This window comes from Lissotriton helveticus, chromosome 4_1 (assembly GCF_964261635.1).
Source record: "Lissotriton helveticus chromosome 4_1, aLisHel1.1, whole genome shotgun sequence".
NCBI classification, from domain to species: Eukaryota; Metazoa; Chordata; class Amphibia; order Caudata; family Salamandridae; genus Lissotriton; species Lissotriton helveticus.
Genome location: NC_136063.1, coordinates 1,159,163,931 through 1,159,452,288, shown reverse-complemented (window position 1 = coordinate 1,159,452,288; position 288,358 = coordinate 1,159,163,931).

The window sequence follows — 288,358 nt, the reverse complement described above, 5'->3', positions numbered from 1 at the left end:
ATGGTATGAAGCTGTAAACTCTTTTGATCACAGTGTATGTTTGAAAACAGAGCTCACTGTTTTGTGTGGCATCCTTTTACAAAATAGTCTTTGCCTTACATAAATCAAGGATATTTTGAATGCTGACCGTAGTGTAGATGGAAAGCTGAATTCAAGTTGTGAACTCTGCTGTCCGCAGAGTACATTTATGGCTGTAGTACACAGAAACATCGGTGAATGCTTTTTTGTCACATACATTAACAAAATCTGATGACACAGTAGAATTGTCTCTGCCTTAAATACATCGAAAATTAATTCAATGTTGTCTGTAGTGCTTAACTGCTTCTGGTATCAAGTTGTGAACCCTGCTGTCCGCAGTGTACATTTGAAGGCAGTACTTTGTACAGACATTGAAGAATGTTTTGTGTGGCATTCACAAATTTGTCTCTGCCTTACATAAATCAAGGATATCTTGAATGCTGTCCGTAGTGTAGATGGAAAGCTGAATTCAAGTTGTGAACCCTGTTGTCCGCAGAGTAGATTGAAGGCTGTAGTGAGCACAGTTATAGCTTAATGCTTTTTATCACCTTCTTTTACAAAATAAGAAGACATAGAATCCATTTGTCTCTACCTTAAATGAAGCAAGGCTGGATTCAACGCTGTCCGTAGTACAGATACAAATCTGAATTTAAGTTGTGAATCCTCCTGTCCGTAATGGAGATCGAAGGTAGAAGTCGATATAGACATAAGTCTGCAGTGCTGTGGCACTGAGTTCGCAATGGGCCTGTATCGAGGAAGCACGCGGTCATGGCGGCAGCCACTTGGCAGGATGAGGAACTTCGCTGTGGCGGGGTCTCTTCTCTTTGCAGAAGTGAACCACGCCCAAGGCATAGCCTAATTATTTGTAGTCTGACGTTGTGTACATTGAGAGTTGCCCACTCCGCTTCTGTTTCAAAGGGGGGAGGGGTGAACACAGCTACATGAGCGAAATATTCCCCAGTGTCTGAGATAATATGGTTGCGTCCACTATTCAGTACACTACACATATCAGTGGTATATGTACACACTGAAATGTTTTTGATTTCTATAGTGAATTGTGTATAGTATTTCAACGGTAGTCTTAGCGCTGTGTACATTATTGTTGATGTTCGAGTTCTTTCCCTTATACATACTTGGTTGCCCCATCTCTGTAGATTAAGGTAGTGTACTGTTGAGGAGATATATTATTTTGCAAAGGTCCGTAGTACTGTTTTGCACTGCCTCCGAGGTATTAGGGGGGAGGGGTCCGTGGTGTTGTTGGGTGTGTAAAGTATAATTAGAAACCTTATCACATATTGCACTTTAAACATGGGTGTGAGTTGAAAGTAATTCAGCAGTACATATTCGACGTTCTTACAGTACTTAAATGTTGATGTTAATTTGTTAGTGTTAAGTGGAACTATTGCCTGATTTTTTAGGTAGCATTGCAGATTTGGTTAGTTGTTGAAAATATGGGGTAGTAGTCAACATTATAAGTAGGAATTGTCATTTAAAAATCCTTTGAAATTCACTGAAAAAAATATAGGTTTCAGGCAGTTTATAGTTAGGAATTATCATTTAAAAAACCTTTGAAATTCACTGAAAAAAACACAGATTTCAAGCACGTTATAGTTAGGAATTATCCTTTAAAAAACCTTAGAAATTCATAGAAAAAAACATAGGTTTCTGGGGTGTTATAGTTAGCTGGACATTTCACTCATACAATACCATTGAAATTCCTCCTTTATAGTTCGTTGTACTCTTGCGCCCGCAATCCACTGGTGATGATGTCACATAATACATCATTCATGACAAGGTCAGTGACATCACTGATGACATCACTGATGACATCTCAAATGACATCACTGATGACATCATCCATGTGACAATCAGATAACCTTATCATACACTAGTATAACCGTTCATCACTCACTGAAAAATACAGAGAATCATATTTGAATCCATTGACACACTAATGCAAGTATCTAAAAACCTACTCAGTGATTTCTAGATCTACACACACATCTAATCAATTACCTATAGATTCACTCATACATGCTGTCAACAATCAATAGAACACTATCATATATACTTATATACCTATATTGACATTACACACCAGCATACATCCTATTTACTTATGCAGTCATCCTACTCACTTTTGGAAATAATATATCATATTTACATTTACTCAGCTACACACTTATACTAATAGCACTTCATTTATTCACACTAACTGATACTTAGTGTGTTATGAAATCACCATTACAAGTATACAGTTATCTATACAGTCACTCATGAAAATAATGAGTTTTATGTATACCTATTTATATACGAGTGCCACATAAATAGCCTTTTATTTTTTCTACTTTGTTGGACATGTACCATTGAATAATATATTTCCTCATCACCACACCCATAAAGATATTCACTCACCCAAACAACTATTATAACATGTAGTCTTAACGTCATATACCTACTGAATTAACTATTCACATATCTTTGGGTAGTCACAGATCCCCCACCGAACCACACACAGATTTACTGTGCCATACAAATAATCAGTCATCTAACCAATAACTAATATAGACTTTCACGTATCTAGTAACTAACTGGTGCAGCAGTTTACACAACAACTGACAAAATAATACAGATATTCGCCCAGTGTAGTCACTATTCAAAATATTTAGTGAGACACTATAAATTAGTCAAGTAAACAGCCAATCACACTGCTACTAAATCCTCCCTCAAGATAAGTATATATTCACTGATTCCTAAATGCAGATTGCTATATATATAATTTATATTTAAGTAACAAACCAAACTACATTCACTGGATGATGGCATCAGTGAAGTCATTTGAGATGTCATCAGTGATGTCACTGACCATGTCATGAATGATGTAATATGTGTCATCATCACCAGTGGATTGCGTGCGCAAGAGAAACAGTTAGCACAACTAACTATAACGGAGGAATTTCAATGGTTTTGTATGAGTGAAATGTCCAGCTAACTATAACACCCCTGAAACGTATGGTGTTTTCTATGAATTTCTAAGGTTTTTAAAAGAATAATTCCTAACTATAACCTGCTTGAAATCTATGTTTTTTTCAGTGAAAATAAATAAATAATATGTATATATATATAAATATGTCAGGCTCATTGTGATGGAAGTGAGCGTCTGGGGTTTATATATATATATATATTTTTACTTCAAGGAACCAGCGCTTCGAAGCGCACACGGAGTTCAATCTTCATAACAGCTCAGCGGCTTCCCTTCCCACAGGTAAAATAACTCAGCCTTACGCGTTTCGGAGCTGTGATGCTCCTTGTTCACAGGCAAACACAGGAAGAGCAGGAAATCAAGGAAGGCACATTTCCAGCACGTCTTTTATTTCGTCATCACTTAGTGCCTGGTAACAACGTTGCATGCTGGAACTTTGAGTCTCTAGTAGTCTCCCTATAGTAGGCTGGTCCTGAGACTATAAAGGAGGCACCAGCCTACTATAGGGAGACTGCTAGAGACTCAAAGTTCCAGCATGCAACGTTGTTACCAGGCACTAAGTGATGACGAAATAAAAGACGTGCTGGAAATGTGCCTTCCTTGATTTCCTGCTCTTCCTGTGTTTGCCTGTGAACAAGGAGCATCACAGCTCCGAAACGCGTAAGGCTGAGTTATTTTACCTGTGGGAAGGGAAGCCGCTGAGCTGTTATGAAGATTGAACTCCGTGTGCGCTTCGAAGCGCTGGTTCTTTGAAATAAAAATGTTATGCGGCAGTCCATTGTCGCGAAGCTGCACCGCCCGGACTTGGGGCCAGGGAGACACTCGAACTGTTCAAAGTCTCCAGCTGGGGATCTCAATCAGCTGCGTCGTCGGAAGACCTTCATCCCGGGGGCCCACTGGAGGGCTATTTCAATATTAATTAATGACTGCATGGGAATACGCAGGACCCACTATGGTGTGAGACTATAAAGGAGGCACCAGCCTACTATAGGGAGACTACTAGAGACTCAAAGTTCCAGCATGCAACGTTGTTACCAGGCACTAAGTGATGACGAAATAAAAGACGTGCTGGAAATGTGCCTTCCTTGATTTCCTGCTCTTCCTGTGTTTGCCTGTGAACAAGGAGCATCACAGCTCCGAAACGCGTAAGGCTGAGTTATTTTACCTGTGGGAAGGGAAGCCGCTGAGCTGTTATGAAGATTGAACTCCGTGTGCGCTTCGAAGCGCTGGTTCTTTGAAGTAAAAATGTTATGCGGCAGTCCATTGTCGCGAAGCTGCACCGCCCGGACTTGGGGCCAGGGAGACACTCGAACTGTTCAAAGTCTCCAGCTGGGGATCTCAATCAGCTGCGTCGTCGGAAGACCTTCATCCCGGGGGCCCACTGGAGGGCTATTTCAATATTAATTAATGACTGCATGGGAATACGCAGGACCCACTATGGTGTGAGACTATAAAGGAGGCACCAGCCTACTATAGGGAGACTACTAGAGACTCAAAGTTCCAGCATGCAACGTTGTTACCAGGCACTAAGTGATGACGAAATAAAAGACGTGCTGGAAATGTGCCTTCCTTGATTTCCTGCTCTTCCTGTGTTTGCCTGTGAACAAGGAGCATCACAGCTCCGAAACGCGTAAGGCTGAGTTATTTTACCTGTGGGAAGGGAAGCCGCTGAGCTGTTATGAAGATTGAACTCCGTGTGCGCTTCGAAGCGCTGGTTCTTTGAAGTAAATATATATATATATATAGATATATATATATATATATCTATATATATATATATATTTATATACACATCCAACCGGCGTATTCCCTCCTTAGATCGCGGAAAGGAACAACACAGGAGCCGTGGCCTCTATTATTAGTGCAGGTTTATTTCAGACACAACGTCCTACGCGTTTCAGAGTGATTCTACTCCTTCATCACGGGCAAACTTTGTGCGTTTCAATATGGATAATAAAGTAAACTAATATGTCACGTGATAAAAAACATAAACAAAATACTTCGTCTTCAAACATCTTACGTTTTTGCTTTACAGATATCATTTTCATTTAGAGTATTAACATAGCGATAACCATAGCAGTGTGTCTCTTACATTTGCTATTAAGTTGTTCGTGGCTCGTGACCCAAATAACAATGAACTTGTGCTCACACATTTATACATTTGTCAGTTATGTCGTTATGACACTGTAATCCATTAATTAATTATGAGTTGCCAAAAGCTTTGCTGTATTAAAATAAAATACAATACAATACAACCAAATTATTTCAACAAACTCGGCAACTCTGAGACTCGAACCTCCGGTCTCAAAAGACAATGTTCGTGTAAAGTCTCTTAATCACTTGAAGTATTCAAATTTAACGTGCTCGATTCGTGAAATATTGAGTATCATCATATTCACTGTATTGAGTTTAGGGAACCTTGGTCATAATAAGACAGTGATACTGAACGAAAGTACTGCCCTAGTGGGCCATATCTGCTTATGTGAACACAAACTAGTTCATCCAAACTAAAATTAAAGTTCATCCAAACAAAAATTGAAGTTGGGTCAGCCAAAATTTAGCCCCAGTGAGCTACTGCATTCTTGATCATCTGCATGGTCCTTCATCAATCAGTCTTGTATATACATCTGTAACCCCTAAGATAATAAAGGCAAAGTCCTATTAAAATCTTCATAACCAAAGAAGTGCTTTATGAAGAAAACACACAAAATTATAAAAACAGCAATCAGAAGGTTGTTAGCAGCAAAAGTCTCTTACAATTATTAGATTTAGTTTGAATTTTAATGTAAATGCACTGACAGTTCCTCGTCCATGTTCAACCCATGGGGCACCGTGGTGTTGAATCTGATAATGAATTTGGACTCCAATTTCCTAAGTTCTAGCAGTCTGTTCCCTCCTCTTTTATTGGGGGGACACAATCACTGACTGCAAATTTAACAAGATTGGCATTGCTTTTATGATGCTCGTGAAAGTGGCGGGCTACAGGGTAAGTTTTGTCATTTTTGCTAATCGCTCTCAGGTGTTCTAACACCCGTTTTTTACCTTTGTGGATGGTACTCCCAATATAGTGCTTTGAACATGGGCATTTAAGAGTATAAATGGCGTATTCAGTGTTGCAATATAAATGTTTTTGTATGACCCATGGAGCTTCATTGCTGTTGAATTTTAACGATTTAATGCTGCTGCTAAATTTGCAGGCCTTGCATTGATTACACGTGAAAAAGCCTTTAACCTCATTACCTTTTCTGGGGTTTGGGATCATATTACTGCAGGCTAAGGATGGGTGGTCTCCTATACAATCTCTCAGATCGTTATCAGTCTTTAAGACCTCCCAAAATTTGTTGAGGCTTTTTTTCACTTCCCATGCATGTGTATTATAGGTAGTGATGAATCTTATTATTTCTTTAGGTTTACTCTGAGAGTCATCTGTCTTGGGGAATAAAAGTTCCTGACGTTTGAGAGCCTCTACTCTAGTGATGGCCTCTTTTACACATTTAGGGCTGTAGCCCCGTGTCAAGAATCTTTCCCTCATAGTTTCTTTCTCCTTCTCAAATTTGTCAGTTGTACTGCAGTTTCTGCGTGCTCGTAGCAGTTCCCCAAATGGTATGCTATGTATTAAGTTACGTGGATGGCAACTGCCTGCATGAAGTAGGCTATTGCCAGCCGTGGCTTTTCTAAACAGAGAGCTCACAATAGTATTGTTTTCTACCTCTAGTTTGAGGTCTAGAAATTCCATAGTGTCCTTGCTTATATGATGTGTGAATTGGAGATTCATTTGGTTGTTATTTAATGCTTCCACAAATTCAATTGCTTGTGTAACAGTGCCACTCCACACACAAAATATGTCATCTATATAGCGTAACCAGAGGACGGCGTGGTCTTTAAACAGCCCGATCTTATGGACTACCTGCTCCTCCCACCAGCCCAGGTAAATACCTGCGAAGCTGGGGGCGAAGCAGGTTCCCATCGCCGTCCCCTGGATTTGCCTATAGATGTTGTTGTCGAAAAGGAAGAAATTATTACTCAAGCATAGCTCAATCATCTTGAGTAACATCTCGGTGTGTTGAAGGAAACATAGCGGTCTGTTCTTGAAAAACTGTCTACAGGCTTCTAAACCTAGAGTTTGCGGAATACTGGTATACAAACTACAAACATCTAGGCCCAGCATAAGATAATTAGGAGACCACTCAATGTCACTGATTTGTCGTAGAAAATCACTAGTGTCTAGGACAAACGATGGAAGAGATTGTACTAGGGGCTGTAGAAAATAATCTACATATTTAGAAGTATTTTTTAGGGCACTCCCACAGGAGGAAACGATCGGCCTCCCTGGTGGTCTTTGGGCATTTTTGTGTAATTTGGGAGGCAAATATAAAACAAGCAGTTTCGGATATTTACACGCCAAATACGAAAATTCATCATTACTCAGTATACATTCATCTTTCCACTTGGTAATTTGATTAGATACTAACAGCATTGCTTGATCATACAATGTTCTAGTTGTTTGACAGTATCTACTAGTATCAGATAACTGTGAATGTCCTTCTTGTTTATACATGTCAAGTGGCCAGATAACAACATTGCCCCCTTTGTCACTTTGTTTGATGACAAATTCACGATTTGATTCTAAGTCATTCAAAGCTTTTTGGTGTTTTTTGTTCAAATTGCTTCTAGTAAACACTTTGCGTGATTTTAATCTTTTTAATTCATTGACCATTCCTTTTTCGAAACAATTAATTGATTCACAATTAATTTGGGGTAGAAACACTGATTTAGGTTTGAATGGAGTTATTGCCATCAATTCTAAAGTCAAATCACTGTTAGCTGCGTTCAAGATGGGGTCATCAACCCTCCCCTCAACATCTGCCAACTCATGTACAACATGTAAAGTCTTAATGTCCCCTATTTGAAGATCTAAATGATCACTAGATCGTTCAATCATTTGTTTACTAGGTTTATTTGTAAACAACTTTCTGAGTTTCAATTTCCGTATATAATGGAATAGGTCAATTCTTGTTTCAGTATAGTTAAAATTGGAAGTTGGGCAAAAAGATAAACCTAACATTAAAACCTCCAATTCGTCCTCACTCAATTTATAATTTGAAAGATTTACCACAGTCTTGATCTTCATGTTTTCTTCGCGAATTTGCCCCTCGTTCTTGTTCCCACTGGGCTGTCTGTCTGCATAGAGTAGTTTGGTTTTTGCCCTCCTCTTCCACGCCCTCTTACCGGGCTGTCGCTGCTGGCCATTGTATTTGACCTTTCTTTTGCCAGTAGCTCGTACTCCCTTAAAAAGCGTGCTTTTAGTACTTCTGCATCATTGCCTTGTACATCACGTGTTGATTCAGAATCACTCTGCATGATTTGTTCAGTTAGTTGAGATATCCCACTGGTAGAAGCTGAAGGTTCATCTCCTCCCATTGCTCCTTGTAGTGTTCCCTCGTTGGATTTTGTTTGAATAATATGTTCCTTTCTTAATTTTTCAAACTTTTTTCCAAAGGTTAAGATTTGGCCATTTTTGTAATCAGTTTCGTCTCTTTCAAATTTTGATAACTTTTTCATTTTGATTTCCTTTTCAAGTTTTTCCAGCCGTTTGTTCATTTTGTCCATCTCAGTGTTAAATTCATCATCACCAAGTAATCATTTTAATTTCACAATTAACTCTTCACTTTCTTGCGTTAATTTTACGCTTTCCTTCTCGGCAGATTTAATCAGTAGCTTTAACATGTTCAATGAACAAATATGGTTGTTCTCCATCCACTCTGATATTAATTCTGGATCTGGTTGATGAAGTGTTGGGGTTATGAAAATACGTAAGCCCCGAGGTATTCTATTGCACTCTACGTAATGCTGCAGGGCTGTGGCTTCCCACCATTTGGATTGTTCTTTCTTAAGCACTCTCCATAGAGTATCCCATAGCTTCCTCTTATCTTTCACGCTGTTGGGGGTCGGTTATGATTTTGTCACCGCCATTGTCAATGCGAGCAGTTTTGTCAAACAATTTAGTTGCTGCTGCCTTCCGCTTGGTGTTTCTTGTGTCTGCCATGTTAGTTTTACGATTTGATACCAACTCGTAAATCCCGATGTTTTCGGGCTGCACTTGAACTTAGCGCGGCCAGTAGTTATTCACTTACGCGCTAATCCGATTGACACAATTTCGCTCCCCACTTAAATGCAGCTCCCGTGGCGTGTTGTACCGGCTCACCGGCAGGGTCAGAGTTAGGATGCAATGGTTTCGCCTTTGGAAAAGTTAGAGCTATTGGCATTGTAAATGACAAAATTTGTATTTATGTGTTGGTTTTGAAAACAGATAAATAAATGGCATTGTCATTTACATTGCCATTAGCTTAATCTCGGCAGTCACTCTGCACTCCCTAGCATTCTGCAGTCACTCTGCACTCCCTAGCAGTCACTCTGCAGTCACTCTGCACTCCCTAGCACTCCCTACTACAACACACATTGAAGGTAGAAAGCTTGGCCGGATCAAAAGTATTTCTGCTTTACTGGAGGACAGACCATCAGCCGTTGTGCAGTGCAGAGGGGCATCATTTGCTCCCTCCGTGACTGCACTGTCCACATGAAGATGCTGGTGGTCTCACAGCCTAGTGCCACCTGGCTCAGAGTCCCTGTTCCTCACGGAGCAGGGACTAAAGTCCAGTTAACAAAAACAGCACCCTCCATATCCACAGTCCAAAAGGGTGAAACACCCGGCCACAGCACCGCGCACCACTTGCAGCAGGCTTGTTTACACCACTAGTCTTCCTGCTTCTGGTGCTGAGAAACGCTGTTTGCTCCAAGGTTGGGCCACGACCTGCGCAGGCCAAAGAAGAGTGCTCTCCATGATCAGGCCACAGTCGAACATACATGTTTAAGGATTAGGGCACTGGTACAGAGGTCTGGTTAGCAAGCCGCACTACACTTTTGAAGTCGAAAAACCAGCAGCATCTGTCCAAAATTTTGGGACTAACCTTACAAAATGAGGCATTTCCTTGCAATAGCCAACTCCAACAACATGTTGAGTTTCTCCAACATCACCCCTGGCAGTGGGGCCCTCATCAACTCAAAACTAGATACCAGCTGCTTCTTAAATTAAGTCTACGAAATTACTGAATGTATACAAGAGGTACAAAATGGATAACCAAGACTGATTTTTGGCTAAGGAATATAACCTATTGCACCCAATTTCAGAAGCCTACACTGCCTCCCAGTAAATGACTAAATCACATTCAAGATTCTAAGCCAAAGTTTCAAATGCAGTGAAGGCACAGTTCTCAACCCCAAATACGGGTTAGAAAAATAAAAAAAAAATCAATACACTCCTGTGCCCACTCGAGGCTCAGCAGAAGAGCATCTCCCTGTGACCCCTAGAACCAGAGGCGCACACTGGACGTCTGAAACAACCTACCCAAAGCAATCCAGACATCGGCTCTAACCCCGCTAAAGCATCCGGCATGTATACTGGCAATCGGTAATGTAAATAAGTATGCCACGCAACTGCCAGACCCCAGACAGCAAGGCCCCGGCCACCGCACACACAATCCCACCCAAACGCATGTATGCTGTACTGTACACACAGCACAGCCGTCTGGCACTATTCACAAGTAACCCCTCTTGCAGAAGTATAGATTTCCACATTCAAGCACCTGAAATCAAGGCAGCTCTGCAATGTACACAATAAAGAAAAAAAAAACGTTTACGGAAGTACGTCAAACTCCTGCACACCATCCCAAAAAAATGAAGCTGCTAAACATTGCTGCAAACTGCTCGCTGTCAAAGCACCTGTGGAAAACGGACACACGGCTGTGAACTGAGCCAGCAGGGGCAACTCTAAATTCCACCGTCACTCTCCTGGGGATAACTGCAACTGCTGACACCTCAAACTCACCCTCTTCATTGCAACATCGGGTCGTTGCATCAGCCTTCTTTGATGAAGATGTAAGAGAGTGTTGGCATAAGAGGCTGATGTCACAGCCGCGTGCATGACTATTACACAACTGTAGGACTCGGAGGGCAGCCACGGACTGCTGCAGCCAGATATTCCAACTCTAACAAGTTTAAAGTAGGTTTGGACACTTTAAAGGGACAGTGTGCCTGTGAACGGATTCTGTGGGTGGCAGCTGGTCAGAGGGACAGGGTGCCGGGGATCACCGGGTTAAAGGGACAGTAAGTAAAACAAGGAAAGGCATGGACAGCGGGAGGGGGGGTGGGAAAGGCTCCGACAGAGGGAGGGGGGGCGGGAAAGACTCGGGCAGCGGGAAAGACACGGACAGCGGGAGGGGGGCGGGAAAGGCTCGGACAGCGGGAGGGGGGCGGAAACGGCAAGAAAGGCACTCACCTGGACTTCCTCTGGTGGCGGTCGGCCGCAAAATGACCCAAACAAACGTTGACGAGCAAAAAAAATGAACACCGCCGCACTGACGTGACAAAAGGGGCAGGATGAGTAAAAATGGCCGGAACGCCCCCGAATCTGCTCCGCAATTGACGGACAGATCTCTGTTCCAATGGCTAGCCTCCATTTATGGAGCTAGCCAATGGAACAGAGGGGCGGTACTACACACACTACTCTAGAACTAAAGATTTCGGCTTGCGCAGAAAGTCTGCTCTGCAGCCTTTCGGCGAGGCGAAACCTAAAAAGGTGACCATCAATTTCAGACCTACTGTGTTTGCCAATGCATGTTGAATTTTGTTTCCCATAATCTTATTGAAAGTAGTTACAGAGATTTTCCATAATGAATATTTTTGGGAAACACTAGCATGGATTAACACGTTATTAAATGATGCTGCAAAAAAATGGTAACAGACATTTTATAGTAGTTCAGCAAAATGTTTTTTTCCTGCTTTCTCTTTTTTATGAACATTTTATTTTGAAAGCAAAGTATTATCAAATTTGCTTTTAAGGTTCTGCAATTATTTGCATCAAATCGCAGAGCATTCTGGGAGCAGTATACATAGCCTCATAGTGCTAAACTTTGGAAGTGTGTGTACACTTTTTTTACTACAGAAACTGTCAGTAGTGCAGTCTGAGTTTACAACATTTATTTGGAACAGTCACTCTAGCTAATAATAATGACTGCATCAATGTTGTACAAGTTTGAAGGTCTTTAACATATGGACACAAATATTAACTCGGCAGCAGACACTTCTGATAAGCATACGTGGGTCAGGCGTGTTTCAGAGCTGCATGCTTTTGTATACTGGAGCCGCTGACAGTTGTGCACTCAGAGGTTACAATATTTAGTTAGAGTGCGCGCCCGAGTAATAAATGCATTAAATTAATGAACCATAAATACAGGTTTGAACAGCATTAACATATGGACAAACATATTACGTTAACTTCAGACAGTGCCCTTCTCTGACCCATTATGTGGTATTGCTAACTGGCAGCCATAGGGTTTGTGCTGCTGGGAGTTGAGCCTACTCGTGCCAAGGACACAATACACATGGAAACTTGTTGCCCTTGACCTCAAACAATATGTGCTGTGCGTCGGGCTATAGAAATTACACATCCCTGACGGTGCATAGTCAGCTTTCCAATATAGTGTATGCAACTCAGAAAAGATTCTTACCTTAAAGTTTTCTGTATAAGTTGCTAAAGCTTTTTGGTTGCAGACACCACAATACTTTTCAATAGACCGTAAATGTAAAAAAGATGTATATTAGGGAATCATAATAGCAATGCTAACCATTAAAAAGGTAGTTTGCAAACTATTGTACATGTTGCAAGTGTTTTAAAATGAAAGTAATGGGGCTGTCACAACTATTCAAAAGAATAGTAATTGTTCGTATTAGGATTGGGGTAAAAAACAATCATAGGTTTCAGAGCAACCGTGTTAGAACCATAGTAGTGGTGAGACAAAATGATATGCAAATAGCAGTATCATTCCGACGGGCACTATAGATTCTTTTGGTAGATATTCATAAATGTTATCCTTGAAAACCCTCTTTGGTATTTACGAGTATTTTAAAGAAGTTGCATCAAGCAAAAAAACGGTCGCAAACGGGCAGATTCTCAGAATCTTTCCATTTGTGACCGGTATTTTTGCATTTGGGATGCATCATCCCAGATGCAAAAATCGCAAGTAAGGAATCTCTAAATTGAGATTCCTTAAATTTCGATTGCATTTAAGCAGCCATGGCTCGTGCAGGGCGTTACGCTGGGCGGTGACGTCAGGCAGAGGAGGGGCAGGGTGGGGGGTTGTAAAATGCGAGATATGGACGATGTCAGGTAAGTACCAAAAAAAAAAAACGGATTTCGGTACCCGTGCTGCATCGCCAAATGTGATCGAGCGCAGGCAACGAAATTTGTTTTATTTATTTTTCCGGTACTTACCTGACATCGTCCATATCCCGCATTTTACAACCCCCCCACCCTGCCCCTCCTCTGCCTGATGTCACCGCCTGGCGTAATGCCCTGCACGAGCCATGGCTGCTGACATCACCCCCCGGCATAACGTCCTGCTTGAGCCGTGGCTGCCAATTACATTCGTTTAGACTTACAAGTATTCGAAAACGAATACAGGCTTGGGAGTGTCACGTGACACAGTAATAAATATTAAAACTAATGGGAGGATTAGGAGGGAGCAAATACGATGAACCAGAAAGCATATATTCCAGAAAAATAAAGCAAAGCAGAGCTGGGAGGGCCACGTGATGGATTACAAAAAAATAATAGTATTATGAACGCACAATGTACAGGCTAAAGCACGTGACAGTTAAAAAATACAAAACTGAAATTTATGTATGCAGAATTTATAAAAATACAGGTCTGCAGGACTTCGTTACACAGAAAGAAACATTTATACTATGTACATACAAAATCATTGAGGTGTAGGAGGGGCACGTGATGCAGAAAAGAATACCATCGTGAACTTACAATAACAAGAACACATTGTAAAGCATGTGACACACTTCTAAATAGGATACAGAAATTTATGGAAGCTCAATTTATAAAAAAGGTGTGGGAGTTCTCCATAAGACAGAAGGAAATATTAGATCAACAAAGGAAGATCAATAAGAATAGAGGCCTGGGACCAGGGCCGGACTGGGAACAAAAACTGGCCCTTGCAAAGTGCTCGTCCGCCCCCACCCCCTCCCCCGGGAGGGGGGGGTTGGGGGTGCGACAGAGCTCTTTGCCGGGGACGGTTTTTGGCCAATTTTGTTACAGGGCCGATTTAGCAGCTATGCTGCAAAAACGGCCCTGTAACTAAATCGGCCCCCAGGGGCCCAAAACCGGTCCCCACCCTTGCGGCGCACTGGGGGATTGCCTGTGCCCGCAACGGCCAGTCCTGGCCTGCCTGGGATGGCCTTGTGATGCAGAAAAAAATATATCATCATGGACGCACAATTAATAACGATAGAGGCCTAAGCACGTGGCGTAGCTCAGAAATACAACACAGAAATGTATGGACGCATAATTTATAAAATTAGAGGTGTATAGGACCTCGTGACGCAGATAGAAACGTTTATACTAAGTGCATACAATTTAAAACCATTGAGGGGTAGGAGAGCCATATGATGGAGAAAAAAATAGCATCATGCATATACAATTTACAGCGGAGTCTGATATTGTGACGGCTTCCCTTACCTTTGCTTCTGTCATCTTTTGTCGTGTCTTCAAAGGCTGAGGTTTCGCTGGGTCTGGGGTGTTTCGGGTGCGGGCTCCGCCGCCTCCGCGCCTATGGTATTGTGGCTGGGCGGCAGCTGTAGTGATACCATGTCGAGTGTCAGGAGTCCTCCTTCGCTCGAGCTGTGAGTTTGTAGTAAAATCAGTGATGACACTCTGTCTGTCACCGCAGCACAAGCAGGCAAAAGAGAGCGTGCTCACGTCAGTGTTTGGATTATATGGGAACCGCAGGGGCTGAGCAAACCAAGCCCAGGGCCATAATTGGTAGCGTTTTCGCCATCTATAAGAATGATGGCCTTGGGGGACATCCCTTTGTCTAATGTATTGGTTTCCAGGCTTAGTGATAGCAAGCATGCTAGGTGGTGGCATGTGGGGAGTGTGGGCGGGCATGCACCCCGCATGTGCAAGTGTGAGTGTGTGCACCAACAATTAAAAACAGAGACAGATGGGGGCGGTGTTATCATGTGCGCAGAGGCAGGCCCAGAATCGGATCTCCAATGAGTGACCACTTCTAATCATTCTCCTTACCGGGCCCTGAGCTCTGATTAGTCAGTGAGACGGTGATTGCAATATACTTTGTACTGTTAATCATACTCAGCGTGTACCCATGCATACAGTACGAATATGGTTTGACGTTACGCGTCGCATCAAAGCTTCCGTGTGACATCATGTACGGCGCCCTGTACACGAAAGGCGCCAATGTTTCTACATGGTTAAAAACATATATTTATGTATTTAATGTACATACTAAGGGAAGATATTATTTGGGATCACTATGAACATTTTTTTTACAGTTTTAACAATCATATATTACTTTTAAAAACAATTACACAAATCGCGGTAGAACGTCATGCGTAGTGGTATCGAAACAGCTGCGTAAGCGCATCATAAGTGTACGCAAAGTCATGTGACTTTAAAAGGAGAGATTTGATTGGTTCATAACTTTTCCTATTGCAACTGTTGAAAGGTCCGTCCCATTATAATCATTCGACTTTGACTTTCTAAGAAGAAGCATTTCTTCAGAGAATTCTTTCAAATATAAGGAAGATCATCATAATAAGAGCAATGGACTCATCTTCCAGCAGTTCTTCAGAGGGAGGTTTCATTCCTGAAGAACCTCCAAAGAAGAGGAAAGAAGCTCTAATTTGGCAATTTTTTACTTTTCCAGAAGGGCAAAAAAGGTTAATGCTCCAAAAGTAACCTGTAAAATTTGCCAAACAACTCTTTCAAGGGGTGATCCATCTAAAAAATACTCCTTTGGCACAGCAAATATGGTGCGACATGTGACGAACTTGCACTCCAATAACTTTGCTCGAGCTGCAACACGGAGGTTGCAGGGCAACCTGCCTGCTTCTGCACCAAGCACATCAACTACTGCAGCAGAATTTTCAGCAAGCAGTCCACATCCACAAATTGATCCTGATTTTGCTGACGTTAAAATTGTATGCATACATTGCGATAGACTTTTGTGTTATAGGGAACAGTCTATTGATCTGATGAAACGCAGGATGCAGGAGCATCGCTGTCCTCGACATTATTTTTTTTTTTGTTCATTCTTTTGTTCCTGTTTGATACTTTTTGGGTTCCAGTTAAATTTTTTCGGGTTAAAAAAAACTTGTTGACAAAACACAAAAATAATTGAAAAGTAAAAAGAGAAAAAAAAACAGTGCTTTTTAGAACTGCCTTCACTGGTCAAAGAAAGAACTATATTTCTATGTTAGTGTGTATAAGTTTGTCAGAATCAATGTGTAGTTCATAACTGAATGAATGAATATATTACTAGTGTATGGAGAATGTGAAAGTGCAGAACTGTAAGGAAGTGCTACAGCATAAATCTATAAGGTGTTTACCTATAGTATACTGTAGTATGTCCGAAGCACTTGAATGTAACATATGTACATAATTATGTTACAAGTCTATGCTTCAATTTGTGCTGTTGGTGAAACTGCCTGGGTGAATTTGTATGTGTTAGGGGCGGATTTACAATCCCCTTGTGCCTCTTTTAAACAGCCGTTGCATCACTTTTGTGACACAGTGGTGGTGTAAAAGATGTGCCATGGTGTGTTGTTTTAAGAATGTGATGCATCTGGAGGGTGCATTACATTGTAAAGCCTTGCGATGGAAGGAGGCTTTCCTGTGCAGGAGGGGGTGCAGCAACGCCTCCTAAAAATGACTGACTGAAATGTATAATATTTCATTCAGTCACTTTTGAGCTTATGTTGTGTCAAAACCTTGCATATGCTTGAAGCAGGTGTAAGGATTGATACAGCATTGTGAGCATACGGCCCCAAGAGCTGCTGGAGTTGTGTTATGCTTGCAACCGAAGTCAAGCAATAATTAATCCCAAAAATATTTTGCAATTTAGTTTTGTTAGTATTTTATAATAAGAATATGAAATATAATCTAAAAAATAAAATAAATAGAAATATTTATATTAAAAATATAAGAAATTAGTATAAAAAGAAAGACATAATAATGAATACATATATAAATTATTATTTACAAAACCTTTGAAATTCACTGAAAAAACCATAGGTTTCAGGCACATTATAGTTAGGAATTAGCATTTAAAAACCTTAGAAATTCACTGCAAAAACCATAGGTTTCAGCCATGTTATAGTTAGTAATTAGCATTTAAAAAACCTTAGAAATGCACTGAAAAAGCCATAGGTTTCACCCATGCTATAGTTAGCTGGACATTTCTCGCATACAAAACCATTGAAATTCCTCCGTTATAGTTAGTTCAGCTAACTATAACTCGCTCACCCGCAATGCACTAATCAGTCAGTTATACAATCCGTTTTAGAAAAAAACATCCATTTAGGCACCTATTTACCCATTTATTCTTCCATCAACTTTTAGATATACATAGATAAAAAATATTTATTTTTTCAGAAAGACACACATTCACTGGATGATGTCATCAGTGATGTCATCAGTGATGTCATTTGAGATGTCATCAGTGATGTCATGAGTGATATCACTGACCATGTCATGAGTGATGTAATATATGACATCATCAGTAGTGCATTGCGGGCGCGTGAGTTATAGTTGGCTGAACTGACTATAACGGAGGAATTTCAATGGTTTTGTATGAGAGAAATGTCCAGCTAACTATAACATGGGTGAAACCTATCGTTTTTTCAATGCATTTCTAAGGTTTTTTAAATGCTAATTCCTAACTATAACATGGCTGATACCTATGGTTTTCTCAGTGACTTTCTTAGGTTTTTTAAATGATAATTCCTAACTATAACGTGCATGAAACCTATGGTTTTTTCAGTGAATATATATATATATATATATATATTACCTACTGGCGGTCGCCAGTAGGTAGTTATAGTTAGGATTGGCTACCATGTGAAATCCGCAACATTCTATTGGGAATAACTCTGGCGCCGGATGAGGAATTTGTGTGTAATTTTCCAAAATTTTGGTCAGCTCCGCTCCGCTCCTTCCCTGGAAGTTTCGAGGGGATTCGTGAAGTGGGGGCTGGGAAAAAAGGGGGGTCCCAAAACATGTTTTCTCCATGTTAATTTCCATAGGACGGTCTGACAAGTCTACAGCCCGAACCGCTGAATGGAATTATGCCAAACTTGGCAAAATTGTAGGGACTGGTACGCAGATGTGCCTTTGCTATATTTGGTGAAAATTGCTCCAGTGGTTTTTTTGAAAATTGACTTTAAAAACACATATATATCTATAGGCGCTCTCCGAGCGCTCACAGGTGGGCGTACCGGGGAGCGCACCAGGCACGCTACGGGAGTGCGCGAGCGGAAAGCTGATTGGCTGTCAGGTGTCTGTGAACATTCTAAACAGTCTGGAGAGTCTCGGTAGAATCGAGACACAAGAGGTGAAAAAGAAAGGGGGAAATAATTAAAAGGGGGCAGAGTAGACACCCCCTGAACCCCCTGGTTTTCTGAGGGGGGCCTAGAAGGACCCTGAAAGGCAAAAAAACTTTTTTTTTTGTTGACATTTTCGCAGGGTAAGCGCTGGGTGCGTTCCCAGGTGCGCGCTCCGGTACGCGCACCCAGAGCGTACCACAGGGAAAAACAGTGAAAGAAAATAGTTCACTGATTCCTTCTCTTACTCCCTCTGTCCTCTTACTTCTACACTCCCCTTCCCTATTTCTCTCTCTGTTAGCCTCATTCTCTCTACCCCCTTAGTCTGTCACTCTTCTTCTATCACGCTCACTCCCTATAACACAGCCACACTCCCTCACTTATGTTTCTTTCCTCTCTCACTTAGGGCCTCATTTATGAGAAATGACGCATCGCTGCATGAAAGCAGCGATGCATCACTTCTCAGTGCACTCTCCTTGCGACATTCTTGATGCGTCATATTTAATGTATGACGCATTATCTCGCAAGGAGTTACAGATACGTCAGTATTTCTGACGTATCTGTAAGAGCAAAAGTGATGCATTTCTGGAGTGTGTCACAAAAATGACGCAACTCCAGCAATGCATCCTTTCACATGAAGCCAGCCCCATGTGAAAGGGCCTGCGTCAGTCTTACGCCTGCTGTGAGGCAGGCGCAAGATTTTGACGCAACGGCGTCCTAACAGTGACGCAGTGAAATCTCATAGATTTCACTGCGTCACTTCTACGACCCTTCCTTCCGTCAATATGCCCCCTTTGCTTACATTACACCTGGCGCAGTAATAATGTGGCGCAGGGGTTTACAAAGTGACGCATCTACCTAGATGCGTCACTTTGTAAATATGACTCAACAAGGTGCATTTTTTACACCACTGGTGCTTCACAAAAACTGACGCACCGGCGGTGTAAAAGTGACCTATGGCCTCATAAATGAGGCCTTCAGTCTTCTACTCTCACTTTTTCTTTCACTTTCTCTGTCTCTTCACTCCCTCACTCACCTTGTCTCACACTTACTTGACTTTATCCAGTCTGTATCTCCACTCTTTCCTAAACATCACTGCTCTTTTCTTACCCTTCCACACCCTGCTCCTTTACTACATTTTCTTCACTTATCCTCATTCCCCATGTTCACTCTTCTCCTCCTCACTCTCCTTCCCCACACTCACCTTCTTTCTGTCCCCTTACTTCACTTCCCTTCCCCTCTCATCCCTTTCTTTGCTTTCTCACTCATTTTCCTCTCCTCTCTCACTGCACTCCACTTCAGTTACTCTTTTTCATTCTTTTTTGAGAATTGGAGGTAGTTCTAAAAAGAACTTTTTTTTTTCTTCTCTTTTCGTTTTTTTCAACACAAAACAAAAACAGGGAATGGCAAACTGCTCAACAGGAGCAAAAAAAAATAATCAAAATTAGGGCTGGGGACGGCAGCGGTGGTTCTCTATTGCTCGAACAATGTTCAAAATACTTTGTTCACCATAACAAAGTAGTTGATTACAATGTTTGAATTTGATTGTGGCTTCATTAAAAACAGGCTGAATATTTGGGATCAGCTGTTCTGGTCGCCCCCTCACCGATACAGTTGCTCCTCCAGTTGAAGTAGAAGCACCATCCCTTGGAGCCTCTCGTGCCAGAGCCCTGACACTCTCCCGGACATAGTTCTGGGGGTGCCTCCTCTGGACGTGTCGAATCATGGTTGAATTACCAAAACTGTACTTGTTTCTGGGGTCTCCTCGGGAAAGTACAGTTTGGCAGATTTTACATTCAACTTTTGGTGCATTTACTTTTTTAAATCCCTCAGGTATAGAAAAAAAATTCCAAATAAAATGTTCTTTCACCTTCGGCTGAGGAGGCTCTTCATCAATGAAACCATCTGAATCCTCACTGCTGCTGGATGGTCTGGCAGCCATTCTATCCACAAATTGTTAGCACAGAAAAAAAGAGGTCTTGCTCTCACCAAAGTGAAAGAAGAAGTGAAGGAAAAGGGTGGGGTTTTCATTAGTTGTATAAAAAAAATGTTATCAACAAATGAAAAGAGTTATTTTAGGGTCACATTACTTGACACGCTTACGCTGCGCGCACTGGAGCGCTTCCGGGGGCGCTTACACGGTGCGCCTGAGTGACGTTTTGGTAGCTTTACGGAAATGCAAAATCATTTTCATTCGGAAAATCAAAAAATATTACTTTTATAAGCATGGTACTGAATGTCTTGCATTAATATTTAGTTTTCATACATATTTTTTTTTACGAACGCAGAAATAGCGCTCTCGCGCTGCGCTCTCGGGAGAGCTTACCGGTGCGCGCACCCTGAGCGCTCCAAGTCAAAATGATACGGGTAAGCTTACCGGTGCGTGCACCCTGAGCGCACCAGGAAAAAATGATCAAAAAAAAGAAAAATACAGTGAACAAATAATAAAAAAAAAACATAATAATTATAATTAATAGTTATAAAAAACAGCTAAAAAAAAAAATCTTAGGTAACAAAGTCGATATACAAAGGAATTAACTTTTAAAAAAACTATGAAATTCACTAAAAAAACATAGGTTTCACAAACGTTATAGTTAGGAATTAGCATTTAAAAAATCTTTGAAATTCACTGAAAAAACATAGGTTTCACAAACGTTATAGTTAGGAATTAGCATTTAAAAAACCTTTGAAATTCACTGAAAAAACCATAGGTTTCACACTCGTTATAGTTAGGAATTAGCATTTAAAAAACCTTTGAAATTCACTGAAAAAACCATAGGTTTCACATCAGTTATAGTTAGCTGAACATTTTACTCATACAAAGCCATTGAAATTCCCACGTTATAGTTAGTTGGACTCACTATAACTCGCGCGCCCGCAATCCACTGCTGATGATGTCACATATTACATCATTCATGACATGGTCGGTGACATCACTGATGACATCACTGATGACATTTCAAATGACATCACTGATGACATCACTGATGACATCTCAAATGACATCACTGATGACATCACTGATGACATCATCCAGTAAATGTGTGTTTCTGAAAAGTAAAAATATGTTTTATATATTGAAGAATGAGTGGATGTATGAGTGTCTGGATGAAGGATTTAGTAGGTTCGTGACTGACTGTATGAGTGAGTGATTAAATGTGCCTTACTGAATGCATGGGTTAGTGACTAAACTGTCTGAATGTGTGCATCAGTATGTCTGTTGTTGTGTAAGCTGCTGCATGTGTTGATCAGTGGCTATATGAGTGGTTTTATGGGTTATTGATTGGTTGCCCAAATATTTCTATGTGAGGGTGAGTGTGTGTGTGGGTGGCTGGGAGGTGTGTGATTCTGTGCATATATGTGTGAGCAGTTGATTCACTTCGTATATGGGTTCAAGAGTGCATGTGGGGAAAGAACTGTATGGGTGGTTGACTGTGTGCATGGGTATGTTGGTGAGTGAATGGCTATCTCAGTGCTCCATGTCTAAGTAGGTACATATGTAAAACACAGTGCATGTGAGAGTTGGCATATATTAATGACTATACATGAGAGCCAGTGATGGCATAAGTGACTGTATGGATCAAAGTGTACTTGTATCAGTGATTGTAAAAGAGAGTAAGTATGTTTTAGTATATGTTTGATTAAGTAAGGTTTAGTGAGTAAAACTGTGTAGTTGAGGAAATGGGAGTGTGATTGATTCTTTGCAGAACTGACAAGGTGTGTGAGTAACTCTGTAGATGAGTGTCAGCGTGTAAGTGTCTGTATAAGTGTATGAGTGGATATGACAGTGTTCTATTGATGAGTGACTGTATGTATGAGTGATTGTATGGGTGAATGAGTGGATGTGTGTGTAGACCTAGAAATCAGTGAGTGTGCATGTAGTTACTGGTATTGGTGTGTCAATAGTTTCAGGAATGGTAGTTTGTATTTAACACTGGGTGTATCAAAGGTTAGATTAGAGTGTGAGGAGGTGTATCGTATTATCACATGGATGATGTCATCAGTGATGTCATTTGAGATGTCATCAGTGATGTCATCAGTGATGTCATTTGAGATGTCATCAGTGATGTCATCAGTGATGTCACTGACCATGTCATGAATGATGTAATAAATGACATCATCAGCAGTGGATTGCGGGCGCGCGAGTTATAGTGAGTCCAACTAACTATAACGTGGGAATTTCAATGGTTTTGTCTGAGTAAAATGTTCAGCTAACTGTAACTGGTGTGAAACCTATGGTTTTTTCAGTGAATTTCAAAGGTTTTTTAAATGCTAATTCCTAACTATAATGAGTGTGAAACCTATGGTTTTTTCAGTGAATTTCAAAGGTTTTTTAAATGCTAATTCCTAACTATAACGTTTGTGAAACCTATGGTTTTTTAAGTGGATTTCAAAGGTTTTTTAAAAGCTAATTCCTAACTATAACGTTTGTGAAACCTATGTTTTTTTCAGTGAATTTCATAGTTTTTTTAAAAGCTAATTCCTTTGTATATCGACTTTGTAACCTACGTTTCTTTTTTTTTATTAGCTGTTTTTTACAAATAATAATTATATATATATATTTTTTTAATTATTTGTTCAATGTATATATTTTTTTTATTATTTTTTCCTGGTGCGCTCAGGGTGCGCGCACCGGTAAGCTTACCCATATCATTTTGACTTGGAGCGCTCAGGGTGCGCGCACCGGTAAGCTCTCCTGAGAGCGCAGCGAGAGCGCTATTTCTGCGTCCATAAAAAAAAATATGTATGGAAACTAAATAATAATGCAAGACATTCTGTACCATACTTATAATGCAGTATTTTTGATTTTCCGAATGAAAATGAATTTGCATTTCCGTAAAGCTAACAAAACGTCACTCAGACGCACCGCATAAGCGCCCCGGGAAGCGCCAACGTTCGCGCCGCGTGAGCGCCCCCGGAAGCGCTCCGGTGCACGTAGCATAAGCGCGTCAAGTCATGTGACCTTAAAATAACAATTTTCATTGGTTGCTAACAGTTTTTGTTTCCAAATAATCAAAACTCCACCCTTTTCCTTCACTTCTTCTTTCACTTTGGTGAGAGCAAGACCTCTTTTTTTCTCTGCTTATAATCTGTGGATACAATAGCTGCCAGACCATCCAGCAGCAGTGAGGAGTCAGATGGATTCATAGATGAAGAGCCACCTCAGTCGAAGGTCAAAGAACATTTCATATCGAAAGTTTTTGATATTCCTGAGGGACGTAAGAAAGTAAATGCTCCAAAGGTGGAGTGTAAGATCTGCCATACTGTACTTTCCCGAGGAGACCCGACAAGGAAGTACAGTTTTGGTAATTCTACCATGATTCGCCACGTGCAGAGAAGGCATCCACAGAACTATGCCTGGGAGAGTGTCAGGGCTCTGGCACAAGAGGCCCCAAGAGATGGTGCCTCTACTTCAACTGGAGGAGCAACTGCATCGGTGAGGGGGCGACCAGAGCAGCTGATCCCAAACATTCAGCCTCATTTTTAATGAGGCCTCCATCAAATGCAAGCATTGTGATGCCTTACTTTGTTACGGGGAACAAAGTATTTTGATCATTGCTCGGGCATAAGAGAACCACCGCTGCCGTCCCCAGCCCTAATTTTGATTTTTTTTTTTGCTCCAGTTGAGCAGTTTGCCTTTCCCTGTTTTTGTTTTTGTTGAAAAAAAAGAAAAAAGAAGAAAAAAAAGTTATTTTCAGAACTGCCTCAAATTCTCAAAAAAGAGCTGTATTCTTTAAAAAACAAAATGAGTAACTGAAGTGGAGTGCAGTGAGAGAGGAGAGGAAAATGAGTGACAAAGCAAAGAAAGGGACAAGAGGGGAAGGGAAGTGAAGTAGGGGGACTGAAAGAAGGTGACTGTGGGGAAGGTAAGTGAGACTGACTGACTGACTGAAAATTTATAAAGCGCTCGAATGCCGCGGCGTCTTGGCGCTGTAGTACAGAGAGTGAGGAGAAGGAGAGTCAACATGGGGAATGAGGATAAGTGAAGAAAATGTAGTAAAGGAACGGGGGTGTGAAAGGGTAAGAAAAGAGCAGTGATGTTTAGGAAAGAGTGGAGATACAGACTGGATAAAGACAAGTGAGTGTGAGACAAGGTGAGTAAGGGAGTGAAGAGACAGAGAAAGTGAAAGAAAAAGTGAGAATAGAAGAATGAGGGCCTCATTTATGAGGCCATGCGTCACTTTTACGCGTAATACTGACGCAGGCCCTTTCACATGGGGCTGGCCCCATGTGAAAGGATGCATTGCTGGAGTTGCATCACTTTTGTGACACACTCCAGCAATGCGTCACTTTTGCGCTTACAGATACGTCAGAAATACTGACGTATCTGTAACTCCTTGCGACATAATGCGTAATATATTAAATATTACGCATCAGGAATGTCGCAAGGAGAGAAAGTGAAAGAAAAAGTGAGAGTAGAAGACTGAGGGCCTCATTTATGAGACCATGCATCACTTTCACGCCGCCGGTGCTTCACTTTTTGTGACGCACCAGTGGTGTAAAAAATGCACCTTGTTGAGTCATATTTACAAAGTGACGCATCTAGGTAGATGCGTCACTTTGTAAACCCCTGCGCCACATTATACATGCGCCAGGTGTAATGTATGCAAAGGGGGCGTATTCACGCAAGGAAGGGTCGTAGAAGTGACGCAGTGATATCTATGAGATTTCACTGCGTCACTTTTAGGACGCCGTTGCATCAAAATCTTGCGCCTGCCTCACAGCAGGCGTAAGACTTACGCAGGCTCTTTCACATGGGGCTGGCTCCATGTGAAAGGATGCATTGCTGGAGTTGCATCATTTTTTTGACACACTCCAGCAATGCACCACTTTCCTCTAAACACACTACTTTATTTTTTTACGCTGGTTTTCCCTGTGGTGCACTCAGGGTGCCGTACCGGAGAGCGTACCCGGGAACGCACCCAGCGCTTACCCCACGAATATTTAAAAAAAAAAAAAGTTTTTTTGCCCTTCAGGGTCCTTCTATGCCCTCCTCACAAAACCTAGGGGGTCAGGGAGTGTCTACCCTGCCCCCTTTTAATAATTTTCCCCTTTCTTTTTCACCTCTTGTGTCTCGATTCTACCGAGACACAAGATGGCGGACTCTCCGGACTGTTTAGAATGTTCACAGACACCCGAGAGCCAATCAGATTTCCGCTCGCTCACTCCCGTAGTGCGCCGGTTGCGCTCCCCTGTACGCGTACCTGTGAGCGCTCGGAGCGCGCCTATAGATATATATGTGTATTTTAAGTTAGTCTTAAAAAAAAACACTGGAGAAATTTTCACCAAACATAGCAAAGGCACATCTGAGTACCAGTCCCTACAATTTTGCCAAGTTTGGCGTAATTCCATTCAGCGGTTCGGGCTGTAGACTTGTCAGACCGTCCTATGGAAATTAACATGGGGAAAACACGTTTTGGGACCCCCCTTTTTTCTCAGCCCCCACTTCACGAATCTCCCCGAAACTTTCAGGGAAGGAGCGGAGCGGAGCTGGCCACAATTTTTGAATATTACACACAAATTCCTCAACCGGCGCCAGAGTTATTCCCAATAGAATGTTGCGGATTTCCTATGGTAGCCAATCCTAATATGGTTTCTTCCATTGCACCGGCCTCACGAGCGCTATCGAAGAGAGACTCCCCCTCCGCCCCCTGGTTCTCGCAGGATCTTAGACAAGAGAAAGCAGCCTGTAAAAAGCTGGAAAGACTATGGAGAGCAAACTACGGGCTGGCAGAGAAAGCCAAATATAAGGAAGCATCCAAAAAACTACAGAAAGCTATTAGGAAAACCAAAAAACAATACTATGCGGACTCTATTCAACAGGCAGCACAGTCAAGCAAACAGATCTTTAAGGTGGTACAGTCCTTTTTTAAACCCAAATGCATCGAGAGGGAGGTCCCCTCGTCACCTACTCTATGCGAAAACATCTCTGAGTTCTTCGACCAAAAAATCAAAAAAGTTTACGAATCCTTTAGGCCTGAAACAAAAACGGTGAAATCGGACCTAGCGAATAAAGTTGCGATGGGTGAAACCCTTACTCAATTCAAGACTATACCTCTGAGTGCGGTGAGACCAGAACTTGCCCGATGCAAATCCGGCTCTCCGGACGACCCATGTCCAGCCAAACTATGGGGCTCCATAGCTGATTTTGCAGCCCCTACAATACAACAAATCTGGAACTCATCCACCGCTTCGGGAGTATTCCCGAACGTCTGGAAACATGCTATTCTCCTCCCGCTGAAAAAAAAACCTAATGGGGATCCAGAAGACCTCACTAATCTGCACCCGATTTCGCTACTAGCTGCCCCCGGAAAAATGTTTGAGAAAGTAATACAGCGCCAGCTGAGTAAATTCATCGAAGTAAATAAGATACTTCATCAGACACAATCAGGCTTTCGTCCCGGCTTTAGTACGGAGACAGCGCTAATTGAGGTAGCAGAGTCAGTTAGGTGGTCGATGGATGCAGGAGACTCAGCGATGCTGGTACTCCTGGATCTGTCGGCCGCCTTCGACACGGTTGACCACACCAGACTACTGATGCGACTGGCCGAGACAGGTATCCGTGACAAAGCACTGGGGTGGATACAATCGTATCTGTCCCAGAGAACACAGAAGGTGGCACTAGGGACGGTCTCTTCAGTACCCAAAGTCCTCAGTTGTGGAGTCCCGCAAGGATCGGCACTCAGCCCCCTCTTGTTCAACATCTACCTCGCTCCTCTCTTTACGTTGATTGCCAACTGGGGTGTCAAGGCAATCTCTTATGCAGATGACACCCAGTTGGTATTTCCGTATTCAGAGGTGTCGCAGGAGTCCTTCTCGAACTTCAAGGGCTGTCTCCAAGATATAGCCTGCTGGATGAATACGAACAAATTAAAACTAAATACCAATAAGACTGAATTGATCTTCTTTGGAAAAGGCCCCCCGCCTCCCTCAGAACTACGGTGGCCTACGGAGATGGGCCAAGCCCCCTTACCCAGCCGTACGGCTAAAAATCTTGGAGTGAGGTGGGACGATAGCCTGTCCTTTACCTCGCATATTCAACAAGTCGCCGGCTGTTGCTTAAGTAAGCTGAGGAACCTCCGTAAGATCCTAAGACTCCTCCCGGAGAGTTGCCGGAAAACTGTAATCCATGCCACTGTTACATCTAGGCTGGATTACGCCAACGGACTCTATCTGGGCCTACCAAAATACCTGACCCATATACTTCAGGGGGTCCAAAATGCGGCTGCGAGACTGCTGCTGCTAATCCCGTTCAAGCAGTCAGTCTCTTCGCATCTGCGATCACTGCACTGGCTTCCAGTTGCCAGCAGAATCAAATTTAAGGCCCTCACGCTGGCTTTCAGATCTCTGTTTGGCACCTGCCCGGAGTACCTAAAATGCCGGCTCCCGAGATACTCCCAAGCTCGCGCGCTGTGCTCCAACTGCCACGTTCAATTGGCTGTCCCACGTACTAGAAGGGCTCGATTAGGAGGCCGAACTTTTTCGGCAAATGTAACAACATTATGGCACGCCCTACCCCCAGCAATCCAGCAAGCCCCCTCCGAACGATGCTTCAAGAAGCTACTAAACACGTGGCTCTTCACTCAACCTCGCTATACTCTCTCACTTCTTCCCCCCAGGTCAACTGTGTTCTCCTAGCGCCAGGACACCTCCTAGCGAGGTAGCTGTTCGCGCTTTACAAAATGCTGTATTATTATTATTATTATTAACTATAACTACCTACTGGCAACCGCCAGTAGGTAATATATATATATATTTATATATATATATATATATATATATACTTTCACTGAAAAATCCATAGGTTTCAGACATGTTATAGTTAGGAATTAACATTTAAAAAACCTTAGAAATTCACTGAAAAAAATGCAGGTTTTAGGGGTGTTATAGTTAGCTGGACATTTCACTCGTACAAAACCATTGATATTCCTCCGTTATAGTTGTACTAACTATAAGTCGCGCGCCCACAATCCACTGCTGATGATGTCACATATTACATCATTCATGACATGGTCAGTGACATCACTCATGACATCTCAAATGTAATCACTGATGACATCACTGATGAAATCACCAGTGAATGTGGTTTGGTTTGATGTTTAAATAAGTATTATAGATATAGCAATCTGCATTGAAGACTGAGTGGATGTATAAGTCTGGATGGAGGATTTAGTAGCACTGTGATTGACTGTCTAAGTGACTAATTTAAAGTGTCTCACTAAATATATGAGAGCGATTAAACTGTGTGAATATCTGTATCACTCTATCTCTTGTTGTGTAATCTACTACATAAGTTGGTTATTAGCTATGTGAAAGTCTTTCTTAGTTATTAATTAGTTAAGTGAGTATTTGTACGGGATAGTGAATGTGTGTGTGTGGTTGGGTGGGAGGTGTTTTACTGTCCAACGACGTATAAATAGTTGATTTAGTAGGTATATGAGGTTAAGACTGTATGTGGAAGCAGTTGTTTGGGTGAGTCAATCTCTTTATGTGGTGATGAGTAAATATATTTCTCAATGACACATGTCCAACAAAGTAGAAATATAAAAGGCAGTGTATGTGACAGCTGTTGTATATAAATAAGTATACATAAGACTCAGTGATTGTGTTAGTGACTGTATCAGAAACCTTATACTTGTAATAGTGATTTTATAACACACTAAGTATGAGTTACTATCTATATGAATAAATAAAGTGGTGTTTGTATAAGTGTGTAGCTTAGTAAATTTAGTATTATCAATTGTTTGCATAAGTGAGTAGGATGACTGTATAAGTGAATAAGATGTGTGTTGGTGTGTAATGTTGATGTAGGTGTATATTAAATAGTTTTCTATTGATCTTTGTTAGCATGTATGAGTGAATCTATAGGTAAGTGTTTGGATGTGTGTAGATGTAGGAATCGAGGAGTGGGTTTTTAGAAACTTGTATTGGTGTGTCAATGGTTTTAAATATGGTACTCCATATTTTATAATGGGTGTCAAAGGTTATACTAGCGTATGATGAGATGTATCAGATTTTCACGTGGATGATGTCATTTGAGATGTCATCAGTGATATCATCAGTGATGTCACTGACCATGTCATGAATGATTTAATATGTGACATCATCAGCAGTGGATTGCGGGTGCGCGAGTTATAGTTAGTACAACTAACTGTAGCAGAGGAATTTCAATAGTTTTGTACGTGTGAAATGTCCAGCTAACTATAACACCCCTAAAACCTATGTTTTTTCAGTGAATTTCTAAGTTTTTTAAATGCTAATTCCTAACTCTAACATGTCTGAAACCTATGGTTTTTTCAGTGAATTTCAAAGGTTTGTAAATGACAATTTTTAAATATATTATTTGTTATATTCATTTTTTGATACTGCTGTGCTACATTTTTTTAAACTATTTATTTTTAGATATTTTATTTTTTTAAATACATTATAATTACATTATACATTACATTACAAAATATACTTTCCCAGAATGAATTACTTTAGTTTAAATTCTTTGCAAATAGGCAATAGACTTTTAAGTACAGTAGTTAAAGTTGTTGCAATGGGCAACCCAATTTCTAACACAATGCAAATTGAGCTCAATGTGAATTTCTATTTAAATGCAATTAGTTACTTTATGGATTACTTTTCTAACCACAGGACTGGATCCTAGATTCAGTCCTGGGACATCTCCTGTAAACAGTTGAGTTAAAGCATTGTGGTTATAGTAGTGATTTTTAAGGAATATTATTGTATTTTAAAAGTTGACACTTAGAAACTTTTTCACATAGAATGACCAATGTTATACTATGGGAGGAAATTAACTTAGCAGGTAATTAGTGTTATCGTTACGTTTTCTTACTCAGTGATGGATCCTGGATCCAGCACTGGTGCATCTCCTGTAAACAGTTGAAAGAATGCATTTAAATCATACAGGCGATATTTAAGAAATATCTGTAGTTTGTGAAAATCGACACTTAGAAACTTTTCTGGTGAAAACCAGACAATGGATTCCTATAGAAGGAAATACAAGTTACTGGTAAGTACGGTTAGAATTACTTTTCAGGGTAAGTGCGGGGCTAAAAGATGTAGCATTGCGTTTCTCTCCTGATAACAGGTGAGTAAATCGGAATTCGTTGTTCGGATGATTTTAGGTGAATATTTAAAATTTTCAAAACTCCACACTTAAAATAATTTCCAAGTGAAACCAGTCAATGTTAGCCTAAGGAAGGAAATTCAAATTACAGGAAAGAATGGTTAGAATTACTTTTCAGGATCAGTACTGGGCTCAAAGATGCAGCACTGAGGTCTCTCCTGATAACGTGTGAGTACATTGGAATTCATAGTTTGACTAATTTTAGAGGAATATTTGTAAGTTTCAAAAATTGCCACTTAGAAAATTTTTCAGTAAAAATCAGGCAATGATATCCTACGAAAGAAAATTCTTTTATCGCTTCTCGGCCTTTTGGCTAAGATCAAGTGTAGTACGAAAGAAAATTCAAGTTACTGGTAAGTACGGTAAGAATTACTTTTCAAGATCAGTACTGGGCTAAAAAATGCAGCACTAAGGTCTCTCCTGATAACAGGTGAGTAAATCAGAATTCGTAGTTCAGTTTATTTTAGAGGGATATTATAAAAATCCAAAACTCCACACTTAGAAGAATTTCCAAGTTAAAACTGTCAATGTTAGCCTATGGAAGAAAATTCAAGTTACTGGTAAGTACGGTTAGAATTACTTTTCAGGATCAGTACTGTGCTCAAAGATGCAGCACTGAGGTCTTTCCTGATAACAGGTGAGTAAATCGGAATTCCTAGTTCGGCTGATTTTAGAGGAATACTTGTAAGTTCAAAACTCCACACTTAGAATAAATTTCAAGTGAAACCAGTCTATGTTAGCCTATGGAAGGAAATTCAAGTTACTGGTAAGTACGGTTAGAATTACTTTTCAGGATCAGTACTGTGCTCAAAGATGCAGCACTGAGTTCTTTCCTGATAACAGGTGAGGAAATCGGAATTCGTAGTTCGGCTGATTTTAGAGGAATATTTGTAAGTTTCAAAAATCGACACAGAAACTTTTTCAGGAAAAAGCAGGCAATGATATCTATGGAAGGAAATTCAAGTTACTGGTAAGTATGGTTAAAATTACTTTTCAGGATCAGTACTGGGCTCAAAGTTGCAGCACCGAGGTCTCTCCTGATAACAGGTGAGTAAATCGGAATTCGTAGTTCGGCTGATTTTACTTTGGTCCAGTATATATAGAGCCACTTTTCTACACCATCCCCTCCCTTCACCACTGTGTAAACGTGCCCTGTGTCCATTTTAATTTGGGAGATTAAGTCCCCTTGAATCGTGAGGGCCCCTATGATCAAACTACCCCATTACGTACATCGAGTAAGTGCCACAGAACTGAGTAGCAGAGAGATGTAAAAAGGGGCACCGCCTGCATCACCTCTCTGCAACTAAGTGCAGTGGCGCTTCCTGGAAGCACCTGGTGGGCTACTTGGTCACCATGGTCCCTCAGGATTGAAGGGGTATGTTTTCCCCAACCTAAAATGCTCCACAGGGCGTGTTTGCACACATCACCTCAGGCCCGTCCCCTCCCTTCACCACTGTGTAAACGCACCCTGTGGCTGTTCTAAGTTGAGAGATTACGTCCCTTTCAATCCTAAGGGTCCCTAGGACCAAACTAGCCCACTAGGTACCTCCAATAAGCGCCACAGAGCTGCATTGCAGGGAGATGTAAAAAGGGGCGTGGCCTCTGAAAACCTGTCTGCAACGCAGCTCCCTGGCGCATACTGGAGATAAATGTTGGGCTATTTGGCTCTCAGGGACACTCAGTATTGAAAGATAATTAATTCCCCAACTTAAAACGTGCCACGGGGCATGTTTGCACAGTGGTGAAGGAAGGGGGCGTGGCCTGAGGTGACATGTCTGTAAACACACCCTGTGGTGCGTTTTCAGTTAGATAAATAATTCCTCCTCAATCCTGTGGGTCCCTGGGGGCCAACTAGCCCTCCAGGTACCTCCAGTATGCGCCAGTTGGCTGTGTTGCAGAGTGGTGTTCAGAGGCCACGCCCCTTTTACAATACTCAGCAACACAGCTAAGTGGTGCTTACTGGAGGTACCTGGTGGGCTAGTTGGTCCGCAGGGGCCCTCAGGATTGACAAGGTATTAATTCCCCAACTTAAACCGCGCCACAGGGCGTGTTTGTACACATGTGAAATCAGGCCCCGTCCCTCCCTTTACCACAGTGCAAACACGCCCCGTGGCGCATTTCAAGTTGGGGGATTGACTCCCCTTGAATACTGAGGGTCCCTGGGGTGCAACTAGCCCACCAGCTACCTCCAGTAAGCTTCACAGATCTGCATTGCAGAGAGGTGTAAAAAGGGGCGTGGCCTCACAACACCTCTCTGCAACGGAGCCCCCTGGCGCATCCTGGAGGTTCCTGGTGGGCTAGTTGGCCCCAGGGACCCCCAGTATTCATGGGGAATTCTTTCCCCCTCTGGAAATGCACCAGGGGGCGCGTTTGCAGAGTGCTGCAAGAAGGGGGCGCGATGCCGGTCTTTTCTTTTTTTTGAAGAAGGGGAGCTTTGTAGCCCCCCTTCTTTTTCTCATCTCTTGGCCCTGGGGACCCAATCCCCCAGGGCCTGCCCCCTAATTTATTTTTTTAAATCTCAAAGTCGGGAAAGGGGCTGTGTGGCCCCTCTCCCGAGGCCATAATCGCCCGGGGACCCCATCCCCTGTGGCATGGCCACCATTTTTTTTACTTTTTGGAGGGGGGGCCATTGTTTTTTTAAAACATTTTTGGAGGGGGGCCGTGTGACTCTCCTCCTCAGGCCTATTATGGCCCCAGGGACCCCATCCCCCAGGGCTGGCCCTCTCCGTTGGGAACCATGGGGGGTCCCCAATCCCCCCACAGTCTCAGACGGTTCCCCGCCTCCTGCGGGATCTGGCATTGCTTTTCCACAAGGGGAGCAGCTAATATGCTGCTCCCCATGTGGAAAAGCAATCTGCTTTGCTTCATTGAAGCGAGAGCAGGTTTCCCTGCTCTCCCTTCAATGAAGTAAAGCAGTTTGCAATGACAGGGTTGGAGCCGCAATATCCTCAATAACATACCATATAATGCAAATCACAGATATATAAAATGCTTCCTTCTAGGAGAATTGTCTTACTTGAATATGAAAGAACTCAAATATAATTCAATGAACAATTATTTGTAATTCTTATATACTTTAAATGATGTTGTTTAAAAATATATGCTGTGAGAATGTGCAAGAAAAATTCCTTAATTGAAATGTATACTTTTCCTCTAGGCCAAATTGTATTCCTGAAACCCTTTATACTGAAATTGTCCAATAGTAATTGTGATAATACTTTTTAACATATTCCTGATATGCTGAAATATCTTCTTAAAACTTTGGCTTTAAAAAATATTAGATACGACTTTGGTAATTTGCTAGGCAAACGGTGTTTAAAAATCAATTGAGCATCATTTGAATATGTCCATCCTTTACTGCATTTTAAATAGAAAGTGTAATGTCCAGATGTTGTTGAAAGACCATCATGAAAAATAATTGCTACTGCTACAAAAGTTCTTCTTCATATTGATACTTGTCTTGCTACAAAATGTTTATTAAAGTTTCCAATTTTCTTCCATCAGCTGTACAACGTTGTATCATTAAAATTATATATTGTCCATATCTTCGTATAAATAATGTTGATAACATATCTGATTTGCATTGGCTACACTCCATGTTTTGATTTGCTGCTTTAACCAGTTTGTTGAAAGACACTGTTTTACAGTCTGGTAAAGTCAAATATATAAATCTTTCAGTATCTATGTTAGTGCTACATGTAAACATACCATTTTCATATTGATGTTCCCTTTTATAACAAAGGCCAAAAAGATTTTCAATTTCTATGCCTTCATTTTCCTTTTTTTTTTTAAGTATTATTGGCAGAAGTAAACAACTCAAACAATGCATACATGTCAATCATACATCATGCAAAAAATGAACAGAAGAGAAAAAAAAACAAAAAACATATTCAAATTCATTACGATATAGAGAGAAAAACAAATCGATGAAATACTAGTCATAAGACAGGGACATTACACATAGACATGAATAGGGAGCAAATAACTAATCCTATAATCACTGTTTCTCGAGTAATTAATTGATCCAATCTTCAACCAGTGCCCAAATCCTAGATGCTATCTCCCTCCTCCTTCTACCCTTTAAAGAAAAAACTGACATTTCAAGCCTATGGATAGCTAGTAATCTAGCTCGCCAGTTCATGAAAGTAGGAGCTTCGGGGGACAACCATTGAGAGGTTATGCAGAGCCGAATCTGAGACATGGCTATAAACAAAAAGGCTAGTATGTAACGTGAATTCACTTCTTCATTAGTCCCCTCATCCACTTCAAGTATCACCAGTTTTGGTGACAGACTGCAGTTAATCTTGAGCGTGGAATTAATAAAACGCTCAACATCTGTAAAAAAAACAGCAAGAGATGGACAAGTGTAGAACATGTGGATGGAGTCAGCCGCATACAAACCACACCTTGCACAAGAATCCCCCTTTCCCCTGCCCCATTTTGAAACCTTGGCAGGGGTATAATATAGGTCTAACATTGCCATATAGCTTTGAGTTCTGAGAGTCCCAGAGACCAAAACCTCACTAGCAAATTCCAAAGCTGGTGTTAAATCCGTGCCCAGCTTCCCAAACTTAGCATGCCCCTTAAAGATTTATGTATAAAGCTTTGTATCTGAAGATATTTGAAAAAAACACGTGGTGAAAACTTGAATTTATCCTTCAACGCGACATAAGAGAGAAGTTGACCATCCCTAACTAAGTCCCCTATAACCCGAGCCCCAAGCACTTGCCATCTGATCATCATTTGATCCTGGAATATACCAGGCAAGAGCCGAACAGCTTTAAAGGGAGTAAAAATATTCAAATTGGGAATACATAGCTTCCGCCTGATTTTCCGCCAAATAGCAGCCATAGCCATTAGAACCTCGAACCGCGTTCTCATATAATAGCTTGGTTCAATTACTTCCAGTAAAATGCCCTTAGCCTCAACACCTAGACCAATCTTAAAAATAGTTGGCCGATAACATAAAGGCACAACTGCCTTATCTCCAAGCAATGGTACGCCCAAAGTCTGAACCATAGCTGCCCAATAACTAAATAGCAGATTTGGTACTAACCAGCCACCCAGAGCCCGGGTAAGGCACATAAACTTAGCTGCGTGGCGTGACCGCCTATATCCCCACAGAAATCTATTACGAATCCTATCTGCCTTTCTAAGACTGCTTTGTGTTAATTCTAGGGGGATCGACCTAAACAAATATAAAAACTTCGGAAGAACAACCATTTTAAGAACACTGCATCGACCATATAAAGAAAGATGAAGGTGGTTTAATCGTTCTAATTTGATATTGACTGCCTCTACCACCGGAAGAATATTTAAATCTGGAATAGCTTCTACTTTGGCAGTTATGCATACCCCAAGATATGTAGCTTCTGTAACAACTGGGGCATCAGATATCAACCCACCACCACCCGCAACAGGTTCCTCACAGGAGCTGGAGCAAGATCACCACCGACCAGCTCACCACCTCCCTCAGCCAGAACCCACCCGCCAACACAACGGACCCCAACGAAGCAGCCCGCAACTTCATGAAGTAGCTGACCGCCTGCGCCGACGACCTCGCACCACTGAAAAACCCTCCCAGCAGACCCAGAAGCAAGAAGGCCTCCTGGTTCACCCACAAACTCAAGGACTCCAAGAAGACCTGCCGCACCCTCGAGAAAGCCTGGCTCCTCGACCAGACCACTGACAACATGACCGCCCTCAAACACGCCACCCGCAAGCACCACCAGCTCATCCGCACCACCAAGAAGAAATCACCGAAGGAACGACTAGACAACAACGCCCAAGACAGCAAGGAACTCTTCAGCATCGTCAAGGAGTTCTCCAACCCCAGCACCGGCAACAACGACATCACTCCCACACAAGATCTCTGCAACTCTCTCGCCTCGTTCTTCCACCGCAAGATCGCCGACATCCACAACAGCTTTGGCGCACCATCCACGCACCCAACCGTCGAACCAACGCCCCCCACCGCCACCCTCTGCACCTGGTCCACGGTGACAACCGAAGACACAGCCCGCACGATGAACACCATCCACTCCGGATCTCCAACCGACCCCTGCCCCCACCACGTCTTCAACAAGGCCGACTCCACCATCGCACCCCAACTCCGGAACATCATCAACACCTCCTTCAACACCGCCACCTTCCCGGAGAGCTGGAAGCATGCCGAGCTCAGTGCCCTACTAAAGAAACCAACAGCGGACCCCACCGTCCTCAAAAACTTCCGCCCCATCTCGCTCCTCCCTTTTCCTGCCAAAGTCATCGAGAAGATCGTCAACAGACAGCTTGCCGCCTTCCTCGAGACGAACGGATCCCTCGACCCCTTGCAGTCCGGTTTCAGAGCCAAGCACAGCACCGAGACCGCCCTCATCGCAGCCACCGACGTCATCCGAGCCCTGCTCGACCACGGGGAACCAGCGGCACTCATCCTCCTGGACCTCTCGGCAGCGTTCGACACTGTCTGCCACCGCACCCTAGTTCAACGCCTCAGAAACATCGGTATCCAAGCGAAGGCACTGGAGTGGATCATCTAGTTCCTCGCCGGAAGAACACAGAGAGTCCGCCTCCCCCCGTTTCGATCCGAGGCCACCGAAGTCAAGGATCATCACTCAGCCCCACCCTCTTCAACGTCTACATGAGACCGCTCGCAGCCATCGCACGCCAACACAACCTCAACATCATCTCCTATGCCGACGACACCCAGCTGATCCTCTCCCTCACCAGAGACCCCGACACCGCCAGAACAAGCCTACACGAAGGGATGAAAGACGTCACCGAGTGGATGAAGAACAGCCGCCTGAAACTGAACTCAGACAAGACGGAAGTCCTCATCCTTGGACCATTGCCCTCCGCCTGGAACGACTCCTGGTGGCCCCCAGCCCTGGGCACCACTCTCAAGCCAACAGACCACGCACGCAACCTGGGCTTCATCCTGGACTCCTCCCTCTCGATGACCAGACAAGTCAACGCCGTCTCCTCATCATGCTTTCACACCCTACGCATGCTTTGCAAGATCTTCCGATGGATCCCGACCGAAACCAGGAAGACGGTCACCCAGGCCCTCGTCACCAGCCGACTGGACTACGGAAACACCCTCTATGCCGGAACCACAGCCAAGCTACAGAAAAGACTCCAACGAATCCAGAACGCCTCCGCCCGACTCATCCTGGACATCCCCGACGCAGCCACATCTCCGGCCACCTGAGGGACCTGCACTGGCTCCCCGTCAACAAGAGGATCACGTTCAGGCTCCTAACCTACGCACACAAGTCTCTCCACGACCTGGGCCCCAAGTACCTCTACGACCGCCTGACCTTCTACACGCCCACCCGCCAGCTACGGTCTACTAGCCTCGCCCTCGCCGCCGTACCACGCATCCAAAGAGCCACCGCCGGAGGCAGATCCTTCTCCTACCTGGCGGCCAAGACATGGAACTCCCTCCCCATCCACCTTCGGCTGGCCCAGGACAATCTCGCCTTCAGGAGACAACTCAAGACCTTGCTGTTCGAGCAGTAGCGGACCCCTTCCCCCAAGCGCCTTGAGACCCTTCCGGGTGAGTAGTGCGCTATACAAGTGTTATGATTGATTGATTGATAGATATTGGCATATCGGGTGTCTGACTTACTTGGGTTTTAGCTACGTTTAATTTGTACCCTGGCACTACTCCGAAGCACTCGGCCATGTCTTAAGTGTTTTAAATGCAGAAGAAACATCTGCTGTTAAAACGATTATATCGTCTGCATACGCTAGAGTGGAATACATCGTTCTGCCAGCCCTTATTGGCGTTATGTCCTGGTTACCCTCTACCTTACTCAAGAACGGGTCGATGTAAAGGGCAAATAAAAGAGGTGAACATGGACACCCTTGCCGTGTGCCCCTACTTATAGCAAAGGAGCGAGTCTTTTGCCCAGAAATAGGGAGTACAGCTTTTGGGAAAGAATACAAGCTTGCTTAAATAAATTTAATACTGAATCCCTTCCACTGAAGCACAGCCCACAAGAGCCCCCAGGAGACCCTGTTGAACGCCTTCTCGGCGTCCAACAGGATCACCCCGAGGGGAGAGGCCATGACCTGAGCCCAATCCTAAAGAGCTATGACCTGTCTAACGTGGTCTGACGTGTTACGCCCAGGAATAAAACCATGCTGGCGTAGCGAGACCAAAGGAGTGATTACTCGAGCTAATCTGACTGCCAATATTTTAGAGTAAATTTTTGAGTCGCTGTTTATTAATGATATGGGTCGGAAAGATGAGGGTTAAAGCTCCGGCTTGCCTTTCTTCTTATAGAGGACTATAGTAGTGTATTTCCAAAATTCAGGAGCAATAACCTTCTGCGCAGCTCTGAGCACATTAATCAAATCTATCGGAGTCTCCTCCAAAAATGTCTTAAAGAACTCAAGAGGCAGAGCATCTGACCGCAAGCTTTGACATTCGCTAAGGACTTTACCGCGAGTTCTACCTCATCCCATTGAATAGGAATTGATAGCAATTCACTCTGCTCTTGAGATAGCTTAGCAGTGTCATTTCCCAGTAAAAAATCCTCGATTTCCTTCTTTATAGAAGGGCTCGGGATATCCTCACTATACAGATTAGTATAATAGTTTAGGAACACACCATTTACACCCTCCTGTGTATCATGAACTATCCCCATTTGATCTTGGATTTTTACAACCCGACTCTGTACACTTTGCTGCTGGAGTCTCTTGGAGAGGACCCTACTAGAATTCTCCCCAAACTCAAAGATCTTTGTGCGATTTTGAAGATATTTTGTGGCAAGATCCTGTCCAAAAAACTCCAGAAGTCTGGCTTTCATGATTGCAATTTCCTGTTGACAAGATTCAGTCTTATGGCCATGCTTGATTTTACCAGCGAGTTCTATTTCAGCATCTCTTAACTCCTTCACACGGCTCTTAATCATCTCTTGCTCTACCTTCCACTTATGAGAGGAAAAGCTTTTAGTTTCTCCCCGCACCCCTGCTTTCAGGGTGTCCCAAACACTCTGATCAGAGGCAGTACCCCTATTAATGTTTTAAAATTCAACTAACCACTCCCTAATATGGGTGCAATAGGCCTCATCTAACAACAATTTTCTTTCGAACGTCCACTCACGTGGAGGTTTTCTAATCCGTGGCCATGCACATTCTGCTATCAATGGATTATGGTCCAATAAGAATAGAAGAAGCAGCTGCCACCTGCTCTGAAATAAAAACATAATCTAATCTAACATATTTATTATGTGGAGCCGAATAATAAGTGTATCCCTCATCCAATTTATTATGTAGGAACCATAAGTCCATAATTCTGTGCTCCTGAAGTAAGATCTGAAGTGCTTTAAAAACTTTCGGCTTCCTACCACCATAGTTGACATTATTAACAAAATCGAAATCACTTGGAATATTGATATTTATATCCGCACAAAACAAGAGTGGGCTAGGCCACAAAGCTAACTCAACATTTAAAAACTGAAACACCTTGGGATCATCAACGTTAGAACCATAAGCAGTACATACCGTTAATAATCTATCATTAATTAGAAATTCAGCAATAACCCACCTCGCCATTCGATCTTCACGAATCCTTTTGCATACACCTACCCCCCACTTCATAAGAATAGACACCCCTCTTATCATAGATATAAAACCCCGGTATCTTCAGACAATCCCTCCTTCCCCAAGGTATGAAATGTCTCCTGGATACATAGAATATCAAGATACATAGTCTGTACAATTTTAGAGAATAACGCCAGTTTCTTTGCATCGTTGAGACCACACACATTCCAAGTGCCTACAACAAGTTTATCCTGCCCCATCTAGCCAACCGAACCATACCCTACTTTGTAATTCTCCCCTTTTTCCAGCCAATATCTTACAGCTAGATATATAATCATTTTGATCAGAGCACATTGCCATTTCTGCAAAAAGTTTTGAAAACCTGCTACTCCTTACCCCTGCCTTAAACCCCCCACCAATATCCAGCCCCCTTCCCACCCCTCCTCCACCACCCAAGCGGTCCCACCCCCTCTTCAACCCCCCCTTCCCATACAACACCTCTAAGTGGCAACAGGACTAAGTCCTTGTGGTGGATAAAACTGGTAACCCACTCCCACACGGGTTACCTCTCCCCATATCTTACAAAAGAGGAGGGAGGGCAAGGGACAAGAACACTAATTAAACACAAAAATAATAAGAGATACCTATTTGACACAGCGGGAGATAAGAAAAATTCCCCAAAAAAGGTGACCACAAGCAACCATATGAATTATTTCTCCCGATTTACATCTAGTGCTTGCCACTTCGCCCTCCTACTCCTCCTAAAAAGCAAGAAAAAACAGAAAACACCCCAGAATGGTCCCTCCTTTTTAAACCTTTACATCATAGAAAGAAATGCCTTGGCCTGTATTTCAGACAAAAAGAACTTAGTCTGCCCTTGCCAGATAATCTTCAACTTTGAGGGAAAAAGTAGGAAGGCCTGTGCTCCTATCGCCTGCAAGGGAGCAATCAGCTGGCGGAGCTGCCACCTCCGCTCCACTGTAGCAGGACAAAAATCGGGACGGACAAAAAAATCACAACCCTTGCCTTTTCCTATCTGGCCTTGCTAGCTCGTACACCTTTTCCCTGGCTAAGAAATTGTTGAGACATATGAGAATTGCACGGGGCTTATCCCCAGTCTTTTGACGCTGTTTAAAAGGAAAGCGATGAGCGCGAAGGACCTCAACCTGCCAATCCCACTGCGGGGTTTCTGGGAATGCCTCTTGGAAAAGTTCAACCAGAAATTTTCTCACATCGTCCCCTTCAAGGCCCTCCGGAACCCCTAAAATTCTAAGGGTATTCCTTCTCAGCCTGTTTTCTAAATTCCTTTCCTCTGCTTCCCCCACTCTGGTTACTATTTCCGTGCACGTTTTTGTTAGTCTCCGGATAGAGTTCTGGACTCTGCGACAGACTCCCTGAGTACGGGAATTCTCTTGACGGGCCTCCTCCCGATGCACGATAATTGTTTGATAAATGAGTGATAACGTAATCTCAGAGGGAGGAAACTCGGATTCCTGAAACTGCGTTGTATTTATCCCGGCTGTCCTGCCGTCCTCTAAGCCCGGATCATCAATTAAGAAGTTATCCATGGGGGGAGAGCCAAGCCTCCCCGAGCCCTCTATCCTAGGATTCCATATCTTCTGACCATCCCCCTTTCGAACTGTCCGGGGGAGCCGAGAACCCAGCCCACTAATCAGGACATTATTCTGCCGCCAGTCACCATTATCACTGCCGTCATCAGTCCACTCGGGATCTATCTCCTCTTCGTCAAAAGATGACCCAGTATTTTCTGAAACAGAAAATAACTTTTCACCTTTACATAGCTGATTAGTTATATCTGATGCCAGGCAAATTGCACCCCTTGGCTTATCACCATTTACGCCGGCCGGCGCTTCACTTCCTGGCTGAACTCAACTTTGCACCGAAGTCTAATCCTTCTGCATTTTGCGCTAAATAACCCTCTGTGATCCCCTGGCCAGGGGCCACAGGTATTTTCACAGTTTTGTCTTGTGCGGGGGGGCACTACTGTTATTGCTATTATTGTCAGTGTCTATAGATATAGCCATCGTTGTTCCCCCTCCTGTTGCCGCCTCTGAAACACTTACCGTAGCCACAGTAGCTTGAGGTACTGAGCCAGAGCCTTTACTCTTTAAATTTGATTGATTAAATAGAGCTGGTACCGCCTTTTCGCCTCCTTTTAGATTGCGAGCTGTTCCTGCTCCTGTGTTTGTCATCTTCTCTGCACTCGTATCGGATCGTATGGCGCTTGCTGCTTCAACATGAGTCTCCCGAGCATTCCCGGACCCTCCAACGGCAGCCGCTGCTGCGGAGCATGCTCGTGCTGTGAGTGCAGCCTTGGGAATGACTGTCGGCGCCATACCGTATCCGTCGATATAGGAGATTGGAACCAAGCGCCATACAGCACGGTGAAGCACCCGATAAACGCCAGCAGTATTGGTGCCTGCTAACGAAGCAACAAGTCTGAGAATACCAGTAGGACCAGAACGTAGAAATTCGTTTTACCGCATTTCCACACGGGAGACACGGCGCAAGAGAAACCACCGGGGGAGATTGAGGCAGCTGGGGAAAGGTTCCGTGGGAGAGGGCACCAGTTTACTCAGCCAAACGCGTGGCCGCCATCTTGCCTGACTTCATTTTCCAATACGGCAAGCATATACATTAGAAATTCCAGAGCATCTTGTTGGATATTCTGCGTAAATTGTGTAGTACCAGAACACATATCCAAAAGATTATGAATATCAGAAACGTTTTGCATTTTTTTTATCAGTTCTCAATTTTTCATACACAGAATGCAACAATGAACAAAATCTTTTTTCTCGATTCTCCATAATTTGCTGTTGCAAACTTTCAAGAAAAAAACAACATTGACCACTACATTAGCGTAGCAGTTGATAGCAGAACTATTTTCTTACTGATAACCAACAATCTCTTCAATAGTGTTCTTTTTTCTTTTTGCTTGCAATCTCAACATTATCTTGATTTTTTTCCTTCTCTGTAACTTCACTACAGATATACTCTTATCTTCTTTTTCGACCTATTACACACTTTCCAAACACAGGATATTCACCTAAATTAGGAGCATAAGCTCTTTTTAACCTACTATACTCTTTTGCACAGTTATCATCTGCAATAATTTGTCTCTCATCAAAATCAATCAAAAACAATCCAGATAAAATTCTGACTCGAGACAAAGCAAAATATGCCATACCCTCTTTAAACATGGTACTTCCAATGTTCACCAAAGCACTGTCATCACTTAATCGGTGAGATTTATGAATAGTGACTGCATATGCCAGAGAAAGTGGGAACTGTTTTCTACCGACATATAAAAAAATTCAATTCCATCTCTATTTTGATAATTAACAAAATCCACAACTTTACCCATTGCTCCATTTACTAAACCCATTTCTACATCCAAATTACGCCTTAAAATTACCCGACAGTTTATACATACATATAGATTCTTTTCTGAACCAGCAGTTTTAGATATCGATTTTTCTAAAGAATCCAATTTTGTTTTCAATTTTTCTGTCGATTCCTTCATGCTCTATTTTATCAAAGGCTTCCATTTTTATTATTTCTTCATTTTCTAGCTTCAAATGTTGTTCATTGAATATAGGACACTCGCGCATTGTTGGCATTAAGCAGATTATAGATTTATTTTCTGCAATTTTCACATGTATTTTCTCAGGAACTATATTTTTATTTGGAAACAAATTTGAAAGTAGTCGACTTTGCAAAGCTCGTTTGCCATGTACTGTAAGTACTCTAATTCTTATATCTTGAAGAATAGTTCCATAATCAACATCATTTGCCTGTCGCATATTTGTAATGAGTTCTTTGTATTCAAAATATGACCAAATACTAATGTTTTCAACACTACCGAAAGACTTTCTTGTGTCTTCATGCACAAGTGTTTTAAATACTGGTTGTCCTTTTACGGGAGTAAGTTGCAGTAGATCTCCAAAAACTATGACATGAGTTCCTCCAAATAAGACATAGTACTCTGTTTTAAGAATTTGCTGCATTCTTAAATGCACAAAAGCAACCATTAAGTTTGAGACCATGCTTACCTCATTAATAATTAGAAGTTTAATTTTCTTTAGCCCTCTTGAACCTTCATAACAAGCTTCTCCAGATAGCTTGTGATATTCCAATTTGTTTTCATGCTCTACAGGTAGCATAAGTAAACGATGCAATGTAATTCCTTTAATGTTGTGTGCTGCCAACCCAGTTGGAGCAGTTACAACACAAGACAAATGTGATAAACAATGAAACAGGTAACAAGGTCTAGAGGGCGCACTGCACAATATTAAGGCAATTTTACAAGAACATCAATCAATTCCGGTACTCTAGGCAAGAAAGGGAAGGTTACCTCACTCCCCCAAGATTACCAAAGGAGGCTCTGGATGAAAACAGTTCAGAATTTCGCGCCGAGCACTCAACAAGTAATGTCTTAATTTCACTAGATTAATAGTAATAAATTTAACAGTTCCAATTCAATCCAATTCACTAAACACCGGGATCTTCGTGACGCTTTCAATCCATCAAACAAGCACAAGGGTTCGAAATGTTGATCCTTTTTATTTTCAAATCAAAAAGACACACGCTGCAGCCAACACGTGTTTCGTTGTGGCAATATCAAACGCCAAATCAACTTCGTCAGGGCTGCAAGCCAAAACGATAAAGATATATATAATAAAATACTATCAACACCAAATTAGTCACAATGTAAAAATCTGTTCAAAGTAGATTTATCATTTGCATTTAAACTATAATCACCACCTAAGTGTCGTGAAAACAAAGAACCCTCAATGAGTGACATATAGAGACATAATAAGTATAACTGCCTCGTGAATCCCGGTGATCATCATTATATCCAACAAAACACTCAGATTTAAAGCCAATTTCAAAGTGATTCTATTAGTAAATACCTTTTTAAAGTATATCTTGATAATCAGAAGTTGAGATCATAGACAGTAACCAAATCTGAAATGATATAAGGGAGCCTTAAGCCATTGATCCCGCAACTCACGCCCAACAGAGAAAGGAACCTTACATTCACTACTGCAGTTTAAAGTAATCACTGGCTAAAATATAATAACGATAGTAACAAACATTATCGTCTGCCTATCCATGTAAATTTATCATTAAAATTAAAGGGAAGCGTATTACCTGGTTAATTTTCCAGTATACGATTCGCAGGTTCAAAATCAGTAGTTCGTTAATCCTAAGTAATTTCGGGTAGCATAATCTGAATAAAGAATAAACGTGTAGATATCTCCCTCCTTGTTAGGTGCCCAAACCGCCGTTCTTGTATATTATTACTTACCCAATATCTAAGTATAAGCCCAACGTATTTGGGTTCTAGCACAGTCCGTCCGTGTTCGGGTGACTGGCGTGCACAACGGCCGCCATGTTGGTTAAATACACGAGGTTTAGTCGCCTCCAGTTATAAAGTTTTGATCAAATTATCATCGTAAGGCGGTCTTTACGTGCTAAATTAAAAAGACTCGTGAAGCAATTTTAAATAGCAATTCTCTGACACAAAAACGGTTTTACGTGATTACATTTATATATGTCAATCAGAGAGACTAAAATTACGAGAGAATTTTAGCGTGGGTAAGTAATTGAAAATCAGTCGCAAAGAAGTAATATTACGCTTGTTAATGCCATTATAAGTTTCACTAAGTTACGTTAACGTCGCCATTTTGGAATGGGCTCGATCTTAGACTATATTATTATATAGATCAGTAAATGAATTGTAGGATATCGAAAATTATCAGTAATAAAAATTCATAAGCATATAAGTATATGTCTGCTTATTAAGAAGTGTACTAAACATATTAGTTAGTATACTAAGTATATCGAATATTTTATAATATCGTCGCCATCTTGGACTAGCCTACGAAATAAAGTAAGAACCTATTAGTATAGTTATGCGCTGAATTCCTATTTATAAAGAGTCTATCTTTCTAATACATTATGCATATCTTCATAATTAATTTATTTTATCTCTTCTCTCTTCTAGAATGTAATGTGTCCCCTCCTTCCCAGGGCACAAGTTGCAGGGTCACGACAAAAAGCATCCCTATCACTGTACAATATGAAATTACATTCAAATGGATAGGGGCATAACTAACGCATTTGAAGGGTCCAAATTTCTCCTGTCATTAAAGATTAATATTCATACATTTGACGGAGAAATAAAAAAGTTATAGTAAAACATACATTGATTTTTCAGAATAGAGAAACAGATTGAGAAATGTTATTGTTCTCCTAAGAAATACTGTAATTCTGTATCCACATTAAGTCCCTCCTCTACTGCCCGAAGGACCATAATCCATTTTGCCTCTCTTCGTCTTAATTTCAGTAGTCTGTTGCCTCCCCTTTTATCCAAGGATACGTGTTCAATACCATGATATAAGAATTTATGATTAGCTGAATCATTCCTATGTTGAATCATGTGTGAGGCAATCGGATACCTTGTATCTCCATTCTTCAAGGCTCGATAATGTTCAATCATACGATCTTTAAGTCTTCTCACTGTGCTTCCTACATATATCTTTCCACAAAGGCAGGCAATTACATAAATGACAAATGTCGTTTCGCAGTTAATAAAGTTATTAATACAAAAAATTCCTGTGTTATTATATTCAAACATCTGTACTTTTTTCATTGCCCACCAACATGAACTACAGTTCCCACAATGATAGAAACCTTTTGGTCGTATCCGTAGCCAATCACTTTGGCTTGTAGGTGTTATTTGTTTTGGGAAGCTAGGACTAACAAAGTTAGCGATTGTCATCCCTTTTCGATATGTCACACTCGGCCTTTCTGTTATAACGGGTTTCAAATCTTTATCAGAACACAACATGTACCAGTATTTTCGCATAATATTATAAAGCTTGTGACTTCCCTTACCAAAATTTGTGATCATTCTCACTTTCTGATCTTTTTTAAAACCATCATTCTTCATTTTGGATTTCAATGTAATATCTCTTTGTAAGTTCAGAACTTTATTAGTTGCTTTTCTGATAACATCCCTCGAATAACCTCTATTTCTGAATCTCTTCTCCATATCCTGAATATTAGTATAGAAATCCACATCTTTGGAGCAGTTCCTTCTTGCTCTTATCATTTCCCCATAGGGGATAGAGTTAATTTGACTTTTTGGGTGGCAACTGTCAGCTCGTAATAGGGCATTACAACTGGTCTCTTTACGAAACATACGACTACATAGTCTGTTATCTTCTACAAAAAGTTGAATATCTAGAAAATTCAATTTATTTTTGTCATATTGGGTAGTGAATGTCATGTTTAGATTGTTCATATTGAGGTAAGTCAAAAAAGAATCTAATTAATCAGAGGTACCTCTCCAGAATAGCAAGCAGTCATCAATGAATCTACCCCAATAATAAATGTGATCAATCCATTGTTGTCCTTTGGGGCCCCAAATCCACTCCGCCTCCAGTCTCCCCATGAAGAGATTAGCGAAGGACGGAGCAAATTTGGACCCCATCGCAGTACCAAGTCTTTGTTTGTACCAGGTAGACTCAAATAAGAAGTAATTGTTTTCCAGAATCATCCTTATCATTTCTAGTAACATTGATGTATGTTCCAAATACTCAACTGGTCTGTTATTAAGGAAACTCTCAATTGCTTGAATACCCAAATCATGGTCTATATTGGAGTACAGAGATACTACATCCAGTGATACCATTATCATATCACTGTCCCAGACTATGTCATTCATGATGTTAAGTACATGTTTGGTATCATCAATGTGGGAAGGTAAGTTCTGGACAAATGGTCTTCAATATGAATCCACAAATTGAGAGAGTCTCTCTGTAGGCCCACCAATGCCCGATATTATCGGTCTCCCTGGGGGCTTCTGTCGTTTTTTATGGATTTTGGGTAGACAGTACATACAAGGTGCCCTTGGTGATTGTATTTTCAGATATAGATACTCATCATAGTCTAGTAAACCACTGTCATACCATTCTTTAAGTCGCAAGTTAATTTTATTCTTGACCATTTCCAGAGGGTTATTACTTATCTTCTCATAGTATTTGCTGCAAATACTATGAGAAGATAAGTAATAACCCTCTAGAAATGGTGGTTTACTAGACTATGATGAGTATCTATATCTGAAAATACAATCACCAAGGGCACCTTGTATGTACTGTCTACCCAAAATCCATAAAAACAATTGAGAGTTTCCTTACTAACAGACCAGTTGAGTATTTGGAACATACATCAATGGATTGATCACATTTATTATTGGGGTAGATTCATTGATGACTGCTTGCTATTCTGGAGAGGTACCTCTGATGAATTAGATTCTTTTTTGACTTACCTCAATATGAACAATCTAAACATGACATTCACTACCCAATATGACAAAAATAAATTGAATTTTCTAGATATTCAACTTTTTGTAGAAGATAACAGACTATGTAGTCGTATGTTTCGTAAAGAGACCAGTTGTAATGCCCTATTACGAGCTGACAGTTGCCACCCAAAAAGTCAAATTAACTCTATCCCACATGGGGAAATGATAAGAGCAAGAAGGAACTGCTCCAAAGATGTGGATTTCTATACTAATATTCAGGATATGGAGAAGAGATTCAGAAATAGAGGTTATTCGAGGGATGTTATCAGAAAAGCAACTAATAAAGTTCTGAACTTACAAAGAGATGTTACATTGAAATCCAAAATGAAGAATGGAAAGGGGCGACCACTCGGTCCCCCCGAACGTATGGTGGAGTACCCCGATCCCCCCGGGAAACCGTTTTGGGCGGGGAGGCGTGACTTGGCTGGTATGCCCGTAGTGGTGTAGCCGGGGCGCGCCTTCTTCCCGCCCAAGAAGGGTTGTCCTAGACACCTGCACCGTTCGAACCGCCCCGTAGGCGTGTTGGGGAAGGTCCACGCCCTCCCGAAGAAGGATAAAAGGAGCATCTTGCCAAGGAAGCATCCTCTTGTTCCTGTGCTTGGAAGCTGCACCTCCTCGTTGCTCGTGAGCCCGAGACGGAACAAGGAGCCAATTTTGAGAACTTGTAATTTTTTGTGTCTCTCTTTCAGTGAGTCCGAAGCTTTGGATCCAGGACCTTGTTGAATTCCCACGATACGATGCCTGGCAAGAGGGTCGGAAAGAAAGTTGGGACTGAACAACTGCTTCGCACGCTGGTAAAAGATATGGTGGACATGAAGAAGCAGATGGCGGCAATGAATGGTAGACCGAAGAAGACCATCGGGCCAGCATTGCCGGGAATAGTCCCTGCCGGGAGAGGTAAAAGGGTCAGGAGTAGGGCGGCAGGTGGGGAGGCCCCGGTTCTTGAGTCACCACCGGCGAGCCCGGTCGGTCCAGTAGGGGCCCCAGTTCCGATCCCGAACGCGGGACAGCCGATCCCTGTGGTAGTTACGCCCGTGAGTGAGGGGGATATGCCTCCCGAACTGGCCGCTCAGTTGGCGGCATGGTTGGGCAAAAACAATGAGAGTGCTCCGGCACCAAGAGACACGGCGGCAGAGGCCAGGTTGATAATGAAGCAGCTGCGGCAATCGAGAGATGCTGCGAAGGCACCTTGTCCTCTTGTTTTCCCGCAGGTTCCCTCGGATAAACCGGCACCGGTCGTTGGAACAACAGCTGCAACAGATACGGCTCATGGTTCTGGTAAGCAGCCGTTGCCGATAGCAGGGGAGGGATCGTTACCCTCTAGGAGGGAAAAAATTGTTCAGCATATCCCGATGGATGTGAAAGAGAGGATTTGGGCCGATAAATATGTAAACATGTTTTCGTTGTTGACCGATCACTATGAGATAGAACACGTTAAAAATCAGAAGGAGTTTTTGCATCCGAGTGTATGGCGTGCAAAAATGGCGGGTTTCAGGGTGGAGGAAACAATCGCTAATTGGGCCAGGGCGTTCGGCATGTTTACTGCAATCATGGGGGAACGTAGGCCTGAAGTATTTTCAGAATTGGCCTGTTATCAGACACGTATTATGGAATTTTTTGAAGCATATGAAGGTAATCAATGGATGGGTTATGATAACAAATTTCGTAAGGCCAAGGAGCACGACTCATCCCTGACGTGGGATTGTTTCGACTCCATTTCCTGGCAGAAGCAAGTTATGCCGAACACGGCGAGGTCGTCTTCTTTTGGCGGGAATGGCGCAGAGCCTCCCCGCCAGTACTTGGCGGCGCCCTTTCGGGCAGGCGCCAATGGGGATCAGCACAACAAGAATAATGGGAACTCAGGTAAAAAAGGGGTGTGTTGGAGCTTTAACAGAGGCAAGTGCACCAGGCCACAAGGAACATGCAAGTTCAGGCATGAGTGTGCAGGGTGTGGACAGTCCTCACACCCCGAGAGTTCGTGCAGAGCAAAGAATAGTGAGACGGGAGGTAGAGGGGGGGCCAAACAGGTCTAACATCGCCCGAGGGGCACAGTTACCCACTCCTGTTGACGTCATGGCATTGATCCCTTGGCTGAACCGATACCCGGACCATGTCTCCGCTGGGGTGTTGCGAGACGGTTTTTCATATGGTTTCCGCATCCCGGCGGGGGGTTTACGGGGGAAAGCACAGTGTAAGAATCAACTATCTGTGCAACGAAACACGACGGTGGGGCAGGCAAAGATTGCAAAAGAGGTGACCCGAGGTCGGGTTGCGGGCCGTATGTGCACCCGCCTGTTGTTAATTTTGTATGTTCACCATTGGGAGTAGTCCCCAAGAAGGACCCAGGTGAGTTTCGGTTGATCCATAATTTGTCTGCTCCTAGGGGTCTTTCGGTGAACGATGCGATTGACCCGGGACTGTGTTCGGTGCGGTACGCATCCTTTGATGAGGCCGTCGCCATGCTGAATCGCCTAGGGCCCGGGGCGCTGATGGCTAAAACAGATATTGAGTCAGCGTTCCGGTTGCTCCCGGTACACCCACAGGATCAGCGCCTCTTAGGTTTTGTGTTCCAAGGACGTTATTACATGGATAAATGTATGCCGATGGGTTGCTTCATTTCTTGTGCATATTTTGAGAAGTTCAGTACCTTTTTGCAATGGGCGTTCACTAGAGCCACGGGCCTCACACAGGTAATGCACTACCTTGATGATTTTCTGTTTCTGGGGGCAGCCGGGGGCACGGAATGTGAACAGGCTTTGATGGAATTCTGTAATCTCATGAAAAGTTTTGGTGTACCATTGGCACCGGGCAAAACAGTGGGGCCATCTACGTCAATCGAGTTTCTGGGAATTGAGCTTGATTCAGTAGAGGGGTGCTTCCGTCTGCCCAGGGAGAAGGTAATGAAGTTTAAGGCCGCACTGGAAGTATGCATTGGCGAGAGTAAAGTAACTCTCCATCAGCTACAACAGGTCGTGGGTCAGCTTAACTTTGCCCTCAGAGTGATACCGATGGCCCGCCCCTTTTCCCGCTCTATCGCACAAGCCATGGTGGGTCTCAAAGAAGGACACCACCGCACAAGACTGTCAGCCGAGGTTCGCCAGGACATGCGCATTTGGTTGGCATTTCTGGTGGATTTCAACGGTCGTGTCGTGTGGAACAAGCCAGCAGGTGCCTCCGAGGAGCTGGGGTTGTGGACGGACTCGGCAGGGAGTGTGGGTTTTGTCGCCATATTTGGTGAGAAATGGTCGGCACAAACATGGCCGGCGTGGTGGCACGATAGTGGGCTCACAGGTAACATCGGGTTCCTCGAGCTGTTCCCCATTCTGGTGGCCTTGAAAACATGGCCAGAGGGGCTGCATGATCGTGCTGTGGTGTTCTGGTCTGATAATATGACTGTTGTTGAATGTATCAATAATCAGGCAGCACGCTGCAAATGGATTTTGAGATTGCTGAAAGAAATTGTCCTGCTATGTATGAGATTAAATGTCCACTTTAGGGCAAGACACGTGCCGGGGGTACTGAACCAGGCAGCTGATGCACTCTCTCGTTCCCATATGCAGGCCTTCAGGGGTTTTCTGCCCTCAGCGGACTTGGTGGCGGCACCATTTCCCGAAGCTCTGTGGTCTCTCGGTGCCCCGGATTACAAAACCTCGTGGGAGAGAGTTTAGCCCCCAGGACAAGGAAGGCATATGAAGGAGCGTTCCGTTCATATTGGTCATTTTTGGGTTCAACGGGGGGGGAGCATTGGGGACAGGAGGAGTCTGTTCTGCAATTTCTGGTAGCACTACATCAGGCAGGCCGATCACTGGCAACAGCCAACAGGCACAGGGCCGCCATTGCCTTCATGGCACAGGCGCATGGCATCCAGGACCCCACATCGTCCTTTCTCGTGAAAAGAGCGTTGCGTGGGTGGCAACGCCTTGAGGGTCGGAGAGTGGATGGAAGGCACCCGATAGATCTGGCTAGGTTGTCCCTGTTAATGTCCGTACTCCCTGCGACTTGTTCATCTCAATCAGAGACGGTGCTGTTCCGGGCCGCTTTTGCATTAGCATTCCATGGGGCTATGCGGGTGAGCGAGCTGGTAGCAAGGAATAAGTGGGATACGGGGGGAGGTCTGTGTCGAGACCACATTCAGATCAAGGGTGACACAATGGTGGTCACAATAGCCAGTTCCAAGACCGATCAGGAAGCCATCGGGGACAGTGTGGTAGTCCAGCGGCTCCCGGAGTCTCCCATGTGCCCGGTAAAATGCGTGGAGGAGTATTTAGCGCAGAGGGCGGCAGCATGGGGGGGGAGTTTGTTGAGACACACCGATGCCACCCCACTGACGAGGTTTCAGTTTCAGCGGGTGTTATCAATGGCAATCGCGTCAGCGGGCTTGGACCCGAGCGATTTTGGGACCCATTCCTTCCGGATAGGGGCTGCTACGGAGGCTACAGCCAGGGGTCTGAGTGTTGAAAAAGTGAAACAATTGGGGCGTTGGTCCTCGAATTGCTATAAGAGGTATGTGCGGTTGCACATGTTGTGAAGCCTATGTCATGCACTCACGCTTCTTGTTTTCTGTTTGATTTTCAGTTGCACGAGCAGGCCTTGCGGGGCGGTCAGTGCTGTTGACCCGACACCTGGGGACCAGCCGTCAAAATTCACCGGCTGAGGAAAGAGTGGTGTGGGTCGTTGGCCACTCATACGTGAGGCGCGCCGCGGATGTATTCAAAGCAGGTGACATGATTCACGTTGCGGGGGAATACGGGTACAGGGTGACCTTCCAAGGAAGGGGCGGGCTCTGTATTGACCAGTTTCAAGGTTTTATGGAGGGTTTGTTAGGGCGGACAAGGTCACCGCCGTCTGTAATCATAGTGCATCTTGGGGGCAATGATTTGGTGACCATTGGTCGACGAGTACTTCTTGAGTTAATCTTGGCCTCGGTAAGCTGGTTGGCAAGGAGGGTTCCGGGGTGCACGATCGCATGGTCACACATGATTCCTCGGAAGGTGTGGCGGGGGGCCCTCTCTGTGTCAGCTTTGAATCACTCGGTAAAGAAGGTTAATAGCAAATTAGGTAGACTGTTTCGCACAGGAAAATTGCATTGTGTACCACATGGATGTATTCGGGGGGATCATATGTATCTGGAGGATGGGGTCCATCTGACCCGGGAAGGAAATGTCTTACTCATAGGGGACTTCCTAGCTTGGTTAAAAAGTTTGAATAGCCATGACCTATAGCAGGAGTTTTTGGGGGGTCCGGATAGCCGGTCAACTATCCGGCCTGTGGCGGTAAGGTCATGATCGGTGAGCAGTAATTGGAAGATCCCTAGAGGTGGGGCGCCACCCATTATGGATGGGAGCGCCCGGGGTGAGGCGGCCATTGGCCCCTCACACGGGGAGGCGGTACCCTCTAAGGATGGGGACGCCGAAAGGGAAGGCGGTCATCGGCCCCTCCCTGGGGAGGAGGGGCTACGGGCCCCTCCTGGGAATTTCCCGGGGCCAGGACATCCGCGACGGCGGATGTGGTAAGCAGTGTGGGGTGGGAGGGGGTCTACGCTACCTTCTAGACACCTCACACGAGTCCTCGGACGACCACCAAGATGGCGCCGAGTAAATATGGGGCCCCCGTTAAGACAAGGGAAATTGGAAGTTGGCACAGAGGTACAGTCCTCTGTGCACCCGCCCCTCACAAGTGAGGGGGGAAGTATGGTATTAGGGATCTGACACCGGTTACGACCTTGCCGTTGGCCCGTAATGCTAGGATGTACAATTTGATTTTGAGAAAATGCATCGTAATGTGTAAATAAAATTGTACATGATATGAAACTGTTAATTTAATGTTTTAATTTTTGTTTCATATTTTAATAAATACGGCCGGTGAGGGTAACTCCCTCACCGCCTTCCAAAAGCTCAAGAACCGTTTCCGTCTTCCCATTCTTGGGGATTGTGTTGGGAGGGGGTGACGGGTATCCCGCCCATATGATGGTTTTAAAAAAGATCAGAAAGTGAGAATGATCACAAATTTTGGTAAGGGTAGTCACAAGCTTTATAATATTATGCGAAAATACTGGTACATGTTGTGTTCTGATAAAGATTTGAAACCCTTTATAACAGAAAGGCCGAGTGTGACATATCGAAAAGGGATGACAATCGCTAACTTTGTTAGTCCTAGCTTCCCAAAACAAATAACACCTACAAGCCAAAGTGATTGGCTACGGATACGACCAAAAGGTTTCTATCATTGTGGGAACTGTAGTTCATGTTGGTGGGCAATGAAAAAAGTACAGATGTTTGAATATATTAACACAGGAATTTTTTGTATTAATAACTTTATTAACTGCGAAACGACATTTGTCATTTATGTAATTGCCTGCCTTTGTGGAAAGATATATGTAGGAAGCACAGTGAGAAGACTTAAAGATCGTGTGATTGAACATTATCGAGCCTTGAAGAATGGAGATACAAGGTATCCGATTGCCTCACACATGATTCAACATAGGAATGATTCAGCTAATCATAAATTCTTATATCATGGTATTGAACACGTATCCTTGGATAAAAGGGGAGGCAACAGACTACTGAAATTAAGACGAAGAGAGGCAAAATGGATTATGGTCCTTCGGGCAGTAGAGGAGGGACTTAATGTGGATACAGAATTACAGTATTTCTTAGGAGAACAATAACATTTCTGAATCTGTTTCTCTATTCTGAAAAATCAATGTATGTTTTACTATAACTTTTTTATTTCTCCGTCAAATGTATGAATATTAATCTTTAATGACAGGAGAAATTTGGACTCTTCAAATGCGTTAGTTATGCCCCTATCCATTTGAATGTAATTTCATATTGTACAGTGATAGGGATGCTTTTTGTCGTGACCCTGCAACTTGTGCCCTGGGAAGGAGGGGACACATTACATTCTAGAAGAGAGAAGAGATAAAATAAATTAATTATGAAGATATGCATAATGTATTAGAAAGATAGACTCTTTATAAATAGGAATTCAGCGCATAACTATACTAATAGGTTCTTACTTTATTTCGTAGGCTAGTCCAAGATGGCGACGATATTATAAAATATTCGATATACTTAGTATACTAACTAATATGTTTAGTACACTTCTTAATAAGCAGATATATACTTATATGCTTATGAATTTTTATTACTGATAATTTTCGATATCCTACAATTCATTTACTGATCTATATAATAATATCGTCTAAGATCGAGCCCATTCCAAAATGGCGACGTTAACGTAACTTAGTGAAACTTATAATGGCATTAACAAGCGTAATATTACTTCTTTGCGACTGATTTTCAATTACTTACCCACGCTAAAATTCTCTCGTAATTTTAGTCTCTCTGATTGACATATATAAATGTAATCACGTAAAACCGTTTTTGTGTCAGAGAATTGCTATTTAAAATTGCTTCACAAGTCTTTTTAATTTAGCACGTAAAGACCGCCTTACGATGATAATTTGATCAAAACTTTATAACTGGAGGCGACTAAACCTCGTGTATTTAACCAACATGGCGGCCGTTGTGCACGCCAGTCACCCGAACACGGACGGACTGTGCTAGAACCCAAATACGTTGGGCTTATACTTAGATATTGGGTAAGTAATAATATACAAGAACGGCGGTTTGGGCACCTAACAAGGAGGGAGATATCTACACGTTTATTCTTTATTCAGATTATGCTACCCGAAATTACTTTGGATTAACGAACTACTGATTTTGAACCTGCGAATCGTATACTGGAAAATTAACCAGGTAATACGCTTCCCTTTAATTTTAATGATAACTTTACATGGATAGGCAGACGATAATGTTTGTTACTATCGTTATTATATTTTAGCCAGTGATTACTTTAAACTGCAGTAGTGAATGTAAGGTTCCTTTCTCTGTTGGGCGTGAGTTGCGGGATCAATGGCTTAAGGCTCCCTTATATCATTTCAGATTTGGTTACTGTCTATGATCTCAACTTCTGATTATCAAGATATACTTTAAAAAGGTATTTACTAATAGAATCACTTTGAAATTGGCTTTAAATCTGAGTGTTTTGTTGGATATAATGATGATCACCGGGATTCACGAGGCAGTTATACTTATTCTGTCTCTATATGTCACTCATTGAGGGTTCTTTGTTTTCACGACACTTAGGTGGTGATTATAGTTTAAATGCAAATGATAAATCTACTTTGAACAGATTTTTACATTGTGACTAATTTGGTGTTGATAGTATTTTATTATATATATCTTTATTGTTTTGGCTTGCAGCCCTGACGAAGTTGATTTGGCGTTTGATATTGCCACAACGAAACACGTGTTGGCTGCAACGTGTGTCTTTTTGATTTGAAAATAAAAAGGATCAACATTTCGAACCCTTGTGCTTGTTTGATGGATTGAAAGCGTCACGAAGATTCCGGTGTTTAGTGAATTGGATTGAATTGGAACTGTTAAATTTATTACTATTAATCTAGTGAAATTAAGTTATTACTTGTTGAGTGCTCGGCGAGAAATTCTGAACAAGACAAATGTGAGTCCATTTTTTTCTGTAGTTAACTGGCCAATACTCTAATTAAGAAACTTTTTCCTGTTCCAGCTTGACCACTGACATACTTTCGGATAGGTTGAAATGATGTGCATTTGCATTCTTTCTTTTCATGAAGAAATCCATGGTCAATCTGTTGTTTCACTCAGTGATATTTTTTTTTCTGTTCAACATTTAGTTGTTCTTCCAAATGTCCATAATATCTTCTTGAACTAGATGCATTGCTGTTTCCACTTCATTCATGGCAATTGCTGCTTCATTTTCAAGAATTGGTTGTCCTAGTGGATATTGACTCAGTGGAGCAGAACTTTGACTGTCTCTAGCAATCTCAGCTGCAATAGTAGCTTCTTGATCAATTCCATCGTTCGACATTTTCAGGTAATTTGCAAAAATAGTACATTCTATGGTATCTTTACAAGCATTGAAGGAATCTTCATAGCTCTGAAAATCTCCAAGTAATTCCAATTCTGTACTCCGTGGTTTGAACAGTTGCAAAAGTGCTAAATAGTAAAGTTCCCTTTTATCAGTAGTGTCACAACTCAGTTTTCTGTGATTAATCAGATTTCCTTTCCTTTGTTTCACCAAACATCCTTTGGAACCAATCACCGCATATTTTCCTTTATTGATGTTTTCTACAGTATTCTGTTTAAAAGTGTAGTTTTCATAGAGACATATGTTCTCAAGATGATGACTTCTAATTGGATAATGTGTGTCCAGCATGTTTGTTTTGACAATATCTTGTACTTTCCGTATCATTTTCTGTTAAATATTCAATTTCTTGTACAGATTTAAGTACTCTATTTCATGTTGCAGCATGACCTAGACTCACCCAAATGATTCTTCTAGATTTTGAGTATAAACTTGCAGATAATAACCGATCTGAGCATTCATACGCTCCAATTTCTCGATGGGATAACATCTTCAAACTGAAACTGTATAATTTCCTACTAAGTCTCTTCTCAAGAGAAATTTCTTCACACATTCCTTTCAACTCCGTCTTTTCTGATTTTGTGATGTAGGATGTCACAAACCGGGCAACAGCAATTGAATTATCCCCAACATACTGAATATCCATATTAGCATTCCACATTGAAAGAATAACTGGATTATAATCATTTATGTATTTTGATTCTTCAATTCCTCTCATGTTGTATGTATTTTTGGAGATTTTCTAGTGATGGTATGTCTCATAGCTGACATAAAACTGTTTACTCTTCCTTTGGATATTACAGGACGTGGAAATCCAAAACGACATTTGGTATAAAACTTTTCCTTAGACTTGTACTTTTGCCAACACTGTTTTCCACATCGATGACTTTGAAATCGTAAGACTTGTTGTCTTAAGTTGATTTCTTCTGTTCTTTTTGGTATACCACATGTGACATATCCTTCAATAAAAGACAAAACAGTATCATCCGAATCAGTTCCGAACTTGGGTGCACCCTTGATCCATATCAGCATATGTATATGAGGAGAACCTCTGGCTTGATACTTCTTTCTCCAAAAGAAATCCACAACTTCTCCAAGAAGAGCATTATTTTTATTGCAGATAAAAGACATCATAGCTTCAAATCTATGATTGAAATATCTGCAGGATCCAAAGAGCACACTTCTCCGGGTGTCTTGTATTCAATATTTTCTGTATTGGAATTTGCCTCTCGAAGAAAATCCAGTAAATCATCCCAAGCGCATTCAGCACAGCTTAGGCTACGGAACCACGTAGGAGGTCCTAAGTTCCTTAGCATACATTTAAGTTCTCCATGACGATGGTACCAATACTCATTAGTACCACGCTGACATGCCATCAAATGAATCAGCTGAGATTCTAAATGGTCATCTCTCTGATGTACTTTATCCATAAATTCCTTTGCTGAAACATTTTGAAGATGTACTCCTGTTTTCAATATGTGGCTGACTGCATATGAAAGTCCAGACAAGTCACTCTCAAACAAAAGATGAAATATATATATGGGATACATTGTCGAAATCTTGGATCGTCTGCATACAATCTTTCAGAAGCAGGAATCTGCACTGATCGTTCATCATATCGTCCACCTTTTCCCGTTGGGAACAACTGTGGAAAACAATGAGCTTCTAAAAAAACTTCCCATACACTCATCGGACTTCCCTTTGGTTTTTTCATTTGGAATAATTTGATAGTACTCTCTATTACTTCTTTTGAAAGAAGAGGATGTACACTATAATGTTCATAGATTTCTTTACTTTTAGACTTGTCCTTGCCTTTTGCACGTTCCCAACATCCACTAATTCTTGCCAGATTTTCTTACTCTTAGTAGGAACACCATTAACTAGAAAAACTAGTGGTTCATTTTCTACATTCTCTACACCAATAGTTTCAAACATTTTCTTTAAATCTAGAGGTAAATATACAAGTCTTCCATTTAATCCACTCTGTAAATCTGTAGGAGGCAATTTACCTGTTTTAGGCTCCATACGTACAATAGCCTGAAATGGGTGCACACATTGAATCAGAATAGACTCGTATGTATTTAAATCTATCAGTTCTGGAGGAATATTTACCAACTCTAGATTATTATGCACAGCTCTAGCGGGCATTTTATTCTCATCTAATTTGTTATAACAATATTTGCAAATACGCTGGTTCGAATCCAATTCAAAACAATTCTCTAGCAGCAAATAAGTTCCAAATTCCTTCCACTTATTATTATTTTCCCTTTCACCTTTTAAATACAGATCAACAGTCCTAGTCTGATTTTTATAGTGAGTTCACCGACAAAACATACAAGAAAAATGTAGCCTTTCACCTGAAATCCCCTTAAACTTTGTAATTTGTTCTTCAAGATTTTTTGTAGTAGTATGTTGCACATTCTCTTCAACATTTTCTTCTATTAATGTGTCAGTTTTTGCACTCTCTTGTTCAGGACCAAAGTAACAAAACTCAATTTCATCACAAACCTTCTTCACATCTGATACTGACCCACGCAAAAGAGCACTGTTCAACTCATTTAATATTAGTGCTGAACTTTTTGCGTAATACATTCTTCTAACTAACTTCCGCATTTGAGAATGATGTACTGGTAACATCCTGAAATGATGAAACACACTTTGACATACTTTTCTAGAAAGACAAGCCAGAGAATGACCTTGCAAACCAGTAGTTTTTTCGCACTCTGCAAGGATCTTGTCCTTGCAACATCTTAATCTTTTGTTTAACACTTTTTTTTTACTATATTCTCATGAGAAATTGGGTAAAATATCAATAGATTCCTGTTGTATACTACAAATACTAATGCAATTCCAAGTATACACTGGGGCTTTAGGACATCTAACTAGAACTTCATGAGCTACACTTCTTCTACATTTCTGGGAACAATCTTCTCTTTTTCAATTGGATAACAATTTCTAACCTCATAAGCTCGACCACTAGTATCAACTGCATGCAATAAATTTTTGGTCTGAAAATAACTCTCTTCATTAAAGAAAGGCTCTGAACTTGAACTGTGTTTCCATTCACCCAAAAAAATATCACAAAAATGAGTTCTGTTCATTACTCTTTTCTTCTTACTTTTGGCCTTCATATGATGGATTGGTTTATCTAGTGATCAAATTCTGTTTACAACTAAAATGAATAATTTCCTTTTGAATTCAAAAGCCTTTTGAACAATGGATTCAATATGCTTCTTCTTTTTATAAAATAGTGCTCTTTTTTATATTTTTCACATCTTTTAGCAAGTTAAAAACAACTCTATTACAAAAAATATTTTTTCTGATTTGTTTATACTGATTTTGCCTTCTTTTACCATACATTGTGATTTTTGAATATAATGTTCAATTTTTTCCTTTGCTTTTATTCATTTTCTTTTTTCTGGTCGAACCATTCTTAGTACTTTACACAATCTACACTCTGTTTCTAGGCTTTGAAAGTTTTTTAGTGAATTCTTTGGTTGTAAAACCGACTCTTTCTTTTTACCCACATGATGTTGGTCATCCAATACTTGTTGTGGAATTTTCTTCAAATAATTGTCATTTTTATGTCCTTTTCTCTTTCTTGATTTTTCAGGCATGATAAGTTTATTTTAATGATGATAAATAATATCTGTAAAAAATAAACATAAATACATTTATTTTAATACATTTATAAATTATACTTTTCTATTACTACACAAACACATTGTATATAAAAACCATTTAACTACTTTCTTTTGTAATCACTAATTGTAATTGTAATTGAAGGTGTAAAGATAACTGTGTAGGTGTTTAGAGGTCTGCATGTGTAATGGACAAGGGTTTGTACCAGTGTTTGTGTTAATCCCTGGGACATTATATGAGTACTTAGGCACTGACTGCATGATTAGAGTCCTGCAAGGAGAATGCCTGGGTGAATGTATAAGTGTTTGGGTTTTGGTACAGTGTTTGTATTACTACATGATGCTGGGTGGCAGACTGGAGCAGTGTTCTATAGGGAGTGACAGGGTGTCTGCTGGAGTGTATAGGTTCTGCCTGAGTAATTAAAGATGTGAAAGACAAGTGTGTAGGTGGTTACATGACTACAAGCATAGTGGACAGGAGTTTGTACAAGTGCATGTGTTAAGGCCTAGCAATCTGTATGAGTACTTGGGTACCAAAACAATGATTATAGTACTACAAGGAGAGTGCCTGGGTGAATTTATAAGTGGTTCAGTTTTGGCACAGTGAATGGATTAGTAGATGTACTGTTTTCGCTGGAGTGTATGGATACTGCCTGGGTAAATGAATGTGTGTAAGATAAGTGTATAGGTGATTAAACGACTGCATGCACATTGGACAGAGTTTTGTTGCATTTTATGTTGTAAGACCTGGATTACTACATGAGTACTTGGGTACTGACTGAATGATTAGAGTACTGAAAGGAGAGTGCCTGTGTTGAATGTATAAGTGGTTGGGTTTTGGCGCAGTGAATGGATTAGTATATGGTGCTGAAAGGGTCACTAGAGGATTGCAAGGGGAGTAACATGGTGTTTGCAGGAGTGTATGGATACTGACTGGGGAATCGAAGGCCTGAAACACAAGTGTGTAGGTGGTTAGAGGACTACATGCGTAGTGCATAGGAGTATGAAGCAGTCCATGTGCTAAGGCACTGCAGTCCATGTGCTAAGGTGCTGGATCACTGCATGAGTACTTGGGTACTGACTGAATGATTAAAGTACTGCAAGGAGAGTACCTGGGTGATTTTATAAGTGGTTGGGTTTTGGCGCAGTGAATGGATTAGTACATGGTGCTGAAAGGGTCAAGGATTGCAAGGGGTGCAACAGGGTGTTTGCAGGAGTATATGGATACTGACGGGGGAAGTGGAGGCCTGAAACACAAGTGTGTATGTACTTAGAGGACTACATGCATAGTGCATAGGAGTTTGAAGCAGTCTATGTGCTAAGGCCCTGGATCACTGCATGAGTACTTGGGTACTACTAACACTTGACAACAGGATATGTTTTTAAGCAGTTATGTGTCAGCAAATACACAAAGTAACCAAATGCTTCTCTCACAAAGGTTGCCCAAATGCACACAGACTCACAGTGTGATTCTAGACAAGCAACACTATTCCTTTAGCAAAACAGACTTACTAGTCTGGAAGGGATAAGGTAACTCCACACATTCTACATATTTCATTACAGCACTCTAGTGTGAATACCCGACTCAATCTGCTAATGCATAAGCAATGACTGGCTTCAAATACTACTAAAACTTGACAAAAGGATAGGTTTCTAAGCAGTTATGTGTCAGCAAATACATGAAGTGACCAAATGCTTCTCTCACAATGGTTCCCAAATGCACACAGACTCACAGTGTAATTCTAGACAAGCAACACTATTCCTTGGATTTTAGCAAAACAGACTCACTAGTCTGGAAGGAATAAGGTGACTGCACACATTCTACATATTTCACTACTGCATTCTAGTGTGAATACCTTACTCATTCTGCAAATGCATAAGCAATGACTGGCTTCTAATACTACTGTAACTTCACAACAGGATAGGTTGTTAAGCAGTTATGTGTCAGCAAATGCATGAAGTAACCAAATGCTTCTCTCACAAAGGTTGCCCAAATGCACACTGACTCACCATGTGATTCTAGACAAGCAAGACTATTCCTTGGACTTTAGCCAGAGAAACACATTTGTCTTATTAATAGCAAAGGCACCACATACAATCCGTCACTAATTAATACCTCACCTTTGAAATTGATTTCTAGATTAAGAAGTATTTCAGTCAGACACCAGATTTTCTTATACTGAAGGTCTGTACTGCATTGCTTTTAGCAAAAACAAAAAAGGGCAAACTTTCCCTCTCATTCTGCACACATATACATGTAAATATCAAAACACATTGCTTCCCACATTAATTCAAAAGCTAAGACACATTTCTATTGGTTACACATTTCAACTCTTTCCAATTGACATAACTTTGAACTCTACCCCATCTCTGCTTCATCCCTGTTACCCTAGTAACAGTTCACGGAACAGTCAAATAAACACACAGGTCACAAGTTCAGCACACAATGTTGCAAATCAAAACAGCAAGTGTGCTTTACATTTCAAAATATCAGGTAATCGTATGTAATGTTGCTTTCACACAGTTTTCATTAACCAATAAGAAACATGCTTTTGAAACACAGAAAAATACACCCTATTTTTCAGTCTATAATGTTCTCAAACAGCCAATCATTTCTATTTTTTTAAACGGTATCTTAGCCACCATTTCACATACAGACACATTCTGAGTGCATCCAGACCTCCCTTCAAGATGCTTACGTGTGGATTGTGGGTACACAGCTATGTTTTCTGGAGCCAAAGGTATGCAGAAAACAGAGGTATTGACAAAGACCTAGCTTTGCCAAATGTAGACATAGAATGGATTGGACAGAGAGGATTAAAGTTGCCCCAATTAATGCCATTGGTTAAATCCTTTTTGCATCTCCAACACCCTGACCTCATAATTGTGCACTGTGGTGACAATGACCTAGGCACTTTGACTGGGGTAGGTCTGGAGATGCTAATGCAGGACACCTTTGGAGAATTATTGTCACTTTTCCCCCAAACTGCCTTTGTCTATTCTAACATATGCCAAAGACAGAAATGGAACTGGTCCAATCAATGTTGTCCACAGATTGAGAAAGCTATGTCAATAAAGCTGTTTCTGCTTATCTCAGAGATTATAGAATTGGGTCCTTCTACAACAACAATCTGCATTTTAATATGGACGGCATCTATAGGAGAAATGGCGTACATTTAACAGAAGAGGGTAACAGAGTCTTTCTCAACAACTTTAGACTCTGCATCAGTACTTACTTGTAGGTGCTTGGAGTCGCGCACCCAAATTAAACTGTGTGAATTCCTGAATCTCGCTATATCTTACTACATAAGTTGGTTACTAGCTGTGTGGAAGTCTATATTAGTTATTAATTAGTTAAGTGAGTATTTAAGTGAGTATTTGTATGGGATAGTGAATGAATGTGTGTGTGGTTGGGTGGGAGGTTTGTGACTGCCCAAAGATGTGTAAATAGTTGATTTAGTAGGTATATGAGGTATATGAGGTTAAGACTGTATGTGGAAACAGTTGTTTGGGTGAGTTAATCTCTTTATGGGTGTGGTGATGAGTAAATATATTTCTCAATGATACATGTCCAACAAACTAGAAATATAAAACACAGTGTATGTGACAGTTGTATATAAATAGGTATACATAAGACTCAGTGATTGTATGAGTGGATAACTGTATACTTGTAATAGTGATTTTATAACACACTAAGTATGAGTTACTATCTATATGAATAAATAAAGTGGTGTTTGTGTAAGTGTGTAGCTTAGTAAATATAAGTATGATCAATTGTTTGCATAAGTGAGTAGGATGTCTGCATAAGTGAATAGGATGTGTGCTGGTGTGTAATGTTGATGTAGGTGTATAAGTATATTTAATAGTGTTCTATTGATCTTTGTTTGCATGCATGAGTGAATCTATAGGTAAGTGTTTAGATGTGTGTGTAGATGTAGGAATCACTAAGTGGGTTTTTAGAAACTTGTATTGGAGTGTCAATGGTTTCAAATATGGTACTCCATATTTTATAATGAGTGTTGAAAGGTTATACTAGTGTATGATAAGATGTATCAGATTGTCACGTGGCTGATGTCATCAGTGATGTCATCAGTGATGACTTTTGAGATGTCATCAGTGATGTCATCAGTGATGTCAATGACCATGTCATGAATTATGTAATATGTGACATCATCAGCAGTGGATAGCGGCGCGTGAGTTATAGTTAGTACAACTAATTATATTGCGTGAATTTCAACGGTTTTGTACGTGTGAAATATCCAACTAACTATAACACCCCTAAAACCTATGATTTTTTCAGTGAATATCTAAGATTTTTTAAATGCTAATTCCTAACTATAACATGTCTAAAACCTATAATTTTTTCAGTGGCTTTCAAAGGTTTTGTAAATGACAATTTTTAAATGTATTATTTCTTATATTTCTTTTTTGCTACAGATTTACTACTTTTTTATAACTATTTATTTAGATATTTTATTTTTTAAATTACATTATAATTACATTATACATCACATTACAAAATATACTTTAGTTTAAATACTTTGAAAATAGGCAATAGAGTTGTAAGTACAGTAGTTACAGTTGTTGCAATGGACAACACAATTTCAAACACAATGCAACATTGAGCTGAATGGGAATTTCTAGTTAAATGCAATTAGTTACTTTATGGAATACTTTTCTAGCCACAGGACTGAACCCTAGATTCAGTCCTGGGACATCTCCTGTAAACAATTGAATAAAAGCGTTTTGGTTACAGTAGTGAATTTTAAGGAATATTTTTGTATTTTAAAAGTTGACACTTAGAAACTTTTTCACATAGAATCATCAATGTTATCCTAAGGGAGGAAATTCACTTAGCAAGAAAGTAGTGTTATCGTTACCATTTCTTACTCAGTGGTAGATCCTGGATCCAGCACTGGTGCATCTCCTGTAAACAGTTTAAAGAATGTGTTTAAGTCATGAAGGCGATTTTTTAGGAATATTTGTAGTTTGTGAAAATACCCACTTAGAATTTTTTTTGGTAAAAACCAGACAATAGATTCCTATGGAAGGAAATACAAGTTACTTGTAAGTATGGTTAGAATTACTTGTCAGGGTCAGTGCTGGGCTCAAAGATGCAGCACTGAGTTCTGTCCTGATAACAGGTGAGTAAATCGGAATTCGTTGTTAGGCTGTTTTTAGGTGAATACTTAAAAGTTCCAAAACTCCACACTTTGAAGAATTTTAAAGTATAACCAGTCAAAGTGAGCCTGTGGAAGGAAATTAAAGTTAGGGTAAGTATGGTTAGAATTACTTTTCAGGATAAGTACTGGCCTCAAAGATGCAGCACTGAGGTTTCTCCTGATAACAGGTGAATACATCAGAATCCGTTGTTAGGCTGATTTTAGGTAAATATTTTAAAGTTCCAAAATTCCACACTTAGAAGAATTTTCAAGTGAAACCAGTCAATGTTACCCTATGGAATGAAATTTAATTAGCAGGTAAGTAGTGTTATCGTTACTTTTTCCTACTCAGTGGTGGATCCTGGATCCAGCACTGGTGCATCTCCTGTAAACAGTTGAAAGAATGCGTTTGAGTCATACAGGCGATTTTTTAGGAACATTTGTAGTTTGTGAAAATAGACACTTAGCAACTTTTCTGGTGAAAACCAGACAATGGATTCCTATGGAAGGAAATACAAGTTACTGGTAAGTGTGGTTAGAATTACTTTTCAGGGTCAGTGTTGGGCTAAAAGATGCAGCACTGGGATTTCTCCTGATAACAGGTGAGTAAATCGGAATTCGTTGTTCAGATGATTTTAGGTGAATATTTAAAAGTTGCAAAACTTCACACTTAGAAGAATTTTCAAGTGAAACCAGTCAATGTTAGCCTATGGAAGGAAATTCAAGTTACTGGTAAGTATGGTTAGAATTACTTTTCAGGATCAGTACTGGGCTCAAAGATGCTGCACTGAGGTCTCTCCTGATAACAGGTGAGTAAATCGGAATTTGTAGAACATCCAGTAAGCGCCACAGAGCTGCGTAGCAGAAAGATGTAAAAAAGGGGCAGGGCTGCACCACCTCTCTGCAACCTGGAAGCACCTGGTGGGCTACTTGGCCCCCATGGTTCCTCAGGTTTCCCTGCTCTCGCTTCAATGAAGCAAAGCAGTTTGCAATGGCAGGGTGGGAGCCGCAAGGCTCCCGCCCTGCCATTGCAAATAGCAGTGTCCCGGGGTTGGGCACCCCGTGACACTGCAGGAGCCGGCCCTGGTGGGTGGCAGTCCCCAGGGCCTAGACAAGGCTCCAGGAGGGGATTTTTCAAAAGCCCCGGGGGGTGGCGGTACCCGGGGTAGGGGGGGCCTCAGAGCCTCCCCTTTCCAAATGTTTTTAAGCCCCGGGGGAGGCGGTCCCTGGGGCTGGGGTGGCCTGAGAGCCGCCCACCCATTTCACATAAGCCCCGGGGTGGCGGTCCCCGGGGCTGGGGGGTCCCCGTGAGACCCCTGCATACATTAAATTAGAGCCCCATGGGGAGGCGGTCCCTGGGGCTGGGGGGCCTGAGAGCCCCCCACCCATTTCAAAGAAGCCCTCGGGTGGCGGTCCCCAGGGCTGCGGGGGGGCAATGTGAGCCCCCGCATACATTAAATTAGAGCCCCGGGTGGTGGCGGTTCCTAGGTCTGGGCGGCCTCAGAGCTCCCGCTAATGTTTTAAAGCACTGGGGAGTGGCAGTCCCTGGGGCTGGGGGGGCCTGTGAGCCCCCCACCCATTTATAACGAGCCCCGGGGGTGGCGGTCCCCGGGGCTATGGGGGGCCCCGTGAGCCCCCCGCATATATTCACTAAGAGCCACGTGGGGTGGCGGTCCCCGGGGTATTGGGACCCCACCACACTATTTTTGTAATTATGCCCCCAGGATTTGGCCCCCCCTTGGGGCAAATTACAATATTTAGCACGGGAGACCTTGTTTCTTTTTTTTATTGGTAGGATGCGTGGATCCTACGCGCATCCCGCTATTTTTTCAAAAAAGCAGGCCTGATGTCATGAGTGATGTAATTTGTGACATCATCAGCAGTGCATTGCGGGCGCGCAAGTTATAGTTAGCTCAACTGACTATAACTGGCGAATTTCTCTGGATTTATTTGAGTCAAATGTCCAACTAACTATAACGTCACCGGAAACCTATGTTTTTTTCAGTGAATTTCTAAGGTTTTTTTAAATGCTAATTCCTAACCATAACGTCTGTAAAACCTATGTTTCTTTCAGTGAATTTCAAAGGCTTTTTAAATGTTAATTTTAAATTTTAATATTTATAAACCTATATTTTTTCTAATTGTTTTTTTAATATTTTGCAACTCTATTATCCTTTTTTAATTTCAAAGTATTTTTATTGAGTTTCAAAACAGAAGAAACAAGCAGGGTATAGCAATAGACAATCAGCAGGCAAAATTGGCAAGCGAGACAGACAAGCATGTCTTCTCTAATAAGCGTTAGGTGAGCAAGTTGATCATGCCCAGATGGAGAGGCGGTGCCCGGAGATCGAGATAAGCCCCTAGTCGGAGCAGCAAGTGAAGAATACAACCCTGAAAACCCGCCCCACCCCCCAACTCCCAACTCTAACGCCCTCCCCCCACCCCTACCAGTACGCCATTTTTCCATAGTGGTCGTGCGAGCCATAGCTAGCCAAAGTGTGTCAAGGAGCCTCGGGTCGTGCTTGGTCCACCATACAGTCTGTGAGGCGTAGGATGCGAAGGTACTTTGGGCAGGTGATTTCATGGAATTCCCTGGATAGCAGCGTCAGGAGCGGCTGCCAAGTAGTTCGGAATGAGTCAGAGGTATGTGTGAGCGTGGCCTGGATTCGTTCCATGCCTAGCGTGAACCACAACTTGTGTAACCAGCCTGTGTGGGTGGGTGAGATAGCAGAGCCCCATAGCGATAGGATGTGTTGTGACGCTGCCTGCATAGCGATGCCCATCTGTTTGCCGCGAGCTGATCTCAAGGGGAATGTAAGCGCATTGGGGAGCCCTAGGAGTGTGTAAGCTGGGAAGCGTGGAACCTCAGTGTCAAACGTGGAATCGATGTTGTCCAAAACAGCCTTCCAGTACTCCTGCAAGGCGGGACATTCCCACAGAAGGTGAGTCAGTGTGCCCCGGTCGCCACAGCCCCTCCAACACAGCGCGCTTCGAGTTGGGTTGCCTTGATTGAGTCTCGCTGGGGTAAGGTGCCAGTAGATAGCCAGTTTTATCGCCGATTCCCTAGCCTTGGTGTTGCGGGTAGTGTGGGCGGCTCTGTAGTGTATGTGGTTCCATTCTATTGAGGAGAGAGTCCTTCCGAGTTCGGCTTCCCATCGTCGCTGACCAGCAGTTTTAGCAGGGTCGGCAGCAGGGGAGAGCATCCGATAAAGGTCTGAGATAAGGTGCTTATCAGATTCCTTGGACACAAGCCAGCGTTCCAACGGCATCATTTGCCGGCCGACCAGAGGGGCAACGTCCGGCTGCAAGAGCCAGTGGCGAATTTGGAAATATTGAAATATGTGAGGTTTATCCAATCCATAGTCTCGCGAGATGTCGGCAAGTGAGAGAAACCCCTCCAAATCAAAGAGGTGTCCAGCCGATCGGCAAGGTGTATCACGCCATTGCAGGAAAGCTCGAGCGTCCGTGCCGGGCGGGAACGCGGGGTTGTCAAAGAGAGGGGTAAGTGGGGATGGGAAGGACGTGAGGCCCCTTTTGACCGCTACCATGTCCCAGGCTGCCATAGTGGTTCGAGTGATAGGGGAGCGGAGGAGATAACGCGGTCTGTGCTGGCGGGCAAGAAACGGTATCTTCCACAAGGAGGTCTGAGCCATTGCTCTATCCTGGAAGAGCCATCTCTTCTCCGATTCGGGTCGGTACCACTCCACCAGATATCGGATTTGCGAGGCCTGGAAATATTGCAACAGATTCGGGATCCCGAGGCCGCCCTCGTCAACAGTTCTGTACGCCACTCGCTTATGTAGTCTGGCGCGTTTCTTCTCCCACACAAATTGGTGAATGTTGTGTTGGAGGTCAGCTAGCATTCCCGGTGGTGGTGATACCGGGAGGGTCTGGAAGTTGTATAATATCTTGGGTAAGACCGACATCTTTACCGCCGCGATCCTGCCAAGCAGGGAGAGGGGTTGCTTTGACCAACGCGCGAGGTCGGTCCGGATCTGGGACGATAAAGTAGAGTAATTGTGATTGACCGTCGAGGTCGTGGAGGAGGTCAGGGTGATCCCCAGGTATGGAAGCCGTACGGTGGACTGCAGGTTGCATCCGTAGTTAGGTGGCGGGTTTTTAGGAAGAGCATGACTGCCCAGGGGCAGTATCAGGGATTTTCCCTGGTTAACCTTGAAACCTGACACTGCGCCGAAATGCTCCAGCTCCGTCAGGAACGCCGGTATGGAGCTGAACGGGCGGTCCAGAGCAGCGATTATGTCGTCTGCGTACAGTCCTACTGCTTGGGGTTCGTGGCCGAAAGACATTCCCGTGATGTGAGGGTTGTCGCGGATTTTCTGCGTTAGAGGTTCCACGTAGAGAGCAAATAAAAGGGGTGAGAGAGGGCATCCTTGGCGGGTACCTCTCTGTATCTCGAAGGGGTCTGACTTGAGGCCACCCAGCCGGACACGAGCCAAGGGACGGTGATAGCAGCTCGCGATCCAGGCCTGAAACCGGTCGCCCAGGTGATAGCGCCGCAGCACAGCCCGTAAATAGGTCCAGTCGACACGGTCGAAAGCCTTCTCTGCATCGATGGCCAGTAGAGCAGAATCTGAGACCTGAAAATGAGCCTTGTCCACGAGGTGTAGGAGCCTCTTGGTATTGTCGCTGCATTGGCGGTTCGGGACAAAGCCCGATTGGTCCGGTTCGAGGATGCCCGGGAGGCAGGGACCTAGACAAGCCGCAAGCACCCCCGTAAACAGCTTCAGGTCCAGATTGAGTAAGGAGATGGGGCGGAACGCGGAGCAATGCGTCGGGGGTTTGCCCGGCTTAGGGAGGACCACTATGTCGGCTGCAAGCATATCAGGCGGTATGGAACTCGGGCCTTCAAAGGAGTTAAACAGTCTGGCGAGAATAGGCGCCAGTATGTGGCCAAAGGACTTATAAAAGCCCGACGAGAAGCCGTCAGGGCCCGGAGATTTAAGCGGGCGGAGGCGCGCGATGGCAGCGAGAATCTCGTCGGCGTGGATGGGGGCATCCAGGGCTTCCATGCTCGCCGGGCATAATGGCGTGATGTTAGCAGATTGTAAATAGGCGTCAATGGCCGTCGGTGATGCCTTATCCGCGCTGTATAGAGAGGCATAGAAGGAGCCGAAGGCTGAGGCTATCTGTGCGTCCTCAGCAATAGCATCGCCGGAGTCGTCCAGTAGCGTCGTAATTTTGGATCGTTGGAGTTTGGCTTTCAAGGCGCTGGCCAGAAGCCGTCCGGTGCGGTTGCCCCCCACGTAGTACGTGTGACGGAGGCGAAGAGCAGCAAATTCTGCCCTATCGGTGTCGAGGCTGGCCAATTGAGCCCGGGCAGCTTTAAGTTGGCGCCATATTCTCGGGGCACATGTGCGGCTGTGTACCCTCTCCAACTCCGCAACTTTGTTGGAGAGGTCTTCCCTCTTTTCTTTACGAAGTTTGGCGTCCGCGGCCGATATTGCTATCAGCTCTCCCCTAATAACAGCCTTTAAGGCCCCCCATAAGGACGACACCGACACAGCAGGGGTGTCGTTGGTGGCCAAGTAATCCGAGATGCATTTATGAAGCTGGTGGGTAACCGCCGGCTTCTGTAAGAGGGTTTCGTTAAGCCTCCACGATCCCGGAGTGCGTGGCGATTTGGGTACCTTGAGCGTCAGTTCCAACGCCTCATGGTCGGAGAGGGCCGCCGGGACAATCGACACTGTGGCGATCCGAGGAATGAGGCCCGATGAGCCCAGGAAGTGGTCTATGCGCGCATTAGTGTGGTGTACGTGTGAGTAAAATGTGTACTGTGTTGCGATGGGGTGTGTCTTCCTCCAAAGAGCTGAGATGTCTCTGTCGTGCAGCCAAGTTACACCTTTTTGCGAAAGTGCCCCGGTGTCTCCATAACGGTGCCCCGATCTATCTTTGTTGGTGTCCATGACGAGGTTGAGGTCACCCCCTAGGAGCATGTGGGTGTGAGGAGCTTGAAGCGCTTCTGAGATTGCGGACAGCAAGAAGGGTTCCTGACCTGTGTTGGGGGAGTAGATGGAGCCTATCGCGTACGTAGTAGTGCCTATTTGGAAAGTATGGGCTAGAAGGCGTCCTCTAATTTCCCCTATTTTGGCCCCTACCTTGCCCTTGAAGCGCCGCGAGACAAGTATAGCCACCCCAGCTTTCTTTGACGGGAAAGAGGAGAAGTGTTGCTGTGGGAAGGCGCGGGAGCGCAGCCGGTGCCAGTCCTTAGCTAAGAGGTGGGTTTCTTGCAGCAGGCAGATGTCGGCTTCAGAGTTCTCTAAGTAAGAGATGATAGCCCTGCGCTTGATCGGGTTGTTGAGGCCCTTGACATTAAGAGACAGGATTTTAAGTGTATCAGCCATCACTAAGGCACGTGGAGACAAACAGGCTTAGTAGTGCAAGACGCTGCGCGGTAGCGGAAAATGTAGGCAATCCCTGATGCGCGTAAAGGTCCCATGGCGTACTGGGCCCCACCCACAGTTCCCTCCCCCCCGAGGCCACCCTAACCCCAACAGAATGAACCTGCACAACCCCCCTCGAGTTCTGAACCCCCCTCCCCCGATTCCCCCTCCCGCTCCCAGAACAACCCCCCCAACAGAAACTGGTAAAAGTCTCGGGCCTAATTGTGCAGGGCACAGGTCCGTAGAAAGTCAATGAAAGGGGTACCATGGCTGTAGCCCAATTGGCGGCTCCCCGGCCCAATCCCCAGTTAAGCTAAGTGCGGGTGAGAAAACACCCCCAAAAAGGTCAATGTTCTACAGAGCGGGTGCCGTGTTATCTGCCACTTCCTGTACAGCCGCTTCACGTTCCTGGGCGACCGTGACCGGGTCCGGTTTCGGGATAGGTCTCGGCGTTCTCCTCCTGCGTACCGTCTGCCAGCCCTCTCTTGTAGGACGAGATGGGTCATCCTGCGACCGGGACGGAGAGGTGTCTCTGGAGGCTGAGCCTTCTGGCATGTCGATCCCTAGCAGGGAACAGGTATCACGGAGCGATCTGAGCTGATGAAGGGAGCCTTTCCATTTAAAGATCAGACGGAACGGGTGACCCCAGGAGTAGGGTATCCCGGCATCTCGCAGGAAGTTCGTTGCAGGCCGGAAAGATTTACGCTTTTGTAGGGTGATGTTAGAGAGATCTTGAAAAAGGGCTACAGGGTCATCCCAAAATCTGATGGGTTGCGCTTTCCTGGCTTCCCTAAGGATGCGTTCCTTCAGAGGAAAGTCTGGGAGGAATGCCAGAATGTCCGGAGGTGGTGCAGGTGCTCGGCGTGCCATGCCAACTCTGTGAGCTCTGTCGATTCGGATTTCAAAGTCGCTCGGCTCACCCAGGATGTCTCTGAATAGGTCCTGGAGGTAGGCGGTCACATTGTCCTTCTCAGCTTTCAACGGGACCCGTATATTATTCCGCCTGGAGCGGTTCTCCAAGTCTTCGGAATACGATTGTAAGTCCACCTGTTGATCCTGAAGGCGCAGGATTTCCTGCTGAAGTCTCTCCACCTCCATACTGCGGGATTGATCAGCTTCCTCCAGGGAGGCAACCCGCTCTCCCATGCCATCAATGTCACGACGGAGTTCACGCTGCTCCCCCGCCAAGTCCTGTTTCAGAGTCTGAAAGTCCTCTCGCAATGTGTTGAAGAGGGAGGCCAGGAAGGCTTTAGTGATTGGAGCGGAGGCCTCGTCTGGTGTCTGAGGGCTCGCGGGGTGCTTCGGGGACGACAGTGGTTGGGTCTTGTCCCCTTTCAACGCTGCCTTATGCATGAGGTCCACAACATTCCGGGTCCCTTTGCGATTAGAGTGAGTCATGATGTCCAAGACAGGGTATGAGGCCCAGCCGTTGGGTGTCGTCAGGGGTTGTCGAGTGACCGCCCAGCCGCGGGGGCGAGGCCGACCGTAAGGGGCAGCGGGCGGTGTAGAGCCGGCACGGGGTCAATGCGGAGAGTCAGGCCCGTTGTCCCGTGAAGAGGATCCGCAGGCCGTTCCAGGGGCGGTGAGCTGAAGTAAGAGTCCCTTGTGGGGAGCTTCGAAGGTGTCACCCGGAGTGCGTAGCAGCAAGGGAGGCCGCGATGGCAGAGGTGACCAGGTTATTCCGAGCCGGGGCCAATGTGCTATGTCGAGAGAGGTTCGCCGCGTGGCAGGAGGTGCTTGGTGGAGGAAGAGCAACGCGGGCCCAGAAAGAGCACCCAGGTGACAGGCGGAGGAACAGCGCCCAGGTACCAGCAGGAGGAAGGCCTCGCAATCTGGATGGCGGTGCAGGTGCTCCAGGCGCGGGGAGGTCCACAAACGGCCCCTGTGGCGGAGTGGGGGGCCCCGGTGGATGGTAGGTGGCTGGTAGCTGGTAGGAAGCTGGTGTCAATGGCTCCGGCGGGCGAGGACCCGGCCCAGTTCCTGGCAGGGCTGCGCCTGCGCCTACAGCAGCCGAGGGTCACCCAACAGGGAATGCAGGGACCGGGGGAGAAGATTGCTCGGTCGTCCCCAACCTCCCGCCGCAGTCCGCAGGGCGCAGCTCACCTTGTGCCGCAGAGTATCCTCCCGGAATGCCGCCCGTCCAAGAGGCTGCTGTCAATGCGTGGAGTTGCGGCAGGGGGGAGCCCCGCTCCGGCGGTGCTCCTCCTCCGCCGGCAGGCGAGGGGGCAGGGAGGCTCCGGAGTGTGCCTGGTGGCGAGCCGATGTTGCCTCGTGTGACGTCCGCTGTGGCGGATGCAATAGGCGGGGATCCCTCCGGCCGCCCAGCAGGCCCACGCCGGGGCGCAGAGTGGCCGGAGGCCTCCGGCGGGGCTCACAGTGATCGGAAGGGCCGGGGCGGGCAGGCCCCAGTGCAGGTGTGTCTCCCCCGCTGGAGGCCAGAGGTGCGAGGGGGATTCCGGCGAGTCGTGGAGAGCGGGCGAGCGATGCTCCGCCCGGTGCAGGGCTCCGCTGGATCGGCGGGGTTGGGCCTGTGCCACCACCCGGTAGGCCCGCGCCGGGGCCTAAAGTGTTCGAAGGTCCTCCGCCGGGGCGCCCAAGGTATCGAGGGGGCGGAGCCGCCGGCACCGGCGCGTTACCTCCGGCGGCAGCTGGGGAGGTGGGGGAGGTCCAGTGGGGTGCGCGGGGCCGATGGCCAGTGCCCCGCGCAATGCGAACCTCTGCAGGTCCGCTGGGAGGAGACACGTACGGTCGCTTGGTAGGCCCACGCCGGGGTCTGGAGTTGCCGGTTGTCTGCTGGCGGGGTATGCTACGTCCGGAGAAGGCTGGACGCACTGTTCTTCCCGGCCATCTGCTGCCGGATGCCAAAATTGCCTCTCCGTGTTCCGCTGCGCGCCTTTACGGTGCTCCAGTCCAGCGCCCAAAACCGCTGAAGCGTGGATGTGCGGCGGAAGGGCTCAAACCTTCGTCGCCATTACACAGTCCTCGCCGGCGGCAGAAGAAGCGGGGCAACGGCGGTCTTCAGCCCAGAGAGACCTGGCCGGAGGTCTTCCAAGTAAGCAGGGGTGGCAGGCGCTGGATTTGGGCAGGTGCTCAAGGGGGTGGCAGCCAGAAAAACGTGTGATAGGGGCACAGGGCCGGGGAGCCTCGCGATCCACGTCCTCTCAAGCCGCCATCTCGGCCACGCCCCCTATTATCCTTTTTTAACTTTAAAAATTATGTAATGTTTTATATCTTGCCAAAAAAATATGCATATCAAACTTTTTGGGGGGAGAAAACTAGTCGCACACCGGTAGTATAAAAACCTTGATCAGCACGCAAATCCTATCCACCACATTTAAATTATGCGCATTTCGTATCCAACGGGTTTGTGACACCGCGTCCCGCGTAACAACATGTACGTATGAGGTCGTGCCAGCTGCCTCTGTGGTATGCAACCAGTACGCACTACCAAGCGGTGCATTATGTCATTTACGTATGGGGTGGCACCCGCTGTGCGTTCCAAATGCGACGAATGCATGCTGCCACACCCTGTGTTATGTCATAGACGTGCAATATTGTGCCGCCTACACCATTCCCTCGTTATTTCCTTTTGTCTCAAAACTATATCTAAATAACTTTAAAGTGTATATGAGAGCAAGCAATAATTAAAAATCTTTGAAACAAATATATATATATAACTGTAATAAACGTATATTATAGTAAATATTTTTTCTCAAAATCACATCGGGTGCGATCTCATTGCGCACTGGCTGCGCGATTGTCATGTGACCATAAACAAAAAAACATTTCATTAGTTCATAACATTTCCCATTGTAACAGTTCGAAAACCCCACCCATTGTAGTCAATATATGTACTGCATTTCATGAGACACGCCTCTTCTGCTTAGAGAGCTTTGTTCTAAACTTTTTGCAATATCCACATATCTTACACTACACACAACATGCAACCATCATTTTCATCAATATTCATGCTCTGGAAAGTAGCCTTCCACCTGTGATAGCCATCCACCTAAAAGTTACATTACCGAAATGTACTCCAATACCATAGGTAACATGGTTGCATACGCTGTCCACAGCACAAAATAATGTAGTACGGCCCAGAGACAGTATCATGCATAGATAATGAACACACGGACACAGATAGATAGCGGAAGTGGGTACGGGCATGTGCGCTCAACTCCTTTTTATTACCAGGGTGACATATCCAGTGACGTCTGTGCTGGATCCGTGTAGGTTGAGTGTAAACCAGCCTTCGGGGAATGGTTTCTGCTAGCATCAACTACAACAATAATCATTGGATCACACACAGAGATTCAATATTAAAAGAATTGATAATTTGTGCTGCAGTAAGGTAGGGACAGAGGATGTGAAATAATACAGAAATAATTCTATCGTAAAAGAACTACAACTTGTGGTATACTGACACACAATCAATAGATCAGAAATAATACACAGTTCTAGTGCACTCACATAGCCAAATCAAAAGCATTCAGCATGTGCACAGCCAGCGATAATGCGTGCTGTAGACAGGCTGTACTACGAGCAATATCTGTTGCCATCAACACTGCATCATCTGCAATAGCGACTCATCTGAATTGTACACACTGCTGTCTGCATGTTGGCCCCAGAGAGCGGTCAGCAACGACCTACAGCTACATAAGGTGACTTGAGCAGCCCAGTGTGTCGTAAGGGAAGCAACAAAAAAGCGTGTGCGGAGCCTGCAATGATACTTATGCATGGTGCAGACAGTACGCACTAGAGAAATGTCTCTTCCTACAGGACTACCTCATCTACGATTGCGACTCGATCTCAATTGTGAACACTGCTGTCTGCAGTGTAGGCCAGAGTGAGTGGTCACCAAGGGATCACAGCCACGTGGCATTAACTTGTGCTCTACAGTTTGCAATACGCGAAGCAAAAAATCATGTGCAGAGCCTGCAATGATGCGTATGAGTGGTGCAGACAAAGCACACTGGAGCAATATCTTTTCCTACATGACTGCATCATCTACAATACTGACTCAATGTCAAATGTGAACATTGAAGTCTGCAGTATAGGCCAGAGAGAGCATTCAGCAAGGGCCCTCAGCCACGTGGCATTGACTTGAGCCCAACAGTTTGTAATACGCGAAGCAAAAAAACGTGTGCAGAGCCTGCAATGATGCATATGAGTGGTGCAGACAGTACACACTGGAGCAATGTCTTTTCCTACAAGACTACCTCATTCACAATATCAACTTGATCTCAATTGTGAACACTGCTATCAGCAGTGTAGGCCAGAGAGAACAGTCAGCAAGGGCCCATAGCTACATGGCATTGACTTGAGCTCTACAGTTTGCAATACGTGAAGCAAAATAAACGAGTGCATAGCCTGCAATGATGCATATGAGTGGTGCAGGCAGTATGCACTGGAGCAATGTCTTTTTCTACAGGACTACCTCATCTACAATAACGACTCGATCTCAATTGTGAACACTGCTGTCTGCAGTGTAGGCCAGAGAGATCAGTTAGCAAGGGCCCACAGCCACATGGCATTGATTTGAGCTCTACAGTTTGCAATACGCGAAGCAAAACAAAGTGTGCAAAGCCTGAAATGATGCTTATGAGTGGTGCAGACAAAGTGCACTGGAGCAATGCTTTTTCCTACAGGACTGCATCATCTACAATAACGACTCAATGTCAAATGTGAATACTGAAGTCTGCAGTACAGGCCAGAGAGAGCGTTCAGCAAGGGCCCACACACACATGGCATTGACTTGAGCTCTACAGTTTGCAATACGCGAAGCAATGAAAACATGTGCAGAGCCTGCAATGATGCGTATAAGTGGTGCAGACAGAGCACACTACAGCAATCTCTTCTCTTACAGGACTGCATCCTCTGCAAAAGCGACTCAATCTGAATTGTGAGCACTGCTATTTGCTGTGTTGGCCACAGAGCAGTCAGCAACGACCCACAGCTACATAAGGTGACATGAGCTGCTTAGTGTGTCGTAAGCGAAGCAACAAAAAAGAGTGTGCTGAGCCTGCAATGATATGTATGCATGGTGCAGACAGTACGCACTAGAGCAATGTCTTTTCCTACGGGACTACCACATCTACAATAGCGACTCAATCTCAATTGTGAACACTGCTGTCTGCAGTGTAAGCCAGATTGAGCGGTCAGCAAGGGCCCACAGTCACGTGGCATTGACTTGAGCTCTACAGTTTGCAATACGGGAAGCAAAAAATGTGTGCAGAGCCTGCAATGATGCGTATGAGTGGTGCAGACAGAGCACACTGGAGCAATGTCTTTTCCTACAGGACAGCATCATCTACAATACTGACTCAATGTCACATGTGAACACTGAAGTCTGCAATATAGGCCAGAGAGAGCGTTCAGCAAGGGCCCACAGCCATGTGGCATTGACTTGAGCTCTACAGTTTGCAATAAGCGAAGCAAAATAAAAGTGTGCAGAGCCTGCAATGATGCACATGAGTGATGCAGACAGTACGCACTGGAGCAATGTCTTTTCCTACAAGACTACCTCATCTACAATATCAACTGGATCTCAATTGTGAACACTACTATCTGCAGTGTAGGCCAGAGAGAGCAGTCAGCAAGGGCCCACAGCCACATGGCATTGACTTGAGCTCTACAATTTGCAATACGCGAAGCAAAAAAAACATGTGCAGAGCCTGCAATGATGCATATGAGTGGTGCAGACAGTATGCAAGTCTTTTCCTACATTGTTTTCAATGGAGCTCCCAAGATTCCAATGTTCTAATAAAACAATATTGTGTATGTTTCAATATACATTCTAATTACTTAACTACTGGATTCTCTAATTAAACAATCACCACTCAATCTAAATTATCAACCCTGCAAACCCCAGTCTAGGCCAGATGCAGTGCTCATTACCACCTCACAGCCACATACCATTCAATTCGAAAGCACAGAGTTGGTTGCACCTAATCGGAGAGGGTACACAGAAATCATCACAGACTTTAACTTATGACATCCTCAATCATACAATCAAGACCCCATTTCACTGTTCGCACCTGCTGTACCACAGTATACTCCTCCGACTACTGTCAACCAAGCCCAATAATGATGTGCAGCAGTTAGCTACGGAAGCACAGAGTGTGATGCACCTTAACACATGAACTCCTGAGAAAAGCAAGCAGCAGGGAACATCGGACATCGTCCATTGTGCGATCAAGACACCGTTCCACTGTTGGCACCTAGAGTTGGTTGCAGCTGGTCGAAGGAAGTACCTTCATCTCCACTCTCAGAGGCAGTTCTAACATCATCCATTGTGGGATCAAGTCACCGTTCCAATGTTGGGTACTAGAGTTGGTCGCAGATGGTCGAAGGGAGTACCTCCATCTCCACTCTCAGATACAGTTCTAACATCGTCCATTGTGGGATCAAGACACAGTTCCACTGTTGGGACCTAGAGTTGGTTGCAGCTGGTCAAAGGGAGTACCTCCATTTCCATTCTCAGATACAGTTCTAACATCGTCCATTGTAGGATCAAGACACCATTCCACTGTTGGGACCTAGAGTTGCTTGCACCTCATTGGAGAGGGTACACAGAAATCATCGCAATCTTTAACTTCTGACATCCTCAATCATAGCATTAAGACCCCGTTTCACTGTTTGGACCTGCTGTACTGCGGTGTATTCCAGCGATAGCAGTCAACTAAGCCCAATAACCATGTGAAACAGTTAACTGCAGAAGCACAGAGTCTGATGCACCTAAATAGAGGGAGTTCTGTGAAAAACCAGCAACAGGATATATCAGACATCGTCCATTGTGGGATCAACACACTGTTCCACTGTTGGGACCTAGAGTTTCTTACACCTACATACAGTTCTAGCATCGCCCACTATGGTATCAAAAACACTGTTCTACTGTTGGTACCTGTTGGACTACTGTGTTAGTAGTATACAGAGCACTCCATGGTGCTGGGCCGCAGGCTGGGCGCTGTGCGCCTGTATCGCGGTACCCAGCGTTAATCTCAGGAGCGTTCCGAGCTCGAAGACCTCGGCCCAGGAGCTTCCCCCGGCACGTGGTGGGCCCTCTTTCACATACGGCAGTGTTTAAAGGTGAACTTTGGAGCATATATGCGTTGCAGCGGCCATTACGCTTTGTAGATACCAGCACGCTGAAAGCATCATTCACGCAGCCACCTTCGCTCACGGCGTCAGCCTCGTGGCGGTGTAACCTGCGCAGACCTGGCAGACACGTTCGCCAATCCGGAATAGAACCACACCCAGAGACATGTGCCTCTTCTTCCAACCCCTACGCTAGCCTTGCGTCCTCCGAGCCAGCCCACTACCCCTAAACATTTAGGGGGTTGGAGGCACGTACGCGCTACCATTCCATAATCTTCCCTACTGACTACTATCATGGTTCCGTCCCCTGACCACTTCACTCAATAGACCATCATTGTATGTTGACATGTACATGTCTGTGCTTTGCATAATCAACTCTGTGTGGCACATCCCCTCAAGACTTTGCATTATAATCTTTTATAATCGATAATTACTTACCACCTTCGCGCCTACTTTGCTCCCATCTCTCCCCGCATTCTACATTGTGAGGCAGAGGTGCCGTGCCATGTTTAGTTTGTGTACATAGCTAGCCAGGTTTCCCACAGTATGTAGTGTTGTTGTGTCTACTAGGTGCACATGTTGTTTGTCATGTTGTATGTGATTATAGAAGGTAGCACGTTTATTCACAAGCTGTGGTTTCTCCCATTTACATATCACTGTCTTAAAGAGCATACAGAGGTTTTTCTCACAGGTGAAAAGTCTGACCACAATGACAGTCATTCATTACTATCCAAGAATGGCCAACTACAAGGCGCTTCTAAGCTTACAGCCCCCAAACTTGCGTCCTTTCTTAAAAGAACGCCAACTCCCACAATCAGACTAACATTCACACATCTTTCTAACTTCAGTTATCTGCTTCTCAATAACATGCACTCCTGTGGAATGTGAGCTGGCACACAGCATGTCCTTACTGTTTCAAACACAGTAACTTCCTGTGGCAATGTCTGTTCCCACACACACACAATAACTCCTAAACTTCAACTTGGCCTTCAATTCTTCGTTGAAAACAGATTTCAAGAAACAAACAAACTAAAAGTGCTTTTGTTCAGAACAAAAGTCTCCCTCACTTCTGCAAAAGAAATTTATTGACTGCAGATACCACTAACTTCAAGTAAAATACACTCCCCCTTTTAAATACAAACTGCCAATTACAATTAGTTGAATTGTTATACAATTTTCAACACATGTCACACTCAAGGTCTTGCACACATTTTTAACACAGTCTCCTACGACCTTCTAACACACTTTCAAACTGTTCTTCTTTTAATGCCAGACTACATTCATTCGATCATCTCTGGAATAACAGGAACAGTGCCCATAATTCTTGCTCTCTTTGCGACCATCCTACTACTAATTCTACTTCTAAAAATGGCTACGCTCTTTGTGGAAACAACTATTTCAGACAGACTATGCCTCTACGCCAAGCTACATCACTACTGTAAAAACAGAAAAGATTTTCGGCTACCTGCCTCTATCTATTATCAGAGCTAGCTTCAACATAACATTTATCTACACTTATGCAATATGCGTACAACCATCGGTTGATTTCAAAACTTACCAATTTGACTTGTGAATGCCTTGCCAGCATCCCAACAATCCACCCGATATCCAGCAGATAATGCATTATCTCGAAAATCATGACCGTGATTATTCTGGCAATGGAGCAATGGTGAATTCAATGTGAAAAGGAATCGCAGCGGTATCGGATTTCTGAGCAGCCGTGAAAGATCTCCTGCAACGTGCGACCTTTCACAACATCGCAGATTGCCTGCCAATTCAATTTGCCTCTCCAACATTCGAGGAACATTACTGTCTCTTCGAGGATATGAATTTGATCACTTCGCTTTTCTCAGAAGATGGCAACAATAGCCTCTTGGAACATTATGCATCTCAAGCCGCTGTAGAGCTTCTGGACAGGAATCTCCAAACTCAAGTTATTCTTGAATGGATTTTTTTCCATCTTTCTTTGACTTTTTCCTTTAAATTTTTTATAATACACTTTAATCCTACTACTTTCATATAACAACTTTCTAAGTATACTGAGACATTTGAACTCTATCTTCATTATTGCCTCTTACCTCTCCACTTTAACCAGGCATCGGTGATGTATGGCCTATGCAAATACGCTATTTACTTTATTTACTAAATTAGCCTAAACCCGACACCCACTTTGAAACATCTATTCTTTGTGCACACGCCCTTTAACGCAAATTTACTCAAAGTCAACCTCTACTCAGAACCCAACAATAATATTGAAAAAAGACTACTTTGTCTAGGAACTGGTTGGCACAGTGTGGTAATCGTAAACTACCTTTATTTTCATTCATGTCTAATAGCTATAGTGTAGGTCACATAGAACTGTAACATACATTGTGCAATTCACTGATGTAGGAGCTTCGATTTGACTACAGCAGAAGCGGTTGGAGTTTGTCTCAGCTTGATTCCTTAGCTCACTACACAATAATGTTTTTTGGAAACAGCTGAAGACAATAATGTATGTTTTGACTACAAAGGCACCTAATGTGCTTCTCAGAAGCTCAATATTTGTATTCATCCTCAAAGTTCCAATGTGATTAGAACTAGCGCCAATTCTGACAAGCACCACATTGAATCTACTGTACAACAGATTGCTAACTATTCTACTGTTGATAATTTTCTGTTACAAAAAAACACTGCCAAGGTACCTAAAAAGTTTGATGATTACATTTTTGCAATTTCTTTTTTATTTCTTTCTTTTCTTAACGCATACGTGTGGTAATCGTATCCTACCGTTATTTTCCTTATAGAATGTAGACACATTTAAAATTCTAAGTGGGATAATAAACTTGGTCAGTCAGGAACTGATATAATGCACTCACTGGAGCTATCAAATATGGTTTTAATATCAGGGAGCTTGCGCTCACAATCATATATGGCGCCAATGGATTTGTACTATACCCCAGCTAAAATTTCTAAGTGGGGAAGCAATCGGGGCAATAGTTGTCCGAGATGCGGCTTAGTAGCTGCCAATGACATACACATGTTTTTTTGTTGCCCCAATCTCGCTATATTCATTCAAGATGTCCCAATATTTATTAACATTAGTTTTAAAATATCCGTGGTGCTATCTCCTGAAAGTAGTAATACTGGGATGTGAGACAAGTGTGGTGGACTCTGGACCGTGCTATTCCTCAGCTTTAATATTTATAGCGATGTCTATATTACTTTTATGTATCACATCAGAATGGATCAGCCCAGATCCCCCCACATTTGTGAATTGGCGAGCCAGGTTTCTGGTTTTGCATAACTTAGAGTCGGCAGTGTATTTGCGGGGAGGCAAGAGGAGGCGAGAGAGGGGGTTGCGAATTTAGGCTCCATTTGTTCATTGGCAGAATAATTGATTCCCCGATGGGCTTTATATATTGCTGTTGTCCATTGATACAATATTTTATTAATCTTGTTACCCTATGCAATCTGATTGTCCTTTGTTACTTTTGTAACTCTTTTGTCCTATGCACCAAGTTGTTCTAAGGATTTTTTGGGTGTCATGATTCGTTCTAATGCTAAGCCAAATGATGTAATTTTGCAAGCTGAACAATAAAAAAAGAAAAAAAAAGAATGTAGACTCATTCAAGTGTAATAGCTATTGCTTATGTCACATGCAACTGTAACATGCAATATGCAATTCACTGATGCAGGAGCTTACATTTGAATACAGCATAAGTGGTTCAGATTTGTATCAGCTGGATGCCCTAGCTCTTGCAACAGTGGGTCCAATTATGGCACTTAAATAAAAACACTTTCTATACAAACTCCATGACTTTATTACACACAGCCACTTTATTAGACACACCTTATTTTGCCATTTTTCTTCTGTGGCATTGCAACATTCTGCATTATATTCTTCAAAGTTATTTCTTTATTCCTGCTTCCTAAAACACTTCACTCAAGTCTGCAGACCCGTAGGGGTGAGTTGTTTTCTTCCCACTCCATGTATAGTATAAACGCACACTAACACTACTCACACAGGTATGCCACAGCTGCCAGTATCCTACAGCACCCACAGCACATCACTTTACAGCAATAAACTCACAACTTATACTCACACTTTCATCCCCGAGTCTTCAGAACGGTACCAGTGAGCACTTTCCTTCCCACTCCCGCTATACTCTAAACGCATACTAACACCACCTGCACACATATGCTATAACAGCCAGTATGCTGCACCCCCCACAGCACATCAGTTTACAGCATTCAGCTCACAGTTTAGGCGCACAGTTTCATCCCCGAGCTTAGCGGTATCTCACCTCTGCACCATCTCACTCTAGACAAAACAGCACTTTCAGACTAGTGAGGGTAAATACGTTGGTTCTGCTAGTATGCTACAGACCACTCAGCTCACAGTTTAGGCATACGCTTTCATCCCCAGGTGTACCAGCACCTTTCCTCACCACCATCTTACAGTGGGCAAAACAGCACTTTCACACCGGTAGGAGTAAATACTTCACTTCGGCCAGTATGCTACAGCGCCCAGAGCACATCCGTTTACAGCACTCAGCTCACAGTTTAAGCACACGCTTTCATCCCCGACTTCACTAATACCTCACCTCACCACCATCTCACTCTAGCAAAACAGTACTTTCACACCAGTAAGGGTAAATACTTTGCTTCTGTCAGGATGCTTCAGAGCACTCAGCTCAAAGTTTAGGCACACGCTTTCATCGACTAGTTCACCGGGCCCTCACCTCCGCACTATCTCACAATGGGCAAAACAGCACTTTCACACCGATAGGGGTTAACACTTCGCTTTGGCCAGTATGCTACAGCACACAGAGCATATCAGTTTATAGCACTCAGCTCACGGTTTACACACATGCTTTCATCCTTGAGTGTACCGGCACCTCACCTCAGCACCATCTCACGGTGGGCAAAACAGCACTTTCACACTGGTGGGGGTAAATACTTTGCTTCACACTCCCTCTTCAGGACACTCTAACCACCCTACAGACCTCACAGCACTCCTACCCTTTTCTTTCCCACTTTTTACTGCCCTTTTCCCCTTACTCGCTTCAACGGAATCACAAAATGGTGGCCAACACTTCCTAGTTGCAACCGCTCACAGCGCTCGCAGCCAATCAGCAGCAAGCTCTTGTTCGTAATGCCTCAGCCAATCAGATGGCAGAATTCCCAAATATCAATATCTGTATATTTCAATATTTCTCAAAAAATACTGAATTGATTTACACCAAATGAACAAAAGAGTGCTTTCCAGACCAAGACCCTTCTCTCTGCCAAATTTGAGGTAATTCTGTTCACCCTTTCGACCTGTAGCCTTGAATAAAATTTCTTATGGAAATTAACAAGGAGAATACATGTTTTGCGACGCCCCTTTTTTCTCAGCCGCCTGTATATTAATATATGTATATATATAGATAAATATATATATCGTCATGTGATCAAGGCAGGGATCTGCCGAAACGCGTCGTGACGATATGGCAAGCACAAAAATAAATATTTAAAATTGCAACGAACCTGGGTCTTCCTCGTCTTTTCAAGGACGAGCCTTGCAGCATATATATATATATATATCTGTACACAAAATTATGCATTTAACATACTTGCTTTAATTATTTGTTGAGATCTGGTAACACACGTTCTGCCTGACACTAAGATGGCGCCCTTAAGGGACAGATCCCACGAGATTTGATGACGATGTTGTTTTGTTTATAATTGGTAGCGTCATGGCGGCCGCCTTACACTGACGAAGGCGTACCGCTGAAACGCGTTTGTTCTATTTCTTTTTGTGCCAAATAAATCCTACTCGGATTTAAATCCCCCCGCGAGTGCTGGTTGTTATTTTTGGAGCTTCGCATATATATATATATATATATATCCATACTAATATTATAAAGCGAGAGCCCAAACCTTTGAGGCGGGTAATCTCAGTAACCATAGCACCCATCACAACACCCAATACAGCGTTGGAAAGGGCAGTTGCAGCAGAAGGACATAGGCTATGCAGACGGCCACCATATACATTTTTTTTTTAATTGTTTTTATGAACTTTTCAAGAAACAGTGGTGTTCATCACAATCATACAGTGCAAGACATACAATTGTACCGTAGGACACCATATACATTTAAAAGGTAAAAGAACCGTGCCAGCAAAGTAGTCCCTTGTGGGCGTGTCTGCGTTGTGCTGTGGGCGTGGGCTGAGGGCGTGACTAACGCTGGGGGCGTGTGGTACAGCCATAACATCGTGGGCTGTGGGCGTGTGCTGGGGGCGTGACAAATGCTGGTGGCGTGACAAACGCTGGGGGCGTGTGTCCGCCCTTCATGCCATGTGAGTCGTACATACAAGCGCCAATTACGTTGCTGCGCAGCATCAAGGGGCACGCTGGGGGCGTGTGTTCGGCATTGATGCCATGTGAACGCAATTGTGCCTCATCAAGGGGCACGCTGGGGGCGTGAGAAACACTGGGGGCGTTTGCTACGTGCCCTTCATGCCATGTGGGTCGTACATTAATCTGAAGATCGTCTACTGTGGCCGTGTGCTGGGGGCATGACAAACGTGTTCAGCTGGAGGCCTGGTAAGTAACATTACTGCAGCCTCTCCTGCACGCTGTTACTGAACTCTCTCATTCAACGAAATTAGATGCGCCTGCTACCATCAACCAAGGCTCAGGCGGCGGATCAGTACACTAATTACACGTGCCTGATAACATCAACCAGGGCTGCAGCTGGGCCTCAAGCAGGGGAACACGCGCCTGCTAACATCAAACAGGCCTGCATCTGGGCCTCAAGCAGGGGAACACGCAAAAGAGCGTGTCTGCGGGGACAATTACTGCAGCCTCTCCTACTCGCTGTCACTGAACTCTCTCATTAAACGGATTTACCCGCGGCTGATAACTCTCTCATTTAACGACATTACACGCGGCTGCTAACATCAACCAGGGCTGTAGCTGGGCTCAGGCGGCGGATCACTACACCAATGACACGCGCCTGCTAACATCAACCAGGGCTGCAACTGGCCCTTATCCGTCCCTATTCTAATGAACCAAAAAATGCTGTCTACAGCGAGATTTAAAGAAAAATTGCCCTTGCCAAATACACACATTACACACATTCTATTTCATACCCGAACAACGTCGGGACGGGCTGCTAGTATATATATATATTACCTACTGGCGGTCGCCAGTAGGTATATATAGTTAGGATTTTTTCTCTATGGGATTTTTGAAAATTCTATGTCTAATAACTTTGGCGTTTGTGGACGGAATTGGCTGAAATTTTCAGGAAAATGGAACATTTTGTTTCTGAGCAGCCCCTGAAAATTGGGGGGGGGTCGTCCAGGGGGGGGTTGAGAAAAAAGGGGGGTCCCAAAACGTGTTTTTAACATTGAGTTTTCCATAGGGCGGTTGGCCTCACTTTTAGCCCGAACGGCTGAATGGATTTGCACGAAACTTGGCAAAATTGTAGGGACTGGTAGCCCGATGTGCCTTTTGTAGGTCTCAATATATGTGCTACAGTGGATTTTGAGAAATTAACGTTTAAAAAAGATATATATCTGTAACAGCGGACCGGGCAGCGCTCCAGTACGCGTACTTTTCGCGCAACGGAGCTTTGTGAAGCGAAGCTGATTGGTTCTCCGGCGTCTGTAAACATTCCAAACAGTCCGTAGCGGCCGCCATCTTGTCTCTCGGTAGGATCGAGAGACAAGAGGAGGCCAAAGCGAAGGGGCAAATGACCATAAGGGGGCATAGTAGATCCTCGCTGACCCCCTAGGTTTGATGTGGAGGTTTTAAAAGGGCCCCGCGGGGCAAAAAAAAAATAATAATAATAATCGAACGGCTGAATGGATTTGCACGAAACTTGGTAAAATATTAGGGACTGGTAGCCCGATGTGCCTTTGCTAGGTCTCAATATGTGTGCTCCAGTGGATTTTGAGAAATTAACGTTCAAAAAAAGATATATATCTGTAACAGCGCTCCGCTTCGCGTACTTTTCGCGTTACGGAGCTTTGCGAAGCTGATTGGTTCTCCGGCGTCTGTCAACATTCCAAACAGTCCGTAGCGGCCGCCATCTTGTCTCTCGGTAGGATTGAGAGACAAGAGGAGGCCAAAGTGAAGGGGGAAATGACCATAAGGGGGCATAGTAGATCCTTCCTGACCTCTTAGGTTTGATGTACCATTTTGCCAAGTTTGGTGTAATTCCGTTCAGCCATTCAGGCTGTAGACGTATGTAAATGTCCTATGGAAAATTGCATGGGGAAAACACATTTGAAAGTGTTGAAATTTAGAACCAATTAAAATGTTACTTTGGTTTTGTATTTGTGTGTGATGAAAGTTAATTGGTTATGTATATATGTCAAATGAGAGGAAACCACAGCCATTTTGTGATACTACTGTCTGAGGTACATTTGTGAGGAATTTTTGGTGGTGAATTTCTGGTGTTTGATTTACACAGTACTAACACTTCTCCTACTTTTAAAAAGGTGAGTTGTTAATTTGTAAGGGGAACTATGTTGTACACTTGAAGATAATTTGAAAAATGTTTTCTGTTATTTATTTGCAGTCCTTCTGTTATACTAAATACTTGATAAAGTTAGTTTTATATTATGTATTACTAAAAACGATAAATGAAAGTGATTATTTTTTTCTGCAATTTACAGCAAGCAATTTCAAAATAAAATGGCTCACAATGAAGAGACCGTGGCAATTTCTTTTGAATTGTCCACTACATTGATTGAAATTGAGAGCACCAATAATGAAATATTGTCACAAAGAGGAGATGACTTGTATGATTCCATTAGATTGATTGAAATGGACAGCACCAATAATGAAATATTGTCACAAGGAGATGACTTGAATGATTCCACTACATTGATTGAAATTGAGAGCACCAATAATGAAATATTGTCACAAGGAGGAGATGGCTTGTATGATTCCATTAGATTGATTGAAATGGACAGCACCAATAATGAAATATTGTCACAAGGAGGAGATGACTTGAATGATTCCACTACATTGATTGAAATTGAGAGCACCAATAATGAAATATTGTCACGAGGAGATGACTTGAATGATTCCACTACATTGATTGAAATTGACAGCACCAATAATGAAATATTGTCACAAGGAGGAGATGACTTGAATGATTTTTTGATCAATCTGTTGATGGCGAATTTATCGAGTGTTTGGAGACCATAGAGTTACAAGAATCATCATTGCAGACTTTTCATGAGGAAATTGCTGATGAGGACATGTTACTAGTTCTTTCAAATTTAGAAAATTCTGAAGAATAAATTTATATTTAGAAATCAAAAATTGTTTGAGACATTATTCATTTTTATTTTTAATTCATGAGGTTGTAGCGAAGTGATTGTAGTATAAAATGAGACTTATAGTATAGAGTGCAACATTTTTATGTTACATGGTAAGTTTACTCATATTTACTTCCCTTCTGCCACTATATTATCTCCAATGTGCATTTGACATCTCTTCTTCATCTCCGGCCTCCTTTCTCTCACTGTGTGTCTCCGATGCATCTTATCGCTGCTATTTTGTGTAATTACAGAAGAGAGTAAAATAAAATAGTTCGGAACGTGAAAAGGGGGCAAAGTAGAGTACCCCTCACCCCCTAGGCCTTTTTAGGCGGTCCCAAAAGGATCAGTTTCTGCTTTCCTGAGAGATTATGGTATGAGTTCCATATACCACAATAATTTGCATTACAACATGCAAGATATCTATCTCCTATTGATAGAGAGCGGTAATTTCTTCTGGTAGTTTCTCAATGTAAAACCTCCATGCTACCTCTAATTTACCGCTCAAAAGGTGTTGGGCCCTTCACACCATGTATTACCATCAGGAGAAATTTAAATAAAGATGAACAGTCAAAATGCAATTATTATTGTAAGCCAATAAAGAGAGTTGTTGATTATTTTAAAGGGTTTTATTTTCTAGTCAAAAAGTTAATTTTTCTCTGACCCTTTATTCATTAGTAAAATATCAATTAGGTTACAGAATTTTGGAAAACAGGAAAAATATCAATAATACAGAACACATTACAGTCTGCATATAAGCATTACATGTAGTTATGAAAAATGTGGCGCAAAAGTCTTAAAGAGTTTCTAAGAAAAATAGTCTTGCAAAGCTAATCAGTACTTAAATAGTTTGCAAAAATATGCTATTAAGAGAAATAAATGCATAAATCAAATAAATCTTTTCAGACCTAATTAATTAGTCAAAACATATTAGCATCTAATCCTATCCTGATCCACTGCACTCTCTGTCTGTCTGTATCTAAAGAGGAAAGCAGCCCGCCCTTCACAGGCCTCAAAGGAATGTGGCATAAAGTGCCAAGATATGACGTGGAAGCCAGAAACCTCCCCCTGACACTCCTCGGACGCAAGCCCGCCCTTCAGCAATCTCCCGGGACGTTTCTCGTACCTAACCCATAGAAGCCAGCTGAGCTGAGAAAAAGAAGTGGAAGTGGTGGCTCCCATCCAGAGAGGACAGTATTTATACCATAATTATTGGCAGAGTACACAAAGATGTAACATTTTTCAGGAGAACCTTACGTGATTGGTCAGTCATAAAGGCATGAGGTCACACTTCCCTGACTCATTCTAAAAACCTGACTTCACTAGTCCTAACAAAAGAAGCATACATGAATAAATACATTTATAAACATTTGCAACATTTACTAGGAAAAATGTTTCAATCTAATTCATCCTTCTTCCTTCTCAGCGCAGTAGATGGATACTTTTAACTAACTGGTACATTGGCAGAATGACAAGAATGTGCAGTTCACGCTGTTCTTGTCATGAGGAAAGCTGCCACAGTCTGCGCATGCTCCCTTCTCATTAAATTGAAAGTCAAAGCCTTGATGGATTCACAGGCAGCCATGTTTTGTGTAGGCCCCAAAAATAAAACAAACACAAAGATAATATTAATTTCATGTAAATCAGTCCATTATGTGTCCCAAGTGCATTATTAATTCACACACATTATAAAAAGAGGTGTTATTAACTGAAAATGTTTATCAAAATATGCAACAAGTCAAAGTCTATTAAGACAGGAATAATACATTTAGTTTACATGGATGTGCTGGGAAGAGAGAAACACATTCTATTAAAAATCTTCAAAGGTAAAAAGGCCACTTTTTCTCTACATTGCAAAAAAAACACATGTTAATTTAATTCAGCAAAAGCATTTTCAGTCTGAAGTGAATAGGCCTCACTTTTCATGTTTTTCATGTGCCATGTTTTTAACCTGCACCAAAATGTGCGTGGCAATTTAAATGCAGCCTGTCTGAAGCACAAAAAATAAAACAATGCATGACTGCAGATGAAATCTGCTCCATCAACCCACCCTCTTGATAATTCAAATCATAATAAAATGATTTATAATTCATCACACATATTTCATTTCATAAGTGACAATTTTTTTTTTTTTTTTTTTTTTTTTTTACATTGCAAAAGCTGAGCATATAAGAATGTTACTTCTATTTCTAAGGCAAACACAAGTTTGGTCTGTAATCAGATCATATATAGCCAAGCTCAAATGTTTCAGTGCAGAGATCTGTAAGTAGCTTCTTGGAACAGTTAGTCTTCTTTAAAATAAGTAACTAAAATAATAAAAAAGGAATTCAACAGGACAGTTTCAGCATTTCTTTACTCATTGTCATCAGCTTGTCATCAGTATGGCTCATACTTTCCATGCAAATTGGACTACTTAGGTGCTGAGAAACTCTGACAGAGCACCATCAATCCTTTGCACTTTTTCAACCAAGGCCTTTCACTCTTATTTTCACTTTGATCAGATTCAGATGTTTCACCACAACATCTCTCAGATCAAAACCGTTGCACCATCCATTATGCAGATCTTGTGTAGCAGCTGCAATCTGGTGAGAAACTGCACACTGTACATCAACCAGACCTACACAGCAATGGCTAGTGTTCTCCTCAGTGTTTTCCACAAGTGCATTTGCATATGCATTTTCAAGCCACTTTAGTGTTGCTGAAACACAGTCTTTTGCAAAAGGTCTCTCAGTGCTGCCATTGTGTTGCTTTATTATGCGTGACACTTCAGGCAGATAGCTACAATCCATTTCTTGTCCAATCTGTTGTTCTGCACTCATTATCTTTGAGACCACATTATGATCTGATTTCAGAGAAACTGGCAATTTATACCTGGGCATCAGTCTTTGCAATAACACATTTGTCACTTTGCAGTTGTCATTTTTCTCAAAAACAGTTCTGATACAACCCTGTTGTGCTGCTTCAAAAACATTTTCTTGAGCCTCTTTAAACTTAACTGTGAAGATTCCATAGAATGTATATGCTAACAGAACACAATTTTGTGCAACTGAATTAGCATTTCTCTCTCCCATGACAACAGTGACTCTCATTTGAGCAGATATACTGCATGTTAGGGTAAGGGCAATCAATTTCGAATTTTGGGCTGGGGTAACTACTGAAAGCCATGAAGCTTTGACAACATCATGTATAAGGAGCACAGCATGTGCTGCTTTTAATGTGTCACCTTTCAAACATGGGCCATCTACAAAAAGGACACTGTTGGGCTGACTCAGATGTTCATCCTTCAAGTCTGAATTTGGCTTTATGCATATTTTCATGATATTTAGACACTCATATTCATTTTCATCATAATCCAATTCATTTGCTGACATTTCTGTGAAGTTAGGGTCAAAGGCCATTGGGCAATACATCACAGACCTTTGAAAACATTCATCTTTATGAATAAGCAATGAGAGAGCGCAGCCCTCCCTCTCACTGCAAATTAGTCTATTTTCTTTCAAATAAACTTTCATTCCTAGTGCTGGGGCGCGCCATTTTTTCTCTTTCAACTCTAGGAATGCTTTTGTGCAGTTGTTGTCCAATGGAAGCGGATCAGACACACCTGAGTGTGTCAGCCTCAGTAAAGGCTTAGCCACTAGGGAAAGGTTTAGTAACCACTCTCTACAGCAGCTAACCATTCCCAAAAATGTCCTGACTTCTTTCTGAATTTGAGGTGAATTCATCTTAGAAATTAATTCCACCTTCTCTGGTGACACCTTTCTACCTCCCTTTCCAATTTTGTGTCCCAGGTATTCATCTTCTTTTTGACAGTACTCCTGACTATTCTCATGCAATGGCACTGTGACATGAACTTGGCAAAAATCAATAAAAGTAAGCCATTCTTCACCACATGGAATGTGAAAAAATATATTGGCTGGATTCGGTACCACAGGACAACATGGAAAAAATATGCTTTTAATCTCCTGCACTATTCTGTTCTTTTCATTTATTTTCTGTGAACCTATGATCAGAAAGTTACACAAACTTCCAATCAGTTCCATCAAAAATCCTTTTATTGGTAAAATTCCTGCAACTGATTGTGTTCCTGAATACATGTCATCTGGTTCAAATTTTAATAAGACATGTTCAGCACATTTTATTAGCCTGGCATCCTTCTCTGTGAACTCTCTTATTTCTGTGTTTAATATTTTTTCCAAAGCAGAAGGTAATTTTTCAACTGTCTTTTCTGAAAACAATGCTACAACTGTCTCTTGATGGGCCATTTTAAAATGTACATCCTCATCAGGAATCTGAAAAATAGCATTATCTAGTGTACAGTAATCTGTGCTGCTTAATTTGCAAAATAATTGTTTTCCTGCTAGGCCTGAGTCACAGACAACAGTTTTGCAATCTTCCTCAAATGGGCCTAATTTTGGTGCACAATTTTCTAATACTTGGTTTGTAATTTCTTTCTTTAAAACTCCTGCAACTAAATCTGGACTTTCCATTGCCCTCACAATGGAATTGGTAAATTCAGAATTGTGAGTGTTAAAACTCTCATTTGCAAAAAGAGCAACCTGTTGGACTGGGTTCTGTTTTTGTCTCTGGAAACAATTCACATTTACTCTGGGCAACTCATTTAAATTAATTTTAGCATTTTCCATATTTTGTGGGACCATCTGTGCTTGAAAAATTTCTGCCATTGGTACCTGTTTCTGAACTGACATTTGCATTTGCTTAACTGGCATATTTTGCACCTGCATTTCTCCATGTTTTTGTGCATCATGTTTAAATTTAGTTTTCTTCTTCCAATGCTCAAATCTGTTATAAAGATGGCAAAAGGACACATTTTCCAGCAGTACAACATCCATACCTGAATTTGCACAAACCAAAACACCTTTACTTCCATCCTGTGTTCTTTTAATCTGTACCCAATCAACATCCTTTGCTAGCACTCTGCCCTTTAGGAAATAAATCACTGCTATATTTTCCTCCATAACAACAGAAAATGATGGTGCATTCATGCAAACCCTTTTCATTGTCTCTTCACTTGGCCTTTCCACAACTTTAGATTCAAACCACAATTCTGTTTGCATGGCAATGTAAAAGAACATTTCCAAATGAATGCACAACTCTTTTAAAAATTCATCAAATCCATCAACTTGTGGGTACCACAGCATAAATTTGTCTCTCAATTGTGGGAATGTGTTCAGAAATGCTGCAAGTTCACTTTTATTCTGTGGCATATGAACATACATTTCTCCCACCTTTTCTCTCAATGAGTAAGCAAAAGCTTCTCCCTCATTCTGCTTATTATTTTTCTCAATTATATCTGGTGGCTTCTTTTCCTTATCCATTTTCCTTTCTAGGTCTGGTGGTTTCTTCTCATGTTTTCTTGCCCACTTGTCTCCTAATTTCTCAAACCCATTGCAATTGAAAATATATTTTATTTCTGCAATGTGCAAATGCATTCCTGAAGAACACATTTTCTCATTTGCTTCATCATCCATGTGTACCCTAAAACTTTTCTGAAATGGAAAACTTCCTGAAACATCATTTTCATATTTTTGAGCCAAATCTGTCAGTCCATAATGTGTAGTTAATGCACATGCAGCAGTTTCCTTACTCAAGGAAATTAATTCTTTTTCCTGACACTGGTTCACATTTTCATTATTTAAACAGCAGGGACAGTTAATTTCTTCATGTTCACATGTTGAATTTAAAACACTAAGCTGTTTCTCTTTTTCAGGGCCTGTGTTAATATGTTCCCCCATGTTTTCTATATTTTTAATCACTGCTGCTTCCTCTAAGCAGGTCTGAAAAATCCAATTTTCAAATATATTAGTTTTATTCTGGGCTGCAGATGTTGTAAATACCATTTTTCTCTCACCTTTCAGTGCTTGGTGTACTTTCTGTTCAATAATCTGTGTGTTCTTAGTTTCTGAAATAAACCCTGGCAAATTCACTGATTCTGCAGCTCTTTGAACCTTTTCAGTAGGGACCATATTAATTGGGACAGTCATAATTTTTCTAGGCATTATCTGTGCATCTGCAGTTTGCAATTCTTGGACTAAATCAGGCACATTTAAAGCAGTAACACCTGGAGGTATCACTGTCAGTACTGAATCAACAGGTAATGGTTCAATATAAAATGTCTGCACAGTTCTCTCAGTCTCTATTTCTCTCTGTTCAACAGAAACAGTAGCCCCTGTAGTATTTACTGGTGCACTATTTTCAGTCTTTTTCATGGGAACCACATAAAGTGGTGGACACTCAGTTATCAATGCATCCATTATTTCATCCCCTGAATCATTATTTATTTGAAGCTCTTTGTCAACATTAATTCCCTTCTCCTGTATATGGTGCTTTACCCTTTTATCCTCACTTGCTTTCTCTCTTGCTGTCTTTTCCCACAGGCTTAAGGCCTCAAATTGTGCAGCTTTAGATGGTGTCTTTATTTCACATAACACTTCCCTTAATTTGTCAATAATGTGCAATTCAAAAGTACCATCTTTTGGAAACCTCAAAGCACCCTCTTTTTCAGTAATCTTGCACCATTGTTGAACCCACATACATGTGTTTTGTCCCAAACTGGTAGACATAAAATGCACAGGTGTTCCTTCAGGAGCATCACCAATAAAAAACGAATTTTTCACTTTACCTCCTAACAGCTTCTTTAAACCTTCAAACAGTTTCATTTTTGCAATAGTTCAATGCAATTTCTTTTCTCCAAAGCTGTCAATCTAAATTTCAGTCAGTTTTACTCCTACCACTGACCCTCCACAAAATCTTACTGCAATATTTCTCTTAATCAATAACTCTGTTAGTAACAACATAAATACATTCGCTACTCTGTCTGTTGTGCTAAATAAAGGATAGATTTATATTCACTGCGAGTAACACATTCCGCTTACCCTTCACAAAGTAAGACCTTCCGTTTACTCTTCAAACACTACAGGTAAATCCCTTCCGCTTACCTTTCAATCAAGCTCAGAAGAACCTGCTACTCCTTTGGACTTATCCTTCAGGATATATCTTAGTCCAAAGTTTCACCAGCGAACCCTTTTGCTGTCAATCAAGCTCAGAAGAACCTGCTACTCCTTTGGACTTATCCTTCAGGATATATCTTAGTCCAAAGTTTCACCAGCGAACCCTTTTGCTATCAATCAAGCTCAGAAGAACCTACTACTCCTTTAGTGTGACCCTTTCTAGGTGATATCAGACCAAAGTTTCACCAGCGAACTCTTTGCTATTAATCACTCACACAGAAAATAGTCCCTAATTTAACACTGCCAGCCCTACCTAGCTTCTCAGTGTTATTCCAACAGGCGAGTAACCTCAGTGCAGTGTGGCTTCCATTTACCACCCGCTATTCCTTCCCGGGATTCCACAGGTGTGCATACCTGCGTGTTCCAGACAACATAGAACAAGACACTAACTTAACATGAAGAGTTAAAACATGTAATCAATAACCAAAAAAGTATGTCCTATGAAATTACCAATATAATCAATAACACCATCAATTCAAAATGAGCAAAATATCACCAACAGTAAAAAATCCTTACTATTTTCAACACTTAAAAAAAAACATGCTAGTATATTAACACCATTTCACAACCCTATTGATACTCACACCTCTTCTTGCATCACCTGCCAGTACTGCTTTGCCAGTCTTCAGGTTCTGAGCATTGGAGTCAGGAATCAGGACTTGGACATTTATCTAACTTGGGCAATTATTTTATTTCCCTCTTAAGGTCAATGATCCATTAGTTGAGTAGTTGATGATGAAATCAATCATTACTAATCACCAAACTAATCAATAATAACCATCCTCTGCTACCAAAAACTGATAGAGAGCGGTAATTTCTTCTGGTAGTTTCTCAATGTAAAACCTCCATGCTACCTCTAATTTACCGCTCAAAAGGTGTTGGGCCCTTCACACCATGTATTACCATCAGGAGAAATTTAAATAAAGATGAACAGTCAAAATGCAATTATTATTGTAAGCCAATAAAGAGAGTTGTTGATTATTTTAAAGGGTTTTATTTTCTAGTCAAAAAGTTAATTTTTCTCTGACCCTTTATTCATTAGTAAAATATCAATTAGGTTACAGAATTTTGGAAAACAGGAAAAATATCAATAATACAGAACACATTACAGTCTGCATATAAGCATTACATGTAGTTATGAAAAATGTGGCGCAAAAGTCTTAAAGAGTTTCTAAGAAAAATAGTCTTGCAAAGCTAATCAGTACTTAAATAGTTTGCAAAAATATGCTATTAAGAGAAATAAATGCATAAATCAAATAAATCTTTTCAGACCTAATTAATTAGTCAAAACATATTAGCATCTAATCCTATCCTGATCCACTGCACTCTCTGTCTGTCTGTATCTAAAGAGGAAAGCAGCCCGCCCTTCACAGGCCTCAAAGGAATGTGGCATAAAGTGCCAAGATATGACGTGGAAGCCAGAAACCTCCCCCTGACACTCCTCGGACGCAAGCCCGCCCTTCAGCAATCTCCCGGGACGTTTCTCGTACCTAACCCATAGAAGCCAGCTGAGCTGAGAAAAAGAAGTGGAAGTGGTGGCTCCCATCCAGAGAGGACAGTATTTATACCATAATTATTGGCAGAGTACACAAAGATGTAACATTTTTCAGGAGAACCTTACGTGATTGGTCAGTCATAAAGGCATGAGGTCACACTTCCCTGACTCATTCTAAAAACCTGACTTCACTAGTCCTAACAAAAGAAGCATACATGAATAAATACATTTATAAACATTTGCAACATTTACTAGGAAAAATGTTTCAATCTAATTCATCCTTCTTCCTTCTCAGCGCAGTAGATGGATACTTTTAACTAACTGGTACATTGGCAGAATGACAAGAATGTGCAGTTCACGCTGTTCTTGTCATGAGGAAAGCTGCCACAGTCTGCGCATGCTCCCTTCTCATTAAATTGAAAGTCAAAGCCTTGATGGATTCACAGGCAGCCATGTTTTGTGTAGGCCCCAAAAATAAAACAAACACAAAGATAATATTAATTTCATGTAAATCAGTCCATTATGTGTCCCAAGTGCATTATTAATTCACACACATTATAAAAAGAGGTGTTATTAACTGAAAATGTTTATCAAAATATGCAACAAGTCAAAGTCTATTAAGACAGGAATAATACATTTAGTTTACATGGATGTGCTGGGAAGAGAGAAACACATTCTATTAAAAATCTTCAAAGGTAAAAAGGCCACTTTTTCTCTACATTGCAAAAAAAACACATGTTAATTTAATTCAGCAAAAGCATTTTCAGTCTGAAGTGAATAGGCCTCACTTTTCATGTTTTTCATGTGCCATGTTTTTAACCTGCACCAAAATGTGCGTGGCAATTTAAATGCAGCCTGTCTGAAGCACAAAAAATAAAACAATGCATGACTGCAGATGAAATCTGCTCCATCACTATTACCAACTTTGAGATATTCGCGCTAAGCGCGAATATCTCCAAAAAGTAACACCTGCCCTGAGCAGTTCTTAGCCATGTTATCCAATGGGAGGTGGATAACATGGCTAAGAGCATTAGCTCGGTAATGCATGAATATCGCTGACTTTTTAGCGATATTCATGCATTGCGGCCGTTTATTATCGCATTTGCGATAAACCTTGATAATAGCAAGGTTCATCTTCGATAATTTCTGACGATGCTTAGCGGTAAAAAATTCGTTGCTAAGCATCGTTAGGGATAAATATCGCTTAACTTTGGTAATATGCACCAACGTCTGTTAACGTTCGATTCGAAGGAAATGAGGAAGTGTTGAAAAACATTGTCTGCGCCATCTTGCCTTTTTTGAAATGCCACACTTTTGTCGTGCACGGCAGCCATTTTAGATGCCTTGACCAGACCCACTCTCTGCACGCTGTCGATTCGTAGCATGGCTCCCCACCCTCGCAAGCATCTTCCCCAGGAACTGGTCACCCCCGCTCTCTGTCTTATGCATCGGCAATAAACCTCCCCCCATCTGCGCTGCTCTTTCCTGAAAATCACACTCTGTGCCCGCCCGACACCTCCCTTTCGCCCTATTCACTACCGCACCCTCTGACACTCCTCTTCCTCTGTGTCCGATTGTCCAGGCTATCACCTAGCCCTGCAGATGTAGTTTATGGCCCCAGCTGTAAAGAATCACCCCTCTTCAAAGGAGTTATAGTAGATCAAGGCCCACACCCGATGAGATCCGTCACACCACACGTGTTCCTACTATCTGAAAACCATCCTGTATTGTGATTGGGGAGGGGACCGAGCCTGAAGCGGAAGATTCCAGGAATGACTCTTTGTACATCAAAGTTTTTACAATTATGTGTCACATTAAAAATATATAGCACTCCAACAAAGTAGTAGGAATATAAAACTTTAATAACATATAAATATATACAACAAAACAAAAACAGTAAAAACATTAAAACAACGACGAGACCGTGGCAATTTCTTTTGAATTCCTGATGAGGACATGTTACTAGTTCTTTCAAATTATGAAAATTCAGAAGATGTTGCCTGGGGGTGGGTCGTCAGTAGCAGTCTGTTGTGCGAATAGTTCCAAGGCAGCAGAACGCGCTGAAATCTAGATGGCACGAAAGTGATGTCTAGTAAGTTGCCGCCCAGCAAATAACGGCGTGGGGCGCCGCGGGGGTGAGTGAGTCCAGTAGGCACCACAGCTATTCTTACCGGCATTGCAGAATTACTGCTGGGGACAATGCCTGTGCTGTAGCAGGGTCACAGCAGAAACAAAAAGGATTCTGTTGAAGATGTTGTTGGTTTTCAATTTGAATACAGTTCTGGTGTCAACTGCTATGCTAATGTAGTGGTTAATGTTTTGTTTTCTCTAGAAAATGTAAAAGAGGGGGAGGCAGTCCAAAGTTCCGTTAAAAGGGCAAAGGAAAGGATCGGTGGTTTGAACTATCAGTCAAAAAGGGGAGGGGGAGCAACAATTTTTCCTACCGGGTCACACTGTGCTTTCACCGGAACTGAGGTCTGCAGGATTCTAGTAATTCAAAGTGAGGCTGGCGCCAGCATGGGAGCGCCGACGTCCCGCGGATACAGTTTCGTCACTCCACGGGCGATCATGGCAGTCATTCCCCATCGGGGGTCGGAGACTCCCGCGGCTCCTCTAGAATCTTCAAGGTCGTGGAGGACTACGGTGGTGGAGTCAACCAGTGACCGGGCCATTTCTTTATGCTGGGCCCGCTCTTGCCAGGTCGACCGCCATTTTGAGAGTTCGGTAGCTACTGGCGATCGCGGGGTCAAATGAGCGGACGGGCTCCACCCTGCAGGGCGAGACGTTGCAGCATGGCCACAGTAGAAGAACCCTTTTCCGGGCGCCTGGAGCGCTGAGGGTGCAGCTGGGAAGCCTCTACCTGGGGAGGCGGGAGAGGCCTGTTCGCACCGTCTCTCCCTCCCAGTGCACCCCACGGCGTCTCGCTTGAGATTTGTTATGGCCGGACCAGGCGATGAGTACGAGGGGGGGGTCGGAGGCATGTGCAAGACATCCCCCCCCAGTGTTGTCGCAGCCATTATTCAAGAAAGAAGAAGTGTCCCGTCCGTCTTCGGGCCGGGCTTCCGGTAGATGTCGGCCGGACGCCCCTGGCTCTGGCCCCATGAACGGGTTTCTTGGTTTATCGGCTGCAGCCGGATCCCGTCGGCCTCGGCCCCCCGACCGTTGGTGGCCGGACCGGAAGAGCATGTTGCGGGACTACCTGAAGCTGTCAAGGGCCACCGCGGCCGGACTGGGAGAGAGAGGGGAGGGTCGAGGAGACATTCCCCCCCCTGCAACTGTTCAGCGTTGTAAAGGCAATCCCCTGGCTGGGTCCCGCTGGCCTCGGCCTCTCCTCCGGCTACACCCTACGTTAGGATCTCCTGGCCGAGGCGTGGCAGCAGGACCCGACTTATATGGGCTGCTCCCGGCTGGGCGTAGCCGCAACCCTGCCCCACCTTGGAAGTTTCCAGAGTGGGGGCGGATGTTCTACTGACTTGCATTTTCCCTAGTCTATCGATTTTTTGGGCGTGGCAGGCGGTGGGACAGCGAGGGGTGATTTGGTTTCTCTTACTGTTTTTCTGGTCTCTCACCACTGGCATATTTTAACGTTTTCTTGTTTCTAGGACATTAATAGGTTTTATCATTACGTTATGTTATCGTTTCTTTGTTCGTTGTTTAATAAAAGTTCATGTTCATCAGTGGCCTACTGATTTTCGTTTTCCTATTCTTTTCTTTCCAGGTTGTTTCATGCTAAAGTTTCTGTTAACAGGATACAGTGATCACTTCGTTATTATTGCATATGTCCTTTTCACTAGGGGTGCTCTCTGGTCGGGCCAGATGACGTATCTCTAGTAAATGGTCCGGGTGAAACAGGTGCATCAATCAGTGGGGAGTAGATAGGCATGACAGATTACAACGGGGGAGAAAGGTCCGCATTACGTACCCTTTCACTATTTGCAAAGATTTTCCTACGTATATTTGCAAACAGGGAATACCTCCAAAAAGAACCAATTCCCAAACAGTCAATGTTTGGGGAAACAATCAATCAATGAGGAATGAAATAGGCACGACGTGTTAAAGGTTTGCGTTACCTACCCTTCACTATCTGCAAAGGGAGAGAGAATATTCCTATTCTTCCTCGTTTGCAGGCAGAGAAGATTCTTAAGAGAATGAACTTCGAACAATTCAATGCTCGATTCAAACAATCAACAAGGGGTACTGTGAACACAAATGAACGCCGCTTATGTACATACACATTGGTATTATCAACAGGTTGTTCCTAATGTTTCTATTTTAGGGAGGTCAAAAAGAGATCCCATTAGTGGCCTACTGATTTTGCTCGATTCCTTTTGTTTTTTTACACGATTTTTCGCTATCTGCAAAGACTAAACAGAGTATTGCGACTCTGTGCTTGTTTGTAAATAGAGAATGAACCAAAGAGAACAATCAATCAAATGGAGAGAGAAGCAGGCACGATGGATTACAACGGGGGCAAAGGCCTGCGTTAACTACCCTTCACTATCTGCAAAGAGAGAGTACTCCTAATAGAAATGAGGGGTGGGGGGCAGCATTCAAAGCAGATCAGTGTGCATAAACACGAAAATGTTTTTACTTACCACGTACTTGACATTCGACAGCTTATGATATTTGCTATTAAAAAACCATTGAAATTCACTGAAAAAACCATAGGTTATAGACCATATATAGTTAGGAATTAGCATTTACAAAACCTTGAAAATTCACTGAAAAAACCATAGGTTATAGACCATATATAGTTAGGAATTAGCATTTAAAAAACCTTATTTTACTCACACAAAACCATTGAAATTCCATATATAGTTAGTTGCACTAACTATATATCGCGCACCCGCAATCCACTGCTGATCATGTCACATATTACATCATTCATGACATGGTCAGTGACATCACTGATGACATCACTGATGACATCTCAAATGACATCACTGATGACATCACTGATGACGTCTCATTTGACATCATTCTTGTGCTAATACGATAAACCTCTTCAGACTCTAATATAACCTTAGATACACTCAGTGTATACAGACACTCACACACTGCCACTCATCCATGGAGTTACTCACACACCCAGTCAGTCATGCAAAGAAACAATCTCACCTCCATTTCTTCAACTATACAGTTATACACACCTTACTTATTGAAACATATACTAACACATATTTACTCTCTTATACAATCCCTGATACAAGTTCACAATGATCGATACAACCACTCACTCATTCAGTGGCTCTCATGCACAGTTATTTATATATGCCAACTCTCACATGTACTGTGTTTTACATATGTACTTACTATGACATGTAGCATTGAGATATCCATTCACTCATCAATACACTCATGCACACAGTCAACTGCCCATGTAGCTGTTTCCACATGCACTCTTGAACTCATACACCTAGTGAATAAACTGCTCACACATCTATGCACAGAGTCACACACCTTCCAGCCACCCCCACACAAACTCAATCTCCCATAGAAATACTTGGGCAACCAATTAATAACACATATAGCCTCTCGTATAGCTAATGATCAACACATGCAGCAGTTTACATCACAACAGACATAATGATGCACAAATTAAGACAGTTTAGTCACTAACCCATGCATTCAGTGAGACACATTTAATCACTCACTCATACAGTCAGTCACGCACCTACTAAATCCTTCATCCAGACACTTATACATCCACTCATTCTTCAATATCTAAGACATATTTTAACTTTACAGAAACATACAGTCACTGGATGTTGTCATCAGTGATATCATCAGTGATGTCATTTGAGATGTCATCAGTGATGTCATCAGTGATGTCACTGACCATGTCATGAATGATGTAATATGTGACATGATCAGCAGTGGATTGCGGGTGCGCGATATATAGTTAGTGCAACTAACTATATATGGAATTTCAATGGTTTTGTGTGAGTAAAATAAGGTTTTTTAAATGCTAATTCCTAACTATATATGGTCTATAACCTATGGTTTTTTCAGTGAATTTTCAAGGTTTTGTAAATGCTAATTCCTAACTATATATGGTCTATAACCTATGGTTTTTTCAGTGAATATATATATATATATATATATATATATATATATATATATATATATATATATATATATATATATATATATATATATATATTCACTGAAAAAACCATAGGTTATAGACCATATATAGTTAGGAATTAGCATTTAAAAAACCTTATTTTACTCACACAAAACCATTGAAATTCCATATATAGTTAGTTGCACTAACTATATATCGCGCACCCGCAATCCACTGCTGATCATGTCACATATTACATCATTCATGACATGGTCAGTGACATCACTGATGACATCACTGATGACATCTCAAATGACATCACTGATGACATCACTGATGACAACATCCAGTGACTGTATGTTTCTGTAAAGTTAAAATATGTCTTACATATTGAAGAATGAGTGGATGTATAAGTGTCTGGATGAAGGATTTAGTAGGTGCGTGACTGACTGTACGAGTGAGTGATTAAATGTGTCTCACTGAATGCATGGGTTAGTGACTAAACTGTCTTAATTTGTGCATCATTATGTCTGTTGTGATGTAAACTGCTGCATGTGTTGATCATTAGCTATACGAGAGGCTATATGTGTTATTAATTGGTTGCCCAAGTATTTCTATGGGAGATTGAGTTTGTGTGGGGGTGGCTGGAAGGTGTGTGACTCTGTGCATAGATGTGTGAGCAGTTTATTCACTAGGTGTATGAGTTCAAGAGTGCATGTGGAAACAGCTACATGGGCAGTTGACTGTGTGCATGAGTGTATTGATGAGTGAATGGATATCTTAATGCTACATGTCATAGTAAGTACATATGTAAAACACAGTACATGTGAGAGTTGGCATATATAAATAACTGTGCATGAGAGCCACTGAATGAGTGAGTGGTTGTATCGATCATTGTGAACTTGTATCAGGGATTGTATAAGAGAGTAAATATGTGTTAGTATATGTTTCAATAAGTAAGGTGTGTATAACTGTATAGTTGAAGAAATGGAGGTGAGATTGTTTCTTTGCACGACTGACTGGGTGTGTGAGTAACTCCATGGATGAGTGGCAGTGTGTGAGTGTCTGTATACACTGAGTGTATCTAAGGTTATATTAGAGTCTGAAGAGGTTTATCGTATTAGCACAAGAATGATGTCAAATGAGATGTCATCAGTGATGTCATCAGTGATGTCATTTGAGATGTCATCAGTGATGTCATCAGTGATGTCACTGACCATGTCATGAATGATGTAATATGTGACATGATCAGCAGTGGATTGCGGGTGCGCGATATATAGTTAGTGCAACTAACTATATATGGAATTTCAATGGTTTTGTGTGAGTAAAATAAGGTTTTTTAAATGCTAATTCCTAACTATATATGGTCTATAACCTATGGTTTTTTCAGTGAATTTCAATGGCTTTTTTAATAGCAAATATCATAAGCTGTCGAATGTCAAGTACGTGGTAAGTAAAAACATTTTCGTGTTTATGCACACTGATCTGCTTTGAATGCTGCCCCCCACCCCTCATTTCTATTAGGAGTACTCTCTCTTTGCAGATAGTGAAGGGTAGTTAACGCAGGCCTTTGCCCCCGTTGTAATCCGTCGTGCCTGCTTCTCTCTCCATTTGATTGATTGTTCTCTTTGGTTCATTCTCTATTTACAAACAAGCACAGAGTCGCAATACTCTGTTTAGTCTTTGCAGATAGTGAAAAATCGTGTAAAAAAACAAAAGGAATCGAGCAAAATCAGTAGGCCACTAATGGGATCTCTTTTTGACCTCCCTAAAATAGAAACATTAGGAACAACCTGTTGATAATACCAATGTGTATGTACATAAGCGGCGTTCATTTGTGTTCACAGTACCCCTTGTTGATTGTTTGAATCGAGCATTGAATTGTTCGAAGTTGGTTCTCTTAAGAATCTTCTCTGCCTGCAAACGAGGAAGAATAGGAATATTCTCTCTCCCTTTGCAGATAGTGAAGGGTAGGTAACGCAAACCTTTAACACGTCGTGCCTATTTCGTTCCTCATTGATTGATTGTTTCCCCAAACATTGACTGTTTGGGAATTGGTTCTTTTTGGAGGTATTCCCTGTTTGCAAATATACGTAGGAAAATCTTTGCAAATAGTGAAAGGGTACGTAATGCGGACCTTTCTCCCCCGTTGTAATCTGTCATGCCTATCTACTCCCCACTGATTGATGCACCTGTTTCACTCGGACCATTTACTAGAGATACGTCATCTGGCCCGACCAGAGAGCACCCCTAGTGAAAAGGACATATGCAATAATAACGAAGTGATCACTGTATCCTGTTAACAGAAACTTTAGCATGAAACAACCTGGAAAGAAAAGAATAGGAAAACGAAAATCAGTAGGCCACTGATGAACATGAACTTTTATTAAACAACGAACAAAGAAACGATAACATAACGTAATGATAAAACCTATTAATGTCCTAGAAACAAGAAAACGTTAGAAATATGCCAGTGGTGAGAGACCAGAAAAACAGTAAGAGAAACCAAATCACCCCTCGCTGTCCCACCGCCTGCCACGCCAAAAAAATCGATAGACTAGGGAAAATGCAAGTCAGTAGAACATCCGCCCCCACTCTGGAAACTTCCAAGGTGGGGCAGGGTTGCGGCTACGCCCAGCCGGGAGCAGCCCATATAAGGCGGGTCCTGCTGCCACGCCTCGGCCAGGAGATCCTAACGTAGGGTGTAGCCGGAGGAGAGGCCGAGGCCAGCGGGACCCGGCCAGGGGATTGCCTTTACAACGCTGAAGAGTTGCAGGGGGGGAATGTCTCCTCGACCCTCCCCTCTCCCTCCCAGTCCGGCCGCGGTGGCCCTTGAGAGTTTCAGGTAGTCCCGCCACATGCTCTTCCGGTCCGGCCACCAACGGTCGGGGGGCCGAGGCCAACGGGATCCGGCTGCAGCCGATAAACCAAGGAACCCGTTCATGGGGCCAGAGCCAGGGGCGTCCGGCCGACATCCACCGGAAGCCCGGCCCAAAGACGGACGGGACATTTTTTCTTTTCTCCTTCGTAATAGCAGCGGCAACACGCCAGGCACCACTTCTTTCTTCAAAAATGGCTTTGACAACACTGGGGGGGATGTCTTGCACATGCCTCCGACCCCCCCCCCGTCCTCATCGCCACCGGCCATAACAAATGTCAAGCGGGGCGCCGTGGGGTGCACTGGGAGGGAGAGACGGTGCGAACAGGCCTCTCCTGCCTCCTCAGGTGAAGGCTTCCCAGCTGCACCCTCAGCGCTCCAGGCGCCCCGAAAAGGGTTCGTCCACTGTGGCGATGCTGCAACGTCTCGCCCGGCAGGGTGGAGCCCGTCCGCTCATGTGACCCCGCGATCGCCGGTAGCTGCCGAACTCTCAAAATGGCGATCGACCTGGCAAGAGCGGGCCCAGCATGAAGAAATGGCCCGGTCACTGGTTGACTCCACCACCGTAGTCCTCCACGACCTTGAAGATTCTAGAGGAGCCGCGGGAGTCTCCGACCCCCGATGGGGAATGACTGCCATGATCGCCCGTGGAGTGACGAAACTGTATCCGCGGGACGTCGGCGCTCCCATGCTGGCGCCAGCCTCACTTTGAATTACTAGAATCCTGCAGACCTCAGTTCCGGTGAAAGCACAGTGTGACCCGGTAGGAAAAATTGTTGCACCCCCTCCCCTTTTTGAGTGATAGTTCAAGCCACCGATCCTTTCCTTTGCCCTTTTAACGGAACTTTGGACTGCCTCCCCCTCTTTTACATTTTCTAGAGAAAACAGAACATTAACCACTACATTACCATAGCAGTTGACACCAGAACTGTTTTCAAATTGAAAACCAACAACATCTTCAACAGAATCCTTTTTGTTTCTGCTGTGACCCTGCTACAGCACAGGCATTGTCCCCAGCAGTAATTCTGCAATGCCGGTAAGAATAGCTGTGGTGCCTACTGGACTCACTCACCCCCGCGGCGCCCCACGCCGTTATTTGCTGGGCGGCAACTTACTAGACATCACTTTCGTGCCATCTAGATTTCAGCGCGTTCTGCTGCCTTGGAACTATTCGCACAACAGACTGCTACTGACGACCCACCCCCAGGCAACATCTTCTGAATTTTCATAATTTGAAAGAACTAGTAACATGTCCTCATCAGGAATTCAAAAGAAATTGCCACGGTCTCTTCGTTGTTTAAATGTTTTTACTGTTTTTGTTTTATTGTATATATTTATATGTTATTAAAGTTTTATATTCCTACTACTTTGTTGGAGTGCTATATATTTTTAATGTGACACATAATTGTAAAAACTTTGATGTACAAAGAGTCATTCCTAGAATCTTCCGCTTCAGGCTCGGTCCCCTCCCCAATCACAATACAGGATGGTTTTCAGATAGTAGGAACACGTGTGGTGTGACGGATCTCATCGGGTGTGGGCCTTGATCTACTATAACTCCTTTGAAGAGGGGTGATTCTTTACAGCTGGAGCCATAAACTACATCTGCAGGGCTAGCTGATAGCCTGGACAATCGGACACAGAGGAAGAGGAGTGTCACAGGGTGCGGTAGTGAATAGGGCGAAAGGGAAGTGTCGGGCGGGCACAGAGTGTGATTCTCAGGGAAGAGCAGCGCAGATGGGGCGAGGTTTATTGCCCATGCATAAGACAGAGAGCGGGGATGACCAGTGCCTGGGGAAGATGCTTGCGAGGGTGGGGAGCCATGCTACGAATCAACAGCGTGCAGAGAGTGGGTCTGGTCAAGGCATCTAAAATGGCTGCCGTGCACGACAAAAGTGTGGCATTTCAAAAAAGGCAAGATGGCGCAAACAATGTTTTTCAACACTTCCTCATTTCCTTCGAATCGAACGTTAACAGACGTTGGTGCATATTACCAAAGTTAAGCGATATTTATCGCTAACGATGCTTACCAACGAATTTTTTACCGCTAAGCATCGTCAGAAATTATCGAAGATAAACCTTGCTATTATCAAGGTTTATCGCAAATGCGATAAAAAACGGCCGCAATGCATGAATATCGCTAAAAAGTCAGCGATATTCATGCATTACCGAGCTAATGCTCTTAGCCATGTTATCCACCTCCCATTGGATAACATGGCTAAGAACTGCTCAGGGCAGGTGTTACTTTTTGGAGATATTCACGCTTAGCGCGAATATCTCCAAAAGTTGGTAATAGGAGATATATATCTTGCATGTTGTAATGCAAATTATTGTGGTATTTGGAACTCATACCATAATCTCTCAGGAAAGCAGAAACTGATCCTTTTGGGACCGCCTGAGAAGGCCTAGGGGGTGAGGGGTACTCTACTTTGCCCCCTTTTCACGTTCCGAACTATTTTATTTTACTCTCTTCTGTAATTACACAAAATAGCAGCGATAAGATGCATCAGAGACACACAGTGAGAGAAAGGAGGCCGGAGATGAAGAAGAGATGTCAAATACACATTGGAGATAATATAGTGGGAGAAGGGACGTAAATATGAGTAAACTTACCATGTAACATAAAAATGTTGCACTCTATACTATAAGTCTCATTTTATACTACAATCACTTCGCTACAACCTCATAAATTAAAAATAAAAATGAATAATGTCTCAAACAATTTTTGATTTCTAAATATAAATTTATTCTTCAGAATTTTCTAAATTTGAAAGAACTAGTAACATGTCCTCATCAGCAATTTCCTCTTCAATCATCTCATCTGGAATCTCCTCATTAAAAGTCTGCAATGATGATTCTTGTAACTCTATGGTCTCCAAACATTCGATAAATTCGCCATCAACAGATTGATCAAAAAAATCATTCAAGTCATCTCCTCCTTGTGACAATATTTCATTATTGGTGCTGTCAATTTCAATCAATGTAGTGGAATCATTCAAGTCATCTCCTCCTTGTGACAATATTTCATTATTGGTGCTGTCAATTTCAATCAATGTAGTGGAATCATTCAAGTCATCTCCTCGTGACAATATTTCATTATTGGTGCTCTCAATTTCAATCAATGTAGTGGAATCATTCAAGTCATCTCCTCCTTGTGACAATATTTCATTATTGGTGCTGTCAATTTCAATCAATCTAATGAAATCATTCAAGTCATCTCCTCCTTGTGACAATATTTCATTATTGGTGCTCTCAATTTCAATCAATGTAGTGGACAATTCAAAAGATATTGCCACGGTCTCTTCATTGTGAGCCATTTTATTTTGAAATTGCTTGCTGTAAATTGCAGAAAAAAATAATCACTTTCATTTATCGTTTTTAGTAATACATAATATAAAACTAACTTTATCAAGTATTTAGTATAACAGAAGGACTGCAAATAAATAACAGAAAACATTTTTCAAATTATCTTCAAGTGTACAACATAGTTCCCCTTACAAAGAAATTGCCACGGTCTCTTCATTGTGAGCCATTTTATTTTGAAATTGCTTGCTGTAAATTGCAGAAAAAAATAATCACTTTCATTTATCGTTTTTAGTAATACATAATATAAAACTAACTTTATCAAGTATTTAGTATAACAGAAGGACTGCAAATAAATAACAGAAAACATTTTTCAAATTATCTTCAAGTGTACAACATAGTTCCCCTTACAAATTAACAACTCACCTTTTTAAAAGTAGGAGAAGTGTTAGTACTGTGTAAATCAAACACCAGAAATTCACCACCAAAAATTCCTCACAAATGTACCTCAGACAGTAGTATCACAAAATGGCTGTGGTTTCCTCTCATTTGAGATATATACATAACCAATTAACTTTCATCACACACAAATACAAAACCAAAGTAACATTTTAATTGGTTCTAAATTTCAACACTTTCAAATGTGTTTTCCCCATGCAATTTTCCATAGGACATTTACATATGTCTACAGCCTGAATGGCTGAACGGAATTACACCAAACTTGGCAAAATGGTACATCAAACCTAAGAGGTCAGGAAGGAACTACTATGCCCCCTTATGGTCATTTGCCCCTTCGCTTTGGCCTCCTCTTGTCTCTCGATCCTACCGAGAGACAAGATGGCGGCCGCTACGGACTGTTTGTAATGTTGACAGACGCCGGAGAACCAATCAGCTTCGCAAAGCTCCGTAACGCGAAAAGTACGCGAAGCGGAGCGCTGTTACAGATATATATCTTTTTTTGACCGTTAATTTCTCAAAATCTACTGGAGCACATATATTGAGACCTACCAAAGGCACATCGGGCTACCAGTCCCTAATATTTTGCCAAGTTTCGTGCAAATCCATTCAGCCATTCGATTATTGACATTTAGATACGTCTACAGCCTGAATGGCTGAACGGAATTACACCAAACTTGGCAAAATGGTACATCAAACCTAAGAGGTCAGGGAGGATCTACTATGCCCCCTTATGGTCATTTGCCCCTTCGCTTTGGCCTCCTCTTGTCTCTCGATCCTACCGAGAGACAAGATGGCGGACGCTACGGACTGTTTGGAATGTTTACAGACGCCGGAGAACCAATCAGCTTCGCTTCACAAAGCTCCGTTGCGCGAAAAGTACGCGAACTGGAGCGCTGCCCGGTCCGCTGTTACAGATATATATCTTTTTTTAAACGTTAATTTCTCAAAATCCACTGGAGCACATATATTGAGACCTACAAAAGGCACATCGGGCTACCAGTCCCTACAATTTTGCCAAGTTTTTTGCAAATCCATTCAGCCGTTCGGGCTAAAAGTGAGGCCAACCGCCCTATGGAAAACTCAATGTTAAAAACACGTTTTGGGACCCCCCTTTTTTCTCGACCCCCCCTGGACGAACCCCCCCCCAATTTTCAGGGGCTGCTCAGAAACAAAATGTGCCATTTTCCTGAAAATTTCAGCCAATTCCATCCTCAAACGCCAAAGTTATTAGACATAGAATTTTCAAAAATCCCATAGAGAAAAAATCCTAACTATATATACCTACAGGCGACCGCCAGTAGGTAATATATATATATATATATATATATCTATATATATATATATATATATCAATTCAAACAAGAGTCACCTCATGAGGAAGAGCCACTTAGGTAGGTAAATTATTTTTTTATTTTGCACGAAGGCTGCAATCAGGGGGTCAGAGGTGTCATCAGAAATCATGCACGAACCTGCCAGACCCGTTTCAAGTCAAGACGACTTTTCTTCAGTGGCATTGCCTGCAATGAAACACAAAGCCGGTTTGGTGGGACTACTTAAAGTTAATTTGAGCCGCCCCAGTGGGCGTGGCCACCTCTCGGGCCTTCTGGTCTCTGTAGTCTCACCCTAATATTCTCCAGTGAGTCCGTTTTTGTGTGCCATAATCGATTGAAATAAAACCACAGTGGGGTGATGAGCATCTTAGAACTCTCCTGCTGCATGCTCATTCCTTCATGGCAGGAAACTACCTCCTTTACAGGCGTTGTTAAGTAGCTTCGCCTTAGGATGCTGCTTTCCACAGCTGGGCTCCTCCGCGACCGAGGCAGGCCGCTTAACATCAATTCAAACAAGAGTCACCTCATGAGGAAGAGCCACTTAGGTAGGTAAATTATTTCTTTATTTTGCACGAAGGCTGCAATCAGGGGGTCAGAGGTGTCATCAGAAATCATGCACGAACCTGCCAGACGCGTTTCAAGTCAAGACGACTTTTCTTCAGTGGCATTGGCTGCAATGAAACACAAAGCCGGTTTGGTGGGACTACTTAAAGTTAATTTGAGTCGCCCCAGTGGCTCTTCCTCATGAGGTGACTCTTGTTTGAATCGATATATATATATATATATATATTACCTACTGGCGGTCGCCAGTAGGTATATATAGTTAGGATTTTTTCCCTATGGGATTTTTGAAAATTCTATGTCTAACAACTTTGGCGTTTGTGGACGGAATTGGCTGAAATTTTCTGGAAAATGGAACATTTTGTTTCTGAGCAGCCCCTGGAAATTTGGGGGGGGTTCGTCAAGGGGGGGCTGAGAAAAAAGGGGGGGGTCACAAAACGTGTTTTTAACATTGAGTTTTCCTAGGGCGGTTGGCCTCACTTTTAGCCCGAACGGCTGAATGGATTTGCACGAAACTTGGCAAAATTGTAGGGACTGGTAGCCCGATGTGCCTTTGCTAGGTCTCAATATATGTGCTTCAGTGGATTTTGAGAAATTAATGTTCAAAAAAAGATATATATCTGTAACAGCGGACCGGGCAGCGCTCCGGTTCGCGGACTTTACGCGTACCGGAACTTCGCGTAGCGGAGCTGATTGGCTCTCCGGTGTCTGTCAACATTCTAAACAGTCCGGAGCGGCCGCCATCTTGTCTCTCGGTAGGATTGAGAGACAAGAGGAGGCCAAAACAAAGGGGGAAATGACCATAAGGGGGCATAGTATATCCTCCCTGACCCCCTAGGTTTAATATGGAGGCTTTAAAAGGGCCCGGCGGGGCAAAAAAAAAAAAAAAAAAATTTGTTTTTTTGCGTGGGTAGCGCCCGGTTTGCGTACCGGAGCACTTCCGGGTGCGCTAACGCAGCGCGTCATAAGACGCATTACGCGACAACGTGATACGTCGCGCTTCCGTGACGCGTCACGATGTTGATTTCTAACGCGGCAGTTGCGCTAACGGAACGTTTACCGGTTCGCGGACCGGGTCGCGGCATCAAATTGAGCTAACGGAAAGCTTCCCGGTTCGCGAACCGGGAGCGAAACAAAAAAAATATAACATTTTTTTTAATTAATAAACATATAAAATATATTTTTGGATTTAAAGAAGAATACATTTTACAGCTATAGATATTAGCTTTTAAAAAACCAATGAAATTCACTGAAAAAACCATAGGTTATAGACCATATATAGTTAGGAATTAGCATTTACAAAACCTTGAAAATTCACTGAAAAAACCATAGGTTATAGACCATATATAGTTAGGAATTAGCATTTAAAAAACCTTATTTTACTCACACAAAACCATTGAAATTCCATATATAGTTAGTTGTACTAACTATATATCGCGCACCCGCAATCCACTGCTGATCATGTCACATATTACATCATTCATGACATGGTCAGTGACATCACTGATGACATCACTGATGACATCTCAAATGACATCACTGATGACATCACTGATGACAACATCTAGTGACTGTATGTTTCTGTAAAGTTAAAATATGTCTTACATATTGAAGAATGAGTGGATGTATAAGTGTCTGGATGAAGGATTTAGTAGGTGCATGACTGACTGTATAAGTGAGTGATTAAATGTGTCTCACTGAGTGCATGGGTTAGTGACTAAACTGTTTTAAATTGTGCATTATTGTGTCTATTGTTCTGTAATCTGATGCATGTGTTGATCAGTAGCTAAATGAGTAACTATATGGGTTATTGATTGGTTGCCCAAGCATTTGTATGGGAGACTGAGTGTGTGTGTGGGTGGCTGGGAGGTGTATGACTCTGTGCATAGATGTGTGAGCAGTTGATTCACTAGATGTATGGGTTCAAAAGTGCATGTGGAAACAGCTGTATGGGCTGTTGATTGTGTGCATGAGTGTATTGGTGAGTGAATGGATATCTCAGTGCTACATGTCAAAGTAAGTACATATGTAAAATACAGTACATGTGAGAGTTGACATATATAAATAACTGTGCATAGGAGCCAGTGAATGTGTGAGTGGCTGTATGCATCATTGTGAACTTGTATCCAGGATTGTATAAGAGAGTAAATATGTTTTAGTATATGTTTGAATAAGTAAGGTGTGTAGAACTGTATAGTTGAGAAAATGGAGGTGTGATTGATTCTTTTTTTTAGTTCAAGGAAAAGTTTATTAAGATAAGCAGGTAATGGCAGTACAATAAACAAAGAGAAAACAGCAGGGATAGCATGGATAATAACTGAGAACATCATAAAAGTGTGATAAAATAAAATGAGGGAAGGGACAAAAAGGAAGGGAGGAGAGGGGAGAGAGAAAGGAAAGGGATATAGCTATGAGGCGTAAATTTTAAAAATTACAATCATTGAATCTACAAAACATTAGAGGCAATGCACAAATATGCATATAAATAAACAGTAATGAATAAGAGGGAACAAAAGGTTATTCAAGGGGGCTTCAAAACTTCTTGTTGAATTGGGGATAAAGGAAAGGAGCGCTTGGCACATGCATCTAGGTAAAGGGTAACGGGGAGCCATAACGCAAGCCTTTTCGGAGCTAGGGAAGTGGGATAAACAAATGCAGTATCTAGTCTGTGATTATAACATACATTGAACCACCAAGCTTTAAAAGTAATGCACTTGGAGTCTTTCCAGTTAACAGTAATTTGCTGAAATGCAACAGCCAATAATAAATCAACGATATGAACATTTGCTTCAACATCAATCCAAGAAGAGGAAAGTGAACCAAGGAAAATGTCAGTAATAGAAAAGGGAATGGAGGTGTGATTGATTCTTTGCATGACTGACTAGGTGTCTGAGTAACTCCATGGATGAGTGACAGTCTGTGAGTGTATGTTTACACTGAGTGTATCTAAGGTTATATTAGAGTCTGAAGAGGTTCATTGTATTATCACATGAATGATGTCATCAGTGATGTGATCAGTAATGTCAAATGAGATGTCATCTGTGATGTCATCAGTGATGTCATTTGAGATGTCATCAGTGATGTCATCAGTGATGTCATTTGAGATGTCATCAGTGATGTCATCAGTGATGTCACTGACCATGTCATGAATGATGTAATATGTGACATGATCAGCAGTGGATTGCGGGTGCGCGATATATAGTTAGTACAACTAACTATATATGGAATTTCAATGGTTTTGTGTGAGTAAAATAAGGTTTTTTAAATGCTAATTCCTAACTATATATGGTCTATAACCTATGGTTTTTTCAGTGAATATATATATATATATTCACTGAAAAAACCATAGGTTATAGACCATATATAGTTAGGAATTAGCATTTACAAAAGCTTGAAAATTCACTGAAAAAACCATAGGTTATAGACCATATATAGTTAGGAATTAGCATTTAGAAAACCTTATTTTACTCACACAAAACCATTGAAATTCCATATATAGTTAGTTGCACTAACTATATATCGCGCACCCGCAATCCACTGCTGATGATGTCACATATTACATCATTCATGACATGGTCAGTGACATCATTGATGACATCACTGATGACATCTCAAATGACATCACTGATGACATCATCTAGTGTCTGTGTGTTTTTGTAAAGTTTAAATACGTTTTACATATTGAAGAATGAGTGGATGTATGGAAGACTGAGTGTGTGTGTGGCTGGCTTGGAGGTGTGTGACTCTGTGCATATCAATGTGTACTTGTATCAGTGATTGTATAAGAGAGTAAGTATGTGTTAGTATATGTGTGAAAAGTATGGTGTTCTGTGTTTAACTATAGATGAGGAAATCGAAGTGTGATTGATTCTTCACAGGACTGACTAGGTGTATGAGTGCATATGATAGTGTTGTAATAATGAGTGACTGTATGTATGAGTGATTGTATGGGTGAATGAGTGAATGTGTGTGTAGACGTAGGAATCAGTGAGTGCGTATGTAGTAACTGGTATTGGTGTGTCATGATGTCATCAGTGATGTCATTTGAGATGTCATCAGTGATGTCATTTGAGATGTCATCAGTGATGTCATCAGTGATGTCACTGAAGTATGGTGTTCTGTGTTTAACTGTATAGATCAGGAAATGGAAGTGTGATTGATTCTTTACAGGACTGACTTGGTGTGTGAGTAACTCCATGGATGAGTGGCAGTGTGTGACTGTCTGCATAGGTGTATGAGTGCATATGATAGTGTTGTAATAATGAGTGACTGTATGTATGCGTGATTGTATGGGTGAATGAGTGAATGTGTGTGTTGACGTAGGAATCAGTGAGTGCGTATGTAGTAACTGGTATTGGTGTGTCATGATGTCATCAGTGATGTCATTTGAGATGTCATCAGTGATGTCATCAGTGATGTCATTTGAGATGTCATCAGTGATGTCATCAGTGATGTCACTGACCATGTCATGAATGATGTAATATGTGACATCATCAGCAGTGGATTGCGGGTGCGCGATATATAGTTAGTGCAACTAACTATATATGGAATTTCAATGGTTTTGTGTGAGTAAAATAAGGTTTTCTAAATGCTAATTCCTAACTATATATGGTCTATAACCTATGGTTTTTTCAGTGAATTTTCAAGGTTTTGTAAATGCTAATTCCTAACTATATATGGTCTATAACCTATGGTTTTTTCAGTGAATTTCATTGGTTTTTTAACAGCTAATATCTGTAGCTGTAAAATGTATTCTTCTTTAAATCCAAAAATATATTTTATATGTTTATTAATAATTTTTTTTTTAACGTTTTTTTTTCTTCGTTCCCGCTTCGCGAATCGGGAAGCTTCCCGTTAGCTGACCTTGATGCCGCGAAATAGACCGCGAGCCGGTAAACGTTCCTTTACCGCAACTGCCGCGTTAGAAAACAACATCGTGACGCCTCCCGTCCGCATGACGTGTCGCGTGATACGTCATATGACGTGCTACGTTAGCGAACTGGTACGCTTACCGAGGCGCAAAGCGCAGGTTTCTGGAAGCAAACCGGGAGGCGGTGCAAAGCGCGTAACGTAAACACAGCAGGTCATGTGACTTGGTAATAACACTTTTCATTGGTTCATTTCACTTTTGGTTTCCTAATGATGTAAGACTAGGTCATATAATCTAAAATGAACACTTTTCATTGGTTGAGAACTATTGTTTTTCCCAAATGATGAAAATCCCTCCTTCTTTCCTCACTCTGACTTTCATCATTGTGAGAGAAAGACCCTTTGTTACCAGTGAGCAATGGCTTCTTTAGTAGCTTCAGCTGGTGCTTCCCCACCACCTCCACCACATCCAAGGAAGAGTGGACCACCTGCTGAAGTTATAATTCAGCAAGAAGAGGAAGAAGAGGAAAGAAGAGGAACAGGAGGAAGAGCACGAAGAGAGGCAGTTTTTGCCTGAGGAGCCCAGGACGTCTCACCGGAAAGAAAACTTCATTTGGCAATTTTTTAAAATTCCCAAAGGTCAGAAAAAAGTAAATGCAAGATACGTAACTTGCCTTATATGTCAAGATAGACTGTCCAGAGGGACCGACAAAAAATACAGTTTCGGAAACTACACAATGCATCGCCATATGACTAGGTGGCATCCTAACAACTACAGTGCTGCACAGTTTCGTAACGACCTAGATAATCTCCCTATTATGGCCAGAAGATCTGTTGTACCGGAAGTAACGGGACCAGAGGGCAGGGAGATGGTGCCAAATATACAAATGAGATTTGGTGAAGTAAAACAAGTCTGCGTACATTGCAGTGGATTCATTTGCTACAGAGAAAGTAGCATCACTCTGATCAACAGAGCTATTGACAATCATATGCAAGTTTGTACGAAACGCCCCAAATAATACATTCTTTTTTTTTTTGTTGCTCCTGTTGAGCCCTTTACAATGAATCGTTTTCGTTGCCCCCTCCGTAAAAAAACCCAAAAAAATATAAAACTGTTCAGAAAAATGCAAAAAAAGTAAAAAAATGTTCAGAAAAATAATAAAATAAATATAAAACAACAAAAACAATTAAAAAAAAGTTCTTTTCAGAACTACCTCCCCGTTATTAAAAAATTGGTACAATATTTGGAACTGTGCCAACCTCTATTTCTCTTAGTTCGCTTCCCAGTTCGCTCGCCGGTACGCGAACCGGAAGCGAACCAAAATAATTTTTTTTTTAAAAAGAACAGTAAGTATAAGGGAAGGAAACAGACAGTTATGTTAAAAGAAAGACAGCTATAGGGGAGTAAACTAGAGATACTATTACCCGTAATCCACTGCTGATGATGTCACATATTACATCATTCATGACATGCTCAGTGACATCATCAGCAGAGGATTGCGGGTAACAGTATCCCTAGTTTATTCCCTATAGCTGTCTTTCTTTTAACATAACTGTCTGTTTCCTTCCCTTATACTTACTGTTCTTTTTAAAAAAAAATTTTTAGATCAGTCAGAAACAGTGAAAGTAATGAAATATAAAAGACTACGTAGAATATGAGCACTGTATGCAACAACTTTGACACTTACAGAAGCCTCACCTTCTCCATGCCTCCTACACAGTTCTACATGTACATCATAAATGCAAACAGAACAGAATTAATTATACATGTTAAATGGTTTATTTTTGCTGTTCTCAGAATGTATCAAATTTCACTAAAACAGTGACTTGAAGGTATTCATCATATAACAGCGGGGAAAAAAAAACACAATCAAAATGATTGTGTTTAAAAAACCCATACAACATAACAAATCAGAATTCAGAACTCCTTAAAGTTAACTTACTTTCCATGACGGCCAAGGATGTCCTATGAACAGCTTACACTCTGTTGTGCTGTTATTACTTTCAACCCGCCACTTTCTGAAAGAAAACCTCCATCGTTTTCAAAAACATGTTACATACAATAAATGACTTCTCGCTCTCTACCACACGTTTCCACAAGGCCAAATCGTGTCTGAGCCATTTATAACTCTTAGAATTCTTTTAATTCAATCCCGTCATGTTGTATTTCCGCAACTTTCACAATTAAAATGTTGAAGATCATTTTCACAATCCTGGACTAGTAATATCTTCCCCTTCTTGCTCAATCATGTTCTACATTTCCTATCACACTGATACTGCTTACTATGAAGCAGACTTACACTACCTTTATGACTAGTACAATTATTTAATTCTCTACATCACTTTTAATCACAAAGCAATGTAAAACAGTAGACAGCATTGCAGACTTACATTCCCTCTACTCCATGTTTTGATTGGCTGCTTCAATTAGCTTATAAAAAGAAACAGTTTTTCTGAACTCATTCAAAGTGCACGTATTTCTCCATGACGTCCAGTGTTATGGTAAGAAGTTATGTCTCTGTACTACACTTATCCTCAAGGCCAAATCGTGTAGGAGCCATTAGAACTTCTTGAAATTCCTCAGAGCACATCCCGAGATTCTTTCCCTAAAATTTTGGTTTTAAAAACACCAGGTAAGAGTTTTTAAGGTCATACGGCAATTTTTTGAAAATTAAAACAGAATCATTGCAGAATGACCAGCCATTTCTACACTTTAAATAAGCTGTGTAATGTCCTGATGTTATTGAAGGACCATCATGATATATATTTGCTACAGTTACAAAAGTCCTTCCTGATATTGACAACTGTGAAGCCACAAAATTTTTAATTAAAGTTGTCAATTTTGTTTCATCAGGCCTACATCGTTGGAACATTAAAATGACATACTGGCCATATGTTCGTATAAATAATGTGGACATCATTTCAGATTTACATTGGCTACACTCCATGTTGTGATCAGCTGCTTTTACTAGCTTATTAAAAGAGACTGATTTACTGTCTGGCAAAGTTAAATATATAAATCTTTCTGAGTCTACACTAGTAGTACTTGATACCCTACAGTTCTCGCAGTCATGCTGCCATTGATAAGAAAGCCCAAACAGGTGATCTACATCTACACCTTCATCATGCAATACATCAAGCATATACATTAAAAACTCCTGACAATCTTGCTGACTATTTTGAGAGAATTGTGTTTGGCCTGAACATCTGTCTAACAGATTTCGAATTTCAGACACACTTTCTATGTTTGTTCTATCAGTGCTACATTTCTCTAACACAGAATTTAACAAACTGCAAAATCTTTGATCAGAATTGACCACAATCTCTTCTTTTACATTTTCTAGAGAAAACAAAACATTAACCACTACATTAGCATAGCAGTTGACACCAGAACTGTTTTCAAATTGAAAACCAACAACATCTTCAACAGAATCCTTTTTGTTTCTGCTTATAATTTCAGGTTCATCGACTTTTCGTCTTTTTGCTACAACCTCCCCAGTATTGGTCACATTTCTTCGTTTCCGGCCTACCACACGTTTCTCAAACAAAGGATACTGAGGCAAATGTGGCGCATACTCTCTTCTTAACCTATTGTATTCCTTAACACAATCTAGATCCGCACAAATGTTTGTGACATCACACTCAATCAAGTACAATCCCGATAAAGTTCTAACTCGTGACAATGCCACATATGCCATACCCTCCTTGAACACAGAACTGCCAATATTCACCAATGCACAGTCTACACTTAATCCTTGTGATTTATGGATTGTCACCGCATATGCCAAGCAAACAGGAAACTGCTTACGACGAACATATAAGTCTTTTACAAGCAAAAATCTAGCAGAACAACGACCAATTAGCTGTACTTCCTCAATGCCATCAAATTTAATTTTTAAAAATTCAATTCCATCTCTATTTCTGTATTTCACAAAATCAACAACATTACCCATTGATCCATTTACCAGACCTCTTTCAACATGTAAATTCCTTCTTAAAATTATACGGCAGTTCAAGCACACATTCAGAGTCTTTTCAAAACCTGCAGTTTTAGATATACTCTTCTCTAATGAATCCAATTTTGTTTTCAGATTCTCAGACAAAATAATTGTTGATCCCATATGCTCTACTCTGTCAATAGCTTCCAGTTTCACAATCTCTTGCTTTTCTAAATGCAACATTTTGTTGTTGAATTTGGCACATTCTGCAAGAGTTGGCATCAAACATATTCCAGATTTTTTCTCAGTAATTTTCTGAAAAATATTCTCAGGCACAACATCTTCGTCTGGATATAAATTTGTCAGTAATCGTGCATGTAAAGCTTCTTTCCCATGCTCGGTCACTTTTCCAATTCTAACATCTTGTAGAATAGTCTTGTAAACTTCATCCTTTGCCTGACGCATATTTTCATGCAGTTCAGCATAATTGAAGTTTAACCATATATTGACGTTGCCAATGCTCCCTAAGCACTTCCTGGTATCTTCATGCGTGAGCATTTTGAACACAGGTTGCCCTTTCACTGGTGTCAGCTGCAGAAGATCTCCGAAAACAATGATGTGTTTGCCACCAAATAACACATCATACTCTGTTTTGAGAACTTCTTGCATTCTCAAATGCACAAAGGCAAGCATGACATTGGAAACCATGCTTACTTCGTCAATGATAAGAAGTTTCATTTTCCTCAAGACTCTTGAAACTTCAAAACAAGCATCTCCAGATAGCTTGTGATATTCTAATTTGTTGTCATGCTCCACTGGCAGCATCAGTAAACGATGTAAAGTAATCCCTTTAATGTTATGTGCTGCCAGTCCAGTTGGAGCGGTGACAACACAAGACAGCGATGACTCTGTCCTTTCCTGCAAATAACATGAAATTGCTTTAATAAGGAAACTTTTTCCAGTTCCCGCTTCTCCACTCACGTACAGTCGGACAGGCTTCAACGACGTACATGAGCACTCTTTCTTGTCATGACTTAATCCATGATCAATTTGCATGGTAAGTTCGTCATATATTTTCCTCTGCTCAACGTTGAGTTGTCTTTCCAACTCTTCTAAGTTAACCGCATCCTCCTGAGCATGTGCCATGGCTCTTTCCACTTCATCCATAGCAGTGGCAGCTTCATTTTCGATAAGAGGTCCTCCTATTGGATCCTGACTCAATGAAGCAGAACTCTGACTGTCCTGAGAACTGTCTCTGGCAATCTCGGCTGCAATCGTTGCTTCCTGCTCATTTCCATGTGTGACATTGATCCACATTCTGTCCATCACTGTTGTGTTTGCAATTTCCACATTCAACATTTCTACATATTTGGGAAAAGCAGGACATTCTATGGTCTCCTTGGCAGCATTGAAAGAGTCTTCGTAACAAAGGAAATCTCCAAGCAGTTCCTCTTCTGCACGCCAAGGCTTAAAAAGTTGCAAAAGTGCTAAATAGAAAAACTCCTTTTTTTCAGGAGATTCGCCACTCAATTTTCGATGGTTTATCAAGTGGCATTTTCTTTGCTTGACCAGACATCCCTCACTTCCTATTACAGCATACACTCCTTTCTCAGTATCTTCTTTGATGTTCCTCTTGAATATGTAATTTTGCAGAACCTCATACAGACAAACATTCTCGAGGTGACTGCTTCGATTTGGATAATATGTATCCAACATGTTGGTCTTCAAAATGTCGGTACTGTTTGGCTCCTTTTCCGCCAAATACTCAATTTCCCGCACAGGTTTGAGAACTCGATTACGCGTTGCAGCAAGACCAACACTCGCCCAAACGATACTCCTGGACTTGGCATAGAGACTTGCTGAAGACAACCGGTCAGAACATTCGTAAGCTCCGATTTCTCGATGCGACAACATCTTCAGACTGAAACTGTACAACTTCTTGCTGAGGCTCTTTTCATGGGAAATGTCCTCCCACATATCCTTCAATTCTGTCTTCTCTTTTTTGGTGATGTAAGATGTCACATACCGAGCCACAGCCATACAGTTATCAGCCACAAACTGTATATCCATGTTAGCATTCCACATGGACAAAATCACCGGGTTGTAGTCGTTGATGTACTTAGACTCTTCGTTCCTCTTCAAATTGTATGTGTTTTTAGCTGATTTCTTCATCACATTATGTCGCAGCGAAGACATCAAACTGTTCACTCTTCCTTTAGAAATCACCGGTCGTGGAAAGCCGAAACGACATTTGGTGTAGAACTTGTCTTTGTTCCGGAATTTACGACGAGAGTACTTTCCACATCGATGGCTTTGGAAACGTAGAACTTTTTCTCTTAGGCTTTTTTTCTCCTTTGCGTTTGGAACAGCACACGTAGAATACTGTTCTATGAAACTCATCACTGAGTCTTCTGCATCCGTTCCAAATTTAGGTGCATCCTTGATCCACAGCAACATATGTATATGAGGAGCACCTCTTGCTTGGTACTCCTTCCTCCAGAAGAAATCCAACACCTCTCCAAGAGGTGGATTCTTCTTATTCATGATGAAAGACATCATACCTTCAAATCTATGATCGAAGTACCTACATACATTGACTGGATCCAAAGAGCACAGTTCTCCGGGTGTCTTGAATTCGATGTTTTCTACGTTAGCATTTGCCTCTCGTAGAAATTCAAGTAAGTCTTCCCAGCCATACTCAGCACAGCTCAAAGTGAGGAACCATGTGGGAGTTCCTACGTTTCTCAGCATACATTTTAAATCACCATGACGACGGTACCAGTACTCATTAGTACCACGCTGACACGCCATGAGATTAATCAGGTGAGAATCCAAAATACTGTCTTGGACATTGACTTTATCCATAAAGTCACTTGCCGAGATGTTTTGCATGTGTATACCACTTTTCAAGGTGTGGTTCACTGCATATGACAGTCCAGACAGATCGCTTTCAAACAGGAGATGAAACAAATAAGGAATGCATTGTCGAAACCTAGGATCTCCTGCATACAATCGCAAAGTCCGGTATTCAGAAGCAGGAATTTGATGTGGTCGCTCATCATATCTTCCTCCCTGACCTGTTGGAAAAAGCTGTGGGAAACACCGAGCTTCCAAACTTTCCTCCCAAACACTAATGGGACTCCCTTTCGCTTGTTTCATTTGAAACAACTCAATAGCATTCCCCATGACTTCCTTGGAATGCAAAGGATGAACACTATAATGTTCATATATTTCTTCACTAGTACAGGGTTCTACTTTCTCAATTTGACCAGCACACAAATCGCTATCCTCTTCCTCACTTACTTCCTCTTCTGCAACATATACATTTTTATAGTATTTATTATATTTTTTCAAATACAATGTTGCCCTTTTGACTTTCCTAACATCTACTAAATCTTGCCATATTTTCTTATTCTTTGTCGGAACCCCATTAACTAAGATAACAAGAGGTTCCTCTTCCACTTTTTCTACTCCAATTGTGTTAATGTTTTTCTTCAAATCTAGAGGCAAATAAACAACTCTTCCCTTTAATCCTCTCTGTAAATCTGATGGAGGCAATATCCCTGTCTTTGGCTCCATTCTTACAATAGCCTGAAAGGGATGGATACTTTGAATCAAAATAGATTCATAAGTATTTAAATCCTTCAATTCAGAAGGAATCTCAACCAATTCCAGATTATTATGAACTGCTCTAGCAGGCATCTGGTTTTGATTTAATTTGTTACAACAATAAGTACACACACGTTGATCCAATCCCAAATCAAAACAATTTTCTACCATCAAGTATGTTGTAAAATCCTTCCATTCACTATTATTTTCCCTTTCACTTTTTCCATATAAATCCACTAACTTAGTCTGATTCTTATAATAAGTGCGTCGACAACACACACAAGTGAAATTTGGCCTCTCACTTGATTTCACCTCAAACGTCGCAATTTCCCTCTGGAAATTATCTGTACTGGAAACCTGTACACTATCTTCCACATTACTCTCTTCTTCTTGGTCAATTTCAACATTCTCCTCTTTACTTCCAAAGTAACAAAACTCAATTTCTTCACATATATTCTTCACATCTATTTCAGAACCATGCAAAAGAGCAGCGCATAATTGTTTAAGCATAATTGCTGGACTCTCAGCATAATACAACATTCTAACTAATTTCCTCACTTTATTATGATGCACTGCTAGCATCCTGAAATGATGAAAAACACTCTGGCATACTCTCCTGGAAAGACAAGCCAGTGAATGACCATGCAAACCTATCACTTCTCTCACTCTGCAAGGATCTAATTCTTGCAACAACTTCATTTTCTGCTTCAAACTTTTCTTACTAAATGACCGTATAAAATCACAAAGCAAATTGATGGAATCCTGTCGTACACTGCAAATACTACTACACTTCCAGGTGTACACAGGACCCTTAGGACGTCTCCCTAAAACCTCATTACCTAACACCTCTTCTATCTCTGTTCTCACAAGTTTTTCTTTTTCAACTGGACAACCATCTTTCACTTCATAAGCTCGACCACTGGTGTCAACTGCATGCACCAAATCATTATCCTGGAAATAACTCTCCTCATTAAAAAATGCCTCAGAGCTTGAACTATGCATCCATTCTCCAGAAAAAACTTCACAAAAATTACTACGATTAACTATTCTCTTCCATCTACTATTTCTTTTGAAATCATAAATTACCTTGTTTAGCTTCCTAATTCTATTGATTGTCAAAATAAATAACTTACGTTTAATTTCAAATGCCTGATCAATAACTTTCTCAACTATTTTTTTTCTCTTATAAAAAAACACTTTCTGCTGACCTTTCTTAATATTTTTTAACAAATTCCCAATTATCCTGTTGCGGAACATTCGTTTACGAATATCCCTAAACTGTTGTTTCCTTCTACTTTCATGCATAGAGTTATCTCTTACTCTAGCAGTAACATTTCTCATTGGCCTTTCCTTACCATTTGAATTCTTTCTCCTTTTCGGGACTGAAACATTTTCTGTAGTAATATTTTTTTTACTACACATATTTCTTATGACTGTTTTTCGACTCTTACCCGGTGCTTTCTTGGTGACTTGACAAATCTTTTTGTTAGAGGACTGCTGCATTATTCCATGGTCCTGCTGTCTTTGACGTTTTGCAGCCTTTCTTACTCTTTCTTTGCTAGGCATCCTAAAATCTTGAAATAATCTGCAGTTGAATCTGTGGTAAAATATAATAAAAAATGTTATTAACCACTATTACCCAACAGTAAATTAATAACAGTCATCAAAAACTTAACACACTACTTAAGTATATAATATACTGAAGCCTATCTCCAATTTTTCACTGAACAGGACTCATCTCTTCTTAACCTTGGATAAACCTCACCTACTCTGTGTCCCCTGCACATAATTAAATGTAAAGGGGCAGATTTATATTAACTAGCACATCCCCAGGGATGCACCAGTTAACGTGCACCGCTGCTCTGCCACCCACGGTGTGCCGCATTTACAATCAGATAGGACAAAGCTACATCAAAACCCTGCGCCTGCTTGAAGCAGGCATAGATCTTGACGCAGGTAGGATGAAAGCTAAAGCAACAACTAAGTGTCGTGTGCAGAAGTTACAAAAAAGGAAAAATGGCGTTTAAACCAGTAATGAGACCATGCTAACGTAATACAGAGTAAAAATATCCAGGATCTACATCAGTTTGGGGTTCACGAACCTGGCAGGTACAAGGCACTGAGGCTTTCCACCGTGCATGTCTCATCCCAAAACATATGTTGTTTGTGAATGAAACAATTTCCCAGACCAAATGCTTTGGATTGGCTACTTCTAAAAAATTAAACACCCCTACTATCCCGGAGTTAGAGGAATATGATGGTTGGAGTAATTTTACTCGTTGTCTATTAAAGATTTACAGGCCCTACTCCGTAATTCTTCCTTTAACATTTCCAGTATAAATCCAAAAGGTTGACTGCTTTGGCAACGTGCCTTATCCACGGTTTAATAACGCTGCCTTTTGCTTTATATAAGTTTTCAAATTGTATGAAATATATACCAATAGGTCGTTATTAACCTTTAGGTAGTGGTTTTCTTCATGAAGTCTGGTCGCTTCCATACACATACAGATTTTCAAAGATGATCAAGAACTTTATCTGAATGGAGAGGAATGCACTGAGACGCCAGATCATTCACTAATGTGTAGGCACATACAGTTACACGGTTCATGCAACAAACACCGACCAAATATGGCTTGCGTGTTGCAAGGCACACCAGTTCCTGCTATCATCCCCACGTTCAAGTTCTTGGAAAATGGTAGTTATTTGATGCTCAATAATGAAGATTGTTCTGGGTTAATTAAAAGTATTCATTTTATCGTAACAGTAAATGAACGGGTTATTTGCTGCAGAAATGTTCTATTTCCTCCCACACATGAACATAGGGAGTTTTCAATCTGGCCACAAATACCAACCTTGGGAGCACATTTCAACGGCATGGCAAGAATAAGAGCTATTTTGTCTCAGAGAGAGGTGGCCTTGAGTTCGGCCCGTGAAACTTTCGTGCTTCACACAGCGAACACCCGTACAGAGGTGCAGACCCTTTTCAATTCAGATTTGCCTTTCAATTTCAGCAAGATGGTTCGGACTATCTCTAACGCGTCCTCCACAAAGGGCCTGGCGCACTTTTTTAAAGTTGTTACCAGTGGTCTCGTGACTTCATTTGAGAAAATCTTTGGAGTCATCCCTGCTTTCTTACATTCTATTTTTTCCACTCTGCTTCGTGGATTCCCATTTTTACTTGCATTACCAGCGGACGCTCTTGTGCTTTTTTACATTTTTAAATATGGATGTCCCTCCTGTGCAAGCTCCCGCCCTGCAGCTGCTGACACTGTTCCGCAGTCGCATGCTAGAATATTATGGCACAATGCCGTTGGCGATATTAAGCACGGCATATGGATTATCTTTTCTATGCTGATGTGATTCCTTCAAATCTAAGACACTAAAGTATCGGCACGCCCTAAACCAACACAAAGAGACCTTCTTAGCAAATAATATATTATGTGTATTAGGGAGGGTGAGATATAAGCAGCCGCGGGCCGTGGAGGGAGTTACGGTGGGGCAGGGATGCGGGGAGGGGGAGGGGCAGGGTGGAGCCCTCTCTACCCTGCCCCTCCCCCTCCCCGCCTCCCTGCCCCACCGTAACTCCCTCCACGGCCCGCGGCTGCTTATAAGTGTTGCTAACTCTTATTCATTTACAGCATGTTAACATACTGTCACCATTCGCTTTTTATGTACTATTGACTATGCTGGTAATTTTGCTACTGATAATATGTGTACTTGTATAATCTTAGATACTACGCCTGAGAAGACGGCATTAGTAAATAAACATTTCAAATACACATGTGTTCTTCTTAACTCCATGTTCTCGTTTCTAAGAAATATATAACGACCGACTGTTCATGAGTTCCACGTATCCTGAGGTACTATAAGTTCATATTCTGGATTGTCTAAACATTGAGAGTTTGTTATATCCAATGTGACACTGTACCTAGCTTGCTAAGGGGTTTTGATTACTAAGGTGAGTTTTGGGACACCCTAATTCGCCGAGGTTCCAATCCTCTGTCCACAGTTCTGTGTCAGAACAGAAACCCTGCGACAGGGGCACCCCTCAACCTTACTGGAGCTTCATCACACTTGCGATACAACTCCAGCAATGCGCCAACTTTACGGCACAAATACGTCACGCATCTGTGCTGTTTTTGCCCCATGATGCGCCGCATTGTAAATGCAGCACACCATAGGTGACGGAACAGCGGCACAGAATGACTAACACATCCCTGGTGATGCGCCAGTCATCATAAATCTATCCCTATGCTTCTTATCTTGTTAGAGATAAACCGCCATATGTATCATCAAAGTTTTTTGCATTTCCTAAATAGCGAACTTTAAGGAATAAATAGCGATTCTTTACCATTCCTAGTTTGCGATGACCTATTTGCTAATTACAAATTACCCATTCATTTCCATGCAGCAGGAGGCCCATAGGAATGAAGGTGCAATTTGCGATTAGCAATTACCTCATCGCAAATTACGAATTTTTCCGACGGTGCAGGGGTGTCTCAAGAACACCCTGCTGCACCCCTGAAAAAGAAATTTGGGGTCATATGGCGCACATACATTTTGAAAACATTCCTTTACCTCAAAAACGATTTTCAACTCATAATTTGAAAACACTGCACATGGGGAAATGACTTAAAATGTCCTTAAGACACATAAAAGCATTTTTTGATTGCCTTTGCAGCATGTTTCAGTCACCTTTAACATGCCTATGTAACGGAAACATTCAAAATCTAAATTTGCCACCATGCACAGGTGGGAGCATATTTACAAGCAATTTGCTCCACAGACAAACTTCTTACATTGAAATGGGAAAAATAACATCAGAGACTCTCAATTACCTTATAAAGAAGCAGACACCATTATGTCCTTCTCATCAATATTAAAACCATTGCTTTTTCTCAAAAACGATTTACAAGTCATAATTTGAAAACACTCCACAGCTCCTATGCACATAAAAGCCCTGTCAGTACTAATACTTCACATTTTCTCCAATTACAATTTCTCAAAGAAACAAAATCTATTTGTGAAACACTTGAGACAAAGCAACATTTGAAAAACACAACTTTCTTCATAATTTTCTCCTTAAAGCACACTATTTTCTATCTAAATTAAAGAAATCTTTTCTCACCTTAGCAAATACTTTGAGTTTCAAAACAGTCTCAGAAACACACCAATTTGTCTTCAGCAGAGCAAAAGGTATGCACTCCAGAGTCTGCAGCTATCAAAAGCACAGAAATGCTGTAATTCCTCACACATATCTCTCATGTCACCCAATCAAAACTCTTCCCTCACTTTTTTTCAAAGCAAAACCCTTCCCCCCTCTGCCCCCTCTCTGCTTTTTCTGCATAGCAACCACCTCTTGCAAGACCTCTCACACAACAATGTTGCAATTGAACTCTGAACTCTCAGTGCACCTGCATATCCAGAGCATTCTTTCATTTAATGATTTTTTCTTCGCCACTCAAAATACATCTTTCAACGAACTCATCCATGCACACTAACTTTCTGTTTTCAGCAATCAAAATCCACCAATCACTCTTACTGCTTCATTAACACAGAAACTCCTCAGTTTTTTTCATTTTACACTCTCATTTTTTCAACTGCCATTTCATTGCCACACTTCATCTGACTGCAGCAGAACCTTCTCTCACCATGTTTTCTGTCTGGATTGTTGGACATAGTTACATCTATTGGGCTCAAAGGTACACTGAAAACAGGAATTTACCTAACCTCAATTTACAAGATGTGGAAATTAAGTGGTTTGGCCACAGAGGATTAAAATGTCACCAATTGATACCATTGGTGAAAACCTTTATGCATTTGCCAAAACCTGACCTGTTAATTGTGCACTGTGGAGGTAATGATTTGGGCACTTTGACTGGGGTAGGTCTGGAAATGCTTTTAAAGGACACCTTTGAGCAATTGATGGCACTTTTTCCTCAGACTGCCTTGGTATATTCAAATATATGCCAAAGACAGAAATGGAGGTGGTCGAACCAATTTTGTCCACAAATTGAGAAATCGAGGAAGCATGTAAACAAATCTGTTTCAGCTTACATGAGAGACCATGGAATGGGCTCCCTGTACAACAATAACTTGCGTTACTACATGCAAGATATCTACAGAGGAGATGGAGTTCACTTCTCAGATGAGGGCAACAGAGTTTTCACTCTGAATTTAAGACTGTGCATTGGTACCTACTTATAAGTACCTAAATGTACCATAAACCCAAAAGCTCTTCTCAGAGCTACCCTACATCTGATCACTCACAATTATTATTTTACTCTAACTTTTTTCACTAATTTTCAAGAAAGTACGCTCCCCAGAACGCTTCCCGGTTCGCGAACCGGGCGCACTCCACGCAAAAAAACTAAAAAAACGGTATATTTTTTTTTGCCCTGCGAGACCCTTTCAAAGCCTCCACATCAAACCTAGGGGGTCAGGGACGATCTACTATGCCCCCTTATGGTCATTTGCCCCTTCGCTTTGGCCTCCTCTTGTCTCTCGATCCTACCGAGAGACAAGATGGCGGCCGCTACGGACTGTTTGGAATGTTTACAGACGCCGAAAAACCAATCAGCTTCGCAAACCTCCGTAACGCGAAAAGTACGCGAAGCGGAGCGCTGTTACAGATATATATCTTTTTTTGAACGTTAATTTCTCAAAATCCACTGGAGCACATATATTGAGACCTAGCAAAGGCACATCGGGCTACCAGTCCCTACAATTTTGCCAAGTTTCGTGCAAATCCATTCAGCCGTTCGATTATTATTATTTTATTTTTTTTTGCCCCGCGGGGCCCTTTTAAAACCTCCACATCAAACGTAGGGGGTCAGCGAGGATCTACTATTCCCCCTTATGGTCATTTGCCCCTTCGCTTTGGCCTCCTCTTGTCTCTCGATCCTACCGAGAGACAAGATGGCGGCCGCTACGGACTGTTTGGAATGTTGACAGACGCCGGAGAACCAATCAGCTTCGCTTCACAAAGCTCCGTTGCGCGAAAAGTACGCGTCCTGGGACGCTGCCCGGTCCGCTGTTACAGATATATATCTTTTTTTAAACGTTAATTTCTCAAAATCCACTGGAGCACATATATTGAGACCTACAAAAGGCACATCGGGCTACCAGTCCCTACAATTTTGCCAAGTTTCGTGCAAATCCATTCAGCCGTTCGGGCTAAAAGTGAGGCCAACCGCCCTATGGAAATTAACATGGGAAAAACGCGTTTTGGGACCCCCCTTTTTTCTCGGCCCCCCCTTGACGAACCCCCCCAAAATTTTCAGGGGCTGCTCAGAAACAAAATGTGCCATTTTCCTGACAATTTCAGCCAATTCCGTCCACAAACGCCAAAGTTATTAGACATAGAATTTTCAAAAATCCCATAGAGAAAAAATCCTAACTATATTCACTGAAAAAACCATAGGTTATAGACCATATATAGTTAGGAATTAGCATTTAAAAAACCTTATTTTACTCACACAAAACCATTGAAATTCCATATATAGTTAGTTGCACTAACTATATATCGCGCACCCGCAATCCACTGCTGATCATGTCACATATTACATCATTCATGACATGGTCAGTGACATCACTGATGACATCACTGATGACATCTCAAATGACATCACTGATGACATCACTGATGACAACATCCAGTGACTGTATTTTTCTGTAAAGTTAAAATATGTCTTGAGTGGATGTATAAGTGTCTGGATGAAGGATTTAGTAGGTGCATGACTGACTGTATGAGTGAGTGATTAAATGTGTCTCACTGAATGCATGGGTTAGTGACTAAACTGTCTTAATTTGTGCATCATTATGTCTGTTGTTCTGTAAACTGCTGCATGTGTTGATCATTAGCTATACGAGAGGCTATATGTGTTATTAATTGGTTGCCCAAGTATTTCTATGGGAGATTGAGTTTGTGTGGGGGTGGCTGGAAGGTGTGTGACTCTATGCATAGATGCGTGAGCAGTTTATTCACTAGGTGTATGAGTTCAAGAGTGCATGTGGAAACAGCTACATGGGCAGTTGACTGTGTGCATGAGTGTATTGATGAGTGAATGGATATCTCAATGCTACATGTCATAGTAAGTACATATGTAAAACACAGTACATGTGAGAGTTGGCATATATAAATAACTGTGCATGAGAGCCACTGAATGAGTGAGTGGTTGTATCGATCATTGTGAACTTGTATCAGGGATTGTATAAGAGAGTAAATATGTGTTAGTATATGTTTCAATAAGTAAGGTGTGTTTAACTGTATAGTTGAAGAAATGGAGGTGAGATTGTTTCTTTGCATGACTGACTGGGTGTGTGAGTAACTCCATGGATGAGTGGCAGTGTGTGAGTGTCTGTATACACTGAGTGTATCTAAGGTTATATTAGAGTCTGAAGAGGTTTATCGTATTAGCACAAGAATGATGTCAAATGAGATGTCATCAGTGATGTCATCAGTGATGTCATTTGAGATGTCATCAGTGATGTCATCAGTGATGTCACTGACCATGTCATGAATGATGTAATATGTGACATGATCAGCAGTGGATTGCGGGTGCGCGATATATAGTTAGTGCAACTAACTATATATGGATTTTCAATGGTTTTGTGTGAGTAAAATAAGGTTTTTTAAATGCTAATTCCTAACTATATATGGTCTATAACCTATGGTTTTTTCAGTGAATTTTCAAGGTTTTGTAAATGCTAATTCCTAACTATATATGGTCTATAACCTATGGTTTTTTCAGTGAATTTTCAAGGTTTTGTAAATGCTAATTCCTAACTATATATGGTCCATAACCTATGGTTTTTTCTGTGAATTTCATTGGTTTTTTAACAGCTAATATCTGTAGCTGTAAAATGTATTCTTCTTTAAATCCAAAAATATATTTTATATGTTTATGAATAATTTTTTTTTTAAATATTTTTTTTTCTTCGTTCCCGCTTCGCAAATCGGGAAGCTTCCCGTTAGCTGACCTTGATGCCGCGAAATAGACCGCGAGCCGGTAAACGTTTCTTTACCGCAAGTGCCGCGTTACAAAACAACATCGTGACGCCTCCCGTCCGCATGACGTTTCACGTTGTCGCGTGATACGTCATATGACGTACTACGTTAGCGAACTGGTACGCGAAGCGAGTCGCAAAGCGCAGGTTTCTGGAAGCAAACCGGGAGGCCCTGCAAAGCGCTTAACGTAAACACAGCAAGTCATGTGACTTGGTAATAACACTTTTCATTGGTTCATTTCACTTTTGGTTTCCTAATGATGTAAGACTAGGTCATATAATCTAAAATGAACACTTTTGATTGGTTGAGAACTCTTGTTTTTCCCAAATGATGAAAATCCCTCCTTCTTTCCTCACTCTGACTTTCATCATTGTGAGAGAAAGACCCTTTGTGATCACTGAGCAATGGCTTCTTTAGTAGCTTCAGCTGGTGCTTCCCCACCACCTCCACCACATCCAAGGAAGAGTGGACCACCTGCTCAAGTTATAATTCAACAAGAAGAAGAAGAAGAGGAACAGGAGGACGAGCACGAAGAGAGGCAGTTTTTGCCTGAGCAGCCCAGGACGTCTCACCGGAAAGAAAACTTCATTTGGCAATTTTTTAAAATTCCCAAAGGTCAGAAAAAAGTAAATGCAAGATACGTAACTTGCCTTATATGTCAAGATAGACTGTCCAGAGGGACCGACAAAAAATACAGTTTCGGAAACTACACAATGCATCGCCATATGACTAGGTGGCATCCTAACAACTACAGTGCTGCACAGTTTCGGAACGACCTAGATAATCTCCCTATTATGGCCAGAAGATCTGTTGTACCGGAAGTAACGGGACCAGAGGGCAGGGAGATGGTGCCAAATATACAAATGAGATTTGGTGATGTAAAACACATCTGCGCATTTTGCGATGGATTCATTTCCTACGGAGAAAAAAGCATCACTCTGATCAACAGAGCTATTGACTATCATATGCAAGTTTGTCCGAAACGCCCAAAATAATAAATACTTCTTTTTTTTGTTTTGTTGCTCCTGTTGAGCCCTTTACAATGAATCGTTTTCATTGCCCCCTCCAAGAAAAACCCAAAAAAATATAAAACTGTTCCGAAAAATTCAAAAACAGTAAAAAAATGTTCAGAAAAATTAAAAAAAAAGTTCTTTTCAGAACTACCTCCCCGTTATTAAAAAATTGGTACAATATTTGGAACTGTGCCAACCTCTATTTCTCTTAGTTCGCTTCCCAGTTCGCTCGCCGGTACGCGAACCGGAAGCGAACCAAAAACAGTAAGTATAAGGGAAGGAAACAGACACTTATGTTAAAAGAAAGACAGCTATAAGGGAGTAAACTAGAGATACCATTACCCGTAATCCACTGCTGATGATGTCACATATTACATCATTCATGACATGCTCAGTGACATCATCAGCAGAGGATTGCGGGTTTTTTGGCAACATGCCTTATCCACGGTTTAATAACGCTGCCTTTTGCTTTATATAAGTTTTCAAATTGTATGAAATATATACCAATAGGTCGTTATGAACCTTTAGGTAGTCCTTTTCTTCATGAGGTCTGGTCGCTTCCATACACATACAGATGTTTCAAAGATGATCAAGAAGTTTATCTGAATGGAGAGGAATGCACTGAGACGCCAGATCATTCACTAATGTGTAGGCACATACAGTTACACGGTTCATGCAACAAACACCGACCAAATATGGCTTGCGTGTTGCAAGGCACGCCAGTTCCTGCTATCATCCCCACGTTCAAGTTGTTGGAAAATGGTAGTTATTTGATGCTCAATAATGAAGATTGTTCTGAGTTAATTAAAAGTATTCCTTTTATCGTAACAGTAAGTGAACGGGTTATTTGCTGCAGAAATGTTCTATTTCCTCCCACACATGAACATAGGGAGTTTTCAATCTGGCCACAAATACCAACCTTGGGACACGTTTCAACGGCATGGCAAGAATAAGAGCTCTTTTGTCTCAGAGAGAGGTGGCCTTGAGTTCGGCCCGTGAAACTTTCGTACTTCACATAGCGAACACCCGTACAGAGGTGCACACCCTTTTCAATTAAGATTTGCCTTTCAATTTCAGCAACATGTTTCCGACTATCTTTAACGCATCCTCCACAAAGTCCCTGGCGCACTTTTTTAAAGTTGTTACCAGTGGTCTCGTGACTTCATTTGAGAAAATCTTTGGAGTCATCCCTGCTTCCTTTCATTCTATTTTCTGCACTCTGGTTCGTGGATTGGCATTTTTACTTGCATTACCAGCGGACGCTCTTGTGCTTTTTTACATTTTTAAATATGGATGTCCCTCCTATGCAACCTCCCACCCTGCAGCTGCTGACACTGTTCCGCAATGGCATGCTAGAATATTATGGCACAATGCCGTTGGCGATATTAAGCACGGCATATGGATTATCTTTTCGATTCTCCTACTTCACCTGTGTCCAGCCTGTATTTCACTGCCTGACCTGTGATTTCGATTGGGCCATTGATTTGTGTCTCTGCGGACCGGTTTCTCCTGACGTCGACTTTAATCAGCTGATGACTCCTATCATTACTCACGAGTTGGTTTGTCCTGGCGAAAGGATTATGGCTGTGGCATTGATGCATGGACTACTTGGTCCCTGGAATTTACTGGCGGCAGCACAGTCTTTCTTGGAACAGAGCTTTCTTGAAAACCCACCGAGCTGTCCTCTGATGGTGATAGAGGATCCGGTGCTGGGAGAGCACGTATGTTCTTTTCCGCTTTTAAATTGGATGGCTGAACTGTTTTAGGATGAAGACGGTGACTTCCTATTGGAGGCTGTTGCAGCTTATTTTGCATACACAGTTATGTCATAGACCTTTTTCATGTTTGATATGCTGAGTACTAGCATTTCATTGACAATTCATTGACTTATTTGTCAAGTTTTTATTATTTACCTTGCCTATTGGCTTAAGACTCGATAAAGTACTTGGCTGTTTTATTTTTCTTTAGCATTAAATGTTCCTAGTTTTTAATGCTTTACCTTGCGGACCGTCCACATATAAACTTGCAATCTGCTCTCATGAGATGGCACTTCTATTATCTTATTCAGTTCGTTTCCGGATCATGAGGAGGTGTCATCTAGGTCCTGGATATCTTTACACCGTGTTAAGTTAGCATGGGCTCATTACCGGTTTAAACGCCATTTTTCCTTTTTTGCAACTTCTGCACACGACACTTAGTTGTTGCTTTAGCTTTCCACCTAGTAGTTCATCGTGGTTTACATGAGAATAATATGTTATTGGTCTACTATCTGCTTTACTTGTTAAACTATATCTGTACAGCGAGTGCTAAAGTTTCAAGAACAACACGATACAGAATTGTTATGAGGTCTGATCTCCACGACTTCATACTCATAACATAAGTGCAACTTCTGCCAATTCTGGGCATGAGGCGGGTTTTATATTGCTTTGCCGAACACACATACACAACAGTTGATGCGGTTCACATGAAGAGAGAGCTGGTGTATGCTGATGTGATTCCTTCAAATCTAAGACACTAAAGTATGGGCACGCCCTAAACCAACACAAAGAGACCTTCTTAGCAAATAATATAATATGTGTATTAGGGAGGGTGAGATATAAGCAGCCGCGGGCCGTGGAGGGAGTTACGATGGGGCAGGGAGGCGGGGAGGGGGAGAAGCAGGGTGGAGCCCTCTCTACCTTGCCCCTCCCCCTCCCCGCCTCCCTGCCCCACCGTAACTCCCTCCACGGCCCGCGGCTGCTTATAAGTGTTGCTAACTCTTATTCATTTACAGCATGTTAACATACTGTCACCATTCGCTTTTTATGTACTAGTAACTATGCTGGTAATTTTGCTACTGATAATATGTGTACTTGTATTCTCCACCCTGCTTCTCCCCCTCCCCGCCTCCCTGCCTCACCGTAACTCCCTCCACGGCCCGCGCCTGCTTATAAGTGTTGCTAACTCTTATTCATTTACAGCATGTTAACATACTATCACCATTCACTTTTTATGTACTAGTAACTATGCTGGTAATTTTGCTACTGATAATATGTGTACTTTTATTATCTAAGGTACTACGCCTGAGAAGACGGCATTAGTAAATAAACATTTCAAATACACATCTGTTCTTCTTAACTCCATGTTCTGGTTTCTAAGAAATCTATAACGACCGACTGTTCATGAGTTCCACGTATCCTGAGGTACTATAAGTTCATATTCTGGATTGTCTAAACATTGAGAGTTTGTTATATCCAATGTGACACTGTACCTAGCTTGCTAAGGAGTTTTTGATTACTAACGTGAGTTTTGGGACACCCTAATTCGCCGAGGTTCCAATCCTCTGTCCACAGTTCTGTGTGAGAACAGAAACCCTGCGACAGGGGCACCCCCGACCCTTGCTGGAGCTTCATCACACTTGCGATACAACTCCAGCAATGCATTCGCCGAGGTTCCAATCCTCTGTCCACAGTTCTGTGTGAGAACAGAAACCCTGCGACAGGGGCACCCCCGACCCTTGCTGGAGCTTCATCACACTTGCGATACAACTCCAGCAATGCATTCGCCGAGGTTCCAATCCTCTGTCCACAGTTCTGTGTGAGAACAGAAACCCTGCGACAGGGGCACCCCCGACCCTTGCTGGAGCTTCATCACACTTGCGATACAACTCCAGCAATGCATTCGCCGAGGTTCCAATCCTCTGTCCACAGTTCTGTGTGAGAACAGAAACCCTGCGACAGGGGCACCCCCGACCCTTGCTGGAGCTTCATCACACTTGCGATACAACTCCAGCAATGCGCCACCTTTACGGCACAGATACATCACGCATCTGTGCTGTTTTTGCCCCATGATGCGCCGCATTGTAAATGCAGCACACCATAGGTGACGGAACAGCGGCACAGAATGACTAACACATCCCTGGTGATGCGCCAGTCATCATAAATGTATCCCTATGCTTCTTATCTTGTTAGAGATGAACCGCCATATGTATCATCAAAGTTTTTTGCATTTCCTAAATAGCGAACTTTAAGGAATAAATAGCGATTCTTTACCATTCCTAGTTTGCGATGAGCTATTTGCTAATTAGCCGAATGTAGCCCAATGAAGCCCAATGTAGCCCAATGTAGCCCAAAGATGGCCGCCAGACACACAAAAAAACAAATGTAGCCCAAATATCAGCCAGATGTAGCCCAACTATAGCCCAGTGACAGAATGACCAATCAGCTTCGCAAACCTCCGTTACGCGAAGCGGAGCGCTGTTACAGATATATATCTTTTTTTGAACGTTAATTTCTCAAAATCCACTGGAGCACATATATTGAGACCTAGCAAAGGCACATCGGGCTACCAGTCCCTAATATTTTGCCAAGTTTCGTGCAAATCCATTCAGCCGTTCGATTATTATTATTATTATTTTTTTTTGCCCCGCGGGGCCCTTTTAAAACCTCCACATCAAACCTAGGGGGTCAGCGAGGATCTACTATGCCCCCTTATAGTTATTTCCCCCTTTGTTTTGACCTCCTCTTGTCTCTCGATCCTACCGAGAGACAAGATGGCGGCCGCTACGGACTGTTTGGAATGTTGACAGACGCCGGAGAACCAATCAGCTTCGCTTCACAAAGCTCCGTTGCGCAAAAAGTCCGCGAACCAGAACTCTGCCCGGTCCGCTGTTACAGATATATATCTTTTTTTAAACGTTAATTTCTCAAAATCCACTGGAGCACATATATTGAGACCTACAAAAGGCACATCGGGCTACCAGTCCCTACAATTTTGCCAAGTTTCGTGCAAATCCATTCAGCCGTTCGGGCTAAAAGTGAGGCCAACCGCCCTATGGAAATTAACATGGGAAAAACGCGTTTTGGGACCCCCCTTTTTTCTCGGCCCCCCCTTGACGAACCCCCCCAAAATTTTCAGGGGCTGCTCAGAAACAAAATGTGCCATTTTCCTGAAAATTTCAGCCAATTCCGTCCACAAACGCCAATGTTATTAGACATAGAATTTTCAAAAAACCCATAGAGAAAAAATCCTAACTATATATACCTACTGGCGACCGCCAGTAGGTAATATACCTACTGGCGACTGCCAGTAGGTAATATATATATATATATATATATATTACCTACTAGAGAAAAAATCCTAACTATATATACCTACTGGCGACTGCCAGTAGGTAATATATATATATATATATATATATATATATATATATATATATATATATATATATTACCTACTGGCGGTCGCCAGTAGGTATATATAGTTAGGATTTTTTCTCTATGGGTTTTTTGAAAATTCTATGTCTAATAACTTTGGCGTTTGTGGACGGAATTGGCTGAAATTTTCAGGAAAATGGCACATTTTGTTTCTGAGCAGCCCCTGAAAATTGGGGGGGGTTCGTCCAGGGGGGGTCGAGAAAAAAGGGGGGTCCCAAAACGTGTTTTTAACATTGAGTTTTCCATAGGGCGGTTGGCCTCACTTTTAGCCCGAACGGCTGAATGGATTTGCACGAAACTTGGCAAAATTGTAGGGACTGGTAGCCCGATGTGCCTTTTGTAGGTCTCAATATATGTGCTACAGTGGATTTGAGAAATTAACGTTTAAAAAAAGATATATATCTGTAACAGCGGACCGGGCAGCGCTCCAGGACGCGTACTTTTCGCGCAACGGAGCTTTGTGAAGCGAAGCTGATTGGTTCTCCGGCGTCTGTCAACATTCCAAACAGTCCGTAGCGGCCGCCATCTTGTCTCTCGGTAGGATCGAGAGACAAGAGGAGGCCAAAGCGAAGGGGCAAATGACCATAAGGGGGAATAGTAGATCCTCGCTGACCCCCTAGGTTTGATGTGGAGGTTTTAAAAGGGCCCCGCGGGGCAAAAAAAAATAATAATAATAATAATCGAACGGCTAAATGGATTTGCACGAAACTTGGCAAAATTGTAGGGACTGGTAGCCCGATGTGCCTTTGCTAGGTCTCAATATATGTGCTTCAGTGGATTTTGAGAAATTAATGTTCAAAAAAAGATATATATCTGTAACAGCGCACCGCTTCGCGTACTTTTCGCTTTACGGAGCTTTGCGAAGCGAAGCTGATTGGCTCTCCGGTGTCTGTAAACATTCCAAACAGTACGTAGCGGCCGCCATCTTGTCTCTCGGTAGGATCGAGAGACAAGAGGAGGCCAAAGCGAAGGGGCAAATGACCATAAGGGGGCATAGTAGATCCTCGCTGACCCCCTAGGTTTGATGTGGAGGTTTTAAAAGGGCCCCGCGGGGCAAAAAAAAATAAATAATAATAATAATCGAACGGCTGAATGGATTTGCACGAAACTTGGTAAAATATTAGGGACTGGTAGCCCGATGTGCCTTTGCTAGGTCTCAATATATGTGCTTCAGTGCATTTTGAGAAATTAACGTTCAAAAACAAGATATATATCTGTAACAGCGCTCCGCTTCGCGGAGATAAAATTATATCTGTATTACCTAGCTGTTGCTAACACCAGTTAGCGACGGCTAGTAGGAGATAGCGACCATCTTGGGCCCCACTTTGCATGTGAGTGATATTTATCACTAATGACATGCAAAGTGGGCATGCCAAGATGTTAGCGACTGGAAACAGTCGCTAACATCGCTATCTCCTATTATCAACTTTTGGAAATATTCGAGATAAGCGCGAATATCTCCAAAAAGTAACAGCTGCCCTGAGCAGTTCTTAGCCATGTTATCCAATGGGAGGTGGATAACATGGCTAAGAGCATTAGCTCGGTAATGCATGAATATCGCTGAGTTTTCAGCGATATTAATGCATTGCGGTCGTTTTTTATCGTATTTGCGATAAACCTTGATAATAGCAAGGTTTATCTGCGATAATTTCTGACGGTAAAAAAATCTTTGCAATGCATCGTTAGGGATAAATATCGCTTAACTTTGGTAATATGCCCCAACGTCTGTTAACGTTCGATTCGAAGGAAATCAGGAAGTGTTGAAAAACATTGTCTGCGCCATCTTGTCTTTTTTCAAATGCCACACTTTTGTCGTGCACGGCAGCCATTTTAGATGCCTTGACCAGACCCACTCTGTGCACGCTGTCGATCCTTAGCATGGCTCCCCACCCTCGCAAGCATCTCACCCAGGCAGTGGTCACCCCCGCTCTCTGTCTTATGCATGGGTAATAAACCTCCCCCCATCTGCGCTGCTCTTCCCTGAGAATCACACCCTGTGCCCGCCCGACACCTCCCTTTCGCCCTATTCACTACCGCACCCTCTGACACTTCTTTTCCTCTGTGTCCGATTGTCCAGGCCGGTCCTAGGCTATCAGCTAGCCCTGCAGATGTAGTTTATGGCCACAGCTGTAAAGAATCACCCCTCTTCAAAGGAGTTATAGTAGATCAAGGCCCACACTCGATGAGATCCGTCACAGCAGAAGCGTTGCTATTATCTGAAAACCATCCTGTATTGTGATTGGGGAGGGGACCGAGCGTGAAGCGGAAGATTCCAGGGATGACTCTTTGTACATCAAAGTTTTTACAATTATGTGTCACATTAAAAATATATAGCACTCCGACAAAGTAGTAAGATTATAAAACTTTAATAATTTATAAATATATACAAGAAAACAAAAATAGTAATAACATATAAACATTTTTAGGGAAAAACAACGAAGTAGCGGTCGGCTGTGCGAATAGTCCCAACGCAGCCCAACGTCCAGATTTCCGGCGTGGGGCGTCGCGGGGGGTGGGTCATCAGTAGCAAACTGTTGTGCGAATAGTTCCAAGGCAGCAGAACGCGCCAAAATCTAGATGACACGAAAGTGATGTCTAGTAAGTTGCCACCCAGCAAATAACGGCGTGGGGCGTCGCGGGGGGTGGGTCATCAGTAGCAAACTGTTGTGCGAATAGTTCCAAGGCAGCAGAACGATGGCACCAAGGTGATGTCCAGTAAGTTGCCGCACTGGTTTTGGTATCCTACAATGCTGCTCCGAATAACGGCGTGGGGCGCCCCGGGGGGGGGGGGAGGCGGCGTGAACGGGCCTCTCCAGATGGAGTCTCGTGTGTTGTAGTGGGGCGCCCCTTTACCATTTCAGTTGCCATTCCGTCCGCTTTTGGTCCACTGTGTCAAAAGCCGCAATTTAGCTGAGTTGCGCCCACTCTTGTGGTGCAGCGATAGGCGGCTGTCACAGGACTCTCAAAATGGCAGCAGGCTGTTTCCTTTTTGGGCCTGGTCCACTGAAATGGCCCTGGGACACCTTGGAAATCGGACGCTTGTCTGCTAGGTCTTGGACCCCATTCTCGAAAGCGTCCCCTCCGCCTTGAGGATTCATCAAAAGTTTTGGGGGCCCCCGACTCCTGCAGGCTTCTGGTGGGGAGCGGCTGCCATGATTGCTCGCGGAATGACCACGACGGAGCTACGAGATGGTGGTGCTTTCATGGTGACGCCAGCTTCAGTCTGAAACATCCAGAAACAAGGTGGGGCTTTCATCGTTTGGGAAAAAAAAAAGTTTTCATCCAATGAAAAGTGTTATTTTTAGGTCATATGATCAAGCCTTCCATCATTAGGAAACCAAAAGTAAAATGAACCAATGAAAAGTTTTATAAACAAGTCACATGACCTGTTATGCGGCATAGGGTATAAAATGCGTAGAAAATACGTTGGCACGTGAGGCGGCGTCAGTAGCGGACCGATGTGCGAATAGGCCGAAGGCAATACAACGCGCCAAGATCCGGATGGCACCGAGGTGGTGTCCAGCAAGTTGCAGCACTGGTGTGGCCATCCTACAATGCTGAAAGTCGGCGTGGGGCGCCCCGTTGGCCTGTGAGTTTGCGTCAGTAGCGGACCGATGTGCGAATAGGCCGAAGGCAGCACAACGCGCCAAGATCCGGATGGCACCGAGGTGGTGTCTAGTAAGTTGCCGCACTGGTGTGGCCATCCAACAATGCTGAAAGTCGGCGTGGGGCGCCCCGTTGGCCTGTGAGATGGCGTCAGTAGCGGACCGATGTGCGAATAGGCCGAAGGCAGCACAACGCGCCAAGATCCGGATGGCACCGAGGTGGTGTCTAGTAAGTTGTCGCACTTCTGTGGCCATCCTACAATGTTGAAAGTCGGCGTGGGGCGCCCCGTTGGCCTGTGAGATGGCGTCAGTAGCGGACCGATGTGCGAATGGGGCCAAAGGCAGCGCAACAATATTTTCTGACTGACACCACAAGGCGCTGAGATGCCAAGATCCGGATGGCACCGAGGTGATGTCTAAGTTGCGGACTGATGTGCGAATGGGGCCAAAGGCAGCATAACAATATTTTTTGTATGGAAGATACCACTAGGCGTTGAGATGCCAAGATTCGGATGGCACCGAGGTGATGTCTAGCAAGTTGCTGTACTGGTGTGGTCATCCTACAATGCTGAAACTCGGCGTGGGTCGCCCCATGAGCCTGTGAGATGGCGTCAGTAGCGGACCGATGTGCGAATAGGCCGAAGGCAGCACAACGCGCCAAGATCCGGATGTCACCGTGGTGGTTTCATAGTTGAGAGGCACTTCATCTGCAGTGGGGCGCCGAGATCCGGATGGCACCGAGGTGATGTCTAGCAAGTTGCTGTACTGGTGTGGTCATTCTACAATGCTGAAAGTCGGCGTGGGGCGCCCCATTAGCCTGTGAGATGGCGTCAGTAGCGGACTGATGTGCGAATGGGGCCAAAGGCAGCGCAACAATATTTTCTGAAGAGAAGACACCAAAAGGTGCTGACATTCCAAGATCCGGATGGCACCGAGGTGGTGTCTAGCAAGCTATGCAGTTGAGTTGTGTGCGCACTTGCGGCGAATAGGTCGAAGGCAGCATAACAATGTTTTTTGAATAGAAGACACCACAAGGCGTTGAGATTCGGTTACCACCGAGGTGATGTCTAGCAAGTTGCTGCACTGGTGTGGCCATCCTACAATACTGCTCCGAATAACGGCGTGGGGTGCCCGAAGGGGGGGGGAGCCGGCGTGAATGGGCCTTCCTAGGTGGAGGCTCGTCTGCTGTAGTGGGGCGCCCCTTTACCGTTTCAGTTGCCATTCAGCTGAGTTTCGGCTGCTCTTGATGCTACAGCGACAGGCGGCTGCAAGAGGACTCTCAAAATGGCGGCCTGTTCTTTGGATTTGGGCCTGGTCCACTAAAATGGCCCTGGGACACCTTAGAACTCGGACGCTCTATTTTTTTTTCCTTTCCTGTACATGCAAAAAAAGGTAAATGCCCGGTACGTTACACGCTTCATCTGCCACGATGAACTCTCCAGAGGAACCGAAAAAAAATATAGTTGTGGTAACTATACCATGCATCGTCATATGGAGAGGTGGCACCAATTAATTATAGTGCTGCATAAAAGAGAGATTTGGAGGAGAACCCCTGACCTGCTAGTACATTCATCAAAGAAGTGGCACTGAGAGCTTCAGAGGCAAGGGAAACGGTCCCAAATATTTAGAAGAACTTTGGAAAGATTAAAATGACATGTTTAGATTGTGGCAAATTAATTTCATGTGGACAGATGAGTGTTACTCTAATAAATACAGCATATGAACATCATCATAGTCGATGGTTGGTAGAGACATTTTGACTATATCCTGGACCTGCCCGTCCTCGCCCAAAATGTCGCCGGAATAAATGGGACTCGTAACTCCTTGTTGTGTACTGGTTGCAGAACCTTGAAATCACGAGATACGTATGCAGTTTTGAAGCACATGGCGGGCGGGGACGAGAATTGATTGACTATTTCGACATCCCTATTGATATTAAGTTCCGATGTGTTATTGATTACTGTACTGTTGAAAGTTCGAATTAACGTCACCCATGGTACTTGCCCGCAAATGTATATCTAGATAATTTTATTGTAACTGGCCCTGTCGTATTTTAATTATAAAATGTACGTCCACCGATTCCGTAACTGTTAGACACCTTAGTTCTTGCAACCTAATGGCCCGCCCGTTACGTTCCTCTACAGTGTAAATGTCTATTCATCATATACGATTACAGTTTGCTCTGTGGCAGGCCCACGTGGTTATAGGCTCGTATTTGTATAATGACATTTTCACAATAAAGGTTTTTAAAAGAAAACATGGTAGTAGTATATACATTGGTAAAGTTTTTAATAATAGTGACTGTTTTAGAATCATTAAAAGGCAAGTGAAATAAAGCAGACCAATTACATGAAGGGTAAAAGGTATAATACGAAGGAACGCAGTAAAGATAAATGGTCAAGGGCTGTTGTGTTTTCTATTCCTGCAACATAAAGTGATCGATAAGAATCTCATATTCAGGCGTATCGGCGACTAAGACAGCAGGTCGACCCTCTTTTGCTCAACGGCTCCGTCATGGGACGAAGAAACGCTCTTTTTCTCGAAAAAAGAATATATTTTACTTGCAGGACAGTTGTAAAATTTCCGGGAAAGTACATTAGCCTGGAACATTATAACATATATTTAAGAAAAAATAATGTTCGGAAGTAATGAAAAGCGTAATTTTTAGGTCATATGACCAAGCCTTTCATCATTACAATAAGAAAAGTAAAATGAACCAATGAAAAGTTTTATTAACAAGTCACATGACTTGTTATGCTTACGTTACGCGCTGCGCGCCCCGGATGACTTCCGGATGCGCTAACGCGGCGCGTCATATGACGCATTACGCGACAACGCAGGTACAGAATATAGTCAAAATGTCTCCACCAACCAGCGGTCGGAACACAACCCCTTTCAGCAGGCTAAATAGTTCTGTTAAATGGCAACAGAAGGGACAGGCAACAAGAACCATCAGTCAAAGAGGGGAGGGCTAGTTCTTCTCTACCGGGTTACATTGGGGCGCTACCGGAACTGATCGAATTGGTAGTCTACAGTGTTTCTGGATGTTTCAGACTGAAGCTGGGGTTAGCATGAGAGCAGCACCATTTCGTAGCTCCGTCGTGGTCATTCCGCAACCAATCATGGCAGCCGTTCTTTATCGTCATTTTGGGCGGGGTGGGTGGCGGAGCCGAGCTGTTTTGCAGCCATCATTGTGTGGAGTTCAGTTCATCTCACTAGTTTTGTATTTGTCATGAGGGGTTGTTCCTAATGTTTCTATTTTAGCGAGGTCAAAAAGAGATCCCATTAGTGGCCTACTGATTTTGCTCGATTCCTTTTCTTTTTTTTTACACGATTTTTCGTTATCTGGAAAGACTAAACAGAGTATTGCGACTCTGTGTTTGTTTGTAAATAGAGAATGAACCAAAGAGAACTAATTCTAAAACAGTAAATACTTGGATAACAATCAATCAAATGGAGAGAGAAGCAGGCACGACGGATTACAACGGGGGCAAACGCCTGCGTTAACTACCTTTCACTATCTGCAAAGAGAGAGTACTCCTAATAGAAATGAGGGGGGGGGGCACCATTCAAAGCAGATCAGTGTGCATAAACATGAAAATGTTTTCACTTACCACGTACTTGACATTCGACAGCTTATGATATTTGCTATTAAAAAACCATTGAAATTCACTGAAAAAACCATAGGTTATAGACCATATATAGTTAGGAATTAGCATTTACAAAACCTTGAAAATTCACTGAAAAAACCATAGGTTATAGACCATATATAGTTAGGAATTAGCATTTAAAAAACCTTATTTTACTCACACAAAACCATTGAAATTCCATATATAGTTAGTTGCACTAACTATATATCGCGCACCCGCAATCCACTGCTGATCATGTCACATATTACATCATTCATGACATGGTCAGTGACATCACTGATGACATCACTGATGACATCTCAAATGACATCACTGATGACATCACTGATGACATCTCATTTGACATCATTCTTGTGCTAATACGATAAACCTCTTCAGACTCTAATATAACCTTAGATACACTCAGTGTATACAGACACTCACACACTGCCACTCATCCATGGAGTTACTCACACACCCAGTCAGTCATGCAAAGAAACAATCTCACCTCCATTTCTTCAACTATACAGTTATACACACCTTACTTATTGAAACATATACTAACACATATTTACTCTCTTATACAATCCCTGATACAAGTTCACAATGATCGATACAACCACTCACTCATTCAGTGGCTCTCATGCACAGTTATTTATATATGCCAACTCTCACATGTACTGTGTTTTACATATGTACTTACTATGACATGTAGCATTGAGATATCCATTCACTCATCAATACACTCATGCACACAGTCAACTGCCCATGTAGCTGTTTCCACATGCACTCTTGAACTCATACACCTAGCGAATAAACTGCTCACACATCTATGCATAGAGTCACACACCTTCCAGCCACCCCCACACAAACTCAATCTCCCATAGAAATACTTGGGCAACCAATTAATAACACATATAGCCTCTCGTATAGCTAATGATCAACACATGCAGCAGTTTACAGAACAACAGACATAATGATGCACAAATTAAGACAGTTTAGTCACTAACCCATGCATTCAGTGAGACACATTTAATCACTCACTCATACAGTCAGTCACGCACCTACTAAATCCTTCATCCAGACACTTATACATCCACTCATTCTTCAATATGTAAGACATATTTTAACTTTACAGAAACATACAGTCACTGGATGTTGTCATCAGTGATGTCATCAGTGATGTCATTTGAGATGTCATCAGTGATGTCATCAGTGATGTCACTGACCATGTCATGAATGATGTAATATGTGACATGATCAGCAGTGGATTGCGGGTGCGCGATATATAGTTAGTGCAACTAACTATATATGGAATTTCAATGGTTTTGTGTGAGTAAAATAAGGTTTTTTAAATGCTAATTCCTAACTATATATGGTCTATAACCTATGGTTTTTTCAGTGAATATATATATATATATATATATATGTTAAATAATTAGCAATTTATTGCATATGCTTAACACCAGTGTGTTTCACCATAACAATAATTCTTACTCAAGATGAAAAGCCCGCCATACTCCAGAAGCAAATGCAGTTCTATGTATAGTAAAGTTATAAAAAATGCAACACACCCTTATAAAATTCATCTCCTCATCAATAATGTCTTTAAAAAAATAAAAGGAAAATATGTCTTTAACAATTCTTGACAATACCACAATTATTATACATGTTAGTGCCAATAACACACAAGCACCATAGACAAAGACATTGTGTGAGACAAACCTGTTGTTCCAGTTTTTGAAATATCACAGTTATTATGCATACAAATACCACTCCCCAATACTGCACACATACTATAAGCAATGTCAGCATATCAAACAAACTTGTCACTAGGCCAGGGCAGTGAACTCCACTCCTTTATTGGAGTTAGCGGTGTTTTCTGCACTTAGCACTCTATGGAGCATGCAGAGTTACAAAAAACGTGGAGCAGAGTTTTTTCCTCACTGGCACTCGTCAACATTAAGTTGGCGAGTGAGAAAAATCCAATGCTAGACAACTTCCCAGTGAGATTTCTCAACGAGGGCGGTCATGGATGGTTGCAACAGCTCATGTTGGGAAAACATTTGTTCGCATTGAAGACACTGCCGCTCGAGTAAAAAATCTACTGGAGCAGCAGAAAGAAGCAGTGCCCTCTTGCGCTGTGCATGGTGCTGTTTGTGCAGATTTCCAGTGTGGGACAAACACCCAGCACTATAAAATCAGCTGAAATGTTTCAACCTAGTGCACTAGGCCACTCGTGGAACTCCGAGTAGTGCTGCTGAGTTCTTGGGTCACTCTATGAACCCTGCCCAGGCCTACTTGTCACCCAAGTTTCAAAGGTACATACTTATAACAAATCCCAAATGAAAACCAAACTAGACATGTTGCGATGCCCCATGGGTAATGTACTTCAGGGGTGAAAAATAACGAGTGAAAGTGCAAAGTGATTCAAACGATGAAACAAGATCTTTGAAATAGAAAAAGGACCAGTGAATATATATATATATATGTATGAATATAATGGTGTATAGGCTATATCAGAGACCTGTGTCAGATGTGCTCACAAGTGACCCCCACACCTAGCAAATGCAGGCAATGTTAAAAAAAATAGGTTTCATAACTATCACAATGAAGCCCCATAGGGCCAATTTGACCCAAATGTATACTCAATAAATCCCCAGTGAACAAAATAGCAGGGATTTAAAAGTTTAAAAAAAACAATAGCGGGGTTCTAACTCCACATATGATATCAGTAAATCCCACCAAATGACAACCAATATGACTCTCCATGAGAAATAATCCAGAACACATATTGCAGATCTTTACTGAAGGTCGCACAAAAGATTAAGGAAGAATATTTCATTAACAATTCTTCAAAATACCACATTTATTATACATGTTGAGGCCAATAAAGTGCATGTATAATAGTCAAAGCCAGTGTGTGGGATAAGCAATTTATCCCAGTTTTTGAAATCCCACAATTATTATGCATGTAAGTACAATTCCCAATAATACACACGTACAATAGACAATGCATATGGGACAAATACATCACCCCAGTTTCAAAGGTACATACTGTTAGAACTGGGGGTCTCTAGTTGGCAGAGGTAGGTACCACTGTCCAAATAGGGACCGTTGCTTCTAGACAGGGTAAGGAGGAAACCTTCTGAGATAACCCCTGCTCACCCCCTTGGTACCTTAGCACAAGCAGTCAAGGATTATCAAAGGCAATGTGTAAAGTATTTGTACCAACACTCACAGTAACACAGTGAAAACACCACAAACTGACTCCACAACAGTTTAGAAAAATAAAGGTATTTAATCTAAACTACACAAGACCAAAACGACAAAAATCCAACATACACAGTTCAAGAACATGGTTTCAAGAAAGTTCTTAAAGTTGCGATCAAATATTCCACAGTTGCATGAAAAGTTCACAGTTGCATCACGTTTAGCCAACAGTACCTTTAAATGCGACAAAGTTCCAAAACAGAAGCCGGTGCGGAGGTTCTGTAGTGAAAAAGCTCGCAAAGGCATGATGCGATGATCTTTGGGGTTGCGACGATCTCCGGGGCGACGATGCTTGGACCAGCGGTGATCTTCCTCTCGAAGCTCCTCGATGTGATGGCTCTGCGACGACACTAGCAGCGGCGTGATGCGGTCCGCAAGCAAGCGGTGTGATGATCTCACCCAGTGACGACAGGCTCTGCGACGATACTTGCAGCGATTGTAATCTTCCCGCACCAGACTGGTGCGTCCCGCAAACGAAGGATGCGATGACTCTGGCAGCGGCAACAGGCGCTGCGATGATCTCGGCCTTCGTAGCGGCGGGAATTTCCTCGTACTGACGGGGATGCACTCCGCAAGCAAGCGATGCTACAAAACTTGCAGTAAGCCTTTAAAAGCTTGGTTTCCAGCTTCCCAACACAGGTAAAGCTTCCAGAGGCACCACAACTGGCCCAAGCACTCTAGGAAGGACAGAACTCTCTCAGCAGAGTTCAGGGAAGCTGGGGGTGAAGTCCTTTTGTTCGTGGGACTTCTTAACGGGGAGCCAGCTCTTCTCAGGCCATTGGAGATTCCTTCAAGCAAGGGGACACAGCACAAAGCAAAGTCCTTCCCCACTCCTTGGCAGCAAAGCAACAGCAGGTCAGTTCATCAGAGCAACAGCAGGACAGTCTTCCTTCTTCAGTTTCATCTTTCTCCTCGGAAGAGGTTCCTTCTTGATTCCAGGATGATCTAATTTTCTGTAGTCAGGGGTCCTGTACTTACACCCCTAAAAGTCTTTGATCCCTTTGTGTAGGAGGGTCCGAACCAGTTCTGTGTGTTCCTTGAGCACTTTGTTTTCCTGGCCTCTCCTTTCCTTTCAGGGAGAGGGGCAGGGTTGTCAGCCACCCAGCAGGAGGCGGAGCCAGGATTGTGGAAGGCAAGCACAGCCCTATTCAGGTCCAGGTGCTATCCCCTCCCACCATTCAAGATGCAGATGCAGTCATTCAGCCTAGGGCTGACTCAGCCAGCCTCCTGGGGTCTCCCAGCCTCTGTAACTCTCAAACCAGACAGTCAATTCACAAACAGGCCAAGGCACACAGAAAGGTCAGACAAGAGAATAGCAACTTTCTAAAAGTGCTGTTATCAAACACAGGATTTAAAAACAACCTTTCCTAAAAGATGTGTTATTAAATTCTGAGATCAGGGATACCAGACTTTTATGTCCTATCATGCTCCTATGGGGAGATATGCTGGTAGCCACTGTAGCCAGCATTCCCCATGATAGCCTATGGGGCAAGACAGCCTTACAATAGTGAAAAACGAAAATGGCTGTAATTCACTACCAGAGCATGTCACCTGCACAAGTACATGCTCTACCTTTCACATACGCTGCACCCTGCCCAAGGGGGTACCTTGGGCCTTCCATAGGGGTGACCGTTGTGTACAGAAAGGAAAGGGTTAGGCCTGGTCAGTGGGGACACTGGCCAGGAGGACATGGCAGTTCACAGACTGCACACAGGCACTGCGGGGGCAGGCCTGAGACACTATTTTAGGGTTACTCATGTGGGTGGCACAATCAGTGCTGCAGGCCCACTAGTAGCATTTGTTATCACCAGCCCTGGCATACTCAGTGCACTTTACTAGAGACGTCTTGGTGACACAAATATGCCAATCATGGAAAACCAATCACAATAACAATTTACACAGGGAGCACTTGCACTTTGACACTGAACAGCAGTGGCAAAGTGCCCAAAGCATCTAAACCAGCAAAAACAAAATCCAGCACAGCATCAAAAATACAGGAGGTAGAGGCAAAAAGATAGGGGGAAACCACGCCAAGGATGCCAGGTCTAACACATACGTATAACAAATTCCAAATGATAACATAACTAGACATGTTGGAATGCCCCATGGGATACAGTGTTTAGGGTTACAAAATAATCAATAAAAGTGTAAAGTGTTTAAAAAGACACCAAAGGTTAAATACAAAAAAGGCTAGGTAAAAGATAGATATAATGGAGTTGAGGCTATATCACAGACAGCCTGATTCCCATGTGCTAACAAGTGACACCCCCCATTGCAGGCAACATTAAATAAAACAGGTCTTAAAATGATCACAATGAAGCCACAAAAAGGCAGAAAATGTGTCCTCTAATGTACAAACATGAATGATTACCAAGCAATTGTGCAAGTCAAAAGCCAGATGTAAAAAAAAAAATCATATCAGTAGGCGACCCACACAGCATAATGGGAAGGTAATAACTAAATCGGACCAGAACATTGTTAAGGACAATTACACAACTTATCTAAAGTTTCAAAGTGACCCAAATGTATACTCAATAAATTCCCCAGTGAGCAGAAAGCAGGGGTTCAAGTGAATTGTTAAATAGAGGAGGCCCCAAAGCCACACATGAAGCCAGTGAATCATGCCAATTGACAACTAATATGACTCTCCATGATAAATAATCCAGAACACATATTGTTGATGTTTACACAATGGTTAGAAAGATCTAATATTTCAATTTAGCCCACGTGTACTATGAGTTTCATATGCATTTCGAGCCTGAACGGATGCTTGTTTTGCAAATAGATGAAATATGGGGATTGTTGTTGCTCTTGCTGCCAAGTTCAAACACCTGTCAATACCAAAAATGTATTTGACTGGAATCCGTATTCCATTTCAAAATGATATGGAATGTCCGTATGTTTGATATCCCTTGAATGCTCCAAAGACTACTTGTTCTTGGGGGAGATGGTTTTACCCACATATTTTCAGTTACATGCACATATCAAAACTTATATACAAAAATCGAAGGAACATGAAATAAACTAGGTAAATCATCTTTTTTCTCCTGCAGGCAACATATATCGCTGACAATTTGCAGAGCTTAAATGAGCTTTACACTTTTCACATTTGTTTAAACCTCAGGATGTAACACTGTCATGCACGTCTGCTGTATATTAAAACACAGTTGACAGAAACTGTGTGTGGGTATTTGCGGCGATGCGAGGGCCCAAGTGCCAGACAAAACATGAAGAGGGACCCCTCCCTCATATGACGGATTACATGCCCAGTCGGCGGAATACCTGGTGGGGGACCCTGAAAACAGTGACCTCCCGGAGCCCCCCCCCCCACCCCTCCCCCCTGCCCCCCGCACCGGCTATATAAGCAGTACTGCGACAGCTGTGTATAGAATAGAAAGCAGTCCAGAGGAGGGAAAAAAGGTGCTGCCCAGGCCCCCCTCTCCACAACACACGGGGATCCTTACGAAGAGGTGAGGCTCTCAAATATGCCCCTAGGGTGGCATATTGACACTGACACTATGGGGCACCCAGCGGGTGCCCAAACACACACGCAAGTGGAAAGGTCGGTGCAAGACTGTGCCTACATAGGAAGGTGAGCAAAGGCCTCAAATGACTGTAAAGTGAACCCTAGTCCTATGTGCCATTGATGATGTCGTAGATTTGCCTGCATACAATGATTTGATGCCAGTTTGTGTGTTTTTTGTCTTTATTACATATAAACTGAAAGATAGCGTTTTTTTAAAAAGGAAACCCTAGGGGAAATTTGTAATTAGAGGTATTGGAATCCGATCACTGAAGGGGCCTTCAGCACCATAATACTGAGGAAGATCAAAAAGGTCAATGCCCTATTGCCATAACTAACAAAACGGGCGAGCACTGAGACAGAGTAAAACCTGCAATAGTGACAAGAGGCCGGGTGCAAAAGAAGAGAGAGGCGAGTCCCAGACACCAACCAAGACTATCAACACTGGACACAGAACCCAAACAATACCAGAAATTGGGCTATTCACCGGGGCGGACATCATAGATCTCCCGTGAAACACAGAGGAGACACGCGCATGAGGAGGCCAGTAGATGGAGAGCCAGAGACACTGAGGCACGAGGGTAGGTTTCACACAAACATAAACTTCCAGAGGTGATTGCAGAGACCATAAGAGAGGTACTGCCTGGGGCTAGGGTCACTCACTAACTAGGTGGCCTGCTGCCCATTGCAGACATCAGAGACTGAAACAGAAAATCCAGAGATGCTCCACCAGCGGCCTGGCAAAGCCGATGAGGAAGGTTGGGATATGGGCTTAGCCGCAGGAAGAAAAACAGTAACCGGCTGCGTAGCCCCCCCCATACTATTATATGAAGCTCAGGCTTACTGGGTGAACCGACATGTTCAAAGTTTACATCCTTTTGCCTGTTTCTGTGATACAATAGAATAGATAGGAAAAGGGGTCAGAATACAGACCTCTTCGGCTATACAGGTTGCTTTGTTGACAGTTCGAGGGATTGGCCTGGGAAGTGGGAGAGTGTGGGGTGGGGTAGATACATTGAGGGAACAAAGAATTACAAGTAGATTAGCAGCTTAATATTTTTTTTTCCTTTTTCGGTCAGCAGTGGGAGATTCAGGGTCATAGGTAGGGACAAGGGAGAGGAGACAGGTGAGAGAGCCCTCCTGAACGTGAAGAGAGAAGAAGAGTCCCGCAGATAATGGGTGAGGAAGGCAAAACGATGTTGACGTGAAACGCCAACAGACTAGAAAACAAGGTCAAGAGAGGACTGGTCACTTAGGGCCAGATGTAGGTAATTTCGATTTACCGACTCTTAAATACCGACTCATACCGAATCGGTATTTAAGAGTAGGTAAATTTGAAGGAGGCAGATGTAGGTAAAAAATTACCGATTCTGTAAGAGTCGGTATCTACCGATTCTGTAAATACCGAATCTGTATTTCCTATTGATTCCTATGGGCCTTAAAGCCCATAGGAATCAATGGGAAATACAGATTCGGTATTTACAGAATCGGTAAATACTGAATCCTGGCAGGGGGAACGGGGTGTCACTTTGACACCCTGTAGCACCCCAAATGCAGGCTTGTGTGCCATGTGGCACACATACATGCCCTAAGGGCATGTCTGTGTGTCACATGGCATAGGTGTACATGCACAGATGTGCATGTACACTGGAATTCGGTATTTTACCACCCAATAGGATTGGGTGGTAAAATAAGAAATGCTAAGGGCCTGTGGCACTGCAAAGTGTGCCACCTACATATGGATTTACAGAATCTGTATATTTACCGATTCGGAAAAATACCAAAGTAGTAAATTTACTGATTCGGTAAATATACAGATTCTGTAAATTCCCACTTACCTACATCTCAAAAGCCAAATACCGGTCGGTAACGGCCGAAATCGGCCGTTACCGACCGGTATTTGGCTACCTACATCTGACCCTAGGTATCTTAAGAGGCTCAAGCCTGACATCATCTTCCTACAGGAGACCCACTTAATGGGTACTGTACATTTTTGGGTAGGGGGACATATACCACGCTAGCACATGCAGGCTTTTTCTCTGGAGCAAGGTGTGTTACTGTGTTAATTATTTAAATGCCTCCCTTCCATACGACAAAGACCTGGAATCACCCCAATGGGACTTTTGTGGCTGTCCAGGGCACATGGGGACAGTGGGAGCCACTTTGGCTAACGGTGGGTGGAACGGGACATAGAAAACACTCAGAATGGAGATTGAATGTGTGGGAATTACACAATAAACCACTCAAGGAGGTGATAAAAACTGAGACTAAGATCTACTTGAGTGAAAATGAGGGCTCAGTGTCTTCAGCAACAACCCTATGGGAGGCCTATAAGGCGGTAATACGAGGCAGGATGCAGGATATAATATTGCGGAAAATACATGAGGAGGCCCGCCAAGTGGAAAAACTGGAAAGAAAGCTCCTGCAACTGGAGAAAGACGTAGACCCTGACACGACCATGCTATGCCAAATTGCACTCACACGCAGAGAACTCCGAGCCCTGACAGAAAGGGAGGTACAGACCCAAATTCAGGCCTCACATCACCAACGCTACGAGTCGGGAGAAGGGCAGAAAAACTATTGGCCTGGTTAGGCAGGAAGGAAAGAGAGGCAAGAAGAAGTAAGAGTAATGTCAAGGCAGAGTAAACCAATGTCAGTAATTTCAAATATAAATAATCCTAACCATGGCCAAGACATTAAGGATACATCTATCCCCAAAAAATGTAGGCAGATTAAGTATGTAGGACTATGTGAGGGGATTAATATTAAGGATCCACATAAGGATTTGGAATCAGAATCACAAATGTGCAATGAAAATGAAAAACAAATCACTATTAAAATTGAACAAGGAAATATACAATCGTTGTTGGCTAATTGTGAAATCGAATGCAATAGACAATAAATAGCTCAAAGTGGAGAGGTTGCTCAAGTACCATACACTTTAGAATCATTGGTTAACCAAAAATCAGTGGGTCTTGCTAAAAGAGCACGGAAAAAACAAAGGAAAGCACATAAAAAAAGAAATCGGAAAAATAAATTAACTATTCAAGTGTTTTGCATGCCACTAACGAGGTCTATCCAATCTTCAAAACATCGAAAAAATCTCCTTGTAATTCAACTGATGGAGATAAAGGTGATATAGGTAAATCCTCCTCGACTGAAGACTCATCGAGTAAGATGACACCTTCACAAAGCGGCAAAGTCCCACATAGCTGTGTGATTCAACAAGGTTTTTTGCAAAAGTTGCCACCAGCAGATGGAGTCCTTAAGACTCAGATCAAGGTTGATAATAAAGAAAGTCAAAATAATTCATTCATCATATTGGAGGAAATACAATTGTCTAATATGAAATTGTCACCATCCTCTTCAGTTGGTAAAAAGAAAATTAATTTACAACCTGGGGAAGTCATTTCAGGACCAAAGTCTGATCTTGGGCAAACTGCTCGTGTCAAAGAGAGTCAAAGAGCTCTGAGGTTACAAGGCACAAGTTATCTTTGACTAATCTACTTGAAAAGAAATTAACTATGATTGGGGATGGTTGCGCAGTTTCTTCTGCAAAGTTACTTTTTATTCCATTGTATGTTTCAAGGGTCAATATGATATTTTAAATCGTGGTAATATATTAAAATTAATAGCTTCTATACCAGAGCTTAGTAATTTAACATCAAATGCTTTAGAAGCTGTTCAATTCAAACAGGATGTTGATAATCCCAAACATGAAGTAACTTGTACCATATGGCAAAGTGAAGAGATCATCGACAGCATACTAAAATATAGACAACAATTTGAGAAATGGGGAATTAAAATAGAAAAATGTAAAGACAGTTGGTACCCAACATTGTTGATACCCAAGATCGATAAAGAAAGACATCTACAAGCTAAACCAACGATTATGGAATCAAAAGAGGAGAATGTTAAAACTCTGAAATGGGCAATAGGACCACAACTCAATCTTGACTTATCTTCTGGCATAAACATCACATGTAATAGCTGGGCCCCTTGAATTTGAATTTGTAAAAAACAAAAAAACAAATAGCGCCCTTAGAGGATTGGGCCTGGCTACCGAAAATACTTAGCAGAGGAAAACTTAATGAGAACGATTGAAGATGGAGCAGTTTGTCCAGAAATAATGGCCTGACTAATTTTAACATCTGCTCTTGGAATGTATATGGACTTTCTAGGCTGTTAGAAGATCACGATACAATACATTTTATTCAGAATTCTAAAATCTTAATGTTCCAGGGAACATTGAAAATGTGCCATGAGCCCATATTAGGCTTTTATGAATATGCCAACTTTGCAACACGTACATCTGTTCATGGTCGTGCAAAAGGTGGGCTCTCTATCTATGTTTCTTTGGATCTAGATGTTTCTCATCATGTAATAGATTTTCAATTGGCCTGGTTGCTGTGTGTTAAAATAGATTTTGAAATACCAATATTATCAATAAATGTGTAATTGAGTGTAAAGAACGCAATTAAATTGACTCAGGTTTCAGTATTATGGGAATCAATTGCAATCTTATCACTTCAGTATCCGGCAACTAGTATTAATATTTCTGGAGATTTTAACATACATTTGTTCACTAAGAATTCAGGGACCGTAAAAAAGATAGTCAATTCTATTACTAAGATGTTCTGTTCCCAATTGCAGAAATGGGATCTTGTGCTGTTACAGGATACTCAATAGAATACAACAGGTGTCCAAACCTTTAAAAATTCTAGGCAACACTCTACTATTGACTATACCATTATTTCAAATACATTAATGAATAGCCTTATTGGATTACATAGGACCCCTAGAATAGAAAGTGATCATAACCCACAAATAATTACATTATCATTGGCAGTGGACTACCTACCAACATTAAGAGTTCCCGATAAAGGGCCAATTGTTTATAATTTGAAAAGGCTTGTGTGGAATTTGCACTTTTTAGTCCCTTTAATAGATCAAGTAATAAATGAGGCTTGCCACGGGAAATCAATAGTGGAAACGTGGTCGGGTATCTGTTCTTTACTGGTCAATCGCTTTCCGGTAAAACCAGCTTTTAGGGGAAACCCCAAGACATCGAAAAGGAAAATGTGGTATTCATGTAGGTTATTTATTAAAATAAAGGCTCTAAATAAAGCTTCTTGTGCTTTTTGTAAACCATCACATGGAGTAGTTACATTTACCCAATTTTGTTTAATAAAGAAATAAAGGAAATCGTATAAGGATGAGATTTGGAAAGCAAAAAGAGAATATAAGGAGGACTTGTGGATAAAATTACACTATCTAAGTAAGACAAATAATTTAAGAGCATTTTGGAGTATTATTAACTCTTTAGAACATGGCAATATGAGAGCTAGTAGTGCTAATATTTCTGCAATGGCCTGGGTGTCTTTTATTCCTACTCTGTATGAGTTGAATACTATAAATGGACCAAATTCCTTTAACAACACATGTAACCCGCTGTTGATAATTAATATATATCATGAGAATGGAAGGCAAGAAAACTGTGATGATCAATTATTAATATTTGAGACACCGCAGGTGGACATGGTAAAGTCATTGATAAGTAGGATGAAAACAAATGGTGTGCCTGGTCCAAATGGTATCCCGAATGCTGCTTTTAAAGCAAGAACAGACATATGGTCAAAATTTCTTACCCAAATGTTCGAAGACATTGTAAAAACCAAGCATGTCCCAGAATCTTGGCAAGACAGCATAATAAACCCGATTTATAAAAGTGACCCCCCTGAAAACCCAGTAAACTATAGGCTAAATGCCCTAACAGATGTAGTTGCAAAAATGTTTGCAACATTATTACTTAAAGATCTAGAGGAATGGGCAATTGCAAAGAAAGTTATCCCAATTTTTCAAACTGGATTTCATAGGGGACAATCAACAATAACGAATTTGATGATACTTACCCTGCTGGCAGATAAAACTAAATACAAAAAGCAAAAACTTTATATTTGTTATGTAGATCTAAAGGCAGCTTTTGATTCTGTTCCACGTAACCTTCTTTGGGCAAAGTTGTCAGCATGGGGCATACCAAAAAACCTTTTGGATATGATTATGCTATTGTATACAAATACAAGGCTACAGGTGAAAGTGGGGGATGAAAGTAGTACCACTCGTCGCCTTGAAACATATAGAGGCCCTAAACAGGGCTGCGTACTTGCCCCCTGTCTTTTTAACCTTTTTATGGCTGATTTGTCGCATCATTTAGATAGTGTTAATGCACACTCGCCAATTCTTGCAGGCCAAAGTGTAAAATATTTGCAATATGCAGACAATACTATTCGGCTGAGTCACACGCAAATAGGGCTGCAAAGATTTTTAGAGTCATTTGATCAATATATATTGGCGAATGGTTTACAAATAAATGCCAAAAAAACAAAAATGATGATTATAGGAGCAACAAAATGAAATAAGACATTATGGAAAATGAAGGATTCATCCATTGAAATTGTAAAGCAGTAGTTACGTTGGACGATAGAATGACTTTTAAACAACACTTTGATAATTTAAAGGCCAAGGCAACTTCATTGTCTTTTGCCTTTAGATCATTGAGTGACAAACTTTCATGCCCTAGTTACAATCATTTACTAAAAGTAATGAAGGCGAAAGTTATCCCTGCGCTTACATATGGGTCAATAATTTTTAGAGGAAAAGATAGCCAACTGCTGGATAAATTACAAATGAAAAGTTTTTAAGTAAATTTTTAGGATTTCAAAAAATGTTGGACATGCTACAGTACGACTGGAATTTGGTTTGCAAAATCAAACATTTGTAAGACAAGCTGCATTTTTAAAATGTCTATTCTCACTTTATTTCTCGGACCCTGAGTCCCTTGCATATATGTGTTGGCAAGAAATGAATACAAAAGAGTATACAAGACCATGGAGGTCATACTTAACGGAAAGTTTGAATACTTTTAAACTCCAACCTTTTGATAATATGATTAGAAATAAAACCATTCTAAAACAGATTTTAAATCAATCAACTAAATTGGTATCATTAATATTGGATCAGGAGCAGACTAATAAAGAAAAAGCATGCCTGGTCGGTTATCAATTCATATAATAAAAGTGAACCCTAATTCTATCTAACTTCTTGCTTGAAACCGGTGGTAAGGGATATATTGCTCAATTTAGGTTTGGACACTATCCAACAAAAGATGGTACACCTAAATGGGTACAAGTTTGGCAATCACAAAAGTGTAGATTATGGGGTTATATTAATGAAACGTTAATGCACATTGTATGCATTTGCCCCAAATTGTGTCAAGGAAGATAAACACTTTTAAAACCAATATTCAACAAACAAGGAGTGAGAAGGTGTCACCAAGCGATAATACTGTGCCTTCAAGGGCATATCATCAATTTAACAGTTAACTTTGTCAAATTCATTCTTATAGCTGAGAAAAAACTGACTCAGGACGATGTTGTGGTCATTTAATAAGAATTGAAACCGGAAAATGATTCCAATTATATTGTTTTCCCCTATACTGGCAATATAACTTGATCAATTTTATAAAGTATCTGAGGTTCGGGGTAATTTTAAGAAGGGTGGATGCACTTAAAATTTGATGTACTAAGATCACAACTGGACTAAACATTTTTTTTTACTGTATGCTTTGCTTATTTTTAGGGCCTGATAAAATAAAAAAAACAGAGAGGGGACTCAAAGATTATTTGTATGAATTGGTTTATTATTATGTATGGTGAATAATAATGAAATGTAATGTTTATATTTGGTTATGAACAAAATACCCTTTTATGATATTTTATGTACTTCTAACAGTTATAAAGATATGTTAATACTTCCTTATTATCTTTAAGGAATGTTAGAAATTGCCTTGCTTTACGAACTGTTGTTTTATTGTAATGATTTTAATTAATCAGACAATAAAGAATATTTAAACATTAAACATTAAAGTCAATTAACGCGAGAGGCAAGATGGGTGGCCATGATACATGAAAATGAAGAGGCACACACCACAGCTCATACCGTAGCGGTGGTGTTTAACTGCTTCTACACAGGGCTTTTTGATACTGGGCCACTAGCAGAAGAATCACAGATAGTTGCCTACCTTGGTGAAACTTACAGTCTCTCCATGACCCTGAAGGACCGAGAAGCTCTAGATAAGGATATTACTAGGGGTAGGCATAGCGGGCGTTCTGGGACTACGCCGAGTGCCATGCGGAGTGCCATGGAGACGGAACCAATCCCCGCACACAGCACGGAGCTCAGCTACGCGCCATCCACCTCCCGCTCGCACTATTAAAACACTAAAAAAGAACAATTTAAAACACCTTACCTTATCAGAGGCATCCCCGGGCTTCCCTCTTCCTCCTTCGTGCCTTCTTCTTGAAAACTGTGCATGCGCTGGCGCCCGCGCATGCTAGTTTTCAAGAAGAAGTCCCAAAGGAGCAAGAGGAAAGCCTGGGGGTGCCGCCGATAAGGTAAGGTGTTTTAAATTGTTCTTTTTTAACAATTTAATAGTGCAGGCAGGAGGCAGGTGGGAGGTGAACTCGGCTCTGCCGCGACTGTGCAGAGATTTGCCTACTTCGCGGAACAGGCAAAATTCCGCACATTCCGCGGGCAGAAAGGAATTGTCCGCTCACCACTGGATATTACCCTGATAGAAGTGTTAGATGCGATTAAGAGACAAAAATCAGGGAAAACCCCAGGTCCGAATGGACTACCAGCGGAATTCCCTAAAAAAAACGCTAACCTACTAAGTCCCCATCTCTTAAATATGTACAACGCAGCAAGAGAGGAGGGAACACTCCCCCCTGATCTCTGTAATGCTACTGTAGTGGTGATCCACAAACCAGGGAAGCTGCCAGAGAACTGCGGGTCCTACCGCTCAATCTAATTTCTTAATGCTGAAACAAAAATTCTGGCCTCCATTCTAGCGACATGACTGCTATCTGTAATTACGGCTTTCATCCATCATGATCAATCTGGCTTTATGCCCATATGAGCAACACGCCTCAACCTCTGTTGCCTGGCTAATTGGTTAGACTTGCTTATAGACAGGCCAGCCCCACATCTATTCCTATCCCTAGATGCAGAAAAAGCCATTGACACAGTCCACTGGCCTTTCATGTGCCAGGTCCTGGTAAAATTTGAATTCGGACAGACATAAGTTGGGTGGAATTGCTCTGCAACAACCCCAGAGCCAAAGTCTGAGTTAATGGGACACTATCAGCAGATTTTCCAATAAAAAGAGGAACCAGGCAGGGTGGCCCTCTGTCCACCTTGCTCTTTGCCCTGATATTGGAGCCACTGGTATGTCTGATCAGTACTCATCTGGGGATAAGCAGTTTCCATGACAATGACGGATGTCTTCGAGATGAAGGGATCACTCTTTATGCAGATGACATCATACTTTACACAACTAACCTCAATGAGACACTCCCACTAAGACTCCAACTGTTTAAAGAATACCATGAACATGTGAGATATAAATTTGGACAAATTAAATCTATGCCCCATGGGAGGTACTATCGACACGTCCACAATACCAGGATACCTTCACATAGCTAAAGAGGGATTTAGATACCTGGGACTTTTGATCTCCACCAACGAAGTAGACTGCATACACAATAATGTCAAGCGAGTTATCGCGGAATTATGGGAAGATGTGTCCAGATGGTGGCAGCTCCCTCTGACGCTGCTGGGTAGAGCAGCATTGTATAAAATGGCCTCTCTCCCGAAGCTACTCTACATTCTAAAGAACACATACCACAGAGTTGCAGGGGCAATCTTCAATACAACTAACAATGAACTCTGTACACTGTTATGGAATGGAGGTCACCCAAGAGTGGTGCTACAGACACTTCAAAGCAACCAGTATAATGGAGGGATCGCACTGCCAGACAAACAATCTTATTACAGGGCCCTCACCTTGTTTCAATCAATGATTGAGGACACGTGGTGGGAAATCACTCAACATAAGCTCTGGAAAGACTCCAGTTCCAGAAACACATGTATCTCCACTACATCTACAGGGGCTCAGGATCCCGGGGCTGGTTGACCGGCACACAGACATCGATTGAAGTATGGAAAGGGGCAGATAGACAAATGCAATGGGACAAAAAACTGACAAGGGCGACACCACTTTGGGAGAGTAAGACACTACCTGAAATATCTGGGCTGTTGGGATTTCAGAAATGGGACATGGTTGGGATCTCTACCATGCAAAACATCCTACAAAGTGTTGACCTAATCCCCTTCTTGACACTTCGAGACAAATATCAACTTGCTCATACACAAAAATACAAATACTACAATTGCAGCATGCCTTGGGAAGAAACAATAGACACAGCAGGCATCTCCGAATATGCACCACTTATGGGTAGGGTATTGCAAGAGGAAATACATTCCAAGGCAGTCTCTTGGACATACAAACCCCTAATTAATAACATTCCGGACAATTTGAAATCCCTGCGGTCCAAATGGGAAGACACTACTGGTCCACTAGAAGGTATTGATTGGGAGGGGGCCTTGATGCACCCAAGAGAAGTGGCAATTAAGCTATGACTGATAAAAAAATAACTCCTCCATAGGGTCCACTTGGAGAGCCTGATTACACATCATAGGGAGAGTGGAGTCACTTAATTGTCTACGCTGCAACACAGAACGGGGTACCTATATACACACACTATGGGAGCGTCAACACGGCCAAAGCTACTAGGTCCGGATTATAAAAGTAATGAATGATATACTAGAAAGGCAGGTCACCATGGACCCGAAATACATATTGCTTGGAATTTCCACAGAAATTGACCTTCCTAGATACAAACTTGTAATATGTAACCTAGGGCTGAGAGTTGACAAAAGGGACATAGCCAAAAATTGGGGAACGTCAGACATGCCCACACTAAAGGAGCGGAGAGCTAGTATGTTCCTAGATATGGAAGCGGAGGAGACAACATATGTGGCCAGAGGCTGCCCTAAAACGTTTACTAAGATATGGGCTGCATGGCTGAGCTACTATGAGAAGGGGCGGGAGTCAACAACATGCACCCACCCACACAAGAATAGAGTATAGCACGTGACCGTCATCACTCCATATGCACAAGTGAATATGAAGAGACCATCGCTAGATGCGGGAGGGTAAGAAAAGTGCTTTCTACAACATGTTTCTGTATCTCCTTTTTCCTGAAACTATTACTGAATGTATCAATGCTAAATGGACTGTGTACAATGATTCTCTTACGAATGCAATGGCTGAAGTTTTCTTGTTTGTTGAAAATGAAAATAATAAAAATATTTATAAAAGAAAAAAAGAAAAAATGAAGCTGTAACTGGTATACTTCCACTCTTAATGACCCAATAAATGTACACCCTTACTTGAATGCTTAACAGGTACCAGTAGTATGAACATCTACAGATGACAAATCAATATACTTATATGGAAACTACTTTGTGCATACCTACTGCTATTCAGGCCTCATTACTAAATGTATTTATTTTGAACCCCTTACTTGTCAATCCACACTTCTATTGGCCTGGCAGTCATAACTTGAATGCAAAAAGAACTATTTATGGACAGAATGCAGAACAATGTCATATATTCACCCGAGTACAGAGATCTGGGCCTAAATCCATCTTTTTTTTGCTCACCATGCCATTCCAGTTTGGACCCAGCCATATGCAAATCAGTCTTGACCCTGCGCTCAATGGCAACAGTCCAGCCCGAACTGCCAGGCCAGGTCCTCCCTGAACTAGAAACAAGCATCCTAGGACCGGTTTCAGAGTTTCACCCCTCTTCAGACGGGATAGCTTGATTCCAGTGGCACGGAGAGCACGGGCCTCACATCTGAGCATACCCGTCCCACTCGGGGTGACAAATACAAAAAGAACTATTGATGGACAGAATGCAGAACAATGTCATACATTCACCCCAGTACAGAGATCTGGGCTTCAATCCATCGTTTTTTGCTCTCCATGCAATTTCAGTTTGGACCCAGCCATATGCAAATCAGTCTTGACCCTGTGCCCAATGGGAACAGTCCAGCCCGAACTGCCAGGCCAGGTCCTCCCTGGTCTGTAAACAAGCATCCTAGTACTGGTTTCAGGGTGTCACCCCTCTTCAGCCAGGATAGCTTGATTCCATAACTTGAAAACATTTAGAATCACTCAAAAAACAACTTCATTTCTGTTTTGATACACATTTCAAAATAAATACAGACAGGAAAGTAAATAGTTTTCTGTCTGACGTTATCTGTAAAAATCTGTAAAAACCGAAAACATCACTTAACCTTTTTTTTCAGTGAAGTTCTATTTTTTTAAATATAAAGTAAGTCAAACCTACAGGATTTGTCAAAGAGTCAGCACACCAAAATATAAAAGGCAGGCCTATTGGCATTAGCAATAAATGTAGACATAATAATTAACCAGTGGCAGTAACCACGGGTAATTATAGTCAGGGCCATGGTTCCTTATGAAAAGCATTTTTGTTTTTGCTTATAACTCTGGCACTATTTGACGAATATTCACAAAATGTACCAAAATATAGTTAATCAACTTTCGCTCCTTCCTGAATAATTTCAGGGTGATTTGTGGAAAGCAACGGCCGAGAAATAGGGAAAGTTCCAAAACACTTTTTCTCCATAACATGTTTCTATTGGAAAATTGAGCTGTGATACTCCAAAAACGGCTGAACATAATGAACCGCATTTTGCAGAAAGCTTGATCTTTGCCCATAAAGCATGCTTTTTTTGATTTGGTATGAATCCGTTCAGAGGCTTTTGAGAAATTAAGGTTATTAGGTGTGCATTCATCACTCTATGGAAGATCTGTGGAGCTGACAGCTCTAAAGATAAGATCAGATTGGCTGCCACCAGATCAACAAAGATGTGGGAGCAGCCATGTTAGGTCTCCTTTCCTGAAAAAAGTAAAAGAAAACATATAGGGGCAGGGTATGGATACCCTTCCCTCCCTTGAGAAGGAGCTGGGGCCTAAAACGTAATTCTTTGCCAGGACTATGGCCCCACAGGTTATGCTTGATATGATTTAAAGGGAGGGAGGCATGTCTCCTCTCCCCAAGCCATTTTCAGGCCTCCGGAACACCATTCCCCTGAGCCACATTACATATTTTGGGAAAGGGTGTTCTTCCCCCCACTTGTCTAGCGATTAACAGGCCCTGGGGACCCAATCACCTAGGGTTGCAATACATTTTAAAAGTCCCTGAGTGCCTCGGTCCCACTTGAGAGACACACACCCAATGCTTTTCTGCTGGCTACAGTATTTTGGTTCTGCTAGGTGGGAGCAGCTTTTTCCTGCTCCTGCAGGGCGGGAGGAAACCTGTATTTCCTGGGACAGAGTGTGTCAGTCAAATAGACTGATTATTTGAAAGCTGAGTGAACGATACCTATGATAACCACTGTGACTAAGACAATTGTGTGAAAGCACAGCGTAACTGGGTCTCAGTAGTTCTGGAGTATCTTGCTTCCAAGCTCTGGCTTTCACTTTTTGCTGATAATGCAGAAATCAGCACAGAACCAACTTGACCTGAATGAGGGACAGAGTAATAAAAGTTGAGGATGTCATTGACTTGTGTAAGTCTGATAACGACATCCTTAACCTTTTCGACGCTGATGACGGAACCACTCCGTCATCAGCCGCGGTGGCGCTGTGCTGATGACGGAGCGGTTCCGTCATGGCCCGCCCGACGCGCCTGCGCGGCACTGATTTCGCGCCTGCGCGGCGCGTTCTATTGAGCGGGCGGGGCCATGACGGAACCGCTCCGTCATCAGCACAGCTCACACGAGGCTGGTGACGGAGCGGTTCCGTCACCAGCGTGTGAGCGCCGCGCGGCCCACTCGCCCCCTTAGCGCTGCGGCGGAATGGCCGCCGCAGCAAAGGTGTTAACCAGTATCAATGAAATGGCTGGCATTCTAGATGCCCTTGCTGTGAATTATATATATATTTTCAAAATGTGAATATTGTCACCTTTTTTAGGAATCCCTGGCTGTTATCCCAGACAACACTCTTACTAGTATGATTATTTCTATGCACCTGTGCATTTATCAGTTTTGCAGAATGCCATCAGCTTGTCAGGGAGTAAGGCTTCTGTGCACAAATGTTTGAGTATGTTTCTAATAGATTACACAGGCAGAAACAAAGTTATATGCTACAGAGTTGAGTTCGAGTTCGAGTTTCAAAGCTTTATTCGATTAAAAAAGATCAAACATAAAAGCAAACAGTACATATACATCATATTAATACATTCTAATATGATTACCCCATAAAAACAGGTTTGGTGCAGCTCAATACAATAAAACAAAATGATTAAAAGACCATACTTTTCCTTGCGGCCACAGATTTCAAAATAAATGTGGCTGTATGAAAACAAATGTCAGGATCATCAAGAGAAAACAACATCCTCATTGCCGAAGTTACCGTTGTAGTTGCCCGTTTTATGAATAGTGGTTTTAAATAGGCAACGCGAAGATGTTTATAGAAGTCACACAGGAATAAAAAATGCACAGTACTCTGTTTGGTGACCCCATCGCATGGGCATGGAATAGAGGGATAATTTTTCATAGCTGGGAACGCAACCAAATGGTGGACAATTCCGAGTCTTACTCTAATAAGGACAAAACGATGAGATGGTCTTGTGACAACCTTTAAGTATTTAGAGAAACCACATGAATCCCTATTGGAGTGATAATACTGAGGGATGGTTAACTGCATAGTAGAGTCTCTACGCACTTGAGCTTTCTTATGTAAATAGGAAGACTTAAGCTCTTTCTTTGAAATATAGGAGAAGCTCTCCTGATCAGCCAGGAGATTAAGATTAAATAAATCCCTGGCAGTTGTCACAACATAGTTGATCCATGGGATCAGTGAGCTTTTGTCTAGGCGGAGACAATCAGTAATAATGCTCCTCGTAAAGCTAGTTTCTTTCTTGTGCCAAATTGCTCTCCACACCAACAATGGTCTTAGACAGATTAAATCTGATAAAAACTCCAGGCCCAGTTCCTGGTGTATTATCAGAGTGGAGGCAGACGTAACAATCTTTTTAAGAAACTGTTTTCTTCTATTTGCAAATCCCCATGGCGACAATGCCCCCAGACACCAGATAGGTAGAGCGCGATTGCAGCGCATCTACAGCGGTATATATGGAGCATGTCATATATACGGCGGTCACCAAGCTTATTTGCAAATTTGAAAACTCCGTGGGCGCTTTTAGACATCTTGGCTAGTACATTAGATATCTCCTGTGACCACATACCATTGCTACTAAAAGTAATGCCCAAATAACAAAACTTCTTTACAGTTTCTATTTTTTGTCCCTCTATATAGAAAGATTTCAATTTCCTCATTTTCTTTCCACATGGCATAATAAACGTTTTAGTATTATTAATTTTTAATTTTTTATCCTTGATAAAACCCGCAAACTTGTCCATCAGTTTCTGTAAACCACGGGGAGTTCTGGATAGGAGCACTGAATCGTCAGCATAAAGCAGGATGGGAACAGCCTGACCATCAACTAACGGTGCATCAGAGTTAACCTTCTTAAGCTCGGAATCTATAGCATTAATGAAGAGGGAGAAGAGAAGGGGCGCAAGGACACAGCCTCGTCTAATGCCTAACTTCACACTGATACAGTCGGTACATTCCCCCCCTTGACCATATCTGATGCGAGCTGAGAGTTTAGAGTATAGTCTGGCCAGGAAATAAATGATCTCTGCTGGGGCACCTTGTTCTAATAAGGTTGCCCATAGCAACACGTGATCGACGAGGTCGAACGCGCTGCTCAGGTCAGCAAAACAGAGAAAAAGCAAGCCCTGCTTGGCACAGGTATACTTCCCTATTAAGAGATCTAAGTTTATGCATTGTTCTACGGTACCAAGACCCTTTCGGAATCCAAATTGGGACCGCGCAAGAATACCACAGCCCTCGGCCCACTCTTCTAACCTGGCCAACAGCACCCGGCTCATAGTTTTAAGCGATGAATCTAAAAGGGAGATAGGGCAGTAGTTTTTGGCATCCGACCTATCCCCCTTTTTGTAATCGGAATGATTACTGATTCACCCCAACTAGGCGGAGTGCTTTCCATAACTGCCGCATTGAAGACCCTGGTCAAGACGGGCCCCACAATGATGTGTCTGCCTTATACAGGTCTATGGGGACCCCATCTGGACCAGGGGCTTTAGCTCCCTTGCTAGTTCTAATGGCGAGATCTACCTCCGATGCTGTAATACTTAGAGGCACTATTGGCCATGGGTCCGCCTCCGCCAGATGTGAATCCACCACTCTCTGCGGGTCGAAAATACTAGTAAAGTGAGTAACCCAGCAAGCCTCACTAACTTGGGCAGTGAGGACCGGGGTTTCATCACTCTTAAGAAAGGGACAATTAACCGTATCCCAAAACAGTTTACTGTCCGATAGTTTAACGGCCTTGGTCAAATTGTCCCATGCTTCTTCCCGCAGTTCCAACTTTCGACGTTTTAAATGCCCCTTATAAGCGGCCCTAAGGGTTATAATACTCAACCTATCTCTGGGCCTACAGGATAGAGCCTTCTTAAGCTTCTGCAGTGACTTGGTGCAAGGAGAATCAAACCAACCCATCATTGGTTTATGATTAGTATACTTGGTGGTGGTCAGGGTGTTTTCGACTATGTTATTAATCCTATTAAAACTGGTTAAAATACCACAAAAGTCTGTACCATCGTCCAGACAGATATACAAGTCGGGCAAGCATGCTGCAACAATTTTAATCAACAATTTTTCGGAATTATCACCCTTCCATTTTATCCTATGACCATTTGGTCTACAAGAGGCAATATCGGTAACAACAGATTGGGCTGCTGGTGCTTTATTACCCCATACAAGCAGTGTTACTGTGACACAATTGTGGTCGCTGATCGCAAGATCCAGTACGACCGGTGTGTCACAGTAAATACAAATATCATCTGATACCAAGAGATGGTCAATGACTGTGGCTGTATTCCTCCCTGTGAAGGTAGGGACGGGATTTCCATCGCCATCTCCTACAGGTTGCAACACAACCAAGTCAAATTTTGCAAGGGCGGAGTTCAGAGACCCTCCGTAGGAGCTATGCTTAAAATGAATATACCCTTCTCCTCTATCATCATATACCCCGCACACCTTGGTCAATGATAAGGGACACAATGGAATATTAAACCCCCCCCCCACAAAAAAACAAAATTAACATGATTGGCCCGAACAATCCCATCCAAAGTCTTAACGACCTCGCTAACCGCGGTCGTTCGCATAGAGTCAGGCAAGTTATTATAAAAGTTAACCAATAGGACATTGCAGTCGTTCTTATATCTCAACCACAACATTTGGGCGTAACTTCCAATCATGACATATCTTATAACATGCACAGGAAGGTTAACAGAAAGCAAAATAAGTAAACCCCCTTTAGCTCTACCTATGTTCGAGCCTTGTGCTGGAAGGTTATAAGCGACGTAACCGTCATAGGTGATGTCGTCTACACTCCAAGTCTCCTGCAGGCATAAGATGTCGCGAGATTCCAAAGTTTCTTTCCAGCCCAGGACACCTAGTTTGTTATTCCAACCAGCGATGTTCCAACTTGCTAGATTATACCCTCGTCTATCGTTTTGTGTCCCTGCCTCGGGGATAATACCCCTATCCCGAAATGTAGCATCTACTACCTCTATATTTACTAGATTGAGGGTCGGGTTACTGCATCCTTGCTGGTGGAATGAACATGTGTTAATTGTATTACCCTGGTCTACATACTCGTGCGGCACTAGGTTTTCATCTCCACTACGATCACAGTCCTGGACAATATTGGGTGCTACACAATCTAGCAACTTTAAGGTGTCCAGGGGTCTTTCTTCTACTCCCCCTATATCCTTGGAGATTCCTTGTTCCTGGATGGGAAAGTTCCGAGAGATAACATTTAGAGCTTGGGGGTCCTTCATTGGAATACCACACACTGGGGGGGTCAGATCTAGGTTCTCCTCTAATTTCTCTCCTAGCTTCTCCCCTGTTTTCTCCATCAATGGTGGTCAATCTACCATCTCTAGGCAGCTATATCTATTCGTCATCGGAATACTACTCCAACCATCCCAGAAAGGGACCTCTCTGGACCGATTCCTGGCAAAATGTCCTCCCCACTCTTCCCAGTCTTCACCCCGATAACGGTGGCACACTGTATGCCAAGTTCCCTCGCGGGATGGTCCATTACAGTTTCTGGAGGGATAGAAGAAGGAGAGATGTTGTGTTCCTATACCATTGTTTATACCAGCCTGTCCTCATGAGCAAATATAATCAACTGTTCGAGGGTCTTCAAAGTTGACAATGACACAGTCTCCCTGAATCGATTTCCTTCCATGCCCCACCCAAGGGGCCCTGCGGACCATGAGGATCTTACTCGACCAGATGGGCGGTAGTGGGCGGTTAGAGTTTAACCAGTGTTGGATTTTATTTTTTAATGACCAACTGGATTCTGTGGCTGGATCAGCCAGTTCTGGTACTCCGGCCATCACAACCATGTAGGGGCTACCCTCGGGGGGCAAATTAACGGAAAATCTGTTGTTGGGGGTGCCCTATCCCAATTCCTATTGGCATTTACGGCAGGAGGCTTAGGGGTCTTATTATTTTGTTCCTGGTTTATCTGTGGAATTGGGTTTGGAGGTCTTTCCACAGTCTTATTATTTTGTACCTGATTAGTCTGTGGAATTATGCTTATGGGCCTTTCCACAGTGTGCCTTTCTTTTGCTATCGGGGGTATTGGTTTTACTGCTGGCCCTGGGGGTGCTGATTTTTTGGCTTGTTGGACAGTTGGTTTGAACAAATCTGCTTATTCTGCTTTTGGAGCCCATGGTTAGGGGAATTTTTTGTAAGGGCTGTCAGTTCAGTTAACTGTTTTTCAATTGGTAGCAATCTCGCTTCTACTGGGGTGAAACAGGATTTGAATAATTCCCCCATTTTTTTTAGTAGTTGGCTATCAACCTCATTTACATCATTACCCCCTAATGAATTAACCGATATATCCTGAGTGATAGGACCGGGGGTCTCCTCTGGGACTTGGTTAGGGAGCATCGTGCACCTAACATCCTCCCCTCTCCGTACAGTATGATCTCGCTTCTCTGCTTGATTTTTTAGTGTTACACTAGTGTGTTGGATTTTAGATTTTTTTGTTTTTTCCTTTTTTTTCCGCACTGCACCCTCCCTCCTACTCCTCAGCTGTCTTGCTTCCTCTGGTGTATTTTGGGTAGCTAAGTCAGGTTTTTTTTCCCAAATCCGAACTTAGCTGGGAGTCGGATAGTCAATGCAAGGCCGATAAATCGACTATATTTGGGAGGGTATGGATGTCGGCACGGACTTCCATCAGTCCAGGGTCCCTAGCACGCTCAGGTGTTCTAGCGGTTGCCAGGAGGCCCAGGGAAGATCTTTTAGCATTGGCTAAGTCCTGGGACACTCTTCGTTCCATAATAGAAATACCTTGGTCTATGAAGCTATTTGCCCTAATAATAAAGCTATCCAAAGGGCCTATCAGCTGGGCCTCTCCTGCAGCTGTTTTGCTTCTACTTCCCCGTGTTGACATAGTATAAGCCTTAGTACTGGGTATGGTCCCTAGCGTAATGGTTACTACAAATATCAAATTGACTGTTTAACTGATATAAAATACAAAGTACATACAATTTTGAATCAAGTCCTGTGAAGAGGCGATTGGAGGGGGGGCCTGGTCCGGTCTCACACGGTCTATAACGGGCTAAAACGGGCCCGCCCTTGGCCCGGGCTTCGCCCCGGGCTTCGTCCCGCGCCCGCGTCCCGCGTAGGGGAGAGGGGTGTTTCCTAAATAGGAAAGGGAAGAGGAGGTGCGGGAAGAGTTACCAGGTGCGCGATGTTAGCTAAGCGCAAGGTCCTCTGGTACTCGCAGTCCCATCCTCCTGTTGTGTCCGAGAAACTGGCAATGCTCCTCCAAGGGTTCACGGCTGGCTCCCACCTTCCGTCGCACAGCGTTTCCTCATTCGGGTTCCAGCAATGGTAGGATTAAAATCCACAAAGGTCCAATGTCACACACCCACGACTGCGAGCGGCTCCCGCGTAGCGGGGGCCGCGAGTCGTATTTGAGGAGGAGAGAGACAGAGGGCAGCTGAGAGGAGGGGCGGGAAGAGTTACCAGATGCGCGATGTTAGCTAAGCGCAAGGTCCTCTGGTACTCGCAGTCCCGTCCTCCCCATTGTGTCCGAGAAACTGGCAATGCTCCTCCAAGGGTTCACGGCTGGCTCCCACCTTCCGGCGCACAGCGTTTCCTCATTCGGGTTCCAGCAATGGTAGGATTAAAATCCACAAAGGTCCAATGTCACACACCCACGACTGCGAGCGGCTACAGAGTCAATAATACTAACAATGTTACATAATCACTGATTCCTGAATAGGCATGGAAAACGCAATCATACCGAGCAAATAACTGCCATTACAGGAGAAAATGCGTTCTTCCTGGCTTCTCTTCACAAATCGAGAAGTCAGAATAACTTTTGGACTTATTTTCTCACAAATCATGCATGGCAGGTAAGTGATTAAATTCTGTGCTTTATCGTTTAAAGCCTTAATACTTAAATTGCAGCTTAAAAATAAGGGTGTGCCAATTTTCTTTCTCATAATTATGGCAAATTTCAGCAAAGTTAAGTGAAATTATGCTTAATCAGGCGCTATGCAAATCCATCATTTTGCGCTTTATTTTAACGTGAAATGTGCATAATTTCTCTTCAAAAACAAGACAACTACTGGAAAAGGTGAAGTCTTCTAAAGATATAGAACAGAATTAGAACTTTTAAGCAGGCCTGTGTGAAATGTACATTACACCAGAGGAATTTGCATATTTTGAGAAATGTATGTTACACTTATTTTGCAAAATTCCCTAAATTACTTCATTACACCGCTCCATGCGATTATATGCCAATTGCTTTAAAAATGTTCCTGCAAACTTACTGAAACAACAGATTGGGAGCCGCTGTTGTTTGCAGTGAATTTGCTTTTTTGCAATTGTTTTTAAAATGCATCCCTGTGTCCTTAAGAGACCACTGTCCCTTTGTGAATGATGACAAAAAACTTTTTAGGAGTAGGTAACGATTCTTGGGAGCACTGCTTCCTCCTAAAACCATATGTGAAACGTTTTAGGAGTAGGTAACGATTCTTGGGAGCACTGCTTCCTCCTAAAACCATATGTGAAACTTTTCACTTTTAAAAATGCTTCCCAGGAAAACGGGCCGCATTTAAAACAAATATTTCTTCATTTAAAAGCAATCACAGAAATGGTAGTCTGTTGACCCCGACAGGCCACCAAAGCTGTGATCGCAAGTAATTGAGACTGTCACATTTTTCAGCCTACCGCATTTATATAAATGAGGTAAGTCAGATTGCAACCCACTAAGGAATTTTGTGAACTGCTCTCCAAGTACATAAGTAACTTCATAAAAATCCACACAAATTGCAACCGATATTTTGCCACCAGTGTTTGGACATGTGCTCTTTAGGGTTGTGGTAGAGAATAACGAGGGCAAAATATTGGAGGGTTGTAATAACGTAACCAGCACCAGCATCTCGAGAGAGAAAATATTGAAGAGGTAAGTGTGCATCGAAAGGTACAAATTCCTATTATTACCTGCACATCTGTACATCTATATCACCAAGATACGTATATGTGGAGTTAGGTGTAGAAAATCTTCACAAACTTACCATTCAATATTTTGTCCCTCCATATTTTGATCATGTGATTTTGACAATTCGATATTGCATCCTCGATCTTCCCGATCTACAGCAGCACGTAGTCTTTTAATTTATCTGCATATGCTTGTTGAGTTTATTTGTGTTGTTCTGTGGACGGCTGAGTAATTAAACCCAATCATGTGTGAGTAGGTGGCAGAATGTATGCATGAGAGATATAGTGCATGAATTGTAGTTGTTGAGTGCCCCTTTCCCAGTGACTGAAACAGCACATTTAGATATAAGCCCAGGGTGCAGCTTCAGGGAGGTAGTTAGGGTGTGACCCCCCCCCCAAAATAAATGCATTCTTGGCTTGGTAGTTGGCTCATTTTACTGGGAGTTTTCAATTTCTTCATTTTTTGACTGGGAATTTAAATAAATATTATGACTCATAATTTATGAGTGGTTTATCAAATAAGTAGTAAACCTGCACCCATAGAAAAATTTATTGAATGGATACAGATTTGCTGCATTTTTGCAATTCACAAATTTTTGCATTAGTACACACGGAAAGTTGTGCCATTCCCTGATTTCCAGGCATATCAGACACCCAAAAGGTGATGGGCCAAATTCTTGGAAATAGTCAAATACATGGAAATTGCTTCAAGCAGCATTAAATAAAGGCTAGGGTGAAAATTACATTACAAACAAGAAGCCCCCGAGCGCGGGGCACGACACGCTGTGGGGGAACGTCCAGGGAACAAGAGGGTCTCCTGGGCGCTCCCTGCCTCCTTATTCCCAAGGGGCTCGAGGGGGGGCGGCTACGCCCCCCCACCCGGCCCCTCCTGCGGCCCGCCCCTCTGACCCGGAAGTCCTATAATGACATCCGGGCCAGGGAGGGCGCCACCTAATCGGCAGTGAGGCGCGCCCGGAAGGGCACGCCCCACCACCGAGAGGCTTGGAGGGGGAGGCGGTCGCCGCGCCGCCATGTGGGCGGGGGGGCCAAGAGCCTCCCCTTTTCAATTATGCATTCATCTTGTTACACAAACTTCCCCAAACTATGGTATTATGACTCTTTGCATAATTATGTGCTTTTTGCAGTAAATACTTACAGCGAATAGTGCAATTTCCAGGAAACATGTATGATGACCACACAGGAGGATGCATTTCATAGTAAACTATATCACAATGTAATGGATTTGCATTTCGTGTAATTATGTTTAATTCCGCTGTATTTCACGGAAATACGTCCAGTAGAAGGCCGCTCGTCTAGTAGCAAATGCCCCCCAGAACGGCTTCTATCCCACTTCTTAACAAACTCCATTGGCTCCCTGTGAGACAGCGGGTGAAATTAAAGATCAGCTGCATTGTTTATAAAACTCTCAATGGACAGAGGCCTTCTTACTTGTCTGCCAAACTTACCAAGTACACCCCTCCACGGCCCCTTCGTTCAGGCTCCATGCTACTTCATTGTACCGCTACAATTAAAAAGACTTGCGAGGGTGGCAAAGCATTTTTACATCTTGCCCTTACTCTAGGGAACGAATTGCCTTCCAGCTTTGTGATTGTCAGAGCCTCTCTAAATTCAGGAAGCTTTCAAAGATCTTTCTTTTCTGAGTCCTTTGGGTCTGGCTGCAGCACACCGTTCTGAGCGCAGGAATACCCCTTTGGGGTGATTTAGCGCTATAGAAACTAATAAATATCAAATATCGAATACGTGAAGGCAAATTACATGAATTGGGCATCTCTAATTCTAACCAATTGTTTTCCACTAAAGTGCCCACTTTAGACAGAGGTTCACCTAATGCATATCAGTCCCGCTTATTTGAACAATCTATCCAGAGACTTGGTCATCTAGGACCTTTGGCCTGTGGTCCATCGCCTTTTAGTTGGGAAATTTGAGATTCACAACCCCAAATGTCCCTGACTAAGCTATGCCCCTGTAAAAGCCCGACCTATTTAGATTGTTAATGGTTGTGTTTTGGCAGTAAATAAACACTTGTCAGTGACAGAATATTTTTTTTAGGCTAGACCAAGAACTCCTTTCTGGAAATACAATAAAATAAAATAAAATAAAAAAATAAAATATAATATAATAAAATAAAATAAAGCCAACACATATCACATACCTGTGATATGTGTTGGCTTTATTTCGTAATCGCAAAAACTAACCAGAGGGCTAGGAATGGCGCAAGTGACTACAGCTAACAGACTATTATAATTTTGAGATTTATTCAACGTTAGGTCTAATGCACCACTGTGCAGTGGGTTTTCTGGTATAGTACACAATGCATGAACGCCATAAATCAACCTGCCACTGTTAATCAATCACAAACGTCCTTGTGTATCTTTGTGCTCACAGTGCAACACTAAATCACTGACAGCTAACGTCGCCTCCATAAAAAGCAATTCTCAAGATTAGCAGACAAGTCCCGTTCGTCCTTTAAATCGGAAATGAGCGTCAAGTGGGCAGACTTGCATGCGCTCTTGGAAGTGACTGATACATTTTTAATTATAAATCAAAATGTAATTCTCCCCCTCTGTTCAACCAAGTACAACTTATGCCACACACGGCATAAAACATGTATCCCTGCTCTAATTGAGGTTTGCATTGCCACTTGCCCCCCTCGCGATTCCATTTTTGAAGAATTGAGATCAGCGAAAATGTTGATTTCACAGCTGAGGCTTCGCATTAGGAGTAAGAACTGGAAAATTGGCACGGTTGAAAAAATGCTTGCATTGCATTTGAGCTCTAAATGTAGAGAGATGATAGCAATGTCTATAATTTTGACGGTCAAAATGTATTTTTCCAGTAAATTACATATTAGTTAAGGTGAGGCATAACAAGCTTCCTGTTGGGGAGGGCAATGTGAATGACGTCTCTCTTTCGCACTCTCTCTCTCTTTCACACACGCACTTATTTATTATTATTATTTTGTGTATTTATAGAGCGCAGTCCTGTCACCCAGAGGGCATCCTGGCGCTTTGATCTAGGAACAGTTGCATATCATTGGCTACCAAACTGTTCATAATCTCTGTCAATTTTGAAATCTTTGTTATTTTGATTATCCAGCCTATGTTGACTTTCTCATGCCTAACGGTAGAATATAGTTACTTCAGATCCGAGTACAAATGAATAGGGAACAGGAAATCTCACTCCAAATGTGACGTGACTCGTGTTTGTTTTATGTATATATTAAAATATATAACATTCAAGCTACTCAGGACTACATTGTTTCTCTATTATATTAACTGATCACGCATATAACGTGACTGTAAACTTGAAAACGGTAGTCACGTTCACAAGGACCTACCACATTTTACCCGAACTTTATTAATTTTAAGCCCTGTTTACTTTCTCTTTGTACCCAGAAAATTGACAGACATTACACATCCCTCTACGCTACATCTTCACTAAATATTGTGCCTTTTTGGGTCTGATGGGCCGGCTCCGTTATCACAAACGTGACAGGTATCACATTCTACTAGTACAAATGAGTTATACCGTATGGTACTTGTACTAATGTGGGCAGGCCATCTGTTATATTTGTGTAAGAGTAACCCACCCACCAAACTCTAAATCAGGCCCAAGCTTTAAAAAATCCTAGCAATGTTTAGGGTTTCTTGTCTGACAGTGATAAACCACATATTTCCCTGAGCAACATCACCATATCACAATGCTTTGCAATACAAAAACGCAGTGGCAATTTGTGAGAAACTGAGACCTTACCAGTTTTGTGATTACTTTACATTGCTCTGCCTTATTTAAAACCTAACTCATGTTTTTCAGGAAGTCCAGTCCTATTCAGATTATTATTTGTGAACTGATGGCCTGATTTACTTGACTCTAATGCAAATCAGCAAGCAGCCAAAAATGCTGTGTTGTGTGAGAAGGAGATAGCAGGAGAGTGACACATCATCTCTCCTCCCCGTAGCGCCAGTGCAGAATTTTGCTGCAGAGTGCCATGCACAACTTTGCACCATGGTACTGAGGTGTCTGCCTGAGTCTAGCATAGGTTTTGTACTGGAAGGGTTGCCTTCCAATACAAAATACTATGCCTAGTCAACTTTTAAAACCTTTCCTACTTTGTATGTGTGCCGCACAGTGCAGCACACATACAATTTCTCCTTCTAATTCCTGCTTTAAAAGTGACTTTTATTTTTTGGACGTAGAAACCCGTCTCAGATTTGTAGTAGATATGGTTTCGATCAGAAAGCATGGGTGGTTGCATTAGAACGCTCACGTACCACCCGCGTATTGCCCCCTTAGCTCTAAGTAAGACAAACTAGCACTTCAGGCTGCTTTGCGTTACTTTTAGCCAACGTTCAAGCGCAAAATACGTTTTGTGTTGGAAAGTAAATATTAACACAAACGTTTTGTGCTGGTTTGCATCACTTTTGTGATGCAAACACAATGCTAAATGTTGGTAAATCTGACCCTGAGTTCTGTGTTCAAAACATTGCAGGAGCAAATATCTGATCTTCTTTCATTGAGTGGGAATGTATTGACATTCCTGACACAAAAGAAGGAGAGATTTAAGGTCAATAGCAGGATAGTGATTTTCCTGTGATCACTGGCTCAAAGTTACATAAAAGGCTAATGTAAGTGTGCAATGGTGGTGTGAAAAACATTTAAGGCATTGGCAATCTTTCTGGGGTACACAGCAATGGATTTCTTCATCAGGAAAAAATAAAAACATTAATATATATTATTTTTCAGATGCATTTGCATTTTTACCCTAAAATAATGTAGAGAATTGACAGTCAGAGGAAAATTTGCTGCTTAAAGATTAGGGGCCAGATGTAGGTAATGTGAATTTACCGATTCTTAAATACCGAATTTTACCGATTCGGTATTTAAAAATCGGTAAATGATATGTAGGTAAAAAATCGGTATATTTTACCGATTCGGTAAAAGTCGGTATCGGACGATCGGTATTTACCGATCGGTATTTACCGATCGGCATTTACCGATCGGCATTACCAATGCATTCCTATGGGCCTTTTGGCCCATAGGAATGCATTGGAAATACCGATCGGTAAATACCGATCGGTAAATACCGATCGGTAAATACCGATCGGTATTTACAAAAACGTGCAGAAAACAAAAGTGAAACTTAACACAACAGCCAATCAGGTGCAACCACCCTCCCCCTTCCTACCAGGAAGTGCCTGCCCAGCCAGCTGCAACTCATTAGAAAGTTCTGGAGGCAGGCAGAGCTGAGCAGACAGACAGAGCAGCAGGGAGAGAGTTGTTTGGAGTGAAACACAGAAAGAATGGCAAGCAGCACAGAGAGCCAGAAGGCTGAGAGAAAAAGAAAAATAAAGTTCAGCAACATGGAGCTGCAGGTATTAATTGAGGAGGTGGTTAGAGTGCACACCCAACTTTTTGGAAAGCTGTCCCTCACACTAGCAGAGTCTGCAAAACGAAAGCTCTGGCTGCACATTGTAGAAAGGGTGAATGCTGTTGGAGTCACCACCAGGAGCATGGAAGAATTGAAGAAAAGGTTCTATGACCTCAGGAGCCACACTAAGAAAAAGATGGCTGAGCTGCACAAACAGGCTGGACTCACCGGGGAGGCAGGAATCCAGCACCCCCCCTGACTGACCTGGAGGAGTTGGTGGCGTCTACCATCGAGCCTGACAGTGTGGTGGGACTGGGAGAAGTGGACAGCTCAGCCAGAGCCAAAGCAAAAGGTAAGAAGCATGCGCAGCACAACACCCCATACCGAGCAGCATCCCTTAACCCTTTGTGCACAGGCCAACCCCAGTCCAGTACTGCTAGCACTATACAGGAGCAATGCATTATGGGAAATGTAGTCAGCAAAAATTAGACCATGTATAACTGAACAGACATCAGCAAGGCAGTGAAAGTAATGCAGATTAATGAAAGTTAAATGTGTAAAGATTTATTTTAAGTCACTGTGACACAGTAGCACTCAGTTGACATACGCTTATTTACACCTAGGGGCACCATCAGCCAGTCAAGGCACAGCGACAACAGGGACTGCAGCAGCGAGGGAGGAGAGTGAGGAGGCAGGGCCAAGTCATGTCCATGCATCGCAGGATGAGGAGGACACAACTGCCATCACACAGGAAGAGGAGACAGTCCTGACCCCCGAGTGTCCACACTCCCCACACCTTTCCCAATCCCCAGCATTGCAATTCTCTCCTGAGACATCCCCATCAATGCTACAGGCTGCACCTGCAACCCCACCAGCCAGGAGGCGACTCGTGGCCCCACTGACAATGATGGAGACAACAGAAGCTGAGGATGATGACACTGCACCTAGGCCTCAAGCTGCACTGCAGCCCAACACAGATCCTGACACCATGCGAAGACGTTGCCGCATGCCCAGCACTGCAGGTGGCTCTGGACAAGGCACTGTCTTCCGTGGGCTGGAGGGAAGCATGGTGCGCATCCAGCGCATGCAGGGCAAATCTCTACAGGCCTGCCACCGCCAAATCCGTGCCCTAAATCAGACAATAGGAGAAACGGGGAAGGGCATTATTGACATCGCACAGAGCAACAGGGACATTGTCAAATCTAATGATAACCTAGCTGCAGGAATAACTACTGCAATCACGCAGCTGTGCACTGAAATGAACAACATAGAGCACACAAGGCGCAGGGACGCCCGAGCAACAAATAGGGCCATTAATCGCCTCGCCACTGCCACAGCCCAGCTATGCCGTAGAGGCAATAATATGCAGGAAAGCGTCACCCAGAACACGGCCGAGGTCACCAGGGGCATGGCCAGAATGACCAGTGCCCTAGAGGCAATGCTGATCTCTCAAACAGCTCAAAATCCTGCCCTGGATGTGCCTGAAGGAGAGGACACCAGTAGCCGCAGCAGCTTGGGAAGTGCTGTGTTGCCACCTCGTAGGAGCCGCAGGCGCCCAGCTGAGCCTGCAGGCCAGGAGGAAGGTAGTGAGGAAAATCCCAGTGGCTCTGGGAAGCGGGCGCGAAAGTGACTTTGCCAGTGTGGGTGATGTGACCCAGGACATGTTGTCCCCCCCTTTGTTTAATTTCATTAGTTGCACTTAAGTGCTTTAAGTTTGTGGCGACATATAAATACTTTTGTTCCATACACAACCTGTCTGTATCTCATTACTTACTCAGAAATAGTTGCTTGTTATTTCCTCACGTCTGTATCTGCCATCACTTGGTGTTGTGACTCCAGCAAGTTGTCTCTCAGGCACAGCATTGTCGTCGTCATGATCCTCGTAGTCAGACAACTCGACCTCTGTACCCTTCCTCACAGCCAAGTTGTGCAACATGGCACAGGCAGCTATGATTTTGCAGCAGGTGGTGGGGGTATACTGCCTTGCGCCTCCACTCTTGTGAAGGCATCTAAATCGGCTTTTCCATATGCCAAAGGTCCGTTCTACCACATTGCGTGTACTTTTGTGGGCCCGATTATACCTCCTTTGGCTGGTTGTTGAGGGGTTGAGGTAGGGAGTGAGGATAAATGAACGAAGGGCATATGCACTGTCTCCTAAAAGGGAAATGGGAATACATTACTCACATGCATACTTGTAATTCTCACTGCAATAGGTGTGGAAGGGGTCGCAGACTCTGTCTTACCTAGGAGGTATCCTTCACCAAATTCCCCTGCTGACAGACGTGCATAGATGCCGCTGTTCTGAAATATATAGGAGTCGTGGGTACTTCCAGGGAATTTTGCGACAAGGTCTGTGATGACATACTTTGCGTTGCAAATCACCTGGACGTTGATGATGTGGCTTGACTTCCTATTGCGGTAAATGTATTCTGTGGCAGCAGGGGGACAAATGGGGATGTGCGTGCCATCAATGCATCTGATGATATGGGGAAATCTTGCCATCTGGTAGAACTCTGATTTTGTTTGAACAAGTTCAGCATGGGTGGATGGAAAAGAAATGTAATGCTCCATCCTGTGCAACATGGCGTCAAGGAATTTGTGAAAAAACCTTGAGAGGCTGCTCTGGGTCACCCCTCCCACCGCAGAAACCATGCTCTGGTAGCTCCCTGACGCCAGCAGGGGGAGGCTGCACAGCACCTGCACATGGGGTGGAATTGCATGTGCCCTTGGGGTGGGGTGCTGCAACAGAGGGTGTAGGTCCCTGATGAGCACCAAGATGGTGTCTGGAGCCAACCTGTACCTTTGAAGTATCTCTTCCTCTGTGAGCATGAACAGGGTCACCCTCTGCCTGTAGACCTGCTCCTGTCTCAGCCATTCCCTCTCTCCTTCCTCCCGTAGCCGTAGCCGTCTTGCAATGACATAAAATGCCGCCATTGTGCAAACAGATTTGCATTATGGGTCCTTTTTTATAGGCTGCACCTGGTTACCACCTGATTTGAATCCATGGTAAATACCGACTCTTAAATACCGATTTTGAGGCAAAATCGGTATTTCAGAGCCTCCCTACATCTCAATTTTACCTATTCTTATTTACCGAATCGTTAAATTTACCGATCGGTAACTATTCCGATCGGTAACTTTACCGATCGGAAAGTTTACCGATCGGTAACTAAACCGATCGGTAAATTTACCGATCGGTAACATTACCGATCGGTAACTCTTCAAAATCGGTATTTACCGATCGGTAATTTTACCGATTCGGTAAAATTACCGATTCGGCCTATTTTCTATCTCCTACATACCGAACTCTCAATACCGGTCGGTAACAGACGAAAATCGGTATTTTCGGCCGTTACCGACCGGTATTTGGCTACCTACATCTGGCGCTAGGTGTCTGCATGAAATTAAATGAAATGAAATGAAAATGAGTCTTGTAAAGCGCACATAGCTGCCCGGAGGCGTCCAAGCGCTGAGACTAATGGTACTGTCTAGCAAGGCATGTGGGCCAGGGGAGGCTCTACTTATTGAATAGGAACGTTTTTAATTGTGTGCATCAAGCTTGCCCTGCACTCAGGAGCGTCCCCTGCAGGCAATAGCGGTGTGGTGGTAGGGTATGGTGGGGGGAACTTGACAGATGACTATGATGGAAAATGATATAAATAATTTTCTCTCATCGTCATCCATAGAGTACCCCTCCACCCCACCCACCACTTTTACCTGCATAGGCTGCTCCTGACTGCAATGCAGTACCAAGGGGGTGAAACTTGAGTGGTTACCCCCATAGCAATACCAAGGAACATCACTGGAGGGCCCCCTGCACCTGATGCTAAACTTTCCACGAAGGAGCTGAGTTGGAATGATTTCCTGTTTGGAAGTTTTGTGCAGCATTGTCAAATGATGCCAATGTTCTTGGCAACATCAAAAAAACCTTCCTAAAGAAACCCTGACCTAACTATAGCTACACAGATGGGATCGCCATTGTATAAGTATATACATTTATTTAAGTAGAGAAATTGTTTTACTTAGTGATTGAGATATTAATAAGTGATTTAAATGTATGCAATGATTTATTGTGTGATCTTAAGCAATTGTGGCAGTTTTATTGAAAATGTAATAGTACTTTCTTTATGTCAATAAGGAAGGTTAGCATATAAGTTTTAAGCAAAACAGTGCTCATTAGGTGAAAAAGGGCTGTTTTATGGCTGAAAGACATACTGTTCGGAGTGGCCTGGTTGAATAAGCGGGATCAAGTTTCCTCCGTCTTCGAGTCCGGTTTCCTTTCTTAATCAGGGACATTTTCTTGTGTTGCATATTTAAGCCGTAGAGCTTCTACAAGGGAGTATATATATATATATATTGCACGAGGACTCTGATTGGTGCGCTGACCGCGTTAGAAGGAGGGACACAAGAGCCGTCAATTATTTAAAACAGAATGAGAACATTAGAGAGGATCTCAACAGCTGACGGCGCTGAAGAAGGCACAACCGCCGAAATGCATTCGCCAGAGCTGGGACAATTTGAAATAAAGCTGTGTCCAACATGACTTCCCCTTGCGGCCTCTGTTCTTTTTCGATGAAAAGGATTTTCACCATATATATATATATATATATATATATATATATATATATTACCTACTGGCGGTCGCCAGTAGGTAGTTATAGTTAGGACCTAGTTTCCATAGTAAATCCGCAACATTCTATTGGGAATAACTTTGGCGCCGGTTGATGAATCTTCGTGAATTTTTCAAAGAAGATGGCCCCCTCCGCTCCGCTCCTTCCTTGAAAGTTTTGGGGGGATTTGTCAAGTGGGGGCTGAGAAAAAAGGGGTTCCCAAAATGTGTTTTCCCCATGTTATTTTCCATAGGACGATTAGACACGGCTACAGCCCGAACTGCTGAACGGAATTACACCAATCTTGGCAAAATGGTAGAGACTGGTACGCAGTACGGTCTTTTGCTTAAATGGTGTAAATTCTTCCAGTAGTTTTTGAGAAAATTGTTTTAAAAAAATGTATATATCTATAGGCGCACACCGTGTGCGCACAGGTGCGCGGACCATCCCGTGCGCGAGCTGAATTTTGATTTGCTGTTGAATGTCTGTCAACATTCGAATCGGTAGAAATCAGGAAGCGTTGGCCGCCATCTTGTTTTGGAGGCAGAAGGGAGCCTAAACAAAAGTGGAAAACATGAAAAGGGGCTGGGGGGAGTCTCCCTGACCCACTAGGCCTTCTAAGGGGGTCCCTAAAGGACCCCGAAGGGCTCCTTTTTCGAAAAAATCACGAGGTGTGCGCACGTCAGAAAGAAAACTGTAAAAAAATAAAGGTAAATAATAAGTTAGAGTGTTTAGATGTTGGTTGGCTCTAAAAAGAGCCGTTGTGTTCATTGGGTGTTTTTTGTACCTACAGGTAAGTACCGATGCATAGTCTAAAGTTTAAAAGGAAGACTCTATTCCCCTCATCGGTAAAATGTACACCATCTCTCCTATAGATGCCTTGCATGTTGTAACGCAAGTTGTTGTGGTATATAGAACCAATACCATAGTCTCTGAGGAAAGCAGAAACAGACTTATTCACATGTTTCCTTGCTTTCTCAATCTGTGGACAAAATTGGTTGGACCAGTTCCATGTTTGCCTTTGGCATATATTAGACTATACCAATGCAGTTTTTGGAAAAAGTGACATCAATTGCCCAAAGGTGTCCTTTAAAAGCATTTCCAGACCTACCCCTGTCAAAGTGCCCAGGTCATTGCCACCACAGTGCACAATTATGAGGTCACGGTGTGGTAGATGCATAAAGAATTTTACCAATGGCATCATTTGGTGAGATCTCAATCCTCTCTGGCCAATCCACATAATATCCACATTTGGTAAATCAAGGTTGTGAAAGCATCTATTTGCTACATACCTTTCACTCCAGAAAATATAGCTATGTCCTATTATCCAGACTTTCAGCATCTTGAAGGCAGATGTGGTTGTACTCAGATGGGTTGTTGAAATGAAATGGCAGTTTGGAAGTAGGTGTTTTAAAAGAAAAGTGGTTGAGATTCAGTGCACTTGAAAAAGAAGAAATGATTGGTGGTTTCCGATAATTTAAGATTGAAAACTAGGGTGCATCCTACTGTTTTTTTTAAAGTAATAATACTATTGGTTTAGAAAAAGTAATTGAAAAGAACATTGCACAGGATAAGCTGGAATATTGAGAAGTCAAACACACTTGCTGGTTTGGTTTGCAACATTGAGAGATGAACTTTTAACCTTTTGAGTTCAGATAGGTATTCTATGAAGAGTTGCCATGGTAACAGGCAGAGAGAGCAGCGGGGGAAGGTTGAACATTATGTGAGTTTGAAAGTGTTGAAATGTACAACCAATTAAAATGTTAGTTTGGTTTTGAATTTGTGTGGGAAGAAATTTCATTGGGTATGTACTGAGATATGTGTGTTTAATGAGAGGGAATCAGGGCCATTTGTGGTTGCAGTGTCTGATGTACATTTCAGAGATTCTGCTGAAGAAAATCTGGTGTGTTTTTGGCACTGTTCTCAATCTTCAAAAGCATTTTTAAAGGTGAATTATTAATTTGTGAGGGAATTTATGTGGTGTATTTTAAGTTAATAATAAAAATGAGTTGCAATGTGGAAGTTACTCACTCTGCCGCTCTTTCACTGTCTCTCACTGTCTTCCTTTCTGTCCAACAGTGTTCTTTTCCCTTCTCCTGTTTCTCTATAAATCCTTCTGTTTTACTGATACCTTTTGCCTTTTTCTTAATATGTTTTTTCTCTCACTCTCCTTTCCTTACCCTTTTTATCTTCCTTGTAATTATCCCTTTCCTTTACTCCTGTTTTTGTAATTCACTCTGACATCTGATTTAATTTCTTTTGTTTATTTTTTCGCTCTCATTGTCTCTCTCTTTTTGTCTTCCTCACCTTTGCTCTCTTTATAGAACACTACTAGGAAGATCCTCTCCCCCCTTTCACTGTAGTAATTATTTGACTGAATTGCAAGGATTTCTGTTATGTGTCTAAGGTCACAGTGTGAGTCTCATGTTTGGATGTAATGCTGACAAAAAAGTAACGCTGCAAATTGGAAATGTATTTTGAAAATGACTCAGGTTTCTGCACTCTATTGTAGCGCTGAAATAGATAGGATGTGTTCTGTCTCCTAATCGTTTTAGTGTGGTAAATGAGTATTGGTAAATAGTTTGTTTTAAACTTTTTGTCCAGGATCACACTGAGTGTCTGTGTAAATTAAAGAATTATATTTGTACCTTTTATTGTAATCTCTCCTGTCTCTTCTCAGAGACTACCTCCCTCTGGTTATATTGTTTTCTTTCATGAAAATATTGTGTCTTATGTTTGGATGCAATGCTGGCAAAAAGTAATGCTGCAAATTGGAAATGCATTTTAAAAATGATACAGGTTTCTGCATTGTATTGTAGTGGTGAAATAGATAGGCTGTGTTTTGTCTCCTAAACTTTTTCGTGTGGTAAACGTGTTTTGGTAAAAAGTTTGGTTTTAAACTTTTTGTCCAGGATCACACAGAGTGTCTGTGTAAATTAAAGAATTATGGGGCATATTATCAAGAACGGTCGTTACATTATCGCCGCTTTTATCGGCAGGAAACTGCCGATAAAGCTGCGATAATGTGCTTGATAATATGCTCTATGGATTCCAATCGAAGCCCATGTTAGATCTAACATGGGCTTTGATTGGAATTCATAGAGCATATTATCAAGCACATTATCGCCGCTTTATCGGTAGTTTCCTGCCGATAAAAGCGGCGATAATGTAACGCCCTTTCTTGATAATATGCCACCATATTTGCACCTTGTACTATAATCTCCCCTGTCTTTTCTCACAGTCTACCTCTCTCTGGTTATACTGTTTTATTTAATGAAAATATGTTGTCTTTTGTTTGGATGTAATGCTGGCAAAAAGTAATACTGCAAATTGGAAATGTATTTTCAAAATGACTCAGGTTTCTGCACTGTATTGTACTGCTGAAATAGATAGGCTTTGTTCTGTCTCCTAAACTTTTTCGTGTGGTAAATGTGTTTTGGTAAAAGGTTTGGTTTTACATTTTCTGTCCAGGATCACAAAGAGTGTCTGTGTAAATTAAAGAATTATATTTGCACCTTTTACTATAATCTCCCCTGTCTCTTCTCACAGTCTACCTCTCTCTGGTTATACTGTTTTCTTTCATAAAAATATTGTGTCTTATGTTTGGATGTAATGCTGGCAAAAAGTAATGCTACAAATTGGAAATGTATTTTGAAAATGAGTCAGGTTTCTGCACTGTATTGTACTGCTGAAAGAATTAGGTTGTGTTCTTTGTCTTAAACTTTTTCGTGTGGTAAATGTGTTTTGGAAAATAGTTTGTTTTTAAACTTTTTGTCCTGGATCACACTGAGTGTCTGTGTAAATTAAAGAATTATATTTGCATTTTTTGCTATAATCTCCCCTGTCTCTCATCATAGTGTACCTCTCTCTGCATATAGTGTCCTTTATTTTCTGGAATTTCCACTCTTTCCTTATATTTTCTTTTCTTTTTTGAGAGTGCTATTTTTTTAAATAGTTTTTTGTGTTTCCTTTGTTGTTGTTCTTTTTACTATCCCCTAATGTTCTGCTTTCATTTTATACTTCTTCCTCTGCTTTCTTAGGAATACTCTCTGTTTTTTTTAGATCTCTTTTTAGCAATGACCCACGTAATATATATAGAGTGCTGTGTTCACTATGGGCATATTTACAAGCATATTGGGACTTTTTGTTCCTGTATTGTGTCTCATGTTCGGATGAAATGCTGGCAAAAAACTAATGGTTCATATTTGAAATGTATTTATGAAATGAGTTAGGTTTAGTAGACACAGAGATGGTACAGACAGAGAATAGATGGTGCAGGCAGAGACAAAGATAGTGTCACAGATTGTGGAAGAATAGATGGTATAGAATTGCAGGCAGAGGGACAGATAGTGGAAGCAGACACAGAGATGGCATACACAGAGGATAGATGGTGCAGGCAGAGACATAGATAGTGTAAGCAGACAGAGAGATGGCACACACAGAGAATAGATGGTGCAGGCAGAGACACAGATAGTGGAAGGAGACACAGAGAGAGATAGTATTCATAGAGGATAGATGGTGCAGACAGAGACACAGATAGTGGGAGCAGACACATAGATGGTACACACAGAGAATAGATGGTATAGGACTGCAGACAGAGGAACAGATAGTGGAAGCACATATAGAGATGGTACATACAGAGGATAGATGGTGCAGGCAGAGGGAGAGATAGTGGAAGCAGACATAGAGATGGTACACACAGAGAATAGATGGTGCAGGCAGAGACACAGATAGTGGAAGCAGACACAGAGATGGTATACAAAGAGGATAGATGGTGCAGGCAGAGATACAGATAGTAGGAGCAGACACAGAGATGGTACACACGGAAGAGAGATGGTGCAGGCAGAGACACAGATAGTGGAAGCAGACACATAGATGGTACACACAGAGAATAGATGGTATAGGACTGCAGGCAGAGGAACAGATAGTGGATGCAGACACAGAGATCGTACACACAGAGAATAGATGGTATAGGGTTTCAGGCAGAGGGACAGATAGTGGAAGCAGACACAAAGATGGTACACATAAAGGAAAGATGGTGCAGGCAGAGACACAGATAGTGGAAGCAGACACCGAAATGGTACACACAGAAGAGAGATGGTGCAGGCAAGTACACAGATAGTGGAAGCAGACACAGAGATGGTATACACAGAGGATAGATGGTGCAGGCAGAGGGAGAGATAGTGGAAGCAGACATAGAGATGGTACACACAGAGAATAGATGGTGCAGGCAGAGGCACAGATAGTAGAAGCAGACATAGAGATGGTACACATAGAAGATAGATGGTGCAGGCAGAGACACAGATACTGGAAGCAGACACAGAGATGGTATATGAAGAGAATAGATGGTGCAAGCAGAGGCACAGATAGTGGAATCAGACACAGAGATGGTACACACAGAGAATAGATGGTGCAGGCAGAGACACAGATAGTGGAATCAGACACAGAGATGGTACACATAGAGAATAGAAGGTGCAGACAGAGACACAGATAGTGGAAGCAGACACAGAGGTGCTACACACAGAGGATATATGGTGCAGGTAGAGCCACAGATAGTAGGAGCAGACACAGAGGTGGTACATACAGAAGAGAGACGGTGCAGGCAGAGGCACTGATAGTGGAAGTAGACACAGAGATGGTACACACAGAGGAAAGATGGTGGATGCAGAGACATAGATAGTGGAAGCAGACACAGATATGTTACACACAGAGGATAGATGGTGCAGGCAGAGAGACAGATAGTGGGAGCAGACACAGAGATGGTACACACAAAAGAGAGATGGTGCAGGCAGAGACACAGATAGTGGAAGCAGACATAGAGATTGTTCACACAGAGAATAGATGGTGCAGGCAGAGACACAGATAGTGGAACCAGACACAGAGATAGTACACACAGATCATAGATGGTGCAGGCAGAGACACAGATAGTGGGAGCAGACAAAGATATGGGACACACAAAAGAGAGATGGTGCAGGCAGAGACACAGATAGGGCAAGCAGACACAGAGATGGGACACACAGAGGATAGATGGTGCAGGCAGAGGGAGAGATAATGGAAGCAGACATAGAGATGGTACACACCGAGAATAGATTGTGCAGGCAGAGACACAGATACTGGAAGCAAACACAGAGATTTTATATACAGAGAATAGATGGTGCAGGCACAGACACAGATAGTGGAAGCAGACACAGAGATGGTACACACAGAGGATAGATGGTGCAGGCAGAGACACAGATACTGGAAGCAAACACAGAGATTTTATATACAGAGAATAGATGGTGCAGGCACAGACACAGATAGTGGAAGCAGACACAGAGATGGTACACAGAGAGGATAGATGGTGCAGGCAGAGACACAGATAGAGGAAGCAGACACAGAGATGGTACACAGAGAGGAGAGATGGTGCAGACAGAGACACAGATAGTAGAAGCAGACACAGAGATGGTACACACGGAATAGAGATGGTGCAGGCAGAGACACAGATAGTGGAAGCAGACACAGAGATGGTACACACAGAGAATAGATGGTATAGGACTGCAGGCAGAGGAACAGATAGTGGATGCAGACACAGAGATGGTACACACATAGAATAGATGGTATAGGGTTTCAGGCAGAGGGACAGATAGTGGAAGCAGACACAAAGATGGTACACATAGAGGAAAGATGGTGCAGGCAGAGACACAGATAGTGGGAGCAGACACGGAGATGGTATACACAGAAGAGAGATGGTGCAGGCAGAGACACAGATAATGGAAGCAGACACCGAAATGGTACACACAGAAGAGAGATGGTGCAGGCAAGGACACAGATAGTGGAAGCAGACACAGAGATGGTATACACAGAGGATATATGGTGCAGGCAGAGGGAGAGATAGTGGAAGCAGACATAGAGATGGTACACACAGAGAATAGATGGTGCAGGCAGAGGCACAGATAGTGGAAGCAGACATAGAGATGGTACACATAGAAGATAGATGGTGCAGGCAGAGACACAGATACTGGAAGCAGACACAGAGATGGTATATGCAGAGAATAGATGGTGCAGGCAGAGGCACAGATAGTGGAATCAGACACAGAGAAGGTACACACAGCGAATAGATGGTGCAGGCAGAGACACAGATAGTGGAATCAGACACAGAGATGGTATACATAGAGAATAGATGGTGCAGACAGAGACACAGATAGTGGAAGCAGACACAGAGGTGCTACACACAGAGGATATATGATGCAGGTAGAGACACAGATAGTAGGAGCAGACATAGAGGTGGTACATACAGAAGAGAGACGGTGCAGGCAGAGGCACTGATAGTGGAAGTAGACACAGAGATGGTACACACAGAGGATAGATGGTGGAGGCAGAGACATAGATAGTGGAAGCAGACACAGATATGTTACACACAGAGGATAGATGGTGCAGGCAGAGACACAGATAGTGGGAGCAGACACAGAGATGGTACACACAAAAGAGAGATGGTGCAGGCAGAGACACAGATAGTGGACGCAGACATAGAGATGGTTCACACAGAGAATAGATGGTGCAGGCAGAGACACAGATAGTGGAAGCAGACACAGAGATAGTACACACAGATGATAGATGGTGCAGGCAGAGACACAGATAGTGGGAGCAGACAAAGATATGGTACACACAAAAGAGAGATGGTGCAGGCAGAGACACAGATAGGGCAAGCAGACACAGAGATGGGGCACACAGAGGATAGATTGTGCAGGCAGAGGGAGAGATAATGGAAGCAGACATAAAGATGGTACACACAGAGATGTTATATACAGAGAATAGATGGTGCAGGCACAAACACAGATAGTGGAAGCAGACACAGAGATGGTACACAGAGAGGATAGATGGTGCAGGCAGAGACACAGATAGAGGAAGCAGACACAGTGATGGTACACAGAGAGGAGAGATGGTGCAGGCAGAGACACAGATAGTAGAAGCAGACACAGAGATGGTACACACGGAATAGAGATGGTGCAGGCAGAGACACAGATAGTGGAAGCAGACACAGAGATGGTACACACAGAGAATAGATGGTATAGGTCTGAAGGCAGAGACACAGATAGTGGAAGCTGACACAGAGATGGTACACACAGAGAATAGATGGTACAGGCAGAAACACAGATAGTGGACGCAGACACAGAGATGGTATATACAGAGGATAGATGGTGCAGGCACAGACACAGATAGTGGAAGCAGACACGGAGATGGTACACAGAGAGGATAGATGGTGCAGGCAGAGACACAGATAGTGGAAGCAGACATAGAGATGGTGTACACAGAGGATGGATGGTGCAGTCAGAGACACAGATAGTAGGAGCAGACACAGAGATGGTACACACAGAATAGAGATGGTGCAGGCAGAGACACAGATAGTGGAAGCAGACACAGAGATGCTACACACAGAGAATAGATGGTATAGGACTGCAGGCAGAGGGACAGATAGTGGAAGCAGACACAGAGATGGTACACACAGAGGATAGATGGTGCAAGCAGAGACACACATAGTGGAAGCAGACACAGTAATGTTACACACAGTGGATAGATGGTGCAGGTAGATACAGATAGTGGAAGCACACACAGAGATGGTACACACAGAGGATAGATGGTGCAGGCAGAGACACACATAGTGGAAGCAGACACATAAATGTTACACACAGAGGATAGATGGTGCAGGTAGAGACACAGATAGTAGGAGCAGACAAAGAGATGGTACACACAGAAGAGACATGGTGTAGGCAGAGACACAGATAGTGGAAGTAGACACAGAGATGGTACACACAGAGGATAGATGGTGCAGGCAGAGGGAGAGATAGTGAAAGCAGACATAGAGATGGTACACACAGAAGAGAGATGGTGCAGGCAGAGACACAGATAGTGGAAGCAGACACAGAGATGGTACACACAGAGGATAGATGGTGCAGGCAGAGGGAGAGATAGTGGAAGCAGGCATAGAGATGGTACATTCAGAGAATAGATGGTGCAGGCAGAGACATAGATAGTGGAAGCAGACATAGAGATGGTACACACAGAGAATAGATGGTGCAGGCAGAGATACAGGTAGTAGGAGCAGACACAGGGATGGTACACACTGAAGAGAGATGGTGCAGGCAGAGATACATATAGTGGAAGCAGACACAGAGATGGTACACACAGAGGATAGAGTGTACAGGCAGAGACAGAGCTTGTGGAAGCAGACACAGAGATGGTACACACAGAGGATAGATGGTGCAGGGCTGCAGGTAGAGGAACACATGTTGTATTCACAGAAAAGATGTTGCAGAGAGAGGGTGAGATGGTTCATGCAGAGACACAGATAGTGGAAGCACACATAGACGTGGTACACACACCTGATAGATGGTGCAGGCTGCAAGCAGAGACTGTATGATTTGCTACTTTGCTTAGACACTGTTGCTGTACCTTCAACTTTATTATGAAGTGAATCATTGTTTACATCATGTAGTTGTTGTAATTGCTATGTAGTATGTTAGTAGTGGTCTATAGCATGTTTTTTTTTTTACTTCACAATAGATTTAAAGAAAAGACTGAAGAAAATTAAGATGCCTAGTAAAGAGGTGAAGAGAAGAAAGTATAAAAAGGCTTACTTTTCCAAGACCACTCAATTACAAGATGCATCCAGACAACATTGTACAGAGAAAAAGAAGAATGCTCCTGGTAAGACAGCCAAGGATTTTCTAAGGAAATTAACTGTAAGGACAAAAAATGCGGATAATGTGGCAAAGATGAATAAATCTTCAAAAACAACAAAAAGAAAAGTATTAGAGAGAAAAGAAGGTGGAAAAGTGTGTGGCAATGAGAACATCTTTAGTAATAGACGAAGGAGTCAATTTGTTGAAATAAGGAAGAGAATGATTTATAACAGAATTATCTTAAATTTATTGAAAAGTGGAAAGATTTGTAAAAGGAAAACTGCTTTTTATAAGCAAAAAAATGTAATCAAAGGTATTGTGGATGAAGCGTTAGAATTAAAAAAAAAATTATATATTTTAGTAATCAATAGACTTCGTACACTAGACATGGCAATTAATGTTTTGAAAGGGAAAAGTAAGTGTAAAAGACTAATTAATAGAACTAATTTTTGCAATGTTTTTTCTGGAGAACAGAAGCACTGTTCAAGTTCTGAGACATTTTTTAACAAAGAGAGTTACTTTCAGATTAATGATTTGTTGCATGCAGTTGACACCAGTAATCGAGCATACGAGGTGAAGGACGGTTGTCCGATTGAAAAAGAGAAAATTGTACCAAGAAATGCAGAAGAGGGGTTAGCTGATGAAGTTTTAGGGAGACGTCCTAAGGCTCCAGTGTACACTTGGAATTGTAGTAGTATTTGTAGTGTACGGCAGGATTCAATTGATTTTTTCCGGAATTTCTTACGTAAGTATAGTAAGAAAAGTATTAAACAGAAGTTTAAGATGTTGCAAGAATTAGACTCCTGCCTAGTGAGAGAAAAAACAGGTTTGCAATGTCATTCACTGGCTTGTCTTTCTAAAAAAGTATGTCAGAGTGTTTTTCACCATTTTAGGATGTTAGCAGTGCATCATACTGAAGTGTGGAAATTAGTGATAAGGTTGTATTATGCAAAAAGTCCAGCACTTAAGCTGAAACATTTAAACAGTGCTCTTTTACATGGATCTGTATTAGATGTAAAGAACATTTGTGAAGAAATTGAGGTAAGTTATTTTTCTGAAAAAGGGGGCAGTGCAGAAACTGATACAGTAATAGAAGGAAATGTGGATGAAAATGTTCAAAATTTTGGTTCAGAGAATTTTGACCAAGAAATTACAAGGTTTAAGGTCACTTCAGGAGAAAGGCCCAATTTTTCTTGTATTTGTTATAGAAGAATTCATTATAAAAATCAGACCAGGTTAGTTGCTCTATATTTAAAAAGTGAAAAGGAGAATAATAATGAATGGAAGGAATTTGCAACTTATTTGTTGGTAGAGAATTGTTTTGATTTGGGTTCTGATCAACGTATTTGTAAATATTGTTATAAAAAATTAAATGAAAACAAAATGCCAGCTAGAGCTGTACATAATAATCTTGAATTGGTAAATATTCCTTGTGAACTGATGGATTTAAATACTTATGAGTCTATTCTGATTCAATATGTGCATCCATTTCAGGCTATTGTTTGTATGGAGCCTAAGACAGGGAAATTGCCTCCTTCAGATTTATTGAGGGGTTTAAAGGGAAGAGTTGTATATTTACCTTTAAATATAAAGAAAAATACTGAAACAATTGGTGTAGAAAATGTGGAAGAGGAACCTCTAGGTATTCTAGTTAATGGCGTTCCTACAAAGAGTACGAAAATCTGGCAAGAATTAGTGGATGTTAGGAAAGTCAAAAAGGCAACGTTGTATTTGGTAAAAAACAATCGATACTACAAAAATGTATTTGTAGAAGAAGAGGAAACAACTGTAGAGGAGGACAGTGATTTGTCAGCTGGACAAATTGAAAAAGTAGATGTGTCCAGAAGTGAACAAATCTACTAACATTACAGTGTTCATCCACTGCATTCCAAAGAAGTAATGGGGAATGCTATTGAGTTGTTCCAAATGAAAGAAGCAAAAGGAAGTCCCATTAGTGTATGGGAAGAAAGCTTGGAAGCTCGTTGTTTTCCTCAGTTATTTCCAACAGGCAAGGTGGACGATATGATGACCAACCTGTGCAGACACCAGCATCTGAATACCAGACATCAAGTTTATATGCAGAAGATCCAAGGTTTCGTCAATGTATTCCATATTTGTTTCACCTTCTGTTTGAGAGTGACTTGTCTGGACTTTCTTATGCAGTGAACCACATACTAAAAAGTGGAGTACATCTGCAGAATGTTTCGGCAAGGGACTTTATTAATAAAGTCCAACAGAATGACACTGTTTTGGAATCTCAGCTAATTAATCTGATGGCATGTCAGCGTGGTACTAACGAGTATTGGTACCGTCGTCATGGGGAATTGAAATGTATGTTTAGAAACTTAGGAACTCCTACATGGTTCCTTACTCTAAGCTGTGCTGAGTATGCTTGGGAAGATTTACTTCAATTTCTTCGAGAGGCAAATGCAAACATAGAAAATATAGATTTCAAGACACCTGGAGAATTGTGCTCTTTGGATCCAGTTAATGTATGCAGGTATTTCAATCATAGATTTGAAGCTATGATGTCTTTTATAACAAACAAAAAAAATCCTCCTTTGGGAGAGGTTCTGGATTTCTTTTGGAGAAAGGAGTATCAAGCAAGAGGTGCTCCTCACATACATATGCTGCTATGGATCAAAAATGCCCCCAAATTCGGAACAGATTCAGATGAGACAGTGATGAGTTTTATTGACCAATATGATACATGTGCTGTACCAAAAAGTACAGAAGAAAAGAATTTAAGACAACAAGTGTTACGATTTCAAACCCATCGTTGTGGAAAATACTGTTGTCGAAAATACAAATCTAAGGATAAGTTCTACACAAAATGTCGTTTTGCATTTCCACGTCCAGTAACATCGAAAGGAAGAGTGAACAATTTTATGTCATCTTTACGACATACTGTTACAAGAAAATCACTGAAAAATACCTACAACTTAAGGAGAAATGAAGAGTCAAAATACATAAATGACTATAACCCAGTCATATTGTCAATGTGGAAGGCTAACATGGATATTCAGTATGTTGCACACAACTCTATTGCTGTGGCTCGATATGTTATATCTCACATTACAAAATCTGAGAAGACAGAACTAAAGGAAATGTGGGAGGAAATTTCTCATGAAAAGAGCCTAAGTAAGAAATTGTACAGCTACAGTTTGAAGATGTTGTCTCATCGAGGAATTGGAGCATATGAATGTTCAGATCGCTTATCATCTGCAAGTCTATATGCCAAATCTAGAACAATTATTTGGGTGAGTTTAAGACTTGCAAGAACACGAAACCGAGTTTTGAAATCTGTACAAGAAATTGAGTATTTAGCAGAGAAAGAACCAAAGAGTACAGATATTTTGAAAACAAATATCTTGGATACATACTATCCAACTAGAAGTAATCATCTTGAGAACGTTTGTCCCTATGAAGTACTGCAAAGCTATATATTTAAGAGGAATATTTCAGAAGATATTAATAAAGGAGTATATGCTGTAATTGGATCTGAAGGATGTCTGGTGAAACAAAGAAAAGGACATTTGATTAATCATCGAAAACTGAGTTGCGAAACTCCTGACAAAAGGGAATTTTACTATTTAGCTCTTTTGCAACTCTTTAAACCATGGCGTACAGAAGAGGAACTACTTGGAGATTTTCTCAGTTATGAAGATTCATTCAACGCAACCAAAAATACTGTAGAATGTCCTGTTTTCACTAATTATCTAGAAATGTTGAACAAGGAAATACAGCAAGAAGCTACAATTGCAGCAGAGATTGGTAGAGACAGTTCTCAAGACAGTCAAAGTTCTGCTTCGTTGAGTCAGGATCCACTAGGAGGACCAATTATCCAAAATGAAACAGCCACTGCCATGGATGAGGTGGAAAGAGCAATGCAACAAGCTCAGGAGGATGTAATAAACTTAGAAGAATTGGAAAAACAACGAAATGTTCAACAGAAACAAATATATAATGAAGTGACTGAGCAGATTGAGCATGGTTTACTTCATGAGAAAAAAGAGTGCTCATGTACGTCATTTCAACCTGTCCGACTGTAGGTGAGTGGACAAGCAGGAACTGGAAAAAGTTTTCTAATTAAAGGAATTGCATCTTATCTTCAGAAAAGAACAGACTCATCACTCTCTTGTGTTGTTACCGCTCCAACTGGGTTGACAGCACATAACATTAAAGGGATTACTTTACATCGTTTGTTGATGCTGCCAGTAGAGCACGAAAATAAATTAGAATACCCCAAGCTATCTGGAGAAGCTTGTTGTGAAGTTTCCAGAGTTCTAAAAAAATGAAACTTCTTATTAGTGATGAGGTAAGCATGGTATCAAATTTAATGCATGCCTTTGTGCATTTAAGAATGCAACAAATTCTTGAAACAGAGTATGATGTGTTATTTCGAGGCAAACACATCATCGTTTTTGGAGATCTACTACAGCTAACACCTGTGAAAGGACAACCAGTGTTTAAAACTGTTACACATGAAGATACCAGAAAGTGCCTGGGAAGCATTGGACATGTTAATATATGGTTATATTTCAAATACACAGAACTGACTCAAAATATGCGACAGGCAAAGGATGCTGATTATAAAAGTATTCTTGAAGATATAAGGATTGGAAAAGTAAGTCAACATGGCAAAGAAGCTCTACAGACATGATTACTTTCTAATTTGTTTCCAAAGGAAAATGTTGGTGCAGAGAATATATATAGAAAAATTGCAGAAAGACAATCAGTAATATGCTTGATGCCAACTCTGCAAGAATGTGGAATCTTCATTGAAAAAATGTTGAAGTTAGAAAATCAAGAAATTATAAAATTGGAAGCTATTGATAAAATAGAGCATGAAGGATCTACTATTATTTTGTCAGAAAAGTTAAAGTCAAAATTAGATTCTTTAGACAAGTCAATATCAAAAACAGATGGTTTGGAAAAGAATCTATATGCATGTTTAAATTGTCGGATCATTTTACGATGTAATTTAGATGTGGAAAGAGGTTTAGTAAATGGAGCAATGGGTCATGTTGTTGATTTTGTGAATTACCCAAATAGAGATCAGATTGAAATTATGAAAATCAAATTTGATGAAATTGAAGAAGTTCAACAATTGTGTCATTGTTCTACTCGATTTTTGCTTTGTAAAAGATTTATATGTGCGCCGAAAACAGTTTCCTGTTTGTTTGACATATGCAGGGACTATTCACAAATCTCAAGGTTTAAGTGTAGGTAGTGCTTTGGTGAATATTAGAAGTACTGTGTTCAAGGAAGGTATGGCATATGTTGCTTTATCTCGAAAAACTACAGCTAGGTGCTTTGTAAAGAAAAGGTAATTTTTCACTGTGAAATTGTGGTGTGTCCACGTTGCGTTTTGCACCACTTCCTGTTATGAGCACTAGGCCTACCCACACAAGTGAGATACCATTTTCTCAGAAGACTTCGGGGAACACGGGGTGGGTGGAAATTAGTTGATCCAGGCAGATTCCAGAACTTTCTACCACAGAAATGTGAGGAAAGTTGTTTTTTTTTTACAATTATTTAGGTTTGCAAGGAATTCTGGGTGACAGAACCTGGTGAGACCCAGTCCAGTCACCCCATCCTGGATTCCCCTGGGTGTCTAGTTTTCAAAAATGTAGAGGTTTGCTAGGTTTCCCTCTGTGTCGGGAGAGCTAGGGTTAAAAAACTACAGCTAGGCACTTTGCAAAAAAAGGGTTATTTTTCATTGTGAAAATGTGTTATGTTCATGTTGAGTTTTGAGCAGTTTCCTGTCGTGGGCACTAGGCCTAACCACACAAGTGAGGTTCCGTCTTTATCGGGAGACTTAGGGTAATTCAGATTTGTAGAGCAACTATTATTACTTATTGACTTTTGATGCATTTCGGCCTTCCAAATGAAAGACAATGTGTAAAAAAGTAGTCATTTTGAAAAATGACCGATAATTCTCATGCTAGTATGAGTATTCCCAATTTTGGAAATGTGCTAATATCTACTATTTCTAAACTCTAAATTTTGTTCCCATTTCAGAAATACATAGGTGTCTTTCATACCGATTTTTCCCTGTAGACATTTTCCCAGAATCATTTTTTTTACTTACTTTATTTGCTGACCATATCAAATCCAATGCAATGAATATACAGAATCTGTCATTTTCCACTGTTAAACGGTACAACATAAGTATTTGTAAATCCACCATATTTGTACCCCCCACTATTAGTCTGGAAATGAGGAGGAAGTATTGTCAGTAGACATCTCGGATAGCGGATCATCGTAGTAAAGACAGATATATATACAGCATAAAGCTGTTACATTTCCAATTAACAGAAATTACAGTTTCAACTATGTCCCCTCCCTCCCTAACCCTCCCAACCTCTTCTCCTGGTCGTTCAGTTTTTCCGGTGTCCATTACAACCTCAAGGGGAAGTATCCTCAGTGTAGTACAACAGGGTCTGCAGTAATCATGAAATACCATGTATGGGTCTGAGTCTTGCGATCTACTGTAAAAGAGTCTCATTAGTATCGCTATTTACTACGGCTGTGGGGTACCTGGTGGGGGCAATAGGTCAAGCAATTCGAACTCATGTAGCATGATCTCCCAGTCCATCGAGATAGATTGTTTCCGAAGCACCCTTATTTCCTCCCTCCTAAGGGCCGTACTTTCGGCCTCTATCCATTGTGGTATGGTGTCCAGAGTGTTATTTCATATAACCTATGTGGAGAACTAACCCTAATATCTGCAGTTTCAACTTGAATGAATTCATTCAAGTCCACTGTCTCCAGATGATTCTTCAAGTTCTGGCGAGCTATGTTGACTTCTGCTGCGCTGTCCAACATTGCTGAGCCCATTCTCCATTCTTGAGTTTTGTCCTCAAGATCCTCAGCATGTCTGATTTTTAGACCTGCTACCTTTTTTTGGTGAGTTGAGATTTCTTGTTTTTCTGAACGTGTTGATCATCTTTGGACTTCACGTGTGCTTCCTTGTGTTCTGACCGTCCTCTTCTTTCGGATTTCTGGACGAAGTCTGAAAGGTACGAGAGGAATGTGTATCAGTGTCTTGATATCTATCAGGTTTTCTCAAATTATCCCTATTCCTGAGGTTATACCTCCTTTCACAGGGCTCCTTTTGAGGAGACCTACCTCAGGAATGAGAACACTTCTCTATAGAAGTTTGTTCAGTGTTTTCCCACTTCTTTTTAGAAGGAGTAGGAGTGTTTTTAATAAATACCTTTTCCGGACTTTCAGACAGTTGGGGTTTAACTGGTTTCCCACCCAAACTGTCTATGCCTAATTCTTCATAGGATTTTTCAATTATTCTGGCCAGTTCTTGTGGTTTCTCAGTTACATCAAATTCCCGTAATTTCTGGCGGATCGCCACCAATGCTGCTTCTCCTTTAAAATTAGCTAATATTATTGCTGAGACCTGTTTGAAATCTTTCAGTAGTTTCATATCTAAATTTAAAGCAGGCTCTGCCCCATATTAATTTTGAATCTGTTTCAGGACATCAGGTTTTACCGCCATAGATGGACACCATCTGTTTTGGTGTAGATAGCAGCAAAGACTGTACCCCAAGTGTTGCAGTCTTCCAGATGTGGTGCGATCGCCATTGGTAAACAGATTGTTAAAATTCTGTGTTTCTCATGAGGGGTAGTATTAGGAAATACTGCTTCGATTTGAGTCAATTCTTGAGCTATCCAGAATGGAATTTGTTCCCTTTTTGCAGGTAACTTACCAATGACTGAGTGTAAAATCTGTGGTGTAATTTTTAGTGTATTCCCCTGGTGAGATGTATGTTGTGGAATCACTATTGCAGGTTGGACTGTGAGAGTACGCATGACAATTTGAACAAATTTTCTATAGATTTTGATTAACTCTTTAAGTTGAGTTCAGAATTCCGTATCTGACATTTCTTCAATGCCAGGATGTTGTGTATAGCTGGCTAAGCCCGGCCATGTTGCTCCTGGTCTACCTAGTGGATTGAGCCTGGTAATGTGATTTAAATGTTTTAGGGCGCCTTTAAACCAGAGCTCATGCTCCTGGTATGTGAGTGGAATTTCAATATCCTCGAAAGGAATATATTCCTCTGGTGGCTCATCTTCTTTGTAGAAGTGAAACATCTGTGTTACTGGATTTGCTTCGGGGAAGACTATCCACGAACAGAATACCTCTGTCTGGTGATATTCATGAGCCTCTATCACAAAAACCATCCTACCACCTCTCAATGTTAGGCCATTTTTTATACGTTTTATAGTGATGGCTTTCCTTAAATTCATAGGAATGCATATAACATCCTCGTCGGTTTCATAAAAACCTGTGTTAAAGGCTGCTGGATCAGCCGCAGCTCCACCGTTCTCGGTGTTGTTGCCGTTAATCAAAATTGTTTAATGAAAATTACAGAGCGAGTTTCAAGGAAAAAAAGAAAAGGTGCGCAATATTTTGGAACACTGTTTCCTTCAACCTTGAACAAACCAAAAAGCTAATACATAGGATCTGCTATGGCGGATATTATCCATTTACCCACTCCAAACGTCTATTGGAGTATTATGGAAAAAGGGGTCTCTGAGAAAGCACAGCTGAGTTACTTTAGTGTCTAGTGTTAAATTAGTGCATTACCAAACGTTGTGCGCCATGAAGTGGAGTTGCTATATTCCCAATAGGCTCTGCACATTCGAATAATATATCCTATAGATGTGACATAGGACTGAGGTCAGTATGTCTCTATCGAATATACTAAACTTATTTGTGAGTGCCAGCTAGCCCTGAGGACAATAGTAACTTTCTCGAATACACAAGAAGGGATTTGTTTCTGACAACTGCAAAGACATGACAACTTTGTTTCCCTAGGACTGGAACAGATATCTTCAGAGTCGTGGAAACAATATATAACTTTTTCACTCAGTCAATCGTGCATGCTTAGTTTCTACACAATTGCAGAGAAAATAGAGAGATGGGCATTTCAATGAAAGGGGTTTATTGAACAGTCTTCTTTGTCATGCAAGAGAGGTGAACTGCTACAATTGTTAGACAGAATGCAAAGTATAATGCGTACAGCGAGAATAGTATTATAAAATAATACTGTATTAGCATTGTCTGATGCTATGACATGTAAAAATACATACATAAAAATTAATCAGGCTAAAATACTCAACTGGTGCTTCTAAAATACGCCTACCTCAATGTACCTAACCTAGGTCTAGTAAGAGGAAAGAAGTAAGTGTGGTCTTTAGTATAGGATTAGTGTTTGCCAAGATTTGCCAACGGTTATTTTAGGTTCTAATCAGCTCCATACCTTAGAATGAAGGAGGTTGGTATCTCTGTCTCAGACTCGATTTCCCAACACCTCGCAAGGGGAGTCAGAAACACTGGAGCTGGATTTCTCGGCAGAGGAGGAAAGCTTCTGATCAGTGCGTCAGCTGGAGAGTCGGCTTGCTCCGGCACTTGCTGTAGCGGTAAACATCACTTACAACGAAACTTTTACAACGCACTACCATTACAATGCGGTCAATACAACGCAAACTATTACAACACATTACGCTGGGGGCGCTCTAGGATAGGGAATAGGTTAATTTACTATCCAATAACCTTCCCTAGTGTCCATGGGGACTGGAGTTGGAATAGTAAATTAAACTATTCACTATCCAACACCCAAAAGCGATATGCGATGTAATGGTATGCGATGTAAAAACCGCGTTGTAAAGGCAGGCGTTGTAATAGCCTGCGTTGTAACGTCATACATCCGCTGTAGCGAGCTGTGTTGGGCAAGTAGGTAGTTGAACTACACCGAACCACACCGTCTTTTGCCACAGCAAGTGAAGGTATATTTATACCTTGAAGGTGTTTAGGAATAGCAGCTTTGACGTAAAGTCGGGCATATGAACGTCATGGATAAACCCCTAAGGAACAGTAGTTCATGCATAATAATGAATTTCTTGGAGAAATCAATATTCAGGCATGGGAAAGTCCCTTCTGCTTAAGAGTCTGGTTTTCCAAGAAATAATTGTGACATTGATGAATGGATGGAAGTAGCCATGCTTGTATTTAGGTAGCATGGGCTATGGCTAAATAAGGGCTTCATTTCTATGCCTATATCAGGGCAACACGAATTGTACCTATATAAGGGCATGAATCGGGAATATTCATTCGAAATCTAAAACGTCATTCAACAAAACCTCTCTATGAACTAATCAAACCTGATTTTAAAATCACACATTGGACACAGGAACATATAGATATCCTGAGAACATTTTTGGCAGCCTACGCAGCTGCCCCATACACACGCCTATTCCCTGTTGATGAAAGGTAACGACCTAGAAACATGTGTCCAGGGATTGCCAGCACAACGGTGGACATACTCGATATTTTTTCAGAAGCACACATGCTGGAACGAACTGCATTAACCATAATGCCCAGGGGCCAACTCGCTGGTAGGAGGAGCAGTGTGCGACCATATGGATTGTTGTTTATTAAGGCTCCCTTGAGCCGGTCGAGCTGATGAGCTCATGGTATCGCACCTGCGTGCCACGAGAGGTATCAAGACCTGAGAAATTTTTTGGCAGCCTATGCAGCAGCCCCATACACACGCCTATTCCCTGCTGATGAAAGGAAATGACCTAGAAACACGTGTCGAGGGATGGCAGCACAACGGCGGACATAGACGATAATGGAGTTGTGCACTACCAGGATATCCAAGTGATAATAATGAAGCTCAATCAGTTCCTTCGTTGCAAGATTCTTTATTGATATACTTTCCAAAGTGTAAAAACAACAGCCAATGCGTTTCGTTCATAGAACTTCGTCAGGGCAGTCAGTAAAGTTGAGCAATGATCTTTTTGATCTATCATGCCTTGGACGTCGTAGAGTAAAGTAATCTTTCAGGGACGTGCGCCACCTTGATAAGGGCCACGTTATAGAACTGTCTTCCAGTTCGGGACTCCTCAGGTACCGTCGGCGAACATACTTAACATTTTTTCAGAAGCGCACACACTGGAACAAACTACATTAACCATAATGCCCAGGGGCCAACTCTCTGGTAGGAGGAGCAGTGTGCGACCATATGGATTGTTGTTTATTAAGGCTCCCTTGAGCCGGTAGAGCTGACGAGCTCATGGTTACGCACCTGCGTGCCGCGAGAGGTATCAAGACCTGAGAACATTTTTGGCAGCCTACGCAGCAGCCCCATACACACGCGTATTCCCTGCTGATGAAAGGTAACGACCTAGAAACATGTGTCCAGGGATGGCCAGCACAACGGTGGACATACTCAACATTTTTTCAGAAGCGCACACGCTGGAACGAACTGCATTAACCATAATGCCCAGGGGCCAACTCGCTGGTAGGAGGAGCAGTGTGCGATCATATGGATTGTTACAGATATCCTGCGTTCACTTCAAGCTGATATGTTAGCAACAAAACACTTACAAACACATGTAAATGTACGCAACTTAGTGATCTGAATCATTCCGGGTCAATGCGGATTCACCTACTTAACTTTTAACAAATGTGAAAAAGTACCAATTTCATACAAATCACATTTGTACACACAAGCAGAAATTAAATTTACATCAACAGAAAAAATTCTGACAGCAGTTCAAACCACTGTAGCAAAAGAAAGAGCCCTAGCACAGGGGAATCGCATTATGGTTGTAACTCCTGTACCTGCCTTAGCGGCAGTTACAAAAGCTAGCATTCTGAATGCAAAAGCTTTACATCCAAGATGGCTGCAATGAGTTAATTCCCTTGCTGCAACTGATGTTGAATATCTTTTTGATCCTTATTTGAAAACACAAGCATTCCTGCAATACGAACATGAATGCCCTCTGCCTACTGAACTTCTCCCTCCTGAGCAGTACGAATTTATAATTTATACTGACGGATCTGCACAACCGCTATGGAGTGTCAGCTAGCTTATAGTGCAGCATGCGCGATCGTTAAAGGTCAGATGCACAGTGACAAATTCAGACCTATGGTCCCAAAAACGCAATCTCTAGGAGATTGTACAGCTCAGCGAGCTGAACTACAAGCCTTCATATTGGCACTTGAAAATACGGATCGCAAATTCCCCACACTCCTAGTCTGCGATTCTTTTTACTGTGTTCAATCTTATAATGAATATTTGCAGAATTGGCTTCAAAATGGTTTCAAAGATGCAAAAGGTGGAACAATCAAGCAGAAAATGGTTTGGGAACAAGTAGTTCAGTTGTGAAACAGGCTATAAAACACTCACGTAATACACACGCTGAGTCATCAACGAGATGGCATTCACGTTGAAGGGAATTCATTGGCTGATGAAGCCGCGAAGGGGTCTGTGCAAATGGCTTCGGTAGCTGCAATAAATCATTCAAAAATGAAAATAGACAGTGAAATAATAGTGGCTTGTAATGCTTCAAGCAAAGACAGCAGTGCAGCGTCACCTAAAAAGTTTTCACTCATATATAATTGATGCGAACAGCATTCCGTTTGCTCGAATCACTGGAGTGGGGGATAGGGTAATTCCAAATGTGGAACGTAGGACAGCCTTGATTTATGAAGCACATCTGGGAGAGGGTCTGATACATCAGGGGATCTCTAAAACAATATTAACTTTAAAAGAGATGTACTGGTGGCCAGGGATGAATACACTGATTCACATATTCATCAATAAGTAGACTGCAATAGAGATCGCAGTAGAGAACGCCACCAGACACCTGACTACAGCATAGTCAGCCCAGTAGAGACACAATTTTTAGAGAGCATTACACTATCTATGTGCAGGCGTCCCTTTGGACGAGTGCAGTCCCACAAACACTAAGTCAAGGTTCCTATGGACGTGGCCTCAGCGCTCGTTTGACACTCAAACTGTTATAAAAGATTTGCGAGTCTTTATCTGCACATACACAATTGGCACACTATACACTCGGACTAGTGCCCTGTGTTTAGCTCTCGAGCTTACAAGGAAGCCATGGCCAGTTTGGGCGTAGCATTGTGGTATTTTTCTCCATTCCATCCTGAGGGAAATTCTGTTGTGGTAAAAAAAACGGGCTATAAAGCAGTATATAACAGCTACGGTATTAGGTTCGGGTGATGGGTGGGTCAAACATCTTTATGGGTTCCAATGCGCATTAAACAATTTGCCAAGAAGTTCTACAGGGGTGTCACTCCATATGAGGTCCTATTTGGGACTAGAATGAGGTACTGGACATTGATTGTCATGGAACAGTGTTATAAAATAAAACATTTGATATCAAAGATCGTTTGGCTGTTTTACAGGACTTAAATGAACTAAGATCGAAACAAAGCAACGTGTTCCTGAAGCCAACCACCACTGGGGAAAATCCAGTCATCCCAGCAAGGCCTGTCTGGATCCCAAAGCTTGGGGATCTAGTCAGAGAAAAGATCGCAGACAAGAAGGAATTTGGGCCTTCTTACAGACAACTAGTACCTTTCCTAGCAATCCAAGCATCAAGAACAGTACTTCTGCCGCCCCTTGCTGGTAAAAAGGAGAAAAGATTTGTGTCCATCGACCTAATCAAACCACACTATGTGGCCGATACTCAGCAGTAGACAAAGTGGACTCTGACAATGTAGCAGACACACTCCTCTAGTAACAAGTGGTCAATTGGTTCCAGCGATTTCAACGAATTCTGATGCAATTCCAACCATTGACAGAACTGCCTCTGGCTATTAAATTAACTGTGATACGTTTTCTGAGGATCCCAGTGCACCTGAAACAACACTAGCACAAAAAACTTTCAAAGAACAAGCAACACACTTTTTTCATCACATGAAAAAGACTTATCTGGTTTCAACATGGATTCAACTATTGATTGTTTAGAGAATATTTTTCTTTCTACTTTTGTTAGCTCTGGTAATAACTCTGGGTATGCTGATAAATGGAAGATATATTCAAATGGACAACAGCAAGTCAAAGAGTGAACTTACTTCTCCAGCCACACAAATCATCCCATCGTGAAGCAAGAGACTTTTCAGCAGTGAACATCACAGTCATTCCTATGCCAGATGGTATAGTTTGGGACAAAACTGAATATGACATTTTTGGCCCGTCTGAACTCTTGAAGATTCCACACTTGTTTAAGATTTCATTCAGTGACTTTATTACCTCTAGTACCTTTTCTGATGATTGGGACTTTGAGACTGTTAATAACATGAGGTCTTATCTAGAAATGTCTGCAGTATTCACAAATCATGAATATTTAGAGGGTTCATCAGACTATGAACAGCTATATTGTTATAACCATTATGGTCATCATTTCTTGCATAAAAGTATATACCTAGAAATGTATTTATGTATAACCAATGGGAACATTGTCCTACACCTTCAATGGGTAGCTCAAAATCTTTTGCAAAGAAATTTCCATATTTTACAGGGTTCAACTTGTCAAATCCAGAAACGTCTGGGGTACAAAAGATTGGCAAGTGCAGGGGGTTGAAGGATTGTTTAGAGCCTGTATCATCCATGAGCAAATTATGTTTTTGAATGACACTGTCCAACAAACATTTTGCCATGGGATAGCCAAGATCAAAGACATGAACACTCCGTCTATACCTGTACCTGCAAGTAATAGCACTACACAGGGGGAGGTCGAGGTACATACTATTTTGCATCAGAACAGATCAGATCCAGATTGGAACAAATGGTTGCTCTGGCCCACAGAAACAAACAGCTGTCAAGATCGATTCATGAACAAAACAGAGGGTTTCACTATTAATAGGCCAGACCCACGCTATGTTCAGAGACAGCATCCAAGGGTAGTAACAACACAGAGTGTAGGGAAACTTTGCCTTGATTGGCTACAGAGAGCTACACTAGAGGTTGTGAAACAACACCTATCTTTACTTGAAGAAGGCACAAACCTTAGGGAATTCTCGCTAGGACCAAGAAAACCGCATCAAAAACGTTTCATATTTGCCGGTATCTCCGCTGCTTATAATGAAATATGGAAGATTACCCAAGCACAGACTGCAGAACTAATACAAGAAATTGATCGTATTAACTTGGAGAAATCTCTCTCTGTAGTAGAGAATGGGTTAACAACTCTGTCGACCGGGATATATTAATTGGATAGCATTGTATCAGCTGCCATAGACAACTTGGAACAAGACTTGGTCGTGTTGCAACATGGTCAGTCTCAATTAAGTTCTGTCATGCTATTAGGCTGGACACTACAAAACCTGCATACAGGCTATGAGCCTGTATAACACTACATCACTGTTTTCAGAACTTAATCTCACTGATAAACAAATCAAACTGGTAAAAAGGGGAGCAGACTTTACAGTGCTGAGCATTGAAAAACTGGAGAAATGACCACATAGTGGCAGAAAAAACAGCTACTGAGTGGATCATACATGGTCAAATTACTCTGCCTGCTACAATTTTCCATTTTCAGTATTGCCTAAAACGTATATCAGCAGGCAAATATGAAAGGTTGGGTAAAGAATACATCAAGTCATCCTGGGATTTACCTTACACACACAATTGTTGGAGTGGGGGGCATGAAGTGTTTCTTAGCAGTACTAACTGTGAAGATGCAAAAAGCGGTTCTCTCCTTTTTCAGGGTATTAATTACACAGGGCCTGTCATGGTTCAACTACAAACTTATCCTGTCACCTGCAAGGCTCACCAGCTGCAGTGATTAATCCAATGTTTGGGCAACTTTCAAATGGATGGTACCTCATGTTGAATGATCACAGCTCCTGTTGCATGTTGCCAGGTATCCCATTTCTAGTAACGGTTACATCCAGGGTCACTTGCTGTATGCAAGTCTTGTTCCCTCAGATCAAGACAGCCATGGCCTTCACTGAACATCGCTTTTATACAAAGTGATACACTAAATAGAATGAAAGCCATTCTTTTGCAACAAACAGTGCCACTGACCTCGGCCACAGAAACCTATGATCTACAAGTCGCAAGGACTTCTTCCGAGATACATGCCCTTTTGAATACAAACTGACATACATTTCTCAAAAAAACTGGGACATATCCTAAACATGTCTAATGCCAGCGGTATTGTACATGTATTTAAGAACGTCTGTTCAGGACTGTAAGCACCTTTTCAAGCAGTCCTCAGAAACATTCCAAATTTCATGAACTCTGTGTTTGGCGGACTGCTGCCCCTTTTAGCACTTGTTGCAGGGAACCTGTTGTTATTCCCACTGCTAAGATTTGGCAAGCCAAATCACCAGCGGCACCCAATTCACTGTGGAGAAAGCTCTGCAGGAAATGAAGTGTTGTGAGCGCATCGTCCAAATTTCGGGTTTACCCCGTCTACGAGAATGAAATACCACATGGTTTTTATCATTCAGACCAATCTGGCAATATTGCATCTTACCTGTTCTGCGCTGCCTGCTTTGTGGTGAAGAATGCATGCTAAACATCTGTCTAACACTCCCATCAGTCATGCCGACGGATGTTGATACTCTGCTGGACCCTGTAATGGCCCATGCTATGTGTTGTCCCCAGCGGCTACCAATCCTGATGACGGCATTCATTGAGATCTCACGAATGCAAATTGCTACTGTTGAGGTACGAGAGGAGTCAACAGGCACACAGGTGACATCCGATACGAACATTGCTAATGCGACCAATGCTGAAGGCGATAGTTCACATCTTTGTTCGGTTAATCTTCTAAACAAGGTATTCCAAATCTCACCTACAACAGTAGATGACTTTTTGTCGACAGAAATAAAAGATTTCATGTTTTCTCCAAGCCAGAACACTGACTTTTGGTTTGGCACACAGTGTACCAGGAAAACTCTGAATCTGACCTTCATTTTTTCAAAACAGACACTATCTTTGGAACTTTTTCCTATCATTAATTTTTTTTTCTCCAAATTTATATTTTTTCATTTTTGGCACAGTAATCTGCTTACAGTAGAACTATAATAATAGAGAACAGAATTCTTTGAAACACTTTCAGAGACAATATGTCACTTTGTCAACAACAATTGATTTATGTCATCTGACATGAAATGGTTCATTTAGCATTCAAATGTCAACATATGCTTAGAATGAAACATTGCTTTAATATGTACAGCATCATTGCATTTGATGCATAGGAACTCTTTTTAGATGCATTTTTAGAAATATGTTTTTAGACATGTTTTAGCAAATCATGCAAAAACTCTATTTTAGATATGTTTAACATGTTTAGGAATTAGTAATGTCGTTCATAAGAAACTGGAGTGGGTGTTGTGTGTCTGTTTAGATACTGTGTATAGGTTTCCCGATGTATGCCCTTTAATAAGCACAATTCGCATTGCCCTTGTTTAGGCATAGAAATCCAACCCTTATTTAGGTATTATCCATCCTAACCCAATACAGGCATGGTTACCTACATCCGTCGATCCACGTCACAACGAGTTCTTGGAAAACCAAACTCTTAAGCCTTTAGGACTTCCCTTTGCTTGGATTTTTGATTTCTCCAAGAACTCATTTATTATGCATGAACTATTCCTTAGAGGTTCATTCATGACATTCTTCTGCCTGACTTTTACTTCTATACCAGCATTCCTAAACACCTTCAAGGTATAAATATATCTTCACTTGCCATGGCAAACCACGGTACTGTCCAGCTGTATACTTGCATGGCGCAGGTACGCGGCTCGCCACGGCAAGTTCAGAAGGAAGTCGAGTCCCCGCCTGACGCACTGACCAGATGCTGTCATCCTCCTCGCAGAGAATCCAGCTCCAGTGTTTCTGACTCCCCTTGTGGGGTGTTAGAGATTGAGACTCGGAAAGAGATTCCGACCTCTCTCATTCTAAGGTATTGAGCGGACTAGCACCTAGAGCGACTTTTGGTAAATCTTGGCAACACCAATCCGAACTATAGCTAAACTAGACTATAGAAAAACAGCACCTACTTTTTACCTCGTACTACACTTAGGTTAGGTACACTGGGGTAGAACTAGCTAGAAGCACCAAATGAGTATTCACATTTTAGCCTGTGTTATTTATATATGTATTTTTATGAATTTATGTCATAGCTACAAACCATGCTATTGCTGTATTATTTTATCTTACTGCTAACGCTGTACGTATTATACTTCGCATTTTGTCTTATCATTGAAGCAGCTCATATCTCTTGCACGAGAAACAAGACTGTTCATTAAACCCTATTTATTGAAACACTGTCTATATATTTCTGTGTAAACTACGTAGAAACGAAGCATGCACGATTGACTGAGTGAAACTGTTATCTATTGTTTCCACGATTCTGAGACTGTTCCAATTCTAAAGGGAAACAAAGTTGTCACGTTTATGCGGTTGTCAGAAACTAATCCTTTCTTGTTTATTCAAGAAGTTTCAAGTGACCTCTGAGTTAGCTGGCACACACAAGTAGAGACATACTGACCTCAGTCCTATGTCAGAACTATAGTGTATATTAATCCAATGCGCAGAGCCTATCAGGGATATAGGAACTACACTACACTGGGTTATGGAAGATCATATAGACATGCTGTGGGAGTGCTCTTCTCGCCCCAATAAATACTGCATAAATCCAGTTCCTGGTCGTAATCACCTTATCTGCCCCACATGGTGGGACAGAAAGACAGTCTGTCAGGTTTTTGGGTGGAGGCAAGATAATGCATATGGTTTGCAGCCCCCAACCCTATATTTAGAAATAAATCATGGTGTCTAGTGGGCTTTCAGGCCAGATTGGGAGTAATCACACCCATCTGCCCACCAGTGGGGCAGAAAGGTAGTGCGCTTTTTTTCACATTTGGGGCATGGCCATGCCTATGTTGAGCAGCCACGTCCATAGGTTTTAAAGTCTAGTGGGCTTTCTGCCCCTGGGGGCAGACTGGTGGTAATCATCCCTGCCCATTTCCCCGGGGGAGCAGAAAGACTTTTGCCACATTTATCTCGGGCGGGTGCATGGCCATGCCTATTGTGGGTAGACCACACGCCTATATTGTTTTTTAATTTCCCTGGTGTATTTTTGGCTTTTTGACCACACAGGGAGGCAGATTGGTGCAAGTACCCCATTCTGCCCCCCAAAGTCTTGGAGGGAGCACAAACCCTGCTCCCCCATCTCGGGTGACTACTGGGAGGATCCCTTCTTAGGAATCACTTTCATGTGGCGCTTCTCAAGCATGGATCCACTTGGCAGGGGTACCATTGGGAACGGGAGAATCACCCCTTTCCAGCACAACTGCTCCCAAGAGAATCAGTGATCGGGATGCTGAGTTACACCCCACGAGCACTGATGTTGTGTAAGTAAAATGAGCCCATCAGCTTGCTTTATTTTCACTTTGTTATAATGATGTCAGTGCACCCTGTGCGCTCATTGCTATTTCAGTAGGCAAAACAATGATTTAGGCTGCTAGGCAAGCTGTTCTTGAGCAGCCGGAGGTAAAAATATAGCAAAGGAATCCCTCTGGTGCAAAGCACCAAAGAGTTCTTTATATACCTCTACAGTGTCGTCAATGGCTGATAGAAGCACTGGGGAGGTAGTGAGTCTGTTGACCATTGGCCACGGGCCATACATAACAGGGGTAGGCACACAAGAGTTTATATGTACACATTTCTTTGACTACAGATGACTTATCTCATGTCTGCACTTGGAATTTGTGGGTTTGGTATTGTATTAGCTTTTTAGTTGGGTTGACTTGCATATGTCTTGTTGTAGCAATGCTGCTGCGCTTTTAATGTGGCTGGTGTTGTAGGACTGATAAGTGTAAACATTGTGATACACATCATGTATTCATGTGCCAAAGAGAGAGATTACACATTTCTCTTAAGCGTACATTAGGCATTCATGAGTGAAATACCCCAAATGAATGAGACGTTGTTGCATTAGTACACCTTGTTTGGATTCGTACCTTTGGCGATGGAGTATTTTCTAAGAATTCATATAACTGCCTTTTATGCTGTTAAATGTCACAAAATATGTTTAGTCAGAGACAAATGAGGCTCTGCTTGGTTCAACATAATACATCTGTCTCAATGTAAACAACCACTATTCATGACAGATGCTCATCTTGATGACAGCAATTTGATGGGAACTGTAGAAAGTTGGGAAATTAGTTGAGCAGGTGACTACCCACCTCAAGTAATAACCATACATTTTTTCCCGTTGAAGCAATATAGTCAATAAATTAACCTGAACTCAACCCCATGTTCACTTCATGGATTATGAAGTTATCAATATAAGGTTGAACAGACTGTTTATATCAAGTATATTACCAAATATGTACATATAATGTGTATAATAATATTTGTATACTACAACCTATGTAGAGCAGACTGGTTTAACTTAGAGGCAATGTGTGAAGTGTTTATGCAATGCCAAAAAAGTTATAAAGTTAAAAAAAACACAGAAAAATCTTAGCTCAATTTAAAAAACAAAGAGAATATTTTTATAAATAAATGCCACCCAAAAAACAAATCCAATGGGAGAAACCAGAGACATTTGAGTTTTGCAATGAATAAATAGAAGTTGCTCAATTATTCACAGCTCCTAGGAGCATCCCTTAATCCCCTGCAAGGACTATTCAAGTATATTTTTGGTATATTTTTATAAATAAAATGCCACAATAAAAAATCCAATGGGAGAAACCAGAGTTATACATTTTTTAAAGATTTTCCTGCTCTCAAGTGCTGCAGGATAACTGTAATGGGTACATGTCAGTGGTTTTGTTTGTCTAAAGCAGAACTTTTTAACTGACAATTTCACCCAACTATAATGTCCCTTTAACCTTTTCAGTGACTGTCTAAGGTTTTCTTAATATAAAGTAAGATATTATAACAATTCCTAAATATAACATCACTTTGACATTTGAGTTTTGCAATGAATAAATAGAAGTTGCTCAATTATTCGCAGCTCCTTGCAAGGAGCATCCCTTAATCCCCTGCAGGGACTATTCAAGTATATTTTTGGGAGTTTGGTGGCGTCCCTGGAAGAGAATGGCCTACCACCAATGCAATAGTGGGAAGCTGCAGGGGGTAAAGAAGCCCCACAGCGGCTTAAAAAAAGTATGTTTCCTGGGTCATTAAATCAATGACCTCTGGGCAGCGTACCCTATTATTTTAAAGCACGCCTAGATGGAGCTCCATGCTCCTCAATGTAGAGAAGAGCCACATTGTGGTTAATTCTGTAACTTCACCATGTAGCTTGAAAATGTTTAAAAAAGGAGTTCAAAGACAAGATGTTTTTTAATACAACTTTATTAATTTTTTATGACACTCACTTTTATCAAACATTGAACTGTGTGAATAAATGAATTGTACATTTGAATATAATTATTGCTGAATTTTGTGACAAAAAAATACGTGTGCTTCACATATGTTCATATGCTGACCCCTTCACAGAGCCAATCGGCCCACTTTCTATATTTTGGTTTTCCGACTCATTGACAAAGTCAGTAGGTCTGCCTTACTCAAAATGACACCTTTCATATTGTAACATCACATAGTCAGCCATGCACACTCGCAGGGGTTTTTGGTGGGTTTGATTATCAGGCCCTGTGCCCAATCCCCTACCAGCCCTAACTCCCCACCAGAGACCAGGCCCGGCAGTCTACTCCACATCTGTTTGCCAATCACTCTACATGGGCATCCCGGCATATCAACTAAAACGTCTGTAATTAGTGCAAAATCAGGCAGCCAAACTGACTTACTACCAGCCCAAAGGTACCATGTTACACCATTATTGGCCAGTCTTCATTGGTTTCCAAGCCAAACGTTGCGCATTCAAGCTGGGGTGCATAAGCTTCAAGGTTCTTCATGGCAGCAGTCCAGCATTTATATCCTCCCGTGCTATGTTCCTCTCCGGGACCTTAGGTCTTCCCATCTGAATCTGTTTGTCATCCTGTCTTCAAAACGGAAGAAACACGGGGGACTAAGATTTGCGGTCCTTGCTCCTCAATTCTGGAACTCTCTCCCCCTGGAGACTAGATCTCTGACCTCTTATGCTCTGTTTAGGAAATAGTTAAAGACCTGGCTGTTTCGACAAGTATCTGTTAAATCTCTTTTGCAGCAGTTTCTCCTGGACTTCAGCACCATGAAATCACTTGGTGTGTGCGTTCTACAAGAACTTGTAACATAACATATCAAAACAGCATGGGGTTGGACATAAGGTTGGACGCAGACCAGAGCCTGCGTTTAACTTTACTCAGCCACAGCCTATGGCATGGGGTTGGTATTACATATGGTAAAAAAATATTACTTCACAGTCATAAAAACTAGAAATTCCCTGAAAAAATCAAAGTTTAAATTGATGTTATAGTTAGGTATGGTAATAGTATCTTACAGTGTATTTAAAAAACATTTGAAATTTACTGGAAAAAAAGCAAAGGTTAAAGGAATGTTATAGTGAGATGAAAATGTCAGTTAAAACATACTGTTTTAAATTAACAAAACCAGTGAAAATCACGAGTTATATTTTACTGAAGTAAGCATAATTTCCATCCCTGCCATGTTTAGTGTTGTCATCAATAATGTCATTTCAGATGTCACATTAATGCTAGAAATAATACTATAAGACATGTCATGAGTGATGTAATGTGTGAGTTCATAAGCAATGCAGGGATTTAGATTTCTGTGCCCTGTCAGGCTTTCCTGGGCAGAGAACAACACAGTGTCCCGGGTGATGGGGTTCCCAGGACACTGCCTGACTTCAGTCACCACTGGGGAGGGGGTGCCCTGTACCATTATGTGGCTTGAGGAGGGGTTCCCCATTCCCTCTTCACAATTAAATAAGACATCAGGCCCTATGGGATGGGTTCCCATGTGCCATTAAATGGATTGAGGAGGGGACCACACAATCCCTCCCCTATTTACAACACTGTGCTGACCCCCCAGGTCCCTGGCCCACTTCAGATGAGTTTAATGCAAAAGGACAAGTCAACCACTTTTATTATTTGTACTACAGTACTACCATGGTAACGCTTAAGACATTTTATTTTTGGCCATGAGGTGGGGGGTCCCAGAGGGACAGGGTATCCCTGCCCCCTATATGTTATTTTATTTTTTTTATTTTCAGGACCTAGAGTCCTAGAATCTTTAAAACAGCTGCAAAACATATTTGTTGATTTGAGACAGCCAATCAGATGTATCTTTTTATCTGCCGGTCTCACAGTACTCCTGCATGTCTAGATATTCATACATTTTGCATCTTAATTTCCCATAAACTACTAAGTGGATTTATACCAAAACTCCAAAAACCTCTTCCTTGTTAAAGGTCTAATTTTCTGCCAAATTTGATGCAATTCAGTTCAGCTGTTTTGACTGTAGATGGGACTAACATTCCTATAGAAAATTGCATAGGGAAAACATGTAATCACTCTAGCCACTAGAGGTGTATTTTCCATAGAGTGGGCAATGTAGTGTCTCCTTTGGAGAGGTCTTCATGCAATAACCGACTAGTCTCTTCTATCATGTCTCTATATGATTCTGATGTACCCTCTCTTATTTCTGATGTAGAAGTTGTAGGTGTCCCTCCTTCCCGTTCTTCTTCTGCAACATTGAACTCGACCATGGATGTAATAACCACTACAGTAATTATTACAATCACCCCTACTATGAGTTTACCTATCATGAATTACGGCCTAGGGTTCAAATTTCCATACTCCATATTGTATCAGCTTCTGACAAGGTGCAGCAGTGGAAGCAACAAAGTGTTTTCTTCTCTCTCAATGGCCCTGCACACAAAGTTCTGACTGAATCCCTTTAGGAATCTAGAATTCTTCTGTACTCGGTTCAACAGCAGTATTTTAGAGTTGACCAACAGCCATCCCCAGCCCTCTTTCTTCTTCTACTGGAAATCCCTAAATGTATTCTTTTTCAACTCGGACCTAGGTTATCATCTTTAGAGCAATGATTATTTACTTTCTGTCTCTTTATCCAGTTCAATTTCCATCATAGATCAAATCAGTGCAGAGGGAATCAACATCAAATTTCAACATCTCCATATGAAAAGCTGCCAATTCTTGAGCTGAGGGCTGGCGACCAAATATTGGAAATAACAGATGATTCAAGATCAGATGTTGCTATCCGTTCAGCCTTGGTGCATCTGGTACCGTCAGAGTCAGGAGCCCAAGGGCCTCAACTCCAGGGACTAACAGTTCAAGTTCAATGATCAGTTCGGTCTCCCCGTGTCTTCCTCTTCCAGACCTCAGCCTCCCCGATCTCTCCGATCCCTGCATCTGTGACCAGATATGTCCACTTTGGAGCAGCGTACTTTCAGCATGACACTCTTTCTCTCTTTGATCTCCTTAAGCCTTCTTGACTTGGCTCTACACACCTTGCTCGGATTCAGATGTTTTGGAGATGGAAGCGAGATCCTTTTCTGATGTAAGCCTCGAATTCAGTATTTCTTCTCCCACTGATCCCGTGTCCCTTCCAGCCTCTGTTCTCATCTCCACCTGTACCTGTTCCACCCCAGTCTGTTCAGCCAAATCCAACTCTACTTCCACTCCAACGATTCAATCTCCCTCAGTGCGGTACCTGGATCTTGTGGAGCTTGATCCCTTTCAGCTCTACTGGTGAGCAGTTGGTCTCAGCAGGAACCCTTACAGCTTGGCGCATCCCCTCTTCCGACCTTGCGATCGCAGCTGGATTTCTTTGGGCGAGAAGAGCTGTTTCTACCAAGAGTTATGGAACTCTGCTGGTGTGGGAGGTGTAGATCCAGCTCGGTAGGCCTCCGCACTTCACAGCTGTGCTAGTAACCAGGATCACTTGGTACGGACCTCACCACCATGCATCAAGCCAATTCTTCCTCACGTGCTTTCTGACCAAAACCCAGTACCCGGGATTTGGTCGTGCGGGAGATCTTTCCAGGTGGGTGCAGTCACTGCCTTGACCTGGTGAGATGCAGAATTAACCCCGTCAGCCAGTCCCTCACAATAATCAAGATTCAAATAATCTGTGATGTTTATCAGTGCTATAGCTGGCACTGCAGGGAAATGCTTCACCCTCCCCATTAATATCATGTGGGGGAAGAGTTCTGTTCTCCTATCTGGAGTACTACACAAACACATCAGCAGCAAGGGCATCCTGCCATTTCAAAGACATTGACTAGCAAACCTTTGCTACTCTCATCTTGATGGTCCCATGCATATGTTCCACCCGTCCGGATGCCTCTGGTCTGTGGCTACAATGCAGTCTCATATCAACCTGTAAAGCGGAACGCAACAGCTTCATGATCTCACTACGAAAGTGAGCTCTTCTGCCTGATTCTAATGAGGAGGGAAATCCAAACCGTGGGATGACCTCTCAAAGCAACAACTTCGCCACTGTGATACTGTCACATCGCTTAGTTGGATATGCCTCAACCCAAAATGAAAAGACACATACCACCACCAAAACATACGTCAGCCAATTGCATTTGGGCATTTCAATGAAGTCCAACTGTATCCTTTTAAAAGGGCCTCCTGATCTCCCAATGTGACTCAGAGCAACCACAGTTTTCTTTCCTGCATTTATTTGCTGACAAGTAACACACCTGTAACACACTGCCTCAGCATACAATTGAAACCGTGGATTAAACCATGTCTGTTAAAACACCCTCACCATGGCATCTCTTCCAAGGTGAACTGCTCCATGAATTTGCCTTGCCATAGGACTCAACCAGCAGTTGGGTAACACTACCCTTTCATCCGCTGACACCCAAATGTCATCTCTTTTCTCACACTCAATCCAGGCTGCTTCTTCAAATTTAGGGACCTCATCTTGGAGGCGCTTAACCTCATCCCAGGTATCAGCCACAGTCAACATCATGCAGAGCTTTGTCTTTTCTGTGCTCTCTCCCACATATTCCCCATTTAAAATACTGACATGTATAACACAAACGTGAGCCACTTCATCTGCATCGCGGTTGCCCTTGGTTAGAAAATCCTCCCCTCTTCCTTGTGCTGCACATTTCACCACCACTATTTCGTCAGGTTTTTGCAAGGTTTCTGAAAGATGTTGCACATATTCTCCGTTCCTAATAGGAGAATCAGATGATGTTTAGAACCCCCTCTGTGGCCATAACTGCTCAAAATCATGAACAACTCCATACCCAGACTGACTATTAGTGAAGTTATTCACTTGGACTCAATCAGAGATGAGACATGCGAGTATTAGGGCAATGATTTCAGCCACTTGTGCAGAGTATACTCCTTGCAAACAAGCAGCTTCTACAACTCCATAAAAAGTACAAACAGCAAAAGCTGCTGTCAGACGACCCTCATTGCCTCTTAAGCATGAACCATCAACAAAGAGGACCAGATCAGATTCGGGTAACGGTTCATTGGCAATGTAGGGCCTGGGTTTGGTAGAAAGTTTAGTCACATCCAAGCAGTCATGTGCACACCCCTCCATCTCATGACATAAGAGCAAAAACATTTTATTATAATTGGACATTCCCAGGGCTGGAGCACAACATAGCTCCCTCTTTGCTCCGGGAAAGCCACCAAACAGTCGTCATCCCATGGTACCGGATCATTTACATCCTTCTGTGTCAACCTTAACAAAGGTTTTGCCTTGAGGGGAAAATGTGGAATCCATTGCTGACAGTAGCCAACCATTCCCAAAAACTTTCGGACTTCCTTTTGTGTTTTAGGAGTTTGCAAGATCTGCAAGATTTGCAAGATCACCTCTATGCAATCTGGTGACACTTTTCTCTTTCCCTTTTCAATTCGATGACCCAGATACTGAACCTCTGGCAAACTGTACTGAAGCTTGCCTGAGCACACCTTGTGTCCATTCTCTGCCAAGTGATTCAACAGAGCCACAGTATCTATCCTGTAAGCATCCTACATCTCTGAGGCAACCAAAAGATAGTCTATATACTGAAATGTATGGCATTGTCAGACTCTCGAGATTCTTCTTCAAGATTTGATTGAAAATGGATGGACTTTCTGTATACCCTTGTGGGATACAACATCACGTTAACACACAATTTTCCAGCCAGAAAACAAATAAAAATTGCCTTTTCTCAGGGAGGGGTATCGAAAAGAATGCCTGGCATTGGTCAATGACCGTACACCATTTGGCTTCGCAAGGTATCGGGAACAAGATTACTGCTGGATTCGGTACCACAGTACAATATGGATTTACAATTTCATTAACGCTTCACTGTTCCTGAACTATTCTATACTTGCCACTAGGCTTCTACAACCCCATTATAGGGGAATTACAGGGGCTTCTTTTTATCTCCTTCAAAATGCTTTGAGCAATCATAGATTCAATCACAGGTCTTATTCTCGCCACTGTCTCTGGAGTTAACTTATACCGAGGCATTCTTGGCTTGACCTGTATCTGAACTGGTTCAACTCCTTGAATCATACCTATTTCCTCACCAGTAAAATTCCATACCACAGGAGAGACTGAGTCCCTCAAATCAAATGGTAACTCTTCCTTGGTCAAAACAATGAATATTTCTGCACACAAATTCAGACTTGCCACCTTCAAGGCAGCGTTGTTGTCCCAAGTCTGTAATTCTGCTCCCTTCGGAGTACAATGGATGGTACAATTTAGCTTGCAGAGAAGATCACATCATAACAGGCAAACTGGACTCGAATCGCACATCACAAATTGGTGTTGATCTTGAAAAGTTCCTATTCTCACAGGTAACTCATTTGTTAGTCGATTGGTCAGTTTCTGATTGGTAACTCCTACTACTCGGATCGATTGCTCAGAGAGGGACAAGTTGGGATCCACTTTTGACCTTACAGTAGAGTGGTCAGTGGCAATATCTATCAAGAACGTAATGCAATGACCGTTAACATCTGCCTCCACAAAGTTTCACGATGGTCTACCTCCAAGGCTGCTCTAAGGGTATTGTCCTTCTACCCCCTCTGATACTGTCCTTGCAATTGATTCAGATCAGAACCGTCAGTTATTTCAATGAAAGGCATCTGTTGATACACATAATTGGCTGGGGATATTCTCCGGGGTTGAGGCACCTGTACCTGTGGTTCTGGACCTCCTACATACAGGGACCTAGGTCCAGTCACTGTACTCAGACCATCAGATATCTGCACAGCTTCCTCATTTTGCATTTGGTTAGCTGGAATTAAGTGACACTCGCGCTTCCAATGCCCGATCTTGTGACGATAATGACAAGCAGTGTTCCTTCTCGAGTTAACCCACTCAACTCCTGTCCCATAGTCCATTCCTCTTCCCCTTCCCTGTCCTGTTGGAGCTGTTACATTTTGGCCTGCTCCTCAACCATTTCCTTGTCTTCGACCCATTGTACCTCCATTCCCCTGCATTAGATCGGGTCTCTCAGCATTTCTCAGCTGCACCATCATCAGCTTATCCTTCATTATCCTATGTGTGGACTCTACTTGATTGCTACAGTACTTGGCATAACATATAATCTTGTCCACTGACTTGTTCTACCAACATATCAAACGTTGCTGAATCATCAAGCTAATCTCAGCCCCCAATCCCAACACAAATTTGGACACAAACTGTCCCATGTCTTTCTGTTCAAGGGCAACCAGTCGACTATGGTGTTTAATGGCCAATAGGAGTCTCCATAATAAGCATGTACCGATTCCTTGGGCTATTGGGTGGTTCGATCAATCACGAGCCAATCAATACTTTGAGGCACAACTTTAGACTGGAGCCATGTAATCGCCTGCTGTAATTTTTCATTACCGCAGGTGAAGGGCCATAAGTTACAGGATCTCTATCTGGTTCTGCAGTGGGCCATTCAATTGCAATTTTGCACGTCACCCACAAATCACCTGGGACCACAATGTCAGAGTATTTAAATCTATCCACAATACCTTTGAAATGTTCATGAAGCGATCAATTTGCTTATACCTATTCTGCAGCCTGTCCCTCAGCTGAGGGAAATCATTTGTAAATGAGGCCAAATCACCCCGGCTCCTGGGCACATGCACATACCCTTCATTCTTTACCTCTCGCAACAGGTAATTTCCTACCTTCTCCATCCCTCCTCCAGGAGGTGGAGTGTCTCCGATCCCTTTCTTGGCACCTTTCTTCGTAGACTACTTCTCTTCCCACCTATCCAACTCTTTCTATGCTCGCATTCCTATGACTAGTTCTCGAATATGGGCTTTCAACCCTACTATTCTCTTCTCTTCCAATTCGGGATCAGTGTAATTTAGCCTCTGATTTCCTGAAACATTTTTGTTTCCGTCAAATCCACATCATACCGCCGCCCCAACTGAACTAATGCCTCATGAACTCGTTTTGCCTTCCTAGTGACATCCTTGGCCACAAATAACAGCTCATCTTGATCATATAGATCCAATCTTTTCAACAACAGCTTCCCATTGATCATTTCATCTACTTCTGCCTTCAACTTCAATACATCTAATAATTTTGCCTTCATTGCAACCTCGAGCCTTCATTGATTTGTTACATTGCAAGGTCCCTTTCTGTCACAACTTTGGCTTCCCCAGCGATCCTCCGTACACTCAACTTGGACAGTGGGCTGAGCTTCCTCGCACAACTCTGACTCTTCCATCGACTTTCTGACCCTGCATTTGGGAACCCAAGTGGTGTTCTAAACGTCTCTTATCTCATTCCTATCTCGGCTGATCTTCTCACAGTCTCCCTCACTGGTGGAACCCACATTCTTATTTCTGACCTAGAATTTACCAGTGTACCTGTTTGCCTTGTTTCTGACCCAAAGCACACCTACTACACCACACCACATCTACTGTCGCTAGAAATGCAGTGCTATCTTCCACAGGCACCATAGGTACACCTGTCCCTCCCATTGTAATACTTCCTTCACAGATAGTTTCTTCTCCCACTCTTATCTGCTGATGACCCCCACTTTCTTCCATGCTCAGATTGTATATCGAGACCAGAGGTCCAATAGTAACCGGCACCATGAGGGCTTCTGGTAGCCCTATGTCACAGTCGGCTCCTCTCATCTCAGTATTCACAATTTCCGACTTTCCTGCCCTTTCCGATCCCACTGAAATCTTACCCACTACTCGTGCACTTGGGCCTATTGGAGCGGATCCCACTCCTTCTCGGTTTCCTTCTACCAGTTTTTGTCTCCCCTCCTCAGACTGAGGGTTGTAGGGTGGAGGACGCTCTGCAATAGTCTGTCTAACAAGATATCATCTGTATCATTGTCATCTTCTGTATTTCCTGTTCGTGCACCAGCTCTTTGTACCAACAGTGGGTACAATCTTTCTCCCTCAATGGTATCAACCCTCCACCTATTCAACTGAGCATCCCACCTGGCATCCTGATATGACATCATTGCTTTTCTCATCCTTCCCTGGCAGTTTTCTCACCACCTAGCTTGTGCTTCCCGCATCTATGCATCTAATGCCTTGAATTGTGTGGTTCTAGGTGGGGGTTTTAATGAGGACATCACTCCCCTTAATTGATACAACACATCCAATCAAAATGACCCATTAAATGGGAAAAGCCAACTCTCCCTCCTTTTCCGTACTCTTATGCCAATTTTTGAAGACACACTATTGTATGAAGTCCTACATTTGTTCCCATGTAATGTGCCAGGATATCCTCTGGCAGGGCTTCTTCCCCTATCCAAGTCACCACACCTGAATCTACTCTACATAAATCTTGCAATACCATAAAATATCTCATTTTTATATTCAATTGTTACAAAACACAATTCTCCTTTCCAATTTACGCTGAGAACCCCCCAATCCCAGTGCGGCGTGAAACCAACTGGCCCACTCTGATGTCAAAGTTCCCTCTTTGCAGCGGTTCACCCTCCTTCACAATCTCACCATGTACATTCACTCTCACATTCACACAACCAAGCTACTAAACCAAAAGCTACTAAACCAAGAAACTACCTGTCAGGCAGCCACAGTAACTTACAGTTACATAAAACCAGGTAATTGTTCATCCTCTAAAAAGATTGATAGTATACTCTCTCTCAAAAATATTCACACTCCGTGACCCACGACCTGCGTCAGTCACTCGAATCACTGTAGTCCACCCCTGGTACCTGTGGATTTCCACACGCGACTTCATTAAATCCACTCACACAAAGTTCCCTATCCCAAGTGAGCCGTCGATAGCGCTCCAATGCACCCACATCAATGATCAGACAATTACAGTACAAAGCTATCCCGGAACCTTGTACTTCTCTTGAGTCTGCTTTCCAAAAACCTCCTGATCCACATGTGTTCAGACCAGTAAACCAAACTCACGTTCACTCAACTATCTTTCCAAATCAGCAAGACATCACACAATCAATACACTGCAATCTGACACACTCATCACTATTCATACTCACCATTATGCTGTCTCCGCTGCACCCTCAATTTCTGCTGACCTCCGTCGACGCTCGATGTACTCTGTTCTCAATCTTGGGGTTCTAGTTTGGACTTTATGGGCCTAATTCTGTTCTGGGTTCTCCTGGGTTCTGCCCTCACTTCTAGTGGCAACCATCTGTTTCTGCTACCGATTGATGGGACCAGACTTCACGATCTAAATTTTAATTAAGAACTCTTGGCCAATGGCCTTTATTGCCTGCTACAGAAGTGTAGTGGGGAGAGAAACAAGTTACCAATCATACATTTCCCCTCAACATCTGACTAAAGAACCACAGACTCTGTACACAGGTTTTGTTAATTTATTACAAAGCCAAAAATAACAGGATATAGACACACCTCAAAGTGAGACTGTAGAGGTACAAGAATACTAATACAGAGCCCAATCTATGAATATAGTTCATTCGGCACAATAGGCACAGAACAATGAACTACAGAATAAGTACACAACTGAACATAAACACTGCGTCCAAATGCCTTTTCATTTTTATTTCCGATAAAAAGAATAAACTGTCCCTACTCTACTTCTAAGGTGACATCCCTTTCTAATTTCCCAAAAGAATTTCCCTCAAAGGTGTCAGCACGTGTTAACTTCCTAAGAAGTGCACTCAAGTTAAATGGGGCAAGTAGCGTGAAGCTACAGAGCTCGTTCTAAGATGCTCCCTTCCCTCAGTCAAAAGCAAAAGTCCTACCATTCTGTCCCTGTGCCTAATACAAAAAGGCAAAGTTACACCCCTTACAGGTCACATGATAAGTTATTCAGTGAACACCTTCTTTGAACAATTTTCCACAGATTCCAATTAATTCAAAGCCTTCTCCGACGACCTTGGTTCCCAGTTTTTACCAGGCACAGAAGGTATCCTCCCTTCTCTCTGTTCAAGATCTTCTAAGACATTCCTCTCCTCCCATGTATCTTCTTAAGTCTAAAATAACGAGGTTGAATTCCTGCACCTGCTGTAGGGGAGAAAGGAAACCTTCTACACACACATATATTTTAATTAACTCACAGCTTGAGAGCAAACAAGGAGAAATAAAACATAAGGAAAACAAAGGTTAGGCCTACAATTGGCTAACCTAAGAATGTTCTTTAGCGCACACCTGTTACACAAGTCTCCATACGAATCATTTATGTAAAGTGAATACATTTATATTACATAATATTCATAATTGAATGAATGAATGAAATTGGATCTCATAAAGCGCGAACTTAGCCCAAGGGCATCAAGCCGCTAAAGCAGACTATACATGATGGAGGCAGAGAGAGTTAGGCTACAGACTGAGTGAAGAACCAAGTGTTCAGGGCCTTACGAAACAATAAATGAGAAGAAAGGCCAGAAAGATCATGAGGAAGGGAGTTCTGAAGTTTGGCGGCGACCGGAGAGAAGGCACGGACACCCAATCTAACCTTGCTGAACCTTGGCACTGTAAGCAAGTTCTTATCCGCTGACCTAAGATTCCTAGAGGGATTATAACGATGTAAAAGTGCTTTAATACCCTCTGGACTAGTGCCAAGAAGAGCCTTGTGAACTAGGCATAAGGTTTAAAAAGGATCCTGCGGTCAATAGGCAGCCAGTGTAACGCCCTAAGAGAGGGGGAGATAGAATGAAATTTAGGAAGGTTCATCGAAAACCTGGCCCCAGCGTTCTGCACCAGTTGCAGCTGCTGAATCAGACCTCTGTTAATGCCCAAATAAAGGGCATTACAGTAATCCAGTCTGGATGTCACAAGTGCAGCCAGAGCCTGTTTATGGGAATCCAATGAAAGGTAAGGTGAAATTTTCTTTAAAGCTCTAATGATCCAGAAACAGGTGGAAACTGTCCTGCTCAACTGCCTACTCATGGTGAGAGAGTTATCCACCAAAATACCAAGATTTTTTCCAAGTGAGACAGGGCAGGGACAGACGCCCAACGACTCAGACCACCAGTCGCTGGACCAGATATCCAGACTACTGCTAAAGATCAACACCTCAATCTTTTCCCCATTTAGTTTAAGGAAGTTTGAGCTCATCCAGGATGCAACTGCTTCCATGCAGAGCCTAAAGTTGGAAGACGCATCTCTGATATTATGGGTAATAGATACCATAATTTGCGTATCATCTGCATAGGATAAACCCTCCAAAAATGCATGATTACATGATTCTCCTTAAACACAAACGAAATCCTAAACATTCTTGTACATGACATTACAATTTTCAGTCTACTGTTGTAATATAACTAAATATGCTTCATTATAATAAAACGACTTACAGCAAAACAACAAAATAAATGCGAGTGCAGTTTGTACATGAATATAATGCACTCCTACAATTTTGAGAGCATTCAGAGCTCTATCACTAAAAACTGAGCAATTCGGAAAGGAATGCCACTGCAGACACCTGAGAACAGGGTGAAAACATACTCATTCCAGGAAGATTCAAAAGCCAAAGTGATGATTCTTGATCTTGGCCATCCATCTCATAAAGTCACCTTATGTGGCCAACTTGCTATATCTGAGTTTGGTTTCCAGTTTGCGGCCAGTGTCTCATGAAAGGACAGAGGGCATTTAGGTTTCCAGTGTCCAATTGGAGTTAAGGGTTTGTCGGTAGCTGACTTCAAGCTGTTTGGCCCTACAATACACTTGCTTGTGTGTTGTAGGTCTGATGGGGAAGGGCCTGAAGTGTTCTTAATGTTGCTTTTCCCTCAATTTACGAAGAAGTTTAAAGGGAGTGTTGGGCAGGGTCGGCTCCTCCAGCTTTAAAGCACTTCAAAGTAAAAATAAAATGATAATAATAGCCGTCCATTATTATCATTTTATTTTTACTATTGCAGCTGCACTGCAGAGCAGCCCTGTTGATAGGGCAAGTGGGGCCAGCCTCCCCTGCCATCGAGGCTGGAGGAGGAGTGGTGGCAGCACCTAAAGTGCGCATGAACGTTTGGCCGGCCGTCTCGGGCAATCCTAACCATCATGCGCACTGCGCATGTTTCCCCAGTCAGTATTATACAGCCTTAGTGTAGAGCATGCCACGCCTCCAGTCCCTGTCTGAGCACTGAACCACGGAGCTCAGACCAATCACAGCACTGCGTAAGGCAGAGTTGTGATTGATCTGGGGATTCTGGGAGGCTGGGTGCCTCCTGCTGGAGTAGACACGTAGATCTCCACGTAGGTTTTCTTTTCTTTTTTCACCCTAATTCCCCCCCACCAACAATTTCCCCCACTACTTTTTATATAGGTTTGGGAATTGGAACACAGTACCTCAGTAAGTATTGGAAGATGGTAGCCTACACAGAGTGATGCCTAAAGAACCTTAACTCAAATGATACCAGAGGGACAGGCTCTTCTTCACTATTAATGGAAGAATGTGTCTCACATAGCTCAAATAGATATGCTCATCGAAAGATGGGCTTCTTTTGTGGTTTGGTGGACTTTCTTAAATAAAATACAGAAACAAGGACGCTTTGGGCTTCTGTTTGTAGAATATCCATAATCCACCCTTAACTGTCCCAGACCACTTTCTGGGCTTTTCAGTTGGGTACACTACATATCTTTTTGGTAAATCTCAGACTCACAACCACTAGCATTACTGCATTAGGTACAACCCTGGATAGGATAGGTAGTAGGTGAGTGCCAAGAGCGTGAGAACGAAAAACACTGAAAGGATGCAGAAAAAACGATGACTAGTAAAGGAATAAGTGCACACGTATAAATGTTAAGCTTCCGTAAACCCAGACAGTCTCCTGTCAAGATCTCTCTGCTGAATGTCACAACAGTGGGAAAGCCCCGAATGTTTAATTAACACTTGCTTTTAATGACACCGAGCTGCAGCACACCGACAACGGGCTTACAGATGAAACAATCTGTTACAGAGTAATTATTGCATTTCACAGCAGTTATATCTCATTCCATTACCAATAACATCACTCTTTCTTGTAGGGCATTCCGAGTCAGGTTGAAAAAGCTCTGCTTCTGTGACTCTGAATTGACTACGACAGAAGCAGCTAATTGGTGTCAGGCAAGGCCAGCTGGTGTTTCCACTGCACTTAGGCGGCTTGTTAGGGACTCCCAGGTCAAAACAAACACCACGGACTGACTGGCAAAGTAGTCAGAACTACATCCTTGAATTTTTTTCTGCCTTGAATTTACGTCTAAACTTTATTGCGATTTAAAGAAGGGCTACAGTTATTTAAACAAAAAACACACAGAAAAACACAACCTGTCTTACCCTCGAGAATTGTGCTAGTATTTTTCGGAGCAGAAAATGAAAATACATTTCTCTTCACCGACACATGGAGGTTCTGGCGACGAGAATGACTCCAATGAGGGGACTTCTAGCAGATGAGAGAGAGGTGGTATAGCTTATTTCCCCAAAGCAAACACTCTACACTTTTCCTTTTTTGTCAAAATGAACCTCAAATGTATTTTGAATATGTCATAAAGCGCGGGCGCTGTTTAATAATAAATTGCTGCTGAAGATTGATGTAAATTTGTTCGGAAGGAAAGAGCACAAAGACTATATTCACAGGTCGGAAAACGCCCTGCTTAACTTACCTATGTTTTCACAACATAATTCTATTAAATCCTCAAGGTTGCAAACGAGCTCACAAATTGCGTGACTTTTGAAACGATAAATTATGCCATCATTATCAAGACATTATCAGACTATGCAAAAAAACTCATCAATGCATTAATCTACACCTACATATAATTAGACGTTGAAAAGAAAATATTTTAAAGTGGAGCTTGCTAATGTGACTATATTATAATTAATACTTTTGTAGGGTTTGCGGGACCAATGATGCCTCACAGGGCAACCCAAGAAAAATAATAATATAGGGCCCGATGTAGGTAGCCCTTTACCGATCGGAATCGGCCGAAAATACCGATTTTCGGCCGTTTCCGATCGGTAAAGGGCCATGGAGATGTAGGGGCACATTTTCGGTAATTTTACCGATTCGTTATCATTACCGAATAGGTACATTTACCGAGTCGGTAATATTTACCGATTCGGTAATGATAACGATTCGGTAAAATTACCGAAAATGTGATGGAGGTAGCCTATGTTCCGGCTGCACATGGCTTACAGAATCGGTATTTTACCATGGAATACAAATCCATGGTAAAAAACCGATTCCTGTGTACATGCACATCTGTGCATGTACACATGTGCCATGTGACAGACAGACGTGCCCTTAGGGCATGTCTGTGTGCCACATTGCACACATGGCCGTTTTGGGGGTGCTAGAGGGTGTCAAAGTGACACCCCCTGCACCCTTGTGAATTCCTTAAATACCGATTGGGTAAATACCGAATCGGTAATGCCTAATCATTCCTATGGGCTTCAAAGCCCATAGGAAAGAATGGGCATTACCGATTCGGTATTTACCCAATCGGTAATTAATGAATTGTTAAGGATTCGGTAACGAATCCAGATGTTGGGACCTACATCCCATTTACCGATTTTAAAATACCGAATCGGTAAGATTCGGTATTTCAAAATCGGTAAATGGGATTTACCTACATCGGGCCCCTAGTTACTATCATTATAAATGAAATTGCTGATAAAATCATAGGATATCTGCAAAGACTCTGCATGGGCATAGCCACAACGTCTAGCGATCATGGCATACAAGTCTGAACCTGAGGTCTAGAACCCTGAAATCTTGGCACCTGAACTTCCTTTATGAACTGAATACCTGGGTACTAATTTCATTTTATGCCTGCCTCGAGGAGGCATAAGGCTTTGGTGAAAATGATTGTCTACGAACGTTGCTGAATAGGGATTTGTACTGAAGGTTGCATGGAAATGACCACGTACCACAGAGGGAAACATTGACACAAAGTTGTCAGAGTTCTAGCAGGATGATCTGTCAGGGGACTAGCTGGGTGAGACTTGGACAAGCCTGGATAACTGGAGTGAAATATAAACAAGAGAGTACATGACGGATGGATGGAAAGTAGGACGGAAGCCGAGAACTGAAGCAGGTTAGAACAGACACTTAATAGGGAACTAGAAGTGTGCAGGGAAAACACAATCACTAACAACAGGAAGGTAAAGCAGGAAAAAGATAGACAAACTATTATAAATGCCAGTTTGTCTGCTCCTCTGAAAAGATCTCCCTGAGAGATGAAAAGATATAATATGAAACCTAGAAGATTAATCTCACAGAGTTTTGGGAGACACCGAGCAGCTTCTATGGAGAAGGAGTGCGGGTAGTCCTCTATGCCAAAGGTACAAGCCTTGGAGTCTAACTGGCACCTTTGGATAAGTAGACCATCAGAATTTGAATTACAAACTAAACACAAAAGAAAACAACTGGGAACAGAACAAGGAACACCAAAAGTTAAACGAGGTTCAAGGAAAAGCAGGACTGGAATCAGGGCCAGAAACAGAACCGGAATAAACAGAGTTGAAATACTGAAAACAAGGCTAAGAAACATTTACACTCAATCAAGGCATGACAGAAATATGTGGACAAACAGGAACATAGAGCACAAGGCAAGTAGGCTGCATATATCAGGGTAGATCAAGTAAAGTACAAACAGGAGACTATGACAATAGCTAACACCGGAACAGAGATACAAGAAAACAAGGGACAGAAACAGATACACCAAATAGCCAAAAAACAGCACAATGGGTACAGGGAAAATTAGAATCAAATAACAAGCATGTCATACCAGCAGGAACACAACAGAGCACAAGGAGACTCAACAGAACTCAGTTGAAAGCCGTTTCACTCTGCACTCAGAGGGATGAAATAGCTGTAGGCTCAGGGGGGGACCATAATTGCAGGTAGAAAGTCTGGTGCAAGGACTTAACCAGGTGCAGGGAAACAGGAAACCACCAATGAAGGGATGGCTGTATTGAGACTTGGAGAAGAGAAGACCAGGGGAACCAAGAGATGCAAGATGGAAAATAGGAAAAACTCAACCAGAATATGGATTGGAAGAAATATAGAAAAGGGTCCAGAATGCAAACATAAATGTGTCAGAATAACCATAGGATCCAGGAACAAAACTAATTCACAGGGAAACACAACCAGGACATGGTCTAAGAAGGATCTGAAAGCAGAGGGATTTACAAGGCCAGACTGGGAACAGAAACTGGCTCTGGCAAACTGCTCAGCCTCCCCCTCCCGGCTGGGGTGAGGGGGGTGCAGCCAAACAGCTTGCGTGGGACGGTTTTGTTTTGGCCGATTTTGTTACAGGGGGACAATATTGCTGACCCTCGGTAGCAAAAATGCCTCCCTTAGGGGCCCAAAACCGTCCCTCACCCTAGCGGCCTACCGGGGAAACGCCCAGTGCCCACTATGGCCAGTCCGGCCCTGGGGATTTACGAGGAACATAATTCATCTGGCAAGTGTAACAGAAACCTGGACTAAAAGGTGAAGCAAAACTAAGTATGGCAAGTGTTGATGCACATGTTGTCCTATACAGATGTAAAGGCAGGTTTGTAAAGGGCCCATGTAAGTGACATCTAGTCGCAGGATGACGGAATCCTGATAAAAGTAGTGCAAAGTAGCACACAACACAACTTTGCATTACTTCGGGAAGTTTCCAACAGAAACCTGGTGTGCAATGATAGTAAATATGACCTCAACATGTGCTAGATTTGCATTGCTTTTCTGACAAAAACCTTGCACAATGCATCAGATTGTTTGCTCCCATGTCTCCATGTCTTTGGCCTATTAGCTAGAAGACCGGTTTGATATGGGAGTACATAAAACTGGGTTTTAGTGCCATGAGCCAAATTCGTGAACTAACGGTCGGAGCTATTGCACTGAGGGCTCGAAAAATACGTTTGCTCCAGTAAAACTTCTATACTGTAAAAATAAAACAAGGGTTTAATTATTATTTACCTGCATTAATGATCATGATTCCTCAAGCTTGCGTTTTACATTTTTGGTGTAAAAAAGCATTTATGAATGTTGAAGCAAAACACTCAGTCGCTGTGTAAATTTTCCCTTAAGCCGATGTTACTGCCTTTCAGAAGAGGTACTTCTTCATTACTTTATGTACTACATGCAGCCTAATAGTTATGTGCTCTACTGGGTCTCCCAAATCTAACTTTCTCCTAAGTAAGAAGGCTAAACTGCACACCAAACTGTTGAGCTGCCCACTCACAATTAAATGAAAACAATCTATCATACTGAACCAGTGGAAAAGCTGGTGTTCTTACAGGAATACACTACATGAAGGTAACTCTTGTGGGAGCTTTAGTCCATGAATCATACTGCAATGCCATACGACATGCTTAGACTCCAGAATAAACATTTATTTCTTACAAAATGGCCAACCACTCTAGCAAACACCACAAACATAAACGTACATTATGTCTTAATGCCATTTTTTCCAGACAGTTCAAGGCATTCTATATAACATTACATTTGAATGTGATTTTGCACAAAACCAAGTCAAGGGAGGGGGGGTTGAACAAGATGAGCTCAAAGATGACCACAATTTATTGTGCCTCCCTTGTCCGCTCTAGATATCCTCCAGTTGTCAGTGATTTGGCAGGGCATCACTGACCAGTTGCCCAGACTGCCTTCTTGGTGGATTGACAGAGTGCAGGGAGATGTGATGATCGGCGGTGTAAGCTTCGGCAAGACTATCCCCACCACCATTATGTTTTATTTACTTCAATTTACTACTCTTCCCATAGTCTCTCTCATGCGATTGACTGTCTCATTTTCTTTTTTTGCAAATGCTACTACCAGTGCATACTACTACCACCACAACCATGGCATCTTCTCCATTCTCTTGGGAAACCAAAACATCATCGCCATGCAGCCATCGCTGTGCCTAACTTAAACACCAATCACAGGTAAGATAATAAATTTGGGAGAGATATAATAATGGACTAGGAGGAGAGATTGACAGTACTAGTAGGACAAATCACTCAGTTAGGGGTACCACATTTATCTGTTTGTGTTGTGGAAAATTGGCAGATTATTAAATCAAACACTGGGTGCAGCCCTGCAGCAGCAAGGAAACCATGTGATGTAAAACAGTAACCCCCCACAAAACATTAACAATGTATTGCTATGTTTAATAAATATAATGTAATACATTAACAAAAATAAACCATGTAAAAAATCCCACAACACCCGACCCACACCTCTCCCTATCCCCAACTAATGTCCACAACGAGAAAGTCCAACCAATTTCCAAAATGTCAATATTAATAAACCCCAACGCAATGCCCAATTCCCACCCATTAAAAAAAGGATTAAAAAAGCAGCAATCCAACAGTGTCAAGTTATTGGCGGGCCCTTCAGATTTCTTCTCCAAGACCTTTATCTTCTTCTTCCCCTCTTTTAACTGCTCCCCTAGATGCACATTCCAGAGGAGTGTGTGGCGCGCATATGCCCTGCAGTTGGATCCACGGGGGGGGGGGCAGCAGTGCTGGATGTGGAAGTGCAGCGGGGTGGCTGCCTGACCATGGCGCCGTACCACTCGAGGGGCCTGGCTGGGGCCCGGGGCATTGCAGTAGGCTGCAGCTGCTGCCGCCTCCTCCTCCTCCACCAGAGCCATCAGCCGCCGGTATTCTTGGCAGATGGCCTCCAGCTTCAGGCGCCGGGCCATGACTGGCAACTCCTTACTGGATGGTTTTGCTTGGGAAGGAGTAGCTATATCAAGAAAGAAAAAAAACTTTTAACCAATACTCTTAGCAAAACAGTAACACAAATTAATTCAACACATAGTGGCACAGTAGCACTAGCAAGCACAGTACATAACATTTGTGGTGTCTATCTATCCTCCCACTTTCTCGGCCTCTAACATTTGTGGGAGTTTCAGGCATATACTAGCACTATGCATGTACTCAAGTTAAGTACACAGTACACCAGTCTTCTTCTTCTCTCTTGTTTTGCGAAATTAACGTAACCTTGTTGTAGCCGGCATGCCAGCTCAGTCAGCTTACGCCCAAGGCAAACATACTCGAGTCATGACTCAGACTCACATTAGTTGTATTTATTACTGTCTGCAGGTGGGGAAGCTCGTATTTTTCTACTACGAGTTGCACTGGACAATGGCCATAGTCTGTTACATCAAGGGCAACTGCTTAATTTCACTTTTATGTATCAACAAAGAGGACTAGCTCAATATGACTATTATGGTTTGGACTCTGACTAGTTTTGTCAGTGGACACCTTGTTGGTGTGTTCATGAAGCCGTCACCAACCAACCTAGTTGGTGGCATGCTTCATCATCGGGCCCACCCAGTGACACCTAATGTGTCCCGGGTGTGCTTCGACGCCTGATTACAGAGGAGCTGCTATGTTACTGAGAGTGCAGTGTGGGGTGTAAGTGGAGTGACAATTAAAACGGCTTGGAGAGGGTCCCAGTACCCGAGGGTAAATTAAACTTTAATGACTGGGCTGCTGCCAGCGGTTAACATTAAGGCTAAAGGATGTTAAGGTGGTGAGTTACGACCTCCTACATCCGTTTGTTGGTCGACATGTTTCAGCCAGTGCCTTAAGATTAATCTGGCTTTCCTCAGGACCTTTTTTAAAATTAGTGCTGGTGCATGTTAAAAAGTGGGTTGGTGTAATACAGACTATGTGTTACACTCGCTAAAGTGTTTTTCTAGGTGTGAGAGGGGATTCCCTTCTCATGCATATGCTGAGATTTAGCAGCCAATGCTTCCAGGAGTGAAGCGGCAAGGAGATGACCAGTCTTTCTGATCAGAGCCTGCCGTGTACCTGTGGCGCCGTCTTCACTTTCTGGTCACTTTTACCCTGCCCTGACTACTACAAAAAGGCAGATGATATCTGATCCAATGATCATTACTTATATGTGGGACGACATAAGGTACTTTGTTTTGATTGATTGTGTAACCAACCGATAGGCCACACATGGCAGGCTGGCTGACACAGTAGATTTTTTTTTTAACATAGGTAGGGAGTTGTCCTCTGAGTCAGAGGTAGGCTCTTGATAATAACATACATACACAATACATATTCTGTGCTTGCAAACTACTGTGAGTCAAGGGAGTATTCTGAAAATACAACTTATATTCTCCTCAGCTTTGCTACTCTGGCGTGGTTTCTTTTACATTCTCTTCAAACTAAGACTCTTCATCCAGTGACAGTCTCCACCTGTGCTATCTATGATGAATACCATCCAGGCATCCATTCATTCAAAGTAAACGTCTATCATTCTTCCTAATCTCTCAACAAACCTTAGTTTGTTTCACCAACAACAAACATTTGTTCTTTTTTTTTAAACCACCACCCATGCGTTCTTCCTTCCTTGCTTGCCTTGGCTTTGAGTTTGACCCAAACACCACTGAGGATTCTGACAATCTTCCACCCATACAGTTTCACCCATCCAGGCAGGCATCTTTTCTTTCACCTTCCACCTATCCTTCAACTACCCATTCATCTGATTCCTATCAGCCACCTATGCATGCATCCCACGTATCCTTCTTGCCAGTCATAAATATTACATATCGCCCGTCCTTACTCCTTCCACCCTTCTTTCCCTTTTTGTTCAACACATCCATCAAATTCATCTGAACTGTCTTAGTCTTCTCCATAAAATTTTCAGAGCCAGAGGCCATTGGTTACTCAACTCCCACCGCTATGCTTAGTAAAGGGTGTCATCTTCAACTGTTGTTCACAACAATTTCTTACTAAGTCTCCACAGTACAGTGTACACCCTTGCAGCGAGTGTAATGTCAATAAGTAAGGAATATAACTTACCACCGCCCGCCACTGCTGCTGGCCCATCCCCTGCAGCTCTTGCAACTGCTGCATCTCCTGCTCCCTCCCTAATGGCCTCATCGCCATCTCCGCTGGCCCCAGCACTGGTGGTCGGTAGTACGCCTAGAAAAAACATTACACATTTTTTAGATGCTATATATATATATACGCCCCCTATTTATTCTTTTTCACTAGCAAGATTGAAAAAAAAGTGAATACATATACAACATACATCACTAGTACACCTCGGGTATTAGAGTACCGTAGACACTAGTAGTGTTATATCATGTTCTCCCCTACTAGGGTAATTCTAGTCTTTGCTAAGTTAGCCTGAGCCATGCAACCATTTTAGCTTTGTGTCTTTTTTTTCCGCACATTACCTCGCAGCTTGTTGTATGAGACGCCTTTGAGCCCTGTCTGAGCGCTGCGTACAAGGTCGAAAAGCAAGCCACTTTGTTATGGAGTTCTGGTGGTCAGTCCGTATTGCTTAGCCATAACATGCTACACTTTTTGGCACGGCTGAGAAATGCTGGCAAAATACTAACGCACATCATTTTTTTTATAACAGAGGGAAGATTCCCTTATACGAACCAGAGCTTTGTAGAGCTTATGATGTAACCAGTACCTCTGGGTTCTTCTAAGGAGAGGGGTCCCCCAGAATTTGCTCAGAGATCTTCATTTATAATTGGATATAAACTGTATTCCTATCAAGGGGATTGTGGTTCTTCCACCAATGTTCAGTTATCATCATGATTGATTTCCCCTTTTGTCTTGTATGGACTTGTAGTTGTAACAATGTTTAATCTTATGTATTTTGCTGTTGGTGCTGGCTCATATACTGCATCATAGAACAACGTACATACTTTGTTAGTTAAAAATAAACCTTTTGAACTTACATAGACTCTGTGATATTTGGTGTGGACTTACACGAGTGAGTGAGCGAAAGGGTGTGCACTGTGCATTGCTTCCACGACTCTGAGAGGTCGGGAGTGTAGTGTTATGTTCTGGGCTGTCTAATCATTGGTTATCTTTGGGGGTTCGGGGAGCTAATAAGACACTATCGCTAGTCAGTCAGGGGATTGTAGGTGAGGTGTGATGAAGGTCCAATCTCCTATCACCAACGTCCTATTTTCTTGTGCATAGTTCTGTATGTGCAGAATCCTTACAACAGTAATAGTATGTCCTATCCTATCAAAAATAGTAAAATATCTTGTTGGGCATTTGCCATTTTGTTGGTGGGAATTGTCGAAAAGCCTCACGATTAAGAAGACTAGAAGAAGCCAACCCAAAGGACAGGACTCAGTGGCTATAGCAATTGGTGAATCTGAGTTTTTTTAAAAACCTTTTAAATAAAGAGTGGCCACTGGGCAAGCTTAGTTACATGTGAAATCAATAAGTGAAATCAATAAGGACTAGCCTATTTGTGAATTTACATAGACTCAAAACTGTATGACAGAGTACAAACTCTTTTTTTTGTTCATGAAGCCTTCACCCACCAACCTGGTTGGTGGCATGCTTTATCATCGGGCTCACCCAGTGACACCGAATGTGTCTCGGGTGTGCTACGACGCCTGGATACAGCGGAGCAAGTATGTTACTGAGTGTGCAGTGTAGTGGCGTCAAGGTGAAAGTTTAAAAGCTATACAGGGATCCCAGTACCCGAGAGTACATTATACTTTAATAACTGGGTCACTGTTAGCATTAAAAAAGGCTGTTGGATGTAATAGGAGTGTCTATTAGGGTCTCCTGCATCCAAGTGTGGTCTACATGTTTCAGCCAGGACTTTATGATTAAAACTGCCTTTCCTCAGGACCAAAAAGTGAAGGTGCAATTGTCTTAATTTAAGTGAATGTGTGATTTTGAAAAATGTGAAGCACTCGCTAAGGTGCTCTATGTGTGCGGGGGGGATTCCCTCTTAAAGCATCACTGGACATACAACATGTTTGACAATACAAACATACAAGGAAGAGTCTTAGAATGGTAGTATGTATTCACAAAACAATCTGATTGCCGATTTCTATTGTGCAGTGTAGGCGATAAAAAAGCGGCAAATGGTGTAGCCATATTCGTGGTATGGCTAGAGTGAAAGTTATGGTATATACATGAAGTTTTGTGGTGGGCTAGACATCGTAAGCACATCAACACAAAGATGGAGTGGTAGGTGCATAAAGAGAATATTATCCTGACGTTGGCTATTTGCCATAAATGCCCCATGGAGTAGTCCTGGCAGTGATATTGACCCTAGAAAGATAAAGGGTCCTCGCGGGTTATAGACCTGTAAAGAAAGAGCTTACCCGGGCTGTAGCCGAAGTGCTTGTTTACTCATGACAATTTCGGTCGGCATCTGCGGTGAACCTCTTGCTGTCTCTGAGACCTCCACAAGAATGCCACGAGCTGTACTTAGTCTTTAAGTATTGACCGGTTGATACGGTTCACCTGTGCATGCGAGGAAACACAGGAGAGACTATGCGGGCCTCGCGGAGTCATGCCTGTACTGCACATGTGAGGGAGGAGAGTATTTTTCTTGTGTGCGCATGCGCGGTGCCGTATGTTGGTGCCTGCGCATTGTCTGTACATCCTGAAGCTATAATGGGTGTGGTTCCGGGTTGCTCAGAAGTATGGCCAAGTGTAATTAAAAGAATTAAAGAGTGGAGATTAAAAGCACTCATGGTATTAGTAAGCCAGATGTACTGTTACTGGCTGTTGCTAGCAAGCTGGAACAACAATGGAATGACAGCGAGAGAAGGGAATCAAGGGTGGTGTTTCATACTCGGGGAATTGTCATGGTTTCAGTGAACTCCAGGGTATGGAGTCATTCAGGCCCTGTAGCTGTGTTGAGAGAAGGTAGATCCATCTCTGTTCTTTAGTCAGTAGGATCTGGTCATTATTGGATTGGTGGTGTCAAACTGCTCTATGACAGTCCAGGACATGTCATTGGGAGTATGATGTTTAGTGAGGTAGTGCTCTGTCAGTCTGCTGATATTTTTGCCACCCCTGATTGTGCTTCTGTGTTCAACCACTCTAGTCCTTACTTTACGGGTCGTCATGCCCACATAGCGGAGCCCGCAGAGGCATGTTATCAGGTACACCAGATTGCTGGAGTTGCAGTTGGTGTGTTGACGTTGTGTCCAAATTTTGCCAGGTTCAAGGTTGAGAGTTTTTGTGGGTTTGGTGAGGTGGCACACACTGCAGTTATTGCATAGATAATGGCCCGTTACTTTGGGAAGTCCCCAGGAGCTGAGGACTGTATTGTCCATGGGTTTGGGACTGGCACGTGGTCGTGTGAATACTAGCTTGTCTCTGAGGTTTTTCCCTCGTTTACCTGCGAAACGTGGGGTCTCTCAATCTCTGGTTCCTGAATTGATAATCTTCCAGTGTTTGCGGATGATGATCGAGACCTGATATGTTATAAGTGGTCACTCAGGTCATTGGTGGTGGTTCCTGATCTGTTATCACTGTTTCCAATATCGATTCTCTGTTTATATTGTGGGGTCTTTTGCTGGTTTTGGCAATGATGGCATTAGGATAACCACGTTCTTGTAGTTTGTGTGATAAGGCACTGGATTGTCTTTTGTAGTCTGCTAGGTGGCTACAGTTCCCGCGAATCCGCAAGAACTGCCTAAAGGGGAGTTTTTTTTAAGAGATCTGGGGTGGAAGCTGTCGAAATGCAGCAATGAATTCTTAGCAGTGGGTTTATAGTAGGTGGTGGTACGCAGAGTCCCTTGTTCTGCTATGATGTTGAGATCCAGGAATGCCAACTCAGTGGCACTAGAGTTGCACGTGAATCGTAGGTAAGGGTCACGGTCATTAAGCCATGTGAGGAATGTGTTCAGTACATCCTGTGTTCCCTCCCAGATCATGAAGATATCATCTATGTATCTGCGCCAGGTTTTTATGTTGTTCGAGTATGGATTGGTCAATGGCATAATGTGTTTCTGTTCAAAGTGATGGACGTACAGTCTTGCCAAGCTTGGGGCAAAAACACTGCCCATTGAGGTTCCGTTGGTTTGCAGGAAGTAGGTGCCTTCATACTTGAAATAGTTCTCCTTGAGTGCTAGAGCTGCGCAGTCAAGGATGATGTTATGGTACATCCAGGGCGTTTGCATCCGTACATCATGTAGTACTTGCAGTGTGGCGTCTTGTGGGAGACTGGTGTAGAGGCTTTCTATGTCGAGTCCCACAAGGAGATGGGTGGTTTGATCAAAGCTCACTTCTGTGATAATGTTCAGGAGATATTTGACATCCTTGATGTAGGTGGGAGTTTCTTGTACCAGGGGGTTCAGAAAGTGGTCGCAGTACCCTGAAAGTGGTTCCAGTAGTGAGTTGATCCATGATACAATGGGTCTTCCAGGGGGTGGTATGGTGCCCTTATGTACTTTGGGTACAGTGTAAAAGTATGGGGCGTTCGTGTTTTTGGTACACAGGTATTCTGCTTCCTGAGTTGAGATTTGTTCGGAGTCACTGGCTCTTTTCACCAGGGTGTGTATGGTGGACTGTAGGTCCGAAGTGGGGTCTTTCTCCAGGCAATGGTAATTGCGTGTGTCGCTAAGGAGTCTGCAGCATTCTAGATCGTAGTCGGATTTGTCCATGAGAACGATCCCTCCCCCTTATCAGCCGGTTTGATGATCACTGCGGGGTTTTTCTGTAGGCGTTGAATGACATCACGGTCTTGTTTCTCGATGTCAGCTTGCTCAAAAGTTGAGATTTCTGCTGATACGCTGGTGGGTGGTGGCTCGAAGGTGGATTTCAACCTGAGGCCTGTTTCATTGGTATTGGTATTGGTAGATGTCTCATCAGGTATGACTTTTTCAAACAAAGCCTTAAGTTTAAGCTTTCTAAAAAACTTGGCTAGTTCGACATGGATTTTAAATTTGTCCAGTCGTGTGGTGGGACGAAGGAGAGGCCTTTGCTGAGGACCGCTATTTCTCTTTCTGTCAGAGGTGTACTCGATAGGTTGAACACCAGAGATCCACGGGGATCCAGCCTGACCTGTGTAAAGCCTTGAGCCAAACCCAGAAAATTATGCTGGCAAGAATCAGCACTTCTGTGCCAAAGCAACCAAACCTTGAGATCCCAACTGGATATGTTAAAGGAAGAATTCAGCAACAGAGTTGTTAACTCTCTGATAGAAAATTTAGTAGCATTATTCCAACTGGAATATTCTTCTAATTCAGGAAAAGAAGGAGCATTTAATTTTTTAGTAGTAGCCAATCCAAAGCATGTTGTCTGTGAAATTGTGGAATTCAAGACCAACATATGGTTCGGGATGAGGCATGCATGGTGCAAAGCCTCAGTGCCTTGCACTTGCCAGCTTTTAGAACCCCAAACTGATTTAAGGTCAATTGTATCTTTCCACAACTTGTAGCCCCCTACACGTAACTGGTCTAGAAAGGACTTCGAATACAATAATTTAGTATTTGTAAGTCTAACTTTGGATGGGGACTTTTCAGTAAATTAAAAAAAGAACGCCTTGGGATTCGACTGATTAAAATCAGTAAATAAGTGAACCTCTTCAAAAAGGAAGCAGAACTGCCTGGTATAGGAGCTGGACAATGTTCCCATTGCATATAAGTGACAGTGTTCCTCCTGGTATTAGCTTTATGGAGGTAATGATTGCCAAAATGTTGGTAACAATATAATTCACCGTAATCAGCAGATTCTAAATACAAATCTTCAGCATCAAAGGCAGCATAATATTTCAAATCAGAAAACAAGGTGTCTACGGCCTGAACATCCCAATCATCAGAACATATATTTTGTTTTATTACATCCACCTCAGAAACTCTAAGTACATTAAGGACATGTATAACATCAGTGGGCCCATGAATTTGAAAACAAACAGCATCCCATACAATGCCATCTAAGACAGGCCAAGCAGTGATGTTAACAAAAGCCAAGTCTCTCTTCAATCTGTGTCATGAGGAATGGGGAGCCAATGTTCCATTGATATGTTGAATACATGTTCTCTCTTCAAAATAGTGTCCATTGACAAGCCAAAAAAAATACACCACAAAGCCAATTGACATGAAAAGGTAAACTGAAAAAAGCACCAACCAAATGTAGGTCCAAGGAGGAACCAAACATGTTTTTTAAACAGTTTTGCCAAACAGAAAAATTTTGAAGGTTTCTTCAATGTTTGGGAATCAGTGTCAAATGAAAATCTGGATTCTGTAGCCAAGCGAGTTCGCAAATCAGACATCGATAAGTCAGTTGGGTAAGTGTAGTCAGTTTCATCAAGTTGAGTACCAGGCAGAGTACTCAATAAAGGACTAGAAATTGCAAGCATCTCGAGGGCAACATCAGGCACTGGAGTAGAAGTCGGGGCCAAAACAGAATTTCTCAAAATCTAAGGACATGAGACTGCCGGTGTCATACTAAGAAGAACCGGCCACTCTGTGTATCTTGACATTGTCAATGGAGATATACCTGTTTTCCTTACGACCTGGAAGTGGTGGTAAAATGACTGTTCTTGTGCCCTTCACACCAAGCACCGGAACTGGAGCTCGATAAGAGGGACAAAATTCTTTCTTGTTTTCGATCTTCTCCCGAACCAGTTCTCCAATTTGGGGTAGCCAGCCAACTACCGGGATCTACAACGCATCATCCGAGGTGGAGGGCAAGTGTTCCTTTGCAAGACTGTCTCTTGTAGATTCTGTAAAACATGACAATATTCATCTAGGTCAAAGGGGGCAGCAACCACCGCCTTGTCTAGACCGTCAAGGTCCGGGACAAACATTTTGACAACAAAGAGCATTTCGTATGGGGTCCGCCCACCCAGAGACCTTCTAGGGAGATTATTTAGAGCACACTGCATGCTATTGAGGTGGGCCAGCCAGTTCCTGCCAGTGCCTATAACCCTAGCTATCAAAGACTGCTTAAAATCTCAGTTAATTCGTTCCACAACACTATTACCTCCAGGTCTGTATGGAGACGAAAACTTGACTTGGACCCCCAACAAAGTCATTGCATCCTTATACGCCTTAGAGGCGAAAGCCAGACCCTGATCCGAATGGAAGGTACCACAGGCAAAAATCCCTACGAAGACATGCAAGTCTCTTATGACAGTTCGTGAATCAGCGCTGTGGTGTGGCCACACCCACACAAAGCGTGTGCATGAATCAACTACTACTAAGATATACTTACACGCAGTATCAGAAGAAAAAGGACTGCAGTGATCTAAATAAACACAACCAAGTGGTTTATTAGAAATGTACAACTGTGTCTGGGGTGAACGCGCAGCAGTTGAAGGTTAAATCTGCTGGCAAATGTCACATTGAAGGACATAATCACGCGTCTGTTTGTACAGTCCCCGTCACCAGAAACATTGTTGTAACTGAGATACAGTAGCTGAAACGCCTACATGTGCAGACGCAACACCTTCATGGGCAGCTGTAATCAATGAGGACCTACGGTCAGCGTTGGCATGAATACTTTGAAGGGAACCCCTTAGGATATTTACTTCCCTTCTCAGTCGCAGCAACGGCTACCAAGATATCCTCATCAATCGTACTTTTGGAACGTGTAACTGCCGCAACCAAATATGTCGATACTGCTGATTTTGCGGCCTCATCGTCCAAAGAATTGCCAACAACGTGAACTCCCTTGCGCTAATGACCGAGAGTATGAATTACAAACATGAGTGGCAACTGCTCTTTAAGCTCAGCCACTCAGACCTAGATCATTTTATGTTTTATTGTGCTACCGTTGGAATCACGAAAATCATTCTGAATCCAAAAGAACAGGTTTGCGTTGTAAGACTGGACACAGTAGTAAGAATCACTCACAATAAGCGTCGCCACACTAGGATCAGCGTACTCCAATGCAAGCATCAGTGCACGAAGCTCTGCCAATTGTGCGGTGCAGTCCCCTAAAGTCTGCGTGTGCACGACACTGGACATGAACTCATCATTCACCATGGCACCAACCACAATGACACAAGCTGAAATGTAGGTGTGCTTAGACCCATGCGCAACTTGCGCTGAACCATCAGTGTATATGATGCAATGGAAATCCTCCAAAGGCCGCATAGTCAAAGGCGCAGGATGAACAAATTCATACTGCAAAAACTCTTGCGACTGTAGGGAGGCATCAAAAATAAATGTGACATCCGGAGACGTCAATGATGCTGCCCATTGTATCCACCGTGGGTGCAAAGCTTTAGAATTTGGTACACTGGCTTTCGTCACTGTCTCTAGTGCAGGATACAGGGTAACAACCAACATGCGTTTTCCCTGCGACAGCGCACGTTCCTTAAGAATCGCCATCTGCACTGCTGTCAAAACGTTTTCCACAGTGGAAAAACGCATTTCTGCCGAAGTGTACAAGTGTGACTTGTAAGCAATAGGTACTGTGTCTCCTTCGTTAAAAGTAAGGTTAGTGAAACCCACCGCCCCAGGGATGATTTTGATCACCAGGTTGGTGTGGTTATCACGAGTCTGTAAGAATTTAGATTCTCATCCTGCAAAGATTGCAAAATAGCTGAATGTTCTGGCAGCCAGCAAGATTTGGTAAAAGTAGGATGTATCAAAGCAAACAAAGGCTTGATACGCTGGGCATATTCAGGAATGTATGTACGCCCGAAATTCAAAAATCCCAGCAAGGACTGTAACTTTTTCAGAGTTGTAGGAGGGTGCAGTTGTGCGCATTTCTCCAAGAAGTGAGGAGCCAATCCTCGTCCTTCATTGTTGAGCTCGTAGCCCAGAAACAACACTGTGTACTCTGCAATGTGAGACTTTGCAAAGTTGAATTTGTAACCAAAGTCCGCAAAGTTACAAATTATGCGGTCAACGCGACACAGATGCGCCCCAAAGCTCGTCGTCTGTGAGATATATGTCATCCACATAAGAACACGCATCCGTGTCCACTCTCTCCAAGAGAGAGACTATACGGGCAGCAAACACACCTGGACTATTCTTATAGCCCATCGCTAGGCGTTTAAATTGGCGCTGTTTGCCGCCACAGATAAAACTGGTCCATTGAGAACTAAGACCATCCAAATTGTGGGAAAAAAAAACTTTGGAAATGTCAAGTGTGGTTTTAAACCGTTTTCGCACAAGACCGTACACTAAAGCAGAGCCGTGGGTATTCTGTACTGCACAGGTACGACAATGCGAGTTCAAATGCCGGTAATCCAATACCAAACGGTACGAGCCGTCTGGCTTGGTGACAGTAAAAATAGGGTTATTCATCGGTGACACACAAGTTTCAATTACACCTTGATATTCCAATTGTTCAAGGATTTTTGCAACGGAAGCCTTAGCTTCGCGTCGGATGGGATATTGAGGTTGAGGCTGGGGCATAGAACATTAGGGAATCTCGTGGTCTGGGGAAAATGTATCCCAACCACAGTGTGTACGGTATAGAGCTGGCGCAAGGGCCTTAGCCCACTTTTCTACAGAATTCAGCGCATGCTCCTTCGAGACAGTGTGCGCGAAACTAGCGAAGATCACCTACTCCCCTCTCGGAGCTGCGAGAACAAAAGGTGGGGGCCAGTCAGCCTCCGTTAACAAAATGTCATAGGTAGTCGTAAGATTTTCCCAAAATACCCCTTTTATGGTACTTTGTGTGTCACCTTCAATTAAAAGGACAATGTTATAAAGTCTATCAGGGGGAGCTACTCTGGTATCAGCTGTCTACACAAAAACATACTGGTCAGTCGCTGTCACCTTCAGTAGTGGACGCAGGGCCTCTCACACTATGGTAATCTACACCGCATTGTCCAACAATGTCAGCGCCCATGTCAGATTCCGAAGCTGCGTTCTCACTATCTGTGGCATATCTCGCTGTTAAAGCGGCAACATTTTTCTTCTGAAACTGGGGTCTTTTCGGTGTCGAATCGTTCTGCTTGCCTTTACTGTCTTTTGGGCGGGGCTGGTCGCATCCCTGCTGGCGACCCCGACCTCTGCCGCCTCCTCCACCACCGGTCAATGAAGCCGGTTAGTCCTGAAAAGAACGAGGAGAGCGTTGTTCAGATTTTATCGTCGCGCGATCGCGCAAGTCATAAACACGTTCTGTAGGTGCAGGCACTGGTGATGCAGGCCGTGACCCCTTATGTCTGTTGCTGTTGTTTACCCTGTTTTTGTTTTTTTGGCCAATTTTGCTTCTTAGGCTTGGGCTGGTCGTCTGTTTCCGACTTCTGCCCTTGGGGTTGTTTTTTCTCTTTTGTAGAGAAAGGCTTGACACCCAAACTATTACGGCCCATGGTCTTTTAAGCCGCCGTAATAATTCTCGGTAACTGGCGGGGTTTATCGGGAACCGCCTGCAAAGCATTAGACACCTGAAGGCTTACCGCATCTCCCTTGACATTAGCAAGTACGAGATCAGAAACTACGTCAAAACAGCCGCATAGCTGCATACCCAATTCAACCGCTGCCTCAGGTCCGTGCTCATCTTGAACACGTTTAATGACCGAGGGTAGGACGGTCATTGACGGAGTGCCAAAGCACCTGGTATACACTGTCGCAAAAATCTTACCCCAAGACTCACAGTCACCTGCCTCTGGTATCAAGTCTTTAGGCAAACTAAGTGTCAGAATCCTGTGTTTTTCAACAGGAGTCGTGTTAGGAAATACTGCTTCCAGCTGGTCAAATTTCTCGGCAAGCCAGAAAGGCATATCATCCTTATCCTGGGGGCGCATGCCCTTCACTGCATTAACCATAACAGGACTAAGCTTGATACCGCTCGGTCCGACTGGAAGCGCCACAACACCTGGGGCCCCGCCCGGGAGATTGCGGGAAATGTATTGCACTAATGACCTAATTACACTAATTGCAACTGTATGTAGCAGCCGTAAATCCGCAACGGGAACCGCTCCATGTCGAGGATGCAATGTAATTCCAGCCAAAACAGGCCAGATAGCGCCTGGAATGGACAAAAGACCTAACATTGTGACTAACAAAGTGTGGGGTAGGGCGCCATTAAACCAAACTCAGTGCTGCCAAGCATTAATCGGAACTTCCCGTGTCCTATATGGAACATATTCCTGTGGTACGGCAGCAGGAGCATAAGTGTCGAACACACCAGTATTTAAGTTCACAGCAGGGAAGGTCACCCACGAATAGAAAATTTCGTAAGGGTAAGCTACTTCCGCACTCACTACCATAATAACTGCCATGCCCTCTAACCCGACGTTATAAGCCTGCAAATGATTACGAACCGCAATTCGACTATGTTGAGGTATGTCAACGTCAGCCATAGTGACACAGTAAGAAAGTGGTACAACAAAAAACTACGTAGCACAACTGGGTAGTAATTCAAAAGGAAACCGTTAGAAAAGATTCAAGCTTGAAAAGACCTGTGTAACTATAGGTAGGTTTGTCCGACATCACTGTCTTCTGGAAACAATAGTGAAGGGTGTTAAGGACTAATATAAGCACTACTCAAGTGTCACGTAATAAGACCACCAACTATTGGGTGTCATGTCGCAGGGATTCTGCTCCTACATAGAACTGTGCATAGAGACTTGGAACCTCAGTGAATTAGGGTGTACCAAAACTCACCTTACTATCCAAAATCCCCTAACAGACTAGCAATCAGTGTCTCATTGGTTCTTCCATACCCCCAATGATTAGACAACCCAGAACATGGACTTAGAACTCCTCAGGTAACGTGCGACATATGAACAATCTTTCGTTATACTATCATACCAGTCCAGAACGAGGAGTAAATGAAGACACGTGCAAGTTTGAAATATTTATTTCTAATGCCATATTCTCAGGCTCAGTATCTTAGCTAATACAAGCAAACATATTATAAGCAACAAGGTTATCAGCATAATTACTTTTCCATAAAATACAAAGGGAGAAAGCATGTTAAAATGCTGAAGGGAAGAAGGCTAGAAGGCACCTCAGTCTTGCCCTCCCTTGCTAGTATATTATATTGTATCTACAGAAGGTATCTTTGGGTTTTAGAAGGGCGGCCCCATACCTCTGGTCTTAGTAGAAAGGGATCACATCATCTCCTACACCAGCTCTCTGCATGCGAATATTCATCAAGTGTGTGTGCATGCTCTGTGCAGTGCATTATTAAACGCGCCAAAACCAGAGTTGGCCACAGCTGCATATGTGTTATGTCTAGGACGTGCGCTGATCAGACCGAACAACAACCACTGTGTTGAAATAACCTTGAAGGCCTCGGCACTCACTGTTCAGACATAGCTTACCAAGCAAAGCTTACACAATAGGAAAACATATTATTCTCATGTGAAGCAAAATATTCCACTAGGTTCAAAGCATTAATAACAATATGTGCTGTGTGCAGAAGCAACAGAAAGGAAAAATGGTGTTTAAACTTCTAATAAGCTCATGCTAACTTAACACAGTGTGAAGGCAAAGCCTATCTCCATGACAAGTAAACTCTTACATAATCTTGCCAAGCGAGCGCAAAGTTGCAAATAAGTAAGAGATTAGTAGCACCAACAAAGATCTGTTTAAAATAGTATCATGGAACGTGGCTGGTATATCATCTAAATTGGGAGACACCAACTGGCTTCAACTCTGGCAGTGAAATGATGTCTCCTGTTTTCAAGAGACTCGGTCCACGGAACCAATATTTTTAAATGGTTACCGCTCATTCCAAACACCAGCTAAACCTTCGGTAGCAGGAAGGGCAAAAGGGGGCATTTTGTCCCTGATTCCAAATGATTTTGGTGGTAAGATAACAAAGTTTTTTGCTTCAAATCCAAACTTCCACATTCTCTTATTTGAGATAAATCAGGAAGGCAAGTGGATCTTGTTTAACACCTACAATAATAGATTTGTCATGAATATCCATTCCATTATGGGTGAGGTTGGCAGGACTCTTAATCTTATCATAGGAAATTCCAGAACGGAGTTTCCAATTATAATTTGGCTGGGGACTTCAACAGACACCCTTGCAAATATAATACAGCCCCGTGTGTGGGTTTGAAGATCCTGGGGAAATCATTTGCTTCATTTCACCCACATCGTATATGGCGAAGCCTTAAATAGGATATTATCCTCCAGAAATATGGAAATGACCAATGACCCCCAACGAGTAACTGGCATTCTGATGGGTACATTTCAGAGAAACAGGGTAGTATAAATTATTGATTACATGTTAGGCACCACCCCAATCAGTCTAAGGGCCATCAGATCCCAGAATTCGTTCTCAAGCTTTAGTGATCAAGCCATCCTCCAATTGCAACTAAATGTATTCCCAGAAAATCTCCCTTGTTAGCAAAATATTGGCACTCCTCTATTAGCCAGAAGAAACGGAATACAGCTAAAGTGGGCCCACATTGACAAACCCAAAGTGACCTTGGCTATCATCCAAAGTACAAGGAGAAAGCTATCATTATGCCTAGAACCAGATACTGAGCCAGGCGAAATGTTAACGGCCTTTTGCAACATCCTTGAGCAATTAAAAACGTTGTTGATGCACCCAAGAGGGTCAAAGCCAGAAGCAGGTAAGCTGGTTTAATTTGTCCTGTACCCAATACAGGAAGGCACTGATACACGCCCAAAAAACAAGCCCCAGAAATCATGACCAAATAAAGGTATTAAGGGCCAAGTATAGGCTAGCTCAATGGAACATAGAAAAGGACATGAAGAATGAAATCTTGGCAGATCTTGACCAGGCAGCCAGAACGGGCAACATTATGGAGTTCTGGAGAATAGTGAATGCTCCACATCTTAAAAACACTAAGGATCCCTCCCTTGATAGTAATGTAGGTGAGGAAGCATGGGTAACCCATTTTGGAAACATCTTCGCCCCTAGTACTTCTTCACGAATACCTTCCCCAACCATAGAAGAGTGTACCCCTAATTCCCTTTCCTTCTCACTAAATGAAGTGAAGGAAGGACTGAGCTCATGCATCCCAGGCAAACCTCCAGGCCCAGACGGAGTTCCAGTCGTCTTCTTTCAAGAAATACCAGAGCTAAGGGCCTGCTTGATTACAGATGTTTTAAATACTATAGCTAAAATAGGCCCCCCTCCCTCATGGTCCACAGGTGTCATTATCCCGATATATAAAAAAGGGGACAGGGCAGACCGTAAATATTATAGACCAATTTCCCTGCTGGATACTACCTCTAAATTGATGGAACGGCTTCTTCTCTCCAAACTAGAGGGCTGGGCACAGGTGAATAATATACTAATGCAAGCCCAGTATGGGTTCCAGCAGAGAAGGGGTACTGTGCACCAGTGTTTAAATTTAGAAATGACCATAGAAAAATATGTCAGAATGAAGGGAGGAAAAATATACATGGTTTTCATGGATTTGTCGGCGGCGTTCGACTGTGTTGTCCATGAAAAGCTATGAAAGATATTGGAGGAGACAGGGGCTGATCTTGCCATAATAATTGTTATCAGACAAATGTACAAAAATACAACGGCAATGGTCCGATACACCAAAAATGGTGACTGTACATGCCGTTTTCGAGTTACTAGAGGAGTAAGGCAAGGCTGCATCCTTGCCCCCTTTCTCTTCTCTATTTATATAAAGGGTGTGGAAAAAGCACTTATTAAGGCTTCTCGTGATGCCCGTATATTCGGTTCCCAACCCCTACCTATCTTGGCATACACGGAAGACGCGATATTATTAGCCAGGAAAGGGCATGGACTCCAAAGTCTGATAAACACATATATATCATTTATGGTCTCCCTAGATTTAAGGGTCAACCACACCAAGTCCTTGGACATCAAAGCCGGGGTCAGGAAAAGTGATAAAACCCCCTACTTACATGTAGATGGAGAGGAAATGGAGGTGGTTGACACTTTTTCCTATTTGGGGGTGCTTTTTGATAAAGACTCAACCTGACTAAAACTGGTGAATGGTAGGAAGAGGGGAATGGAGAGATGCCTCTCAGCAATAAAAATCCTTGCGCAGAAAATGGGTGTAAGACCACTGATACCCCTAAAAAACATTATCAAGCCAAATTTAAGGCAGCGGCAACCTATGGGACCGGAATATGAGGCCGGGTAACAACAAATGTCCTCCAAACTACTGAAAGTAATTTTCTTAAGTCCCTGGTTGGCCTTCCCTCCTCTATATCAAACTATACCTTACATCAGGAATTGGGCCTCCCGTATATACAAGATGCAATCCAATTGGCCCCAATCCTTTTGTGGCACTCAATTTAGTGCAGGGAAACAGTGCCACTCACACAACTTATACTAAGGGATTGTCTGAGCATGTAAAAAAGCTGAAATTCGCTGTGGCTCGGCTATGTGGAATCAGTTTTTAAGGAGCTTGGCCTCCATGGTCTATTTAAGTAACCTCAACGTGCAGAAGGGTCTCAAAGAAAAAGGAGCACTACAAAGGAAAATCTGCAGTCGTCACCTACCGCCTGAACACGCCATTGTCAGAGAAAGGGTTCTACTATCTAGCGGATGTCACCATTCCTCAGCACGGATTTATACTGTCGAGGTTCCGTATGAACGCGATTCCTTTAATGTTAGGATACCCTGAGAAAAAGTATAACCATGCAGAGCTCAGCTTATGTCCATGTGATTCCCTCTCAAGACAAACTGAACTGCATCTGCTTTTATTTTGTAGGCTCTACAAGAAATAGAGGTATCATTTTCTTAAGCCCCTTTCAAAGCAGAAGAACATTAGGCAGTGTCGAGGTGCACTCTTCTTTTTAAAATCATTACCCGACTTTTTAATATGTTTTGCACTAGCCTGTTTTCTTTTGGCCTACATGAGAAAAAGGAAGAGGGGGATTGCTTGTATCTAAGGGTCATGGAAAATGTATCCACAGAGAGTGGCTCACATAAGGTCGTGGCTAAATGGGAACCTATATTATATTATTATGCTCTTATGTTTTATTCTTATACAAGGGGCATGAAGTATTTTCTGGGCATGAAATTGTTACTTTGCATTTACTCTGGCTTTTATGATCTTTTTGAACTGATCGAATAAAGAAATGAATGAATGAATGAACATGACTTTCTGAATTTACCAAATCTTTCTGATTACTATCTAAACAGGTTATCCAAAGGAGGGTGGTGCACACCTCCATTGACTTACCATACATCATCCTGCAGGCCGGTGACTGAGTCCTAATCTGAAACTTATATCGCAGGTGGAGAGACACCAAGTTTGAAGGGCCCTTCAAAGTAATCTTTTCAACTCCTACAACTGTCAAGTTGGAAGGGAAAGGGTCATTGAAACACCCTTTAGACATTCGACCCATCACTACCACCACTTTCAAAGGAGTCACCATCACAGACTTTTCCAACATGAACTATGAACACTTTGGTGACAGAAGTGCCTCTAGGGCTGCCCCCGGACTTTGTGAACACTTTGTGGATACGCGGGCTTCCCCAGACTTTACGTTGACTCTTTCCTACCCCGATGGAAAACACACATCTATGCACTTTGATGTTTTTTCAGTTATCACCAAAAAGAGGCCCAGCAACTTCACTGCACACAACAGCAGCTTCAAACGTGCAATACTCAGAGCACTACTACACAACACCTGGTATCAGCGTATAACCTCAGGGGGGAGCCAAATATCTAACCAACTCCTGCTATTTTTGCTCATTGATACCCCATGCAGTAGGCACAAAAAGACTGTACATGTCTCAGGAGATACCAACCAGCAAACACTTGTGCCTCAAACTTTTGTACCTATGCTAAATAAGAGCCAAACTTAATCCTAATACTATAACACCACAGGAGTGTAGTATGCTGTAAGTATTGCTTTTTGTATTTGCCCCTTCAAATATTAGTATGTCTTCTTAGAATCCTCTCATGTCATTAGAACTGTTCTTTAGTCAGACGTTCCTGAAGCTTGCTACTTTCAACAGCTCATGCTGTGGGCTCCTGTATTTGTTATACCATGGAAGAAAATATAGAAGTTATTTCCTGCAACCAATATTTCCCTTCATCGTGCTGGGTGTACCCTACTACATATTAGTACCAGGAGTGGGGTACGAAGATTTTCTGCGTTCCTGACTTCAACTTCTGTGGGAGTCCACCGGACCGATTCTACATATCTATTCATTTCCTTTAATGAACTTATACATCAAGGTCGGTCATATTATTTTTTCCAATTTTACTATAAACTCATTTCACTTTGACTGCCAATAGACAAGAGAACTGAGTGACCATTACGGAGTGCGTTTTTTCAAATATCGCTTACCGTCTCGCACTCCTGTTCTTCATTCCGTCATTGAGGATCATGCTGCAAGTTCATTCTACTCTCTGTGTTCTACATGATTGCTGCTACGTCCAACTATCTGTGGCATGCTGGGAAGACGTTGTGATGTCACGCGTCGAAGGCGGCCATTTTAGATTAGGATACAGTTACCGTAGCAACACTCGGTGTTTATGATCGGAGATCTGTCCGTCGATATTTGTTTCACATCGGAGAATCCATTTCAGTCCATAATAACTTCTATTTCAATGCGGAATGCCTTGTCGGTGATTCGCACACCTCTACCTTGCTGAAATATTTAATAATTTCGTCATTGACAACAAATTCTATTCTAGTGCAGACAACTTTACGGTGATTTGCATACCATTATTCCTACTGTCATTTGCTTGTAATTGTTACACCAACTCAGTACGGAACTTGTAACCGGTGATTCGCACACCATTATTCTACTGAATTTCCTACCAATTTCTCATTCAAATCTACAGTTAATCTGATTTTTTCTATTTATATTTCATTTTTAAGACTTCTTTTGAACTTACCTTATATTATATATATGTTTTTTTTGGTTCAACGAATTGCATGAGCTTATGTCTTAATATACTCATATATACATTCAATTATTCACGTTTTTGAATATTTCTAATATTGCATTAGACACTAATGATACTCAAAACTGTGCCTCTCAATTCTCTAATTTGATAGTCACTGTTGAGTTTCCCGATTGTAATGACAAACCGATTAAGGGGCCTTTAACTGACATTTCTATAAATGGCATAACTATTTTAGCAATGGCGGACTCAGGAGCTCCTGTGACCATTTTAGCAGATATCACATTTTATAAATTCTGGCCTGACACATTTAGCCTACTTGCACCTGACATAAATCCCAAAGCATTCGGAGAACAAGATATTGATCTCATAGGATATTTTTGGGATATTTTAAAGTGATTAGGAAGATCTATTAGAACTAAAATGTATGTGGCCATCAAAGGTAAAGATATTATTGGTTGGAAAGACCTTGCAAGATTAGGCATTATTCTACATCCAGGACAAGATCCATCAATTTTTTTAGGTGACTTGCCATCTTCTATTTTAGCTATTGATCAACCGGTCCCCATTGTGGATAATTTATTTAAACTCTATCCTGACGTGTTTAAGGATGTGGTTGGCACAGTCAAAGGTTACGAACACAAAATAATTTTGAAAAAGAATGCCTTCCCCATATTACGCAAAGTCAGACCTGTACCACTAAGTGTTAGAGATGACTTGAAAGCATTACTCAATGATCTTCAGAATCAAGGCATCATTGCTCCTATAGACTCTTCACAATGGATTTCTCCGGTGGTTTTACGGAAGAAAAGTAATGGGGATCTGAGGCTTTGTGTGGATCTAAGGTCCTTAAATCAAAATATCCTGGTTGATTGCCATCCTTTACCCCTTATACAGGAGATGCTAGCTAACATTGGGAAATATAACTTTTTTTCTATTATAGACCTCCACTCTGCCTGCCATCAGATTCCTCTTTCTCCTGACAGCCAAGCACTTACTGCTTTTGTTGCACCTTTTGGTGCATTCAAATACCTTAAACTTCCTTTTGGCCTGGCATCTGCTGCGAGCGTTTTCCAAAAACTTATGGACAGTCTTTTTTAGTAAGTTCACTCAAGTACAGGCTTTTCAAGACAACATCCTAATTCACACTGAAACAGAAAAAGAACATTTACACATACTCAACATGGTACTCAAAATCTTGCCAGATAAAGGTATGACAGTTAAGGCAAACAAATGCAAACTACTTGTTGATGAAGTTGAATACTTGGGCCATACTATATCTAACAAAGGCATCAAACCTACATTTTCAAACATAGAAGCTATTCAAAATGCTCCTCACCGTTATGATAAAGATTTGTTAAGGTCGTTCTTAGGATTTTGTGAATATTATGCCAGATTCGTACCTGGTTATGCACAACTAGTTCAACCATTAAGAAATCTACTTAAAAAGGAATAACATTTGATTGGAATGACACCCTAAATGATGCATTTAGCAAAATCAAACCACTTGTCATTAATGCTCCTGCATTACAGCCTTTTGTTTCTAATGCCAAATATTTTGTATCCGTGGCTGCCAGTCAGAAAGTTTTAGGAACAATGTTTGGTCAGTGGGTTGATGACAAAGAGAATACCATCGCATTTGCATCCAAAGCTCTTACACCAACTGAAAGCAACTACAGTACAATTGAACGAGAGGCTCTGGCCATTGTTTGGGCAGTCCAGAAATTCAAGACCTACATTTGGGGCAATCAATGTGACATATTCACAGTTCACAAACCTAAGACTTTCGTCCAAATTACAAGAATATAATCTCATTGTGAAACACATCCAAGGAGGGAAAATATCCGTGTGGATTGTCTTTCCCGCATTCCCCTACCTGATTGCAGTGAAGGTGAATCAGATATTAATAAAGATTGTGTTGTTGGCGTTATTGATGTGATTTCCAAGTTCCAAGGTAGCATTTCACAAGAAGAGTGGTTATCAGCTATGGAAACAGATGAAACTCTTAAAAAAATGGAGATGTTCATTAAAAGCAAATGGCCTACTAGCAAAAACTCAAGTAATGAAATTAAACAAATCGCTCACATTGTCATTTGAAAATGGTATTTGCATCAGGGATGGGTTATTGGTACCTCCCACATCTTTTAGAGAGAAAATTATTAACATTAGCCATGAAGGTAATTTAGGGATTTCTGTGACCTGCAAAAGAATTAAAGATATTTATTGGTGGCCAGGAATTGATAAACAGGTTGCTGCATTTATTGATAAATGTCCTAGTTGTGTTGTTTCAGACAAACATTGGAAAACTTACAAGAAACCTGTTGTAAGTTTTGCTTTTTGTATTTGCCCCTTTAAATATTAGTATGTCTCCTTAGAATCCTTTCATGTCATTAGAACTGTTCTTTAGTCAGACGTTAATGAGCTTGCTACTTTCAACAGCTCATGCTGTGGGCTTCTGTATTTGTTATATAGAAGTTATTTCCTGGAACCAATATTTGCCTTCATCGTGCTTGGTGTACCCAACTACAAGGATGTTACAGTGAACCTTACTAAGTATGACATCATACCCGAAGACCTTTACATCCTGACAGGGCAGCACAAGATCCAGTCAAAGCTAGACAAGCTCAAGAAAAAGGGCAAGACATGGTATTGGAACACATGGCCTAAAACCAGCCCCCACAAAGGTTTCTTGGAAGTCACTAAGCCCTCAGCCCAGTGCAATATCATGATCACACAAGTACCAACCCATGGACCAAGGCTATTTCTTAGTGTGCCGGAAGGTGTATTTATGAAGAAGTGGAACCCTAATGTTCAGTTCACCTCAAGGATCATCTATTTGGGGAACTTAAGGTTCCCATGGGGGTGTGTTGAAAGCCACCCTACTTATGCAATACCAAGACACCTGGAACTCAGAGCAGGAGGGTACACAGTGATAAAGGTTAAGGAGAATCCCATAGTAGACATGGAACTATTAATGTACTCCTTGCATTATATGGGGAAGGGGACAGTGCCCATTGTGTGGAACAACAACTGCAGGTGTATAACCTATAATAATGATATGCAGTGGGAGAACCTTCACCTTCATGGACTATTAAAAGCAATGCTGTGAGCATGCCTACACCTAGCTCATCCCAGTCTGGAAAGTGGTCTGCTCACTGGTCACCCTCTACACGCCCACCTTAGTCATACCAGGAGAGGATCTTTCAGCACTGCATCACCACCCATGAGAAGAGGTACAGCGCTTCTACATTATGTATGCAAAAGAAGGTCCTGTTATTACTTTATTGGGTACAAATTTAAGGATATTCCTGAAGAGTTTCAGCACTCCACCGATACGCAAATAGGTGTAGGAGGGTCAATCTCCTTCTTCACCATGCATACCAATGCTAGGTGGCTGCAGTTCATCAGGTGAAAACTGCTGAAAATGATGAACACCACCAAAGATGGCCAAAATGTAATCAAAGAAGAAATGCATACTATCTGCCTCAAGATGATGCATCATTGGCATGTGTTCGACTTAATGACCACAATGGGAGGGGACATGCTGTACCTTCATCCCCATAAATGACCTAGACAATGGCACGCTGTCAATCACCATCTAAGTAATGCACAAACTACAGTAGGTCATGGTTAAGGAAGAAAGTTCCCCGAAACATAGAATGGTTCACTGGTTGGTTTGACTGGGTACCAATATGAATCGCAGGCCTATGCAAGGCCTTGTTACCAGTGGTTATAATCTTTCTCTTACCGTGCTGTACCCTGCAACTAATATGCACCTGCATGCAAAGGCTACCCTGAAAATAGGGGAAATACATCTCACTAGGATACCCATACCGCACTGTATTACACACACCACAAGCTTGAAACAAGGAACACCAACATGCAAGACATGGGCACACACCGTCAGTGCAGTAGTTGATAACTCAACTGGAGAGGTGAATGTTAGCATTGCATCGATTTATAGAAAGGTCCGACATTTAAGAGTCCAGCACACTGCAGAACAACTGTTGCTTGCGCTACCCAAATTTACAATAAAACACTTGTTACAGTTTCAGAGTCAACATTATCAGAAAAAACATAACACAGTCTCCCTCTATCCACCGCCAGTGCTTCTTGTAGTGGAAACACCAGATATGGAACATCACGAAACACGTGTAAGAAAAGGGAGTGACCCCACTATCCAAGAGAAAGGGTACCAGAAGTAATGCTCAAAACAAATTCTGTTGGACCAACTATCGGAAAGTATGACTCAAATATCACTCATGAATTCACTTCAATATCTCACATCAATCACACTCATGATCCTAAAAAAACAATTGCAAAAGGCACCAATCACCTATACTTTTAGTGCAAAGACAGTCTTTTATATTTAATTAAATATTTTTCTTTTTAATGATTCCATCATAATATAAAAAATCGCTTTGGTGAGCACAATCAAAAATCTAAATAAAAACAAAATTATACATCTAATAAAAAACAATATTTAAAATATTTGAGAGACAAATGACATGTGTAACATTAAAAATATCATAAAAAGGTTATCCCAACCATCTATCTTTAAACTGTTATAGATTGTATTGGTGATACTTAAACACTAAGGCCAATGCATAAATGTGTGTGCAGAGAGTTATACCCAAGGAACTTTCGAGCTCCCAATTAACAGTTGAACAGTGGACACCCAAATGTAAAAATATTTTATTAAATATAATAGACTGTCTTTGCACTCAAAGTATAGGTGATTGGTGCCTTTTTCAATTGTTCTCTATGTTCATGAGTGTGATTGATGTGAGATATTGAAGTGAATTTATGAGCATTACATCCTCAAACACACCTGGAGGTTTGCATCACTAAATCACATTTGACCCAAGGACATAATGACTAAGAAACGAGTCAGATGTACCCACTCATAAACATAAACAAAGGCTCAACAGAGGGCCTGCATTCGGCCCAAGCACACGATACCAGAGCAACCGGCCAGTTGCATTCCTCAGGTAAAGCCCAAACAATGCCCTGTAGTAAGTGTCACCCTGGATTACACAAACAACACGCCCAACTACCTGGTCCACATCAGAATTTGACCTACAGTAAGAATTTATGGCCCCTTCTATCAGGTTAGAATCAAGCATCTAACACATAATATATGGTCCACTGTACCAGTATTTCCTTCCCAAAGGAGGATGAGTATCTCTTTATTGCACCCGCTGTACAGTATAAAGCATGCAATGGAAATAATGCAAGTTGAATTTCAGCATGCAACTATAAGAGATATGGCTGCTATTCCCAGCTTGTATTGTTAAATTAAACTTAAACTGTTCCTGATTGCCAAGCCTCACTGTGCTCTTTTTTGATAGTCAGATCATGCTTACAACACTAGTTTTGGAATGACCCAGCAGCTAAAGCACCCAATGCCCTCCCCAACTCAGGCTATCTGGGACAAAGCCACCACCAAGCTTGAGTCTCTGCTTTCTGATCCTACTGACCAGCGAAGCCCTTGGCCTCCTTTACAGCTCCTCATGTGGATCTTGGCTTCAGCTATCATCAGGACCACAAGATCTAGAAGATCTACTTCCCACTTGCATATCACTGTCAGGACAAGCAACAACTACCCAACGGTGAAAACCAGCCTAACCATCAGAGGCCCTTGCAGAAGCTTACACCGCCGATCCAAGTCATCACAGCTCCCTGCACTCTGTCAATCCTCCAAGAAGGCAGTCTGGGCAACTGGTCAGTGAATTTGAGGTTAGTGGATGCCCTGCCAAATCACTGACAACAGGAGGATATCTAGAGCGGACAAGGGAGGCACACTAAATTGTGGTCATCTTTAAGCTCATCTTGTTCAACCCCCCCACCCTTGACTTGGTTTTGTGCAAAATCACATTCAAATGTAATGTTGTATAGAATGCATTGGACTGTCTCGAAAAAATGGCATTAAGACATAATGTACGTTGGGAATTGTGAATGGACAGCTCAACAGTTTGGTGTGCAGTTTAGCCTTCTTACTTAGGAGAAAGTTAGATTTGGGAGACCCAGTAGAGCACATAACTATTAGGCTGCATGTAGTACATAAAGTAATGAAGAAGTACCTCTTCTGAAAGGCAGTAACATCAGGTTAAGGGAAAATTTACACAGCGACTGAGTGTTTTGCTTAAACATTCTTAAATGCTTTTATACACCAAAAACGTAAAACGCAAGCTTGAGGAATCATGATCATTAATGCAGGTAAATAATAATTAAACCCTTGTTTTATTTTTACAGTATAGTAGTTTTACTGGTGCAAACTTATTTTTCGAGCCCTCAGTGCAATAGCTCCGACCATTAGTTCACGATTTTGGCTCATGGCACTAAAACCCAGTTGTATGTACTCCCATATCAAACCTGTCTTCTAGCTAATTGGCCAAAGACCTGGAGACATGGGAGCAAACATTCTGATGCATTGTGCAAGGTTTTAGTCAGAAAAGTAATGCAAATCTAGCACAACATGTTGAGGTCATATTTACTATCATTGCACACCAGGTTTCTGTTGGAAACTTCCCAAAGTAATGCAAAGTTGTGTTGTGTGCTACTTTGCACTACTTTTATCAGGATTCCGCCATCCTGCCACTAGATGTCACTTACATGGGCCCTTTACAAACCTTCCTTTACATCTGTATAGGACAACATGTGCATCAACACTTGCCATACTTAGTTTTGCTTCACCTTTTAGTCCAGGTTTCTGTTACACTTCCCAGATGAATTATGTTCCTCGTAAATCCCCACTGGCCATAGTGGGCACTGGGCGTTTCCCCGGTAGGCTGATAGGGTGAGGGACGGTTTTTGGCCCCTAGGGGAGGCGTTTTTGTTACCGGGGGTCAGCAATATTGTCCCCCTGTAACAAAATCGGCCAAAACAAAACCGGCCCACGCAAGCTGCTTGGCTGCACCCCCCTCACCCCAGCTGGGAGGCGGAGGATGAGCAGTTTGCCAGAGCCAGTTTCTGTTCCCAGTCTGGCCCTGTAAATCCCTCTGCTTTCAGACCCTTATTAAACCATGTCCTGGTTGTGTTTCCCTGTTCACTAGTTTTGTTCCTGGATCCTATGGTTATTCTGACACATTTATGTTTGCATTCTGAACCCTTTTCTATATTTCTTCCAATCCATATTCTGGTTGAGGTTTTCCTATTTTCCATCTTGCATCTCTTGGTTCCCCATGTCTTCTCTTCTCCAAGTCTCAATACAGCCATCCCTTCATTGGTGGTTTGCTGATTCCCTGCACCTGGTTAAGTCCTTGCACCAGACTTTCTACCTACAATTATGGTCCACCCCTGAGCCTACAGCTATTTCATCCCTCTGAGTGCAGAGTGAAACGGCTTTCAACTGAGTTCTGTTGAGTCTCCTTGTGCTCTGTTGTGTTCCTGCTGGTATGACTTGCTTTTTATTTGATTCTAATTTCCCCTGCACCCATTGTCCTGTTTTTTGGATATTTGGAGTACCTGTTTCTGTCCCTTGTTTTCTTGTATCTCTGTTCCGTGGTTACCATTGTCATAGTCTCCTGTTTGTACTTTACTTGATCTACCCTGATATATGCAGACTACTTGCCTTGTGCTCTATGTTCCTGTTTGTCCACATATTTCTGTCATGCCTTGATTGAGTGTAAATGTTTCTTAGCCTTGTTTTCAGTATTACAACTCTGTTAATTCCGGTTCTGTTTCTGGCCCTGATTCCGGTCCTGCTTTTCCTTGAACCTTTGTTTAACTTTTGGTGTTCCTTGTTCTGTTCCCAGTTGTTTTGTCTTGTGTTTATTATGTAATTCAAATTCTGATGGTCTACTTATCCAAAGGTGCCAGTTAGACTCCAAGGCTTATCCCTTTGGCATAGAGGACTACCCACACTCCTTCTCCATAGAAGCTGCTGGGTGTCTCCCAAAACTCTTTGAGATTAATCTTCTAGCTTTCATATTATATCTTTTGATCTCTCAGAGAGATCTTTTCAGAGGAGCAGACAAACTGGCATTTATAATAGTTTGTCTATCATTTTCCTGCTTTACCTTCCTGTTGTTTTGATTGTGTTTTCCCTGCACACTTCTAGTTCCCTATTAAGTGTCTGTTCTAACCTGCTTCAGTTCTCGGCTTCTATCCTACTTTCCATCCATCCGTCATGTACTCTCTTGTTTATATTTCACTCCAGTTATCCAGGCTTGTCCAAGTCTCACCCAGCTAGTCCCCTGACAGATCATCCTGCCAGAACTCTGACAACTTTGTGTCAATGGTTCCCTCGGTGGTACGTGGTCATTTCCATGCAACCTTCAGTACAAATCCCTATTCAGCAACGTTCGTAGACAATATTTTTCACCAAAGCATTATGCCTCCTCGAGGCAGGCATAAAATGAAATTAGTACCCAGGTTTTCAGTTCATAAAAGAAGTTCAGGTGCCAAGATTTCAGGGTTCTAGACCTTAGGTTCAGACTTGTATGCCATGATCGCTAGACTTTGTGGCTATGCCCATGCAGAGTCTTTGCAGATATCCTATGATTTTATCAACAATTTCATTTATAATGATAGTAACTATATCATTTATTTTTTTGGGTGGCCCTGTGAGGCATCATTGGTCCCGCAAACCCAACAAAAGTATTAATTATAATAGAGTCACATTAACAAGCTCCACTTTAAAATCAAAAGAGATCACGATATACATTTCCTAAGTTAGTAACTTTTCAATTCCAGAGGATCTGGGAGAAATGTAATATCCTTTGGTTATATCCACAGTTGATATTAGTGGAATGACTCCCTTTCGGGCTACACATGTCCACTCAGACTTGTGATCTGTGGGCTAAATTTGGTTTCAAATGATAGATTTAGAACCTGGCAGGAAATTAGATTGCTTAACAACTACATTAAAGACTTCTCTTTTTTTAATCACTTTCAGATAAATAAGTTTTGTATGGGTTTGAGGAATTCGGTTAATTTGGAACGGTTGAGTTTGTTAAATTTGAAAGGGTTGAGTTTGAAGGGTTAGTTTGAAAGGTTTGGTTAAGTAAAGCTCATTTTATACTGAAAATTCAGGGAATTGGGAATTGGTACAAGCTGCTCAGATCTACGCAGAATAACCAATTTGGATAAAAATTCTCAATCAATTGATTATCGTCTCAATCTCCAGCAATTGTGTTTTTTAAATAAGATGAGCTATAAGGCAGTGAGAACAGCAAACTTAAGGAGGATGGCCTTTTTTTTAGTAAATGGCGGATTTATTTTACTCCGGCCAAACTTAATAAAATCTACCCTGACGTTAATCCTTGCTGCTTTAGAGGCTGCCAGGCTCTAGAAGATTGGCTACATGTGGAATTTACATGTACTAAAATTGCAAGCTTCTGGGAAAATATTTTTTCAGAAGCAAGACGACAATAGGCAATAAATCTCCCCTTTAAGGCATCAACAGATCTCTTAGGCTTAGTTGAAGCTCAGAGCCTCTTAACACTATCTTAGCATCAATTTACTTTCATTGCTTCTTTGGTAGCAAGTTCATTGATTTTGGCAAATTGGAAATCAGCAATAATCCCAACTCTGTCCCAATGGATGCATACAATGAATAACATTTTTAATCCGGAAATCATGTATGCAGGGAGAGTCGGTTCTATGGTTAAAGTAAAAAGAATATGGAAATAATGGAAATAATGGAAATAATGGAAATAATGGAAAGTTTCTACTTCGATGAGATGTGCAATTTTTAAGAGTTTTCTATGCCTATTATATTCATTATATATAGCATGTATCTTGATTCTTGTAATTAATCGGTGTAATTTATGGAAGACGTATTATTGTATGCTGCATTAAAATAAAAATAAAAATAAAAGAAAGTTAGTTGGGATAGATTGACTGCCTGCAGGCATAAGAAAGACGAGATTGTGTCCGATGTTTTCACTTGGATTACAGCGGGCAGGATATGTCCTCAGAAGGAGGAGTCTGTTTATTAGTTGATAGGTTTGTCATTAATCTTCTCCCTGAAATAACGTATAGACTCCAGTCGTCTGAGAGCACTTGGTCTACATCTTCTCCGTCTGTGATTTTAACCCCTTCGCTGCTCATGACGAGCTCAGCTCGTCATGCAGTACACTGGTCGTGTGCTTATGACGAGCTGACCTTGTCATGAACAATGTAAAATATGTGTCTTCAGCACAGCAGGAAAATCTCCCTAGCAGCCAAGGTGTTAAATATGGCCCAATATTACAACCATAGGGATAATGAAGAGAAGTACAAAAATTACAAAAAAGCACGAAGATTTAAAGACCAAGGTATTATTGCAACAAGCATATCGGGATATCACAAGGGAACAGGGACCCCAACAACAGCTTCCTCTTACTAGACAGCCAGCTACACCTTTGAGGCAGAATCAGTGTGTGTACTGTAAGGAGGAGGGTCATTGGCATAGCCAATGCCTGATACTTTTGCAAAGAGTTTTGTCCACTAGAGGATGAAGTTCTGGAAATAGGGGCCACAGGACTGATAGGCAGCAACGTTCTTCTGCCACTGCAGATTCTTCTGACAATTATTTTGATGACGCTAGAGACAGTCAGTACTACAATGACGACTATGATGTTGATGACGTGACAGGGATGTCTTTCAGCTAGGACAGACAAGGACAGGGTATAGGCAGATACCTGTAGACCAACGTGGCCCTTATGTTAAAATAGATCTGCAAGGCTCCTCTAAGGAGTTTCTGGTTGATAAAGGTGCCACAATCAGTTCTATTGCCTGAAATACGGTCCCTGGGGAACCCCTGTCTGTCAAGAATAATGTTTTGGTGGGTTTTTCGGGAGTATCGGTTGTAAGCCCCCTCTCACACCCCCTTATTCTCTCTATTGGTCCTTTTACTGTGTATTCTTCATTTCTTTTAACATCTAATTGTGATGAGAATTTGTTGGGTTTGGATTTGCTAAATAAATGGTGTGCTACTATTTATTGTTCCCTAGATGGAGTCTACATTACAATGGGCCCGGATGTAGGTATTAGACGGGTCTATCTAAAGATGCTCCCCTTCCACCTGAGTTTGCTCAAGTACCCCCTATGTTGTGGGCCACCGGTGATACCACTGTAGGTCTATTGCATATATCCTTAGTTTCCATACAGGTTAAGGACAATGCCATATTGCCCCACATCCCACAGTATAAAATAACTCAGGCAGACAAACGAGCCCTTCTTCAGATAGTACAGGATTTAATATGTAAAGGAGTCGTTGAGGAGAATACGAGTAATGTACGTAATAGTCCTATTCTTCCTGTCCTGAAAAGGGCACTTTCAGATTCCTCTAATAAAGATGATGAGGTATATCGCTTTGTGATTGATTTGTGAGAAGTTATTAAAAAAGTAGTCCCGCAATTCCCAGTGGTTCCTGACATTAATACACTTTTGACAATGATTCCATCCACTGCTAAGTTTTTCTCCATCATTTATCTGAAAAATGCATTCTTTAGCATTCCTATACACCCAGATAGCAGGTATTTGTTCGGATTTACACTAGCTGGTAAAAGCTTTCGCTTATGTTGCGCTCCTCAAGGCTATACTGAAAGTCCTAGTATTTATAGTCAAGCATTGAAGGGTCAATTGGATTCACTATCACTTTCTCCAGGTAATTTATTGGTTCAATTTGTCGATGATTTGTTAATTGCTTCTGACACAAAACAAGGTTGTAGGGATAGTACAGTGAAATTATTGTTATATCTGGCCCATCATGGATATAAGGTATCACTTACGAAGTTTCAGTATTGCCAACAAGATGTCACCTATTTAAGTCCCTTACTGTCGAAGGTTAACAACAAAATGCTAGTACCATCGTAAAAATGCCCCTTCCAAAATCGTGCATGCTTTCATAAATATTACTTCTTACTGTTGCCAGTGGATCCCCAACTACTCTTTATTAATCAAACCTTTGCTTGCATTAACAATGAAAGAAGTGCATGAGCCTTTACCCTGGACGCCTGATTTACACCATTCTTTTGAGCAACTAAAAACTGCGCTGTGCTCTTTGCTCTGCTCCAGTGCTAGGTACACCTGGCTGTAAGAAACCTTTTGTGCTTTATGTTCACGAGAGGGCTGGTTGTGCCCTGTCTGTCTTGACTCAGAAATTTGGTGATAGACAGAGACTTTGCGCGTATTTTTCTGCTGTGCTTGCCTGTCATAGGAGCCCACACAAGGTCTCTGCTGTTGTGTAATGATCAAGATTCTGTATGAATTTCCGGATTCATGCCCTTATATAGGTACAATTCACATTGCCCTTATATATGCATAGAAACCCAGTCCTTATTTAGGCATAGCCCATGCTACCCAAATACAGGCATGGCTACTTACATTCGTACGTCTATGTCACCATGATGTCTTGGAAAACCAGGGGGCAGATTAGCAAGAACCTCGTTAAAATTATCGCCGTTTTAGCGGCAGGAAACTGCCGCTAAAACGGCGATAATGGTCTTGCTAATATGCGTTATAGAATTCCAATAGAAGCCCAGGTTAGATGTGCAGGACATGATAGATATCAAGATACTGATACACGTTCCTCTCGTACCTTTCAGACGTCGTCACAGAAATCCAAAAGAAGAGGATGGTCAGAAAACAAGGAAGAACGCGTGAAGTCCAAAGACGATCAACACGTTCAGAAAAACAAAAAAACTAAATTTACCAAAAAGAAGGTAGCAGGTCAAAAAATCAGACATGCAGAGGATCTTGAGGACACAACTCAAGAACGGAGAATGGGCTCAGACAACGTTGGACAGCGCAGCAGAAGTAACAATAGGTCGCCAGAGCCTGAAGGGACTTCTGGAGAAAGTGGACTTGAATGAGGATATTGAAAGTGAAACTGCAGATACCAGGATTAGTTCTCCACATAGGTTATATGAAATAACACTCCGGATGGAGGGTGACATACCAAGAAAAGTGAAAGCACTCTTTTGGGTAACGACTTTCTAAAGGCTATGATATTCTACTAGCTGAACAAGACTGGCCACCAGAATGTGTCAGGGAGTGCCCACATGGAGAAGACATTATTATGCCAGCCTTCTCTAATCATATTCCAATACATTTAAAATATACTTATGCTAGGAAATGGGCAGTCGCCCAAGCCCCAGTATTATACAAAAATCATGTAGGATGGGATGAGTATTCTCCTCACCATAAAATCCAGTTGAAAAAGCAACCAACTGTGCAAAGGCAGTACCCAGTTAAGCAAGAAGCTAAAAACAGGTCAGGGAGATCTTAGATCAACGTGAATATCAAGGGGCAGTGAAACATGCACCTCATCAATGAACAATCCTTTGTTTCCTGTCTACAAACCAGACAATACATATTGTCTAGTATTGGATTACAGACATCTAACTTCTTGTTGCAAAACTTTTGCAGTGCAAAATGCACACAGTACAGCATTAATAAATAACATTGTGCGTAAAAAATATAAAACCACATTAGACATATCAAATGGTTTCTTTTGTCAAAACATTGCAACAGAAAGTAGGTATTAGACTGCTTTCTCAATAATGGGGACACACAGTCACTTCTGTCGTCTCCCTCAAGGATTCAAGAATAGTCCTGGGTTATTCTCAGCAAGGGTAACAGAGTTACTACAAACTTATGATGATGAGGCATTGTCATATTTCGATGATATATCTGACAGACGATGACCTGGATAGGCACTTGAACAGGGTGAACACCATTATACTTGGCTTCGCCGCTTTTAAAAAAAACATTTTTATTAGGTATTTATCCCATTTTATGCAAGACAAGACGCGCAGAGCAGATTACAGCTTATATGACACAAGGAAGGTAGCAGATTATCATACATTGGTGTATAAATATATACAAAATATAGAGAAAGGAAAATACATGAAGTAATATAGAAGAGAAGAAGAGGAAAAGAGAAAAAAAGGAGAAAAAGACAATGCTGTAGTTTACACTTGGATCCAGTCCTTTACAGGTGCCAAAATCTTCATTCCCATTATCCTTTTCTTTCCTCCCTTGGTTCTATATATAGCCTGTTCCAAGTTATACATGGCAAGTAGCCCCGCCCGCCAAGTCTCAAAAGAGGGGGGAGCATAACTAATCCATTCACGCGTAATACAAGAGCTTGTTAGCGCCATACAGATGAACTGAACAATTTTCCTATCTTCGGAAAGTATATCTGGCGTTACACCAATCAGTACCATTTCCCCCCTGGTTATAACCACTGTCGTCCCCAACAATATATTCAAAAATTGTCCAATAGAGGTAAATAAATATTTCAGTTGTGGGCATGAAAAAAACATATGTAAAGCATCAGCTGCATATTCCCCACATCTACTACAAGTTGTGCCCCCCGTTGCCCACCATTGTGATATCTTACCAGGCGTAAAATAAAGATCAAATAAAGCCATATAATGCTGTGATCGTGATCTCCCTGTAATTAGAATTTTATTTGCTAATCTGATTGCTTCCTCTATATTGACTGTATCCCGTTCTAACTTTGCTGCCCATTTACACTGGTACGTTCCTATATCATCAAGACATGATACCATAAGGATTTTATAATATCCTCCAATTAATGTTTTTCTAAACATACTGTCAATGAGAGGAATTCTCCTTAGCTGTGACTCCGACTGGGATCCTAATTTATTAATATAGCTATGGATTTGTAGATACTTAAAGAAATCAGTGCCTGGTAAATTATACTTTTCTTGAAGGTCAGAAAAAGGAAGAAGACAACCATCACTAATTACATCGCCTAAATATTGGATACCCTTCATACGCCAACTATTCATCACAGAATCATAACAGATTGGGGGAAGGATACCGGGTGTAGCAAAAGGTGTATAAACAGTGATTTTTGGGATTCCTAAATGCCGCTTAATTAATCTCCATGCCGTATAAGCTGATTTTAATATCTTAAATCTAGTTTTTTTAAATAGCTAGGCTCGATCATTTTAATCAGGGATCCCCGACATCCCACCCCAATGCAAACTCATAAATAGATGGCGAATGACTCAGCAACAACCTTGCCCTTTCACCAATCACTAAAGGGGTAATATATTGTAGAACAGAGGACAAATAATAATACAGAAAATATGGTATACTCCAGCCTCCCCTTTCGTTAGGTAATATCATTTTTATGCGCCCGCCTATGCCGCCTATAACTCCATAAAAACCTTGCAGACATTCTATCTAACTGTTTAAAACAGCTAGAAGGAAATTCAAGTGGTATAGCGTGGAACATATATAAAAACTTGGGAAGAACCGACATTTTTAAAACATTGGCCCGCCCTAATAATGATAAATGAAGATGATCTATTCTTTCCAACATTGAGTTTACCTTTTTCAATACCGCATTCAAATTTAATTCCGGAATATTAGATAATGGTAATGCAATTTTAATACCTAAATATGTAACCTCTGTCACTGTTGTTATGTGCGGAGGAGGGGTAATATCCTAAGCTAGGTACAATGTTTGTGTTTTTGATATATTCAGTTTATATCCTAGAAAGATCCAAACTGAATTGCTAAATCTTCTATTGTTGGGATTGCTCTATGGATGTCTGTTGTTACTACTACTAAATCATCCGCGTATACGAATGCTCTAAAGTTCATCCGAGAAACTTGAACAGGTTCAATATTATCAGCACTATTCAATTTATTTAGACATGTATCAATATAAAGGGCAAATATTAACGGGGAACATGGACAACCTTGCCGTGTTCCACGAAAAATCGAAAAAAAAGCGGATTCCTGCCCTGCTAATTTAATAGATGCTGTTGGGGAGACATATAGAGCTTTTAATGCCAAGATAATCTTTGGACCAAAACCCTTCTGATACATCACATCCCAAAGATACGGCCATGCTACCCTGTCGAATGCCTTCTCGGCATCCAACAGGGTAATTCCCATAGCCGTCTTGGTCGCCTGAGCCCAGTCCATAAGAGCAATAAGGCGTCGAATGTGATCTGTAGTATTACGGTTAGGTATGAATCCATGTTGGAAATTAGAGGCAATGGATGGAATTATGCCAGCTATCCTAGAGGCTAAAATCTTCGAATAAATCTTGCTATCAGCATTAATTAAAGATATTGGTCTGTAGGAGGTCGGTAAGGAGGGTAGCTTATCTTTCCTCAAAAAGGCCATGATTATTGAGTGTCCCTATGACTCAGGTAGGAATTGCAGCTTCCGTTTCTTCCCAAGTTATATCTTTCTCGAGAGATGTGAGCTGGTCTGAGGTTAGCTTGGACATAGTTCCATTATTATTAAAATTCAGAAAACAGATTAATGAATAATCGGATATTTCATCCTTGTATAATTTACTATAATATTGCCTAAAGACCTCCAAAATCTCATCTGGTTTTTCAGAACTTTGTCCTGCCTCATGCTGGATACTATTTATACAATTGGTATTCTCCTTTTGACCAATTATTTAGCTAGAATTCGACCTGTATTCTCTCCCACCTCATAAAATTGCGCCAGATGAAGTGCTATCTGCCCCGCTAATTTCTTTGCAAAATTCTCATATAGCCTTGATTTATAAATTACTAAATCTGTCATTATCTTTTCCGTGTCTTGATAAAGTCTAATAGCTGTTATAAGCTTAAGTTCACATTCCTGCAACATCTTAAACTGAGCTGCTATATGATCACGTGACTTCCTTTGATTATTTATTGAATATGACAACGTCTCTCCGCGTACCCCCGGCTTGAAAGCATCCCAAACCATTTGTGGTGAAGTAGAACCATGATTGCATTCTCGGAAAGTCTTAATCCATTTTCCAATATGTTCTATATAACATGTATCCGCTAATAGTGTACGCTCAAACGTCCATGAATTTCGTGTAGGGGGACCTGTTAATTCAGCCACTAGCTCTACTATAATAGGATTGTGATCCGATATTATTTTGGGATAAAAATAATAGTTGAAATCTATAAACACTCTAGCAGTTATAAAAAAATAGTCTAGCTGGACACATTTCTGGTGGGGGACTGAAAAAAACGTATATCCAGGGGTACCCATACCTTTAGCAAATTCCCTAGCCAATCCTCTCAAAGCTTTATAAACCTTGATTTTTCTACCTAGATATGCTGAATCACTAATTATGTCAAACTGTCCCTCTAGATGATTATTAAAATCTCCACATAATATTAAGGGAGCAGGCCATCTGGAAAGCTCAATACTAAGGAAGTTTAATATTTCTGGATCATCCTGATTAGAGCCATAAATGGCACATATGGTCCAGGACTTATCCCCTATCCAGAATTCACTAATCACCCATCTTCCGTAAGGGTCAGTTTTCAACCGTTTACAACTCCCGCTCCCCCTCTTCTTCAAAATTGCTTACACCTCTTGCTGTGGTACCTTGTCGGGTACATCCTACAACCTCCAAGCCCAGCTCATTGAGCAGGTGTCTATTGCTCCACGGTAGATGGGTTTCTTGTAGGCAAAGGATATCACACTTCATAGCCTGTATAATTTGTGCCGCTATTCCTCTTTTCTTTTCGCCATTTAGTCCACAGATGTTCCATGACCATATCCTTAATTTAACCATTATCAAAAATTAGATAGTTTGTCAAAAATGATCCATAACATGCAAACTTTCCTCTATAAATCACAATGCTAGTCTTCATAGTACATATATGTTTACTCAATATCTTATAACAATTACTTATATTTATAAATCCTGCTCTGCTCTTGCTTGTCCCCCTCTCCCCCCCTCCCTCCACCCCACGCCCACCCTCACCCACCCTAGCTCCCACCCACAAAAGGCAAAGGGACAGCATAGTCCCTCTAAGTGATGGATGGAGAAGCACGATGCGTCTCTCTGTTCGCACCCAATCCTCCGACGGCAAAAAAAAAAAAAGATACAATAATCAAAAGTGAGAGAACCTCCCTGGCCCATGAGATACTATACAAACGGGGAGAAAGAAAGAATAGAGAGGAAATGGGTCTGTATAGTTGTATTTACAGTTATGTTTAGTCTAACAGTTGACTAAATAGAAGCTAGGAACTCCTTAGCAGCACTCTCCGAAGTTAGTAAATGCGTTTTCTCCTTATAAATAACCTTAAGCCTAGCAGGGTTAAGCAAATATGCCTCTGCGCCTTCGGCCTGGAAGGGAGCTATGAGCTGATGAAATTACCACCTCTGCTGTACTGTCACCTGACAATAGTCAGGTCTCACAAAAAATTCTTGCCCTTTCCCCTTCCGCTTGCGATCAGGCCTAGCTAGGTCATACAATGCTTCACGTGCAAGAAAGTTATTCAGGCATATCAATATAGCTCTTGGCTTAACATTAATATTATTATTATTATTATATTTAATTTTATACAGCGCGCAGCTACCCGGAGGTTTCCCGGCGCTAAACAAAAGAGGGAGGACGAGGTAGTTGCAAAAAGAACGGTCTCTAGAAGGCATAGAAGGTCTAAAGGTTAAATAACCAGGTCTTGAGGTCTCTGCGGAACCTTAGATAGCAGGATTCAGAGCGTAAGGAAAGAGGTAGGGCATTCCACAGGGAAGGAGCCAAGTAAGCGAATGAGCGGCTGCCCATTCTTGCTCTCCTAATACGAGGCACCTGATATCTATGTTGGGTAGATGAGCGAAGAGTGCGGGGGGGACAATAGTGTTGAACCAGAGAGCTTAAATAAGAAGGAGCATTACCTGACTTCATACGGTGCATAATACAGAGGGCCTTAAATGTAGAGCGGTTTTCAATACGGAGCCAGTGTAGGCTACGCAGAGAAGCAGAAGTGGAAAAGGTTCTGGGGAGATTACAGAGTAATCGAACAGCCATGTTTTGAATCATCTGAAGTTTACGAGTCACCTCCTTGCATGCACCCAGAAAAAGAACATTCCCATAGTCCAGCCGAGATGTAATTAACGCTTGGACTACGGTTTTCTGGGTGCCATGGGGAAGCATCCATATGATCTTTCTCAGCCACTTGATGATGGTAATACAGGTGGCAGAGACCTTGAACACACGTTGCCTCATCGACAGCTGATCATCAAATATGATGCCTAGGTTACGAGCTGTCTTGGAGGGAACAGGTAGGGGACCCATTTGCTGTGGCCAATGCTGGGGACCCCAGAGTGTGGTATTGTGGCCAAACAAGAGAAGCTCGGTCTTATCCCCATTTAATTTTATTTTGTTGTCATGCATCCAACTAGCTATGTTATTGAGACCAGAAAGAAGGGAAGATGTAGTGGAGTTTTGACCTGTGGAAAGTGAATAGATGATCTGAGTATCATCGGCGTAAGAATAGATGGTAAGTCCGGCTTGCTCTGCGATAGTAGCTAGGGGTCCTACATACAAGTTGAAGAATAGTGGACTTAAGATAGAGCCCTGAGGGACGCCATGAGTGGAGTGATGGATTTTGGAAGCTGAGGAAGGGGAGAAAACTTGGAACGTGCGGTCAGATAGATAGCTGGCCACCCAACCGAGAGCCGAGCCACTGATGCCGATGGACTTAATAGCAGTAAGAAGGATGGAATGGGAAACAGTGTCGAAAGCGGCACTCAAATCCAGTAGGATGAGTGCCATAGTTTCCCCTCTGTCAACCTGGCACCGGATGGTCTCAGAGACCCCAAGGAGAGTAGACTCGGTAGAGAAGCCAGACCTAAAACCAGACTGAGACTGATGGAGAAAGTTGCCTGCTTCAATGTAAGTGGTGAGCTGTTTGTTAATGTGCTTTTCCAGAATTTTGGAGCAGACCGGAAGGAGTGAGATGGGGCGAAAATTAGCTGGATTATTGGGATCAGCATTAGCTTTCTTTGGTAGGGGCACAATCATCGTGTGCTTCCACGTACTCGGGACCTGAGCTTCTCTGAGTGAGGCATTAGGGAGTTCTAAAATTAAAGTGAATGCATGAAAATCAAGAGTTAGAAGAATTTGTGGGGGCATGGGATCCAAGGGGGAACCAGATTTAATGCAACCCAGGATATTCTGCAGAGAAGTGATAGTAAGAGGGTCCCATGCAGTCAGCTGAAGCGGGGAGGGCGGACACATTTGCGCATTTGTTTCTGATTCATACAAAGATGCAGACATGGCCGGCTCAGGAGAGGCCGCAATGTGAGTAGGAACTCCAAAGTTAGTATAGATGGTCTCAATCTTGGCAGTGAAAAATTCTGCCAAGGAGTTGCATTGCGTTTCATCCAGGCAGGGAGCTTTGGGCAGGCAGGACACGCCCGAAAGTTCCTGCACAGCTCTAAATAAGGCTTTAGGTCGGTTCTGAGCATTTAGAATGGTTAGATTAACATGTTCTGCCTTGGCTATGTTACAAAGGAAATGGTATTTGGTAAGAGCATCTTTGTAGGTTTGTTTGGCCCCAGGATCGTAATAAGCGCGCCATTTCCGTTCCAACTTTTTGCACATAGATTTCTCATTTTTTAATTGCTCAGTGAACCATGGAGCGGGGGGGATGATGTAAGTTGTGTTTATATTTGCGCAGGGGGAGACATGTATTGACCGCGGAGGTAAGCCAGTTATGTATAACAGCCTCATCCTCAATAGTGGCCATATTAATAGAAGGTCTGGCATTCTCAAGACAGGAATTCAGTTTTTTGGAATCTAGATTCTTCCAATTTCTACCAGCCCTAGGTAGCATGGAGTTTCCAGGGATTTTCGGTGCACAGTCAATTTTTCAAAGTACCTCTGGAGTCTTTCTGATGGAAAGGAAATCAATGAGCCCTTTGCACTTCTACATCCCAATGCCACTGAGTTAGCTCAGGAAACGCTTCTGTAAAAAGTTCCGTGATGTATTGACGAATATTTTTTCCCTCACTCCCCTCCGGAATACCCAAGACACGTAAGTTATTTCTTCTGGATCTGTTCTCTAAATTAACCAGTTTCCAGTCAATGTCTTCATGTAAAGTCATTAGAGAGGAGATCTGCGTTGTATACTGGGTCATTTCATCTTCAATCGATGATATTCTTCATTCTGCCTCTACTACTCTAGACACCAATTTATTACATGTCTTAGCTACTCTTAGCACAGTATTTTGGAGCCTACGTACCGCCCCTTGAGTTCGCAAATTTTCCACCTTTGTGTCTTCACGATGCTGTAGCATGACTCGGTAAATGGTATCTAAAGTATTTTTAGGATCTAAATTTTCCTCAGCCGTATTTTTAGGAAGTTCCGCAATATGATTCAGAGTTGGTGATCCTACGTTTCCACCAGTGTCTCCAGATGGAGGGGGAGGGCTGGGGCTAGGTCTGCCATTATCACCTAAAATTTTATGCACCGTGCCTTCCTCAGGGGCCCATTGCTCCCTCCTTAATGATGTAGTGTCCGCCGCTGAAGGGTATAAATTAAATTTAAAAAAAATTGAGAACTGCCCATCTCAATGTCCTCTTTCTAGGATATGAACTATCAAGTGAAGGCAAAAGCCTGGCAGCCAACTTTTTAGAAAAGTGTGCGCTGCTCCAACCTCCAAAAACGCTGAAAAACTTACAGTCGATTCTAGGTTTCCTGAATTTCGGAAGAACTTACATTCTGAACTACGCAGAAAGGGTTAAACCTCTCTGCGAATTAATCAAACCTGATTTCAAAACCATTCATTGGAAAAAAGGACACACGGAAATTTTGCGTTCACTCCAAACAGATATGTAAGCAACCAAACATTTACAAACACGCGTTAACGTACGCAATCTAGTGATCTGATTCATTCCGGGTCAACGCGGATTCACCTACTTAACTTTTAACGAAGGTGAAAAAGTACCAATAGCATACAAATCACATTTGTACACACAATGAAATTCACTTGGTTTAAAAACTATCTAGCACACAGGCACCAAATCATAAGGCTAGGCGATTTTTCTTCAGAAGAAAAAAACATTAAAACAGGGGTTCCGCAGGGCTCTAGCTTAAGCCCTACCTTATTTAACCTGTATATGGTTCCCCTACTAAACCTAATTTCCTCCTTTAACATTAGTACTGTCGCCTACGCTGACGACACTCAGCTTGTTCTGACCCTTGACAAAAATCAATCTAACGCAGAACAAACACTAAAAGAATGTCTATCAGCAACCTTTAAATGGATGTCACACAACCATTTGAAGTGTAACTCGTCCAAAACTGAAATCATCCCTTTCGGACCCAATAATTCCTTCTCGCCACAAGACTGGTGGCCTGAACAGGCAGAAGCCCCCCCTAACACTATCAATGCAGCCCGAAACCTAGGCATAAAGTTCAACAACTTTCTGACCTTTAACCAACAAGCCAAGGAAGTAGCAGGGGTATGTTTCGGCATCATAAGAAGTCTTAGAAATGTTTTTGATCTTCTTCCCCTGAGCGCCAGACGTACAGTAGCTGTTGCCTTAATAACATCTAGGCTGGACTATTGTAATAGTCTTTATGCAGGACTTAATAAATCAGCCCTGCATAAACTCCAAATGGTCCAACATGCTGCTGCCAGACTAGTCCTCAGACTGCCTAGGAAATCTTCAGCCTCTACAGCTCTGGATATATTACATTGGCTCCCTATACACAAGCGCATACTTTTTAAAGTTCTCACCATTACTTACAGAGCCTTTCACCATCACGGCCCACTGTACTTGCGCAAACACTTTAAACAATATCATCCGTCAAGATCACTCAGGTCCTCCACAGCCAATTTACTCCTTGTCCCCAGGTTCAAAATGTCTACTAGAGGAGGAAACTCCATTGCAGTCATTGGCGCGAAAGCTTGGAACAAACTTCCCTCTTTCCTGCGTAAATCCACTACCGAACAAATATTCAGAAAGTCCCTAAAAACATGGATCTACTCCCTCTCCAACTCCGAATGCATGGGACTCATATGATGTGCTTCTTTTCATCCACTACCTGTTATTTTCTGGAATCCAAGCGCCAAGATACTCCTTGGAGTGGTAGCACGCTATATAAGTCCCATCTCACATCACATCACTTCTACAGATAATATTCTGACAGCTGTTCAAACCGCTGTAGCAAGACAAAGTGCTCTAGCACAAGGGAAACGCATTATAGTCGTAACTCCCACACCTGCCTTAGAGGCAGTGACAAAAGCAAGCATTCCAAATGCTAAAGCTTTTCATCCAAGATGTATACAATGGGTTAATTCTCTTACTGCAACTGATGTTGAATAAGTTTTTTATCCTTATTTTAAAACACAATCATTTCTACAATACGAACAAGAATGTCCTCTGCCTACTGAAATTCTGCTTCAAGACCAGTATGAATGTATAATTTATACTGACGGATCAGCACAACCGGCTACGGAGGGGAAACAAGCTTATAATGCTGCATGCGCGATCGTTAAAGGTTGAATGCACAGTGGCAAATTCAGACCTATGGTCACAAAAACGCAATCTCTAGGACATTGTACAGCTCAGCAAGCTGAACTACAAGCATTCAAAATGTCACTTGAAAATACGGATCGTGAATTCCCCACACTCATAGTGTGCGATTCTGTTTATTGTGTCCAAACTTACAACGAATATTTACAGAATTGCCTTTAAAACAGTTTCAAAGACGCAAAAGGTGGCAGAATCAAGCATAAAACGCTTTGGGAACATGTAGTTCAGTTACGAGAAGGACTACAAAGCACTCACATGATACACATGCTGAGTCATCAACGTGATGGCGTTCACGCTGAAGGGAATTCATAGTTGATGTACAAACGGCTTCCATAGCTGCAATCACTCGTTCAAAAACAAAAATAGACAGTGAAATAATGCTGGCTGTCAATGCTATAAGCAAAGGCAGCGGTGCAGTGTTACGTAAAAAGTTTCCACTCAAATACTCATATATAATTGATGCGAACAGTGTTCCATTTCTTCTAATCCCCGAATTTGGGGATAGGGTAATTCCAAACATAGAATGAAGAGCGGCTTTTATTTATGAAGCACATTTCAGAGAGGGTCTGATACATCAGGGGATCTAAAAAACAATATTAAGTTTAAAGGAGATGTACTATGGGTTGAATGCACATATTCTCATTTTTGTCATTAACTACATAGACTGCAATAGAGATCGCAGCACAGAACGTCACCATATACCTGACAGCATAGTCAGCCCAGTACAGACACCATTGTTAGGCAGCATTAGACTTTCTATACGCAGACATCCATGTGGACAAATGCGGTCCCACAAATGTTAAGACAAGGTTCCTTTGGATGTGACCTCAGCGCTTGGCTGGCGCTCAAACTGATATAAAAGTTTTGCGAGTCGTTATCGGCACATACGCAATTGGCACGCTACATTCTGACCAGGGTCCTGTGTTTAGTTCTCGAGCTTACAAAGAGGCCATGGCCAGTTTGGGCGTTGCATTGCGATATTCTAATCCATTCCATCCTGAGGGAAAATCGGTTGTGGAGAGAAAAAACCGGGACATAAATCAATCTATAACAGCTAGGTTATTAGGTTCGGGTGACGGGTGGGCCAAACCTCTAATAAGTGTCCAACGTAGTCTTAACAACTTGCCAAGAAGTTCCCTAGGGCATTTCACTCCGTATGAGGTCCTTTTTGGGAAAAGAATGTTGGTCTCAGACCTTGATTGTCACACATCAGTGGTGGAACAAAAGAAATTTGATATCAAAGATCATTTGGCTAAGAACAAAACAAAGCAACTGGGGAAAAAACAACCATCCCTGCAAGGCCTGCCTGGATCCCAAAGCTTGGTGATCTAGTCAGAGAAAAGATTGCGGACAAGAAGGAATTTGGGCCTTCTTACAGACAACCAGTACCTGTCCTAGCAATCCACTGGACAAGGACAGTTTTGCTGCTGCCCCTTGCTGGTAAAAAGGAGAACAGGTTTGTGTCTATCGACCTGATCAAACCACACGATGTGGCCGATACTAAGCAGTAGGCCATGTGGACTCCGACCAAGTAGCAGACACACTCCTCTGTCTACAATCCAAGAGGTTGAAACTGAGAGACTCATTACCATTGAAGAATCTGCAGTGAGAAAAGAAGGACTAAGCAATAAAGCTATGGAACTCGTTCCTCTTGAGACCCAAATAACAGTTTGTTAAGAAGCACCTGTCTACAACGAAGTAACAAGTGATCAAGTGGTTCAAGGGATTACAACAAATCCGGATGCTATCCCACCTATTGACAGAACTGCCTCTGGTTATTTCATTAACTTTGATACGATTTCTGAGGATTCCAGCGAACCTGAAACGACGCCAGCGAAAAGAACTTTCAAAGAACAAGCAACTGAACTTTTTCATCACCTGGAAAATACTTATCTGGTTTCACAATGGATTGAACCTTGGATTGTGTTGGAAATATTTTTCTTCTACTTTGGTTGACTCTAGTAATACCTCTGTGTATGCTGATATATCAAAATGGACACAGCAAGTACGAAAGTCAACTTACTCCTCAAGCCACACAAATCATCCCATCGTGAACGAAGAGACATGACAGACATTCCTATACCTGATGGCATAGCCTGGGAAAAACAGAATACGACATGTATGGCCCATCTGAGCTGTTGAAGATTCCTCACTGATTCAAGATTTCATTGAGTGACTTTATTTCATCTAGTACCTTTTCTGATGATTGGGACTTCGAGACTGTTAATAATATGATGTCAGATTTAGAAATGTCGGCAGTAATCACAAATCATGAATATTTAGAAGGTTCTTCAGACTATGAACAAATGTATTGTTATAACCATTATGGTCATCATTTCTTGCACAAATCTGCAAATCCTGGAAATGTATTAATGTACAACCAATGGGAACATTGTCCTATGCCACAAAAGGTTAGCTCAAAAAACATTTGCTATGAAATTTCCATACTTTTCAATGTTCAATGCTTCCAATCCAGAAACATTTTACTTTAGAAATGTGAACAGAACATTAAGGAAAAGTATGTTGATCAATACCAAACAGATTTATCCTGCAACCTTTTTTGCCTAACTGTCTAGGTTTCGACTTTTGGAAAGGCAACATTGAGACAAAAACTGTCTGGGGCACGAAAGATTGGCAGGAACAGGGTGTAGAAGCTATGTTTAGAGCCTGTATCATCCCTAAGCAAATGATGTTTTTGAATGACACTGTCCAACAGACGTCTTGCCTGGGGTTAGCCAAGATCAAAGACATGAACAATGTCTTGTGCTTGCAGCGCGACGTAGGTGGTGACAACAACAGGATAATGATAAACTTAAACATAACAGTGAGAAGATCCGGATCGGCGCGCCTGACCTTAAGATGGCGGCCGATTAGGACATAGGAAACTAGACTGTCTAAGCACGCAACGTATGTGAAAAACGGAGGAATACAACCACACCCGTGGCGAAGTAGGCAAGATCTATATGCATGTTTAAAAAGCTCATACAGCTTATAGCATATAGCATACAGTATACTACAGAAGCTGAATTACTCATTCATAACGGCGCGCCTGATCCAAGCATGGCGGCTGTTTAGGACATCGAGAGACTAGAATGCTCGTGATAAGGCTGGGAGAAACGGAGGAGACCCGCCGCACTATTAATTAAAGCAGGCAGTGAAGCTCGTATAAGAATGTTAGAATAGCCCTACAGAGAACACTGCAAGTGAGGAAACAGTGAGGAAGCGACGTGCCTGACTCGGAAATAGCGACCGCATATGCCACTTAGTCTATCGCCCATAGAGATCCCAAATGCCTGTGGAGAGTCAATAACTCAAAGACAAGGAAATAATACAGGGAATAACGAAGCGCTGGACAGAGAGAATGGAGCTAACACTCTAATCTGATTCTGATAGGGGAAAGTTGAGACTTCATAAGAAAACTACTCGAAAGAAAGATCTACATTAAATACTCTATAACATCAGTAGGGGAAGAATTTATGATATAAAGAGTGGAGACTCAACATATATCCTACAGCACGGCGCAAACATGGATGAAAGATACCCTATGGCCTTTGGCGCGAATGCTCTGAGCATAAAATATCCAGCCAATTTATCCAAAAGCGCAGCGAAAAAGTTTAAACATAATACCCTGAGGAAACACCCAGACACACTGTTCTCTGACCCTGTTCCCATGATGCACTGGGCCAGGGACAGACTAATTTGCATACAGCCAGGTTCTGAAACTGGGATGGTGCAATGAGCTAAAAAACGGTGTAGGATCTAGCCCAGATCTCTTGACTGGGTGAGAGTATTCTGCTTAATTCAGAGACTCTGTCCCTCACCACCCCTTGTTGTAAATATTTTTGTCCACCCTAAGCGTGGAAGGGTATACTCAGACATGAGTCCCTTGCTCATTGCACCATCAGGATTCAAGCAAGCCGGGCCGAAGACGGCTGTAATGCCAGAAACCGGTCCCCGGAAGCTTGTTTCCTTCCCAGTGTAAGAATTGGCTTTTGTAGTCTGGTCTGCCCTGTTCCCATGATGCACTGGGCCAGGGACAGACTAATTTGCATACAGCCAGGTTCTGAAACTGGGATGGCGCAATGAGCTAAAAAACGGTGTTGGATCTAGCCCAGATCTCTTGACTGGGTGAGAGTATTCTGCTTAATTCAGAGACTCTGTCCCTCACCACCCCTTGTTGTAAATATGCACTATTAATTAAAGCAGGCAGTGAAGCTCGTATAAGAATGTTAGAATAGCCCTACAGAGAACACTGCAAGTGAGGAAACAGTGAGGAAGCGACGTGCCTGACTCGGAAATAGCGACCGCATATGCCACTTAGTCTATCGACCATAGAGATCCCAAATGCCTGTGGAGAGTCAATAACTCAAAGACAAGGAAATAATACAGGGAATAACGAAGCGCTGGACAGAGAGAATGGAGCTAACACTCTAATCTGATTCTGATAGGGGAAAGTTGAGACTTCATAAGAAAACTACTCGAAAGAAAGATCTACATTAAATACTCTATAACATCAGTAGGGGAAGAATTTATGATATAAAGAGTGGAGACTCAACATATATCCTACAGCACGGCGCAAACATGGATGAAAGATACCCTATGGCCTTTGGCGCGAATGCTCTGAGCATAAAATATCCAGCCAATTTATCCAAAAGCGCAGCGAAAAAGTTTAAACATAATACCCTGAGGAAACACCCAGACACACTGTTCTCTGACCCTTACTTTAATATAGATAATGGAATTATAGTGAACGACTTAATATTCTTCTCATATAAAACGGCTAAATGGCGCGATGCCTTCACAAATACGCTTAACATAAAAGCTATTAAGAACATCCCATATGGCACAAAAATACCGACCTCGCCTTCAATAAGATGTGGAGCCGAACTATGTATTACTATATATAAAACAGGGATAGTGTTGATTCAAGCAGAGAACAGCGAACTAGATAAGTTCGACAAGATGTTCCCATCCGTAAAAGAGCGACTTGAGGGACCAAGACACCAACCAGATCTGAGCACACCTGAAGTCTCCCCCGGAAACATCAGCACTACTTCCAGAGACGCTAATCAAAAAGGAGGTCACCATGCACAGGATCTGGCTATTAACCCGAGTTATAGAAATGAAACATGTCTGACAATATCGAATGAGGAGGCTAAAGAGACAAGAAGGTCTACTAGTCACGAGAACAACGAACAGGACCTACTCCTTATGGAGGAGCCGACGCCAATCTCAAATGTTGGGGCTTCCGGCGCTGGACGCACACCTAGCTTGAAAGAACCACGTAATGAGAATCGGGAAATAAATATGATCGAAGGTAACAAGCTCCCGCTACCTCCCTCTAATATCATAATAGACTCAGAGAGAGCATCGCCAACAAAAAATCGCCTAGCATCTCCAAACCCAGATAACACACACAACATATCAAACAGAAACGGAACAAACAGACGAACAGTGAACATAGTGAAAAAGACTGCGACAATAAGACCAGACCAAAAACAGAGAAGAGAAAAAGGCAGAACACGGGCAGACAGGTTAATCACTTCTAAGAAGTCCCCCCCAATACCGGAAAGATATCAAAGATCTTCAGAAACTAGTTGGCTACATGGCACAAGACACAATTAGTTCTTGACTAGTGATTGAAAAAATACTGGAAATGACGGCAAGCACGCACTCCAAAGTCACGCATATACAAAACCTTGTACACTATTCACAAAGAAGGAGTAACGAGATGGCCATGCCATCAGCAAATAGGCACAACAGACCAAATAGAACAAAGCCCATGTCGAAGGAGGAAACGCTGGCCTTACTCAGAACGTATGAACCCGCGAAGTATAGGAGAGAGGAAAGAATCGAAATAGTTCCAGTCGATTCCAATAGAACATCCAGAAAGAATGATAGAAAACTGGACCTCAATAACCTACATCAAATCCAGCTAATAACCGAAACAGAAAAGACGAACGTTAACAGCTCTGGGAATGCAATAAACTGCCTCCTACTCAACTGTCGATCGGCAACCAAACATGCATCAGATATAGCAGACCTCATCATCAACAAGGGAATTGATCTGGCGATCCTCACAGAAACATGGCTTACATAATCATCATCGCCAACCCTGGATCTATTAGTACCTCCCCAATATCACATTGTGAGACGGAATAGACTGAAAAAGACCGGAGGAGGGATAGCCTGCATTCATCGATCGGATATAGAGGTCAACATAATACCATCTGACCCACTTGAATCCTGTGAATACTTAGGTCTCAATATAAAATCAGCAATCAATCAAAGATGCAACTTGCATGCGTTTTATCACCCACCGGGAGAGAACACAAAGTTCACAGAACAGTTAATTGAGATCATAACGGCCAACTCCAACACCGATTCCAATAATATATACCTAGGCGACTTCAACCTACATTGGGAGGACTCTAATGACAAACTAGTCAACACGCTTAAGGATTTCCTCATCGAACTAAACCTCAATCAAGCATGCACGCAACCTACTCACTTGAAAGGAGCAACACTAGACTGGATTATTTTAGGAGCCAAAGACACATCAATCCTCTCCATAGACCCGTGTGATTGGTCAGATCACCATGCCATATCTTTCCTGATACCGGTAGTGAAAAAGGGTAAGACCGTTCAACCCTTCAAACTCAGAAAATGGAGTCGAGCCACAAAAGAGGCTAATATGGAACTACTCGTAGAAAGGTGTGAGAGAGACCTAAAGGTACCTAGCAATCTGCAGAATGTAAATGAGATGACAGATCACTACATAACCACAATCGGGAACATCGTCAATGACGCCATGCCACTAAAACTGAAAAGAGTCACCGAAAAGGAAAAAAATCCATGTTTAATGTATCACTGAATGAAGATAGGCGCAAATTGAGAATGGCCGAAAGAAAATGGAGACAACACCCATCATCCCCGGAGCTGACAGCACTCCGAAAAATCAGAAACCAATATAACAAAAAGATCATCAACTCCAAAAGGGAATACATAAGATCCGAACTGGACAATGCCAAAAACAGACCACGGAAACTCTTCGAGATCCTAAAGCAACAATCAAATAAGTTAGCCAAAACCGCTCAGGAGAATTCAAAAACTCCTCTAAGTTGCGAGGATTTCTCGACATTTTTCACGGAGAAGGCCAAAGCACTGGAATTGGAGCTCACAAGCGCAGCAGCTACATTGCCAATCCAACCATTGTCTATGAACAAATCCGACATGACTATAGAGTGTAGCGAATCAAAAAACAAAGCACACTGGGATACATTCGAACTATATGACCAGGAGAAGATCGCCAAAACGCTCTCCGAAATCAAGCCTAACAACCATTATCATGACCCTCTACCTGCGAAGTGCATAAGAGAAATCAACTACATCGTGGTCCCAATTTGGACTAAAATAATAAATGCATCATTATCACAAGGGATCCTCCCTGACTGCCTAAAAACAGGGCAAGTTGTTCCCATAATCAAAAAACCTACAGCGGATGCAACAGATCCGAACAACTTCCGCCCAGTGACAAACATCCCTTTACTGGCCAAACTCATTGAGAAATGTGTGCAGTGCCAACTGAGCAATCACATCAACAAGTTCTCCCTACTAGATGAATGCCAATCAGGATTCAGATCAGGGCATAGTACGGAAACAGCGATCCTCCATATTGTTGATGATGCGCTACAGGCCCTCGACCAAAATCAAGCTTGCCTTCTAATTCTCCTGGACCTATCCTCGGCATTTGACACAGTAAATCACGAAGCATTACTGACCAGGCTGCGGAACAGGATGGGACTGGAGGGAAATGTTCTGAAATGGTTCGTGTCTTTCTTACAAAACAGAACACAACGATTCCTGGTCAACCAATCAATTTCACCTACATGCCCTAACTCAATTGGAGTTCCACAAGGATCGTCACTATCACCTGACCTGTTTAACCTATATGTCGAACCCCTTACAGAAATTCTCCGAAACTCACAGATATCCTATCACATGTATGTGGATGACACGCAGATATACATAAAGATCGCCTCCCTTGAAGACATTGAGCTAATGAACGAGACCTTAAATATGGCATTGGAATGGTTAAAGGCCAATCATCTGAAACTTAATGCCAATAAAACAGAGTTCCTATTAATCTCACCAACAAGGAGCCAGGCAGAAATAAAGGAAGGGATCAAGCTTGGGACGGCGCTAAACTGCACCCCCACCCTAGTCAACTCAGCTAAATCGCTAGGAATCACCTTAGACGAAAACCTTGACATGAAAACTCATATTAACTCGAAGGCTAAAAGTGCCCGCTTCCATCTGAACTACCTAAGAAAATTTA